The 288,358-nt window shown below is 41.9% G+C and overlaps 3 protein-coding genes across 11 annotated transcripts; 1 reads left to right on the forward strand and 2 right to left on the reverse strand.

The window, feature by feature from the left end:
* The first annotated feature begins 1,383 nt into the window (after nt 1–1,383).
* Nucleotides 1,384–134,320, forward strand: ROCK2 (Rho associated coiled-coil containing protein kinase 2). Of its 7 annotated transcripts, XR_006543581.2 has the most exons (36): nt 1,385–1,989; nt 49,343–49,424; nt 51,361–51,461; nt 65,267–65,404; nt 76,050–76,310; nt 83,118–83,262; nt 85,883–86,021; nt 88,084–88,175; nt 89,007–89,166; nt 90,667–90,727; nt 91,321–91,332; nt 95,596–95,675; nt 95,835–95,883; nt 96,431–96,566; nt 96,661–96,752; nt 96,978–97,224; nt 97,613–97,719; nt 100,261–100,420; nt 102,198–102,358; nt 102,716–102,900; nt 109,256–109,325; nt 110,025–110,128; nt 112,126–112,312; nt 114,561–114,654; nt 114,750–114,844; nt 115,584–115,763; nt 116,275–116,443; nt 116,772–116,948; nt 118,842–118,912; nt 119,955–120,043; nt 120,711–120,789; nt 122,008–122,269; nt 122,355–122,568; nt 126,043–126,106; nt 130,648–130,749; nt 131,986–134,320. XR_006543581.2 is itself a non-coding variant. In XM_006073749.4 (35 exons), the coding sequence occupies exons 1-34, from the start codon at nt 1,849–1,851 to the stop codon at nt 126,074–126,076; spliced, it is 4,374 nt and encodes a 1,457-aa protein (XP_006073811.3). In that variant the 5' UTR covers nt 1,385–1,848; the 3' UTR covers nt 126,077–126,106; nt 131,986–134,320. The 7 variants fall into 7 exon arrangements, 6 of the variants coding, with proteins under 6 accessions (XP_044782181.1, XP_006073811.3, XP_006073809.3 ...); XM_006073749.4 differs by lacking the exon at nt 130,648–130,749; XM_006073747.4 differs by lacking the exon at nt 126,043–126,106.
* Nucleotides 134,321–136,219: 1,899 nt separating this feature from the next.
* On the reverse strand, nt 136,220–149,531 carry SLC66A3 (solute carrier family 66 member 3). 3 transcript variants are annotated; one of them, XM_006073755.4, is made up of 8 exons: nt 149,393–149,531; nt 148,946–149,130; nt 145,916–145,998; nt 145,754–145,823; nt 141,405–141,462; nt 139,772–139,892; nt 138,963–139,004; nt 136,220–137,295 (listed from the first exon to the last, which is right to left on the reverse strand). In XM_006073755.4, the coding sequence occupies exons 2-8, from the start codon at nt 149,083–149,085 to the stop codon at nt 137,204–137,206; spliced, it is 606 nt and encodes a 201-aa protein (XP_006073817.1). In that variant the 5' UTR covers nt 149,086–149,130; nt 149,393–149,531; the 3' UTR covers nt 136,220–137,203. The 3 variants fall into 3 exon arrangements, with proteins under 3 accessions (XP_006073817.1, XP_045018241.1, XP_025117336.1); XM_045162306.1 differs by lacking the exon at nt 149,393–149,531 and having other exon boundaries at nt 148,946–149,205; XM_025261551.3 differs by lacking the exons at nt 136,220–137,295; nt 138,963–139,004; nt 139,772–139,892; nt 141,405–141,462; nt 149,393–149,531 and adding an exon at nt 141,524–141,593 and having other exon boundaries at nt 148,946–149,211.
* Nucleotides 149,532–164,717: 15,186 nt separating this feature from the next.
* Nucleotides 164,718–170,718, reverse strand: C12H2orf50 (chromosome 12 C2orf50 homolog). Its single transcript, XM_006073757.4, has 3 exons — nt 170,007–170,718; nt 168,118–168,157; nt 164,718–165,437 (listed from the first exon to the last, which is right to left on the reverse strand). Exons 1-3 carry the CDS (start codon nt 170,246–170,248, stop codon nt 165,246–165,248), a joined length of 474 nt encoding a protein of 157 aa, XP_006073819.3. The 5' UTR covers nt 170,249–170,718; the 3' UTR covers nt 164,718–165,245.
* Nucleotides 170,719–288,358: the final 117,640 nt, after the last annotated feature.

Raw genomic sequence — 288,358 nt, forward strand, 5'->3', positions numbered from 1 at the left:
TACAAATTATTTGTCTTCGTTGTTTTATTTAACCTTATTTCCAATACATCTTTTCATGTACTTGCCAAAATTTGACGTGCTTGACTTGAATCCTGTATACCTGCTAGGATTCCTTCTGTTAATGTGACAGAGCTTGTTTGGATTATCCCCCAAGCGTTGGACAACTGGGTCCCTTCCCAGGTTTTGGTCATTATAGACATTCTGAACAGCCCTGTTGTAAACATCTTTATGCAAGTTCTCCCCCCACCCCCCCTGGGATCATTTCCTTAGAAATGGACTTCCTTAAATGGGTTTACTGGGTCAAAGGGGCTCAATGAACAGCTTTACAGCTCTTGGCACATATTTTTCAGATTGCGCCCTGGGTGGATCTGACCAATGGCGCAGGCCGGAGAAGGCAGGAATGTGGACAAGCGGCGGCCCCTCTGACCGCCCATCTTCCGCCACCCCCCCCCCCCCCAAAAAAAAGCCCAACAGCTCGAGGTCTGCGGAGGGAAAGCAGTTTTTCTATGGCCCCTCTCGTTCTTTTCATGGTCGGGTGTTGAAGCCCAGCTGGGGAGAACGACAATTAAGGGAGGCGCAGCGAGGTATTGGGCAGTCCCGGGACGCCTGCCCTGGGGCGAGGGGGAACAAGCAGCGCTTCCAGGCCCTCCTGCCGCAGGACTCGCATTCCACCCGCCCGTTCCTCGTCCCGTTTTCGAGTCCTAGGCACGCGCTCCCAGCCCTTCCACTACCATCCCCGTGGCCCAGGCGGCCCCTCGCGAGCGCGGAGCTCCGCACGCGAGGGCAGCCACGGAGCTGCAGCTATTATTCCGGCGCGGGTGATGCAAGGCAGCGCATAGCTGCGCGCTGAGTCAGCTGAGCCGGGCGGGGGCGGGGGGCGCCGAGCCGCCCATCCCCCCACCCCCCCACCCCGGCCTCCGGGCCCCGCGCCGGGCGCAGCCGGGTGCCCTCGAGGCGCCGCGGGGGTGGGTGCGGTGGGCCTCCGAGTCCGTGGGGTCGGTCACCCGGGCAGGGGCCGGCGGGAGCTGAGGGAGCCGGCGGCGGTAGGGAGGGCCCGACCCCCGAGCTCCCAGGTGCACTCTCCCCTCCCCTCAGCTGCAGCTCGCGGGTCCGGCAAGGCGGTGACCGCGCGCCGCCCGACCGTTTACCCTGTGAGAATCAACAAGGGGAGGGGGACACAGAGAAGGAAGGAGGCTGAAAAAGGAGAAATGCGAAGCCAAGCAGACAGGAGGAAACGATAAAAAACAAAAAACAAAAAAACGAGGAAACGGCCGTGCGGAGGCGGAGGCCGGCGGGAGGCGGCGGCGGCGCGCGGGGGGCGGGGCCGGGAGCGCGCGGGGCGGGGCGAGCGCGGGGGCGCGCCGCCAGCCGCGGCCCGAGGGGCTTGTGGGTAGCGGCTGCGCGCGGCCGGAGACGGGCGCCGCGCGGGAGTGTGTGAGGGGCGCGGGCGGCCGCCAGCGGTCATGGGAGCCAGCTGGCCGCGGCCGTAGTTGTCTGGAACCCGGGCTTCAGCTTCCCGGAGCCCCCAGAGGGCGGGACAGCCGCCGGGGGGCTCGGCGGTGGCGGCGCCACTTCCCCGCTCCCGCCCTCGGAGTCCTGAGGGAGCTCGCGGCGGAGGAGTGGACCGGGCGGCGCGAATCTGACTGAGGGGCGGGGACGCCGTCTGCTCCGCGCTGCTCCCGGGGCCGGGCGGGCCTCCAACAGCCCCAAGGCCCCGGGGCGCTGAGCTCGAGGCGCGCGGTGGGCCCGGGCGGAGCCCCGGCCGGAGCCGGTGGTTCGAGGGCGGCGGTAGGCCCCGAGGCCGGCAGGGCCGGAGCGCGGGGAGCCGAGTGCGGGCCTGGCGGCGGCATGAGCCGGCCCCCGCCGACGGGGAAGATGCCCGGCGCCCCCGAGGCCGTGTCGGGGGATGGCGCGGGCGCGAGCCGCCAGAGGAAGCTGGAAGCGCTGATCCGAGACCCGCGTTCGCCCATCAACGTGGAGAGCTTGCTGGTATGTGGCCGGGGGCTCGGGAGCCCTCCCTGATGACCGCTCGAATCGTAGATTGCTCCGACTGCCCACCCCTCTGTGCCCACCCAGCGGTGGGGGCGGGCGGCGGGGGGGAGGTCTCGCCCCACCCTGCCCAGCTTCCCGGCAGCCGGGCCCCGGGTCGGGGAGACCAGACAGTTCTGCGACCGAGTTCCGGGAGTAGAGAGACCCACCTTGGATTCTTCTCTTCTGCCTCCTGGAGCTGGTGTCACCCGTGGCTGCCCCGGTCTTGGAGCGCTGGGAGGAAGCACCCCTCTTTTTCTTCCCTCCTGCCCTGTGGGTCTGGGGGGGGATCCGGTGGGGAGATCTGCAGTCCATCAGACCCCAGGCTAGCCCATCTGAAAGAGCGTCATGCTGCCTGGGGACACGGGTCGGAGCAAGAGAGAAACCCGGTGGCTGTCCCTACGGGGTGTCCTTACCTCGGGTACATGACAAAGAGTTCAGTCTGAAATCTGGTAACACACAGCCTGAAGTTTCCATGTTTTCGGTTGTCTGTGAACATTAATCGTTACAATTCAGTGCATTTCAATTTCTGTAAATTTAATTTCCGCGATTATTGCCCGGGAGCTATAGAATTCACTTGAATCGTAGTGTACTATCAGTCTCTCCTTTTCATTGTTCTTTCCTGAGATGTCCTTGAAGATCCCAATTAATAGCCATGTAAAGTCTGCTAGTTGGCTTTGTTTGAGAAAGCAACAAGATTGATCAGAAATGCACTGTAGAATGCTTATTTATTTATTGCTTTTGTTAGGATAGACTGTTGTATTTTACAGACTCTTTGATTAGTATGCAATAGAGATGCATTTATGGGAAAAGGTAGGGGGTGTAGGTTTTTACCCTGGGGAGGAGAAGAAAGTGAAAAAGATGTGCTGGATGTTAAATTAGCTCTGGACAATTAGAATTCGGGTAGGGGATCCTTGGATCCTTTAGGTATTTCCTTCCAGAATGCCTGTTCTACTCCCTGACAGAAATCTATTGACTATATGATGAGAAAAACTGTCTCTTCCCTTTCCAGTGACTGACTGACTTTCCTTCAGAAGCTGTTGGTTATCCTTTGAGGTTTCTGGAATCATTTACGGAGTGACTCAGTCCCGTTTGGCCCAAGTGCAGGAACTGACTAAAGAGTGTCTTTCTGTACAGTGCACAGAATGTAGTGATGTAGTGTGTCAGACGTGTTTGACATTTCCTTTTACTGATTTTCACGTCAGTGTGTTGTTCATATGTTTTCATGGGAGCATGACACTCTGATAGTGTTTCAAAGTCTTCGATTGGGGATAGGGTTGGTTGCATGAAGGGCATAGCTTTTCCTAGACCAGAGCAGAGACTCTGGGCTTCACTCCCAGCATTTTCACTTTGGTATTTTGCTAGCAAAACTCTGACCTAAGGCCAGAAAGTTCAGTTAAAAATAGTACAGCAAATCTCAAGTATTCATCAGGTTCATATTCAACCTCAGATAGAAATTTTTTGCACTTTCATCTCTTAGGCTTTACTGATGTTAATTATTAGGGTCATTATGAGCTTGAGCCTAAGCTATTTATGATCATACATTATTTAAGTGTTTTCTAAATTATTAAAATGAAGGCTGCTTTTTAAAAAACGAAGCATTACATATGCTCAGTAAACTGCCTGGTCCATTCATTTATTGAGTGCCTGGATCAGCCAAGACACTTTACACCTTTATTAAGGTAACATACTGCTAGTAGGACATCACATGCTGCTGACTGGACAGGTTTCATCTTTGCTGTTTTTAGCTGATTAACTGTTATGGTTCTGGGTTGCAGTAAATCTTATCAGGCTCCAAAGTGTCCTTTACTCTTTGAGGTTGCTGGTGTTTCTCCTGTAGAATGACAAGCTGAAGATTTTTTTTTTTAAACCATGTTATTTACAGTGTTAGCTTTAAACCTGTATATTTAATTATATCAAATAGTAGAATGAATTGATTTTTAAAAATGTGGTAATGCAGGAGACATAGGTTTGAAGATTCCCTGAAGTAGGAAATGGCAACCTACTTCAGTATGCTTGCCTGGAAAATTCCATGGATGGAGGAACTTGGTGGACTACAGTCCATGGGTTGAAAAGAGTCGAACACAATTGAGTGCCTGATCGCGCACACAGCCTGTCCATAACATAATTTACTGTTTTAACCATTTTAAATGTACACTTCAGTGGCATTACATTCACATTTTTGTGCAAATATCACCACTATCCATCTCTAGGACTTTTTCTTCCTTCCAAACAGAAATTCCATGAGTTAATTTTTTAAAAGTGTTATAAAAGCATATTTCCAAAAATGATGGTGAGGGTCACTTTAAAGATTTAAAACCTTACTGTTTAACCTTCATTGTCACAATTGATCATTGTTTTACTGTAAATGGCATTTCTTTTGATTTTATTATAGAAAATATTAATATTTTTTCTTTAACAGAGACAATTTAAAGTAATATGATAAAAACACAGCCACAAATCTTAGTTACTTATTTTGGAGCTTAGAAAGTACCATTTAAAATTATATACTGCCTAAGGTGACAAAACTAAGAGGTGAAGTATACCAGAAGTTACTATTATAATAGTTACTATTATAGGTACTGTAGGCTAGGCCTTGAATTTAAAACTGTTTGTTGGAAAAAGTATTCTATGAGATAACATGTAAAAGTGCTTAGCTCAGTGCTTGGTACATAGTAGTGCTTATTAAATTTAGCTCACTTCTCTGTGCATTTAGCATATTTTTAGGTAAGTGCTTTTAATTTCCTTTGAAAAGGAAAATGGTTCTATTGGCAGCTGTTTCTTGCTATAAAATTTTGAATGAATAACATTATGTTTTGAATTTGCCATCAGAAAAGTGCTAGCAGTCACCAAGCATAGATATATCTGAATTCTAAGACAGTCAGTACAGAGACCAAAGTGTCTTTTTTTCCTCTGCTGTGGCTCGTTTTAAAGAGGCTTTATGTGGATCCTTCAGATTAATCTGAAGAGCATATATCCCTTTTGTGGCTGCAGATTGTAAGTTGCTAGCTATTACTTAAAAACAGAGTTTTGAGATTTGCTTCTGTAGTATCTGCGCCCCCTACCCCCCCCCCCACCCCCGCCGGAGGGAAGGATCTTCAGTAGTATGCTTTTTCGTTGTTTGAAACTTTTGAGTATATACCCATGTTTTGTTGTCAAGACTAAGCTCCCATACTGCTTACCCAAATATTACAGTAAAAAGAATTGTCCTTTAGTGTTGTGCTGGAGAGATGTCTTTCTAACGGTTTGTGCGTTTGTGCTTTGATTTATTATTTTAAAGAGTATATGATTATTGTAACCCCTGGGATTCAGGCTTGGGTAAAGTGTTCCGCTAGGCTTGTGTTGATGGGAAAAGGTGATTAAAAACTTAGGATTTTCAGTAACTTAGAATACAAAACACTTCATTTGATTCATTTTTATTAAACCTGTAAACTGTGAAAATATTTTTTATCACAGTGGTTTTTGCTAAAGCTTATTTGATGTAACATCTGTCCTGATCTGATGTTACAGTATTTTAGGCGTTTTTTTTCTCTTGGTGTAAATAATAATAGCTTCCCCTGGAGAAACATTGGGGTTTCCCAGGTGGCTCAGTGGTAAAGAATCCGGCTGCCAATGCACGAGGCAGGGACTCAATCTTTGGGTCGGCAAGAGCCCCTGGAGGAGGAAATGGCAACCCACTCCAGTAATCTTGCCTGGAGAATCCCATGGACAGAGGAGCCTGGTGGGCTACAATCCATGGGATCATAGAGTCGGACACGACTGAGCTACTGAGCACGAGAGAAATAATAGCGTTTGATTTCAGGATGCTACCCCAGACTCCCCAGAGTTTTGGGGACTATACTGTACATAGTATATATACTTTATTACTATTTTAAAATCCAAATATTCTGAATTTGGAAACATCTTGCTCCAAGGTAAGGCCAGCACAGACTAAGTAAGGAAGTACTGACTTAACACACATCTTAAAAAGCTGTAAAGAAATAGTGGATAATTATCTTGAAGCCTAAGTTGTTGTCCGTTGTTTTGGTTAAGTCCTGATCAGATAGTTCTGTTTTGCAATTTCAAATTCTGAAGTATTCCAAGCATACTGAGAGAATATAGCATGCAGAATGGTGCTAAAGATTACTTCTGCCTTTTCTAGAACTTTGTATAAATGGAATCCATAGTATGTACTCATATCTGGCTTCTTTAGTTCAGGATAGATTTTGAGATTCATCCATGTTTTGTGTATCAGCAGTTTGTTCCTTTTTTTATTGCTAACTAGCATTCTATTGTATGTATAATGCACTATTTGTTAGGCATCTTCTGTTAATGGATGCCTGGGTTGTTTTCAGTTTTTGGCTATTTTGTATAATATACTTTAGCTTTTAATAAAGCTTACTATAAGCAATCTAGCAGTAAGTTTGTGAGGACACATTTTCATTTCTCTTGAGTTAAATACCTAGCAGTGGCATTACTAGGTCATAGGGTAAGTGTATCTTTAGGTTGTTTTTTTGTTTTTGTTTTTGTTTTTTAATATAACTAACTGTCAGATCTTTTCCTAAAGTGGTCATACCATTTTACATTCACACAGCGACCTGGGAGAGTTCCAGTTCCTTCCCAACACTGAATCTTAAAGGTTAGCCATTCTGTGGGTGGGTAGTGGTATCTGATTGTGACTTTCATTTGCATTTTTCTGATGACTAATGATGTACTTTTTTATGCACGTAACTGGACATTTGTATATCTTCTGTGAAGCATTTGTTCAAATCTTTCGTCCATTTGAAAAATTAATATTCTTTATTTTTGAGTTACACAAGCTGTTTATGTATCAGTTTTTTTGTCAAATATATGGCAAGGTGGTTAATTACATTTTTTTAAATTGTTACTGCTTTTTCTGCTTGAAAGACTATTGTCTATTCCCATGTTTCAAGAAATTTTCCTTTACTTTCTTTTAGAAGCTTTATTGTTTTACTTTTAGGTCTAGAATAATATGTTAAGCCAGTTTTAGTGTGCAGTGTGAATGTTTTTCCTCATATTCCCCAAATCCAGTTACTTAGCTTATTCAGCAACATTTTTTCCACAGCTTTATTGAGATATTATTGACATGTAACATTGTATATGTATAAGGTATACATGGGATACACAATACTACCTAATGTTTACCACAGTAAAGTTAGCTAAAACATCCTTTACCTCACATAATTACTGTATTGGTGTTGTCATCTTGAGAGTATTTAAGATTTACTCTCAGCATCTTTCAGGTCATCTGTACAGTGTTGTTACTGGACAGTATAGTCACCAGCAGCAATTTGTAAAAAAATGTTTTTCTTTTCTTATTGGATTGCCTTGCTTGGTACCTTTGTTGAAAATCAGTTTACTGATAGGTGCTTTTTTTTTTATCAACTTAGTAACTACGTCAAGTCCTTAGTCATGGTCCTATTCTTTAACCCATGCTCTATTCAAAATTCTTTAATTTTTAATTTGTATCATTTTACTTGAAGGAAATGAGCAGGCAGCAATGGTTGAGACAGGGAAGCATGGATTTTATTTTTTGAAGTGAGGTAAGATTTGTTATTTTTTAAATTATAAAAATAATATGTTCTTATTATAGAAAATTTAGAGACTAAAGAAAGGTATAAATGCAAGTGACACTTCTACATAGTTTTCTCACATAGAGAGAGCACATTTTGGTATATATACCTGTCCGAAAAAATTAAATGTAAAAGAAGTAAAATTACACTGTACCTATGCTTTGTCATTTTTTTAAATACTTAATGAATAATAGGAGCTTTTATGTAATCAAGTTTATTAGTCTTCTCACTGTAGAGTGTTTTCTGGCTTAGGACATTCTCCATTATCAAAATTATGATATAGACATGAATTTTCTTTTAGTACTCTAATGGTTTTATTTTTAATGTTACTTCATTTGGAATTCTGATAGAAAATATGAAGTAGGGGTACAAAAATTTTATCAGGAGGTTTGTCTAACTACTATTTGTCTAACTATTTGTGAACAAATAGTTCACAAAATATTAATTGGGAACCTCTGTTATGTCTTTGTACTGTCATATAACTTTATTTGGAGAGTGGTGCTTGGGAGAAAGGAGAGAGTAATGATTATGAATTTGGTCTTCATTTGAGCTTCTTGAGTTTCTTCATGGAAATTACATCTCTACAACCATATTTAAAATCCTATCCTGTGCTTACATTCCAAAAATATGAGCTGTTAGTGATAAGGGTTACTGGTGAAAAGACTATGGAGACTCGGAGCACCATATTATAATATAGCTTTTGGGAAAAAAACACAAAACATTTTCTGTTGGTAGCTTAGCTTATTTTATAGAGGTTGATATTTCAATTGATATGAAATCATGGTGGCATTTGGGACTCTACTAAAACTGTCACTTTTATCCTTGATTGGAGTCATTCTCCTTTCCTCTCATCTGTATCATTTGTACCTTTTTTTTCCCCCTGTGAAGTATGATTAAATTATAGAGATATATTTGTGAGTTCTGCAATTGAGTGTCCCAGATGACCCTCACTTATCTTTTTAGAAAGCATTTGGATCGTGATAGTTAGCAGTTCTGTGTGTGTGTGTGTGTGTGTGTGTGTGTGTGAGAGAGAGAGAGAGAGAGAGAGAGAGAGAGAGAGAGAGAGAGAGACAGAGGCAGACAGACAGGTAGACAAAAAAGGAAGTATTGAGATTCACTTTTGGTTCATTATTGGTAAACTTTTGGGGAGTGTTTCTAACTAAGTCCAAGAATGTTTATATGGTTTGTTGTTTCATTCTGCTAAGGTATGGGTTGTTTAGGTCTGCCATCTAGAGTGCTCTGTAGGTTTTTTGTTTGGTTTTGTTTTGTTTGGTTATAAACTGATCACTTAGTACTCAACATCTAATTTCCTTTATTCTCTAAAAGAGTTTCAGATTTTTTTAAGTTATAAAGCAGTTGATAGAGATTTTCAAAAGATGATAGACTTGGAACTAAATTTTAACACTTCATTGTTGGGGTTATTTTTTAAGCCAGGGAAATGAGTAGCAGAACCAGCTAATACTTTAGATAGAAATGGAGCAGATCTTGTTTGCCATTACCTTAATTATTTGGATGTTTGTGATGAGGAATGACTAAGTATTGTCATATGTACTTCTTAGTTTTTGGCTTTATTTGGTGGATAGAATACAAGCTGTTTTAGGATATGGGTCATTTTTTTTCTTCCTCTTGCTGTGTCTTGTAATATTTGTTGAATAACAAATAATGCTTATTTAAGTAATGGAAGTGATAACCTATAGAAATAGATCCCTGCTTGAAGAGATGTTTAAGTATTCCCCAAGTAAAAGCTTTGATATTAATATATGTTCTTGTCACTTATTTCTTATCTATCTATAGGCAGGAAGATAAGTGAACACGTATATATGCAGAGGGGTTGTGTTTGGGTGGTAGAATTAATTGAAAGTCAAGCAGGAGAAGTGAATTGTGATTTGAATATTTTCGGAATTGTGCTTAGGCAGTTTGTCTTGGAGAGTATTTAAGCTGATTTTATTCAGTGTTTTAGGTAAGATAAAAACAGCTTCTGAGGGCTGAATGGCCTTCATCATGCTCTCCTACTCTTTAACTTTTCTTCTGGTTAAACATATCCAGTTCCTTCTTATGTACCTAGGTGATGCCTGTGTTTGAAACAGCCTTTCATGAGTTAGGGCAGATAAAATGCTAGTGATGTGTTCACAGGATGAAATTCCTTAAAGTGACATATTGGCTGTTATTAACAGTAAGGCCACATTTGTTAGCAGAATTAAAAACAAAGCCAAGGGCATGAGAGATTTTGATCAGGATTTAAGAGTGTTATTACAAGTCATTTTGAATGACTATTTTGAAAAACCTTCAGATAGTATCAAGCATTCTGATTACCAGCCCCAGCCAACCACTGATTCTGTTGTGTTTCTATGAAGTTTTCTTTTCCAGAAATTCCATACAGACAGAGTTAAACAGTATGGAGACTTTGTTCTGGATTCTTTCACCTGGTGGTGTTGAAAGTCACTCGGTCATGTCCGACTCTTTGAGACCCCATGGACTATACAGTCCATGGAATTCTCCAGGCCAGAGTACTGGAGTGGGTAGCCTTTCCCTTCTCCAGGGGATCTTCCCAACCCAGGGATCAAACTCAGGTCTCCCGCATTGCAGCCGGATTCTTTACCAGCTGAGCCACAAGGGAAGGCCTTCTTTCACCTAGCATAATGTTTTTGAGCTTCATTTATGTTGTAGCATTTATCAATATCTTGTTCTTTTAAATTGTTGAATAATATTCCATATACCACATTTTACTTAGAAATTCATCTTAATGTTTTTATTTCTCTTGACTAGATTTCAAGAAGTAGGATTGCTGGGTCATGTGGTAAGCTTATGCTTAACTTCTAAGGAGTGAACAAAATGTTTTCCGAATTGGCTGCACGATTTTACTTCCCACCAGCAATATGTAAGGGTCCCAGTTTCTCTGCATCCTCAGAGGACACTTGGTGTGGAGTTTGTGTTTATAGCAGCTGTAGTCGTTTTACTAATGACAAATGATGGCTGAGCTCTATTTCATGTGCTTGCTAATTTTGTTTGTTCTTTTGATATTTTACTAATGTATCGTGAGAATGGTATAGTAAATGAAATTTAACTTTGTTCATCACACATGAATTCTAGTGTTGAAAAATAGAATGCAGATAAATACAGATCAGAGCCCTTTGTAGGTGAAACTATCCTACTGTGTCTCCACCTGAAAGGCCTATTTAATACAAGGCTTGCAGGGGGTAAAGTGTCTGCCTACAATGTGAGAGACCCGGGTTTGATCCTTGTGTCGTCAAGATCCTCTGGAGAAGGAAATGGCACCCCACTCCAGTACTCCTGCCTGGAAAATCCCATGGACAGAGGAACCTGGTAGTCTACAATCCATGGGGTCGCAAAGAGTCAGACAGGACTGAGTGACTAAACTTTCACTTTCTTTTCTTTAAAACAACAACAACAACAACGAAACCTTGTTATTATCCTTTTTCTTCCAAGTAATGAATGAGCCTTGTTGAACTGTGTAGGCCCTGTGATGGCAGTAGAGTCTCTCCTAGTTGGGTCATTTCTAAGCTAAAGCTGAAGTACTTCTGACATAACATATGGCTTTTAAATGGTTCTCCTTTCTGCTCTGTGCTCATCTTTTCTTTTTTGATTATTTTGAGCATCCTGAAGTAAGCTTATAAGCATATTTCTCTCTTGTTGGACCCAACGTTCATCTTTATACATTTCTGTTTTACATAAAGATTAGGAAACAATTCTTAGTATCAGTTTAGTAACTTGGTTCCTATGAGGGAAGGATAACTATTGATATTTAAAACACTGTATATTATGCTTACCTTTGTTTTTTTACTTTGAGTACTCATCTGAATTTAACAACAGATACAAATGTTGCCTTTTCCTGTTTTTAAGTGGCATTGGGTATTGATTTTGGGGATTACATTATGTGCAGAGTTTTGGAACTTAATCAAAATAGTGTTCTTTCTTTTCAGATATAATAGTAACTGCCTTATTTGTGCATTCTGTATCAGGATATGATCCTGCTGTTTTGCCTTGCTTTTCAGTATGATTCCTTTAGAAGTCATAAAAATATGCTTATTGAAATTAAAGTTTTCCTTTTAGCTTTAGTTTAGATGATTGTGGGTTTTTTTTTGTTTTTGTTTTTTTGAGTTTGTATCAAGGATAACTGCACATAGGACTTTTCTGAGCAGTGAAGGGAAATTATTCTTTTAATCTTTAAGATGCTTTAATATATTAAAGATGAATTTAAAAAATTTTGGTTTAGTATTTATTTTTCTAAAAGAAAAGTGCATTAGCACGATTTTCATGAACTTTGAGGCCTGTAAAGTGTAGTGAAATGTGTTTTTGCATGTTGAAACCCTGTAAAAATATTTAAAGTATTGAATGTCTAAACAGTATGATTTTGAAAAATGCTTCACTTTTTGGGGATAACTTATTATAGAGTTACAGTGTGTGGCACTTTATTGTGTTACATAGTTGATAAAGTGCAGGTTGAAATTGAATAATTAAAAATGGTGTGTTATGGTTGATTAGTTTGCCTTTGTTAAAAGAGTCAAGATTTAAAAATTTTTTTCTTTATGAGCCATTAGATTTCATCAAGTGATGGTAACAGGTTGTATAATATAACCATCATCTATGGGAATTAGTAAAGAATAGAGGGAAATATATCAAAGTTATGATTTTCTTTCAGGGAAGTGAGATACCAAGTCAGAAATTGGAAAAAGATAATGCAAAATGTAGTGTTTAATATTAATGACAATATTCCATCTATTCTAAATTTAGGAAAATTTGCTTGGAGTTAACAGAGTATTTGGAGTGCTTTTAAATATCTAAAGCACAAATTTTGAATTTTTGTATTGGCTTTTCCATGATTTCCCAAAGTATAATCACTGAAATTAGTATGCAAATGAAATAACAGATTTTTCTCTGAACTTTAAATGCATGGTATGATCCTATATTAGTTGCATTCAGCGTGAAACAATTTTTTTGTTGTTGTTTTACATTCTCTCAAAAAGATACTCTTAAACTTTAATCCAATGCATTGAAAAAAATTCCTTACTGGATTAAAATAAAAATGAAAATATATACATATATCTGGCAATTTAAAAACTTAATTTAATACCAGCATAGTGTATTTAGTTAAGATTTTTCTAATCTGTGTCTGTTAAAGCCAGTAGCTAAGGCAGTGGTTTCCAAACCTTGTTACACATAGGACTGTACTAGAGAATTTTACAAATATTGATGTCCAGATTCCACCTCCACCCATTCTAATATAATTGGTATGTGATGTGACCTTCGGATCAGGAGATTTAAAAGTTCCACATCTGGTTTTTAAATACAGGAAAGTGAGCTGAGAGGTGCAATATTCAAAGATTGGCAGAGGGGCCACTGGGTCCAAAATGTATCTCAGAAAAGGAGAATTTTGTTTCTTCTTTTAGATCTGTGGCTCAGAGAGGTTTCAGTGAAGCCAGAAAGTCAGAATTATCTGATGAAAGTCAGAAGCACAGTGAAGGTGCTTGGTGGAAATGGTGTCAGATCTTCTGATGTAGATGACCTGTAGTGAGGCCAGGAATTTGCATTAAAACAAACATATTCGTTGATTCTGATGCAGGTAATCTGCAGGTCAAAGTTTGAGAAACATTGTAGTGTTGCTTTTTATAATGATTGGAAAAAAGCAAAAACCAATGGTTGAGATCTCTGGCACACAGAATTGTATATGTGGAAAATTCTGGCATATGGAGAGATGCCACGTTTTCTGAAATACGAGTCATCACATTTTAAGTGTATTTTTTTTTAGAGCTCCATAGGAATCAGACCAATGTTTTTCTTTTTCTCATTTTAGAAGAAAATTTAATTTGCTGAGATTTTCTGAAAGGAGAGTCAGATAAGATACACCAAATAGAAATGATTAAAAAAAAAAAAAAGATTGTGGTAAAATATACACAATACAAATTTCAATGTGGAAATGTTATCATTACATCTTACCCTTCAGTGGGAAATACAGTTTGCAGAGACTTATTGTCCTAGAAATATATAATTCTGATGTTTTACTTTAACAAATGATGATGGGAAAATAGGAACAGTCTTTTTACTCCTTGATTTAATTTAGGAAGAAAAATTTCACTAGAAATGTATGGTCCTTCAGAGAATGGCACCTGAAGCAGAATGGCGTATGTCTGTGATTGTATCTATGTTGAAAAAAATAGTAAAATCATTCAAAAATTTTGTTTACAAGGAAGCAAAAAAAGTTGTAAAATATTCAAGCCTTTATGTTAAACTTTTGAAATTTTGCTTTCAAAGCAGCCTTCAAAGTTATTGGTTACATTAATAGTCATTAACATGTTACTATTTAGATTTTTAAAAATATACTTTATTTGCAATTATTTTCTTTTCACTTCATTTAAAATTAGAGAAATCCACATGATTCATAGACAGTGTATAAGGTGGCCATACTTTTCATTCACTTAAATATTTGTATATCAGATTTCCTGCTCTTAGGCCATTTTAATTTTGGTGGTTAAGGGGTGTATACCTGTTTCAAATTAAAATTTGCATGTTTTGATTCTTGTGATAATAGTAAAGCTATTAGAGGTATAGCAGTTATGATTTTTTAAATCTTTTTTTCATATTTGAAATCCTTGGCAACTCACTTTTTGTCGATTTTATCTTGTGGCTAAAAAACTGCATCATTGTGGCCAAAGGTACAATTAATTATTATTTATGAGTCTAGGGTGATACATAAGTATCTTTAAAGCCTTAAATTTTGTAACAGTTTATCTTTTAAGATGTATCCATTCTTTCCAAATGATTACTGAATAGAAAGAAAACTATAAACCTGAAACAAATCTGGAATTGGGTGACTCTTCTTTCACTGACTAAATATATCAGTACTTCTGCAGTTATCATTGGAAGTTTGTTACATATGATTTAGTAACCTTTCATTGGAAGTGTTTTTGGACTTAGAAACATTTTACAACTAGTCATTAGAATCCCTATTCCATAACACCTCAGTATTGTATTGCTTCCTAGCATTTCTAAGTACTTGCTGCTGCTGCTGCTAAGTCGCTTCAGTCGTGTCCGACTCTGTGCGACCCCCGAGACGGCAGCTCACCAGGCTCTGCCATCCCTGGGACTCTCTAGGCAAGAACACTGGAGTGGGTTGCCATTTCCTCCTCCAATGCATGAAAGTGAAAAGTGAAAGGGAAGTCTAGGTCGTGTCCGACTCTTAGCGACCCCATGGACTGCAGCCCACCAGATTTCTCCGTCCATGGGATTTTCCAGGCAAGAGTACTGGAGTGGGGTGCCATTGCCTTCTCCGTCTAAGTACTTGACAAAATGCAATTTGAGACTTCATGATTCTTTATTCCATATTTACGCCAAAAAAATTTCTAGGTTGTTATTTCTGACTGTAGCTTAAATGGAATGTATAATTCATGATTGCAAAATTTAAAATTAGCGTATGAATGTGTTTTGTTAATGTTGTATTCAGTCTAGTGAAAAAATGTCACTAAAACAAGATATAACATAAAATAATTAGAAACTGAACTAGAGGATTTTGCTGCTAGTTCTGAAAAACAACTGCTGCTGCAAGCATATATTTTGTATAAAAGAGGAAGCTGTAAAATTATAAATTTTGAAGACATTGCTGAAAACAGGTTTGTTTTCCACATTTAAGACATTTCCATAATAGGAAAACAACGGATGATACAAATAAAACCAAATTTAGAATAAATAAGAAACTAGTAAAAAATTAGCTAAAATTGGCTTATGAAATTTCCTTCAGAGGGAAGTAATAGGAGGGGGGAATTGTGGAGAGGGGATTTTAAATTTTAGGAGAAGGAAGTTTTGTCTTTCAGGATGATATGGAGAATGTAAGTCCCTGGCATAGTGTTTTACTTTACTTCTTGTTCTCACTTATAAACAAGATTTTTCAGTTTGGTTCAAGTTTAATTTGTGAAATAAAAATTTTAAGAATGTAAATAGTGACTTATTTCAAATTATTTTATGTAAGTAAAATTCCGCTAAAATAAGTCCATAAAATGAAACCTGTTTAACCTGTATTCATAATATGAAAATACAGATGAACTTTTTCCTTAAGAATTTTTTCTGGTCTAAGGTGGTAAAGATGGAAAAAAATGAAATGGCTTGATTATTTTCATGTGTATTTTTAGAAGAGAAGCAGAGTAGTGTAATGGAAAGAACACTGGATTTAGAGTCAGAAGACTGATGTTAATAAATTAGGTGTTTTGTTAATTGTCTTTCTGTCCATGAGTGATAAAATTTGTGTCTCCGTCCATCTGCCTCAAGGAGATGTGAAGATTAAATCCAGTGAGAAACTGTATGTGCTAGTGTTCTGTAAACTGTACAGAACTTTAGCTTCTTTACAGGCAGTTGAAGAACTGTGTGTAAAACTGCCTGTTTGTATATGTCTCTGTCTTCAAAAGGGTATGTATGTACATACAGAATCAGTCTCTTGATGTTAGTTATTAGTTAGCCAGCTTTTCCCACAAAGGTAACACATTAATTTACACATACTCAAGTTCTCTGAAGTATTAAGTCTATGAATGAAAAGCATTTTTATTTTTTAATTTACTGAGGATAATTAGTTTCCTTGGGTGAATATTTGCTTATATTCATTTTTTTTTTGATTACTTTATTGCACTGCAATTGTCACTTTTCCTAACGTTTATTCTTTTTCAGTAGGTATGATATTGAACATCAAAACAGAGTCTGGTGTTCTTACGTAAAATTTCAGAAATCCTGACATAAGTATGTAAGGAAGAGTCATGACAGAATTTTTAAACCATTGCATTATTCACTTGCAAAAATGTTAATTATACTTTATATAAGGTATATAGGAGCATTTGGGTTGTACCAACAGTTCTTAACTATGGCTTGAATTTAGCAACTTTTGGCCTGCATTTCTTAACAGAAGTTAAGTTTAGGAACAGGTGTGAAGTTGCAGATTGCCAATGTTCTGCCGTGTTACCTCTGATACAGATTCTGGTCTTTAGGCATACCAGGGTAATTATTAATTTATCATGTAGAAAAATATACACCAGTAGTGTAAGAGGATATGCTCATTCTGTGTTGATGGCCACTGTAATCAGTAACTGATTTTCTTGGCTCATGTAATTTCAAAGCTGATTTTGGGATTTAGGATCTGGTAACAGAGCTGGGTCTTATTACATAAGTCCATTGTCAACCATTTAACAACCTCATGAAATTGGAATTTGTATTTCTACAGGCTAGCAAAACGGAATTGGTATCCAGGCAAAATTGAAATGAATATGGGGAGAGTTCTGTTGGTAGCCACTGTTACAGTGATAAATTATACATTTTCTCTGTTGTGGCATTTATGAATTAGAAAGTGGATTTTATCTTTTTAAATTTTAAAAAATTTCAGTGTTTTTCTTAGAAGTCTTCAGCATAGACTTTTTTATTTTGTGGTTGGTCTCTGTGCTCAGGTGCTTGTCTGTCTGTCTCCATAATAGGCAGGCAATGTCTTGAGGTTTATGGCTCACAGATGGTGGGCTTCAGGGGATAGAGGCTTATCTGCAGAGATGTGAAAAGGAAGAGAGTGAGCAGGACCAGACAGTCATCCTCTCAGCAGTAACTGAATAAGTCATGTTCTTTTATACTCCTAGCTTTTTTTTTTACCTGGAATGAGCACTTTCCTTCTCTGCTTGTGTCAGTTTACAAAAAAAAAACTAAATAAACTTAATTTTTTAACTTCAAAAGTAATACATGTCTGTGTAAAAAATTAAAAATGATAGAAGTAAATGTAAGTTTTTTTTCTTAGCCCTGTCTTTTTGACAACCACTTTATAACACATCAGTGTATTACTTTCCCTTTTTCTGTGCATGTATCATATTGATATTTCATTTCCCCCCCTTACATTAAAAATATACAAATATTTACTATTTTTTAAAAACCAAAATGCAGCTATCCTATGTCTGTTTTCTGTATTTGCTTTCTTTTCATTTGTTTTGGAGGTTGTCCAGTCAGGTAGTTCTTTTCAAGAGGTGTAGAGTATTCCATTATCTGCATTTGATATAATTTATTTTACTATTCCAATATTGATAGGCATTTAGGTGGCTTTCTTCCATTATAAAAAATGCTGCAGTGGACATCATTGTAAATATTTTTGTGCATGTGTGTGAATATTTTTGTAGATTTCTAAAACTGGAATTGTTAAGTGTGTGCAGTTCAAAATTCCAAAATAATCTTTATTGCCTAGCAAATTGAATCCTTCCAATAGCGATGAGAATACACATACTCCCATGTCTTTGGTAGGCTGAGTATTGTCAGCCTTTTATGTTATTTGCCAATCTTGTAGGCAAAAAAAGCCATTATCACCCTTTTTAAAATATGTATTTCACTATTTGATTACTAATGAGAGAAAAGAGTGAAAGTGTTAGTTGCTCTGTGGTGTCCAATTCTTTGTGACCCCGTGGACTGTAGCCCGCCAGGCTCCTCTGTCCATGGAATTCTCCAGAGAAGAATACTGGAGTGGGTAGCCATGTCCTCCTCCAGGGAATCTTCCCACAATATCTGTTGTTAATCACTCCTGGGTTTTAATTCTCCTTTAAGATCCACCTTACATTTTTTTTCATCTTAAATTTATTTTTATTTCTCTAATTCCTTACTTGTGCTGTACTAAGTTGCTTCAGTTGTGTCCGACTCTTTGCAACTCCATGGACTAAAGCCTGTCAGGCTTCTCTGTCCATGGGATTTCCCAGGCAAGAATGCTGGAGTAGATTGCCATTTCCTCTTCCAGGGGAGCTTCCTGACTGTCTCCTGGGTTGGCAGGTGGATTCTTTACTGCTGAGCCACCTGGGAAGCCCTAGTTTTGATGGTAATGAGGGCATAAGTGCTTTAAAGATAATTTCATTTTTTCCTTTCATTTTTATTGACATGTGATCGACCTGCAGCACTGTATAAATTTCAGGTGTGCCACATAATGTCTTGACTTACATATATTGCAAACAGATTACCAGAGTAAGTTTAGTTAACATTCATCACCTTATATAGTTATATAGTATTCATTTTTATGTCTTTCCTTAATATCTAGCACAGAGCCTATAGTACTTAGCATGTGTTTCGGAGGCTTTATCAAATGGTTAGTCTGACTCCCAACTGGTAGTTTATATATGAGGTTTGCTGCCTCCTTTTGCGGGGGAGAGAGAGGGTTGGTGCTTAACTTAATGGTAGTGGTTCTAGTTCAACCCCTTCATTTTACAAATGAGGAATCAAGTATAAAGGAGGGGTGCCTTATTTAGTAATGAGGTGTTTTTATTTCTTTATCACATTCTACTGGGTATTGTGAAACAGCAAAGCTCCAAGCTGGGGCTTATCTGTAGTCAAGGACAAATTTTGATTTCTAAAATCTGAGATAGACTGTGTGCTTTTCTCAGTTAACAGGCCGAGTTAATGAGGCTTTTGCCTGATAGTCTTAGCCTGTAGCCTTAAGCCAATACAATTCATCCAAATTTCATTTGGCTCTTTTCAGAGAAGTCTTAAGTCTTCACATACTCTAGAAACAGACTTTCCTATTAAAAATTGCAATTGTTCCAGGCACTGGCAGACTCCTGAGAGGTTTGATGTCTTTTCTTCTAGTGCATTCTTGAAGCCTGTCCTCTTAGCTATCTTCTTGTGAAGTGACTCCACCAAATCTCATTTCATTGTTGCCTTTTAAAAACTTTCTTACTCTTCTTCTAATGTTAACATAATCATTTGCATCTTCAAATTCTTCCCTGAGTGTTAACTTTTTAATTTGCTTAAATAACAACTGTCTTTCTCTGGAGGGAAATCCCTGTTTTCTGGAACTTGTACCTTCTTTGCCTCTCTACATGACCTTCATGTAGGAAAGGGTAGGAGGGGTTTCCTTTGTTATTCTGCTGTGCCTATAAAACCCTTTCTGGTAAAATTCCTGTTGTTGAGTCTTACATATTTGGGGTAATGCATCTTTTCTTGCTTGTTGAAGACTTCTGGCTTACATTCTTTCATTTCTTGTAAGGTTGTGCCACCATTCCAGTGTTATGTGAGCAGAGCACCCAGGGTCCTGGCTTCCCTGGCAGCTCAGATGGTAAAGAATCTTCCTGCAAAGCAGACCTGGGTCCAATCCCTGGGTTGGGAAGACCCCTTAAGAGAAGGAAATGGCAACTCACTCCAGTATTCTTGCCTGGAGATTACCATAGACAGAGGAGCCTGGTGGGCCACAGTCCCATGGGGTCACAAAGGGTCGGACACAACTGAGAGACTAACACTTTTGCTTTTCTTTTCTTCATTAAACATCCTGCTCCTACCACTAATCCCTTACCCTTTTTTTTTTTTTTACTCTTTGTTGCTTTTGTGATCTGCATTTCCTTGACACCCTTCTCTGTCAAATGCTTCCTATATAAGCAGGCAGAAATCCATTGTCCATCACTTCAAAATGCTAGCTAGAATTTTCAGTTTCTTTGCTTTGTTCAATTACTATCATATGCATCTGGTAAAACCTAAATTTTGGGTCATTTTGTCTCTGTGGCTTACACAAAAGTTGTTCGTTGAGTACTCATGGAGAAAAATCATGGACTGCCCTGGTGAGTGTACTAGGGCTTCATAGTCTCTGCAGGAGTCCCTGCAGGAGTTGTCAGGTCTGCAGAGCAATTCGTTCATTCCCCATACAGGCTATTTTAAACATTTTTATTTTCTTTCTTTAAACTTAAGAAGCAAAGTATTCTCCACAGATGGTCTTCCTACTTTGTGAGAAAACAGAAGCCATCCATCAAAAGGAGATCCCTTAAATTTCCTGTTACTTGACTCATTAGTTTATCTCTTCTGTATCATTTGTTCTTTCTTTTCCTTCTATTTCAGTGGATGAGATGTCCATCATTATGTCTCAGCTTGATTCTCCAGAGTGCTTTGAATCTCTTTCTCTCCTTCCTGCTGATTAACTCTATTTCGTCTTTTAACTTTTTTTTTCTTTCTCTTAATTCTGATTCTTTCTTATCTTGCTAAACTTCTACTGTCTCACCTCAGTTCAGTTCAGTTGCTCAGTCTCTCCGACTGTTTGTGACCCTATGGACTGCAGCACGCCAGGCTTCCCTGTCCATCACCAACTCTCGGAGCTTGCTCAAACTCATGCCCATCGAGTTGGTGATGCCATCCAACCATCTCATCCTCTGTCATCCCCTTCTCCTGCCTTCAAGCTTTCCCAGCATTAGAGTCTTTTCCAATGTGCTTAACATTTCTTGAATACTGTCTTTTCTTGTCTTCTGTGACAGTTATTCAGAGTATCTCTTAACTCTTTCATCTCAAACCCCTTTGCTGTCTCTTCTCCCTCTCTCAGTGAGAACCCTTTCCCTCTTTTAATGTATTCTTTTCTTTTTAAGCTTGTATCAGTTTTAGGACTTTCTTTATCGTTTGTATGTTGATGACTTTCATTTTTCCACATGAAACTTGTCTCTGGGCTTCAGGGTAACACTTCCACTCAGTTACTAGGGAGCTCCACTTGGATACCATAGACTCTTCAAGATCAACATGTCTGCAGCTGTATTCTTCTCTCTTGCTCTCATATCTTCATTTTCTCTAATCAGGAATCAATGACTGTTTCCTCTCTCCTAGCTTGGATCAAGCCAGAAATTTGGGTGACTGCATCCTTAGTCTGACATCCAGTCAGTCACCAGATCCTGTCAGTGTTATCTCCTACAAAGCAATCATGTCTCTCTCATCCTTGCTACTTTCTTATTGCAAGTGGTCATGGTTTTTCTAGATTGTTACGGTATTTGCTCCCTTGGTGTTCTTTCCTCCCATGTTTCTAAGCCTTCTTTTTCTACTCTCCAGCCAACTATGTATTATAAGATGAAAGTCTAATCATGTTATCCCAAATTAATTACTTAAATGACTGATTGTCCATTCATTCAGGGAAAAGTTCAAAATGCTCATTAGTTCTTACATGACTGTTATGATCTGACTTCTGCTGACATCTTCAGCCTTATTTCTTTTCACTTACTTCTCTTCCTCCTAGATTTTACTTCTCTTCCTCCTAGATCTACCATTTCATTTGAAATGGCTTCCTTCCAGTCTCTAAGGTTTTTTTTTTCTTTTTTAATATGCAGATCCCTTTGCATAGGAAGGAAAGTTATGACCAACCTAGATAGCATATTCAAAAGCAGAGACATTACTTTGCCAACAGAGGTCCGTCTAGACAAGGCTATGGTTTTTCCTGTGGTCATGTATGGGTGTGAGAGTTGGACCATGAAGAAGGCTGAGCGCTGAAGAATTGATGCTTTTGAACTGTGGTGTTGGAGAAGACTCTTGAGAGTCCCTTGGACTGTAAGGAGATCCAACCAGTCCGTTCTGAAGGAGATCAGCCCTGGGATTTCTTTGGAAGGAATGATGCTAAAGCTGAAACTCCAGTACTTTGGCCACCTCATGCGAAGAGTTGACTCATTGGAAAAGACTGATGCTGGGAGGGATTGGGGGCAGGAGGAGAAGGGGATGACAGAGGATGAGATGGCTGGATGGCATCACTGACTCGATGGACGTGAGTCTGGGTGAACTCCGGGAGTTGGTGATGGACAGGGAGGCCTGGCGTGCTGCGATTCATGGGGTCACAGAGTCGGACACGACTGAGCGACTGATCTGATCTGATGGAAACAGAAAAGACCCCAAACAGCCAAAGCAGTCTTGAGAAAGAAGGATTGAGCTGGAGGAATCAACCTTCCTGACTTCAGATTATACTACAAAGCTGCAATCATCAAGACAGTATGGTACTGGCACAAAAACAGAAATATAGACCAATGGAACAAGGTAGAAAGCCCAGAAATAAACCCATGCGCCTATGGGTACCTTATTTTTGGCAGAGGAGGCAAGAACATACAATGGGGCAAAGACAGCCTCTTCAATAAATGGTGCTGGGGAAACTGGAGCTACATGTAAAAGAATGAAATTGGAACACTTCCTAACACCATACACAAAGGTAAAAATGCATTAAAGACCTAAATGTAAGACCAGAAACTATAAAACTCTTAAAACATAGACAGAACACTCGATGACGTAAAGCAAGATCCTCTAGGACCCATCTCCTAGAGTAATGGAAATAAAAAGCATAAGTAAACAAGTGGGACCTGATTAAACTTAAAAGCTTTTGCACAGCAAAGGAAACTATAAGCAAGGTGAAAAGCCAACCCTCAGAATGGGAGAAAATAATGGGAGAAAAAAATGGGAGTAAATGAAATGACTGACAAAAGATTAATTTCCAAAACATACAAGCAGCTCATACAGGTCAATACCAGAAAAACAAACAACCCAATCAAAAAGTGGGAAAAAGACCTAAACAGATATTTCTCCAAAGACATACAGATGGCTGACAAACACATGAAAAGATTCTCAACATCTCTCATTATTAGAGAAATGCAAATCAGAACTAGAATGAGATATTACCTCACACTGGTCAGAATGGCCATCATCAAAAAGTCTACAAAGAATAAATGCTGGAGAGGGTGTAGAGAAAAGGGAACCCTCTTGCACTGTTGGTGGGAATGGAAGATGATATGGAGATTCCTTAAAAAACTAGAAATAAAACCACCATATGACCCAGCAGTCCCACTCCTAGGCATATACCCTGAGGAAACCAAAACTGCAAAAGACACATGTATGCAATTGTTCATTGCAGCACTACTTACAATAGCTAGAACATCAAAGCAACCTAGATGTCCTTCTACAGATGAATGGATAAAGAAGTTGTGGTATGTATACACAATGGGTAATTCACTTCAGTTCAGTTGGTCAGTCGTGTCCGACTCTTTGCGACCCCATGAATCGCAGCATGCCAGGCCTCCCTGTCCATCACCAACTCCCGGAGTTCACCCAGACTCACGTCCATCGAGTCAGTGATGCCATCCAGCCATCTCATCCTCTGTCATCCCCTTCTCCTCCTGCCCCCAATCCCTCCCAGCATCAGAGTCTTTTCCAATGAGTCAACTCTTCGCATGAGGTGGCCAAAGTACTGGAGTTTCAGCTTTAGCATCATTGCTTTCAAAGAACACCCAGGACTGATCTCCTTTAGGATGGACTGGTTGGATCTCCTTGCAGTCCAAGGGACTCTCAAGAGTCTTCTTCAACACCACAGTTCAAAAGCAACAATTCTTCGGGACTCAGCTTTCTTCACAGTCCAACTCTCACATCCATACATGACCACTGGAAAAACCATAGCCTTGATTAGACGGACCTTTGTTGACAAAGTAATGTCTCTGCTTTTCAACATGCTATGTAGGTTGGTCATAACTTTCCTTCCTAGGAGTAAGCGTCTTTTAATTTCATGGCTGCAGTCACCATCTGCAGTGATTTTGGAGCCCCAAAATATAAAGTCTGACACTGTTTTTCCACTGTTTCCCCATCTATTTGCCATGAAGTGATGGGATCAGATGCCATGATCTTCGTTTTCTGAATGTTGAGCTTTAAGCCAACTTTTTCACTCTCCTTTTTCATTTTCATCAAGAAACTTTTGAGTTCCTCTTCACTTTCTGCCATAAGGGTGGTGTCATCTGCATATCTGAGGTTATTGATATTTCTCCCAGCAATCTTGATTCCAGCTTGTGCTTCCTCCAGCCCAGCGTTTCTGATGATGTACTCTGCATAGAAGTTAAATAAGCAGGGTGACAATATACAGCCTTGACGTACTCCTTTTCCTATTTGGAACCAGTCTGTTGTTCCATGTCCAGTTCTAACTGTTGCTTCCTGACCTGCATATAGGTTTCTCAAGAGGCAGGTCAGGTGGTCTGGTATTCCCATCTCTTCAGCATTTTCCACAGTTTATTGTGATCCACACAGTCAAAGGCTTTGGCATAGTCAATAAAGCAGAAATAGATGTTTTTCTGGAACTCTCTTGCTTTTTCGATGATCCAGTGGATGTTGGCAATTTGACCTCTGGTTCCTCTGCCTTTTCTAAAACCAGCTTGAACATCAGGAAGTTCACGGTTCACGTATTGCTGAAGCCTGGCTTGGAGAATTTTGAGCATTACTTTAGTAGCGTGTGAGATGAGTGCAATTGTGTGGTAGTTTGAGCATTCTTTGGCATTGCCTTTCTTTGGGATTGGAATGAAAACTGACCTTTTCCAGTCCTGTGGCCACTGCTGAGTTTTCCAAATTTCCTGGCATATTGAGTGCAGCACTTTCACAGTATCATCTTTCAGGATTTGAAATAGATCAACTGGAATTCCATCACCTCCACTAGCTTTGTTCGTAGTGATGCTTCCTGAGGCCCACTTGACTTCACATTCCAGGATGTTTGGCTCTAGGTGAGTAATCACACCATCGTGATTATCTGGGTCGTGAATCTTTTCGGTGTAGTTCTTTTGTGTATTCTTGCCACTTCTTCTTAATATCTTCTGCTTCTATTAGGTCCATACCATTTCTGTCCTTTATGGAGCCCATCTTTGCATGAAATGTTCCCTTAGTATCTCTAATTTTCTTGAAGAGATCGCTAGTCTTTCCCATTCTGTTGTTTTCCTCTATTTCTTTGCATTGATCACTGAGGAAGGCTTTCTTATCTCTTCTTGCTATTCTTTGGAACTCTGCATTCAGATGCTTATATCTTTCCTTTTCTCCTTTGCTTTTTCGCTTCTCTTCTTTTCACAGCTATTTGTAAAGCCTCCCCAGACAGCCATTTTGCTTTTTTGCATTTCTTTTCCATGGGGATGGTCTACTTTTGAGTTAATTCTAATGAGGTGGATGAACCTAGAGCCTATTGTACAGAGTGAAGTAAGTCAGAAAGAGAAAGAGAAATATTGTAAACATATGTGCAGAATCTAGAAAGATGGTACTGAAGAATTTATTTGCAGGGCAGCAATGGAGAAACAGACATAGAAAACAGACTTATGGACATGAGGAGAGTAGAGGAGAGGGTGAGATGTATGGAGAGAGTGCCATGGAAACTTACATTACCATATGTAAAATAGACAGCCAATGGGAATTTCCTGTATGTCTCAGGAAATTCAGACAGGGGCTCTGTAACAATCTAGAGGGGCGGGATGGGGAGGGAGATGGGAGGGAGGTTCTAGAGGGAGGGAAAATATGTATACCTATGGCTGATTCATGCTGAGGTTTGACAGAAAACAAAATTCTGTAAAGCAATTATCCTTCAATTAAAAAATAAATAAAAAAAAGAAAAAATGTCTTCAGGAATACTTATAAGTTCAAATATGGTTTCAGATATTTCTAAAAAATTATGACCCTTCTAGATAGAACAGAGTTAGTTGCCTGCTTTTTGCAAACATAATGAAAATCTATTACCTGTGTGTATTAAAGTCAAAAAGTCAGGGTAGCATACTATCTATTAGTATAATCTCACCAGTTCTTTCAGTAAAGGTTTTACTTATTCTGTAGCTAAAAGATAAGTTTTACTTATTCTTAGTGGTTTTTAGATATAATATTTACTGAGCACCTTTGTATGATGTCTCATTTGAGGTAACAATCTGTGAAATATGTGGGCAGATGATGTTATTCGTATTTTCTGGAGTAGTGAGGAAGCCAATTTGGAGAGGTCTCAGTAATTTTAATTTGTTCAAAGAAATGCAGCTACTAAATGGTAGAGCTGGAAAAGAATCTGTTTTTAGAGTTCTAAGGCAGTGTTCTTAAGTAAAACTTAAAGCTCTGTATAAGAAATTGGTAGCTGTTATTTTTAGACAAGCTGGATATCTAGAAAAATAATATTAATGTTAAATGTCTTAACATTAAAAGGATTTAAAATTTCAGAATATTTAAAAATCAGTGATGGTTAACTTACCCTAAAGTCCCCTTTGGTTTGGGTTGATCTTTTTCAAAAGAGTAGTCAGTTTGGTTTTTTGTCTGTAAGTGGAGAGCACACTTAATTCTGTATGATCCACACTTCCTGGAGGGCTACTGTGGGATGGATAATTCCAGAACAGTGAATTATCTAATGACCACTTGTTAATTATACACCTTTTAAAGGTTTTCTGGAACACTTGAATATGGATATGTGTAGAATTCTGCATATTAATAAATCTTAAGATTGCAAAGGATTACTGTAAGGAGGACAATTGTTACTCTCTGTAATTGGTTTGCTGTCAGACTTCAGGGTCCTAAGTGGTGTATTTCAATTGAGATAGCCTTAAATTTTCTATTATAGGTCTGACTGGGATACAGATGAAAATGGTAATGATGTCTTTAAAGGAGGTGATTGTAGCCTCTGTCTTTTATTTATGTTGGATAGCAAAATTAAGGAGAGATGATAATGATTAAGAAATTACAATATTTTAAAAACCTTCTAGTGTTGTTATTGTAGATATTGTCCCCTGACCATTTGACCAAGCTAGGGAGGAAATGGAGTGCATAGCTCAGGAGAGAGGAAAGGAGCTCTTCTTTACAACTGTGGTATCCTATAATGATAAAATTAGCAGTTAAAAAGTTTTTTTCTATCTCATATAAGATACTGTTTCAGACACAGAGCAGGTAATTCCCAAGAAGTTACAGAGTATTATTTGTGAAGATAAGGCTTATTGTCCAATGGAAAGTTAAATGATCATTTGAAGAACAGTAAATGCAGTAATATAAAATAGTGCCTTACTTGCTATTTTGAACAGCAAACAGTGAACACCATGAATTAAGAAAAGGTAGCGGTCACTGGACTTTGGAAATAGTAGAAAAGCTTTATGAAGAAAGAGGGACTTGATTTGCATGTTGCAAGATGATAATGATAGTGACCATAACAGTGGTGATGGTAAGAATAGCATATACTTAACATACACATGATCCCTGGCACTTTTATGTGTATTAACTCATTTGGTCCTCCCTACAGCTCTGTTAAACAAATAATGTGATTTTCTTGATCTTAGTGATGAGGACACTGAAGGAAGGAAGGGTTAAACAGCTTGTCTGAGACCACACTGCTTTTAAGTAGGGGAGTAGGGATTCTGCTGAATGGCTCCAGATTCTTTGGTTGGGCTACAAGGCATCTCATACCATAGGATTGCTATAGACTGGGAGGGTAATCTTCCTCTTCCTTAAGTGGTAGTGGGTAATGTGTGTAGGCCTTTGGAATGGCAGTATTACATTATATTTCTGAATGAAAAATAAGCACTTAGCCAGGGCACAAAGCTTTGGCTTGTGAAGTTTGGCTAAAATCTTTTTCTTCCAAGATAAAATGTGTTTCAGTGAGGAAATTTAAAAAGCCAACATAGCAGATATTTTTAAATAAAAAAGAAAGCATGTTTTAACCTTTCTGAGTGGGATTTTCCCCCCCGACCTATATTGTTTTCATATTGTATTAGGATATTTGAGTAAAACTGTCTAATTCTCAATGTATAACAGACTTTCATGTATAAAGATAGTTGATACTATGTAAGTTAATTAGGAAATTAAAATTTTGAAGAGAGGATTTTTGGAAAATTGTTTAAAAAAAATTGGGTTAAACAAATCAAAAGACCTAGTCATACCTTTGTGTATGTGTGTGTAAAAATTTATAGGACCACCAAAACGAGTGGCCCTTTATGTAAACAACTAAAAATATTGATGATATGTATTTTAGAGGCATTGTTGCATAACAGCCAACATGTAGTGAAATATTTAATATTGTTTGGAATATAAACATGGAAGTGTTCCATTGTGTATATAATCTTAAATTTATAAGTATCATGCTTTGTTGTCAAAGCACATAAACTCTTTTAGCCAGGAGCTCTCCCCTGTATATTTTTTATGAATGTTTCTTTTGAAAACACTTCCTTCATAAATGTGATAGGCATTTAACAAAGGCAGTATAATATAGTATTTAGGGAGTCAGGCTCTGGAGTCCTATTTGGGTCTATTTCTTGTCTTTGCTGTATTGCCTTATGAGTTACTTTTAAACTTAGTTTCCTCTCAGTAAAATGGGAGATAATACTACTACTTCCTGTATAAAATTGTAAGTTTAAATGAAGAAATCAAAAACAAATAGTGAAAGACATGTCAGCCTTCAACGAATACCAGGTTTGTTTATTTATTATTGTGGTAAAAAAAAAATGGATAGCATACAATCTAACATTTTGACCATTTCTAAATATACAGTTCAGTAGTGTTAAGCACATTCACATTGATTTGCAACCAAGATCCATAACTTTTTTCATCTTGCAAAACTGAAACTCCATAGTCTTTAAAAAACAACTCCCTGTGTCTTCCCCTTAGCCTCTGGCAACCACCCTTCTACTTTCTGTCTCTATAAATTTGACTATTCTAGGTACCTGATATAAGTAGAATTGTATTTTTTGTGACTGGTTAATTGGACTGTGAAGAAGGCTGAGTGCCGAAGAATTCATGCTTTTGAACCATGGTGTTGGAGAAGACTCTTGAGAGTCCCTTGGACTGCAAGGAGATCAACCAGTCCATTCTGAAGGAGATCAGCCCTGGGCTTTCTTTGGAAGGAATGATACTAAAGCTGAAACTCCAGTACTTTGGCCACCTCATGCGAAGAGTTGACTCATTGGGAAAGACTGATGCTGGGAGGGATTGGGGGCAGGAGGAGAAGGGGATGACAGAGGATGAGATGGCTGGATGGCATCACTGACTCGATGGATGTGAGTCTCAGTGAACTCTGGGAGTTGATGATGGACAGGGAGGCCTGGCGTGCTGCGATTCATGGGGTCGCAAAGAGTCAGACACGACTGAGTGACTGAACTGAACTGAATTGCACTTAGCATTATACTCTCTAGGTTTGTTCATACTTTAGCATATGTTAGAATTTCCTTCTTTTTCAAGGCTGAATAATACTCCATTATGTATACACTGCCACCCCACTCCAGTACTCTTGCCTGGAGAATCCCATGGATGGAGGAGCCTGGTGGGCTGTAGTCCATGGGGTCGCTGGGAGTCGGACACGACTGAGCGACTTCCCTTTCACTTCTCACTTTCATTCATTGGAGAAGGAAATGGCAACCCACTCCAGTGTTCTTGCCTGGAGAATCCCAAGGACGGGGGAGCCTGGTGGGCTTCCGTCTCTGGGGTTGCACAGAGTTGGACACGACTGAAGCAACTTAGCAGCAGCAGCAGCAGCATGTATACACTGCATTTTGTTTATCCATTCATTTGTACTGATAGTTGGAAACTTGGGTTGCTTATACTTCTCAGTTATGGTGAATAATGCTACTATGAACAGTGGTGTACAGATACCTCTTGGAGACCTTGCTTTCAGTTCTTTTCAGTAAAACACAAAAGTAAAATTGCTGGATCATATAGTATGATGATTCTATTTTTGATTTTTTTTTTGAGAAACCTTCATATTGTTTTCCATAGTGGCCATACCATTTTACATTGCCACCAACAGTGAACAAAGGGTTCCGGTGTCTCCACATCCTGCCAACATTTAATTGTTTTGTGGTTTTTTGATAGTAGCCATCCTAATGAATGTGAGAGTCTTCTCTGCTTTTTATTTTCTTCTGCTTGTAAGCTTAAATTGGTCTTCTTTCTCTAGTTTTCCTAAGGAACCTGAAGTTACTGAATTTAGATCTTTTCTTGACCAAAATTTTCATTTACTGGTATAAATTTCTCTTTACCGCTTTGACTGCCAAATGAAGTTTGATAAATTATATTTTAATTTTTATTAAGTGACATCTTAATTTTTGCTGTGTGTCGTATCCTAGGTTGATAGCTTTTTGTTTTGGTAACTTAGAAATGCTGCTCTGCTGTCTTCTGACTTGCACTGTTCTTCTGTTCATAATGTATTAGGGTTCCTCCTGAAAAGATAAAAGAGTTTCAATTAATCTGATTATGATATGCCTAGCGGTAGTTTTTTTTTTGGCTGCACTGGGAGGCATGTGGGATTTAGCTGCTCGACCAGTGATTGAACTCTCACTTTCTTCAGTGGAAACACAGATTCTTAACTGCTAGACCACCAGGAAAGTCCCTGTAGTTTTCTTTATGTTTCTTGCTTTTGTCTTGATCCATTACAGTTTTTGGTTTTCATCAAATATAGAGAATTTCCAGCCTTTCAAGAATTTCTTCACATATTTTCCCCCATCTCTTCTTTTTCCTTCTCTGCATGTTGACCCACAACTTATCGATAGTCTTTTTTTTTTTTTTTTTTTTAATCTCTCTTCCCTTCTGAGTCTCATTTTGGCTAATTTCTGTTGCTCTGTCTTCAGGTTCCCTTGTCATTTATTCTGTAATTTCAAATCTCCTCTTAGTCCTATTCAATGTATTTTTCATCTCACACATGGTATTTTTTACCTCTGGATTTTTGATTTATGCCTTTTTAATATTTTACATGTGCCTGGCTCTAATCACCTCAAACCAAGGTGGCTGCTAAACTCAGCTTTGGTTCTTTCTCCAGAATTGGGCAACCGGTAACTGTCTTTAGGTGGTAAACTGTAACTGTCTTATTGTTATTGTTCAGTCGTGAAGCTGTGTCCAACTCTTTATGATCCCATGAACTGTAGCATGCCAGGCTTCCCTGTCTCAAACTCGTGTCCATAGAGTTGGTGATACCATCCAGCCATCTCATCTTCTGTCACCACTTCTCTTCCTGCCCTCAGTCTTTCCCAGCATCAGGGTCTTTTCCAGTGAATCAGCTCTTTGTATCAGGTGGCCAAAGTATTGGAGCTTCAGCTTCCGCATCAGTCCTTCCAGTGAATATTCAGGGTTGATCTCCTTGATGTTCAGGGGAGTCTCAAGAGTCTTCTCCAGCACCACAGTTTGAAAGCATCAATTCTTTGGCACTCAGCCTTCTTTATGATCCACCTCTCACATCCATACATGACTACTGGAAAAATCATAGCTTTGACTGTATCCTGGACATTGTCAGCAAAGTGATGTCTCTACTTTTAATACGCTGTCCAGGTTTGTCATAGCTTTTCTTCTGAGGAGCACATGTCTGATATCATGGATGCAGTCACCATCCACAGTGATTCTGGAGCCCAAGAAAATGATATCTGTCACTGTTTCCACTTTTTTCCTCATCTTTTGCATCCATCTTAGAGCTCACTTGATTTCTTCCCTCTCAGGGATCACTGTCCTTCATTTTTATCCAGTGTCTTGAAAATTGTTATTTCACTATTTTCCCTGGTTCTTTAGGTGAGTGGTAGGGTAGGTGGGTAAATCCAGTCCTTGTTACTCCATCTTGGCTAAAAGTAAAGGTTGTAGATATTTTAACTTAATCTGCTAAATGTTAGATAAAAATCCATTATCAGACTATGGTAAGACCTGTATGATATAAATTTTATGATGTGTCATAGTTTATGTAAAGAGGTATCACAGTGCTTGCACATAGCAGAACTGTTTCTGTTGTTTTCCTCATTATCTCATCAGAAGTTTAATGTTGCTGTTTTTCTTTAAATGTTAATTATTTAAGATGAGATTTAATCCAATTAATTATAACTGCACCATGAGAGAGTGCTATTGAAGGAACTTGGTGTGGTGGTAAAGAATATTAAAAAAGTAGATAAATTATGGCAGAGACTCTTATTGGCCCAAATATCTATTATATTCTGCTTCTGTATTGGGAAAACCCCCTGAGATTTACTTGGTTTGAACTGAATGGAATAAAGACTATATATGTGTACACATATCTACATACACATATGTATATTTTAACATGTATATGTCCTAAAAATATGTATCTCAAAAAATATATATATTTAGCAGTTTTGGTTGCAGTGTGTGATTGGCTGCATAAGTTGAGGCTTACAGAATGTGAGCATAAGGGATTTGTGAGTTTTATTAAGGAAGAATCCTTACAGGGAGCTGCTTATGTATCCTTTTCTTGTCATTTGTTTTTAATGGCTCATGTTGGTGCTTGCTATCGCCCATCGTACTGTGGAAGCCGTGTATTGAGGGTGATGGTAAAAAGCAGAGAAACCTGGGTCCCTGATAATTGTTGACCCGTAACTGCTTTGAGGCAGAAAGGATGGCACTAAGGGGAGTTTTCTATCACTTGCAGCTGAGACCAATTCAAACTGATAAGATACTTAAAACTTCCCATCATTTCCTTAATATTGCCCAGGAAATAAATTTCCTTGCTTCTGAATTGCTTAGAAATGTGTAGGGAAGAGCAGTTTGATTGGTTTTTTAAAAATTAATAGTTACTCCTTGTTAGAGTTCCTTTTATGTATGTGTCTTATGTTTTACAGACATCATTTCTTTCATTTCCTTCATGTCTTTTTCACAACATTACTGCAGTGTTCATTACCTGTTTATCTATGCTATTGAGGTTTAGAGAAGTTATATAAGTTGGTAGTAGTTTTAGAGTTCATATTTCATTTCAAGTCTGGCTCCAAAATCACACTTTTTTTCAGTGAGCTATGCTTTTTCTAGCACCTTTGTTTTAAATCTTTATTTTTGAGGCAACTTCTGGCTGGTAAATTAATCTCTTAACTTTGGGGGTATCACTGTTGTTTGTTTATTAATGAAGAATTGGAAATTAAACTCTGCTGAATCTGTAAAGATAAAAACTATCTTAAATCCTTATTGTTGTTTCTATTCTTTGCAAAACTGTGGACTCTAGCCCGCCAGGCTCCTGTCCGTGGGATTTCCCAGGCAAGAATACTGGAGTGAGTTGCCATTTCCTTCTCCAGGGGATCTTCCTGACCCAAGGATCAAACTCACATCTCCTACATTGCAGGTGGATTCTTTACCACTGAGACAGTAGTGGTAAATTCAACCTTAAGGCTTGTATCATAGATGATGATTATTCTGAAGATCTCAACCTAGCCTTTGCCTAAATTGTTTGACTATTCTAGTGTTCTTTATCAGTTAAAGATTTAGTTTTAGGCAGGGTTAGCCTTAAATTGCCTAAAACTAAATCTTTAACTGATAAAGAACATTGCGGAGAAGGCAGTGGCACCCCACTCCATTACTCTTGCCTGAAAAATCCCATGGACAGGGGAGCCTGGTGGGCTGCAGTCCATGGGGTCGCTGAGAGTCGGACACGACTGAGCGACTTCACTTTCGCTTTTCACTTTCATGCATTGGAGAAGGAAATGGCAACCCACTCCAGTGTTCTTGCCTGGAGAATCCCAGGGACGGGGGAGCCTGGTGGGCTGCCATCTATGGGGTCGCACAGAGTCGGCCACGACTGAAGCGACTTAGCAGCAGCAGCCTTAAATTGGGCTTCCCTTATGGCTCAGCCATAAGAATCCGCCTGTAATGCGAGAGACCTGGGTTCAATCCCTGGGTTGGGAAGATCCCCTGGAGAAGGAAAAGGCTACCCATTCCAGTATTCTGGCCTGGAGAAGTCCATGGACTGTATAGTCCATGGGATCGCAGAGTCGGACACAACTGAGTGACTTTCACTTCACTTCACTACAGCCTTAAATTAGGGCTTCCCTGGTGGCTCCCCTATAAAAATCTGCTTACAGTGTAGGAGACCAGGGTTCGATCCCTAGGTTGGGAAGATCCCCTGGAGGAGGGCATGGCAACCCACTCCAGTACTCTTGCCTACAGAATTCCATGGACAGAGGAGCCTGGCAGGCTGTAATTCATGGGGTCACACAGAGTTGGGCACAACTGAAGCGACTAAGCCACAGCAGCAGCAGCCTTAAATTAGTTAGATTGACTCTTCTAGTTTATTCTTAATCTCTTGGGCTTGAGAAATTTTTATGCATTTTTGGTTTTCATTCTCTTGTTTTAGCCTAGTCTGTTCAGTGATGAAATGAAAGCAGTCATGGGACAAACATCATATCCTAGGAGTGTAAGAGTGCCAAGAATTACTTAAAATACATGATCACGTACAACATTTACTTCTTACATTTAACTTTTGATATCTATTATGAAACATATTTTTAAAGCCTGAGTATTCTAGAACTTGGTTTACTTGTTATCTCTTAAGTGAAATAAAGGTTGATTGTATACCTGAAAAAGAAATTCACTGGTGGAAGAGACAGATGCCAGAACTATTGAGAATAAGTGCTTGTTTGTATAACCTTTTCGTTTGTTGAGTCTTTCCTTTTTTGGAGTACAGGAAATTAAAAAGTATGGAAGAATTTGCCATTCCCAGCTGGTCACATGTTCACCATTCTGTAGAAGGTCTTAATGCTGCTTTTATTATTTTATGAATCTGGCATAATTTTTCTCTTTAGTAGTTGATGAAGTGTGGATATGCATTTAATAAGGAAAATTGTTTAAGATTGATAATATTACATATGCAAATGTTGTGTATATTTCATTCCCTCTGCTTTCACCAACCTCTGATATTGGATATGCATAAGTTTTTTTTTTTTTCTTTTTTTCCTTCTTTCTTCTTTTGTGATAAAGTACTTATCTACTTTTCCAGCTTTTCGAGTTTGAGTGCTAACAGATGAAAGTAATTGTATTTTTAAGAGTGCTGCCTTAGAATTGTGTCCAAATATGCCTCTGCCCAATAGAGTAGCCACTAGCCACATGTGACTAAGTTAATTAAATTAATTAAAATAAGTTCATTTCCTCAGTTGCATTAGCCCTATTTTAAGTGCTCAGTGGTCACATGTGGCTAGGGGGTACGTATTGGACAGCAAAGAAGTAGAACCTCTGTTGAGCATCTAAAATGCTGATAATCAGATTGTCACTTGAACAAAGTACTTGTGTGATTCTTATTATTATTTTAGATATATGTCATTTAATAATGACATATATCTAAAATCCAAATCCTCTGCTAAAAATCTGAATAATTCATTTGGATTTTTAGCAGAGGTTGTTTAGAAAAGTCAGATCATTCGCCTCTACATATAAGCCTTCCTACATTTTGATGAAAGTTTTCTCACTATATTTTGAGGACATTTTCAGAAGTCATTATATAGTGTTGCCTAGTTCACAGATAGAACTTTATTCCTATGATGATTTTGAAGGTGGTTAAGTTTCTGGATTTTTGTGGATCTGATTTTAAAAAATACTTTTTCTCAGTTTTATGATAGTTTTATCTTCTTGTATAACTCCTAATGCTTGACTGACTGCTGGACATTGTGTATAAACATCTGCTTAGATAATTAGGTAGTGTTATCTTTCTTCAGAGGGGATTTTGTTTTTTCCTGTTGGTCAGTTAGGATTGAGGCAGATCACTTTAATCTATTTAGTGATTGAACTGAGAAAGATTTTCAGTCTTTTGAGGGTTGCTTTATTTCTGCTTTTTTTTTTTCCTTATTTATTTCTATGATATTTATTTCCTTATTTATTTCTAGGTTGGGCTTTTTATTCTTTGTGAGTTTAAAAGTTTAATTTCTATGCTTCCAGTCCCATGAGAGTGCTGGAAGCTCTCTTCAGCTTTTTAACTTTAGAGTTACAGCTTTGTAACTCAAATTTAGGCTCACCCCTCCTTGTGGCCTCCTTCTCTTCTCTGCATTGTTAGTCTCAATGGTAGAACTGGCTTAAAATGTTAAGTCTATAGTTGGTGGAGGTAGAAATCTCCCTGTTACATTGTCTACAAATTACATGTTTCTTTAAAGAGTCTCCCTTCAGTGTACCATATATTGGAATTTTAGGGGTTTGATATGTTACAGTTATTCTTCAGAGCCAGTTGAGAAAGGAGTAAGTTATTACAGATAGGGATCTAAATTTATTGTTGGTTAACTCTAAGATACAGTTTCAGGTATGGGACAAAATATATTTATTGTCCTGAGTATATTTGGACTCTTCCAACAGATAGATCTCCTCATAGAGGTAGAATCCTCCTTTCTGTGTTTATGCCAAAAACAAGAGTAGATGAGATTTAGTGTGTATCAATTATGTGGATCAAGATTCTAGAAAACTTAAGTAATTTTGTTGTTGTTCAGTCACTAAATCATGTCTGACTGTTTGCGACCCCATGAACTGCAGCATGCCAGGCTTCCCTGTCCTCCCCTGTCTCCCGGAGTTTGCTCAAGCTTATGTGCACTGAGTTGGTAACGCCATCTAACCATCTTATCCTCTGTTGTGCCCTCCTCCTGCCCTCAATCTTGCCCAGCATCAGGGTCTTTTCCAGTGAGTAGTATAACTTACAATAATTGTCAGTAGAACTTGTGATCATTCTCTCTGTTATATACAACCTATAATTCTTGCTTCAGTAGAACTTATACCCAATTTGGCCATAAAGCATGGATTTATAGTAAGTTGGAAGGTTGAATGTGTTAAGATACAAAACATTGTTTTGTATTGTTAAAAATGCAAAATGGAATATTTTACAGTAATCATGCTGGCAGTATGATGACCTTTATACAAACCTGGTTATTTGTCTTTTGAATTGAGAATTTATCTAGGAATCAGTGACTTGCACGAGCTCAGAACTCTCTCAGTGTTGCATATACTACAGTAATGTTGGCAGTTACAAAGTCTGAACCATATGACTGAGCACAATAAGTACAGGACTCTTTCTTAAAATGTGCTTGACTTTTGATTCCAAATCCAACTTTAACCTTAAAAATTTTTTATTATAAATAAGACTTTATGGTAATGGCCAAACTCAAATTTAATATTTCCTGAAGGTTGCAGTCAGTGAAAACACAAGATAGCACAAATGTAGTAGACATGACTGAGCACGCACGCACGCACACATACATACATGCACACACGCACACACACAAAGTTAGAAGAAGTAAAACATACCAATACTTGATACAGGAAAATATCCTTAAGCCATCTTAGTTTGACTTTTTTTTATTTAGTTCTGGCCATTCATAAAATACCTCAAAAAATATTGACACAGCTTTAATATTAGATGATTGTTTTCATACTTAGGAATGTTAAGCTACTTTTCTTGTGTTTACATTTTATTATTATTGTTTTTTGGCAGTTGGTAAGGAGAAGGATTGAAATAGGTTTCTGGGTAGAGAACCCTAATTTGTAATACTGTTTCTGTTGGAAATTAGAATTGGATTTATATGTTTGGATTTCATCCACTGTTTGTAAGGTGAATGAGGGTCATGTATGTAGCTCAGTTAATGATTATCAAACTGTATTTATGAATTCATATTTATGTTACGTGCACATGTTGTTTTATATGTGCATACAGTTTTGTATGTGTTTCATTTTTAGAAGTGTTGGCTTAGATTCGGATATGTTTAAGATAATATTGTCTGTCATTTTTTTAACAATTATTCCAGAAAGGAAGTGGCATAGGAGATAAAAGCATTGATAAAATGAGATGTTACTGATTTGACTTCTTTGTATATAGAAACCATAAAATCATTTTGTAGATTTTTGGATTGTATTTTTTGCTTAAATACAAATGATTTAGTATGTTTTATAATACTGTAAACTAATTGAGATCATTGTGGTTAACTTAATTATAGTTTTGATAAGTTTTCAAGGAAATGTGATAATAAAATATCAGAGACCTTTTCTTATATATGTCTCTTACTTCCCACCATTGACTTTCTTTGAATATGAGTTCACTGTCTCTCTTTCTCCCAAGAGAAAACTTGATTTCTCTATGTAGCTGTATTTTCCAGTCGTCTGATAGTTAATTCTTATCTGTCAGCATTTGGATTGTTTATACTGTAGATTATGCATGCTATTAGCAGATAATTTCTTGCTGTATTAGCTCACTGCAGTATTACAGCTTTGCTTTCTGATGGAAATAGGTTTGCTCACTAAGCTCCTTAGAGCAGGGACATTATTTCATTCATTTATGCTGTAGACATATTTTTTGAAAGGATATCCCAGAACTATCAAAATTAACAGTGGAGTTCTTTTTGCCTGTTCCAGTATTCCTTTGCTAAGATTGTGAAAGTGAACTTATTTTGTAATTGTATCTTATTAAGTCTTTTGTGTTTCAAGGACTTTGTGTACGTTCTGTCATTGACTAAATATTTATTTGCAACTGTTAATACTACATGTCAAGCCCTGGTTTAGGCCTGGAATGTAACAGTGAACAAAATAGATAACAAGTCCCTGCTATCAGTTTACGTGTACGATAAATGTATGTAAGATACTGATTTATGTTAAGGGGAAAAAGGTAAAACAAGGAGGAAGATATGAATATATAGGGTATTGATAATTTCAGCGGTGCCTTTTAAGACCTGATGGAAGTAGGAGAGCTGGGCATAGGCAAACGTGGATGTGAGCATTCCAGACATAAGGAAATAGCAGATCCAAAGCCAGGAGTCAGGAACATGCCTTGATGTGATTTAAAATCAGCTTTTATTTGGAAACAATATCAAACTACTGCAAAGTTTAAAAACCAAAACAAAACTGTATACGATTTGCTCAGAGACCTCATTCAAGTTTTGTTAATTGCTCAGATAATGTTCTTGAGAGAAAGAGGATCTAATCCGGGCCTGTGCATTGGATCCAGCTCTCATGTGTCTCTAGTCTCCTCAATTTGGAACAGTTCCTCAGTCTCTCTTGCTTTTCATTCTGTTCACATACTGAAGATTATAAGCTATTCATTTTGTAAACTTTCCTTCAATTTGGGTTGTCTAATGTTTCCTGATGACTTGACCCAGGATACGTATTTTGGCTGCAGTTTCACAGAAGTGATGTTGTTTTCTTGATGAATCCTTTTTCGTGGCATACAGTTAGTTTATCCCATTAGGTAGTGTTAACTTTGACCACTAGATTAATGATGATGTCTATCAAGTTTGTAGTCCGTGTAATTAATAAGTATTTTGCGGGGAGATACTTTGAAACCACATAAAATCATGTTTCATTCCCACTTTAGTCTACTAGTTTTAGCATCACTCATGTTTTTCACCTAAAATAATTTTTACCATAATGGTTGCCAAAGGGTGATACTCTGATTCAAGTAGTCCTTATAGAGGTGGTGGTAGTATAGTAGTTAGCATAACTGTCTTCTACGTATTCCTCCTCCTTTTATTAGTTGGCATTTTACTGTAAGAAAGAGAATTAATTAATATCTGAACTTATACAGTGACATATCTATTAATTAATATTTATTTACACTTTTTTTTTGGCCATGCTGTATGGCATGTGGGATCTTAGTTTCCCTACCAGAGAGCCCAAGCTCTCTGCAGTGGAAGCATGGAGTTCTACCTGTTGGATTGCCAGAGAATTCCCTTAACTTTTTAAAAAAGTTTTATCTTGAAGTAATTAGAAATTCACAGGAAGTTGCAAAAATAGTACAGAATGGTCCTGTGTACCCTTCACCTAATTTCCTCAAATGTTTATATCTTAGATAACTGTAGTACATTAACAAAATCAGGATATTTGCATCAATACAATGCATAAGTATAGATCTATGCAGTTTTATCACCTGTGCGTCTTCTTACTTTTGGCACAAGGTTCTATAGGCTCATCTAAAAATTTTCCTGCTCTAGTCCTGGGATCAGCTATTTCTCTGAGGAGCCCTAATTTTTTTTTTTAGTGGAGAAGAGTGTTTCCGGACTCTGGGTGGTAGGTGGGCTCATGGCTTTTGAGATTGCTCATGGCTGCTGCACTCAGACCTTTGCAGTGGGCAGGTCAAGCATCAATATATATATTTTCATATGTCTTTATATATTGAAAATCATGAATTTACACTGATGTCTCCAGTTCTCTCAACACCATGTTTTCATTCTAACTCTTCCCCCATCCCATATTTGCACCTCTTCTCCCAAAATTAAAAGCTGGTTCCTATTACTATATAGTTATTAATTTGCTCTTTCTTTTGTATGTAGCCAGCTCACCACCTCCACAGAACTGTGATGTTGCTCAGATGTACCTTCTTGTGAAGGCCCTGGCAGCTACTGAACTGCCTCCCTACTCTCTTTCCACTTCTTCCTTGTGTGGGTCCCCTGTTGTAATTTTAAAAACCTTCAGAAGGCCAGTGTGGCTGGAGTAGAATGAATAAGAATGGAAGTAATAGGAGGTGAGGCTTGAGAGTTAACCAATTAAGTGGGTGAAGTATGATTATAAAGAGCCTCATAGCTTATAGCAGGGAATCTGTGCTTTCCTCTCAATGAGATGGAAGTCCTTGGAGGTTCTAAGTGAGAGTGATGGGATAAGAGTGGGGAGGATGAAAGACAGTGGAAAATGATAGGATCTGGATTGAAGGTCCCTCTTGAGTCAAAAGATTGTTGAAGTATTAGAAAAAGCTGGTAGTCAAATAAGTGCTGCTGCTGCTAAGTTGCTTCAGTCATGAGTAGGATGTTTAAAATTGAAATTATGAGATGTTGCAGTTACTGATGATAATTAGGTTAAGGAGACCACAGGAATCAATAGGTATTAGGATATCTAGTAGTATAATGACATCACCAAGAATTTTGACAGGATTAGAGAATGTTAGAGAGTCTGACAGTCAGCAAGGAGCTAAAATCTTTAGAGACTGAGGGTTAGTGATAGTGGGCAGGGATGCTCACAAGAAGGGTGGCTGATGATGTGGTTCAAAGCTCAGAGTTTGCAGAAAGAGGAAGAGTGATCTAAGATCGACTACTCGGAGCAAAGAGGACACTTATCCCACCTGCAGGCTTCTACTAGTTGGGAAGGTTGTTATGGTTGGTAGTGTCATCAAGGGAACAAATAAGGTTTCAACTAGAGTAGGAAGGTAAAACAAATTGGTCATAAAAAGAAGTTCAATAATTGAATTGCATATCTATATGCATTCAATAATTGAATTGTGTAAATTGTGTAAATAATACTAACATACATACCTGCTTTCTTGCTTTACTAATTTAACTTATGTAATATTAGGTAATTGTATCACTAGTCCTCTTGTTTGATATCTGATTTAATGTTTGAGAACATATTCTATCTATGTAAAATTTTATGGTAGAAGCATTAGAGGAATCAAATGAATTTGACAAATTCTGTACTTAAAGAATTTACAGCTAATAGATGTGATAAGCAGTGTATAGAAAACTATTTTAAGTAAAAAGTGATGTGTTCATTGCAGAACATGTGATGTGTCCAAGTTCGGAAGATGGAAAATTTTTATCCTGGCATATCAAGGAAGAAGGTTTCATGGAAATAAGTACCATTTGAACTGATCTTGAAGCAGAGATAAGATTTGGCAAATAGAGATAATCATGCAAAACATTTTCTTATGCTTAGCACTCAGTCATGGTACATGGTTGACAAGTTATTAGTAAGTTTTGAATGTTCTATGGTGAAAGACTGATATAAGCAAACTTATGAGGGTAGAAAGATAAGTGTGAAAATTTTGTTGGTCTAGGTGATGTTATCAAATAGAGATAATGTGAACCAAATATAAAATTTAAGTTTTACTGGTGGTGGTTTAGTCACTAAGTTGTGTCCGATTCTTGCCACCCCATGGACTGTAGCCTGTCAGGCTGCTCTGTCCATGAGATTCTCCAGGCAGGAATACTGGAATGGGTTGCCATTTCCTTCTCCGGGGGATCTTCCCAACCCAGGAATAGAACCTGGGTCTCCTGCATTGCAGGCAGATTCTTTCCCAACTGAGCTTAAGGGAAGCCCAAATTTTACTGGTAGCCATATTTTAAAAATGGAAAGATTAGATTAATGTTAATAATATATTTATTCCAGTATAACCCAAATATAATTTTAGCATGTAATCAATATTAAAAATTATTAATGAAGATACTTTACATTCTCTTTTTAGTACTAAGTCTTTGAAATCCAGTTTGTATTTTATATTTACAGCATATCTCAATTTAGGCTATCACATTTCAAGTGCTCAATGGCCATGCATAGCCAGTGACTTCTATACTGGACAGTACAAATCTAGAGCAAATAAGAATGAAAAGTAGTAGAATAATGGGAAATAAGATTGGAGAAGGTTAGTGGGCCCAGGTGACAAAGAATTTTCTATGCTAATTAAAGGTTTTAGACTTTTTTCTAAGCGTTTGTAAGCTGTCAAATAATTTTAAGGAGGGCGTGAAAGGTACAGATTTAAATTTCAGCAAGATTGACTGCTCCGTAGTAGATTGGAGAGGGGCAGGAGCAGTGGGTGATTAAAGGCAAGAAAACTAATTAGTAGGTAATAAATCAGAATCTGAGCAAAACACAGTGGGCAATGGAATGGAGAAGGGCGCACCTGTGAGACCTTAAAGCTAGTAGTATCAGCCATACAGAGGGACTGACCTGATGTGAGGGAGCACGAAAAGAATTTCTGAATCAGACTTACTTAAAACGGGACTGCTTATTAGAAACAGAGTAGACAACTTTTGAGTGAGAAAATATGAATTGTTTTGGATATGTTAAAATGTTTACTTTAAGAATAATTTAAAAAATCCTGATATTTAAGGAATTTGTCATCTCTAAATTTTAATCTTGTATTCCTTCAGTAGGATAGTTTTGAAATATTTTCAGGTATTCTTTCTTTATAATTTGTGTACATGTTTTAAGATACTATGTACATTATAGAATACATATAAAACGAGTTCAAAAGTAAAAGCTAAATATATAAGCATATTTTTGAGATAATTTTATGACACTGCAGAAACTTTTCTAAGTTAAAAGTATTTAATTGCATTAAAAAATTTTGGCTTCATGTTGGTACAGTGAATTGATGATTGGGTTTGAGGTTCAATTTATTTTGCTACTGGGTTTTTAAGGACTATGACAGGATATTTTAAATTTCACAAAGATATATGGACACAAATAGAAGAAGCACAATGCATTAGTGGCTGCAGTTATTAAGTCACAATACTCATTTTCCGGTTTTGCCTACCAGTTACACTACTCATTGATTGTTGGAATTTGGTTAGTAAATTTCTGTTTTCTCTGATAGGAGGCTAGTTGTTGAAAACAAATCAGAAATAATTTATTTTTATATTTAAACACATGGCTGAACATCTTTAACTGGGTCAGAAAATTATGTTTGCAAGTTTTAAAAACATGGATGTGAAAGTTGAAAAAAACAATTTTAATAGACCAAGCATCTTATTATTTGTAAATTCACATATGAATGGAACCATTTCCAGACATATTCTTTTCAAAAACACTCCTTTCCATAGCAAGAATTTCTTCTAGAGAGAAAGTTTTTCTTCTTTTCTCACTTGCTCTCAAGAAAATAGATTTTAGGGGTTTTTTTGTTTGTTTTTGTTTTTTACCATATTTTCATACACTTCAGCCATTAAAAAATTCCAGGGTTTCCCAGTGGTGTCTGAATTAAAAAAAAAATTTTTTTTTTGATGTGAAAGAAACTAACAAAAAGTTATTTTTTATTTTAGTAAAAAAGTTAGTAATTTAAAAAACGAATTAAAACTAAAATACAGGAGACTTTCAAACATTTATCATTAAGTTTAATGAAAATTGGTTAAGTGCTGGGTAGAACACAGGTAAATATTATGCAAGTAATTACAGAGATTTTTTTTCATAGTCCTGTTGTTTAGGTTTTAAATTGGGGTGTCTTTGGCTTTGTTTTGTCATTAACATGAAATATGAATTCTTGAAAAGCTTGTGTCCTGCAGAAACCATGTACCATAACTAACTGGGCTTATGAGAATAATAGAGTAGGAACAGACTGTGTAGAACCTATACAAATTTTAATTAAAATGCTAACAAAAATATTTCAAATAGCAATAATTAACAGTCACAGATATTTGAGTATCTGCAACCTTAAACCCTGAGGCTTAAACTTTTTTCTTTGAGATTTATGTCTTCTCAGCTTTTTCATCTGCACGTGTAAACTTACTAGATAGCTTAATGTCATGAGTGTAAGAGTTTTTGAAGCTGCTATTTATTTGTACTTCAGTAAGGCATTTCTCGGAGAAGGCAGTGGCACCCACTCCAGTACTTTTGCCTGGAAAATCCCAAGGATGGAAGAGCCTGGTGGGCTGTAGTCCATGGGGTCGCTAAGAGCTGGACACGACTGAGCGACTTCACTTTCACTTTTCACTTTCATGCATTGGAGGAGGAAATGGCAACCCACTCCAGTGTTCTTGCCTGGAGAATCCCAGGGATGGCGGAGCCTGGTGGGCTGCCGTCTATGGGGTTGCACAGAGTTGGACATGATTGAAGTGACTTAGCAGTAGCAGCAGCAAGGCATTTCTACATGATTTTTGGCTTTTTTCTTAATGTCATCCTATATTGCTAAGGCTTTCGGTTTTAAGTTGAGAAAGCTTGCCTATCATTTAAAAACGTTACCAGCCTGGAAAAAATCACATATTTTACTTAATATTTGAATTATTTCCTTATTTTCCACTTGCATATAGGATAATTTATGTTACAGAAATTCAGGTGATAGCAGTATGTATTTATAATGATTATGGATGTACCACCATATTTCAAATAGCCTTTAGATAATTTTTAACTTTGTGGGTGGTGATATGATTAGCTTGCCTTGTTTTTAGCCTCATAATTTGGGCAGTAGGAGCTTATATAAGAAGTAGGTGAGTTATTAAACTGCCTTCCCCCCCCCCCCCCCCCCCCCCCCCAGTTTGTACAAATTGCATTTTGGTATTATCTTAAATCTGTAATTATATCCATTATAGTCACTTTAAAAAGTTTTATTGAGGTATAATTGATATACAATAAATTGTATATAATTAAATTGTACAATTTGACTTTGGCATATGTCTACATTCCAAAGTGGAATGCTTTTTAATCTGCTTGGTAACCTTTCTACTAGTAAATTAAAAAAAAAAAAAATCTGGATACATGTAAGCTGTAGTATGTCACAATTCAATGAAAGCTAACAAGAGTGAGATGTTGCTGAAAACCCCCTTGTTAAACAAAAACATTTTAAGGTTAAATATACAAAATTGTAATATTTTCTTCTTGCACTTCAATGGATCATCTTATTCCCACTAAGTACATTTACTCAACTTGGGCGATTTCTGAGGTCTATTGGATATTTGGTGGGTCCTTGCATATACGATTCGGGGTCTCAGGTAGAAGTAGATAGATGTATTGGCCATGGAAAATGGTTTTCAGGATAAAGTTCAGATACGTGTTTGTTTTGTTAACTTCTCCCATTGAGTGTGGTGGTGTGGTTTTAGTCACTAAGTCATGTCTGGCTCTTGTAGTCTCATGGACTGTGGCCTGCCAGGCTCCTCTGTCTATAGGATTCTCCAGGCAAGAATACTGGAGTGGGTTGCCATTTCCTTCTCCAGGGGAATCTTCCTGACCCAGGAATCGAACTCCGGTCTCCTGCATTGCAGGCAGATTCTTTACCAACTGAGCTATGAGGGAAGCAAGCCCCCCACTGAGTGTAGGAGAAATTATGGCTATTTGTGAGTTCCAGTTAAGGATGATTTTATGTTCAGTATTTTTAAGTAATTTTCGTTTTCTTTTTAAACCAGTGATATGAGTGTGTCTAAATTGATTGACAAGAGATTCTTATTCCTACTTGCTGTTGTCCAGTCACCCAGTCGTGTGTGACTCTGTGACTCCATGGACAGCAGCACACCAGACTAACCCTGTCCTTCATTATCTCCTGGAGTTTGCTCAAACTCATGCCCATTGAATCGGTGATGCCATCCAACCATCTCATCCTCTGTTGCCTCTTTCTCCTGCCCTCAATCTTTCCCAGCAATAGTGTCTTTACCATGAGTCAGCTCTTGGCATCAGGTGGCCAAAGTATTGGAGCTTCAGCTTCCTTATCAGTCCTTCCAATGAATATTCAGGGTTGATTTCCTTTAGGATTGATCTCCTTGCTGTCCAGGGGACCCTCAAGAGTCTTCTCCAGCACCATAGTTTGAAAGCATCAGTTTTGGGGCACTCAGCCTTCTTTACGGTCCAGCTCTCACATCTGTACATGACTACTGGAAAAACCACAGCTTTGACTATACAGACCTTTGTCAGTCAAGTGATGTCTCTGCTTTTTAATTATGCTATCTAGGTTTGTCATAGCCTTCCTTCTAAGGAGCAAGCATCTTTTAATTTCATGGCAGCAGTCACTGTCCACAGTGATTTTGGAGCCCAGGAAAATAAAGTCTCTCACTGTAATAAGAAAGATTGGATGTTGACTTGTACCTTTTTATTCAGAAAGACAATAGGATAAATCACTTTTCTCCCTTGCCTTCCTTTGTTGCTAACTTTCTGCATGCAGACAATTTAAGTCAGTACTGGAGCTGATTCCCATATTTTTAGCCAAAGATATTAGAAATATGGGAGATCTGGTAAGTGGGCAAGCTCTGAGGGCTTAGTTTTAAGATTTATTTGAAAACTGTGTCTGATCTTCCTCCTTATGCAGTTTCATATAAAAGTTAGGCAGTAAGATTTTTTTTTTTAATGTCTTTTAGGAGTTGGAGCTGGGGTTTTTCACTTCAGTTACTGTTTTCCCGGTAATCAATCTTGGGGAAACATTTTGTCCATTAGGTTCTTTTAATTCTCAGTCTTTGGTCTTACTGCTCTCTGCACTGAAATCCAGTAGATCTTTGCAACTTTAGCTTCTACTCATTACTTGGTATTTTTCTTTCTCATTCTTGAATATTTTGTGGTGATGGTGGTTTTTTTTCCCCTTTCAGTAGGGCTACAACTTTTAAATCTCTCCTGTCATTTCTGTGCATTTGAAAGTAGGGAAAGAGACAAATAGTGTTAATTTTCTTCATTGCTTTGAAGTTCTGGTTGTAGGCTTTTCCTTAATATGTTTTATTTTTTAAAGTTTATCTCAGTTTTAGTATCACTTTCTAAGAATCAGTGTTGAAATAAAAAAAAAATTACCTCCTAAGGTTTCTATGAAACTGCTTAATGAGGATGGTCATAGACATAGGGTTTTAATCAAGTCTTGAGCTAATCCAGCAACTTGATATCAGTTTTGTATACTGAAAATACTGGTATCTTTTAATAATTCAGTATTTGTTTTTTAAAAATAGTACTAAATAGAAAAAGTTTCAAGTGTAGAAATTTATATAGAAGTATAAATGTAAATATATTTACCCCTGCATTATCTTCTGATGTAAATTATTAGCAAATTAACCTATTAGTATTATTCAAAAATAATGCTACCAAAAAAAACCTTAATGTGCAAATGAAATAGTATTTGATCTTTAAAAAATGGTTTACAAAAACAAAATAGTATTACCATTGAGTTGAGCCACTGCTCAAGTGTTCCAACTGCTGAAAAAGCTCTGACTCTACACTAGTGGAAGATATTATGGGGAAATATTTATAAACTATTTCTAGTTTTTTTTTCTATTTATTTATTCTTTATGGAACTCTATCTCTCTATGATGACTTTTGGGGAGGCTGTAAGGTAAGCAAGGATTCAGTCCTTTTACTGATTCAAGCTGTAGTTTTGTTTCAAAGAAAGTTTTCTTTTGTCTTCATTATATGTACATGGAGACGGTATGAAGTGTACAGATGATGTTTCTTGGGAAAGTCTGAACTAGAGGAGAATATTCTTGTTAATAGAAGCTTCTGCCTGTCAATTTAAATGTTTTCTCCTTTGTGGAGATTAATGGAGGTCCTACAGTAGAGGACCTTTCAAATGAATGTACCCTTTTTGATTTGAAATGTTAACACAGAGTATAAATCTGGATATATCTAAAAATATGTGATTCAGATTTTGCATTTTAAACTTACTAAAATATCAAAATTATACCAACAAAGATATATTGATATTTTGGTACTTATAAATAGCCTAGTATGCTAAAATGCTAGTATGAAAAGTAGTTCAGCTATTCTTGAGAGGGAATTTGTGGGTTGAGGATGGAGGAAGGGTGTCAAAATGTGAATGTAACAGTCCCAACTTGATTGGAAGTTGTATATTAATTTTTAATGTATTTTTTTCTTTCAGTTGAAGAGAATCACTATTGTTTCAGTGTATGTGCATTAATGATGTTAGTGGCGTGTAGATAATGTTCATTGTGATTAAAAATATTTATAGCTTACTGTTAACACCTCTACACCATTCTCTATAGAATATTTTCACAAAGTGTTAACATGTTTCTTAACAGAAATTGAAAATATGAAATATTAATTGTAAATATAATATGTGCAGTTTTTCTAGAATTAGTAAAGTAAAAATTCAAGTTTTGCATGTGATTGTCCCCACATTTTCTTTCTACCCAGATCCTTAAAATCTCTCTATACTGTTTTGTTTCCTGAAATCCTTTAGCTTCCTTCTTTACCCTTCCAAGCTTCTACTGGTGGTTGAGATAAGGGAGATGAGTTAAGTATATTGAACTTCTAAAACTTAGCAAGTATTTTGCTACATCATTTTCTAATAGCAAGACCTTGGGAATGCCAAAGTGGCTTAATCTTTCTAAACTTTGTTTCTTTTTTAAATGAGAATATGTCTTTTTCTGCCTTCCTCAGAGTTGGATGAAGCAATATATGCCCTAGTGTTTTATAAATACTGTTTCCTTCATAAGCATATCCCCTCCATTGAGTAATTTGAGACTTGGTTTGTTTCTTATTAGTTTTTTTCACTCCCACCAAGTTACATATATGTACTTTTTCCTATTTTGCTTATAAATTTAATTCATGCTTGTAGAAAGTCTAGAAAATACAGAAAACTTAAAGGAAAAAAATAGAAACCTGAACATGCCTCATCCTGTCTTCATGTTTTTAAGGGAAATTTAGTTTTGAACCTCACTTTCCTGAGGGTAAGGATAGTTAGTGTCTCACTTATTTTTAGATTTTCTGTTCTTTCCATGTACTAGGCACACAATTAATGCATGTTGAATGAATGGGAACTAAAACTTATTCTAGGTGTATTTCTTAAAGTCAAAAGCTTTGTAAAACTTTACTGGACATTCGAAGAGAGAAAAAACATCTGACTCACAAGAAATAATAGTGGATGCACATTTTAAAATGACCTTTTTCTGTTGGCTAAAAGTACAGTGGAAAATATGATAGGATCAACCCTAATATTCGCTGGCAGAAGTTAGGAAACTATTTAAAGCTATTGTACTGGGCAATTTCATATCAAAGTGGATTGACATTTATTTAATAGTGAGAGTAGCACAGTAAAATTTAAAGCCTTTTTGTCTTGAATGCTTGAAAATTGTAATAACTTTTTTTCCCTCTGTTTATTTTTTGTTAAACAGGATGGCTTAAATTCTTTGGTCCTTGATTTGGATTTTCCTGCTTTGAGGAAAAACAAAAATATAGATAATTTCTTAAATAGATGTAAGTATGTGTAAACTTCATATGTGATCACATAACTCTACTTTTGATGAGAGATTTATATTTAATATCATTACAGTCCACAAACTTTTAAATTATTAAATATTTTCAGTTTGCAATTTGATGTATTTAAATACTAATATTCTTTATTTTCAAACCAAAATTGGAAAACCAATTAAAGTATGTGAAATAGATAAAGTTCAAAATTTTGTATAAATTAAGGCTATTTAAGAGATGGGAATACCAGACTACCTGACCTGCCTCTTGAGAAACCTGTATACAGGTCAGGAAGCAACAGTTAGAACTGGACATGGAACAACAGACTGGTTCCAAATAGGAAAAGGAGTACATCAAGGCTGTATATTGTCACCCTGCTTATTTAACTTATATGCAGAGTACGTCATGAGAAACGCTGGGCTGGATGAAGCACAAGCTGAAATCAAGATTGCCCGGGAGAAATATCAAAAACCTCAGATATGCAGATGACACCACTCTTATGGCAGAAAGTGAAGAAGAACTAAAGAGTCTCTTGATGAAAGTGAAAGAGGAGAGCTCAACATTCAGAAAACTAAGATCATGGCATCTGCCACTTCATGGCAAATAGATGGGAAAACAATGGAAAGAGGGACAGACTTTATTTTCTTGGGCTCCAAAATCTCTGCAGATGGTGACTGCAGCAATAAAATTAAAAGATGCTTGCTCCTTGGAAGAAAAGCTACGACCAACCTAGATAGCATATTAAAAAGTAGAGACATTACTTTGCGAGAATGGTCCATCTAGTTCAAGCTATGATTTTTCCAGTTATGTATGGATGTGAGAGTTGGGCTATAAAGAAAGCTGAGCACTGAAGAATTGATGCTTTTAAACTATGGTGTTGGAGAAGACCCTTGAAAGTCCCTTGGACTGTAAGGAGATCCAGCCAGTCAATCCCAAAGGAAATCAGTCCTGAATATTCATTGGAAGGACTGATGCTGAAGCTGTAGCTCCAATCCTTTGGCCACCTGATGCAAAGAACTGACTCATTGGAAAAGACACTGATCCTGGGAAAGATTGAAGGCAGGAGGAGAGGGGAATTACAGAGGAGGAGATGGTTGATGGCATCACTGACTCGATGGTCATGAGTTTGAGCAAGCTCCAGGAGTTGGTGATGGACAGGGAAGCCTGGTGTGCTGTAATCCATGGGCTTGCAATCAGACATGACTGAGACTGAACTAAACAGAAGACTTAGCTTTACCTTACCCAGAAGACTTAATGAGCTTTATGTTTGTATAAATGTAGACATTTCAGTCTCGTTAAAGAAGGATAATGCGATGACAATTATTGCCATAAATGTGGTAACTTTTAACAACTTTTAATATTTACCAGTATTGATATTGCAGTGAATTTGTGAATGAATTGAATTCTGAGAATTAGAAATTCTCAAAATAATTGTGTACACTTTATGTGAACACAGTAAGCTTTTTAATTTGGAATTATCAGAGTCTGGGCTATTTTCCTAATTAAAAACTTACCTATAGTTATCAAATCTACAGTATGTAATTAATGTTTTTCAAAGAAATACGCTACCAGAATTCATTATGAAGACCAACCTTGTATAACTTTATAGCAGCTTTCTGCCATGATTTAGAGTGTACTCCAGGGTTGCTTGGGTCATCACAGTTTCAGCTGTCATCTAACTTGCTACACAACAGACTCAGAAACAGCATTGCTTAAATACTGCTTTTTGGTAGTCTTACATGTGTTAAGCCATAGAGTTTTCATCCTTCAACGTAAAGTTTATGTGTCTTAGACTTTTAACAACAGCATTTAAAAACTGATAGATTTAGCTGAAAACTAAACCCAGTCTTTGAAATACAAATTTGTTTAACAGTATGGTAATTATTTTAAAATGTTGTTTATAAATATGGTGATTGATGTTATGGTGATCTTTTTATTGTAGATGAGAAAATTGTGAAAAAGATTAGAGGTTTGCAGATGAAGGCAGAAGACTACGATGTTGTAAAAGTTATCGGAAGAGGTGCTTTTGGTGAAGTCCAGTTGGTAAGAATTTGTTTTGTTCTTTTTATTATTTGTTTTGATGACATGATTTTGTGAAACATTTGTCAGTGGCCCTAGAGTGAATCTTATTTTTGTGTCCAACCATGCCAGAAAATTGGTTTTATGAGTTTCATCATTTCATCTCTTAAGTGCATCAGTATCTTCATCTATGAAAGGAGATGCTGTTGCTGCTGCTGCTGCTAAGTTGCTTCAGTCGTGTCCAACTCTGTGTGACCCCATGGACTGCAGCCTACCAGGCTTCTCCATCCATGGGATTCTCCAGGCAAGAACACTGGAGTGGGTTGCCATTTCCTTCTCCATGAAAGGAGATAATTATACTCTAAATACCAGCTATTTTACAGCTCTAAAACACTGGGATTTAGAATAAGGCCAAGTTGGCTTCACACATGATCTGCTTAGCAGTTAATATTCTTTCAAAACTACTGTGTTTTTATTATGTTCAGATTCATAATATCTCTGCCTAATTAACTGACATTTAATAAAAAAAACCCAACAAAGGCATTTTAATATTTGAAAGAAAATGTAAAATTTGCCTTTGCAGGGCAAAATGATAGCACTTAGAAATACTTATAAATGTTTGCAGACATTTCAGACATTTTATTTATATTATTATATGAGGAACAGTAATATAATATTTTCTTTTTTCATCACCTGAATATGGAACTTCTCTTCTCTTTTTCTTATAGTTAAACTATAAGAGTCAAATTCTTTTTTTAACTTAACAGTGCTTTATTCTCCTTGATGGAGCACCAAGAAAAACTGTGTGTTAGCATAGGTTTCTCTAGGAATAAGTCATGACAGAGTAACCCCTGTCTTTTTCTTTTATTCCTTGTCTCTTTGAGAGGCTTATTGAATTTGTAGATCACAATAGTGCAATAGGTGTAGTATATATCTGTAAGATATTTGAAAAGTCTGACATACTTGTGAATATGTGGAGAAGTATCAATGAATAAGCATATGGATAGAGAGCTTTAAAACTAAGTTAATAACTGTTGAAGGCATGAATGGTTCCTTGGACACAGATCCCCAAGGACAGTTTTTAGAATTCTTTCCTGTCCTATTAAACATTTTATTAATGACTTATATTGAGGCAGTAGTGACAGGTTGAATAACTTTGTAGATGAGTTAAAACTGGAGTATGAGGATGATTTTAGAAGATGAGCCAAACCCCAGAAATCATCAACTGGGGAGATACTTAGCCAAATAGAATAAATGAAACTTAACCAGAATAATTACCTGTACTTGGATATGAAGAATTCAAGGAATAGATTGCTAAACAGTATATCGAAGAATGATTATTCTTGAATGTAAACAAGGCAAAAACCATTGGTGATATGGCTACCCAAAAATAGTAAAGTTTGGACTTCTTTAATAAATTTCTAAGATAATACAGATCGGTTTTCTCTAATTTGAGGTGATTGGGCCATACCTGAATATTTAATTCACTCTAGGTGGCCTGTTGCCTTGTTTTAAAAGACATGTTGATGGAGAGTATCAAGGAACAAATAATGCTCAGGGACTTGAAATAATGCCACCTAGGGTATTATTGAAGGAATTGAGTCGTTGATTTGGAGTAGATTTTAGGAATGGGCTGCCTTGGAAAGTAAAGAGGTTTTGTTTTTGTTCTTAGTGGCAGTGCTGAAGCTTCAGCTAGCAGAATGCTGTAGTGGGGAGGGTAGAAGATTGAGTTACATGACAGTTCATATGAAAGTTTCTAGAAGAGAGGGAAATTATAAAGTAGTTGAATCTTAGCTCTACCATGGCCTAACTCAAAAGACCATGAGTACAGGCAGATTTCTCAATCACTCTGAATTCCAATCTGTAGAATGCTGATAGTAATACCTGTGTCATGGAGGTCATTATAGGAAAACTAAGTGAATTTAAAAAGTAAGCCTGATTGTAGTATTCTCTGAGTGTTAACCATTGTCATTATTTGCTATTTGATATAGAAGTCATACCACATGTATTTGAAATAGGCACATTGTTTCTTCATGCTATATGATTATGGAAGAGACCCTAGAATTTGATGTTGTATTTTTGGAGAGAAATATGACAGACCTTGACTTGTCATGTTTTTGTGACAGGGTGGTCATTGTTCTGTGTTAGATTAACGTGATCATTAAAATTTAATATGTTAAAGAAGTCTTCTATTTTTCTTGTTAATTTCCATCCTATATTTCATTTGGCCACAAAATATGCAGAAACAAAGTTAAATTTTTTAAAAAATGAAAATTATTTTAATATTCCATTAATCTGATGACCTGACCTGAGAGCTTGTACATGTTTGTTTTGGATTTAGTTCTTGGTTGTTACCTTAAGCAGGGACTCTTCAAAAGAAGGGTGAGAATAAAAAGGAAAAGTCCAGGTGCTTTCCCCATTGCCTTTTGAAGTTGATTTGTATGTTGTAATAAATTAGGCAGATGTGTAGGGATGTTCCATGTTTGGCATATTTTTATGATTATGTTTTTCAGTCATCTGAAGAAAGTTTTACAGTAGTGGGTGCAACTGTGTCTTCCCTTGTGAAATGCTTTTTCTGGTCAAGTTAAAAATACATTATCACAGAGGACGTACCATTCAGTTTCTACAAAAATTCTCATTGTAAAAGTAACTCTGGTATGTTACAGCAGCTATTCCATAGCGTAAGAGCTAGAGTCAGGCTGCTTAAAGTTGAATTCTGACTCTTTCACTGACTAGCTGTGACGTCAGACAAATTACTTAATCTCTCCATGCCTTAAATTTCTAATCTGTTAATGAAGATAACAATAGCATCTATGCCACATGGGATTACATGCAAGTAGTAAATGTGACAGTATATATAAAGCATTTGGGACAGTTCCTGGATTATAGTAAATACTTAGTAAGCATTAGCAGTTAATTATCAGATAAATAATGGCACATTTATCTGTATCTATCAATGAAATATTTCATCAGGATCTGTTATGTTCCAGGAGCTGTGCTAGCCTCTAAAGATGTAATAGAATAACGGCTCAATCATGTCCAACTACTTGCAACCCCGTGGACTGGGTCCTCTGTCTATGGAATTTTCCAGGCAAGAATACTGGAGTGGGTAGCCATTCCCTTCTCCAGGGCATCTTCCTGACCCAGGGATCGAACCCATGTCTCTCACACTGCATGCAGATTCTTCATGGTCTGAGCCACCAGGGAAGCCCCCTTGCCATCTGAACCACCAGCGAAACCCCAAAGATACAGTAAGATAGCCTCTTGCAAAGAGTAGGAAGCGACTGAAATGACTTAGAGCGCACGTGCACACGCGCGCACACACACACACACACAAAATCTTGCTGAGAGTGGTAGTTTTGTGCAAGAGATGAAGAATTTTACTTTAAACAGGTAAAATATTGTTAGATTATGATAAATGCTATGAAGGAAAAGATCTGTATGCTATGAAAGAGAATAATGGCGGAATGTGCCTTATTCACATTGGGAGGTTGGGAATGCCCTTGCTGTGAGAAAGTGACAATAAGTTAAAGGGGTTGGCCATGTGAAGAAGTATGGATGGAATGGAAGTCAAAATACAGAGGGAGTACTTGTGAAAGTGGCATAAATCAGGAAAGTGACAAGTCATTTAACTTATTTGGGTGTAGATTTCCTCATCAGAAGAGGCATTTTTTTGTGGGTTGAAAAGTTCTATAATCCCAGGAAGGCAGAATTTATCTTGTTTTATGGTTTTTTTTCCCCTATCTACCTAGATGGACATTTAACTTCTGTTTTTATATCATGAAAAGTTGGTAACAATAAATGATTTTAATGTATAAAATCCTTATTGTTTTTGGATTCTATTCTTTTGGAATATTTTATTGCATCTAACTTTTATGGAACATAATATGATTCAGTATAGTATATTGATTAAGAGCATGGACTCTGGAGTGAGACTTCTCAACTACCCACCCTCTTTGTGACTCTGTATTCTCAGTTGTAAAAAGAAGATAATAATAGTTCATTATTTATAGAGTGCTCTGAGTGTTAAATGAGCTAATACATGGAAAAGATCTAGAATAGTGTCTGACACATAGTAAATAGGTAATAGATTTGTAGGATAAAATTGGAGCCTTCCTGGAAAGCAGTTAAGTTCCTTTTAAAGACTCCTATACTCATTTCTTTTTAAAAATTTGTTTATTTTTGGCTGTTCTGGGTCTTTGTTGCTCTGTGGCCTTTTCTCTAGTTGTGGTGAGCAGGAGCTACTTTCTAGGGGCAGTCCTCTGGCTTCTCATTTTGGTGGCTTCTTTTATTGTGGAGCATGGGCTCTAGGGCTTGATTCCCAGGCTCTAGAGAGCACAGGCTCAGTAGTTGCAGTGCACGGGCTTAGGTGCTCTGTCATGTGAAATCTTTCCCGGATCAGGGATCAAACCCATGTCTTCTGCATTGGCAGGCAGATTCTTTACCACTGAACCATCAGGGAAGCCCTACTCATTTCACATATTGGCTTAACAAAGCATGTTTTTATAATTAAGATAGTTTAATGTTCACTTTTAATAGATATTTTTGCAGAAAGTACTCTGGTACTGTGGAAAAAAGAGTCAAGGTCATCCACTTTTGTTTCAATTCTATGGTACATAGGATTCCTGTCATCAGAGCTTTCATTTCTTTTATCTTCGAGTGGCACTAATAATAGGACTTTTATAAGATTTTTTTGTGAGTACTAAATTATATTATACATATGTGGTACTTATCATGGACCTGGCACATTGTAGATATCCAGTAAATATCAGCTGTTGTCATTGTTGTGACTTCTCCATTAAGATGTATCACAGACATCTAAAAAGCGAATTAGAGTGCTTGATTCCTTCTGTAACTTTGCTCTTCCTCACCAAATCTGTTCCTTCTCTTACTTTCCCATCTTAATAAATAAATGGCTTTAACATCAACCCAGTTGATGCTCAAACCCCAAAATTGGGGTCATTATTGATTTCTCTTCCCCTTATTTCTTATATTTAATTTTCCAGTAAGTCCTGCTCATAATATTTCTCTAGTCTCTCCACTTTTGGGGAATATTCACCTTTCACCAAGATACTTTGTCAAGTATTAGGGCCTGCTTTGTTCCTGCTTTGTTTTTTACTTCTGCTAATAGTTTCACTGTTGTACTATTGATTTTGGATTGGGAAGTGCTGATGGAGAAAATACCAAAACTATGCTTATTAAATCTTCTGCAAATTCATGCCACCTAAGCTCAGCTGAACCCTTGTGACTCTTTGGCAGACTGTTTTCCCCATATTTCATATCGTTGTATTTTCACATACCACTCTCTCCCCCAACTTGGGTATAATAGAATCAACTGTAGGGCTTTTCTAACATACATGTTTTGCTTCATTCTGTTTTCTTTATTTCCCCATTTCTCCATGATGAGATATATGAAAAATAGGAAGTATAGATCTGTCTAATATGAACTGATACTAAATTGATCCTTCTAAAATGTATTCATTGTACATATCTTGGTATTATATGACTCCCTTATCTACTGAATGAAGCAGGAAGTGTTCATCCTGGCTATTTAGCCTCTCTTTGAAGGCATCAATTAATCTTTTATACTCTTATTTTCCATTATGCTGTTCACTCTGTACACTCAAGGCTGATATAAGATGAGGATTTTTTAAAAAAAATCTCCTACTGACTTGCTTTTAATTTAAATGATTTTAAACTAAACTTTTAATGTGGAACCAACCAGAAAGAAAGAGCATATGGGAAATTATTCTCTAATACTTGACAGATTTTTTAGTCCTCTTTGGGAATAAAACAGTCTCCTCTCTAGTTGTAAGGTTATTTCTGATTTGTTAAAATTATCTCCCTCCTTCCATCTACAATGGAAACCTCAGCGGCACAGAATAACTATTCCAGATCTGTCAAATAGATGCATTGAGTCTTACTGTAAAACTAATCTAAGTTTTACATTAGAAATCAATTTTAAAGCCTCAAATGGGAAATTTTGGTTAGAATGATTTTCAGAAGTTTTTGTCCATAAGTGTTCTAGGACCTCAAGGTCTATTTTAGGAGTTTTCCAAGCATGTCTCTAGCTACACTTAAGAATGCTTCATCTACTTAAAGTTTTTAAAAAAACTATATATTAGCTATGGAAAACATAAATATAAGAAAATAAAAATCTCTCAGAATTCCATCAGCCGAAATAAAACTGTTAACTGTTTTGACCCTTGTTATCTTATTTTTTAATTTTTTTTTTTCTCTATTTATATAGAGTCATTGCACTCATCCACTTTTAAAATTAGAAACAAGGAATATAGTATTCTTTTCACTAACAAATAGAAACTGGAAGAAAAGCGACATTTTTGTCCTTTAGGTAACCATAGATTAGTGACATAGGGGAGACATGTAAAGCTTCATAATAGAATGAACTGAGTTCCATTTGGCTATGGTGGAATTAGTTAACATTTTTGTGGACTATGTTCTGTGTGCTAAGTGTTTATATTCATTATCTTATTTTATCTTTGCAACAATTCTGTGAGATTCTTAAGTAGATGAATTCACCGAACTTTAGAGAGGTTAAGTGAGTTGGCCACATCGTTCATAAATAGCTGGGAGTTTTGCCCAGGTTTGTTGACATCTGTGTCCATGCTTTTAAGCAGTATTCTCTGTACAGTGTGATAATGAATCACCAGTGTATCTTGACTGTTTATCCATCCATATGGAATAAAGGAGAAAGCTAGAGAACAAAGGGGAATGTACAGAGTTGCTAAGGGAGATTATAATAGAATCATTCAGAAGGAGATATCCTCACAAGGAAGGTCAGTGGAAACCAGCTTTCCTAAAATAACAATGCTTTATTGTAGTACTTTGTAATACTAGTACCAGTGTATTTTAAGGTATGAGGCAGACATTTGGCATGAATACAACTATAGCCGCTTAATGTTTGTCCTGTAGATCAAGTCAAAGTCTACAAGCCAGTGGTTTCTGTCTCATGTGCTATGAGCCTGTAAAGTGTCCTAAAGTGTCCTTAGATGAAATTCAGGCCTCATTAACTAGTGTCTAACCAAGTTTTGTTTATTTACTAAAAGTTTTATAGATCTTATATAGCTATAATTTTGTTAAATTTATTGAATTGGATAATTCCAACATTGTGCTAACCACTTGGAAGCCTCACAAATGAAAGTTTGTATTCTGTTCTTAAAGGAACTTATGAAGTAGACATATACATGACTAATTATGATATTAGATTATTGGAGTGGGTAGTATTTCCCTTCTCCAGGAGATCTTCCCAACCCAGGGATCGAACCCAGGTCTCTCTCATTGCAGGCACATTCTTTACCAGCTGAGCCACAAGGGAAGCCCAACAATACTGGAGTGGGTAGCCTATCCCTTCTCCAGGAGACCTTCCCGACCCAGGAATCAAACCAGGGTCTCCTGCATTGCAGATGGATTCTTTACCAACTGAAACCAACTGAACTATCACAGAAGCCTCATATAGCTATAATTTTGTTGAATTGGATAATTCAACATTGTGCTAACCACTTGGCAGCCTCACAAATGAAAGTCTGTATTCTGTTCTTAAAGGAACTTATGAAACAGACATATATACTACTAATTATGATATTAGATTATCATAAGCATTTTGGAAGCATGGAAAGGGAAACAGTTTTGCATAATCACCAAGAGTGAAGTCAACAAGTATTTTTCACATGTTCAGAAAATCATCTTATGCCTGTGTTCTTGTTTATTTGAATGAATGGCTCCTTCTTCTAGGTTTTTTTTGTTTGTTTAATTAATTCATATGTAAAAGATTAAGCATAAATAAATGTTTAACTATTTCCTAGTAGCTAACAAATATCTTTTAGTTTCTGTTCATTGTTGTTGTTCAGTCACTCAGTTGTGTCCGACTCTTTGTGACTCGATGGATTGCAGCACTTCAGATTCCCTGTCCTTCACAATCTCTGCTCAAACTCATACCCATTGAGTCGATGATGCCATTCAACCATCTTATCCTCTGCCCTCTTCTCCTCCTGCCCTCAATCTTTCCCAGCATCAGGTCTTTTCCAATGAGTCAGCTCTTCGCATCAGGTGGCCAAAGTATTGGAGCTTCAGCTTCCTTATCACTCCTTCCAGTGAATATTCAAGGTTGATTTCCTTTAAGATTGACTGGTTTGATCTCCTTGCTGTCCAAAGGACTCTCAAGAGTCTTCTCCAGCACCACAGTTCAAAAGCATCAGTTCTTTGGTGCTCAGCCTTCATTATGGTTCAACTCGCACATCCATACATGACTACTGGAGAAACCATAGCTTGGACTAGATGGACCTTTGTTGGCAAGATGATGTCTCTGCTTTATAATATGCTGTCTAGGTTTGTCATAGCTTTTCTTCTAAGGGGCAAGTGTCTTTTAATTTCATGACTGGAGTCACTGTCTGTAGTGATTTTGGAACCCGAGAAAATAAAGTCTGTCCCTATTTCCATTTTTTCCCCATCTATTTGTCATGAAGTGATGGGACTCGATGCCATGATCTTAGTTTTCTGAATGTTGAGTTTTAAGCCAACTTTTTCACTCTCCTCTTTCATCTTCATCCAGAGGCTCTTTAGTTCCTCTTTGCTTTCTGCCATTAGGGTGGTGTCATCTGTATATCTAAGGTTATTGATATTTTTCCCGGCCATCTTGATTCCACCTTGTGCTTCATCCAGCCCAGCATTTCTCATGATGCACTCTGCATATAATTTAAATAAGCAGGGTGACTGTATATAACCTTGACATACTCCTTTCTCAATTTGGAACCAATCTATTGTTCCATGTCCTGTTGTTGCTTCTTGACCTGCATTCAAGTTTCTCTGGATGCAGGTAAGGTGGTCTGGTATTCTCATCTCTAAGAATTTTCTAGTTTGTTGTGATCCACAAGTCAAAGGTTTTAGTGTAGTCAGTGAAGCAGATGTTTTTCTGGAATTATCTTGCTTTTTTTATGATCCAATGGATGCTGGCAGTTTTATCTTTGGTTCCTCTTCCTTTTCTAAATCCAGCTTGTACATCTGGAAGTTCTTGGTTCATGTGCTGTTGAAGCCTGCTTAAAGGATTTTGAGCATTACCTTGGTAGCTTGTGAAATGAGCATAATTGTGTAGTAGTTTGAACATTCTTTGGCATTCCTGTTCTTTATAGCATGATTCTTAAAACTCTTGTCGTGGTCTGGATCAGGCATAAATAATATTAGGGTATAAATTAATTGGTTATTACTGTTATATGATTGCTTTCTCTAATGAAGTTAAGCAACATTCAAAATCTAATTTGCTCTTAGAATAAGTGAACGTTTGAAGAATGGCATAAGTACAGAAGAGAGAGTACCTTAGCTGTCTCTTTTTAGTAACATAAACTAAAAAAAAGGAACTTTTATTAAAAGCTTTGCTAGCAATGAGCATTTGCTTTGCTATAATTTGCTAAGTAAAAATCTTGTCTGTCTTCTGGGGAAGGGAATGGACTAGGATCGTTCATTCCCTAATCCCACACTCTCGCAATCATGTTTTCGTATTGCTTTTCCATGTATTTATTTCCATCATTCTGTAAAAGGCATAGCACCATACAAATAGAAGGAATTGTTATTTCAGGTTAATAGTTTGGCATAGAAAACGGATATAATCTATGACCCTCATCATAATTCATTTGGCCCTTTGCATATAGGATTCTTTTCATGTAAACTTATGTCAAAATACTTTAAGAGTGATATAACCCATTGATATAAAAACCTTTGTAATTATAATATGATTGAGCAGTTTTTATCCTGGGCTGTATTTTCTTTCAATCCATATTGGTTTTATTTATTTGTTGTATGAAGTACTGAAAAGGGGTGTTAAAATTTCCAGCTGAAATTAGGATTTGCCTGCTTCTTTCTTTAGTTCTGTCAATTTTTGCTTCATGAAGTTTTAAGCTCATTTATTAGATGCAAGCGTATTTAGAATTTTTACTGTCTTCCTGATGAATTATACTTCTTTTTTTCTGAATTATCTTCTTTATCTCTTGACCTTGTTGTGTTTTGTCTATTATTAATATTGTTCTACTTTCTTATCCTTGCTGTTTGCATGGTTTATCCTTTTCTTTTTATTTTTAACGTGTTTGATGTTATATTTAAAATATATAAGGTTATGTTTTGCTTTTTAATTAATTCTGGAAGCCAACTATGCTCACCACTTTACCCCCAATGCTGCTTTTTAATTAATTGATAATTTCTGCCTATGAATTGTATGTTTAGCCCATTTATATTTGCACATACTTTAGACTTTAAAATTGTCTCATAGGCCCCTAAGTCTGTATACATTTTCATTTATTCATTTTTCTCTTTATTCTTCAGATTGATTTGTGTTTAGGTTCACTGAACGTTCTTTTTTAAAAAATTTACCTATTTTTAATTGGAGGACAGTTGCTTTATCATATTGTTGGTTCCTGCCATACATCAACATGAATCAGCCAAAGGCTATCCCTTCCCTCTTGAACCTCCCTCACATACTGAATATCCTTTTATCTCCAGTCTCTGTTAAGCCCATCCAAAGAATTTTCCATTTTAGTTATTGTTCAGTTATAGAATTTCCAATTGGTTCTTTTTTTTTTTTAATAGTTTCCACTTTTCTGTTGGTTTTTCCTTCTGTTCTTTCATTGAAACTATTTTTTCCTCTTTTCCTTTAGCATACTTTCTTTTAGGCTTTTGAGCAGATTTGAAAGAGATATTTAATGTGTTTGTTAGATAAATCCAGTGTCTTTTGGGGCTGTTTTCTGTTGACTGCCTTTTTCTTGATGATGAGTCATGTTTTTCTTTTTGCCTTTCAGGTAATTTTTAAATTATGTACTGGTCCTTTTAGATATATGATAGAGACTCTGGATTTTATTTTTCTTTGACAAGTGTTGGTTTTCATTTTAATAAGCTGTCCAGTTACTTGTTGATAACCTTTTAACTTTGGAGCCTTAGTTTTTTACTTTGTAAATGTAGATGTGTTTAAAGACCAAGTTGTTCCCAAGTCCTTTTAAGTACTGTACCTCCAAACTCTACTCCCTTTTTGATCTTTTAGGGTTTGGTATTATAAAACTTTGTTAGGTGGTGCTAGAGTAGGCCTTGCTTTAGAGCATGGTTCTTTCTCCTAAGATGTCTTGTCTGGATGCCCAGGAAATATCAGGGTTTCTTCACTCTTTTTTTTTGGCTAGAAATTGAATGTCTCTGTAATACTGTTTAACATCTGGTGTCCCTGTTTTGTTATCAGCTGCATAGCAGTTGCTTTCTGGTATACCATTGGTATTTCCTCTTTGAATAATCCCTACCTTTGTTGAGCTTATATTCTAATAATGGGACTCAGACAATACAAGGAAGCAAAAATTGCAAATTATGATGTCTTCTTAAAAGAAAACAAATTGAGTTCTCGGGTAGAGAACAATGAGGTTATTTCCACCACATCTGTAGTTACTTCCTTCACTGAGTCTTGAACTCCTCAAAGTCAGCAGTGAGGGTTGGAATTAACTTCGTCTGAACTCCTGATAGTGTTGATATTTTGACCTCTTCCCATGAATCACAAATGTTCTTCATGGCATCTAGAGTGGTGAATGCTTTCCAGGTTTTTAGTTGACTTTGCCTGGATCCATCAGCTAAATCACTATCTATGGCAGCTATAGCCTTACAAAATGTTTTTCTTTAATAGTAAGACTTGAAAGTTGAAATAACTCTTTGATCCATGGGCTGCAGAATGGATGTTGTGTTATCAGGAATGAAAATAACATTAGTATCATTGTACATCTCCATCAGAGCTCTCGGGTGACCAGGTACATTGTTAATGAACAGTAATAATTTGAAAGGAATCTTTTTCTTTGAGCATAGATCTCACCAGTGGGCTTAAAATATTCAGTAAACCATGTTGTCAACAGATATTCTGACATCTAGATTTTGTTGTTCCATTTTTAGAGCACCATCAGTAGATTTGGCATAATTCTTATAGGCTCTGGAATTTTTGGAATGGTTATCTCAGCTAGATCCTTTGGATAACTTGCAGCAGCTCCTACATTAGCACTTGCTGTGTCACCCTGCTCTTTGATACTGTGAGGAAAGTTCATGGGCAGCCAGTTTCTGCTATCTTCCGACATCTCTTCTATAGCTTCCTTATCTCTCTCAGCCTTCACAGAACTGAAGACAGTTAGAGCCTTGCTCTGGATTAGGCTCTGGTTTAGGGGAATGTTGCTGCTGGTTTGATCTTTTATTCAGACCACCAAAACTTCATCCATATCAACAATAAGGCTGTTTTGCTTTCTTATCATTTATGTGTTCACTTGAGTAGCACTTGTAATTTCCTTCAAGAACTTTTTCTTTGCATTTACAACTTGGTTCACTGGTGCAGGATGCCTAGCTTTCAACCTGCCCCAGCTTTCATCATGCCTATCTTACTGAGCCTAATCCTTTCTAGCTTCTGCTTGAAAATGAGAGATGCACAACCCTTCTCTTCCTCTGAGCACCCACAGGCCACTGTAGTATTATTAATTGGCTTACTTTCAATATTGTTGTGTCTCAGAGAATAAGGAGGCCCAACGTGAGGGAAAGAGGGGAATAGTAGGTCAGTGAAACAGTCTGAGCACACACAGCATTTAAGTTTACTGTCTTATATGAGAGCATGGTTTGTGGCACCTCAGAACAACTGCTGATCCCAGATCACTGCAACAAATACAATACAATGAGAAAGTCTGAAATATTGTGAGAATTACCAAAATATGACACACAGACATGAACTGAGCAATGCTATTGGAAAAATGGCCCCAGCAGATTTGCTCAACACAGTGTTGCCACAAACCTTCAGTCTGTAAAAAAAATGATGTAATACATACAAAGTACAGTAAATCAAAGTGCAGTAAAACAAGGTATTCCTGCAAAAACTGTCAGACCAGAGTGGTATCAGTGGAGATAGTTAGAAATGGTTGGTTTCTGAGACTGTTTGAAGGTAGGACTGATGTGATTTGCTGATGAGCTTTATGAGCTGTATGAGAAAAAGAGGAGCCAGAGGTTTTTAGCCAGAGCAGTTAGGAGAATGAATATGCCATTTACTGAAATAGAAACTATGGGAGGAATAAATTGAGGGGTGAAGATGTGGAGTTCGGTTTTGGACATCCTATTAGGTAATTCAAATGTAAATGTTAGCAGTTAACTATTTATTATTGATTATCTAATAGAAGTCAATTATTATAAACATTCATTAAATATTTATTGGTTCTGTGGTAGAGTTTGCTATGTTATATTCTAGGATTAAAATGATGGTCAAAAATAGATGTTGTCCTTGCCCTTATGGAATTAGCAGTCTAATGAAAAAGGTAAGAACTGATCAAATAACCATATTATTGGTGGTTCTCCCCCTTTAAAAAAAAAAAAATAACCTTTTAAATAAGATACCTATAAAAGAAGTAAGGATGACTTAAGAAAATCACAAATAACCCTTGGTATCTAAATTTATTAGGTTCTTATGTTCAAATCGTGATGGATACATGTACATACCTTACAATTTTTTCATTTAACAATGTTTTATTCTTTAAATTGGTTAGCTTAATATGAAGGAATGAAGCTTAATGAATTCTGTTTTATTTAGATGAAATGAGGTAGTTTTATAGTGAGTTTAGCATTTAAAGGTATAATATATTTCATGAAAAATTTAGGCTGTTGGGAATTTTCTCCTCTCATTAAAAATGCTGTGTTTTTCCATTTTGTTAGCTAAGGGTCATTTTTTGTTGTTGTTGTTAACTAAATCTTGAAGAATAGCATTATAGTATGATCTATTGTTCACCATTTTCTCATAAAATTAAAGTATTAATTCTTGTGTTAAAAATCAACAGGTTCGTCATAAGGCATCACAGAAAGTTTATGCTATGAAGCTTCTTAGTAAGTTTGAAATGATAAAAAGATCAGATTCTGCTTTTTTCTGGGAGGAAAGAGATATTATGGCCTTTGCCAACAGTCCCTGGGTGGTTCAGGTAAGCAGACGAACTTTTTATATGTTTATTTCCCTTTTTTATAAGTGCTTATAAGTTAGAATTGATTTTGCATTCTGAAAGTCCTATATCTCATTCACATGAGAGTGTAGTTATTTTTAATAAGATCTGATTCATTACACTTGTTTAATCTTCTACAGCAGTATGTCATTTACACATGATAGATATGACGTAAATTGTACAGAAACAAGTATTACTTGCAACTTTGTCTTTTTAAATTCCTTTTTAAAGAATTGAGTTACCAGTATGCCATTGTCCCCCACTTACTCTTTCTCATGATTTGTATGATTGTATGATAAGAACAATAATTAGTTTATCTTGAAAAGGACAAAAAATTTAACATTAAAATTTTTGAAAATTCTCTTTCAGTCCTTTATGTGTTACCTATAGTGTAAGACAGTATTGGGATTCCTAATTCAGCTTTTTATTTGACTGTGAAGTAAGTTTATTTTGCCTTTTTTTCAGTTATATTCCTCACTAGCTTTAGTTTTCCAAATTTGTGTGTGTGTGCTAATAGCTAATTCTGCAGACATTTTTGGTCAGATGACATGAGTAAACTTAGATATATATCAGAGCATGTTCAGTATGCTTAAATGATCCACAAGTTTGATACCATGTTTGTGGAAGGCTATTTGGAGATAAAAAATTTGCTTCCTTGATGACCATGTATTTTAAAAACTCATTACCATTGCTTTTTTTTGTGTGGTGTTGAGTTTCACCCTTCCTCCTCACTTTATTTTTTAAATCTAGCCAGTAGCCTGAAATTCCTGATATGTTTAGTTAATACTAAATTTTTTGTAGCAAATTATATATCATGGTAATCTACTTGATTAAGAAGTGATGGTAGCAAAGTATTAATCCACTTTTAGTTTTAAATTGCTTTCATAGTAACAGATTAATCGCCAGTTTTTGTTTCATTTTGTAAGTTTATATCTTTGATCTTTCATTCTGCAGAGTAGACCTATAAAAACTGTCTACTGAGATAGTTAATGAATTTGTGGAAGCATATCAATAGTGAAACATTGCACAGTTGAAAAAGTAATAGATTATAATCCTGGTTATCATTTGTTTATCTCTGGTAAAGCACATTTCATGTACCATCATATTTAGATGTATGAAATGTGTGACTTTGGGGAAAACTTGTCAAAATAACTGACTTATTTCTATTTATTTAGTTAGTTTTCAGTAATTTCAGTGTATTTATGGAGTTGTGCAGTCAGTCATTCAGTTCAGTTCAGTCACTCAGTTGTGTCCGACTCTGCAACCCATGAATTGCAGCACGCCAGGCCTCCCTGTCCATCACCAGCTCCCGGAGTTCACCCAAACTGATGTCCATCAAGTCGGTGATGCCATCCAGCCATCTCATCCTCTGTCGTCCCCTTCTCTTTCTGCCCCCAATCCCTCCCAGCATCAGAGTCTTTTCTAATGAGTCAATTCTTCGCACGAGGTGGCCAAAGTATCGGAGTTTCAGCTTTAGCATCATTCCTTCCAAAGAACACCCAGGGCTGATCTCCTTTAGAATGGACTGGTTGAATCTCCTTGCAGACCAAGGGGCTCTCAAGAGTCTTCTCCAACACCACAGTTCAAAAGCATCAATTCTTCGGCGCTCAGCCTTCTTCACGGTCCAACTCTCACATCCATACGTGACCACAGGAAAAACCATAGCCTTGACTAGACGAACCTTTGTTGGCAAAGTAATGTCTCTGCTTTTCAATATGCTTTCTAGGTTGGTCATAACTTTCCTTCCAAGGAGTAAGTGTCTTTTAATTTCATGGCTGCAGTCACCATCTGCAGTGATTTTGGAGCCCAGAAAAATAAAGTCTGACACTGTTTCCACTGTTTCCCCATCTATTTGCCATGAAGTGATGGGATCAGATGCCATGATCTTCATTTTCTGAATGTTGAGCTTTAAGCCAACTTTTCACTCTCCACTTTCACTTTCATCAAGAGGCTTTTTAGTTCCTCTTCACTTTTTGCCATAAGGGTGGTGGTCATCTGCATATCTGAGGTTATTGATATTTCTCCCAGCAATCTTGATTCCAGCTTGTGTTTCTTCCAGTCCAGCGTTTCTCATGATGTACTCTGCATAGAAGTTAAATAAGCAGGGTGACAATATACAGCCTTGATGTACTCCTTTTCCTATTTGGAACCAGTCTGTTGTTCTATGTCCAGTTCTAACTGATGCTTCCTGACCTGCATACAAATTTCTCAAGAGGCAGATCAGGTGGTCTGGTATTCCCATCTCTTTCAGAACTTTCCACAGTTTATTGTGTTCCACACAGTTAAAGGCTTTGGCATAGTCAATAAAGCAGAAGTAGATATTTTTCTAGAACTCTTTTGCTTTTTCCATGATCCAGTGGATGTTGGCAATTTGATCTCTGGTTCCTCTGCCTTTTCTAAAACCAGCTTGAACATCAGGAAGTTCACGGTTCACATATTGCTGAAGCCTGGCTTGGAGAATTTTGAGCATTACTTTACCAGAGTGTGAGATGAGTGCAGTTGTGCGGTAGTTTGAGCATTCTTTGGCATTGCCTTTCTTTGGGATTGGAATGAAAACTGACCTTTTCTAGTCCTGTGGCCACTGCTGAGTTTTCCAAATTTGCTGGCATATTGAGTGCAGCACTTTCACAGCATCATCTTTCAGGATTTGGAATAGCTCAACTGGAATTCTATCACCTCAACTAACTTTGTTCATAGTAGGGTTGAACATATTTCAACATATTTTCCTGTTACAGCTTGTATGAGCACTTGATTCTTTTTATTGGGTGAATAATATTCTGTTGTATAGATCAACCACATTTTATTTATTTTTCAATTCATGGATACCTGGGTTGTTTCTGCCTTTTGGCTATTATGAATAAAGTGAAAGTGGAAAGGTGAAGTCGCTCAGTCGTGTCCAACTCTTTGCGACCCCATGGACAGTAACCTACTAGGCTCCTCAGTCTATGGAATTTTCCAGGCAAGAGTAGTGGAGTGGGTTGCCATTTCCTTCTCTAATTATGAAAAATGTGCTCAATTTTCTTTCATATGAATTTTTGGCACATATGTTCCCACATTTCTGTTAGGGATCTATCTACCTTGCAGTGAAAATAATGGGTCATAAATAAACCTATGATCAGTTTTAGTTGATTATTGCAAGCAGTATTCCAAATTAGCCCCCCCTTTTTTAGCCCCCCTTTTTTTTAATGGTTATTAAGTGCTTAATTGTATGAAGGCCCCCATAATTTGTTCCTGTACCCTTTTAACTTTTTTTATATGGATTATGGTACAATATAAATCTTTGAGCTGTCTGTATTTTTTAGAGCTATATTCTTAGTGTACTTTAAATTTAATAGATGAATATTGCACATTAAAAATAACATTTTTGCTGAGAGAACTTTTTCTTTTTTAATCCACCTCTATATCAAGTTTGCTGTGTTCTTTGGGTGCTTTCTAATGTTCTTCCTTTTATAGTAAACACTTACCTGCTTTCCTTATAGTTTCATACATCCAAGTAAGTATATTCCTAAACACTTTACTTTTAGCTGCTTTTCTCTTGTGCCACTTGGTGAAGAAACCTGGTTTTTGCTGATTTCATCCTGTGGTATAGTTTTAACATGTTCCTCTCATTTATGTTTTTGTTAGTTGATGATTAAATATAAAGGCTTGATCAATGGGGAATGTGGTAGGACAGCTTCATGGGTAATGTTTTCTTCTTTCAGGAGGCTAATGTCTGGCTATCTCTTACTCTTGTTATTTACCAGATGTCTGTGCTGTGTTGAGATCATTAATTTTGTAAAGATTGCAAAATGGTAATATTCCAACTGAGTTATTTCTTCTTGAGTAGAATACTTCTACAAAGAGAAATAATCCCCCACTTGGTTACCTAGTAGTTCGGGTCACAGGCCACATGCATCACTGAAATCTGATTTTTAGAACAGCTTCATCATCCCCAAATGATCACTTATACCTAAAGTCATTTCCCATTCCCCTCCAGCCCCAGGCAACCACAGGTATGCTTCCTATCTCTGTAGATTTGCCTTGCCTGGACATTTCAGGTAAATGGAATCATACAACATGTTGTCTGTCTTTTGGATCTGGTCCGTGTCCCTTATAATACTGATTTTGAAGTTCATGAACATCGTAGCATGTCTTGTACTTCATTTCTTTTTAGTACTGAGCAGCATAGCACAGTATATGTGGTTTAATCAAGAGTCTTTGTTCCTTGTTCTTAGCACAGAACTTCAAAAACTCTTCAATTTCTTGTGTGTTATGCTAATGAGGCAACTCCTGTTGGCATTTTGATAACTTTTGGATGAGATAGACATGAGTTTGAGTAAGCTCCGGGAGTTGGTGATGGACAGGGAAGCCTGGCATGCTGCAGTCCATGGGGTCGCAAAGAGTTGGACATGACTGAGCGACTGAACTGACTGAACTGGATGAGATGGGGGCTGATCATTAGAAAGAAATGAGCACATGATTAGAGGATTAGAACTCTCAGCCTTTCAAGCTAGGAGTACTAGAAGGAGGTTGGAAATTGAGTTTAATCACATGCCCAATGATATAATTAATTGTACCTATGTAATGAAATCCTAATAAAAGCTGCAGACATTGACACTCAATGGAGCTTCTTGGTTGGTAAAGACATTGATGTACTGGGATGATGATTCACCCTGATTCCACAAGGAGAAGATGCAGAAGCTCTGTTGCCTCCCAGACCTCACCTTATGTGTATCCTTTACAGTAAAACTGTGGTCAAAAGTATGGTGCTTTCCTGAATTCTGTGAGTTAACCCAGTGAATTATTGAACCTGAGTCATGGAAACTCCAGAATTTGTAGTTAACCAGAATGCTGGTGGCTTGGGGACTCTCAAGGTAGAGAAGTACAGCTAATGTCTAAAGCGAGGGCGATCATGTGAAAGACTGGGCTTGTAACTTATGGTGTCTGATGCTAACTCTAAGTACTTGGCATCAGAGTTGTACTGCAGAATACCCAGTTGAGGGGGAAGGAGTTATGTGGATACTCCATTATCTTTGTCCATTTACCATTTGATGTGCATTTGAATTGCTTCCACTTTAAACTATTATAAATAGTGAATATGTTGTTGTGAACATTTGCATAAAAGTCTTTTGTGGACATACTTCATTTCTCTTGGATATATACCTAGGAATGGAGTCTTAGTTGTGTGCTAAATTTGTGTTTTATTTTTAAAGAAGTTGCCATACTATTTGGAGAAGGCACTGGCACCCCACTCCAGTGCTCTTGCCTGGAGAATCCCATGGATGGAGGAGCCTGGTGGGCTGCAGTCCATGGGGTCGCTAGGAGTCGGACACGACTGAGCGACTTCACTTTCACTTTTCACTTTCCTGCATTGGAGAAGGAAATGGCAACCCACTCCAGTGTTCTTGCCTGGAGAATCCCAGGGACGGGGGAGCCTGGTGGGCTGCCGTCTATGGGGTCACACAGAGTCAGACACGACTGAAGTGACTTAGCAGTGGCAGCAACAGCCATACTATTACCCAAAGTGGCTGTGCCATTTTACATTCTTATCAGCATATATGAGGTTCCAGTTTCTCCACATTCTTGCCAACACTTGATATTCTTTCTTATTATTATAGTCATTCTGGTGTGTGTAAAGTGAGATCTCACTGTGGTTTTAACTTGACTAATGACTAATGATAGTGAGCGCCTTTTCATGTGCTTATTGACCACTCTTGTGTCTTCTTTGGTGAAATGTCTGTTCAGATTTTTACCCTTTAAAAGATTATGTTGCTTATATTCCTGTTGAGTTGTAGGAGTCCTTTGCATAGTCTAGATACTTTATCATATATATCACTTGTTAGTATTTCTTTTCAGTCTGTGGTTTGTCTTTTCCTCTTCTCATATGATTTTCTGAAGCCAGAATATGTTAATTTTGATCAAATCTTATGCCAGTTTTTCATTTTGCCAATTTTTTTATATTAGAAGAAATTTTTGCCTAATCTAAGGTGATAAATATTTTTCCTTTGTTCTTTCATAAGATTTTTATAGTTTCAGCTCATAACTTTAGTCCTGTGATATATTTTGAGTTAATTTTTGACTATGATGTGAAGTAGGGGCCTAAAAATGTTCGTATTTTTGCCTGTGAATATCCAGTTATTCAGACACCATTCATTAGGAAAACTGTACTTTTCCAACGAAATTGCTCTGACACCTTTGTATGTATGTGTGTGTATATATACATATATATTATATATATATTATATATATATATATTTTTGACCTATAAATATAAGGGCTATTTCTAGACTGTCACTTGTGTTCCATTGATTTGTATATCTATCCTTATACCATACCAGTACTGTTTTGATACAATAGTTTTGTATTGAGGTTTGAAATTGTGATGCTTCGTTTTGTTATAAGATAGTTTTGGCTCTTCTGGGTTATTTGCATTTCCATGTAAATTTTTTTTATCAGTTTGTTGATTTCTAGGAAATAACTTGCTGGGATATAGAGTTTGTATTGATTCTGTAGATCAATTTGAAGAGAATTGTCATGTTTATGATACTGACTTTCTCTCCAGGAACATGAGTGTTTCTCCATTTATATCCATCCTTCCTTTTGCCATTTAGCATTAATAGCATCACACACACACACACACACAGATACATATTTATATACAGCTTTCCTTTCGCCATTTAAAGTTTATAGCATTACACACACACAAACACACACACACACACACAGCTTTCCTTTTGCCATTTAGCATTACATACACACACCCCCCCTTCTCAATTTGGTAACTAGCATTATAATGTCTTTTTGTCCCTTTCTTCTCTGCATCTCACCACCTTCCATTTAAAAATTATTCTAATCTTGACTTGACTTTTCTCAAAGTATTTAATTTTGTATCAGTAATTATATTTAATAAACTTTTCTCGATTATTTGTCCCCTTTTCTTATGTCTCACATAATTCTCTTACTTGGATTTATTCATTTTGTCAAACCATTTTCCTTGAGCAGTTCTTTCAGAAGTGGTTTGTTATCAGATTTCTAAGAATACACATGATGTAATACATATTTATTTTGCCATTTTATTGGGTTTTTTTTCCGACTGCCATATTCTAGAATTGAAATTTGTTTACTTCATATTTTTAAAGCTATATCTCTGTTTTTTGTATTCTGTATTGGCTGAAATGTTTTTTAACAATATGATTTGGGTTTTGTACATAAGATACTTTTTGTCTTTGTAAACTTTTAGAATTTTTTTGTTGGGTTTCTGAGAGTTTAGCACTATCTGTTTCTCTTTGTTTCATTTGTAGTCCTTTCAATCTAGATTTTTAACTTTATTCATTTCTGGAAGTTTTTGTTTGCTATTTATTTTTTCTTTTTCTTCTGGTCTATGTTCTCTCTTCCAGACTGCATTTAGCTAGATGTTGGAACCCTTCTGACTTTGCTCTGTTTTTCATCTCTGAATCCTTCAGTGACTTCAGAGAGAGAAAGTTACTTTGCTCGATTTTCTTGCTTTATAATTTGTTTTTCTCTTATCATTACTTATATATTTAATGCCAGAGCTTCAGACTTTTTCCCATATCATCCTGTGGTTTACTTGATGTGACTTGTTACTCTTTTGAGGCTATTGGTTTTCATATTTTTAGAGCTGTTCTTAATTTGTCCTATTTAAGCATTTCCATGACTGTTAACTTTCTGTTTCTTGAATTGCTTTGGTTCTGTTTCATGATACTGGTTTTTCTCAATTGTTGATTCTTGTTGTTCATTTGCCCAGTCCTGTCCAACTCTTTGTGACCCCATGGACTGCAGCACTCCAGGTCTCCCTGTCCCTCACGATCTCCTGGAGTTTGGCCAAGTTCATATTCATTGTATCAGTGATGCCGTCCAGCCATCTCATCCCCTGACGCCCTCTTCTCCTTCTGCCCTCGGTCTTTCCCAGCATCAGGGACTTTTCTAATGAGTTATTTGTTCACATCAGATGACCAAAATACTGGCACTTCAGCATCAGTCCTTCCAGTGAATATTCAGGGTTGATCTCCCTTAAGATTGACTGGTTTGATCTCCTTGCTGTCCAAAGGATGTTCGGGAGTCCTCCAGCACCACAGTTCAAAGGCATCAGTTCTTTAGCGTTCTGCCTTCTTCACATTCCAGCTTCTCACAACCGTACCTGACCACTGGGAAGACCATAGCCTTGACTACATGGACCTTTTTCGGCAGTGTAATGTCTCTGCTTTTCAAAGCACTGTCTAGGTTTGTTATCGCTTTCCTGCCAAGAAACAGCCATCTTCTGATTTCATGGCTGCAGTCACCATCCACAGTGATTTTAGAGCCCAAGAAGAGGAAGTCTGTCACTAGTTCCATCTTTTCCCTGTCTTTCTGTGTGCCATGATCTTAGTTTTTTGAATGTTGAGTTTTAAACCAGCTTTTCACTCTCTTCTTTCACCCTCATTAAGAGGCTCTTTAGTTCCTCTTTACTTTCTGCCATTAAGAGTGGTATCATCCACATATCTGAGGTTGTTGATGTTTCTCCTGCCTATCTTGATTCCATCTTGCAACTCATCCAGCCTGGCATTTCTCACGATGTGCTCAGCCTGTATGTTAAACAAACCGGGTGACAGCAGACAGCCCTGTCATACTCCTTTCTCAATCCTGAACCAATCAGTTGTTCCATACAGGGTTCTAACTGTTGCTTCATGACCTGCATACAGGTTTCTCAGAAGACAGGTAAAATGATCTGGTATTCCCATCTCTCTAAGAGCTTCCCACAGTTTGTCATGATCCACACAGTCAAAGGCTTTAGTGTAGTTGATGGAAACAGATATTTTCCTGAAATTCCCTTGCTATCTCTATAACACAGCGAATGCTGGCAATTTGATTTCTAGTTCTTCTTCCTTTTCTAAACCCAGTTTGGACATCTGTAAGTTCTTGGTTCGCATAATACTGAAGCCTAGCATGCAAGATTTTAAACATGACCTTACTAGCATGGGAGATGAGTGCAATTGTCTGATATTTAGCACAGTCTTTGGTACTACCCTTCTTGGGAATTGGGATGAGGATTTTCCAGTCCTATGACCACTGCTGGGTCTTCCAGATTTGCTGATATAATGAATGAAAAACCTTGGTAGCATCTTCCTTTAGGGATTTGAATAGTTCTGATGGAATTTCATCACATCCACTAGCTATATTATTAACAGCAATACATCCTAAGGCCCACTTGACTTCGCACTCCGTATTGTCTGGCTCTGGGTGACTAACCACACCATCATAGTAATCCAGTTCATTAATATCTTTTTTATACAGTTCTTCTGTATATTCTTTCCATCTCTTCTTGATCTCTTCAGTGTCTACTAGGTCTCTACCACCTTTATCCTTTATTGTGCCCATCTTTGAGTGGAATGCTCGCTTGATGTTTCCAATTTTCCTGAAGAGATCTCTAGTCTTTCACCTTTTGTTGTTTTTGTCTTATTAAGCATTGTTCATTGAAGAAGACCTTCTTGTCTCTTCTAGCTATTTTTTTGAACTCTTTGTTTAATTGAATGTACCTTTCCCTGGCTCTCTTGCTTTTTGCTTCTCCTCATTCTTCTGCTATTTGTAAAACCTCCTAGATTCTTGTTTTTGTTCCTTTTTCTGTTTGTGGAAATCTTTTCTGTTTATGTTGTGTGCTTTCAGGAAGGGGTGGGACATATTGTTGGGTGGAATGTACAGATACCTTTCCTTCTGAATTTGTGGTTTCTTATCTCTCCTGAGGGTCAGGACCTATCTTAGGTGCCTTGTTACTAGTTCTGGTGCTAATAATATTAGTCCTAATCTCACCTGATTTATTAGGAGACCCTGATAAGTATGCCCCAGCAAGTCCCCTAGCTTGGTGTCCTTGTTCTCAGGTCCCAGTGCCACTGCTTTAGTCTGAGTGCAGTTAGCACTGTCAGTTGCTGTTGATTATGAACAAGATGATGGGGAAAGGAAGGGAGAAGGCCCTGTCCCTTATGTGGCTACGAATTACTCTTCCCAGTGGTATGGGACTTACTCCCTCTTCTGGAATCTATTGAATCTGGTATCTTAGGTGTTTCTAAACTGCCTGCTCAGCTCTCTGCTTTGTGAGTTATGTGCAGGAATTTATTTGCAGAAAGTTGGGCTATTTATTATGGATTCTTTAGTCATCACCTTTTATATTCCTCTTTCTTATTCTGTTTCTCTTTTAAAAATATGTCTATTTAAATAGATTCCTGTATTCTCCAAGAGGGAAAATGATACATTTATGCATATTTTGTTAGTTAAGCATGAAGAAGATATCCATATAATAGTTTTATCTGATAACTCGTTCTCCATTAAAGATATCCAAATCTAAAGTCAAAGATTTCATAAAGTTTAACTCTGTGTTGGTTTTACAGTAATTTGTCTTTTTCAATAGCAGTATTGATTTGGGGATTTTTTTTTCTGTTAACAGTTCTAGTTTTCTTTCTTTTTTGTTTTTTTTTTAATATTTTTATTTATTTATTTGGCTGCACTGGGTCTTAGTTGTGGCATGTGGGATCTAGTTCCCTGACCAGAGATTGAACCCAGGCTCTCTTCATTGGGAGTGCAGAGTCTGAGCCACTGGACCACCAGGGAAGTCCCTCTTCTTTTTTTAAACTTTTTTCCTTCTTGTTTTGTTTTCCAGCTCTTTTGTGCCTTTCAAGATGATAAGTATCTGTACATGGTAATGGAGTACATGCCTGGTGGAGACCTTGTAAACCTTATGAGTAACTATGATGTACCTGAAAAATGGGCCAAATTTTATACTGCTGAGGTTGTTCTTGCTTTGGATGCCATACACTCCATGGGTTTAATTCACAGAGATGTGAAGCCTGACAACATGCTCTTGGATAAACATGGGCATCTGAAATTAGCAGATTTTGGCACATGTATGAAGATGGATGAAGTAAGTAACAAGCGAGTTTTGGGTTTTTTTTAATGCTAGTTTTTTAAGAGACAAAAAGAAAACAACATATCTAGACTTCATAATTAAAAAAATATAGAAATTTAGTTTTACTAACTATGTAATGACTCAAACAAGGTAATAAAATACCTAAATCAAAACATTTTCTTTACTAAATCATTCATCTAGTTGTAGAATAGTTGTAGATTTGGTGAATTCAAGAGAAATAAGAACTCAGATAAGTAATCATCTTCCTCATAGCATTTTGACAAACATTTTCTACCAGTCAAAACTAGTTCATGTTTATAATGATCTCTCTGTAAGTGTGCTGTAATTCCTGGCAGCAATTCCTGATTGGGAGAGATCATGTTTTCTTTCTGTGTATTCTTATTAATTATCTTGTCAAGACTTTTATTTTGAATTAAGCTGATTTTTCTTTTCTCTTTACTTCTCAACTTATTTATGCCAGCTATTTGATATTCACTTTTATTGATTGTCATCAGTGATCCATATTCTTAAAGCTCTGCTCTGATTTTTGTACCTCATGTGGAAAATTTTCTTTGAGAATGCTAACCTGACCGATCACTCTCTGTCATAATGTCCATAATATTACTCACTTAAAATTCATGCTGTACTTCACAGGCCACTTTTTTCTATCTAGGTTTGTATGCCCTGTCTACCCAGCTAAAATGTAACATCTCTTGGGTTCTCTGGTCTTCTTCATAGAGTATTACTGTGTTTGTGTTCTGCATACATTAATCAGTATTTAGTAGGTTGACCAAAGCTCCCTCTTGTGGTGTTTATCATAATGTAGAATAAAGTGATTACCAGTGAAAATTATCTTTAATGAAAATGAAATAATTTTCTAATAGAATGCTAAACTTTTTAATGTCTGTTATACATAACAAATGATACTTATGTGTTGCACTTCCACAAGCGTGCTCTGATTTTCATTAAACCAAGAACCTTTGGGAGGGTGCCGAGAAATCACACCATGTGTTTTTAGGATGGGTAAAGGTGGTTAAGGAAAGAAAGATGTTGAATATGCAGGTGTGGAACAGGTCAGAATATGGTGTTTATGAAATTATTTTACAAGCATGTAAGTAAATACTAAATTCACCTGTTTAAATATCTTAAATTGTCTCTCTATAGGGCAAAATAAAAGATGGTATATATAATTTTGTTTACTATTTTAAATTCAGGTACATGTAGTTAATTATGTTCCTTGGCTCACAACTTATTGTATTAGTTATCCACAAAGACCTCATTTGGTTTTTTTTAAAATTATGTTTATTATGTTTCCCCCCTTTCAGTTCTTTTTGTTTTATTCTCTTTCCCTAATACATAGCCATTGTAATGTGTTTACTATAAGCTCTTATAGGCTGTTAGTAGAGTAAGAGGTAACAAAAATACACAGAAGAACTATACCAAAAAGATCTTAATGACTAGGATAACCACGATGGTGTGGTCATCACCTAGAGCCAGACATCCTGGAGTGTGAAGTCAGGCAGGCCTTAGGAAGTGTTATTACAAACAAAGCTAGTGGAGGTGATGGAATTCCAGCTGAGGTATTTAAAATCCTAAAAGATGTTGCTGTTAAAGTGCTGCACTCAGTATGTCAGCAAATTTGAAAGACTCAGGAGTAGCTGCAGGACTGGAAAAGGTCAGTTTTCATTCCAATCCCAAAGAAGGACAATGCCAAAGAATGTTCAAACTGCCAGAAAATTGCACTCACTTCAAATGCTACCAAGGTTATGCTCAAAATCCTGCAAGCTAGCCTTTAGCAGCATGTGAACTGAGAGCTTCCAGATGTGAAAGTTGCTCAGTTGTGTCCTATTCTTTGCGACCCCATGGACTGTAGCCCACCAGGCTCCTCTGTCCAGGGAGTTCTCCAGGCAAGAATACTGAAGTGGGTTGCCATTCTCTTCTCCAGCGGATCTTCCCAACCCATGGATTGAACCAAAGTCTCCTGCATTGCAGGCAGATTCTTTACCATCTGAGCCACCAGGGAAGCCCTCTAGATACATAGGCTGGGTTTAGAAAAGGCAGATGAACCAGAGATCAAATTGCCAACATTCATTAGATCATAGAGAAAGCAAGGGAATTCCAGAAAAACATCTTCTGCTTCATCAACTATGCTAAATCCTCTGACCATTTTTTGTTTTCAGTAAATCTTTCGATTTATGACATTTTTTTGTCAATTATGAAACACTAGATGTATTCAGCAAACACACATTATCTGATCCATATAAGACAAAGTATTTCTGAAGAAGCTTTTGAAAATGCATACTGTTTATGTTTCTCTCAAACTTGAAACCCTTTAATAGATTTCTATCACTTATTAAATAAAGTTGGAACTCCTTACCTAGTTACCTGAAGTCTCCTCTTAAGGTGATATAATCCCTACCTAGTGTTTCACCTTCATTCTCTATCATTTGTTCTCTTGTACCTTGTGTTTCAGAGGTCTTTAGTTTCTTTTATACCCATGGTATTTCATGATTCCTGGCTTTTTTATAAGGTTGGTGCAAAAGCAATTGCCATTTTGTTTTGTTGAACTTTGCCAGTTGATACTGGAATACATAAATAAATGTGGTTGTGTTATACATCATTTCAATGCTCATTTCTTGCTTTATGTATTTTTGCTAATGACTTATTACTAGCTGTGTATTTTATATTTATTTTAAACTATGGAAATGAAATTAGACTAAAAGCAAATTCAAGTGATTTTCTTATTTGAGTTTAAAATGGGTTGTAAAGCAGTGGAGACAACTCATAACATCAACAACACGTTTGGGCCAGGAGCTGCTAACAGACATACAGTGCAGTGATGGAAATTTTGCAAAGGAGACAAGTGCTTTGAAGATGAGCACAGTGGCCAGCCATTGGAAGTTGACAACGACCAACTGAGAGCCATCATTGAAGCTGATCCACTTTAACAACTACTACACAAGAAGTTGCCTAAGAACTCAATGTCAACTATTCTCCCATCATTTGGCACTTAAAGCAAATTGGAAAGGTGAAAAGCTCGATAAGTGTGTGCCTTGTAAGCTGACCACAAATCAGAAAAAATTGTCATTTTGAAGTGTCATCTCTTATTCTACACAACTGCAACGAACCATTTCTCAATCGGATTATGATGTGCAATGAAAAATGGATTTTGTACGACAATCAGCAATGACTACATCAGTAGTTGGACTGAGAAGAAGCTCCAGTGCACTTCCCAAGGCCAAACTTGCACCAAAAAAAGGTTGTGCTCACTGTTTGGTGGTCTTCTGCCTGTCTGATCCACTAGAGCTTTCTGAATCCTGGTGAAACCATTACATCTGAGAAGTATGCTCAGCAGATCAATGAGATACACTGAAAACTGCAATACCCGCAACCGGCATTGGTCAACAGAAAGGGCCCAGTTCTTCTCCACAACAGTGCTCAACTGCATGTCACACAACATGCTTCAAAAGTTGACAAATTGGACTACGAAGTTTTGCCTCATCCACCGTATTCACCTGACCTCTGACAACTGACTACCACTTCTTCAAGCATCTCGAAACTTTTTGTAGGGAAAATGTTTCCACAACCAGCAGGAGGCAGGAAATGCTTTCCAAGAGATCATTGATTCACAAGGCATGCATTTTTACGCTACAGGAATAAACAAACTTAATTCTCACTGGCAAAATGTGTTGATTATAATGCATCCTATTTTGATTAATGAATATATGTTTGAGCCTAGTTATGATGCTTTAAAATTCATGATCCAAAACTGCAGTTACATTTACACCAATCTAATACATGCTATTGAATACACTGTACTTGGCAAGTTCCTACTCACACTTTGAAACTCAGTTCAAAGTTTGCTTATCTTGTGAAATCTTTTTAAGTTGGCTCCTCTTGCTTTTTAACATGTATCCTCTGGGGAGCATTTTCTTTTCCTTTCTTTGTACTGTAAGTTGTTGAACACTATTTTGTATTTTCTGTGTCCCAGCCCTGAAAACAAATACTTCTCGAAGAAGCTCTAATTCCTTTTATTCAAGAATGGTATTTAAAAATGAGTATTTGGGTGTTAGAGGTATTCATTGCTTTTGGAGTGTCATTACTTCTAGACCCTGTTAGTGGACATGTGTATATTGTATATCCTATACTAACTCATATGCACATTCATGTTCATATTTAATTCTGTACTTACTAGTCTGTATATGAAGTATATTAAAAATTATGAGTTCATATGATACTTCTGATTCTAGTTTTATACTTCTGATTCTAGTATTACAGCACAGGATTCATTCTAGTCTTCCTCCTTTCTTTTTCGTATTTACTTTTTTTGGATAGTGAGAAACCTGGCTCTCATTATATACACTACAACTGTTTTCCAAGGTAACCTAGGTCGGTTCTTTTCCTCTCTACCTTCTTTGGTGTGGTTATGTTATTAATTTATGAAACAGGTCCATTTCCTACTGTTTGTGTTCCATTTAGAATTGTCCCACATCCGGTTGATTTTAATTATTTATTTTTTGGGTATTTTAAGCATTCCTCTGGTTTAAGAGTCAGAACTGTATAAATTACATCCTCAGAGAAGGATCACCCCCTCCTTATCCCACCACCCCATTCCTGTACTGTACTTGTTTCTTTCTACCCTTTTCCTACTTACCCCCTGTAGGTAAACCAGTCTCTTAGTTTGTGGTTTGTTCTTCCTGTATTTCTTTAGAAGAGAATCAGATTTGTCTTAAATGTAAAGTTTATGTGATTTGAGAACTTCCCCATGAGATAGTTTTTAAGTGCATGTGTGCTTAGTTGCTTCACTCATGTCCAGCTCTTTGCAACGCCGTGGACTGTAGCCCATCAGGCTCCTCTGTCCATGGGATTTCCCAGGCAAGAATACTGGAGTGGGTAGTCATTTCCTACTCCAGTATCTTCCCGATCCAGGGATCTAACTTGCCTTTGTGTTGGCAGGTGGGTTCTTTACCACTAGTGCCACCATCTTTCCCAAATGTTTATTTAAAAAAAAACTTTTTTAACCATCAATATGCTTGCCAAAGATGGTGGTTGAAATATTAAATTTTTGAAAACAGGGTACCAGTAACCTAGTTTACCGTGTAAAAATTATTTAGTCCTACCAGAGTGTTTCTTTTCTACAAATAAGCAGTTATTCAAACTGATCTCCATCTTTCCTTTTCCAGCTTCATCATGTGAAGTTTTACATTTAGCTAATTTGGACTTTACTGCATTTCTTGAACTTTATATAAAGTCATTCTTGTCCCTTTGTTTTTGCTCGTTTTTTTCTAAGCTGCCATGCCAACTCTCATTCCTTTGAAGCCTAACTTGTCGCCAGTTCTTTTCTTATCCTTTTCTCTTCTTCCTCTGAACCTTTGAATGCTAAACAATTTTTCTTTTAGTGGCACTTTTGTGTCTGACCAGTTTTTAGCTATTGAAGTGTCACGAGATTCATTTTTTGGAAGTCTAACTAACATGGATACATGTGAAATGAAGAGATTTTATTTAGTAAGTCTTTATGAATTTTTCCTTCAGTAGAAGTCAAATATAAGGTAGTTAATGATAAAAATTAATTTTATGTCCTGCTTTTTGTAGTCAGGCACTGTCATCTTCATTTTTTATCCTAAATAGTAACCCATGCAGAGTATTGCCATCATAATTTGCTCAATTATTTCCAAATTTTTTGTTTTATTTATATTCAACTCAAATGACCTCTGTTTGCTGTATACTTGGGAAAATAAAGTCATTGAGTTATTTTTGCTGATTTTTGAGGAATGAAAAGATTGCTTTTGAAGTTAATTTCCCATATATAATGTTTTATTGCATTTAAATAAAAACATTTATGTAAGTCATGTTTATAAAATACACTGAACTTCTTTTTTCCAAGGTGGTCATAGTACTTAGTAGTTTGCTAGTTTATATAGGAATGTAGGTGAGACACTTTTTAAATTAGGTAGATAGAGAAAATGAAGGGCATTTAACTTAATCTGTGAAGTTTTTACATGTTTATACATAGCTGGAAGTAAACAGCACCATGCTGCTATATACTGTTGTGATTTAATCTTGCAGCATATACAGACAGACAGACACACACACACACATGCTGTAAAATAAACACACACATAGGTGTTATCTACAGTGGTTCTTGTCAGAAAGACATCAGATAGGTATTATCTTATTACCCACAGAAACTAAACACAGAAAAGAGTGTTTTTATCATTTTGCCAAATACCTTGATGCCACAGCTCCACATTTCTAAACATGCAGCTTGGAGGTATAGCTTTCAAACAATTAAGATCTTTTGATTTAAACAGTTGGTCTATTTCTTCCATTTTTTTGGGGTATAATAGGAACCATTTCTTTATCCAGCCTCCAAAGCTGGGGCCTTTGCAGTTTTAATCACTGCAGTTTCTTTGGAAATATTAAAGCTTCCTTTCATAATTCTTTTCTTTTCCCCAGGTCAGGTGCATTAAGACCACATTTTGTACTTCTCTTGTTAACTCCTTAATAATGTAAGAAAGAGAAGATGTTGATTTGCATGGAATTCCCATGAAGTTAACCACCTTTTCCTTCTTTCATTGATGAAGCCTCTAATATTTTAGAGCTGGAAGATTATCACTGATCTCCCATAATCCAGACATTTTTATGTATTTCATAATGCATCTATCCTCTGTCCTCCCAAAACCATGTCAGCAGTGAAGGTCTGTTGGTAGCAGTGGGTAGTCACTGTATTAATAATAATAAATGGATTAGTTTTGCTTATATGTGTGTGTGTTTACTCACATTTTATATACATCTTTTTTCCTTTCTCTGCACTTTACCTAGACAGGCATGGTGCATTGTGATACAGCAGTTGGAACACCCGATTATATATCACCTGAGGTCCTGAAATCACAAGGGGGTGATGGTTACTATGGGCGAGAATGTGATTGGTGGTCCGTGGGTGTTTTCCTTTTTGAAATGCTGGTGGGTAAGTAAACTGGGATTGTTTTTTTAAAACCTATCTCACAACACTTTAGTTCTAAGTCAAGAATGTGAGACTATAAAAAAATTTAATTGCTTGTGTTATAAGGATAAAGTAGAATTTCTTTAAACCTTTGAATTGATAGCGTCTGATGTGACAGATTGTTGATTGGAAAATTAAAACAGAACCTCATGCTGGTACAATAATTAAGTAGAATATGAAAGGAATTGAAAGTTTACTGCTAGGAAATATTCTTTCCATAGACCTTTTTGATTAAGAAAATACTAGAATAAGCAAATTTACAGCTGCAGTGGGCCTTCATTCTAAGATTTTTCTTAATCAGTAGTATTTTGTTGTAAATAAGGAACTGAAAATAATTCAGTTTATGTAATTATGTAATTAGTTTTTGTAAACTATGTTTCTTATATTTGCTACTTGTATATATATTTGGTTTGTAATTCCAGTCAAATATGGTTATTGACCATTTGACTATCAAGATAAATATATTCTATAATAGTGTTTCAATCTCAGACAACTCAGAGACAAGTTAAATAATTTCTTTTACTTTGGCCACATCAAAATTTGAAATGCTCAAGTATTTCAAAACTTTTCTTTACACCATAGATTTCATTTTTAAGATTTCTTCTTCCTAAGTACTAGAGTCACAAAAATGCCTTCTGGACAAGGAAACCAGTGGCTTTAGGGTAAGGGGTGAAAGTGAAAGTGGCTCAGCCGTATTCAACTCTTTGAGACCCCATGGACTATACAGTCCATGGAATTTTCCAAGCCAGAATACTGGAGTGGGTCCCCTTCCCCTTCCCCAGGGGATCTTCCCAACTCAGGGATCAAACCCAGGTCTCCCACATTGCAGGCGGATTCTTTACCAGCTGAACCACAAGGGAAACCCAAGAATACTGGAGTGGGTAGCCTGTCCCTTCTCCAGCAGATCTTGGCAACCCAGGAATCAAACCAGTGTCTCCTGCATTGCAGGCGGATTCTTTACCAACTGAGCTATGAGGGAGCCCAGGGGAGATGTAGCAAAATCTACTTTATGAGGCAAATGTGTTAAGGCAAATAACATTATAAGAATTTAGAGTGAATTAATGTTAGAACTTGGAGAATTTCTTTTCTGTGACTCTGAAAGAAATTGGTAGTGGAAATCTGTAAAATCTGTATAATGATTGAATATGGCTATTGCTTAAAAAAAAAAAAATCTCAGTACAAAATTAGGTAACCCTTGGTCCTAGAACTTTTTGTAGTTAAAATGCCTTCTCTTGATGACCATATGTGTACGTGTAGTGTTGACCTTACTGTGCTAAGTCTCATGTCCTACTGTGACTTGCTTTGTTCTGGGCCTTTGTCATTGCAAATTGTTCTGGGTCTCTTTGTACACACTGTATTCTCTTAGGTATCTGTCTGTTCTCCCCATGTCTAGGCCCTGTCTGATGGTTTATTAGGTGTGTCTTGTAGTATTTTGAAAGTGGAATATATTCCATCATTTGCCTAGACTCTCCCAGAGTTTTAAAAAATAATATACTTTGGAAGAAGTCACCTGGGTTATTAGAAGAGACCATTTATACACCTGCTACCGTTTTCAGCTCTGAGAGCTGAATGAGTTTGAATGGCACTGATTTGCAGTGTTCTGAGCATACTCTGTGCTCACTCATCAGGTTGGTTGGCACTAGACTTCACTTCAAAGAATCTACTGCAGTTAAAAATCACACTAGAAAAATCTTGAATTCAAAACTCTCCTCTACTACCCTTGGAAAACAAAAACTATCTGAGAACTTCTTTTTGACCGATTTGGGGAAGTCTGGTTTGTACTAAGGTGATTTGAAGCACATTGGCAGGGCCTTTAACTCTTAGACTTTAAGTACTGGCCAAAATGATGCTGTGAACTTTTTTGAAAGTCTTTACACTTGATTCAGTGCCTCTTTATCACAGTCATCAGTTGGCAGGAACACTGTATTTGGAGACTGATTCTGCCATTTTCAGCTCTAGCTGTGTGTCCTCATAGGCAAATCACATGTCATCTCTCTGGGCCTGGCTTCCTTGTATGTAAAATAATGAGGCTGATCTGACTCTTAGAGCTGCATTATCCAGGCTGTTGTGATGAAAGTGTCTTATGTCTGCACTGTTTAGTATAGTGGGGACCTGCCATGTTGGGCTTTTGAAATACGGCTAATGTCACTAGGGAAATGAATTTTTTATTTTATTTCATTTTAATTAATTTAAAGTGCCACTTGTGGTTGGTGACTACTGTATTGTATAAGAAAAGGTTTGCTTTAGCTGAAGCATTAAAAGGTTCTAACTGATCTGATTGCACTTAGTAATCTTTTAAGTTATCCAGTACATTGATTTTTTTCTTATTATGTATTACCCAACACATTGTACAGTTAGTATTGATTTTATTTTGATCTTAAAAATTATTGGCTTATTGATATGGTTAAAATTTAAATATATTCTTGGTGTGTGCATGTTTGTTTTGACTGAGATTCCTGTCCCATAGACATTTCCTTCTTACATGCATGTGATAAATCTAAACTTAACGTATTTAAATATTAGGTAAAAAATGTTTAATTTGCATTCTCTGTTACACTCTGTGTCTTCTTTCTTGGTACTTTAGGGGATACTCCATTTTATGCAGATTCACTTGTAGGGACATACAGCAAAATTATGGATCATAAAAACTCACTATGTTTCCCTGAAGATGCAGAAATTTCTAAACATGCGAAGAATCTCATCTGTGCCTTCTTAACAGATAGGTAATATACATTAAATTTCTTTATAGAGATTTCTTTGTAGAGAATCCTTTTAGCTTTGTAGACGTGAAAGCTTACTGAGCTCTTATATATACACATATAAAATCAATCTTTTTATCCAACTTGCATTGAATTCTGGTTTAGCCTTTTCCTACTGCTTAGCCTGGAATTGGGTTACTGTTGTCATTTTGTATGTGCAGCCTGATGGTAATCCAACTCTGATCTTAACCCTCATATCTAAAAAGAAAACTTGGTAAAATAATGCATCTGAGAGAAAAGAAAACTTCTGTATTTTTCACATTTTATCCTTTAAAATGATTGAGCCATATTGCTCTTGACTGTACAACTTTTGAGAGAAGAACATTTTGTGCAGATAAATACTCAAAAGTTAATAATCTTAAAAACTATGTTTGACTTTGCAGTGCCTCCTTCCCAGCCCCTTTTAATTTGCATTTGAATATGAGCAAGTCCATCCTGAAAATTCTATATTTCTTAAAATAGATGAACATTATTGTGAAAACCTGCCTTAAAAAAGAGAAGCCTGGAAAGCTCCTTGAAGTGTCTCCCTTGCCCTGTCTATTCTTTTCTGGTTTCCCACTTTACGTTTGTGATAGGAGTCATCCTGTCAAAGGGCCAGCGCATACAAGTGGGTGCTTCCACTTCGGACCAGACTTAGCTCACTAGCTTTATGATTTTAGGGAAATTATTTTACTTTCTGGGGAAATAATTTTACTCATTCTAAATATGATGGGATCAGATTTAGGTGATAACTGAGGACATTTCTTGCTCTGTGATGCTGTCTTCCTGAGCACGCCTTATTGTTTGTTTGCCAGTTGCTGTTACAAGCAGTACTATAGTGACCATTCTCATACATTTCTCTTTTAATACTTTTTGTAGGATAAACTCTTAAAGATGGATTTCTGAGCTATACATTCTAAAATTGACCTACTTGAGTTGCAAATTTGACCCCCAGAAATGTCACATGGGGTATATTTCCATTATTAAGAATTGTTTCCCTCATTTTTGTCAAACTAAGTACTATGAACTGTTTATTTTTCCATACAAAGCAGAAAATTATATTTTTCCTCATTATTTTAATCTTTTTCATTTATCAATCATTTGTAAAATAAAGCTTTGTTAATTACATAATTAATGAACAATTCATGGTGATAAACTCAAAATAAATTTTATATAATGTTTGCTTTGAGGACCAGGTGGAGTTGATAGGAATGATTATAATTTGTGCTGAAAGGTAAAATATAAAACAGGATATATAGCATGTGTTAATGTAAGGAGTACCGTTCATGAAAGACTAGCCTTAGTGATTTATGGTCAGTGGTAGTTGTAATCTAAAGAATGATTGTAGGTGGAGAAAAGATAGTTTGAGAAGAATTTAATGCCATTAGTGTGGCTAGGGGTACTTCCTTCTATAAACTTTACAGGTTTTCTTGTTTATGTTAAACATAGCTCCAGGGGCATAATTGCTTATTATTTCCACATAGTCTTCACTGAAGACTCAAAGTCAAAGAATGAAATTATTAGCAACATTTTTCTTGTATTCAGATTGACATTTTTATTTTAAATGCAATACATATTTATATTTAACTTACATTTAATATAGATGTAGATCTATCCAGAGTGAATATGGATAGCTTTAAGCACAATATGTGAGTTCTTTTTAAGAAGGGGGGAGGATTTTTTTAAATAACATTTTTATTATAGAGGTTTTAAAAAAATTCTTCTGTGCCAGAAGTTAGATCTCCATTCATTTTATGCCCTAAAATTGGTCATATGATTTTGGCACATGCCAGTGACTTTTTTAATTGAAAGCCTCCTGTACTTTCATTTGATGCAAAGTGCAAGTAGAAACATAATTTCTTTTCCATGATATTCATTATTTAGAGAGATCACATGCTGTAAAATTAGATTGCTTATTTTTGAGCAGTATTTAAGCTGAAGCTTTTCAATTTTTTTAAACTCATTTCTGATCCTCATTGAGATAAGAGTATTTTTGTATTTTTATAATCTTACTCTTTATAATAGAATGTTTAACTGCATTATTTAGGGAGGTACGCCTTGGAAGAAATGGGGTAGAAGAAATCAAACAACATCCTTTCTTTAAGAATGATCAGTGGAATTGGGATAACATAAGAGAGAGTAAGTCAATAAATTTAAATATTTCCATTTCATCACATTTTAAATCTCATAAATTGAATCCTCTTCTGATTTAAAAAGCATGTCTGATACTCTTAATAGTAATTTTTAAATTGAGAGGTTGTATTTCAATTCATTTTGAATTTGTGTAACTAAATCTTAAATCAGTATCTTAGCAAACTAGTATGTCTTTATTTCCCATTGCTTTTATGATAAACATTATAGGTTTCTTAATTTGCCACGCTAAGTTTTATGGATCTCAATAATTTTCAGAATTGGGGAAATATAATTCTTTAATTCATATGTTTGAATTAATAAATCAATAATTCGTTACTTATGGAGAGTACTCTGGTGAATACTAGGGTAAGCATAGTAGTTCATTTAAACTGCATGTATATTTACATTAATTCATTTTAAGAGTAAGAAATATTTCTACTTAAAGATGTAGTAGAAAACTTCTGAAAACTAAAGAATGTATGTGCAAGTTATTGCTGTTTGGAAGTTTAATACCTAGAATAATATTGTACTGCCTTGCATAGATTAATTCTTCTATGTTTAAAACCAATCTAATATAATGATAAAACACAGAATTTCAGTTCTTCAAAATGATAAAATAGTAAATCTGTCATTGAAATTTTCTATAGTAAATCGTGACTATATAGTATTGTTTGCTAATCAAATATCAGTATATAATGTATTAATATTTATATAGTATGCTAATATCAATATAACATTAATAATCTATAATAACTAATATAAAACAGAACAGGGGTGGTTTCTGTCTTTTTAAATCATATATATTATTATTAAACAATGTTTCTTTTCTTTTAATAGCTGCAGCTCCTGTGGTACCTGAACTCAGCAGTGACATAGACAGCAGCAATTTTGATGACATTGAAGATGATAAAGGAGATGTAGAAACCTTCCCAATTCCTAAGGCTTTTGTGGGAAATCAGCTACCTTTTATAGGATTTACCTACTACAGAGAAAATTTGTATGTGATTTGTTTGTTATATTTTTATTGTTTTCAACATCTAGCTGTAAAAAGTTCTTATTTCAGGACTCTGAATGATAGAAGATAAAGTGTTAATTTGTTTCAAACTGAGATTTTTTTCAAAGAATATTATATATAATATTCATTTACAAATGAATGTAAGGCAGTGTTGTGTGTTTGAAGACTGAACACCTGCTTTTGAGGGAGTCTGTCAACTATTAAGGGATATAGGAGAATTATATAGTCATAATGAAGGGTAGAATGTGATATGAGCCTTAAGAAAAGTACCAAGAAGATCTGAGAATCATAATTCTTCTAATTTCAGAAGAAAAATAAAAGTCACATCTCTTTGGGGCTACTGTAGGGGGAAGTCAGGTAAGACCTCAAGAAAGAGATAGCATTTTAACCAAGTCTAAAGATAAAAAAGGGTTTTGAGTAGCTGAGATGTAGGGAGGTTAGGTGAATGTGGTGGGGAGGTGAATAGTGGAAGCACAACTGTGGAATTTAAGCATACACTGGGAGCAGAGCAATATAGTCCAGTAGGTTTCAACCATGGTATATGTCACTGTATTATAACCATTTGGAGAATTTATTGGAACTGTTACTTTCTTGCCTGTAATACCTTCATCTAGTGCAGAGCCTGGCATAAGATCATTCAATAAATATTGCTCAACTGGAATGAGTATTGGGTATAAGATTAGAAAATAGACTGGAGTTAGAGTGTGAAGGAAGCATAATGGAAGAGATGATTGTTGTGTATTGTGCTAAGGGACTTTTTACTTTGACAGGAAGTGAAAAGCTGCTGAAAACTGTTAAGTAGTTAAATGAAGTGTTAAAGACATTTGAAAAGTTTTTGATACTTCCATGTTTGTAATGGTTGGGGCGATCAACTATTATGGTTTGCCCAGGACCGAAGGTTTCCAAGGATGTGCTATGGGACTTTCATGTTAAAATTAGGAAAATCAGTGCAAACCAAGATGAGTTGTTCATCCTGTCAAAGATAAGGTTCTAAAAACTGCTGCAATACTGACAAAAGTGAAGACATCAGTGCAGGAGAAATCCAGGCATGTTCATAAACAGCAAGGAACGACCCAGTTAAGAGAGAAAGTGACAGTTAAGTAGAAGTGATGATTTATGTATTAATACCAGGAGATCAGAGATGTTGTATTTGAAAAAGAGCAGAGATGTCTTCTTTCAGAATATTTCTAGAAAAGAAGAATAAAATAGGAACTCAAAATGAGGTGAAGAGGGGGAAAAATATGGTTCTGTTTAGTGACTCCAGTCTCAACTATGTTAAAGACTAGAACATTGGCTTAAGAATGAGAAGCAAGAAATAGCAGTTTAAATTATTGAAAATGGTATAAATGTCAAGAGGGGAAATAGTACTTCACTTAAAATATGTTGAAAGTGAAAAGAAAGAGAATTTAATTCTGAGGATAACTTGATATCAGAAAATGAGTTAAAATGGCATGCAAAAGAACTTCCTGCCTTTCCTTCTAGGCTACTAAGTGACTCTCCATCTTGTAAAGAAAATGACTCAATTCAATTAAGGAAGAATGAAGTATGTATAAATTTTTACTACTCTATTTTAATCACATGTTCAAATACTTTAGTAATATCCATGTATTTTAAAAGTTCACTTGATGTTACTTTTAGATGGCCTTCCTTGTTGCAATCCAGTTCAGTATAACACTGAAGTGATTCATTTGTTTGCCGAGTATTATGGTATGAGATCCAGTGGCTAGTAAAAAGATGAGTTACATGACTTTAGGCTTAGTTTCATTACAAAAGTGATAGAATATGTTTATAAACAGCTGTACTTCCTACCAGTTAGAAAATTTTATGATCTTAGCACTATATATGAGTATAGATAGTAAGCTATAAGAATACAGAAATAGTGGATGGATTTAAATTTTGTGTATTTAGCAATGAATTGATATAAAGGATAATTTTATCAAGATGTTACAGTATTTTATGACCTCAGTACAAAGCTAAATCATGTAGACACATAAATGAGGATGCTAAATATTTTTCTCTTCAACTTAAAAAAACTAAAAAAATTGAGTAATTTTGATACAATTTGTGTTTTAGGAATTTTACAAAACATAGCAAGCATTTTAATTTTTTGTTGTTGTTTTGTTTTGTTTTAAATAGGAGAGTCAAGAGGTATGTTGATGTCAAATATGTTGAAAAACAGGAAAATCTCATCACTCTAGCGATGTTTTGATATAACCATATTCCATCTAGTATTTGGAGTACTACACCTACCCAAGAGAGAAGTTCCCAATCTTTTTTTCTGCCAAGTATTCTTTTCATTATTGCTCCTATGGATTTGTTGTTTAAAATATATATTATGTATTTTTCTTGGTTTTGTTTATTAAGGATATGTAACTAGCAGCAAGAACTTTTGATTAACATGTGAAAATTAATCAGCATGTGATCGAGTTATACCAATGTAGTAGCAGCCAAAAGCTGCTGAACTTGACGAGTTCATTAGCCTATATTTCCTTACTAGGGAAATACACAGTTTTTCTTAAGATACATGAAATATTTAAGAAATCATGGAGAACCTAATTACTAGAAAAAATAGTGGAAAAAACATTGTCCATGGAATCTAATAGGTCTTTGAGGGCACTGCCACTTATTAGCTGTGCTATCTTGGCCCAGTTGTTCACCTTTTTTGGATTTCTGTTTCTTTATTGAATAAATGCACTACTACCCATCTTTTTATGGCTTTTGTTAGGGTTAATGACACAGTAAATGTAAAGTGCATGCCATTGTACCTAAAATACAAAAGGAACTCAAAAAGTTAAATCCTTTAGAAAGGCAGTAATGCTCCCAAAATAGATTCTTTAGTACTTTCTATAATTTTAGATTTTTTAAAGACTAAGGTAAATTTGGCCTATAAGAAGATTAAAGAATGGCAAGATGACTTGTTGGAGAAGGAAATGGCAACCCACTCCAGTGTTCTTGCCTGGAGAATCCCAAGGACGGGGCAGCCTGGTGGGCTGCCGTCTATGGGGTCGCACAGAGTCAGACACGACTGAAGCGACTTAGCAGCAGCAGCAAGATGACTTGTAATTAATTAGCCATCATTAATCCAAAAGAGTTGTTGATGATAAACTTTTCACAGTATTGTGCCTGGCACAGTATAGGAAATTATAAAGAGGTTTTGTGTGTGTGTGTGTGCGCGCGCTCGCGCGCCTTTTTTCGAGGTAAAATTGATCAGTTCAGTCGCACAGTTGTGTCCAACTCTTTGCGACCCCCATGCGTGGGTGTGTGTGTGTGCGCGCGCCTTGTTTCAAGGTAAAATTGATCAGTCGCACAGTTGTGTCCAACTCTTTGCAACCCCATGAACTGTAGCACACCAGGCTTCCCTGTCCAATACCAACTCCTGGAGCTTGCTCAAACTCATGTCCATCAAGTTGGTGGTGCCATCCAACCATCTCATCCTCTGTCATCCCCTTTTCCTCCTGCCTTCAATCTTCCCAACATCAGGGTCTTTTCCAGTGAGTCAGCTCTTCGCATCAGGTGGCCAAAGGATTGGAGCTACAGCTTCAGCATCAGTCCTTCCAATGAACACCCAGGACTGTCTCCTTTAGGATTGACTGGTTGGATCTCCTTGCAGTCCAAGGGACTCTCAAGAGTCTTCTCCAACACCACAGTTCAAAAGCATCAGTTTTTTAGCACTCAGCTTTCTTCACAGTGCAACTCTCACATCCATACATGACTACTGGAAAAACCATAGCTTTGACTAGATGGACCTTTGTTGGCAAAGTAATGTCTCTGCTTTTTAATATACTATCTAGAGTGGTCACAGCTTTTCTTCCAAGGAGCAAGCGTCTTTTAATTTCATGGCTGCAGTCACCATCTGCAGTGATTTTGGAGCCCAAGAAAATTAAGTCTGTCGCTGTTTCCCCAGTATTTGCCATGAAGTGATGGGACCGGATGCCATGATCTTAGTTTTTTGAATGTTGAGTTTAAGCCAGCTTTTTCACTCTTCTCTTTCACTTTCATCGAGAGGCTGTTTAGTTCCTTTTCACTTTCTGCCATTAGGGTGATATCATCTGCGTATCTGAGGTTAATGATATTTCTCCTGGAAATCTTGATTCCAGCTTGTGCTTCATCCATCCCAGCATTTCACATGGTGTACTCTGTATATAAGTAAAATAAGCAGGGTGACAATATACAGCCTTGACATACTCCTTTCCCTATTTGGAACCAGTCCATTGTTCCAAGTCCAGTTCTAACTGTTGCTTCTTGACCTGCATACAGATTTCTCAGTAGGCAGGTCAGGTGGTCTGGTATTCCATCTCTTTAAGACTTTCCTACAAACAAACTGACTGTGTGATCCACACAGTCAAAGGCTTTGGCGAAGTCAATAAAGCAGAAGTAGATATTTTCCTGGAACTCTCTTGCTTTTTCGATGATCCAATGGATGTTGGCAATTTGATTTCTGGTTCCTCTGCCTTTTTTAAATCCAGCTTGAACATCTGGAAGTTCATGGTTCACGTACTGTTCAAGCCTGGCTTGGAGAATTTTGAGCATTACTTTGCTAGCGTGTGAGATGAGTGCAATTGTGCGGTAGTTTGAGCATTCTTTGACACTGCCTTTCTTTGGGATTGAAATGAAAACTGATCCTTTCTAGTCCTGTGGCCACTGCTGAATTTCCAAAATTTGCTGGCGTATTGAGTGCAGCGCTTTCACAGCATCATCTTTTAGGATTTGAAATAGCCTAACTGGAATTCCATCACCTCCACTAGCTTTGTTTGTAGTGATGCTTCCCAAGGCCCACTTGACTTTGCATTCCAGGATGTCTGTCTGGCTGTAGGTGAGTGATCACACCATCATGGTTATCTGGGTCATGAAGATCTTTTTTGTACAGTTCTGAGTATTCTTGCCACCTCTTCTTAATATCTTCTGCTTCTGTTAGGTCCATAACGTTTCTGTCCTTTATTGTGCCCATCTTTGCATGAAACGTTCCCTTGGAATCTCTAATTTTCTTGAAGAGATCTCTAGTCTTTCCCATTCTGTTGTTTTCCTGTTTCTTTGCATTGATCACTTAGGAAGGCTTTCTTGTCTCTCCTTGCTATTCTTTGCAAATCTACTTTCAGATGGATATATCTTTCCTTTTCTCCTTTGCCTTTCACTTTTGATACGGATATATGTAACATTTTGAAATTGATATGTAACAGTATATAAGTTTCAAGTATACAACATTATGATTTTACTTCTGTGCTCATTGCAAAGTGATCATTAAGAGTGTAATAATCAACCATCACCATACACTTGACCCCATTCACTCATTTCATCTACCCCAGCCTCCTTTTCCTCTGGTAATGACCAGTCTGTTCTGTCTTTTGAGTTTGTTTTTGTTTTATTTTTTCCCTTTTTTTGGTTTGTTTCCATATGAGTGATACCATATGATTTTTGTCTTTCACTTTCTGACTTGCATTCTAGGTTCATCCCTCAAGGTTCATCCATGTTGCAAATAGCTAGATTTCACTTCCCCCCCCCTTTTTTTTTAATGGCTGAGTGGTTCCTAGTCTGTATATATATATCACGTCTTATTCATCCATTTATCTTCCAGTGGATACTTAGGTTGTTTCTATATCTTAGGTGCATATATCTTTTTGAATTAGTGTTTTCATATTCTTCAGATAAAAACCCATAAGTGGAATAGCTGGATTATATGGTAATTCTGTCCTTATCTTTTGAAGAATCTTTGTATTGTTTTCCATACTGGCTACACTAGTTTACATTCCCATCAACAGTGCATGAAGGTTCCCTTTTCTCTACATGCTCTCCAGTATTTGATATTTTTGTCTTTTTGATGATAGCCATTCTAACAGGTGTAAGGTGATACTTCATTGTGATTTTCATTCATTTCCCTAATAATTAATGATATTAAATGTATTTTCTTAGATCTGTTGGCTATCTGCATGCTTTCTTTGGGAAAATTGAAAGAAATTTTATTCTTATTTCTAAGAAAAGTAATATATTTTGAGCATATTCAGTCAAATATTCCAAATATTTGTTTCAGACGTAGACCTTTTATCTTTATCTTATTAGCACAAATGGTAACAATATTTTCATATAAATAATCTACAAAAGAACAGTGGAGGATATCAATTTTTTTTAATTAATTTATAATGAATAAGAAACTTGCTATCACAGAAGAATTCTGCCAAGATTGGAGCTTCTCATTCTTATGTTTACATAGTGTGTTCATATATACATATGTGCTGTGATATAAAGCAAGAGATGGAGGATTTTTTCTGTTAATAAAAATCACATTAAGAAGGTACAAATGCTGTACCTATATTAAAGTTGAAAGAAAGGAGAAGAAAATTATCATTGTTTTCTTTAAGCCTCTCTCCTTTTAAATGTGATCACACTTTATAATTATAGTGTTTTATTTTCTGACAGATTCAGAAAAAACTGTACACATTAGAAGAACACCTTAGCACTGAGATTCAAGCCAAAGAGGAACTAGAACAGAAGTGCAAGTATGTTCTGTGGATAATTAAATGTTATATTTTAAAATGTAAATTTAAACATTTTACTAAAAAGAGCTACAAAGTAATTCTATGATTATTTTACAATTTATGGCAAATGTCTTTATCGTAAGAATTATTTTATTTACTGTTGCCTTTGAAATTCTTCAGGTCTGTTAACACTCGCTTAGAGAAAGTGGCAAAGGAGTTAGAAGAAGAGGTAAAGTTTCTCTATGCTTTTATTTACATTTTTGTTCGTAAAAAATTTTGATGCTTGACTTACCTATAGAGTTCACTCAATACCATATTAATACAAATCTTGTTACATAGTAAAATATATGTTGTAGCATTGATGAGGACTGAGATTATAGAGTAAACCATGATAATAGGCTTCATTTTGTTATGTTTTTGCAAATGAATTAATTTAGTATGTGTAGATATTCCAAGGAAAAATAATTTCAGTCATATTAATGATACGGCTTAAAAATAGAAATTGACAATTTTTTTTTATTATTCAGACCTGTAGTTTATATTAAGTAAAGGGTGATGGCTTACAATAGTAAACAAAATACTTATGTTCTTGATTATTTAAGAATAATATGCTATTTTAAAAATATGGAAACCGTTTGTAATTTTAACAAAATGGCTTTTGTTAGGTATTAGCTTTTTTAAAGGTCTCTTCTGTTTTATGTAACTGAAGTATTTTTTATTTTCATTTGATTTTTACACATACTTTCCTTTGGTAATAACTTCAAGCATTATTTCAGATTACCTTAAGGAAAAATGTGGAGTCAACATTAAGACAATTAGAAAGAGAAAAAGCACTTCTTCAGCACAAAAATGCAGAATATCAGCGGAAAGCTGATCATGAAGCAGACAAGAAGCGAAATTTGGAGAATGATGGTTTGTAGCATAGAATACTAAATACTTACTAAGAAAAAAAGTTTGTATGTGTGTGTTGTGTTGAAGCTTACTACTTAAATGCTTTTTATCATAGTTAACAGTTTAAAAGATCAGCTTGAAGATTTGAAAAAAAGAAATCAGAACTCTCAGATATCCACTGAGAAAGTGAATCAACTCCAGAGACAAGTAGGTTGATCCCAATTTATTTATAATAAGGATTTTGAATTTTATTTATGACTGTTAGCATTTGTTTTAATTGGTAATGTTACAAAAGGGAAATCATTAAAAATATATTTTTAGGGTTTTTCTTATTTTAAATAGTTTGCAGTGGGGTAATAAATTGAAGTATTTTCATCATATATAGCTGTGTTGATTTGTTTGTTTTTTGTTTGGCTTTTAATGGAATAACAGCTGGATGAAACCAATGCTTTGCTGCGAACAGAATCGGATACTGCAGCCCGGTTAAGGAAAACACAGGCAGAAAGTTCAAAACAGATTCAGCAGCTGGAATCTAACAATAGAGATCTACAAGACAAAAATTGCCTGCTGGAGACTGCCAAGTTAAAACTTGAAAAGGAATTTATCAATCTTCAGTCAGTTCTAGAATCTGAAAGGAGGGACCGAACCCATGGATCAGAGATTATTAATGATTTACAAGGTATTAAAGTGGAGATTGCACTTAAGTTCATCTTAAAGATCTGTGATTTGGAGATAACCTTAGATGGTGGATAATGTGCTGGAGTAGTAAGTGTATGGATATATTACTCTGTTCTATAAAGTTAGGGTGTTAGAAATACACTGTTATAAAATTTTATGAATGAAGGATTTACTTTCAAATAGTATGAAGTATTTTAAGTAACAAGCCACTTCTGAAAGCAGTAGATTGGATTCCAGTTGAATTAACTCTGAAGCACTATACCAACAATTATAAAATTTCTGCTCATAAATAACAGCTTTAAGGTATGAGGTGAATTCTGAATTTTTTACTCTAAATTTAATTTGTATTGTATATGAATTTATTGTTTTTTAAAATGTTGCCATTTTAGGTAGAATATCTGGCCTAGAAGAAGATGTAAAGAATGGTAAAATCTTATTAGCAAAAGTAGAGCTGGAGAAGAGACAACTACAGGAGAGATTTACTGATTTGGAAAAGGTAAAACATGTTAAGTTTTATATTTGTGTAAGAAGATAGCTGTAGTGTTTCGAGTTGAAAAACTTATTCTAAAATAAGGAAAATTAGTAACTGAGATATTTCCAGCACTCATGTACTTTCTTATATTGTAATGTGCATTGATGATATATACTTTAAGGCTTACCATAACACCATACAAGCAGCCCTTAGCATGTCAGTTGCTTATGAAGGGAGGACTCTCCTAGGGTGTGTTATGAGGATGCTTCTCCCTAGACATCCCAGGAAAACTCAGATTTTTATGTACATTATATCTTCAAAATGGTGTAAAATATTCATGACTTTTCATGTAGAAGTTTACCAAAAAGTGCTATAAGCAGGGATAATTTCTAGGCTCTGTGTAGATAATATTTTGTTTTCATTCACTTAAGTATTTAGTGTATTGTATGTGGTAAAAATATTAGGATGCAGTTCTTGTCCTTAACAACCTCACATCTAGTAGGTAATTTCTAAAGTAAAAGTAAAGTACACAGATAATTCTAATACAGTGTGGTGGACTGCAAGGAGATCCAACCAGTCCATTCTAAAGGAGATCAGTCTTGGGTGTTCATTGGAAGGACTGATGCTAAAGCTGAAACTCCAATACTTTGGCCACCTCATGCAAAGAGCTGACTCATTGGAAAAGACCTTGATTCTGGGAGGGATTGGGGCAGGAGGAGAAGGGGATGACAGAGGATGAGATGGCTGGATGGCATCACCGACTCGATGGACCTGAGTTTGAGTGAACTCCAGGAGTTGGTGATGGACAGGGAGGCTGGGCGTGCTGCGATTCATGGGGTCGCAGAGTCGGACACAACTGAGCGACTGAACTGAACTGACTAAAGTAGAATGATAGAGGTATGGGCAGGGTATCTTGGGTACACAGAATGAATTCCTAATCTGACAGGGCAGCACTGGCTGACAAAGTAAAGGTGCATTATGAGCTGGGGAGGACATCATGAGCGAAGGCACAGAGGATAGAAGATAAAAGGTCATAGTTTATTTAAGTATAAACTATTCAGTATTTCTAGAGTAAAGAGTAAAGGTCAGGAAATTTTAATCTTTTAAAGGATAAACAGTGAATATTTTAAATTTTGCAGGTGATATGGTCTCTACTTCAGTAAAGGGAATGGGCATGGCTATGATCTAATGAAATTTTACAAAAACAGACATCAGGCTAAAATTGACCATGCAAGATGTTGAATACTCTATTAAGAAACTTAGTTGCTCTAAGAAATGGACTAACCACTGAAGGGCTTTTAAGTTGGGTGATTTTATTAATGATTCATTTAAGATATATTATTATGTACCATGTGAAAACCAGGTTTGAGGAAGATTAATAGGTAGGTAGATTAATCAGAGGATTTTCAGATAAAGTAACTCAGATAATGGAGACTTAACTAGCACAGTAGTTCAAAGGTTGGAAAATAGGAATGAATCCAAAATATTTGAAGGAGGAGTATTTGGGAACACTTAGTGATTGACTGATTAAATGTAGCATGTGAATAGTACTTAAGAATGAGTTTTGAGTTCCTAGTTTGTGACAAAAACCTATAGTGGTGCCTTTAATTAATAAAGAATAAAGGAGAAATAAAGGAGACAATGATAAATGATAAATAAAATGATAAATCCATTTTAGTCTTGAGATGCTGGTGAGACAACCAAATTAGGATGTCTACAGAGAAGTAAACTACGGTAGTAGCAGCTAGAAATATTTGATCATCATTAATATTGAAGTAGCACAAACGATGCAAATGAAAGAACCCATCTGAAGGAGATTGCTTAGACCTGTGGTTTTCAAAGCAGAATAAACTACTCTGTTGATAGATTGTGTAGTTTGAAAAAAATTATTTTCATTATTGAAAAAAAAGTCTGTATTTATGATATAAACTATAGGAAACAGAATTAGAAAATCTTTTGAGGATATATAGAAAATTAACTTCTATTAATGGTTCTCAACTTAAAACATGTTTTCCATGTGGAAAATAAAGATGACTAGTAGAGGATCCTGAGTTTTATTCCCACCCCCCACCCCCCCCCCGCCAAAGATCTAGCAAAGAAAATGTTAGGTATGTTTTAAAAGTTTGAGAAATAATACAGAAAGAGGAGAAGCATTATGGCTAAAGAATGCTACCTACAGAGAACACCCAATATTTAAGAGGTGGCTGGGAGAAAACTTCACACACAGCAGAAAAGATGAGAGAAGGGTGGGGAGAGCCAAGTGAGGTCAAGTATATCAAGGAAATAGTTTCAAGGGCAACAGTGAATTCAAATGAAAAATGATTTGATAATTGAGGTATCATTCATCACTTTATTGAGCTCAAGTAATCACAGTGAAGATCTCGAAACAGTAGTGGAGATAAGTACACTGGGAAGCAAACAGGTGGAACAGCACATAGGGTACTTTTACAGGAAGTCTGAAGATTGGAGGGAACATGTTAAACATTGTTAGTAAGCCTGTAAAGAAATTTTTGAAATTGTGAACCAGTCTGTTTTGTTGATGGCTGCTGTTTAAATCTTTAATAGGAAAAGAACAACATGGAAATAGATATGACATACCAACTAAAAGTTATACAGCAAAGTTTAGAACAAGAAGAAACTGAACATAAGGCTACAAAAGCACGGCTTGCAGATAAAAACAAGATTTATGAATCCATTGAAGAAGCTAAATCAGAAGCCATGAAAGGTACCCATTTTCATAAGAGGATTTTCAGCAATATTTTACAGACTTGATTCTGTATTCAATTCTGATTTTGGAAAATATTTTTAAAAACTCTTAGGAAAGCTTTACATATATATATTTATGTGTGTGTGTGTATATATATATATATATATTTTTTTTTTTTTTTCCCTTTAAGGCCATGACCATTTCTAGGATAGTGAGACTCAAACGCAAAATTGCTCAACCACATTTTTAGATCAGAGAGAAATGAATATTTCAGTGGTATCAATAGTGGCAGGCATATAGAGTGTGTAGTTTAGATATATCTGTTCAGATTTGGGGGATATCCTCTTTTTATAATTAGTTTGACATTTCACCAGCTCATGTTACAAAATTCTTTCCTAAAGTTTGTATAAGTTGACTGAATATTTTGAAATCTGGCATGATGAAGATACTAGCTATATTTGGTCAGAGCCACAGAAAGCTAATGAGTGTAGGGTAAGATAACAAAGTTGACTTTTCCACAAACCAAGCCTGTTATCTTGGAATTGTCTTTTAGGTTATATCTTATTTTCCAAACTGACTGTTTATATATGATGGATTTGAAGTTCCAAAAGAAATCAATAAAGTATTCTTGTAAAAGATTTGTAAAACTTTTAAACAGAAATTTCATTTCATATTAAACTATAAGATTTATTAATAACTTAGCAAAAAAATAGCCTTTTAATTAGTGAGTGTAGTTAAAATTGGAGGGTTTTTTGTGTCAAAAGCAGTTTAGTTTAAGACATTGATTTTAGATGATAAAAGATGAAATGAGTGCTATATTTAGAAATACCTAATAAGAAGAAAGTTAGTGGGACAAGACAAGAGTTGAATTTCTTTTGAGATTATAATTTAGGTGCTATAAATGCAAACATTTTTCACATTTGTAACACACATGTAATCACCACCCAAGACAAGATAGAGAATCTATGTTTTCCTCACCTCAGTGAGTTCACTCATGTCTCTTTCTGTTCTCTAGACCCACATTCCAGTGATTAGGTTTTTAAATGAGTACATTGGTTTATAAGCTGTTCTCAGAACTGTTGAAAATGAACCAATTTAGCATAGTAACAACTGTCTTTTTTCAGATTTCTTCTTACAACTCGAACATACAGATGACTTTCATATTTTGCATGATTGCACACAACTTAAATTTTGTAGATGGTACTCAAATATGGTATAAAAAACCTTTGGTCTTTCTACTGCATGTCATTGCTTCCTTTGTGTAAGAGTATGGCTTACCAATGAATTACTAGCTGTGTGATCTTGTCTAGTTACTTAGCCTTTTATGCCTAGTTTCCTGTAAAGGGACAGTTGCTGTATTTGGTTGTGAAAAACAGGAGCATTGATACATGAAAAGTGCCTAGAAATGCTAGCTGTTTTTAGTAGTATATGAAAAATGTTTCATCTTTCCACACTTTTGAAGCTAGTTCATTAAAAACTGAAAGCTCATAATGTTTAAATTTTGCCTAATATAACTTTGCAGTAAGTGATAAAGGCAGAATTATTTTGCTTTCATTAAAATGAATATAATATTGCAGAGTGTGGTAGATTTTTACACCCTGCAAATATAACAGTTAATTTTTAAGCATGAAATTGTTGATATTTCAATTGTGTTAAGAGGAGTAATGAAAAAAACTGGAAATTAAGAAAATTTTTGAGGCAGCATCATTTATTGCAATTTTTATTAGCACTGTGTCATGTATTTGATATGCTTTTTTTGTTTGATTCATGATTATGTCTATTTTTGTGGCAATAGAAATGGAGAAAAAGCTCTCGGAGGAAAGAACTTTAAAACAGAAAGTAGAGAACTTGTTGCTGGAGGCTGAGAAAAGATGCTCCATACTAGACTGTGACCTCAAACAGTCACAGCAGAAAATAAATGAACTCCTCAAACAGAAAGATGTGCTAAATGAGGATGTAAGTGTGCAGCTTACTGTATAATGAACTATTTAATTAATTAATAATAAACTAGGTTTATTTGTAGAGGTTCAATGATGGTTTTACAGTTAAAATTTTTTTCTTGTAAAATAATATTCTGTAATTTTTTAATAGTACCAGATTTGGGTGATATACTAAATGAATCATAATTACAGTTTCTTTGAGGACTATATTTTATTTAAAAAATATATTATTATAGAAAATCCAAAAAATACTATGAAATGAATTAACTGTTTAAGGAGAAGAAATCTGTTTTATGTCATTATATTTACTGCCAGCTTCATTGATGAAAAAATCAAAATAATTTGCTTGCATACCAATAACACTATTTTTTAGGTTAGAAACTTGACATTAAAAATAGAACAGGAAACTCAGAAGCGCTGCCTTACACAAAATGACTTGAAGATGCAAACACAGCAAGTTAACACACTAAAAATGTCAGAAAAGCAGTTAAAGCAAGAGAATAATCATCTCCTAGAAATGAAAATGAGCTTGGAAAAACAGAATGCTGAACTTCGAAAGTAAGTTAATTGTTTGAGACAAAGACTTACTAATATGCAGAGCTGTCTCCATGTAAATTATCTTAATTTTTACTTATCTGGGAATTTTCTTCTGACTCCTTTGTTTTCTTGAACACATTTTTCTCTTCTTTCTGTTTAAATGATGTGTTGAGTGCCACTATTGTCTTTCAAAAAGATTTTATTTGCATTCCCAACAATTTTTACTATGCCACATTATGATATAATGGTATATTGTTTGTGCTGAAGAAGAAAAGGTCTGGGGTTTGCACTCCATGCTCTTAAGATTCCTCCTCAGGACTGTCTCGCAAACAAAAGTGTCTTTTGTTTGTTCCTTTAGTTTCTGGGACTTGGAAATGTTTGACCGTTAAGCAAACACCATATAAATTTTTAAATCATTTTTTAGGATTCACTCTTGTGCTATATCTCTGAGTCAGGAAGATCCCCTAGAGAAGGAAATGGCAACCCACTCCAGTATTCTTGCCTGGAGAATTCTATGGACCGAGGTGCCTGGCGGGCTACAATCTGTGGGGGTCACAAAGAGTCAGACACAACTGAGCAACACACTTTCTCTAGTGCTGTATTTAATTTACTTAGAGAACATTGTTAAACTACTTTAAATTAAGGTATGTAGTAAATATACTGTTAAAAATTGCCGCATTTAGTCATTAGTAGTATAATTAGTACTGATCAAAGATTCTAGGAAATACCACTTCCATTAAACATGAACCTGACGTAAAAAGGAAAGACAGAATAGGAAGGAGCTCTTGAAGGTTAAAAATTATTGCCAATGTAAATTTATTAGAAGAGTTTGAAGAAAAAAAAATTTTTTTAATTTCACAAAATATAGAACAAGAAGAAATGACATAGAATATATGAGAGAAAAGCTAAGACACACACCAGCTTATTCTAAGAGTTCTAGCACCAGACAAGGAATTCCAGAGAATCTTAGGGAAGGAAGTTACTAAAGAAATAATAGAAAAGAATTTCTCATAGCTGGAAAAGAAGTCTTTATATTGAAAAGACCAGCAACTATGCTTGAGAAAAGACTCACATTTAGACATGTTCTTATGAAATCTCAAAAACAAAAGAGAATGGAATTGTTGCAGTTCTTATCTCCAGCTGGGGAGGTTGTGGTTTGTGGTTGATTCAATAGGAAATGAATGGAGGCTTGATTATGTCACTTAGACCAGTGATATAACTGTGTTAGGGGTTGGGGAGCGGTTAGGGGTGGTAAGAGCTAAATTCTCACATATGGCAGCAGGGAATTGGCAAATAATTAAAATGTATGTCCAGGAATAAGCTGAGATGTGGTGGGAACCACAAAAGAACAATAAAAGGAAATGAAACAAAGTGATTTCCTCTAGGGAAATAGGATTGTCACGTGGATGGTTATGGATAAGGAGACTGTGACATTTCATAATTTTTTTCTGTGCTAGTCTGTACTATCTAACTGTAACCATGTGCATATTATATAATTACTTGCTGAAAAATAGCTTTTATTAAATACCTAATAAATGTTGGGTTTTAAAAGTTACATATAATGAACAGTAGTTCTTCAAAAAGATCATGATAATAATATTACACTGGAGTTTGCTGCATGTGAGCCTAGCTAGTAATGATTTCAAATTTTTAAAACTTGCTCTTTCATATGTTATTAGCATCTTTCATATCTTTGGCTCAGAGAAATAAGAATCATACTTTTTAAAATAATAAAATACAGAATTAACACAGTGAAGTGACATCTGGTGATAATTTCCTATTTATCCAGAAGTTGAAGGACCAGTGAGTAAACAAAGTGATCAGATTATATTAAATTAAAATAAGGATGAAAGTTCTCTAATATTAAATTGAAATTGAAGGTGGTGTGATTAAATCATTTAATCTCTCTGAGTTTTTCTTGCTTTATACACTTTTGTTTATAAATTTATTTGGCCATACAGCCTGTGGGATCTTAGTTTCCTGACCAGGAATAGAACCCGTGCCCCCTGCAGTGGAGGTGTGGAGTCTTAATCACTGAACTGCCAGGGAAGTCCACCTATATACATTTTTAAAATATCCAACTGGTAGTAAAATATTTTCTCATTTTAAAATATTTAGATCTATATTAAAAGACAAAGAGAAAACAAATATAAGGTCTCCTTTATGAACAGTATGAAAAGGCAAAAGGATAGGACACTGAAAGATGAACTCCCCAGGTCTGTAGGTGCCCGATATGCTACTGGAGATCAGTGGAGAAATAACTCCAGAAAGAATGAAGGGATGGAGCCAAAGCAAAAACAACACCCACTTGTGAATGGGACTGGTGATGGAAGTAGGATTTGATGTTGTAAAGACTAATATTGCATAGGAACCTGGAATGTTAGGTCCATGAATCAAGGCAAATCGGAAATGGTCAAACAGGAGATGGCAAGAGTGAACGTTGACATTCTGGGAATCAGCAAATTAAAATGGACTGGAATGGGTAAATTAAACTCAGATGACCATTATATCTACTTTTGTGGGCAGGAAGCCCTTAGAAGAAACGGAGTAGCCATCAGAGTCAACAAAAGAGTCCAAAATGCAGTACTTGAATGCAGTCTCAAAAATGACAGAATGATCTCGGTTCGTTTCCAAGACAAACCATTCAATATCACAGTAAGCCAAGTCTATGCCCCAACCAGTAATGCTGAAGAAGCTGAAGTTGAACAGTTCTATGAAGACCTACGAGACCTTCTAGAACTAACACCCAAAAAAGATGTCCTTTTCATTATAGGGGACTGGAATGCAAAAGTAGGAAGTCAAGAAACACCTGGAGTAACAAGCAAATTTGGCCTTGGAGTACAGAATGAAGCAGGGCAAAGGCTAATAGATTTTTCCAAGAGAACACACTGGTCATAGCAAACACCCTCTTCCAACAACACAAGAGAAGACTCTACACATGGACATCAACAGATGGTTGACACCAAAATCCGATTGATTCTGTTCTTTGCAGCCAAAGATGGAGAAGCTCTATACAGTCAGCAAAAACAAGACGGGGAGCTGACTGTGGCTCAGATCATGAACTCCTTATTGCCAAATTCAAACTAAAATTGAAGAAAGTGGAGAAAAGCACTAGACCATTCAGGTATGACCTAAATCAAATCCCTTATGACTGTACAGTGGAAGTGAGAAATAGATTTAAGGGACTAGATCTGATAGACAGAGTGCCTGATGAACTATGGACGGAGATTTGTGACATTGTACAGGAGACAGGAATCAAGACCATCTGCAAGAAAAGCAAAATGGCTGTCTGAGGAGGCCTTACAAATAGCTGTGAAAAGAAGGGAAGCAAAAAGCAAAGGAGAAAAGGAAAGATATACCCATTTGAATGCAGAGTTCCAAAGAATAGCAAGAAGAGATGAGAAAGCCTTTCTCGGTGATCAATGCAAAGAAATAGAGGTAAAGAGTAGAGTGGGAAAGACTAGAGATCTCTTCAAGAAAATTAGAGATACCAAGGGAACATTTCATGCAAAGATGGGCTCAATAAAGGACAGAAATGGTAGGGACCTAACAGAAGCAGGAGATATTAAGAAGAGGTGGCGAGAATACACAGAAGAACTATACAAAAAAGATCTTCATGACCCAGATAATCACGATGGTGTGATCACTAAACTAGAGCCAGACATCCTGGAATGTGAAGTCAAGTGGGCCTCAGGAAGCATCATTATGAACAAAGCTAATGGAAGTGATGGTATTCCACTTGAGCTACTTCAAATCCTGTAAGATGATGCTGTGAAAGTGCTGCACTCAATACGCCAGCAAATTTGGAAAACTCAGCAGTGGCCTCAGGACTGGAAAATTCCAGGTCAGTTTTCATTCCAATACCAAAGAAAGGCAATGCCAAAGAATGTTCAAACTACTGCACAATTGCACTCATCTCACACGCTAGTAATGTAATGCTTAAAATTCTCCCAAGCCAGGCTTCAGCACTACTTGAACAGTGAACTTCCAGATGTTCAAGCTGGTTTTAGAAAAGGCAGAGGAACCAGAGATCAAATTGCCAACATCCATTGGATCATCAAAAAAGCAAGAGAGTTCCAGAAGAACATCTATTTCTGCTTTATTGACTATGTCAAAGCCTTTGACTGTGTGGATCACAATAAACTGTGGAAAATTCTGAAAGAGATGGGAATACCAGACCACCTGACCTACCTCTTGAGAAACCTGTATGCAGGTCAGGAAGCAACAGTTAGAACTGGACATGGAACAACAGACTGGTTCCAAATAGGAAAAGGAGTACATCAAGGCTGTATATTGTCACCCTACTTATTTAACTTATATGCAGAGTACATCATGAGAAACACTGGGCTGGAGGAAGCACAAGCTGGAATCAAGATTGCAGGGAGAAATATCAATAACCTCAGGTATGCAGATGACACCACCCTTACGGCAGAAAGTGAAGAACTAAAGAGCCTCTTGATGAAAGTGAAAGAGGAGAGTGAAACAGTTGGCTTAAAGCTCAACATTCAGAAAACTAAGATCAGGGCATCCGGTCCCATTACTTCATGGCAAATGGATGGGGAAAGATTGGAAACAGTGTCAGACTTTATTTTTGGGGGCTCCAAAATAACTGCAGATGGTGATTGCAGCCATGAAATTAAAAGATGCTTTTCCTTTGAAGGAAAGTTATGACCAACCTAGACAGCATAGGAAAAAGCAGAGACATTACTTTGGCAACAAAGGTCCATCTAGTCAAGGCTATGGTTTTTCCTGTGGTCATGTATGGATGTGAGAGTTGGACTGTGAAGAAAGCTGAGTGCTGAAGAATGGATGCTTTTGAACTGTGGTGTTGGAGAAGACTCTTGAGAGTCCCTTAGACTGCAAGGAGATCCAACCAGTCCATCCTAAAGGGGATCAGTCCTGGGTATTCATTGGAAGGACTGATGTTGAAGCTGAAACTCCAATACTTTGGCCATCTGATACGAAGAGCTGACTCATTTGAAAAGACCCTGATTCGGGGAAAGATTGAGGGTAGGAGGAGAAGGGGACGACAGAGGATGAGATGGTTGGATGGCATCAGCGACTCGATGGACGTGAGTTGGGGTGGACTCCGGGAGTTGGTAATGGACAGAGAGGCCTGGGATGCTTCGATTCATGGGGTCGCAGAGTCGAACACGACTGAGCGACTGAACTGTTACTGAACTTATGAATACAGACATGGTTAATCTCTCCAGAAGTAATATATCTTAATAGTCTTAATATATATTTCCATACCTTTTTCTGTGCCTGTACCTGAACATGTGTACTATATTTATAGGGTTGAGTTTTGTAGAATTTTTGTTTGTTTGTTTTGTTTTTTAATTGTATCATATGTTGTTCTCCAACTTGTTTTCTTTTTTCTTAGCTTTGACTTGAAATAACTATAATATATATATATGATTTCATTTTTTTGACAAGCCTATACTTTTATTTCAGCCCAACATCTTAAGAGTGTTACTAGGTTTGTTTTTTATTTAACTTTTTTCTTTACTGAAGATTAAGGTATATATAGAAAAAGTACACAAATGATAAATGTAGAACTCTGAATTTTTACAGAGTGTTCAAATCTGTGCAGTTACCATTTTGTTGTTGTTTGCTAAGTCGTGTCCAACTCTTTTGCAACCCATGGACTATAGCCCACCAGGCTCCTCTGTCCATGGGATTTTCCAAGCAAGAATAACTAGAATGGGTTGCCATTTCCTTCTCTAGGGGATCTTCCCAACCCAGGGATTGAACTCGTGTCTCCTGTATTACCGGTGGATTCTTTACCACCAAGCCACCAGAAATCTGTGCAGTTACTATTTACATTTAGATATAAAAACCTGTACTCTTAACCTCCCTGCAGGGCCCCTCCCAGTTGTTTCTACACTCATTCTAAAATAATCGATTTTCAGGTACTCTTTAATTGTACTACTTGGTTGGCATAAATGGCTGATCACAATGCATGTTTGCGAATATAATTCAGTGTTATTAGTTTAATATAGCACTATTTGGTCTCTGAATCCCTTATGCTCTTAAAAAAATTATTGAGGGCCCAAAGAGTTTTTGTTTGTGTGAATTTTATCTAATGTTGTTTACTGTGTTCGAAATTGAAACTGAGAAAATTTAAAAACAGGAGCATACATGCACACGTTTCATTAGCTGTTGGAATAATAAAATCCTCATATGTCATGCAGCCTCATGAAAGTATATATACATGGAAAGAATTAAAGCTTTAAAAATAACCATGATTCTTAGTATTATGAAAATAATTTTACCTTGTGGATTTTCTTGAGAAGTCTTAGGTACTGCCAGAGGTTTCCTAGACCACATTTCAAGAGTTGCTGGCTTAATATGTGTCTAACCAATGTCCCCACAGAGAACGTCAAGATGCAGATGGACAGATGAAAGAGCTCCAGGATCAGCTTGAAGCAGAGCAGTATTTCTCAGTAAGTCCAGACATGTTACTTTGAAAAGTATTGTATTTGTAGAATTATTAAAAATTTTTTTTGCTGAAAAACCAGGAGACTGATTCTTTAAATTCTTATAGCAAATTCCAGAGAGAATTTTGGATGAGTGTTTTGTACCACACATCTGTAAAAGGAATACTGGGGCAAGAGACTGTAGATAGTCTAACAGAAATCCATTATCATTTCAAAAAAAAGTAGTTCTAAGTACATACCCACACCATATGAAGTTCATTTTAAAAAGCATTGATTTTTGAGGAAGAATATATTTGTATAATGAAAGAAATAAGATTGTCATTGTAACATTTGCCCTTTTTTGAGTTTTAAAATATGAAATAATAACTGTCACCTCATTGATTTTTAAGCCAGCAAAATTTTCTTGAATAAATTGATAATATTTTTCTTTGCCTCTTCATCCTACCAGTATGACATTTAGTGAGAAATTTCACTAGGATATCCAGTTGAAAAATCACACTTGTAAATTATTAGCTGAAGTTTTATTAGTTAATTGGGTTGGCCAGAAAATAGAAAAGCTCATTGAACTATCACTTTGCTCATGGGCTCAACATTACTCAGTTTTATGAGCCTATTATGTAGTAATCAGCTGAACTTTTTGTCTGGATAGCTTTTGAATATTTGTAACAATGATGATCCATGTTTCTATTCTGTTTTGCTATTTAGACCCTCTATAAAACACAGGTTAGGGAACTTAAGGAAGAATGTGAAGAAAAGACCAAACTTTGTAAAGAATTACAGCAGAAGAAGCAGGAATTACAGGATGAAAGGTAAGGATAAGATCCTTATCTCTATTCATAGACATGTACCCTACTCCTAGAAAGTGCCTGTGTATGTGTTAAGTCACTTAGTCATGCCCAACTCTTTGCAACCCCATTGATTGTAGCCTGCCAGGCTCCTCTGGCCAAGGAATTGTCCAGGCAAGAATACTGGAGTGGGTTGCCATTCCCTTCTCCAGAGGATCTTCCCAATCCAAACCGAGGTCTCCTGCATTGGCAGGCTGATTCTTTACTATCTGAACCACCAGGGAATTCCAGGTAAAATTTGTTGATGAAGTTAATAAAAAGCCGAAGATATTAAGAAGAGGTGGCAGAAATACACAGAAGAACTATACGTAAAAGATCTTCATGACGCAGATAAGCACTATGGTATGATCACTCAACTAGAGCCAGACATCCTGGAATACAAAATCAAGTGGGCCTTAGGAAGCATCACTAAGCTAGGGGAGGTGATGGAATTCCAGCTGAGCTTTTTCAGATCCTAAAAGATGATGCTGTTAAGTGCTGCACTCCATATGCCAGCAAATTTGGAAAACTCAGCAGTGGCCTCAGGATTGATTAGAAAAGGTCAGTTTTCATTCCAATCCCAAAGAAAGGCAATGCCAAAGAACGTTCAAATTACCGCACAATTGCACTCATCTCACACACTAGCAAAGTAATGCTCAAAATTCTCCAAGCCAGGCTTCAGCAGTACGTGAGCCGTGAACTTCTAGATGTTCAAGCTGGATTTAGAAAAGGCAGAGGAACCAGAGATCAAATTGCCAACATCCGCTGCATCATCAAAAAAGCCAGAGAATTCCAGAAAAACATCTATTTCTGCTTTATTGACTGTGTCAAAGCCTTTGACTGTGTGGATTACACAGTCTGTTTGTTTGTGGAAAATTCTTAAAGAGATGGGAATACCAGACCACCTTACCTACCTCCTGAGAAATCCATATGAAGATTAAAAAGCAACAGTTAGAACTGGACATGGAACAACAGAGTGGTTCCAAATCAGGAAAGGAGTACGTCAAGGCTGTATATTGTCACCCTGCTTATTTAACTTATATGCAAAGTACATCATGAGAAATGCTGGACTGGAGGAAGCACAAGATGGAATCAAGATTGCCAGGAGAAATATCAATAACCTCAGATATGCAGATGACACCACCCTTATGGCAGAAAGTGAAGAACTAAAGAGCCTCTTGATGAAAGTGAAAGAGGAGAGTGAAACAGTTGGCTTAAAGCTCAGCATTCAGAAAACTAAGATCATGGGATCTGGTCCCATCACTTCATGGCAAATAGATGGGGAAAAAATGGAAACAGTGACAGACTTTATTGTTTGGGGCTCCAAAATCACTGCAGATGGTGACTGCAACCATGAAATTTAAAAACACTTGCCCCTTGTAAGGAAAGTTATGCCTAACCTAGATAGCATATTAAAAAGCAGAGACATTACTTTGCCAACAGAGGTCCGTCTAGTCAAAGCTGTGGGTTTTCCAGTAGTCATGTATAGATGTGAGAGTTGGACTATAAAGAAAGCTGAGCGCAGAAGTGAGGCTTTTGAACTGTGGTGTCGGAGGAGACTGTTGAGGGTCCCTTGGACTACAGGGAGATCCAAGCAGTCAATCCTCAAGGAAATCAGTCCTGAATATTCATTGGAAAGACGGATGCTGAAGCTGTAGCTCCAATACTTTGGCCACCTGGTGTGAAGAATTGACTCATTGGTAAAGACCCCGATACTAGGGAAGATTGAAGGCAGTAGGAGAGCAGGATGACAGAGGATGAGACGGCTGGATGGCATCACCAACTCAATGGACTTGAGTTTGAGTAAGCTCCAGGAGTTGGTGATGGACAGGGAGGCCTGGCGTGCTACAGTCCATGGGTTCGCAAAGAGTAGGACACAACTGAATGACTGAACTGAACTGACTGATCTGATGAAGTTAGAGAAAAACTTGAGCTTTGTAATAAAAAATTGAATGTTAAAATTTTATTTCTCTTAAATATAGGGACTCCTTGGCTGCTCAACTGGAGATTACCTTAACCAAAGCAGATTCTGAGCAACTGGCTCGTTCAATTGCTGAGGAACAGTATTCTGATTTGGAAAAAGAGAAGATCATGAAAGAGCTGGAGATCAAAGAGATGATGGCTCGACACAAACAGGAACTCACCGAAAAAGATGCTACTATTGCGTCTGTAAGTAAAGTCCTTGGTTCATTTTTGGCTATAATTAAATTGTTAAAAATCTTGCTTTAGAAACTCTAGGAAAGTGAAATAAATCTAAATGAAAAATTGTATGTTTTGGCTACAAGATATTTGAGCTAGTGAACCATCAGCTTCTCAATGTTGTTTGGCAGAGAGGGGGCCCTCGAAAACAAAACTTCCAGCGGCTTCACCTGTTGGTAAATTCAGAGTTAAGGACTAAAGTGAAAAGAAAACACCAAAAGTACAAAACAGTTTAAGTCTTTTTTTTCTTGTTAAACCAATTGTAGTTTAAAAGAATTTGAAATTAATCATGAAGATTAGTTTAATCATGAATATAGCCACATGTAGGTTGAAAATAACTGTAATAAAAATTTCAGATAGAAGTAAAATATTAAGTAGTTGAGTTAGCCTTATCAATTGTCTAGATCTATGAAAAATGTTACAGTAATTTTAAAGCATGGCATTAGAACAGGGATATTTAATCCTGTTCAGTGAAAGTGAGTAGAGAGACCAGAAATAGACTGATACACATAGGAGAACTTGGCATATGACATCAGCGGCAACACACAAATCAGTGGGAGAGGATACAGATTTATGGTTTTGAAATGACTATGTTTTTAGGTGGAAAGGAATAAAATTAGATTCTTATTATCATTTACCATATATAACAGTAAATTCTAGCTATCTTAAGAACCTAAATATGTAAAATAAAAATTTTTAAATATTAGAATGAAACTTAAAATTTACTTGTAACAAAAAACAAATAAAGAACAGGGGAAAATACTTGTATTTATTAAATAAGTGATTAGTATCTAGAATATAAGTGGAACTCCTACTGTTCAGTAAGAAAAAGCTAAATAATCCAAAGGAAAAATTGGCCAAAAGAGAAAACCTAAAAATGTGAGCAAATGTTTAACTTTACTATTATTTAGGAAAAGGCTAGCTAAAATAATTTTGTATCACCATTTCATAGCCTTCATGTTGGCAAAAACTCAGTGTCTGACTACTTTGAAGTATTTGAAGGATGTGTGGAAAACAATGTTTTTCTTACTAATATCCAGAGTATAAATTTAATAGAGCATACTGCTGCTGCTGCTGCTGCTGTTGCTAAATTGCTTCAGTTGTGTCCGACTCTGTGCGTCCCCATAGACGGCAACCCACCAGGCTCCCCTGTCCCTGGGATTCTCCAGGCAAGAACACTGGAGCGGGTTGCCATTTCCCTCTCCAGTGCATGAAAGTGAAAAGTGAAAGTGAAGTCGCTCAGTTGTGTCCGACTCTTCGCGACCCCATGGACTGCAGCCTAGCAGGCTACTCCGTCCATGGGATTTTCTAGACAAGAGTACTGGAGTCGGGTACCATCGCCTTCTCTGAATATAGCATACTACAGTATAGGAAATAATACTGCAAGTTCCGGTAAATTTTAAATATTCATATAGTCCAAAAAAGGTTCATAATAAGATAAATGTGCTAGCAAAATTCAGACACACTACTCCTAGCAGCATAAATATTTGTAATAGCAAAAATTCAAATATATTAATAGATGAGTGAATCGATAAATGAAATGCGGTAGAAGATAGAACTACTACATCAGTTAAAATTAATTATATATATCGACAATTTCATTCTTAATATATTGAGTGAAAGCAGTTACAAAAAAATAAATACAGCATCATGCTATTTATGGACAGTTTAAAATCACATAAAACTGCATTATATTGTTTCACATGTGTGTAGTAAAAGTGTACAATCATGGATGGGAAGGATGAACACATAATTCACAATAAAATTTCCTTCAGGAAGGAAGAAGAATAGGCTTTGGTAGGAATACCAAAGAATGTCAACTTCTTTAGTAAAATTGTATTTTCTGTTTTAAAACAATGTTTTATAAGTTTTAAATTTTATTTATTCTGCATGCTGGAATGCAGAGCTTTGTTATAGCATTTGCTTTTTTTTTTTTACTTTACTAAATGTTACTTCCATTTTAAATACTACTAAAGATTTTTGAAAGGGGGCAAATTTTTGGCTTCCTGGGTACATATGAAGTGTGTTACGTTTCATAAATTTTCATCAATTTTGAAGTTTGGTAAGGTAGGACAAAGGCAAGAACTGTAGAGATAGATGTACTTAGAAAAACAAGAGTTTTAGCAACATTCTAGATATTTTCATTTTGAATTACTGCTTTATAACTTAAAATTTTATAAATTAAGATATAAATTTTTTTTCCGTTTTCATTTCTTAGCTTGAAGAAACTAATAGGACACTAACTAGCGATGTTGCCAATCTTGCCAATGAGAAAGAAGAATTAAATAACAAACTGAAAGAAGCCCAAGAGCGTATGTATTAACAAAGAATAAAGTTTATTTTCAGTATGCCTAATGGTTACCAGTTGCTAAACTATTAATATAATTTTTACATTTTTCTGTTTTAGAACTATCAAGGTTGAAAGATGAAGAAATAAGTGCAGCAGCTATTAAAGCACAATTTGAGAAGCAGCTATTAACAGAGAGGACACTCAAAACTCAAGTGTGTATATAATAAGCTCTAAATATGATTTTGAAATTTTTCTTAGTTTATCTTTCTTGCATTTTACTTCTAACATTACAGATTGGCTGTAGCAGTCATTGATGGTACCAGTATTTGTGAACAGTCAGAATTATCCAGTTTTTTACCACATTGAGAGAAACTAGATTTGATTAACATTGTTGTGTTCAGTGTTTATTAAGTTTCTCTTAATTTTTCCATATGGAATCATAATCCCTCCTAATTTTTTTTTACTGTAATCTGATAAATTTTTCTGCTTTTAAGAAATGGTAGAGAAGGACCATTTGCTGACAGCCTAAAAAAGGGTCACTCTGAAAAGGCATCATGATTCTTAACTACCCTTTTCTCAGCTCTCAGATTGTATATACAGCATGAGTCCTGGTGGGTCCAAGACGCTCTGCTCTGTGGTTGGACATGTATTTTATCAGTGTGATGCCAGTGTAAAAGTCTCTTCTAGAATAAAAGAAGATCTGCCTCCAAAGTGGTAGAAAATGACATTCGAGTGAACCTATAAACATTTAAAATTATAGTTCTCAGAAAACATGAGAGTGTTGGTTGGAAAAAGATGATGAATAATGATGAAGGTGTATTTTTTTTAGTATAAAAGGTGTTTCTTTGTGGCCCTGTGTGTAAGGAAGATTTTGTAATGTGCTATTGGTGAGTTACCAAGAAATCATCAACATAATTTACTTATTTACATTCTTATTTTTATGTTTTTAAGGCCGTGAATAAGTTGGCTGAGATCATGAATCGAAAGGAACCTGTTAAGCGTGGTAATGACACAGATGTGCGGAGAAAAGAAAAGGAGAATAGAAAGCTACATATGGAACTTAAATCTGAGCGCGAAAAACTGACCCAGCAGATGATCAAGTATCAGAAAGAACTGAATGAAATGCAGGCTGTAAGAATACTTTTTGAAGACTTCTTTTTAAGAAGTAGAATTATTTTCATGTCTGCATATATTTTATAGGTTATGGAACATTTCTATTAATAATTATAGTAGTCTCCCCTTATGCAAGAGGACTATATTTCAGGATCCCCAGTGAATGCCTAAAGCCACAGATACTACTGAACTCTATATCTACTGTATATTTTCCTGTATTGTAAGGAGTGGGGTAGCATATACAGTGTGAATAAACTGGACAAAGGGATGATTAATATCCTGGGCAAGTAGAACCAAGCAATGTGAGAGTTCATCATACTTCTTAGAACAGCACATGATTCAAAACTTAGAGACTGCTTATTTCTGAAATTTTCCATTTAATATTTTCAGACTGCAGTTGACCTTGGATAATTGAAAACACAGAAAGTGAAACCTTGGATAAGGAGAGACTGCCATATTACTGAACTAGGAAGCAAAATTATAAGATATATGACATTCAGTTAATTTAATGTAATTCAATTTCTTGTAGCAAATAGCTGAAGAGAGTCAGATTCGAATTGAACTACAGATGACACTGGACAGTAAGGACAGTGACATTGAGCAGCTGCGCTCCCAGCTCCAGGCCTTGCACATTGGTTTGGATAGTTCCAGTATAGGCAGTGGACCAGGGGATACTGAAGCTGATGATGGGTTTCCAGGTATAGATTCGTTCAGCCCTTACTTTTACTTTTGTTTAAATATAAATCAGCTGATGGTTTTAAGTCCTGTAACTGACTTTGCTCTTGAGGAAAAATATTTGTTATTTCTTTAAGGGAATACCTACTCCTTAGAGTAGGGGTTCAGCAGTTTAAATTATTTTATTTATTGATTTTCCACAAAACTTTTTATTAAAAAATGCAAGTGTAAATTTCACATATTTAGTTATTTAAATTAACTCTGTATATTATTCATAGCTCTCCTTTTAAGCTTTCATTTTTATTTTTTCTTCTTTCTGCATTCTTACTTCCTTTTATGTTGGGTGTTTAGTTCATATCACTCAGTCACACACTATGGAATCCATGTCATTCACCTACCAACGTTCCTCCACTTCTCTCAATATTGCCACTAAGCCTTCCAGTTCTCATATGCTTCTTGACTCTGATTCTGACTCAGAAGAAGAATCTGTTCCTTACTTACCTATTTCATCGGAACCTAATGGTACAGGTGACATCCTGAAAATCTTTGATCTCTGGGGTTTTTTTCCCACTACCCATAATTTTAGTCCTTTTGAAAATTTTTGTAATAATAACTAATATTCACTAACTCTAACAAATTGCTCCATTAACAAGTCTAAGTTAAAAAGAAACTGCTGCATGAATGAAGATTTTGTTTTTTAAGGAATTTCACATCGCATTGCTGATACAATTGATAGAATTTACTTTGTCAGCTTATAAGAAATGGAGTAGTGCTTTATATCGTTTAAGAACATATGGTTTCACTGTCTGTTTCTTCCATTTTTAACCAAGAAGAAATTCTTTCTGAAGTTTCGTATCAAGAATAATGGTACAGAAAAAGCATGTGTAGACCGTTTTAGAGGGTATATCTAGGTTTCCCTTGAGTGCTTACTTAGTCCACACTGTGAAAGTGATAAATGTTAATCGCTCAGTTGTATCAGATGCTTTTTGACCCCATGTACTGTAGCCCTCCAGGCTCTGTTCATGGGATTCCCCAGGCAAGAATACTGGAGTGAGTTGCCCTTCCCTTCTCCAAGGGATCTTCCCCACCGAGCGATCAAATCTCTCCTGCATTGCAGGGAGATTCTTTACCTTCTGAGCCACCAGGAAGACCAGCCAACATTTTACGTGGCCTTAAAAAAAGTATGTCAATTTGACCTGATCCTTGTCCTGAAAGGAATTATACTTTAAATGAAGAAACCAGTTGGAAAACCCCCCAAATTGTTATGTTTAATACAAAGTTAGTATAAGTACAAAAAATGTTTAAACCCCACAGGAAATTAGTGCGTAAACAGTTGGATGTAAAATAAAATTTAATCTATTAGTTGAATTCAAAGTAAATTTGCTATATTTATTTACATTGTCATCACACTTTCCAGGTATATATCAGTATAAATTATAAGTGATTATATTGAAGTTGTTTCAGATCTTAGCAATAAAATTACTTTAGTCTTACCCATCTTGTTAGAGATCATCTGATTAATCCCTTAAATTGGCGTAGGGCCATGTCCAGACATTCGAGTATATAGCTATTTTTAATGACATCATTTCTGTTCGTGGGGTCTGGAAGGTTATTAATGTGAGAGAGAGAGGGAGCGAGTATAAGCACTGGATCAGAGATGTGTCCCTGTGTGACCTTCTGTGGGATTGTTCTGAGAGTTGAAGAAAATTTATGTAAGGTGTCTAGCACAGTTCAGACACAAAGTAGGTGATAGCTACTTTTATTATTAGCATAACCTCCAAAAAAGCTTACTTCATGTAATTATTTCACTAAAATAAACTGATCAGATACCATTAGAACAGATTCTAAGGATGCAGAGTTTTCTTGGCTGAACTAGAATTTTACTGATTTTACTATTTTAGAATTTAGGAATCTTTTGGCTTACTGCTACTTATTAGCTAGGTTTGATCTATAATTTACACAGTTTTACTTCATTTTATTTCAAACCATTCTAACAGTCCATTTTCTCTGAACATTTAATTACTCACAGAAAATATTTTGTCTTCAAAGTTGTATACTATATCTGTAGTTAGGCCTTCTTCCAAAGGAAAGATAGAGGATTCTGATACAAGTGTACCAAGGAGAATAGACAGCTGCTTTTCATTTTTGCAACTTTTCTGCGGAACTTTGCAAATGCATGAATTTAATTAATGGGGCATTTGACATTATAAACTATAGGATATATATTTCCAATGTAATATAACCTGGATTTCGTTTTGCATTGTATAACTTGCTTATACTGATCCTACATTATTATTATATGTTAGATGATGTATAAATTCTTAAGGGCATATTTGCTTGTGACTTTTATATTAAAATTTTTTAAGTTCCTCATTTTCTTAAGAGATTTATTGTACTTATACTCATATGTTGTGCTTATAGAATCAAGACTAGAAGGATGGCTTTCATTGCCTGTGCGAAACAACACTAAGAAATTTGGATGGGTTAAAAAGGTAATTGATACTTTTAAATCAATACTTGATTTTGAGTCAATACCTTGAATACTTTTGAATCAAGGTCTTCTGTTTTACTTTTGGTTTAGCTATAGCCATTTCACTTTTGTCGTTGTAAGATATAGATAACCACAACTTTTAGACACAAAAAACTTGTTTGTACTTTGTGATTTGGAATAATTAATTTTATATATCTTTGTTTAAAAAAAAGAAACTTTTCATCGTGAACATGTTGTTAATAATGAAACAGATTTTGGTGTTAGGAAAATAGAAGGCTGTATTGACTTTGGTGCCTTTGCTGTTTCCAGGAAGACAACTCTAGATATGACAGAAAGTCCCAGATATTTCTTTTCCTCTGTTACTATGATTATTGATATTATGTTCATATTCAAGAAGTGTCTTAGCTTTATGGCTGCTGTAACAAAATACCACAGACAGAGTAGCTTATGAACAACAGAGATTTATTTCTCATGGTTCTGGAGGCTGGAAGTCCAAGATAAGGAATCAGCCAGCATGATTGGGTTCTGGTAAAGGTCTTTTTCCAGGTTGCAGACTTCTTGCTCTATCCTCATGGTGTAAGGGGTAGGAATTTCTCTGGAATCCCCTTTATAAGGGCACTAATCCCCTTCATGAGGTCTCTAATGTCATGACCTAATCACCTTCCCAAGACCCCACTTCCTAATATCATCACATTAGGTTATGATATAAATTCATTAACATATGACTTTGGGAGAATATAACCATTCAAACCATAGCAATAAAGTTGCTTACGCCTTTAGATCTTAGAGCTAAATCAGTCCAAAAATTAGTTGAATTTGTACCCCCTCCCCCTCCCCCGCATTTTGCTTACTTAAAATGTATACAAACAGATCTGTTCTTACTTTAAGGAAGACTTTTTTAAAGGATACATTAAGATAGCTTTTTAGGTATTTAACATATATTTTATATGATTTTTATTGCTAATATAGAATTTATTTTCGAAGAAAAACAAGATATATATTAACTTTAATCATTGTTTAATTACTTTCCTCCTTTTTAACAGTATGTGATTGTAAGCAGTAAGAAGATCCTTTTCTATGACAGTGAACAAGATAAAGAACAATCTAATCCTTACATGGTTTTAGATATAGAGTAAGTATTTTCATTAGAATATTTGTTATTGTTGTTCAGTCGCTAAGTCGTGTCTGACTCTTTGCGACCCCCATGGACTGCAGCGCACTAGGCTTCCCTGTCCTTTACCATCTCCCGGAGTTGGCTTACGCTCATGTCTGTTGAGTCGGTGATGCCATCCAACCATGAGAATATTTTGTAACTTTATCTTTTAAAGTTTAAGAGAGTAGTGTGACCTTTTGTCAAGTTAGTGTAATTTATATAGTAATGTATATACTCATGTAGTATAAATGCTACTATACTCTTATTAGATTTTCTTACATTTGTTTCATACAGATGAAAGTTTGACATATAGAGTTGGCTAAAATGTCTCTATTTCATGAGTCTTCAATATGTTGTTTTCTGAAACTAATTAGAAAATTTCTGACTTATTGAAAATTTCTCAAAATCTCAAGGAGTGATTGAATTTATAGAGCTCTAACATTCTAATAAGAGTCAGAGTTGTTCAGTTGCTCAGTCGTGTCCAACTCTTTGCAACCCCATGAGCTGCAGCACACCAGGCTTCCCTGTCCTTTGCCATTTCCCAGAGTCAGAGTAGTCAGTTTTAATTTCTGACATGAGTATAAGAAAACTGATATAATCTGATCCTTTGGTAATACTTTACTCTTTTATTAAAAATCTTTTATAGCAAGTTATTTCATGTCCGACCAGTTACACAGACAGATGTATATAGAGCAGATGCTAAAGAAATTCCAAGGATATTCCAGGTAAACGGTTTTATTTTGTGATTTATTTTGTTTTGTTCTTTTCACCTTTATACATTCTCAGCATGACATGACATAACGAATTTCTTTATTCTTGGGGCTTTTTCAGATTATCTTTCTTCACTTTTTGTTCCATTTAAAGGTGGTTTGTTCATTTGTGACTTTCATGCTTATCCTGTTGGATACATCTTAAATTCTTCTCTCCATCTTACTTGTTGAAGTCTGTAGTCTGTAGTGTATTTATATCATGTTTCTAGCCTTTGATATCCTTTTGTTCAAGGTTATGACTTTGTTTTAAAATTTTTATTTTTAATTGGAGGATAATTATTTACAGTATTGTGATGATTTCTGCCATAATCAACATTAATCAGCCATAGGTATACATACGTCCCCTCCCTCTTGAACCTTGCTCCCCATCCCACCCCTCTCAGTCGTCACAGGGTACTGACTTTGGGATCCCTGTGGGTTACAACATTTTTTGAGCATGAATGTTCTGTTTTGGTTTTATGCTCAGTGCTCTAGAAAGTTAAAAAAGTTGCTTGTGAACTTAAATTATGCACCCAAGAACCCTTTTACTTCCAATTTAAGGTGAAGCCAAATTCTTCCCTTTATTTCTTCCATTTTTAAATAGTCACACCAACCATGAATCCCTTCTGGTAAAAGCTGTAGTGCTTGGTGTACTGTAGGGAAGCTGGCAGCTTCTTTTCTGGGTACTTAGCAAGTTTGTTTGGAATATCTTATACATCCTTTCCTCTTTTCCTTTTTTCCTCAATTCTCCAAATACAAATCTTTTCAATTAAAACTGTATTTGCAGTTATCACTGAGTTGTCTGTTTTTGAGAATTATAGAGCCACAGTTCATCTCTTCAGGTGATTGTTTTGAAAATTCCCTCCCAAGAAAAGCTTTCTAACACTAATCAAGTGAAGATTTATCTTTGGCTAGCCTATTGTGAAAAATGTGCTGAAACATAGGAAGATAACATGGAGAAAATAAGGAGGCATCATTTGAACAGGATTGATTCTTTCGAGATGTGAACCACAGTGACTGGCTAGTGACTTTACTCATCTGATCTCTTAATTACAACCTACCACCATTTGAACAACTAATGCATTTTTGTCTCATTGAATAGTTTAGACTAATTTTATTTATACTATAAGAATTATTACTACATTAAAATAGCTAATGTTTGAAGATACTCACTTTTCTTTATGGTGTTTGTAGATTCTGTATGCCAACGAAGGAGAAAGTAAGAAGGAACAAGAATTTCCAGTGGAGCCAGTGGGAGAAAAATCAAATTATATTTGCCACAAGGGACATGAATTTATTCCTACTCTGTATCATTTCCCAACCAACTGTGAGGCGTGTATGAAGCCATTGTGGCACATGTTTAAACCCCCTCCTGCTTTAGAGTGCCGTCGCTGTCATATTAAATGTCATAAAGATCACATGGACAAAAAGGAGGAAATTATAGCACCTTGCAAAGGTAAATAATAAATCACTTGCTCAATTAATATTACTTATATTCAGATCATTTGAAACATTAAATTTTCTCATATATTTCTTTGTAGTGTATTATGATATTTCATCGGCAAAGAATCTATTGTTATTAGCAAATTCTACAGAAGAGCAGCAAAAGTGGGTTAGCCGGTTAGTGAAAAAAATACCTAAAAAGCCTCCAGCTCCAGACCCTTTTGCACGGTCGTCTCCTAGAACGTCAATGAAAATACAACAAAACCAGTCTATTCGACGGCCAAGTCGACAACTTGCTCCAAACAAACCAAGGTAATAAGTTAAAATGTGGCAAAAATTAAAGCGTTAAAAAATATTTTACTATTTGTGCTCAAATGACAAACTTTACTAATTACAGTTTTTCTTTGCTTGGTATTTTCACGATGTGTGGAATACCAAAAGTTTGAAACTATTTCATTGCTATTCAAACTATTTCAAAACTATTTCATTCATTGGTTCAGCTGGATGTAATAAATTTACTTACTAAATCACAAACATATATTACATTCAACCAAAAATATATAAAAGGCTCAATTTTGTCATGTGTATGTATATAGTCATAATATTTTATGATTTTATGAACACACTGGCTTAATCTATTGCTTTACCAGACAAGATGCACACCTAGACCTTTAAGTGTCGTGTGTACACATTTTGTTTTTATTATTGCAGACCTCTTTAACCTCCTTTATATTAGATGACTTAGGGGGTAGGACTGAAATCTTAACTCTTAATTCAGGTATTCAGATAAAACAAGTAATATAGATCAGCTTTTAAAATGCAAATAGTAACTAATGAATATAGTGGGCATTTCTTGTAGTTGGGGTGAAGTTGGGAATATGGAGTAAGGTTAGAGATGATTATTGCACAAAAGCGTTTTGATGGAGCCATTTTCATTAGCTACATTGTAGTAATTTCACTACATTATAGTAATTTTTGACACAAAATAATCATTTCTTGATTACTAGCTAATACAGTATTTATAAATAAATACTGCTCTTCATTGAAATGAACATGACGATTTGGTTAGCTAAAGGATAAAGTACACACTTACATCATGTATCTGATTCCAGTTTCCTTTTAAACACAGAACCTTCTATATTTGAATAGTGATGTGCATTGGCTGTAATATCAGAAATATTTTCATTCTAGCCAAACGTCATACATGAAACTTTTCTTGAAGCTAATATCACAAGGAAATAATTTAGAATGGAAAAGGTATATTGGTGTTTCATTTCAGTGAAAAAGTTGAATTTTTGTGTGAGGTATCAGTCAGTCAGTTCAGTCGCTCAGTCGCGTCCATCCCTTTGCGACCCCATGAACTGCAGCACACCAGCCCTCTCTGTCCATCACCAACTCCCAGAGTTTACCCAAACTCATGTCCATTGAGTCAATGATGCCATCTAACCATCTCATCCTCTGTCGTCCCCTTCTCCTCCTGCCCCCAATCCCTCCCAGCATCAGAGTCTTTTCAGATGAGTCAGCTCTTCGTATCAGATGGCCAAAATATTGGAGTTTCAGCTTCAACATCAGTCCTTCCAGTGAACACCCAGACTGATTTCCTTTAGGAGGGACTGTTTGGATCTCCTGGCAGTCCAGGGGACTCTCAAGAGTCTTCTCCAACACCACAGTTCAAAAGCATCAATTCTTCTGCGCTCAGCTTTTCTTATAGTCCAACTCTCACATCCATACATGACCACTGGAAAAACGATAGCCTTGACTAGACGGACCTTTGTTGGCAAAGTGATGTCTCTGCTTTTGAATATGCTATCTAGGTTGGTCATAACTTTCCTTACAAGGAGTAAGCGTCCTATAATTTTATGGCTGCAGTCACCATCTGCAGTGATTTTGGAGCCCTCACAAATAAAGTCTAACACTGTTTCCACTGTTGCCCCATCTATATCCCATGAAGTGATGGGACCAGATGCCATGATCTTCGTTTTCTGAATGTTGAGCTTTAAGCCAGCTTTTCACTCTCTTTCACTTTCATCAAGAGGCTCTTTAATTCTTCTTCACTTTTTGCCATAAGGGTGGTGTCATCTGCATATCTGAGGTTATTGATTTTTCTCCCAGCAGTCTTGATTCCAGCTTGTGCTTCTTGCAGCCCAGTATTTCTCATGATGTACTCTGTATATAAGTTAAATAAGCAGGGTGACAATATACAGCCTTGACGTACCCCTTTGCCTATTTGGAACCAGTCTGTTGTTCCATGTCCGTTCTAACTTTTGCTTCCTGACCTGCATACAGGTTTCTCAAGAGGCAGGTCAGGTGGTCTGGTATTCCCATCTCTTTCCGAATTTTCCACAGTTTATTGTGATCCACACAGTCAAAGGCTTTGGCATAGTCAATAAAGCAGAAATAGATGTTTTTTTCTGGAACTCTCTTGCTTTTTCGATGATCCAGTGGACGTTGGCAGTTTGATCTCTGGTTCTGACTTTTCTAAAACCAGCTTGAACATCTGGAAGTTCACGGTTCACGTACTGCTGAAGCCTGGCTTGGAGAATTTTGAGCATTACTATACTAGCATGTGAGATGAGTGCAATTGTGCGGTAGTTTGAGCATTCTTTGGCATTGCCTTTCTTTGAGCTTCGAATGAAAACTGACCTTTTCCAGTCCTGTGGCCACTGCTGAGTTTTCCAAATTTCCTGGCATATTGAGTGCAGCACTTTCACAGCATCATCTTTTGGGATTTGAAATAGCTCAACTGGAATTCTATCACCTCCACTAGCTTTGTTTGTAGTGATACTTCCTAAGGCCCACTTGACTTCACATTCCAGGATGTCTGGCTCTAGTTTAGTGATCATACCATCATGATTATCTGGGTCTTGAAGAACTTTTTTGTATAGTTCTTCTGAGTATTCGTGCCACCTCTTCTTAATATCTTTTGCTTCTATTAGGTCCCTACCATTTCTGTCCTTTATTGTGCCCATCTTTGCATGAAATGTTCCCTTGGTATCTCTAATTTTCTTGACGAGATCTCTAGTCTTTCCTTTTCTATTTTCCTCTCTTTCTTTGTATTTATCACTGAGGAAGGCTTTCTTATCTCTCCTTGCTATTCTTTGGAACTCTGCATTCAAATGGGTATATCTTTCCTTTTCTCCTTTGCTTTTTGCTTCTCTTCTTTTCACAGGTATTTGTATGTGAGAAAAGAGATATGGTATGGTAAAGCTAAATATTGTAGATTTAGTGATTATATGATAGTAATTGACCTGAATAAACTCAAAGAATTCAGAGACACTGAAGATCATTCCATGTACCTAGTGTAAAACATCTAAAAATTAAATTTCTATTATTAATATTGTAGAACCATTAATGCATAAATACCAAGCTATTTTAATATCTTACAATATATAGTGCTTTATGCTTCCAACATGCTTCCATATCCTGTTCTCTCTTTTAACTTCCTATGTATTCTATCATTTGATCTTCAAAATACTCGTGGAGTAGAATAGGTGCTTTTTTTTTTTTTTCCCCCCAGACTCTAGGAAGGCAGATAATTTGGTTAGATTCAGGACTATAAGAACTCAAGTTTTTTTAGTATATTTTATTCTTTTGTGCTATTTTAGAAGTTAATGATTTCACTACATATGTAACATAGTTTATGAAGCAGTTTTCAGACTGAGTGAAACATGTTTCAGTTACATAAATTTTCATGTTTACCGACTGATAATTTTCTTGCCTCCCTCACTTCAGCATTACAGTTCATTTGAAAGCACATTTACTTAAATTTTTGTTACTTTTTTTTAGTTCTGGCCCTGCCCTTCGAATCATTCTTCATTGATTTTTTTAAAATACATTTTGCATAGCAACAGTAAGTAATAGGGATTTCTTTTTTCACAACTATGCATGTAGATAAAACTAATACCAAAACTGGCTGTAAAATATATAGGGATTTTTTTTTTTTTTTGACATTTTAAAATCTAATATGCTCTTTGAAATTTTAAATGTAAAGATGGGCAAATTTATAATTTTGCATTTTATTATGCCTCTGCAACATTATTTCCATTGCTTGTAACACCTTTGCCTCCATTGCTTCATTAACTCATAAAATTGTATCTGTGTCTGTCCTTATGTGAATAACCCTGCATTTTGCATTCTATTTTGGGTGTCACATTTTAGGAGTGGCATACACAAATTGGAGGGTATACAGAAGGGAATTACTGAGGGAGTAGTGGCCCATTTGATGGTGTTACACATGTAGCAAGTGGATGAACTGTAAGTCTTCTGAGGAGGTGATCTGAAAGGATGGGAGATCGTAAATAACAGTAAAGACTTAAAGGATTTTTCCTTGAAAGAACCAAGCAGAGAGGCATATTCTAAATTAGCAGGGAAAGCTATCAAACAATCAGATGTGCACAATTGAAAGAATGGGCTTGCTCTAGCATGGTGAGTGCCCTGTCACCACAGGTGTGCGCCTGGTTTAGATGACTGGCTGGCAGCGCTGGGAGGGAACAGTGCTCTTCCGTCTGTCCTGTGTATGCAGTGTGATGTCGAGTAGCATGGCTCGAGAGGGGAGTCAAGCCTTGGACCAGATGATCTTTAATACCTGTTAATTTATAACGTATTCCTGCAGACAAATGGGAAGAGCTTTAAAGCACTATCCAAGAAAATGTAGGAACAGAATATCTGGTTTGTATTAACAGTGATTTAATATGTAGCTCTTCATTTGTGCTCATTTAATATTAGCAGTATAGCTTTCAGTTCAGTTCAGTCGCTCAGCCACGTCCGACTCTTTGCGACCCCATGAACTGCAGCACACCAGACCTCCCTGTCCATCACCAACTCCTGGAGTCTAGCTTTAGTTGAACCAATTAATTCACATGATATCTTTCTTAAAACAAACGTTTGGCTTCATTAGACATCATCACATATGTACATTCCTAAACACACTAAAACATAGCACCCATAAATATTCATCTAGTCTTCTTTTTTTTATTTAAGTTTACTTTTGTTAACAACTGCATCATTGCATTTTTTTCCTTTGGCTTCTGTCATGTTCTTGTTCTGAGTCTCCTTTTACATCTCTTTGCAGCGCTCCCCTTTTTCTGTAGTTCTGAAGTGCTTGAAGTAATGTGTGTTAGCTACTATTATTATTTATAATAACATTTCTGAGAGCATATTATATTATGCCAGGCTCTCTTCTGAGAACTTTAACTGTACTAACTTATTCATCCTCATAACCACCCTGGGATTTAGTGGTTCTGTTTTACAGATGAGGAGACTAAGACACCGAAATGTCGTGTGCCCAGTGTCACACAGCTCACGAGCACCAGGGTCACGAATTTAGATCCAGATAAGCTGGTTCCAGATCCTGCGTGCTCGGCTGTTTCACACTTCTCTGCCTCATGGTGATTCAAGGAGACTTGAATTAATTGGCAGTTTATAAAACATAATGTGTAGAATGCTATTCTAGAAGAAAGTTATTTTTCTTTAATTTGAATTAAAATACTATGCTAGAAAAGTAAGAAATGTGTGACTAAAATGCTGATTTTTGATGAAGACAGTTTGGAGAGATCCTCATTTGTTCCAGTGCAAGACACAAAATGTTGGTCCCTGCTGAGGGCTTTTCTCTTTAATTTTCTATAAAGATTTTTTTTTTTAAGCCATGCAGAAAAATATAAAGCAGAAATGCAACAAATACTTGTTTTAGAAAATAAAGCATTACCAGTACAGTTAAAACTTAAGGGTAGGGGAAGCTAATATTTTATCATTATTTCATCTTTATTCTTTTCCAGTTTTAAATATTAGAACATTAGTAGACTAATTGGGAAAGATAATAAAGTTATATACAACTTGATGTATCAAAAATAAATTCATAAATGAAGTAGAAGAAAATAAGGGAATATGTATCTGATCTTGTATTGAAAAGGAACTTCCTAAGAATAAAAGCAAAGAAAGTAAAAGATTGACTAACCAAAAATTAAAGACTTGTAGATTTTTAAAATGCCACACATTTTACAACACACATGAGAAAGATGGGTTAGTGTCTTTATGCATGGACTTCTTATATAAGTCATTTAGAAAAAGGAGATTGACTTTTCCCAATATAAAAATTAGGAACATATAGGTATTACCATAAGTATGAAAAAGTTATCAACCTGATTATTAAGCAAAGAAATTAAAACTATATTGTAAAACTGTTCTCACCTGCCAAAATGATAAAGATTAAGAAACTTAGTATTGGTAAGATGTAAAGAAATGGACCCACTTATATGCTGCCAGTAGAACTCAAAACTCAGTGCACCTCCTCTGCAGCAGTCTTTGGCGATAAGTTTCATAGGCCTGAAGTGATAGCCATTGATCAGTTAACGTGTTGTTTATTATGGAGGTATGAATAAGAGTTTTGGAAGAACAAAGGAAATCATGGAGAATTCTGCCATTAAACCATCAAGAAAAGTCTCAGAAAGATGGAGGATTAGTAATTTGCCAGGCAAAGAAGTAAGGGAAAAGAAAGTTTTAGGCAAAATATCATATGCAGAGGCACTGGTAGTCAGGGTTATATGTGTGTTTGCAGCGTTGTATGGGATTACGGTGGGGAGAGGGTCAGAATAGGAAGGGGAAGAAGGTGACACTGGACAGAAAGCTCTGGGCCAGATTGAAAAGGACTGAGTTCATCACTATGCTAGAGGAGTCTTGATTTTGTTCTAACAGGAGGCTTTCAACAAGAGATTATTGGTATGTTTTGACTTAATGAGATCCTGAACTAAAATACTGACAGTAAAAATGGAGAGAAGAAATCAAGTTAAAGACAGATTTTTTAAGTTGAAATACAAGAATAAGATGACTGACTGGGAGTGATTGAGGCAGAGGTTTTAAGGGAAGTCTCATCATGCATTCCCTGGGCCTCCCTGGTGGCTCAGCTGGTAAAGAATCTGCCTGCAATGCTGGAGACCTGGGTTCGATCCCTGGGTTGGGAACATCCCCTGGAGAAGGGAAAGGCTACCTACTCCAATATTCTGGCCCGGAGAATTCCATGGACTGTGTAGTCCATAGGTTGCAAACAGTCAAACACGAGTGAACGACTTTTGCTTTCACTCATCATGCATTACACTGATAGCCTAGTGATGAGACTTTTAAAATCTGAAGATTGTGACCTGGGCACACACTTCACACATTCTTCAGAGGTTTTGGAAGGATATGAGATGCATATTTTTCATAAAAGTATGCTAAAACAGGGACTTGGATACATAGGAAGAACTGATCTCAGTCTCCCAAGTAGTAGAGTTGAAACCATAGCTATACATGTAAGGCTAAATAAATGAGTATATACTTGGCTGTGCTATGTTTTAAGGGAATAAATAATTATATCTGAGTTTGTGTACTTATATTTTGTATTTAGTGCATATTGAAGTAGAGTAATTTGAGTTGATTTGTTTACTTTTAAATTAGGGTAATAACCATCCATCAACCTACCCTGTCAGTGATTCTCAAAGTCAACCAGCTGTATCAGAATTCATCTCAAAATTCATCTTAAAAAATGCAAATACTTCCCACCCACCTTACCCCCAATTTAATTATAACAGAATCTCTTGAGATTAAGCCTGGGAATGTACATTATACATAGCATTGGGTAAATCATATACACTAAAGTTTAAGAACCAATTGCATAGTAACCATAGATGAGTTTTGGGGACCAGGTGAGTTCCTTGGCACAAATGTATTCATGGGTGTCACAGTTATAAACAATGAGAAAGTTACTTATGTTTTTAAAAATAAAAATGATTGCAATATTAGGTGATTGCATTGAATTGGAAAGGAAAGATTGCATATACCCCTGTTCTAAGTCTTAATTTATTTGGCCAAGATAAGTTGCTAATGCTGCTTATCTACCTTTGATTTTTCCCTTATCTGTAGTTTTATGGAAGGCTTAACCTTTGGTGACCCATTGAACAACCCTGCAGGAATTGAGAAAGCTACATTCTTAGAATTAATCGTCTTTCATACTAGGGTTTATGGTACAACTCTGGGAAAATGTGAGCTGACAATCTGGGCACTTCTGTGAAGGGAACATTGACGCATGTTGAGCTTTCATAATTCTTAAATGGGGCGTCAGGGTGGCTACATTTTTATGTCGGCCCAGTGGAAAGAAGATTGTGTCTTACTCCTGAATATTATCTGTGTCCTCTGTTCTGTGATGGTTTGGAAGGTATACCTGGTCAACATGATTATGTGTATTTGCATATAAAGAGAAAGACTTCTCTGAGTGCTTCCATCTCAATTTTAATCATGTTGTTATCAGTGAAGGGAGAGTTAAAATGTTTACAGCGTAACGTGTGATTTTTTGATCATAGGATATTAAGCTGTTGTTTCTAAAGAGTGTTAGAGTATAAACTTGCAAACCTCCTATTGCAGATTGCTTGATTTGGCATTTAAAGACTGGGATTGGTCATTTGATGATGTTGATGGTGGTGATGAGGATGACGATGTTTTTGATTTCTGAAGAAGTTAAATGGGGTAAATCAAAAAATGAGAAATGAGTTGTTTTAGTTTTTCCAAGTAGTGCATGTGGTTTGCACTTTGGGTTTTCATTCTTTTTTTTACCAGTTTGAAATTTTATTGAGTTGTTTTTGATAGTATATATTTGAAAAATAGTCTTCAGACAAGTTTCTAACTGAAATTTCTATGTTAAGTATGAAAGCAAAATGCTATGTTCAGATTCCTTATTGGCTATATATTTTCAATACAGTTGGAATTGTAATTTTTTATCTTAGGAATGAAACATGTAGAAATAACAAATGGAGCTAATTCTGATACTTGCTGTTCATTCCAAATAAGTCATATGCAGAGAAGTAAAATTTACAGTGTTTTCAAGTTCTTACAGCTGTATTAGTTTGTGAACATAGCATGGGATTCCTTCTCCCTCCATCCCTCTCTTCTTCCCCTCTCTTTCCCTCTTTCTAACATGCAAGAATTGAAACCATAAAAACTTTGATAAATGCTGTGAACTAGCTGTTTCTGATTTTGCTTTTTTGTGTGATATGAAATGTTTACTTTTTGAAAATTTAATGTTACTTTTGCTGAAGAATGCTAATGGTATGCTGTGAAAGCTCTTATGCTTTTAGAAAATGTCATTTGGTTGAGGCTAACAAATTTGAATGAAAACTGAACCTCATGAGTTAAACCTTTTATATAGAATGAATGTAAAAGAAATAATGTCTATCTTAACCTAAGTAACATGTTGCAAAGTACATACTTAAATCACAAATTATTTGGATCTGTTTATAACCAGGATTTACAGAGTATTTTTTACATATATTTACTACAACAGTGTGTTTGTTCCCACCGCATAGATTTTGTAAATGTGGCATAGGGTGAAACAGCCAAGTAGAGCCTGCTCCTTCGGTCCACTCTTCTTTCACCCACACGAGGAAGCTAACGGTTAAACCTCAAATCAGACAGGTTCACTTGAGTTATTCATTGACATACCATCTCACCCTAATAGCCAGTTAACCATATTAAAACTTGTGTGTCATGTTTGTGGGCAATATGAAAAAATAAGAGGAAGAATATAATTGCATGAAATAAGAAAAGTAAGAGTAAATATACTATATGCATGATTTAGGTGTTAAAAGTATAGTAGCTGGAAGACTGTAGACTTTGATATAAATGGAATGCCTTTTCAAAGAACTGATCACAATCTCTAAAATTATTTCACTGTATCAACTGACTTTATTTTCCTTTTCTTTCCAGCTAACTGCCTTCTATGAATGCAGTCATTATTCAAGGTGATCATATTCTTCCAGTTGAAACAAGACTGAAATATGATGGCCCAAAATTTATTAAAAAGTTATATTTTCCTGAGAGACTAATACACATATATATTCCCTCTATTCCTGCAATATAAATTCTAAATCTTGAATAGGTTTTCTGGGCTCCTTTGGAGCAACAAGTTGAACCAACAGTGATTGGTTAATAGAATAAGAATATCATGTGCAACTCTTCTAGACTTGTTCCATAAAGCTCTCCTAGCATCACTCACACTACATTGCATAAAGGATTTAGAAGAGTTACAGAAATCATCTTTTCAGCTTCAACAGAGAGATTTCACCAGCACATTTGCCAGAAGAATCTGGGAATGGATTCCACTACAGTGATAGAGACTGCGTCTTTAAGAAGTGACCATTGTAGTGTGTGTGTGAACACACACACACACACACACACACACACACACAGTACTGTAATACTGCAAGAGGGTTTTTTAACTTCCCACTTTATTTTTTTATAAACATTAATCAGATATCATTACTTACTGCAGTTGTAACTATGCACTTGTATAAAGCCATAATGTTGGAGTTTATATCACTCATTGTGTGTACCTGCTGGAAGCTGCATGTTCATGTTTAAGCAGTTATTGTAACAAGAAGTTTGAAGTTAATTATATCAGTTTCTTAATGCTTCGTAATAGGCAATTTTACCCATTTTGAATGCCTTAATTTAATTTTTTTCAAGATATCCACCCTTTCCTGTATTTAAAACAAAAAAAAAGTATTTGCCAGCTCTTAGGATGCAAATTTGCTTTGCAGAAGAAAATTAGTGCACTATTTTTACACATAGTAGTTATCATTGTCGGCCTATTTTGATTGTATAACAGAATTTTGTTTAAGTATTGGTGATAGAAACAGTAATGGGTAGTATTGGAACTAATATATCTTTTATGTATATCTATTTCTCATCCGACCCCTTTTACAGACCTCAGTATTAGTGTGTGACTATGAAACATTTTCTTTGCTTTAATTTGCTGGCTACCCTAGGTGTGTTTTTATTTCTGATAAAGCATTTGTGACTTTTTATATTTTCACATTCAAGATTCAAAAAATTGTCTCAAATACAAAGAAAACTAAGACATACTGTAGATATATTTTAAGTATTTAAGTGTGATCCCGTAAACACATGACTGTGTATGGCAGCATTTCATTATTGTGGCTGGGAAGCAGTGGCCTCAGAGGCACTTAATTTTTATTTTTTTAAATGCTATTCAAGTTACATACAGTTTATGCAGGACTATTCCTGCTTTATTTCTCATTATCCCAGAAAAGTATATGTTTTATACTGCTACAGTGTACATCAGTGGTGAGAATCAAGTAAAGAAAAATTCTGTGGTCTTCTGTCATCCTCTCTGTGTATATTCATGTGCACAGAGTTTGGCATGATACTGACATACATCATCCAATATTTCTATGAAGGAAGTAGACATTTTTCATTGATTCCTTCTGGGGTCAGTGTTAAAGTGTTTAAAGAGTTAGATCCCCAATTATAGATACTGTTGTGGAAATTGAAGAGTGGCCTTTGGCTGCTGATGTACTGAAACTGAATCTTGTTCTTACATTATCCAGGCTGCACTCTTCCATGCTGTCTGTGCTAAAACTAGATATGCATGCCATTTCCCTTGCAGGTATGTTCTGGTTCGGGGGCACAGCTCTTTTTTTTTTTTTTTTTAAGTAAGATTAAAAAATGAAAAATATATAAAATTTATATAGAATAAATATTTCCATTCATTAGACTTGTTAAAAGGAGACTGAATTAATATTTTATATAGAGATTTTGTTACACTATGGGAGGTTCTATCATATTATTCTGAATTGGAGAGTATATATATATATTTTTAATAAACTTTATTAAGGTGAAATAATTTGAAGTTTACACATGAGTAATTGAAATATTTGAGTAAAAATGGCAAAAGTTTAAATTTTGAATGCTGTATATATATTAGAGAATATGGAGAATCATGGTGTGATGCAACTATAAAAGGAAAATTAATGTGAAGTTTTTTGGGGGGCAAAGAGATCCTAAGGGGCAAAAAAAAAAATCTCTCCATGAAGATTCTTTACATTATATGGTTTGACATAAGGATTTATAAGGTCATTTGTCCAGCCAATGGAAATGTGCTTAATAAAAAATTCTGACCTTGGGTAAGAATTTTCTTTATACCCTGTTGCTGGTTTCATGTACATACATGAGTGCATGCCCCCATCCAAATGTTTTCTTCCCAACACTCATTAAATATGACATTGACTTGGTCTAACAACCTGCTTTTGTGCCAGCTTCTTTTTCTTGAGGCTCCAAAACCTCCAAGATAAAGTTAAGACCAAAAGTTGCTTGTTTCCTCACACCTGATTTCTCCTAGAGCCACAAATACCTCCTTTTGAGAACTAAGAAGTAGTGAATACTGGGATTTTCTTAGTTGGGTTGTTTTTTGTTTTTGTTTTTTTTACTTTTGTGGGAATACTGAGGCAAAGCAGAAGGAAAACTGGTGCCAGGGTTACTGCTGAGGATGACTGTCTAGTGCATGTTGAAAAGTATTAATTAAAAAAAAAATGCTATCTAGAAGCAAACTTTAAAAAAAAAAAAACCTAAGTTTAAAATGCTCTGGAGCTAACTAAAGGATAAGTATACCAATAAATCTAAAATAAAGGTGAGTTATTTTTAAGATTAACCTGTGCTAGAGTTACACCATTCTGGCTGTGAAGGCTCTCCTTTATCCCAGTTTATCTGTAGACACTCAAGAAAAAATACTCTAGGTTGCCAAACCACAATTTGAGAAGTTATGCTGCTGCTGTTAATCTATTACAGGATTTGGGTGGTAAAATAGAGAAACTGGACACTATATTACCTTATGGAAACATGCTTTAAATAACATGTTTTAAAAACCCAATGAGAGCAAGTCACTTCTGAGTTTCTTGATCTCTGTTGACACTGCTACTGACTCACCTCTCCTCCCCTGGAATAAGACGTCAGTTTCCCTATATTGCGAAGACACCCTAGTTGGTTTGTAAAGCACTTTGAAGAATAAGCACTGTGTGACAGTGCTAGATATTATGTTTGGGGGGTTCTCTCCTTGATTCCCTTCCCCATAATAATGAGTTTTGTTTGGGGTTGTAATAAGTTATGAATTGCATGGTTTAGATAATCATAAATATTTGATCAGCTGTCCCCTTGAACAAAAATCGTGGCGCTCCTCCCCCCCCCCCGTTTTTTTTAAATTCTGTTGCATCTTTGTAGTATTGTAATTGTATTTTATGCCTGCTTTTTATATTAAAAATTAAATAAAAGAAATTAAGACATAAGCATTTTCCTACTTTTCCTGTGAAATACTCTTGCAACCTTCTAAAATTAACCCCCCAAAATTACCTTCCCTAAAAGATGGGTATAGCAAAGAAATCTTAATTGAGGTTACACACTTGGGGATCTTCAGCCCCTATCGCTTAATCCGTGGAGAAATACAAAATCAAATTTCAACTAGGAGTTTGTATCTAACATCAGTATTTTAAGGAACATGCAAAACTGAGAATCTCATTTGAGTGTCAAGGATAAGGAAAAGAAGCAGTCTGTTTTGGTAGAATAGTGTGCTGACTAGTAGTTTTCTAGAAAGAACTTTTTGGTAATCAGTGGGGTCTTTTCTAGGATACCTTGCTGGCTATCTGATCTGGGACAGATTATTCAGTATGGGCTTCAGTATTTTCATCTGTAAAATGGAGACTGTTTACCTACAGGATTCTTGTGGGATTAATGATGTGTACAGAATATTTGGGGTGGCTCTAATGGATGTTCCTTTGCCTTCCAAAGGGGAAAAATTGAGAACTCTCCACCTACGATACTATATTTTCTCTAAGGAGTTGCTTTAAGCATTGATAAAGTGTATCTAAATAAAATATTTGTTGGACTAAAAAAATCATACAGTTTATACTACTTGTCAGATGATAACTGCATATGAGAAAAGATTTACTTGGACTTTTAAAAAAATGTTAACTATAATTTTTAAAACTATAGAATGAATGACTTGTTTTTTTATTTTTAGATGCCGTGTTTCTCTTCCTGTTGGTCCCAAGCAGTAGTTCTAAAAGGATTAGTCAGTTTATATTTTTAAAACTGCACCTTACCTAACTTAAAGCTAATCACAGTAAAACAATTGAGTTTTAAGACTCAGAAGAGTTCAACATAAGTTTATTTTACACAGGAAACATTTTCTAATAAACATCATTTACTTACTGCATATAATAGAATAATGCTACTCAATTATTAGGTGAATGTTTTTAAATGTTAGGTTTTATAAGCTTTTATAGGAAAATACAGTGGATAATCTTAACAGCATGTTTAGAGTATGATACCATAATGAGAATTAAATCCATGAGAGCTTGGCAGAACCCAGCAATACCCTTTGCTGCATATATTTTCAGTAGGCAAACCCTGGTTGAGGTTGGCTGTATTTTGTACCAAATTCCAGTAACAGTTAATTGTGCAGGTGTAATCCTTTTAAAAATGGCAGCACCGTGCTTGAATCTCGAAGTATATTGGGATTGCCTCTTCATAAGTAGAGATTGCTGGTATCTTTTGTTACGAAATGCTTAAAGGTACAGTATGAAGTTAGAGAACTACTTTGGTATGTGTATTCAAACCAGTTACATTTTTGCTTGCCTTGATATCTTTGCTATAGCCAAGGAGGTATTTTATGATAATATGATACAATAAGGCCATCCTATTACATCTGTATTACAACATTCATCCCAGGAAGTGGACCCTGGTAAGTTATTAAAATTTCCAAAATCCCACTGCATTCATGTGCATTTGTGTTTTGGAGAGGATGTATTTCTTAAAAGATTTTAAAAGTTGAGAAGTAGATGTAATTAGTTCCCAGAATAAGGGTCAAAGCTACCTCCTCAGAATGGGCTTTCTGGAAGACTTCATCCATCACCAGCTTTCTCAGAACTGCAGATGTCTAAGTCCTACCTTAACCTAATAAAGTAGGCGCAGAGGATTTTTAAAAATCAGCATTTTTAAAAAAGTGTTTAATTGGGCTTTTTCAAGTCTAAAGTATCTTTGGCACGGTTGACTAAACTTATGATTTAGCAGTGAGCTTTTTTTTCCTTTGGTTCCGTTATTCAGAATCCACTTTGTGTATAGGAATAATCCATCATTCAGACTTTATATCGGTCTTCCGGTAGTGAAGTATTGTAGCGGTTACCCATATGTTTAAGGCCAGCATGATCACGAAACGTGTAAGAACTGAAATCAGTCAAAAAAGAAAAGTGTGTATTAAAAAATACTGTTTTCACATAAAATCACCACCTTCTTTAAGTAGAAGCCTACATAGGCTACCTACCTACCCCCACCCAAAAGGAAACAGAACTATGGATCATGTCAACGTTAGTGCAGATGTGGCTCCAAATATTTCTGGGGGAAAAATGGTCTTATCATTACTACCTCTGGCCACTTGGCCTGACTTCATGAATAATTTCATCTTAAATGCTTAATTTGGAGGAATCTGACTCTGGTTGGTAAATGCTACAACTTTTTAAAAACCTGTTATCATTTTTTAAGTCTTAAGGGTGGTGGTATCTTAGAAAATTCCATGTTAATTAAGCAAAAAGTGGTACACTGCAATCAGTTAAGATAATTCTGAAAAATGTCAAGGTATGTTTTATATTAAAGTAACCATGAAAATGTGGCTTTTTGTTAAAAAGGAAAAAATAATGACTTAATGAACACTCCTGATAAATAAGGTTTATGAGACTTAATGTGTCTTGGGGTTGTAAAACACTTTTAAGATAGATGAACTGTTTTTAAGAGATTATTCTCAGATACACTGGTCATTTTCATGAACAGCTGTCACCTCAGATATAAAACAAATCACAATTAGAAGATTCTTGACTTTTAAAATCAATTTTTAATGTGAAATTTGTTTTGTTGTTCAATTATGGTTTGACTGTGCTTTGCAAGCAGAGAATTCACATCCGTAGGGAAGCCTCAGGTTTCTCCCTTCCCCACTTGACCCAGGTATACACTCTGGCCAGACACTTTCCAACCCTTCTCTCAGAGCTAATGTAAAGTACTTGAGCCAAAGATAAAACCCTGGGATGGGACAAGCAAATGCATCCTGCTGCTTTGTGGCACTATGTCTCAGATAAAATGAACTTATTTAAAAGGTCTACACACCAAGGACACATTTCTAGTCTTCATAGAGTAAGTCACCCTACCTGTTTTAATCATTTTCCAAACATTTATATGCTTGAAAACTCAGCCTAAGGAATGAACGACATTCTCTTTAACCCAAGTTTGTTTTCTCCTCCATTATGGTAACCCTTTAAAAATAACAGAACAAGGAATGGAGTAAAATGATTGTGTCACTCCCGATCCTGCTGCCTGTGGGCAGTTCTCTGAGGCTCCCTGCCATTGCCTTCCCTCTCATTAGACTCAACCCGGGGCTCTCCCGCCAGCCCTGCTGGTGTTGCTCCATCCTCCTTGCTCACGACCTCCATATGTGCTGCTCCTTGTTAACAGTCTCTTCCCTCCTCATCCCTCTCCCCTTCAAATTCATCTTCCCAGCTCCCTCCAACTATGTCAGGCTTCCATGTTAGGTGCTCATCCTGTCCTCATTCGAAACACTTTACAATATTTTTCAAACATTGTGTGATGACCTCACTCTTCATTTCCACTGCTAGAGTGGAAGCTTTATGAAGATAGGAATTGACTATCTTGTGCATATTCTATCTTGGATACGGCAAGAGGGTGCTTAGCACTATACATGGAGACTGATGAGGGCCTGCAGTATATTGCAGCTAGCCTCCAGTGGGGCTAAACTGGCTCCGTTAAACCCCAAGATAATTTACAAGTGAAGGAGGCAGATGGCGTAAAGTTCAAAGAGGACGTGGGCAGAAAAATATTGTGCTTACTTGTAAGATCATTGGTGGTCATTAAAGTTGTCATTATTCTTGCTGTAAAAGAAAGATTTCAGCAATAAATATCAACTTCTCAGACATTTCAGTACTTAGCAAATATCTTTCCATTTTAAATACAGGAATACACACTAACTGTTCTTGAAAGATCTGAGTAGAAGAGAACCCTGGATGGAGAAGCTAGTAGTTTAAGATTTTAGAAGAAACATGAAAAAGTATAATTCAAATATCAACAATTAGTAAATCTAGTGAATGTAATAGCTCTGGATATTTTAAAAATGTTCCTACCTAGAGTATATATTCATTTTAGGTAGTTCCTGCAAGAATCCAAATGAACAATGGAAATTCTAAAGTTGAGACCAAACACACTATGGCTCCAGGAAAACTCCACTGCTGCAAATTATGTTCATTCACAAAAGTCAATGTATGATTCTCATCTCTTCAATTTATTACATCATAAACATTCATATGTTTAAAACAAGTTAGTGGATTTAATATAATCAACTTCTTGATGCTTTGCAAACAACAAGAAAGGACTGTTAATAATAGGTCATATTTTTGGAGAAAAGTGTCCTTTTACATTTTTTTAGCAACTGGAATACAGATCTTGCAGAAAATGGAGAGTGGTGTGCACGAAATCAGTCTTATAAATAAGGATACACTAGAGATTCAAGAGTTAACATGCAAAGGATTTAAGCTCAAGGGATTATGACCCTTGGACATCAAGTTAGCACACCCCTCTAGGTAGACACCCCCCACACACACACCAACAGGGGACACCCCATCAATTAGAGTTGTGTTCTTACCTGCACAAGTATAAGAAGCGAGGCTCCATGTCAGAGCGCTCACGGCTCCTGAGTCCCTGCTCTTCCACAGGTACTGGAGCTGTGCAAACTTACTGGCCGCACTGATGAAAGTGCATAAATTCTGTTTGAAGATAAAACAGGAGGAAGGACTCTCTTAGTTTCAAATGCAGAAGAGCACCAGATACTGAAAGCCCCTTTGAGGGGAGAAGGGGGGGGGGGTTATGCTTTTCGGGATTCCCCAACCAGGGATTGAACCTGGACCACCGGAGTCCTAGCCACTGGACCACCAAGGAATTCCCTGAAAGCACTTTTGAAATCAAGCTTTCATGTCAAGTAATAACCAACTCGCACAAGGACAAAAGCCAAGTTTCATGATAAAGAATGGAGGCAGCAGCAGCATACTTAGGTCTAACCCACCAACCCCTTCAGGTGAGTAACCAATGTGCAGCAGCAGGTAGGACATAACCAAGGGTAAAAATCCGCAACGGCCACAAAGGCTTATCTGTCCCCACCTGCCAATAATAAGTTGATGTATAGATACTACAGTAGAGCGTGGGGGCACCATACTGCTTTGCACTGAGATTTATAAACTCAAAGCAGCAAGCTGGGGCGCATCAGCTCTGAGTTTCCGGCTGTTCTGATGAGCCACGTGGTGAGACTCCAGCCCTGTGCTCCATGACCTCTGCTCCCCAATGAGGTTAAGAGTATAGCACCCTCCACCCTGAGCCAGGCCCAGGCTGCCATGGTAACCCTACATATCTGCTCTCCGTAGGTCACAAGGCTGAGAGCCAAGTCCACTTTCCAACAAGATGCTGGAGGTAGAATGGGTCGAAATTCACGAGTTCGGGTGTGGTCATCAGTGATCACCAATTAGTTCTGCTCCTTTTCCCATGAGGTAGAAAAGTTAATGTCAACCACCATTTGATCTTTGGTCAAATGCTTCCTGACCTGCTATCAGAATCCTATTCTTACAGCAGGGAATTTCTAGCCCTTAACCAAGGAAGGAAAAATAATACAGCGCTTACCTTTTTTCTAAGGAAGAAAAAAAAGTGTTTAGGGGGCAAACTTAGAAAAATAATGAGTATGTCGTCAATATGTAATTACTAACCTGATAATATGGCACTAGTGGCAAAGAACCCACCTGCCAATGCAGGAAACGTAAGAGACGTGGGTTCCATCCCTGGGTTGGCAGGAGGAAATGGCAACCCACTCCGGTATTCTTGCTTGGAGAATCCCCATGGACAGAGGAGCCTGACGGGCTACAGTCCATTGGGTCACAAAGAGTTGGACACAACTGAAGTGACCTAGCACCCAACCTGAAACTCTTCACTTCATGCTCAGTTCTTCATTAGACTACTAACTGCACAATCTGGTTCTCGAGGGCTACCCCCACCAAATGAAGTAAAAATATTGTGCCATACATTTAAGTGAGAATAATGTATTTTTAATATTTGGATAGCACTGGGCTTTCATCCCAGCATGCTTTGGTACAGCTGCAAAGCACAGGGGTGCTTTCGATACAGCGGGTTGAACATCCGATCTATAAAAACTGTTTGCAGGGCAGGTGTCACAAGGAAAAGAGGGAAGACAGACTGCTGTGAACACACGTTCTTCTCTGGGGCAGTTTACTCACCATGGCCAGATCTAGGATCCATTGCTGCAGAGTGAGGATGAACCAAGCAGACACACAGCTTACCACATGCTAAGGGACACAGCAACGGCTTGTTGGCTGGCAGCTCCACCACCCGCCCGTGGAAACAAACCAAGAACACAGAGGTTACACGTCTAAGCCAAGTGTGGACTGGGAACAACTCTGCTAGAACTTGTCAGTTTGGAAAAGACAAAAGTGGTCCAGGTGAACACTTGCTAAGGAGTTCAAAAGCACAGAAGCAGAATTCTGGAAGAAAATTACAAAGAACCCTGTGTTCTCGGACCCATCCTAGGGCTGGGAACGTTCCAGATGATCTCAACTGCCCATTTCATTCTTGACCATGTAGACCTCTCCAACATAATGTCAACAGTTAACGCACCTTTGATGTAAGATGTAACACAATTTATTTTTATTATTTTAAAACATGAAATTGTGGGATCAGAAGCCTCCAGGGTCTATCCATATCAGTCTGATTAAAAGCCAAAATAATCACAGTAGTCTAGAAAGTGAAAGTCGCTCAGTCATGTCTGACTCTTTGTGACCCCATGGACAGTCCATGGAATTCTCCAGGCCAGAATACTGGAGTGGGTAGCCTTTTCCTTCTTCAGGGGATCTTCCCAACCCAGGGATCGAACCCAGGTCTCCTGCATTGCAGGTAGATTCTTTACCAGCTGAGCCACCAGGGAAGCCCAAGAATACTGGAGTGGGTAGCCATTCCCTTCTCCAGCGGATCTTCCCGACCGAGGAATCAAACTGGGGTCTCTTGCATTGCAGGCGGATTCTTTACCAACTGAACTATCAGGGAAGGATCCTCATTTGCTATCATCTCTCCCAGAATCATTCCATTCCAGACACAATAGTATTGCTATTCCTTGAATATTTTCAAGCATACTTCATCTGAGCCCTTATATCTGTTTATCCTCTTCTTAGGAAATTTTTTCACCTGGTATCTTTATGGCTTGTTGGCTCACTTCCTTCAAGTGTTTACTCGTATATTACCTTTTCAATAAGTAGTTCCTTGTCCACCCTATGTAAAACTGAGATACCTCCTATTACCTGTCAGTGCTTTATTTTTCTCTGTAACTCATACCATGCAACATTCAATATATTTAGCTTATTAAATATGGTTTTCTTTCCCACATAACTTTTGTGAGCACAAAAAGACTGTGCATAGAACAAGACTGGCTCACAATGCATGTTTAAGGATCAACTAAAAAACCAGTTAAACACTTAGGATGCCTGATACAGGAGACGTCTTCTTCAAAATTGCTGTCACGTGAAACTGTTTACTGGTTTCCTCTTTCCTGCTAACTCCAGTGTAGAAATGACACAGTTGGGTAGAGCAATGCTAGGAGACAGGAGAAATGATACCTGAGTGCCATCAAGCTCAGTGATGCTGCAGGAAGACAGCCCGGCTAGAGAAGCAGAAACAAACACAGAAGGTGGTGGCCAGGCCAGGGAGGGGACGGCCAGGAGCCTCTGCCGTGACCACAGGCAAGTTATTTTGCTTCTCTCAGCCTTGGTTTGCTTATCTGCAAATGGGATTTAATATTCCTTTACCCCATTCATCTCCTCACTGCTTTGTGGCATATTGTAGGGACTCAAGAGGCTGCTGGGATTACAATTAATAACATTATTTAAATGAAGGGCTTTGAAACAGACAATCTCTGTGCTCAGGGCAGTGGAACGAAATACGAGTCGATACCAGAAAAGGCAACCTGAATCTAGGAGGAGGGAATTTTGTTTTTCAAACACTCTCTAATTTGAATTTTAAACTACTGTTGCCCAATTCTGTACCATTGCACCTCATTCCACTCATTTCAGACACACATTTTATACAACTTAAGCAGCCGTAGCAGCAACTGAGATCCTAGAGATGACTTATTTGTAGGGTGGCCAGACAGAGCAAATTAAAATACAAGACATCCAGTTAAACTGGAATCTCAGATCAACAACAAATGATTTTTTAGCATAAGCATGTCCTGCATAGTATCTGGGACCTACTATTACTTATTAAAAAAATGCACTATTAACATGGCCACCCTGCTTACTTGCTCTCTGTAAGTCACAACTGGAAGAAGAAGGTTATAAACATATTGCTGATACCTAGAGTTGCCATCGGAGAAAGCAATGGCACCCCACTCCAATACTTTTGCCTGGAAAATCCCATGGACGGAGGAGCCTGGTAGGCTGTAGTCCATGGGGTCGCTAGAGTCGGACACGACTGAGCAACTTCACTTTCACTTTTCACTTTCATGCATTGGAGAAGGAAATGGCAACCCACTCCAGTGTTCTTGCCTGGAGAATCCCAGGGATGGGGGAGCCTAGTGGGCAGCCGTCTATGGGGTTGCACAGAGTCGGACACGACTGACGTGACTTAGCAGCAGCAGCAGCAGCAGAGTTGCCATCAGCACCCACATTTTCTAATCTACACCTCACCATTTGCACAAAGCTGCTGCATTTTATTTAAAAAGTAAATCCCACCATGCTTTTCATCTTTAAAGTACTTTTTCTAAAGCCTTTTTTAACCAGCTAGGGCTGACCTTGAAGCATTGAGGGGCAGTAGAGTCATGCGATCCCTCTTTTTTTGCAGAGGAAAACTGAATCTGGGGGCTTACAACTCGATCCAGCAGCGGAGGGTCAGGACTCAGCCCGCACCCAGCTCCCCTCTGCAGACAGCCTTTTAGTACAACAGCCACCACGACCCTGCCCCCTGCTCAGCTCGCCTTGTACTCCTGGTATTCTCATTCTGGAAACAACCCTAAAAGGTAGGCATTATGCTGCCTCTTCATAGACAGAACAGCTGCAGCCCGGAGGGCTGGGCTTTATGGTCAGGGCCCAAGGCCATCCAGGCAGCGGAAACGCTGGAGGTTCCCACCACTCTACGCCCACCTCTTCACATGCTCTAGGCAGACGAGGCTTGGCCATCCCACCCCCCTTTCCTCCACCCTGAAGCTCAACTCAGATCACGTCACTGATGTGGCAGGACTGACTGCCACTCAAAAAGGCTCTCGGCTTCTTAAGGAGAGTGAAGTTCAACAAGAGAATAACGGGAGTTTTGACAAGCAGAATGAAGATGGAAGGCGGGCCCAGGTGCGCAGAAAATGCTGAGTGACATGAGAGGGCACAGGTCTGTGTGACGACTGGAGTCCGGAGAGACCTGAACCAGCTGTCAGGAGCCCAGACCCACCCACTAATAAGCAGTAAGAAGCCAAGCTGACCAGGTGTGTTAGTGGCATCGTGGTACAGACCAGACAAGCCTGTCAAATGGGTACGTTTGGGGGGAAGGAAGAAATGTCTCCTTTCCCCTAAAGAAGACACGTAGACAACGTGGCTGTTAGCAGAGGTGTTCCTGCGGCCCAGCCTTGAGGTCCTAAGTCTACATTCCACCTGGTGGGTCAAGGCACCCTGGGGCACCCTGGTCTCAGAGGGGGGACCCCAGGCACAGACATCTCGGGCATCCCTGGGCTGAGGAGATACACTCGCCCACAAGGAATCTTACTTTGGAGATTGCTTTTTCTTAATTTAACCAAAAGAATAAGTATCTGGTAAAGGATCCTGCTTTAATAGGGCTTCCATGGTAAAGAATACACCTGCCATGTGGGAGACCTGGATTCCATCCCTGGGTTGGGAAGATCCCTTGGAGAACGGCATGGCAACCCACTCTAGCATTCTTGCCTGGAGAATCCCATGGACAGAGGAGCCTGGCGGGCTCCAGTCCATGGGGTCACAAAGAGTCAGACATGACTGAATGATGAAGCACAGCACAGCACAGAACCCAGCGTAATAACATCCTACTAGCAAAACGGGTGGATATGAGAGTTGGACTATAAAGAAAGCTGAGCGCCGAAGAATTGATGCTTTTGAACTGTGGTGTTGGAGAAGACTCTTGAGAGTCCCTTGGACTGCAAGGAGATCCAACCAGTCCATTCTGAAGATCAATCCTGAATATTCACTGGAAGGACTGATGCTGAAGCTCCAATCCTTTGGCCACCTGATGCGAAGAGCTGACTCATTTGAAAGGACCCTGATGCTGGGAAAGATTGAGGGCAGAAGGAGAAGGGGACGACAGAGGATGAGATGGTTGGATGGCATCACTGACTAAACGGACATGAGTTTGAGCAAACTCTGGGAGTTGGTGATGGACAGGGAGGCCTGGCGTGCTACAGTCCATGGAGTTGCAAAGAGTCGGACACCACTGAGCTACTTTACCATCTGAGCTATGAGGGAAGCCCTTGTTCTGTACCTCCTGCTGAACTGATTAGCAAAACTAAACACACCCCGCCACCCCACCTGGTCCCAGCTCCGATTCTCAGATGCTGAAAGGATACATGATGATGTACGGCGCTGCCCGTCTCACATCCCCGTTGAAATGGAAGACACACAGCAGGAGGATGAGATCTGGAAAGGAAAGGCTCTGAGTGGGGGCGGGGAGGTGCTGAGGGCCGAGGCTAGGCAGGGGGACGGGGGTGGGGGGTGGTGGTGTCGGTTACCTTGTGTGATGAGGATGGGGTACTCCAGGTATGTCAGCAGCGGGTACTCATAGTAACACTGGTACCGGAGGAAGACCAGGAACCTGGGGAGAGGGAGGGCACTCCTGAGGTCAGACTCACCCGACCCCCACAGCAGGCAGGCCTGGCCCCCACCCAGGAGCCTAGGTTTGTACGCAGAACCCGAGAACTGGAGCTGGGCATCAGCAAATGGTAAGGAGGGAGGTACAGAACAAGGGCTTCCCTCGTAGCTCAGATGGTAAAGAATCTGCCTGCAGTGCAGGAGATCCGGGTTCGATTCCTGGGTCAGGAAGATCCCCTGCAGGAGGAAATGGCAACCTACTCCAGTATCCCCGCCTGGAGAATCCCATGGACAGAGGAACCTGGCAGGCTACACAGTCCATGGGGTGGAGAAAGTTGGACACAACTGAGCAACTAAACCACAAACCACCACAGAACAAGGAGGATGAAATATCAACCAAATCATTTCCTCGACTTCTGGAGCTGGGGCACTGCGGTCTGCCAAGCCGCTTCGGATGGTCAGTTAGAAACAGATCTGACCAGGAGGAGGAAGAGACCGGGCTTCTGGACCCAGGCCTGCCTGTCTCTAAGGCTGGGCACTTCAGAGGCCCCAGGCAGCTGCCTCAGAAGGATGCACTCAAGAAGCTCAGGAGGCCAGGAAGGACCTCTGAGGGGGGCTGAGAGCCATCCTGGGTGGGCATATGAGGGCCCAGCAGCGGGCTGGGGAGCCTGTGTTTTGAAGAGGAGGAACATCCCGTGATGATTCCAGTGGCCTCCAGAGTGCTGTGAGGGGTCAGGGGGGTGGGGGGCAAGACAGGGGGACTCTTCAGTTCCTTTAAGAAAATTCTAACCCTGGAGAGGCTGCAGCGTGGAGGGGTGGGGGATAAAGACCCCAAGGTCCCTCCTCTCAGAAGAAGAGGTCTGAGCTTCCTGCCTTCCCAGCTCACACCCTGGCCAGTCCAGCTCCTTTGGAATCTAAATGCCTCTGTCGTCATCCCCTCGGGTCTGTCTCCCGCCCCCCCAGGCCCCGTGTCCCCCTCAGGGTGAGCCAGAACCTCCACAGACCAGTGGACTTAATGGTTCACATCTCCTAAGCCAGGAAGGGGTGTGACTACAGCCCCACGCCCTCACCTGGGGCCACCCTGTGACACTGGTCAGCACTTAGCCCTCTGGCTATCTGCTGAGCCACCTTCCTGAGACCACCTGGACTCATCCCTCCAGCATCACCTGCTGAGGGTGGAGCCCCAAGGGGAGCACAGACTCTGAGACTTGGGTACTGGGCTCACAATCCCCGGCAGTTACTAACCTCTGGGGCCTCAGCTTCCCTACCTGTAAAATGGGGACAAGAGCACACCTACCTCATTCCCTGTATCTGCAGACGCTTTAAACCTAAGACCATGTCTTCAGCATCTTTCTCTGGCCTCACTGCCTCCAATCCAGCTGCTGAGCTTCTGTTTACAAGGCTCCCTGCCTGGAGGGCCTCCTTCTCCAGGTGGCTACCTTTTCTGGTCCCTGAGAGGATGCCCAGAGGTTCCCCTGCCCTGGAGCAGACCAGGGCATCCCCTGTCCTGAATGATGAACTTCTCAGTTCGGTTCAGTTGCTCAGTCCTGTCCGGCTCTTTGCGACCCCATGGACTGCAGCACTCCAGTGCTGCAGCACTGTCCATCTCCAACTCCAGAGCCTACTCAAACTCAACGTCCATCACGTTGGTGATGCCATCCAACCATCTCATCCTCTGTCGTCCCCTTCTCCTCCCGCCTTCAATCAAAGGGCATGGCAATCTACTCCAGTATTCTTGCCTAGAGAATTCCACCGACAGAGAAGCCTGGAGGGCTACAGTCCATGGGTTCACAGAGTCAGGCAGGACTGAACTTCTCAGCAATTATCTATTCTCCTCCAGAGAAATGGGGAGCACTGAGGCAGGGAGCACTTCCCCAGGGGGACCCCAAACCGATGGAGGTCACATAGCATAGGGTTGGCCCCTCTGATGGGGGTGCCCCTGGAGGGACCCCACAGGTCCCAGGGTGGCCCCTCACGCCTTGCGCTCCAGAGGTCTCCTCTTTCTTCCACCCTCTCCCCTACCTCCCTTTTGGCGGGAGAAACCGGGTCCCACCAAGCGGGCTCCCCCCACCCAGAAGTGCTTGCCCAGAACCGGCCCTCAGAGTTGCCAGGTGGTAACTGGAGTGCGCCGGCTGGCGCAGGGCAGCCAGGAGGTCTGGGCCTCACGGGGAGAGGAGCTAGACTGCTGGGTTCGGGTCTTTCCCACCAAGTTTACAACTCTGCTTTTCGCCATTAAGGTCTTCATGATTATTACTTTGCTTATTCAGAATATTACTACTTTTTCTGTAAACTGAGGTATAACTGATATACATTATATTAGTTTCAGGTGTACAGCATAATTCAGTATTTGTATATATTGTGAAATGATCACTGCAACAAGTCCGGCTATCATCCATCACGTTCAGATCTTTAAACACTGAGTCAGGGCACCCACTCCTGACTTTTAAGGATAAACCAGCTCTTGCAACAGTCTTCAAGTGCCGACTGGAGCGCCAGCTGAAGTCCAACTCCAACTCAAATTCCCCTCTACCTCCAAAAAGCTCTACCTTCTCTGACACCTGTGCACCCCCTCCCCCCGAAAGGTGTAACTTTTAAAAGCCAGAGGATCCAACCCCTCATTTTATAAGTGAGGAAACCAAGACCTGAGATAGGGGGAGGGAGGGTTTAGAGAGAATGCACACGCGAGTCTCGAGGGGCCAGTGGCCTTGCTCAAAGCGGGATGACTGGTTTTGTCACTAACAGGTGGACTGACGATTTTTCCGAGTGTCGATTTCCTTATCTATGTAATGGGCGTGCGCCCACTTGCGTTCCGGTGCAAGGCTGGGGGAGCAGCAAGTACAGAGAGGAAGTGAGCAGTCCGGGCAGGCGCTACTCTCCGCGGCCGGGGCTTTTGGGCTCGGTTCCCCGCGCACCTGCTTTAGCAGAGCCGGGGAGCTCCCGGGCTTACTCACCCCGCCAGCTCCAGCAGCAGGCTCGGGAGGCTGATGCCCCGCGAGCTGCGCGCCCCCAGCACAGCCGAGATCTGCGGCAGCTTCAGCGCCGCGCACACGCCCAGGGTGCTCCAGTTGCACAACCACAGCAGCGTCTCCATGGCGCCTGCTGGGCTGGGACTCGGAGGATCCGTGGGTCCGGCCGCCTGGCAAGGGGAGCCGCTCAGCTCTCGGCCGCCGGGTCCACCGGTCCTTCCGCCTTTCCTGGCCCCCGCCCTCGGGGCCGCCCCGTCGAGGTCCTCCCCTCCGCCTCCCCGCCCCAGATCTCCGCCCTCGGCCCCGCCCAGGGGCTTCCTCTCCCTCAGATCATTCCGGCCCCGGCTGGTCCCGCCTCCTCCCCCGGTTCGCCCCCACCCTGGATCCGCTCCGCCGGAGGTGGGGAGGGGGGTTCGCCTCCTGGGTCCTTACTGTCGGGGTGCGCTCCTCCGCCCTACCCCTGGTCCGCGCCCTGCATCGCCCCGCCGGCCGCTCCCCTGGTCCTGTCCCTCCGCCCCTGGGCCCGCCTCGTGTCCTTTGCGTGCTGTTCCCGCTGCTGATTCACTTTCCCGCGATGTGAAAAACAGACTCGAGCAGTTCTGAGCCTCCGGGCGACGCCCCAGAAGGGGCCGCTTTCCCACGGGTCGGGGGTGGGGGGGACAGAGCTTGAACCCCGGAGGGCGAGCGGGCACCTCTCGCGGGGGGCAGGGACCATTTTGTTAAGAGTTTATTACTTCTGAAACGTGTGTTTTGTTTTGTTTTTTCTCACTAAAAATTTCAGAGATAGACTTTTAAAACAGCCCAGCTTATTTTCTGTGCGGCCTCCGCAATTTAGACGCGGAGAAAGGACCCAGGTCCGGCCAGCCTTTCCTCCTGCTGAGAGCGGAGGGCGCCCCATCTCTGAACTGCTCTTTCCTGGGGGCTTGGTCCTCTACCCTGAAGACTACTCCGCCAGAGCCTTGCACTTCAGCGCTTGAGTGAGATTTTTTTTCCTTAAGGAGGTAAAAATAGATTTCTATTGACAAAAGAAGGAACTTAGACTGAGGGGTCGGGGCGGGGGGTGTGTGCATTTTCCAAGTTTTCGAAATGGTATAGGTACTGAGTCAAGAGTAAAAAACAGGGAGGGGGGGGCGGAAAGTCGTATAAATGCACTGCCAGAAACCACGGTAAAGAAAAGAACGTTGCCTGGGGCTCCAGTTCTATAAGGATCAAGTCGGTCAGTCCCTGCACTTGCCCACCTCCCGTGTGTCCTGAGGGGAATTCAAGAGGGAGGAGACCAGGAAGCTTTCTGTGCCGGGGTTTACTGGCTAGCTAGTTAAGATACGTATCTAAAGAAAAATGAAAAGCCCTGAAAATCATCCCCTGGAGAAGGAAATGGCAACCCATTCTAGTATTCTTGCCTGGAAAATTCCAAGGGCGGAGGAGCCTGCCGGGCTACAATCCATGGGATCAAAGAGTCAGAGGGAACTGAGCTACTGAGGGAGCACACATATGGGGGATTGCTATGCTAGACTACTTCTGCATAGGTTTGACACAGTCTGTATTAAAAGCAAGTTTAGAAACAGAAGGAAGAATGGTCATGAGGTCCTGTGATGCTCATTTTAAGGTGAGGATTCTGAGCTCCAGAAAGGTGAGGGAACCTAGGTCCCGGGACTAGATTTAGTCCTGGAGTTATTGATCTGGGCTCTTAAACACTTTGTTCAACAGAAATCAATAAGAGGGTGGAGGAGACATTCACGCAAGGCTTTCCTGGGTCTTGGGTTGAGCCTGAGTGGTGGCTTAGGTGGTCTGCCCACCCCGTTGGTATTGCTGTGGGCAGGGATCAGGCATGGTACCCTGCTTTTGCTCCCAGCACCTCAGAAGTGACAGTTGAGTTTTGGCCTTGTTGTATCTAATTACTCATACTTTGCCCCAGCTGCCCAAGTATGCAATTATTTTTAGTCCCTTATCATTTCTTTGTATTCTGTTGCTGGAGGAGACATTTGTCCTGGTGGAACTACTGAGATAAAGAGTCCCAGGTCCCAGCCTGTCTCACTAGGACTAGATGTGCTTATTGCTCTTGAGATGTCATTGTCTCTGCCAAATTCAGACTTAAATTGAAGAAAGTAGGGAAAACCACTAGACCATTCAAGTATGACCTAAATCAAATCCCTTATGATTATACAGTGGAAGTGAGAAATAGATTTAAGGGCCTAGATCTGATAGATAGAGTGCCTGATGAACTATGGAATGAAGTTCGTGACATTGTCCAGGAGACAGGGATCAAGACCATCCCCATAGAAAAGAAATGCAAAAAAGCAAAATGGCTGTCTGGGAAGGTCTTACAAATAGCTGTGAAATGAACAGAAGCGAAAAACAAAGGAGAAAAGGAAAGATACAAACATCTGAATGCAGAGTTCCAAAGAATAGCAAGAAGAGATAAGAAAGCCTTCTTCAGCGATCAATGCAAAGACATAGAGGAAAACAACAGAATGGGAAAGACTAGAGATCTCGTCAAGAAAATTAGAGATACCAAGGGAACATTTCATGCAAAGATGGGCTCCATAAAGGACAGAAATGGTATGGACCTAACAGAAGCAGAAGATATTAAGAAGAGGTGGCAAGAATACACAGAAGAACTGTACAAAATAGATCTTCATGACCCAGATAATGACGATGGTGTGATCACTGACCTAGAGCCAGACATCCTGGAATGTGAAGTCAAGTGGGTCTTAGAAAGCATCACTACGAACAAAGCTAGTGGAGGTGATGGAATTCCAGTTGAGCTATTTCAAATCCTGAAAGATGATACTGTGAAAGTGCTACACTCAATATGCCAGGAAATTTGGAAAACTCAGCAGTGGCCACAGGACTGGAAAAGGTCAGTTTTCATTCCAATCCCAAAGAAAGGCAATGCCAAAGAATGCTCACACTACTGCACAATTGCACTCATCTCACACTCTAGTAAAGTAATGTTCAAAATTCTCCAAGCCAGGCTTCAGCAATATGTGAACCGTGAACTTCCTGATGTTCAAGCTGGTTTTAGAAAAGGCAGAGGAACCAGAGATCAAATTGCCAACATCTGCTGGATCATGGAAAAAGAAAGAGAGTTCCAGAAAAACTTCTATTTCTGCTTTATTGACTATGCCAAAGCCTTTGTGTGGATCACAATAAACTGTGGAAAATTCTTCAAGAGATGGGAATACCAGACCACCTGACCTACCTCTTGAGAAATCTGTATGCAGGTCAGGAAGCAACAGTTAGAACTGGACATGGAACAACAGACTGGTTCCAAATAGGAAAAGGAGTACGTCAAGGCTGTATATTGTCACCCTGCTTATTTAACTTCTATGCAGAGTACATCATGAGAAACGCTGGACTGGAAGAAACACAAGCTGGAATCAAGATTGCTGGGAGAAATATCAATAACCTCAGATATGCAGATGACACCACCCTTATGGCAGAAAGTGAAGAGGAACTCAAAAGCCTCTTGATGAAAGTGAAAGTGGAGAGTGAAAAAGTTGGCTTAAAGCTCAACATTCAATAAACAAAGATCATGGTATCTGGTCCCATCACTTCATGGGAAATAGATGGGGAAACAGTGGAAACAGTGTCAGACTTTATTTTTTGGGGGGCTCCAAAATCACTGCAGATGGTGACTGCAGCCATAAAATTAAAAGACGCTTACTCCTTGGAAGGAAAGTTATGACCAACCTAGATAGCATACTCAAAAGCAGAGACATTACTTTGCCAACAAAGGTCCATCTAGTCAAGGCTATGGTTTTTCCTGTGGTCATGTATGGATGTGAGAGTTGCACTGTGAAGAAGGCTGAGTGCCAAAGAATTGATGCCTTTGAACTGTGGTGTTGGAGAAGACTCTTGAGAGTCCCCTGGACTGCAAGGAGATCCAACCAGTCCATTCTGAAGGAGATCAGCCCTGGGATTTCTTTGGAAGGAATGATGTTGAAGCTGAAACTCCAATACTTTGGCCACCTCATGTGAAGAATTGACTCATTGGAAAAGACTCTGATGCTGGGAGGGATTGGGGGCAGGAGGAGAAGGGGACAACAGAGGATGAGATGGCTGGATGGCATCACTGACTCAATGGACATGAGTCTGAGTGAACTCCGCGAGTTGGTGATGGACAGGGAGGCCTGGTGTGCTGCGATTCATGGGGTTGCAAAGAGTCGGACACGACTGAGCGACTGAACTGAACTGAACTGCCCTCTCAGGAGTGTGTGTGTGTGTGTGTGTGTGTGTGTGTGTGTTGTATTTGTCTGCTTGAGCAGCATTAACAAACTACCACACAGTAGGGGGTTAAACAACAAGAAATGATTTTTTCACACTTCTAGAGGCTGGAAGTCCAAGGTACCAGCAGGATTGGTTTCTGAGGATGCCTCTCTCCTTGGCTTGTAGACAACTGCCTTCTCTTTCCTCTGTATGCACATGCCTGGTGTCTCTTCTTATAAGGACACCAGTCCTATTGCTTCGGGCTCCACCCTTAAGACCTCACTTAACCTAGATTACCTCTTTAAAGGTCTTATCTCCAAATTTTATGACAGTGTGGGTTGGGGCTTTGACACGTGAGTTTTGAGAGAACACAGTTCAGTCCATGATAGAAACATGTAGATGTTCACACACGCTCTGCATATACCCACATACATTTTATTGATATGTATATGTTACATGTATATGTTACCAAGTCCAAGCTTACTCTGCTCACCATGGGATAGGCCAATCAATCCGAGATCAAGTGTTGGGATGAGGAAGGGACTTTATTCGGGAGCCAGCTGACCAAGAAGATGGCAGGCTGAAGAGAAAGTCATGTTTGACTCTTTGTGACCCTGTGGACTATACAGTCCGTGGAATTCTCCAGGCCAGAACACTGGAGTGGATAGCTGTTCCCTTCTCCAGGGGATCTTCCCAACCTAGGGATCGAACCCAGGTCTCCTGCACTGTAGGCAGATTCTTTACCAGCTGAGCCACAGGAAAGCCCAAGAATACTGGAGTGGGTAGTCTATCCCTTCTCCAGGGGATCTGGTAGCAAATTCAAATGAGTCCCGTGAGCCACCAAGACAAGGTCCTGGGAGATGACAGAACTTTGGAATTTTGTAACTTCTGGAACTTTGGAGGGTCCAGAAGTTCTCTGCCAAGAAGAGCGTGTCAATGAGGGCTCGACTACAGACCACAGAATCTGTAGTAGTGGTAGCAGTGTTAGTCGTCCAGTTGTGTCTGACTCTTTGAGACCCCGTGGACTGGAGCCCACCAGGCTCCTCTGTCCATGGGATTCTCCAGGCAAGAATACAGAGTGGAGAGCCATTTCCCCCTCCAGGGGACAGAATCTGCCTCCTTCAGTTCAGTTGCTCAGTCATGTCCGACTCTTCGCGACCCCATGGACTGCAGCATGCCAGGACTCTCTGTCCATCACCAACTCCCAGAGTTTACTCAAACTCATCTCCATTGAGTCGATGATACCATCCAACTATCTCATCCTCTGTCATCCCCTTCTCCCACCTTCAATCTTTCCCAGCATCAGGGTCTTTTCAAATGAGTCAGCTCTTTGCATCAGGTGGCCAAAGGATTGGAGCTTCAGCTTCAGCATCAGTCCTTCCAATGAATATTCAGGACTGATTTCCTTTAGGATGGACTGGTCAGATCTCCTTGCAGTCCAAGGGACTCTCAAGAGTCTTCTCCAACACCACAGTTCAAAAGCATCAGTTCTTCGGCGCTCTGCCTCCTTAGTGAGCTAATTAGTATTTCGAGATGCTAAGCAGAGTGTGGAGTCAATGGGAGGGTGAGCAGGTATGAGGAGGCCCTCAGGAACAGCTTCCAGAATGTCACGGCCCTGGGAGGGGAGTGGCTGCGGCCACCTCCACTGCTGTCCTGTGACCAGGAGGGCTGCCCAGTCAGGGCGCCGGGGACTGACCCCCACAGCAGCCAGCCCAGCTGACCCTGAAGGACCCACCACTGCATCTCTGAGCTTCCAGAAGGGTCCTGGGCTCTGCCTTCTGCCCTCCCACTGCCCTTGAGAAGCCTGACGGCCAGGGTGTCACATCCAGGCCCCTTCCTGCCTGGCTCTCATGGTCAGGGTCTTAGCCTGCGACACAGTGACCACTGGGCAGTGCCACCAGGACCTCAAGGGCCTTGGACAAAAGACAGTTTCTGTTTGTTATTCCCTAGTGGGTGCTGGGGAGTGGTGGGAATCACGGAGGGCAAATCTAGTGGAAGCTGTTTGTTGTCTGTTGTGTTTAGGTATCAAAGCTGGAGATTGAGGGCTGAGGTCCCGATGTCTCAGGGGGACTTTCATCTGAAGTCCTGGCCGGGTCGGTCCTGGCTTCTCGTCTCCTTCCTGTGAGCTCTTGGGGCTCTGGTGCTCCGACCAGACTGCAGGGCTCCCAGGGCTGAGGAGGTGGCCGGAAAGCAGACAGGGGCAGCTGGAGAGGGCCCGGGACATGGGGCGTGGGCAAGAGAGAGTGACGGGCTGGCTCTGGGGACCAAGCACGGGCAGAGTGGCATAGACAGTGAGGAGTAGCCCGCCGTCACCTCACGATGCTGTCGTTAATCATCTCAGGGCCAAGAGTGCTCCCTGCTCTCCATAACCTCTCTCTGTTCTTCTGAAATCCTCTGCTGCTCTGAATGCCGGGAACTGGCTGTACTTAGCCACGGACCTGCAGTTCTTCAGTTTTGGGCTGTCTCGTTAGCAGCTGAGGGCAGCAGAGGAAAGAGGGCATAAAGGTGCCCGGTCATGGGGCAGGGAGGAGAAGCCGGCTCAGGAGGAGAGAGAGGCGGCGGGGAGGGGCACGCCTGCTCACCCTGGATCCGGGATGGAGTCTCAGTTATGTAGAGGTATACTTTCAGGTTTCACTTGCAAAGAGAATCTAGACAGTTGACTGAGTGTCCCCCATGGTTTCAATAAACCCAGCTCATGCTCAGATCCCATGCTTTTGGTGCAAGCAGTTCCTGCTTTGGCACGTGCCACAGGGATAGCCCTGGCCTCCACCCTGGTTAGACTGTTAGTCAGTGGACAGTTATGTCATGTGGGAAGAGTAAAATAGGGAAGCAAAGAAATTCCTTTAAAAAAATCATATTGAATGGAGGACAGTGTGGAGATTCCCTAAAAAACTGGAAATAGAACTGCCATACAACCCAGCAATCCCACTGCTGGGCATGCACACTGAGGAAACCAGAATTGAAAGAGACACGTGTACCCCAATGTTCATCGTAGCACTGTTTATAATAGCCAGGACATGGAAGCAACCTAGATGCCCATCGGCAGACGAATGGATGAGAAAGCTGTGGTACATAATACACAATGGAATGTTACTCAGCTATTAAAAAGAACACATTTGAATGAGTTCTAATGAGGTGGATGAAACTGGAGCCTATTATACAGAGTGAAGTCAGAAAGAAAAGCACCAATACAGTATATTAACACATATATACGGAATTTAGACAGATGGTAACAATGACCCTATATGTGAGACAGCAAAACAGACACAGATATAAAGAACAGACTTTTGGACTCTGTGGGAAAAGGCGAGGGTGGGATGATTTGAGAGACTAGCATTGAAACATGTATATTATCATATGTGAAATAGATCGACAGTCCAAGTTCAAGGCATGAAACGGCACTGACAGCCGGTGCACTGGGACTACCCAGAGGGATGGGATGGGGAGAGGTGGGAGGTGGGTTCAGGAAGGTGGGACACATGTATACCCATGGCTGATTCATGTCAATGTATGGCAAAAACCCACCACAATATTGTAAAGTAATTAGCCTCCAATTAAAATAAATAAATTAATTTAAAAATCTTATTGAAATATCGTTGACTTACAATATTGTATTAGTTTCAGGGACCAGATGCCATGATCTTAGTTTTCTGAATGTTGAGCTTTAAGCCAACTTTTTCACTCTCCTCTTTCACTTTCATCAAGAGGCTTTTTAGTTCCTCTTCACTCGATGGGGAAACAGTGGAAACAGTGTCAGGCTTTATTTTTGGGGGCTCCAAAATCACTGCAGATGGTGATTGCAGCCATGAAATTAAAAGACGCTTACTCCTTGGAAGGAAAGTTATGACCAATCTAGATAGCATATTCAAAGGCAGAGACATTACTTTGCCAACAAAGGTCCGTCTAGTCAAGGCTATGGTTTTTCCAGTGGTTATGTATGGATGTGAGAGTTGGACTGTGAAGAAAGCTGAGCACCGAAGAATTGATGCTTTTGAACTGTGGTGTTGGAGAAGACTCTTGAGAGTCCCCTGGACTGCAAGGAGATCCAACCAGTCCATTCTAAAGGAGATCAGTCCTAGGTGTTCGTTGGAAGGTCTGATGCTAAAGCTGAAACTGCAATACTTTGGCCACCTTCTGTGAAGAGTTGACTTATTGGAAAAGACTCTGATGCTGGGAGGGATTGGGGGCAGGAGGAGAAGGGGACGACAGAGGATGAGATGGTTGGATGGCATCACCGACTCGATGGACATGAGTTTGGGTGAACTCCGGGAGTTGAGGATGGACAGGGAGGCCTGGTGTGCTGCGATTCATGGGGTCGCAAAGAGTTGGACACGGCTGAGTGACTGATCTGATCTGATCTGATTAATTTCAGGGGTATACCAAAGTGATTCATATACAAATATATTTTTATTCTTTTCCAGTAAAAATTATAAATTACTGAGTATAGTTCCCTGTGTTATACAGTAATTCTTTACTGTTTATCTATTTCACATGTGATACTGTCTTTTTCTTAATCCCATACTCTTAATATATCTCTCCCTCCCATCCTTCCCCTCTGGGAACCATAGTTTTTCCCCCTATGTCTGTGAATCTGTTTTTGTTTTGTAAATAAGTTCATTTATACTCTTTTTAAGATTCCACACGTTAGTAATATCATAAAACATTTGTCTTTGCCTGTCTGACCTCATTCATCTAGTATGATCGTCTCCAGGTCCATCCATGTTTCTGCACTTGGCGTCATTTCATTCTTCCTTATGGCTGAGTAATATCCCATGTATATATCTCTCACATCTCCTTTATCCACCCATCTGTCAATGGACATTTAGGTTGCTTCCCTGTCTTTGCTGTTGTAAATAGTGCTGCCTTGAACATGTACATGTATCTTTTCAAATTAGAGTTTTCATCTTTTCCAGATGTATGCCCAGAAGTAGGATATATTTTAGTTTTTTAAGGAAAGTCCATAATGTTCTCCATAGCGGCTGTACAAATTTACATTCCCACCAGCAATGTAAAAGGGTTCCATTTTCTCCACACCTTCTCTAGCATTTATTATTTGTGAAGTTTTTGATGATGGTCATTCTGATCGGTGTGAAATGACTGTAGTTTTAATTTGCATTTCTCCAGTACTGAAATTAGCAATGTTGAGCACCTTTTCATGTCCTTTTTTGACCACCTGTGTGTCTTCTTTGAAGAAATGTCTATTTAGGCCTTTGGCCCATGTATTTGGATTGAGTGGTTTGGTTTTTTTTGATGCTGAGTTGTATGAGCTATTTGCATGTTTTGGAAATTAAGCCTTGTCAGTCGCATCATTTGCAAACATTTTCTCCCAATCAGTAGGTTGTCTTTTTGTTTTGTTATGATTTCCTTCACTGTTCACAAGCTTATAAAGTTTGATTAGGTCCCATTTGTTTATTTTGAAGTGAAGAGCTTTCCTGCAAGCATCAAAGGCTGATGATCAACAGCAGCAGTGACAGCGATAGATGTGTCTGGAATCTGTTGAGTGCCTGCTGTGTGCCCAGGTGCTTGACTTTCATTAAGTCGTTCCGCTTATCCCTTGAAGCAAGGAGGCTGTTCCCATTTTGGGGTGGTCTTGGCTGGGAGTTCCTGCCCTGGCACATGGCCCTGGCTCCTTCTTTTCCCTCCCTCTATCTTAGACTCTGTTTGTCATTTTGCCCCAGGACCAGCCGTAGGAGAGCTGCTCCAACCTGGGGCCTGGCCCATCCCTGCTGTTCTGTGAGTGCTGGCTGCCCCAGGGACATCTCTGAAACCTGGGATGTGTGAGACAGGACTTGGTTGTTTTGTCAGCCTCCACTGTCCTCCCAGCCTGGCCTTTACAGGCTGTATGATCTTGGGCCAGCCCTTGATTTTCCTTGGTCTCAATTTCTTCTTTTTAAAATGGGGATCACCATACCCAAGGGCTTCCCAGTAGCTCAGTAGTAAAGAACCTACCTGCCAATGCAGGAGACGCAGGACACAAGGGTTCAATCCCTGGGTCGGGAAGATCCCTTGGAAAAGGAAATGGCAACCCACTCCAGTATTCTTGCCTGGAGAATCTCATAGACCGAGGAGCCTGGTGAGTTAGTCCATGGGGTTGTGAAAGAATTGGACACAACTTAGCGACTGAAACAACATCAACAGTAACAACCATACCTGCCTCCTAAGGTTATTGAGAGAAACACAGTTGGTGCTCAAAATATGGTAATGTGCAAACTAGCAAAATGTTTTGGGGATTTGTGGACACTGGCTTTGCTCCTGGAGCTGTGGAGGAGGGCGGCCCTGGGTGGAGTCAGGTGTGGGTCCCGAAGGCCACACACGTCCCAGCTGGGACATCTTACGGGCATGATGGCTGATCTTTGGGGCTTCTCTGTGTCCTCAGGAGGGTGTGGGGGTGTTCTTCCATGCACACCCACTGGGATATCTCTGCAGCCCATAATAGTGTCCCCATCTGAAAGAAGTCTGCTCTTCCCTGTCCGCACAGTTCACAGCCTGTTACGTGAACCTGACCCCACTCCCTGGGACACAGCTGAGCAGAGCCAGGCAGCTCCCTGACAGCAGCTGGCTGGAAATACCTTCCAGGGAACATTGGCATCAAGCACTGAGTGACTCCATTCTCAGTCCGTCTCATCAGTAGGCGAACCATCAGCTCAGGGGCCATTCCTCTCATACGTGCATTTAGAAGGTCCCCAAGCCTGTAGAAAGCTTGCAAGAATAGTTCAGTGCACACCCATATGCTCTTAAGTTTATCAGTTGTTACCATTTTTATCCACCTTTGCTTTATCCATCACTCGCCTACAGACCACCCACATTTTTGTTGTTGTTGTTAAACCATTTACAAGTTAGTTACAGACATGAAGCTTCATAACTTTGTCAACAAAGGTCCGTCTAGTCAAAGCTATGGTTTTTCCAGTAGTCATGTATGGATGTGAGAGTTGGACTATAAAGGAAGCTGAGTGCCGAAGAATTGATGCTTTGAACTGTGGTGTTGGGGAAGACCCTTTAGAGTCCCTTGGACTGCAAGGAGATCCAACCAGTCCATCCTAAAGGAAATCAACCCTGAATATTCATTGGAAGGACTGATGCTGAAGCTGAAACTTCAGTACTTTGGCCACCTGATGTGAAGAGCTGACTCATTTGAAAAGACCCTGATGCTGGGAAAGAGTGAAGGTGGGAGAGGGGGACGATAGAGGATGAGATGGTTGGATGGCATCACCAACTCAATGGACATGAGTTTGAGTAAACTCCAGGAGTTGGTGATAGACAGGGAGGCCTGGTGTGTTGTAGTCCATGGAGTCACAAACAGTCGGTCACAACTGAGCGACTGAATTGAACCCATGATGCTTTACCCCTAAATAACATATATCTTGTAAGAACAAGGATGTTCATCTACATATCCAGGTATAATTATCACCTTGTGCAAGTTTAAGCTGATATCTAATCTTTAGTCCATATTATCTGATATTTAGTCCATTATCTAATACTTAGTCTCAAGGTGTCCTTTAGAGCTGCTTTTGTTTGACTCGGGAGCTGGTCACCTTGATCTGGGTCATGTCCTCAGACTTCCTTTGTCTTTTATGACCTTGATGTCTTGAAGGGAGCCTGGTGTTTCTCCAGTTCCCCTCAGGTTATATGAGGCAGGTGGGAGTGCTCCCTGGGTGAGCCTCCTCCCCCATGGGTCCCATGATGTCAGCTTCATGTGGACCTGTGAGCAAGAAACGGGCTAGTGTGTCCCCCTGCATTGCTGTACCAACTCCGTAAAGGTCCCCTGGAAGCTGGGAGATTCAGGGCTCACAGAAGGCTCAGAGCTCAGAGGAGCCCTGAGCTAGGGACGTCCTAGGAATCTGTCCCCCCACCTCCTCACCCCAACTGAGCCCTGCAGAGGAGGATGCTGCATGATGTAGGACTGGGCCAGGGTGATAAAGTCCCTGGCTTAATTTCCAAATTGGGAGAAGATGGCAATAATACTTACAAAGGAGATGGTTTGGGTAACGGGCCAGGCACAGACTCTGTGCCCAATACACCTCACTTCTGTCCGTGACTGTACTCCAGGGAAGTGGTGAGGCCGGGTGAGCCTGAGCCCCCGCCCCCTGCCCAGGGCAGACAGAGACGCTCCCCTAGGGTCCCTCCAGTCTGCAGGGGCTCAACCACTTACATCCTATTTAACCTTGATTACTCTCATTTCCTGGGAGTTCCCAGAATGCCTCTTTGACATACTCTCTCTAATGGAAATAGCTTTTTTGTTTTTGTTTTCTGGGCATAAACGTAAAATGGAGCTTGCTTATAGAAAAAATGTAAATCGAGTCTTTAAGGAGCCGCCAACAGCTGTCTTTGACCAGCCCAGTCCGGGTTGGGTACACTTGGCTGTCCTGTGATGCTACCTTGATGTGACCTTGACCTAACTGTACTGACCTCTAACTTTTGTCCAGGCACTTGATCTCACATTGGACAGGGAACCCAGTTTCCTCTCAGATTCTGAAAAAGATGGCTGCAGCCTCCAAGTCCAAGTGCAGAGGGCTGTGTCCTGTTGTGGGTGACCTTGTCTCATTACAGAATCAGGCCTGGTTTGTTCCATTACACTCTGCAGTGGTCAAGGGTTGGCAGTGAAGTGGGTGTCCTGAGTAACCCCTGATAACACCGAAGACCTATTCTTGGTGGTGATGGAGGATCCTGCAGGTTGGGAAACAGTCCCCCTTTTCCAAGGACCCAAAGACTGTCCTTGAGCAGAAGAGGTCTGCTGCTGCTAAGTCACTTCAGTCATGTCTGACTCTGTGCGACCCCATAGACGGCAGTCCACCAGGCTCCCCCGTCCCTGGGATTCTCCAGGCAAGAACACTGGAGTGGTTTGCCATTTCCTTCTCCAATGCATAAAAATGAAAAGTGAAAGTGAAGTCGCTCAGTCATGTCCGACTCTTAGCGACCCCATGGACTGCAGCCCACCAGGCTCCTCCATCCATGGGATTTTCCAGGCAAGAGTACTGGAGTGGGGTGCCATTGCCTTCTCCAGAAAAGGTCTCAGTTCAGTTCAGTTCAGTTCAGTCGCTCAGTCGTGTCCAACTCTTTGCGACCCCATGAATCGCAGCATGCCAGGCCTTCCTGTCCATCACCAACTCCCGGAGTTCACTCAGACTCACGTCCATCGAGTCAGTGATGCCATCCAGCCATCTCATCCTCTGTCATCCCCTTCTCGTCCTGCCCCCAATCCCTGCCAGCATCTTGCTAAATACTGGGGACTCAAGTTTTGGAGGATTACGGAGGTCAGTACTGTGCAGTGAATGAGTGTAGTCTCAGGCCGATAGTCAGTCTCTGGAAGTAGGCAGCTGTGTGCTGTTGGGCAAGTGACTTAACCTTTCTGTGCCTCAGTTTTATCCACCTTAGGGCATAATGATACTGAAGTTTGCTGAGAGGAATAAAGGACTCCAAACACATAAATGACAGTGACATTTAAGGTTAGCTGTGAAACTGAAAAAAGCCCACGAAAGTGTCAGAAAAAGTGGCCATTCTCTCCCCTGGTCCATTTTCCTTCTCTCTTCAGGAGGTGGTGCCTGGGCTCCTGCAAAAGACACAGCAGAAAGCCCAGAGACCTGGGCTTTGTTTCCAGAGTTTCGGGATTTTAGCCTCTCGTGAATATAACCTCCCTGCCTGCTAACTTTTGGGGGTTGTTATGAGAAGCAAAGTCTGCCCTGGTGGCTCCTGCAGTGCAGAAGACCTGGGTTCCATCCCTGGGTCGGGAAGATCCTCTGGAGGAGGGCATGGCAACCCACTCCAGTATTCTTGCCTAGAGAATCCCATGGCCAGAGCAGCCTGGTGGGCTACAGTCCATAGGGTTGCAGAGAGTCAGACAGGACTGAAGTGACTTAGCACACACACAAGAGGAAGAAACGAAGGAATAAATTTAAATGCTTCCCACTGGAAATGTGGATGATGGCTGTTTCTGTTTGTTTGCTTCTGCTCCATACACACACACACACACACACACACACACGTCCCTCACAAGCTCCTCCCACCTGTGCACCCCCTCTCACCTCCTCCAAGGCCTCTCCACTCCTCAGCTGTGGAGACAAGACCACCGGCTGTTTTGCTCCTGGCCCCTGGGCCACGGCTTTGTCTCAAGGCTGCATCTGCACCGCGAGGGAAAATCCAGCCCGAGCTACATGACCGAGAGGAAGAGCAGGACTAGCACACTGGCTTGTTTGCTTAAAATATACCTTTATTATTTTATATTTTTGGCCGCATTGTGTGGCATGTGGGATCTTAGTTCCCCAAACAGGGATCAAACTCATGTCCCAGGCGATGGAAGCTTAGCGTCTTAACCACTGGGCCACCAGGGAAGTCCCTAAAACTATTGTTTTTTAACCAAAAAGAGGAAAGAAGTCCTAACTGCAATTTTTGCCTGGACATGAGTGGCCCAGACCGTCCTTCATAAAGTGGACACGGGCCACTGACACTGCTCTTGGGAGGCAAAGGAGATCAGCACTCAGGGAGTGGCCCTTCCTTCCAGACCCTGGGCCAGCCCTGCCCACGTGAGCATCGCCTAGACCCCAGGCAATCCTGCTCCCTTTTCTGGCCCGAGCCCAGGCCAGGTGCCTCCCTGTCTGCCCCGCAGCACAGAGGATGGATCCTGGTCACGGGCTCCCTGGGGTGGCCAGCACTGTTTCAACTGGGATCCGCTGTAGGCAGGCTCCCCTCACTCCAGCTTCACCCTGGCCGCCCTGCCCATGACATGGGTAACGAAAGAGATGGAGACGCCGACTGGAGAGCCGACCCTCACGGCAGCTTCTGTCTGAGGACCCACGTCTTCCCCGGGTGACGGTGTTAGGACGGTGCTCGCCCTCCCCAGAGAGGGGCATCCGCGGCAAATACACCCTCCCGCTGTGTTGCAGGCACTGCTGTAAACAATCACACAAGGTAACTCATTGAACCCTCCCAACAACCTGACAAAATCGACAATTTTATCCCTATATGTGGTAGCAGAAAACTGGCCCCCCAAAGACGTCCATGTCCTACGCCCTGGCACCCTGCATGCAAAAGGGACTTTGCAGGTGTGATTAAATTAAGGACTGTGAGCTGGAGAGATTATCCCAGATGTTTGGGGTGGGTCAGTGTGGTCACAGGGTCCTTAAAAGATAGGGGAGGAGGTAGAGAGAGAGAGAGAGATTTGAAGATACCATTGCTGCCCTTCTCCAGGGGAAGACTCTTGAGAGTCCCTTGGTCTGCAAGGAGATAAAACCAGTCAATCCTAAAGGAACTCAACCCTGGATATTCACTGGAAGAACCGATGCTGAAGCTGAAGCTCCAAAACTTGGGCCACGTTGGCGCGAAGAGCCAACTCAGTGGAAAAGACGCTGATGCTGGGAAAGATTGAGGGCAGGAAGAGAAGGGGGTGACAGAGGATAAATGAGATGGTTGGATGGCATCACTGACCCAAAGGACATGACTTTGAGCAAACTCCGGAAGGTGGTGAAGGACAGGGAAGTCTGGTGTGCCGCAATCCATGGGGTCATAAACAGTTGGACATGACAAGCAACTGAAAAACAACAACAACATTTCTGCCCTTGAGGGTGAAGGAGCCAAGGGCCAAGGAGTTTGAACAGCTTCCGGAAGCTGGAAGAGGTCAGGCATCAGATTCCTCCAGCCTCCAGAAAGGAATGTGGCCCTACCAACGCCTTCAGTTTAGTTAGTCCAGCAAGAGCTGCTTTGGATTTCTGTCTTCAGGATTGCAAGATAACATGCATGTGTGGTTTTCAGACCCTCAGTCACCTGTTACATCAGCGATGGAAACACCACGTCACAGGTGGGGAAATGGAGGCTCCAGTGACCTGCCCAAGGCTGCAGGTGCGGTCAGCGCTCCTGACCATGTGCACGGCCCCCTCTCGTGGGCCGTGACCCCTAGCGAAGCCCCACCATCGCCGGTTACATGGCCTTGGGCAAGCCCTTGAATCCTGTCCTTCTCAGGTGTGACGATGAGCCAGGAGCCCTCTTGACCTCGTGTGGGGCTCAGAGATACTGACCCCCAGCTTGTGTGGGATGCTGTCTGAGGCTCTGGTGATGGCTCCCCAGCAGTGTCCACCCGGCCCTCCTCTTAGATGGGCTGCAGCTCCTCTTCCAGCTTCTTCTTCCGGGCTCCTTCCACGAAGAAGAAGTCAAGGCCAATGAGGGTTTTCCCCAGAGGCGTGTCCACCCGGCTGCCTATGGCCCGGTTCGTGGAAGTGGAGGCAGTGTCAGAGAAGCGAGGCACGTGGTCTGGCAGCTTTACGGGCTCCTTCTTGTTGCCCTGAGGACCGGGAGACATGAGGGTCATCTGCTGGGGGAAAGACAACTGGAGAGGCCTGAGCAGGGAGGAGAAGGGGGAGGGGCAGGTGACCTCTGCAGGAAGCATCCTCTGGGGGCCTGACCCCAGACCCTGCTCTGGATCCAAACTCAACTCTCCAGCCCAGACACCCTCTTTATCCTTCTCACCCCCAGGGCTGCCTACCCAGTGGCTTCCCTTCCCACACCCCTTCACTGGATTGCTTGACCTGCAATAGCTGAGGGAGGGACCACATTTAACTCTTTCTCCATCGTCCCGGCTGAAGATGCTGCCCCATTCGTGGTGGGAGCACCATGGGGTTTGTTTTCTTTCTTTGGTCAATTTTTACTTTAAGTCTAACACACACATTACATTTACATTTAAAGTCACTCAGTCGTGTCTCTTTGCAACCCCATGGACTATACAGTCCATGGACTTCTCCAGGCTAGAATACTGGAGCGGGTAAGCCTTTCCCTTCTCCAGGGGATCTTCCCAACCCAGGGATCGAACCCAGGTCTCCTGCATTGCAAGCGGATTCTTTACCACCTGAGCCACAAGGGAAACCCAAGAATACCAGAGTGGGTAGCCTATCCCTTCCCTAGCGGATCTTCCTGACCAAGGAATCGAACCGGGGTCTCCTGCATTGCCGGTGGATTCTTTACCAACTGAGCTACCAGGGAAGCCAAAAATCTGACGCTTCCTGCCGCTTAAGAGAGAGAGAAAAAATGTTTGACTTTGCAGCCTGTTTCCTCCATTTGGAGACCCCTAGCCCTCCTGCCTGTTACCTTCTCATTCCCCCCTTTTCTTTAGGAGAATTATGTTGCTTCACCAATTTAGGGACGATGCCCCTTATCAGCTTGGAAGCAGTTACGGAATGAAAATTAAGCCCCTTTCCCTGGGCAACACACACACAAGTACCCAAGTCCCAGCTCAACCCAGCCCCCCAACTCCCCCTGCCCCCCAACCAGGAAACAGAATCCCATCCGCCTCAGAGGCCTACATTTAACCCTCAGTCACTGTCTCCACCTCCCAGCGGACCTGGTCTGGACCTCTAAACACCAGGAGCTGGCTTACCTGGTTCTGAAGTTTACTGTAAAGGGATCCTGTCTCTGCCCTCCGGCCCCTTTCTCTCACTACGTGATGTGAGAGTCCCCCGTGTTCCCGTGTGTGGCTGCGGCTCCTTCGTTCTCCATGTTACACGGTATTCCGCGGTGTGGTTGTGTGAATACTCCACAGGTCACTTATCTATTCTGCCACGGGGACATTTGGGCTTGTTTCCAGTTTGGGGGGTCTTAGGAGGGGTGCTGCCCTGAACATGCTACCTGGTGCCTTCTGTAAACTGATGGATGCGTTGAGTAAACGTCTGGATTATGACTAATCTGATAAGCCTTCCCTGTCCTTGTTTATGGTTAACTTTGTGCTGCTCTGTGTCAAATCAAAGTGACAGGACCAGTTTCTAAGAAACAGGATCCCAGCTCTCACCTGGGAAAGTCTGTGCGGAGGTGGCCCCACGGTGTGGGGTTTCTGGGCAGGGCACAGGTCTCAGGGGTCAGGTTGCTGATACACAGCCCTGGGCAGGGAGAGACTCTGTAGCCTGGGAGCCCGAATCAGGGGCTCCAGGTTGGAATTCAGATCCTGTGAGCTAAATCTTCCATCTAAGGACCAAAAGCAGCCCCACAAGTCTGGTCTTACAGTTGTCAAACCATCCTTAAAACCCACAGGGGCCGCTGTGTCAGTGTGGCCACCACCTTGGTTGGCTGGTTACACTGTTCAGTTTCCAGTTTGGTTCTCTGACCATGCTTTTATCAGCCAGATCATTCTTCATTTGCTCATTGCTCTAACATGAACTGAGCACGAAATAGTTATTGGGTGCTGGGGGGTAAAGAATAGCTGGGGGTGTGTGTTCAGCAATGAAGCCATCTTTGTCCTTTCTCTGAGGGAGCCCATGGCCAGGTAAGATTGCTCATTGCACAATGTACCCAAGGAATGGGTGAGATGTGCTGGAGAGTAAAGAATATGGTGATCTGGCCATGCTTGCCAGGAAGGGGCCTCTTGGGTGGGGCCTTGAAGGATGAATAGGAGGCCATTAGTCTAATGAAGTGGAAAGGGCATAAAAGAGAGTGTGGAGTGAGCAAGGAAGGGGAGGAGGCAGGGCTGGATCATGGGAAGTGTTGCAAACCAAAACCATCTTGGAAAATGCAGATTTATGGAAGGATTTTAAACCAGGGAGAGAGAGAGAGTTTTGCAGTTTAGAAAAGTCACTCTGGTAGCCACGTGGAGGATGGATTCGAACTGGTGATATTAGATGCAGGGAATTTGTTTACAAATGTGTTCACTCAGACTCATCCTCTCTGTGGAGCCAACCTCACCTCACTCTATCTTGCTGACACCGTCGGACCGAGAGAAACATGTCAGCAGCTGGTACTGACCAGTTCCAGTGAGTTCATCTCACTGCAGTCAAGGAACACTGGGGAAAATCCATTTCTAAATGCTCTAAGAAGTATTTTCTTTCCCATCAAATCCAGGGTTTCTGGAAACAAGGTTGCATTTTATTCATCTCTGTACATTCCAGCATCTAGCACCCAGCAGGTCCTCAGTAAACATGAGGTGCATGAATAAACACTCCAAGTGCAAGCATTTCAGATGGGAGCACGGTTTGTCTTACCATGGGGTCATAGTCTTTCAGGAAACTCCAGTTCTGAGCCCTGGAAAGGAAAACATGATGACAGTGTGATCCTCCAATGTTTTCACCATCATTTTAACAGGGTCACTCAGATGGTAAAGAATCTGCCTGCAACACAGGAGGCCCGGGTTCAATCCCTGGGTCAGGAAGATCCCCTGGAGGAGGAAATGGCAACCCCCTCCAGGATTCTTGCCTGGAGAATCCCATGGATGGAGGAGCCTGACGGTCTACAGTCCATGGGGTCTCAGAGTCGGACATGGCTACATGACTAACACTTTCACTCCATTTCAAGGGAATAAGTTGCTGCCACAAATGCGTGTATTACATCATGGAGGAACTACAATCATTAAGTGGAACAAACTCCAAGGATCAACATTTCAATAGAGAGGAAAGTCTGATTGCAGAGGGTGTGGCAGGTGGATCAGGAAACCGGAAGCCATCTCATCCCATGCCTCTGCCGGGCTGGGGTCGGGTGTGGCAGGGGACAGGTGGGGGTGGGGGTTGGTCTGCTGGGCTTTTGTGAAGAAAAGCCAGCTTTCATTTCCACAAAGCTTGGTAACCTTCCAGGGCATCCGGCAGAGGAAGGTGGGTGGTGGTGTGGGGAAGTGATACTGAGAAGAACGGCGTTATCTGTGCTGGCAGTTTCATTTTTAATCTATTTTTAAAAAGTCAAATAATTCTCCAAGACTTAAAAGAAAAAAAGGTTTCTCTGCCCCAATCCACATAGACAACAAACACCACGACCTAGAGTCATGGCACCAGGGGCACCCCGTCTTTGTAAATGTCCCCTGTACCCCAACACACACACACTCCATCTCTCTGACTCCAATCCATCCGTCAGCATTTCTAATTCTACCGCCAAAATCTCACTTGAATTCTCCCACCGGTCCCCAGCTCGGGCCACCATGGACTCGCCTGGCTATCGCCAGTTTCTTAAATGTCACTTGGCTCTGTCCCCACTGCCCCTCCCCCACCACTTCGATGTGTTCCAGACACAGCAGCCACACTGGTTACTTAGACTGTAAACTAGCTCCAGTCAGCCTCTTGCTTAAGACCCTCCAGGGTGTCCCATGACATTCGAAAAAAAAGTTATTGGGACTTGGGTTACTGCCCGGCTGCCTCCTCCTACTCCCCACCCTGAGGCTCTTGTCCCCTTCCTGACCACCCCAGCCACACTCATGGTCTTTATGTTGTTGCTTTTTTTAATACACCAAACTCTTCCATGGCCCTTCTCATACTCGGGTCCCAGCCTGAGTGCCACCTCCCCAGCCAGGCCTCCGTGAGCCCCTAGAAAAGCAAGACGCCATTCTGCTCCATTGGTTCTCTCCTGACACCAGCTGCACGTTGCTCTTGCCTGTGTCTCTGTTGCTTTTTGGCTGCCTTGTCCTGAGAGTGAGGACTCCGTGGAGACGGGCCTGGGCCCGTCTTGTCCCCTGTGGTGGCCTGGCACGGCGGCGGCTCTTCTGGGACTTCTGGACTGAATGATGCCTGAAGGGACGCCCTTTGCCAGGTCAGAGGGCCGGCGCCCCTCCCCAGGCTGCTGCCACGGCTTCCTGACCTCCCCAGCTCCCACCCTCACAGTTCATCCTTTGAGCTCCAGCTGGAAGGATTATTGCAAAGGGATGCCAGGCTTCCAGGATGGACACGGTGGGGTCTCACCTCCTGCCTACCTGGCCCTACTCTGTGGGCCCATGCTGGGCTCCCTCACCTCCCCCGGTCCAGGCTCTCGCTCCTTGGCCCAAGCACTTTTCTATCAGTGCCCTTAACCTGGCTTACTCCCTCTCACCCCCAGGTCTCCCTTTCTCCAGAAGCTTCCTAGACCCTGAGCTAGGCTGGGGGGCCCTGGGGAGGGGACAGGGCAGGACACTCACCAGCGCTGCTGGCTCCTCCTCTCAGCCTCCAGCAGCTCCCTCCACAGCTGGTCCCGCTGCACACCATCAGCCCCCAGGGCTGACCATTTGGCTTTCGGGGCCTGGGGGCCACCTGTGGGACCCCTGCCCACCACAGGGCCTCCTGGGGCAGTGGACGGGACTGAGGCTGGAGGCCTTGTTGAAGGCAGTCGGTACTCAGCTGATGTAGTTCTCTGGAGCCCAGGAGTGGGGCGGCTTCCCATGGGTGCAAGTGTGTAAGAGTGTGTGTGTGAGAGAGAGAGAGAGACTCCTGCCTGAGCTCAGAGAGCTTTCCCGCATTCACACCAGGAGAGCTGTGCAGGGGTTCTGCTCTATGGCCCCCCGGATCCTGAGCTCAGAGTGGCCAATGGGGACCAGGCCCTCCAGGCTGCAGAGAGCGTTGGAGCCCAGTCGTGTCTGAGCTTCTGTCTGTGTTGACTGTTGCCCTGGGAACGGGCAGCTTCCTAGTGTGCTAAGGAGGGGGAGGGCCCCGTGTGTGCATGTGTGTATGTGTGTGTGTGTGTGTGTGTGTGTGTGTGTGTGTGTGTGACATCTGAGCCCCAGGCTTGGGTGGAGAGACTTCCTGGTCTGAGTCAAGCCAGCTTAGCTGCCCTCAGCCCTGCCCCCCTGCCCCGCTGGCTGAAGATTTCAGTACAGCCTGGGGGAGAGGGGCAGTAAGAAGAGAGGTGGGTGCTGTGGGGCTCACAGGAGAAGGTGGATGGGCGGTGCTTTGTGAATGAGAGTGTGGTGCTTTGCATACGTGCCAGGCAAGGGAAGGTCAGTGATGCTGCACAATTAACACCTGCTCTTCTGCAGAGAACTGGAGGGTTTGCAAAGTGCTGCCCTCGATCTTGCTTGACTCCCCCAGTCATGCAAAGCAGGCATCTCCAAGCCCACTCTACAGGTGAGGAAATGGAGGCCCTCGCCAGCACGATAAGTGGCTGCCCAGGGCCACTCAGGTACCAGTTGTAGCCGGGCCTTGAGTTCAGATCCTCAGAAGGAAACAGTGAGAGCCCCCAGGGTGGGGATTCCCGTTCTGAACCTCTGGCCCTGTTTCTGCTCTGACCCACTCAGCCCAGTTCCCTTGTGGCCCCAGGCCCCTCCTGCTCTGCTCAGCTGGCATCCTCAGATATCTTCCCCTTTGGTTTGTGTCCTCGGCCCATTGCACTTCCCGGGCTCTGGACTCCTTCTTACCCCTGTGTGTGTTGGCAAAGTCATGGATCTGTGGGATGACCCGCTGGGCATGGTGCTCCTGCCTCTGCAAGGCTGGGAAGCAGACACACGGGCGGATGGCTACACACATACACGAACACACACGCACACACATGCAAAGTCCTGCTGTGTGGACCGTGCACAAGGCACCCCAGGGTGTTGGCACAGGTGTAGCCAACACACCAGCTGTTTGCCCACCCTGGGTGCATCTTTTGGATTCTGTTTTCATGAAGAAGGCCCCAAGGACTTGGGTCTTATGGGTGCAAAGCATTTCCAGGTCGAAAAATTGGGGCAAATGCAAAAGCTTGCCAGGTGGCTCAGTGGGTAAAGAACCTGCCTGCCAGTGCAGGAGATGAAGAGACTCAGGTTCTATCCTTGGCTGGGGAAGACCCCTGGAGGAGGAAATGGCAACCCACTCCAGTATTCTTGCCTGGAGAATCCCATGAACGGAGGAGCCCGGTGGGCTACGGTCCCTGGGGTTGCAAAGACTTGAACACATGACTGAGCTACTGACTGAGTGCAAATCTTGGACACAGGAGAGAACAGCGGTATTTGAGCTCTGTCATTGGGGTTGCAGGGAGGGGCCCAAGCCACGGGCTGTTTGGAGCTGTGTGGGGAGCTTGTGCACAAGGGAGCATTCCTGCCCTTGAGCCACAGGGCAAAGAAGACCAGGGAAGGACACGCAGGTGAGGGGACTTGGCCGTGGTCCAGGTGAGAGGAGGTGGTGAAGCCCCCGCTGGCCTTGGCTGAGGGCTGGAGGGAGGAGATGGGGTGAGAGCCGCCAGACCACCGAGAGCTGCCAGCACTTGTCTAAGGAAGGGGCTGAGCGAGTGTGACCTGCTGGGACATCTGTCTAAAAGTAGGGGCTGCGGGGCTGGGCCTCTGTCTCTCCAGAGCCAGGATGAGAATGGCTGGCCATCGGTAACTGGGAAGCCTCAGGGCTCAGAAGCAGGCTTCCCTGGTTGTCGCTCTCTCTTAGGTGTTTGTGGCCACAAGCAGAGCCAGGACAGGTCCCTGCAGTGCCCGAGAAGGGGCGGCTCTGACCTCCTTCAGCCTCTGGAAGGGGTCTCATCAGTGTGTTCACAGAGCCCAGTGCCTGCTGCTGCAATGCCGCTCACAAGGCCGACTGCGGCCAGGGGCACAGAGTAGCCTGGAACAGCCATGCACTCTGCTCTGATGCCCTGGCCCAGGTTTCCCGGTCACCTGCTCCAGAGATAAAGGACAGGACCAAAAAGGCCAGCCAGGGCAATCCTGGATGGCCGAGCATCCAATGTATGTAGAAGCTGAATGTTTCCATGTGGATTGGTTTTTAAAAATTAAAATGTATTTAGAAACTATTTTCTAAATCAGTCCTAAAGGAAATCAATCCTGAATATTCATTGGAAGGACTGATGCTGAAACTGAAACTCCAATACTTTGGGCACCTGATGCGGAGAGCTGACTCATTAGAAAAGACCCTGATGCTGGGAAAGATTGAAGGTGGGAGAAGGGGACGACAGAGGATGAGATGGTTGGATGGCATCACTGTCTCAATGGACATGAGTTTGAGTAAACTCCAGGAGTTGGTGATGGACAGGGAAGTCTGTCATGCTGCGGTCCATAGGGTCGCAAAAAGTCAGACATAACTGAGCGACTGAACTGACTGACTGACTGAGAAACTATTTCAGACTGATAGATGGTAGAGAGATGAGTATATATGTGACAAGCATACACAATAGGGTTTTTCTTATAAAATCTAGGGGATGGTTAGATGGGTATTCACTGTACCATTCTTTTGACTTTTCTGTGTCAAATGGACATTTCCAATATAAAATACTGGTGGGAAAAAAAGACTGCACCTGCCAGTCTAGCTTGAACACATTTCTTTCCACAATCACTGATCTGGAAAAAGTGTCCAGATTCACTCTGGGTAGGTCTCACTAACCCCACCCCCATCCCCCCAACCCCAGGGAATCAGGAGGTTGCCCCTTGCACACCTCACATCCCATAATATTACTTTCTGGATAACTTTCTAATTAAGGGGGGAAATCCATGGATTTGGGAGGTTGCTGGAGTTGTGTTTCTCTTCCTGAAATCCAGAGTCCCAGACACCAGCAAAGGCCAGCCTTATGAGGACAGTGATCTCAGGGCTGCTGTGTTAACTCTTCTGTGCTTGTGCCACATGGCTGACTAACAGCTGACTACCCCGCTTTCCCCAGGAGCATCCTTGATGTGCAATGCGTGTGTGTGCGTGTGAGTGTGTGGGCACATGCTCAGTTGTGTCAGACTCTTTGCGACCCCATGGACTGTGGCCCGCCAGGCTCTTCTGTCCATGGGATTCTCCAGGCAAGAATCCTGGAGTGGGTTGCCATTTCCTCCTCCAGGGGATCTTCCCGACCCAGGTTTCAAACATGCATCTCTTGCATCTCCTCCATTGGCAGGCAGGTTCTTTATCAGCTGAGCCGCTATGGAAGCCCAGAGGTCTTGATAATTTCCAGGAATTAGGTACACTACATTTTCAACACCAATCTCGGCTCTGAGAGATCATTTAAATATTCCCTGATAATTACATTAAAAATAACATTTGTATAGCACTTCAGGATTGAGATTGTGCTCACCTGCACTTCTGCCTGAAGCATCACGACTGCCTCGTGAAGTGGGGCTGGATATTTCTGGATTTGAGTGCAGAGCCTGGGGACTCAGGAGAGTGACCGCCCTCACCACTCACACGGGCAGGAAATGCAGTGTGAGGACTGCAGCCTCTCCTGACTGCCATGGTCTCTTCTTAAATTGTTATTTGCAGAGAAAAAGCAACCCTCATAAGCAGTTTTACTTTGTGCAAAATATAAACTCACTGGTTGATATTCTGGAGACTCAGGCTTCCCTGGTGGCTCAGCTGGTAAAGATTCTGCCTGCAATGCAGGAGATTGCGGTTCAATTCCTAGGTTGGAAAGATCTGCTAGAGAAGGGATAGGCTACCCACTCCAGCATTCTTGGGCTTCTCTGGTGGCTCAGCTGGTAAAAAATCCGCCTGCAATGCAGGAGACCTGCTTTGGATCCCTGGGTCGGGAAGACCCCTGGAGAAAGGATAGGCTACCCACTCCAGTATTCTTGGGCTTCCCTGGCAGCTCAGTGGGTAAAGAATCCACCTACAATGCAGGAGACGTGAGTTTGATCCTTGAGTTGGGAATATCTGCTGGAGAAGGGAACGGCTACCCACTCCAGGATTCTGGCCTGGAGAATTCCATGGACTGTGTAGTCAATGGGGTCGCAAAGAGTCCGACAGGACTGAGCGACTTACACTCACTGGATTCCTGGGAATTAGGAGTGCTGGAAAAATACGCTGGGCCATTTATTTTCTTTATTTTGTGACTTCTGACTAATGTCAGGTGAGTGGAGAAAAGGGTAAGTTAAACTGGGAATAGTTGCAATATTGAACCAGGACAGCAGGGGGCAGCCTGTAGCTTTGCATCCTCTGTGGGGCCCTGAACCACCAGTTACCTCTCCTACAGTCATGCCAGCACCCCCTCAAGGAAGCTGGGCATCTTTAAGATTGGAGGCACTGAGTATGACTCCAGAGAAAGTGTCCATGAAGGAACCCTGCACAGCGGGCTTCCGGGAAGACGTGCTGGACACACAGCCCTCGGTGAAGAGAGTCGCCCTGCAGTGGTGATGCCGTAACAATAGGTGAGGCCCCGGCCCAGTCGATGGGAAAGGCCAGGAGGCCTCCAGCTCTGCAGATGTGCAGAGGTGAGAGCGGTGGGGTGGACAGGGGCAGCTATTTTCCAGTAGGCCTGGAGGGTTGTCAGTATTTTAACAATTGCCCTGTACTTGTTGCTGTTGTTTAGTCGCTCAGCCGTCTCCTACTCTTTGGCTTCCCGGTGGACTGTATAGCTCACCAGGCTTCTCTGTCCATGGAGTTCTCCAGGCAAGAATTCCGGAGTGGGTAGTCGTTTCCTTTTCCATGGGCTCTTCCCGACCCAGGGATTGAACCCGCGTCTCCTGCATTGCAGGCTTGTTCTTTACCACTGAGCCAGCCTGGTGCTTTCCAGCCCAAATGCTGTGGTGTCAGTGGCTCACAGGATTGTTCTTCCCCTGCCCCCTGCAAGACAAGGGGACAGGCCACGCGATGACAGTGGATCAGGCCGCCTTGCCTTTGACCTTCTGAGCCCCCATCTGAGTCCTCATGATTTACCCCCATTCCCCTCTCCCCCACTGACTCATGCTAGTTGGTGTCCCCAGGAGCCCAGCGGTCAGCCCTCACGCCTGCTCCAGGCTTGCCCCCAGCTCCAGGTGGTCTCTGACCCTGGGAACGAGGGGACTAGAATGGGGTGCCTCCTGCATTTTATTGGGCCTCAAATTCAGTCGGTGACCTAACCTGCAGAAATGTGGTAAAATATGGTAATTACGAGCAAGCACTTAGGAGTCAGACCCAGAGGCCAGCACAAGCTCCTGCCCTCACCAGCACTCAGAACCCTGAGAGCAGCTGTGTTGGTGAAGACCCTAGTTTGCAGATAGCTGTCAGACAAGCTTCTCTATGGGACAGACCCTGTCTCAATCCCCTTTCCGCTACTTATGGTTTTCCTCTGTCAATCTCAGTCTTATCCCTTGGCTGCTGCTGCTGCTAAGTCGCTTCAGTCATATCTGACCCTGTGCAACCCCATAGACAGCAGCCCACCAGGCTCCCCCATCCCTGGGATTCTCTAGGCAAGAATATTGGAGTGGGTTGCCATTTCCTTTTCCAATGCATGAAAGAGAAAAGTCAAAGTGAGGTCGTTCAATCATGTCCGACTCTTAGCGACCCCATGGACTGCAGCCCACCAGGCTCCTCCATCCATGGGATTTTCCAGACAAGAGTATTGGAGTGGGGTGCCACTGATGGTAATAATAGCAGTCATCCCAGAGGGTTATGGCAACATGAAATATCTCAAATTATGTATAAAGCTTTTAGCAAACGGCCTGGCAGCTGTTAAGAGTGATGCTGGCTAATTTTATCGTGATGATGTAGCAGCTCACCACGTAGGGTAACCCCAAGAGCATTCTTGAAGCCCCAGTGCTGGGTTTACGAGGCTTGCTGCAGCTGGGAATCCAAGGCCAGCTTGGAAAGGAGCCTCATGATTGGCCTTGTGCTGGGTGATTCTAGGGAGAGTGTTAGTCATTTTGCAGCTGCAAGATGGCCTTGCCCGGGTTTCTTTGTTTTTCTGTACTGTTGGCGTCATCCACGTCCTGTTGGAAACCTCGTTTACCTCAACTTGCCTGCCAGCAGGGCTAATTTGCACTTTCTCAGTGATTACACAGATCTTTGTTATCAAAGCCTTGGGTCTTGTTGAAGGCAGCACATACGAGGTCATTCTTCCCCATAGAAACTGGAGCAAAACCTCTCCACAACCTTATGACTGCAGCTGGGCTCTTCGTGGGCTCCAGGTGGCCCCACCTGACATCTCCAGCTTCTTCCTCCCTGGGACTTTCTCTGTGGTTGGTTCACACTTGACATTCAGGTCTCAGCTCAAATCCCATCCTTTTCCTGACTTCCTACGAAAGAACTCCCAACAGCTCTCTGCCAGTCTGTCTCATCTCTGTTTTCTTCTTAGCATTGTTACCCCAAATTATTTTGTCCTTGTCTGTTTCCTTCGCTAGAGATAAACCATAGATGCACCATAAATGCATCTGCAGCTAGAATGATGCCTGGCATATAGTAAATAAGTAAGGTTGCTCAGTTGTGCCCGACTCTTTGCGACCCCGTGGACTGTAGCCCACCACGCTCCTCTGTCCATGGGATTCTCCAGGCAAGAATACTGGAGTGGGTTGCCATTTCTTTCTCCAGGGGAACTTCCCAACCCAGGGATCGAACCCAGGTTTCCCGCATTGCAGGCAGACACTTTAACCTCTGAGCCACCAGGGAAGACCCATATAGTAGGGGCTCAGTAAACTGCTGTAGAAGGGAGGGGATGAAGGAGAAATATCCCAATGTATGATGCTTCTCTGTTTGGTCCATAGGATTCTAAGGAGCTGGAAGAGGAGTTTCACATCTTGGGTTCTGCATCCTTCTCAAGCCCATGGTCGCTTTTGCAGCATCCTTGCTGTGCCTCGGTTTCACCTTATCCATTGCAGAGAGCTCTCTGTTATGACATTCCTGGTACTCTCCCATAAGAAATGCCTTTCTGCGAGAGGGTCTGAGCTTCTCCATTCTGCCCCCTAGAACTGCTGAGAACAAGATACAGGATGGCCTTCTAGGTAACTGAGGATGTCTGTTAGACCTCCAGTGAGTTGACTTTTTTCCAGTCTCTTCAAACATTCCTCCCAAGATGTGGTTTCTAAGTGCTTCAACTTCATCTCTATCAGGGACCCTGAAAAATCTGAAGGGTGTCTGTCCTTCAAAGGTACAATAATAAGGAGAATACCTACCATCCAAAGCATTTTGTGAGCATTAAGTGGCATAACACATGTAAAGGATTTAAGTACAACGTAAGCACTCAGTTAAGGTTGATCTTACAAAAGACTGGGATTTATCTTGGAACTCCTATACACCTTGGGTTGAGGGCATGCTGCTCCAGAGAGAATTTGCAGTTATTTCTGCCAAGCACACAGGGAACCATCAACCCTAGGTCACTCAGATAATTTCTTGATTTTGGTTTGCAGACCAAATAGTGTCAGTTCAAACTCCATACCCAACGAGGGCAGGTATGTGATTATGGCTTCTCATGGAGGACTCTCTTTCCCTTCTTAGCAAGTAGGAGTGGGAATTGAAAGGTTTCCTTGACATCTTGCTCTGTTAATTTTTTCATGTTCCATCTTCTTGTCCCTGAGAGTACAGCCTCCAAGGATCCTGCATTTCTAAGGCGTCTTATTTCCAAGTCCCTTCCTGGTACAGGCCCACGGTTTTGTTCTGGTTTCCGAACAGCGTGGACACCAAGCCTCCTTGTTCCCGAGCTTGGCAAATGTTCCCGGGGGGGCAGGAGCTTGAGTTCTCAGTTTCCTCTTTGCTTTTGGCTCCTGGCTCTTCTTTGACTTGATCGAAGGCACCACTATGCATTAAGAGGATATTTATCATATATTACCCAGGATTTGTAGGTGTTTTGTGGCAACAGAATTTTCAGATTATGGAGATTTCCATGTTGCTGGAGACAAAAATATCTAGATAGATGTTATGACTCACTCAAACCCATGCAGCCTGAACGGAGCCAGACCCGGCCCCTCGCTGCCCCCTGCAGACATGCAGCTGGCCTGCCAGTACAAGCCTGTTTCCTGCTGGGCCTTCAGAAATACCACATCAGGCTCACAGACCCACCAGCACCTTCATGGGTCTGTAGGCACGTGGGCAACTTGAACTGGCAAGTGTGGTTGGTGGCATCAGCGTCCCTTATGGTCACACTGAGGCCGCTAATTGCCATCTGTCATTGTTCATCTCTAGATGTTGCTGCCGCTTCATTTTTACAAAGACTTGTGGAAAAAGGTGAAACAATTTTTCTTGCTAAAATAAAGATGATTTAGCTCCTTGCCTTCCTTGGGGCTGTCATCCTAACGACCTCATTAAAGTGACATGAGGTTGGTTCCTACTGACTGTTCAACCAGCTCCCAGCAATTAGCTCTTTTTTTTTTTTTCACTAATCATTTAAAAATTACACCATTCTGTGGGAGAAAATATTTGCAAATGATGCGACAGACAAGTGCTTAATCCCCAAAATATACAAACAGTTCATACAACTCAACAAAAACAAACAGCCCAATTGAAAAATGAGCAGAGGACCTTAATAGACTTTTCTCCAAAGAAGACATACAGATGAAGACATACAGCTGGCTGGTAGAGACAGGAAAAGATGCTCAACATCACTAATTATTAGAGAAATGTAAATCAAAACTACAATGAGGTACCATCTCACACTGTTCAGAATGCTCACCATTAAAAAGTCTACAAATAATGAATACCACAGAGTATGTGGAGGAAAGGGAACCCTCCTACACTGTTGGGGGGAATGTAAGTAGGTGCAGCCACTGTAGAGAACAGTGTGGAGGTTCCTCAGAAAACTAAAAATAGAGCTACCATATGATCCCGTACGGAGAAGGCAACGGCACCCCACTCCAGTACTCTTGCCTGGAAAATCCCATGGACGGAGGAGCCTGATAGGCTGCAGTCCATGGGGTCACTAAGAGTCGGACACGACTGAGCGACTTCACTTTCACTTTTCACTTTCATGCATTGGAGAAAGAAATGGCAACCCACTCCAGTGTTCTTGCCTGGAGAATCCCAGGGACGGGGGAGCCTGGTGGGCTGCCGTCTGTGGGGTCACACAGAGTTGGACACGACTGAAGTGACTTAGCATAGTATGATCCGATAATCTCACTCTTGGGCATGTACCCAGACAAATCTGTAATTTAAAAAGATACAGGCAACCCTATGCTCATAACAGCACTGTTCACAATAGCCAAGACATGGAGACAACATACATGTCTACTGATCTGTGAAAATATGGTGCATACACACAGTGGAATACTGCTCGGCCATAAAAAATGAACTATGCCATTTGCCGCAACATGGATGCAACTAGAGATTATCATACTAAGTGAAGTAAGTCAGAAAAAGATAAATACCGTATGATATTTCTTTATGTGGAATCTAAAATATGGCACAAATGAACCTGTCTACAAAACAGAAAGAGACTCACACACAGAGAGAACAGACTGTAGTTGCCAAGGTGGAGGAGGCGAGGGAGAGGGGTGGACTGGGAGTTGGGGTTAGCAGATGCCAATTATTATATTTAAAATGGATAAACAACAAGGTCCTACTGTATATCATCAGTCAGTTCAGTTGCTCAGTCGTGTCTGACTCTGCGACCCCATGGACTGTAGCATGTCAGGCTTCCCTGTCCATCTCCAACTCCCGGAGCTTGCTCAAACTCAAGTCCATCGAGTCAGTGATGCCATCGAACCATCTCATCCTCTGTCGTCCCCTTCTCCTCCTGCTTTCAATCTTTCTTTCCCAGGGTCAGGGTCTTTTCCAATCAGTCAGTTCTCAGGGGTGGCCAAAGTATTGGAGTTTAGCTTCAGCATCAGTCCTTCCAATGAACACTCAGGACTGATTTCCTTTAGGATGGACTGGTTGGATCTCCTTGCAGTCCAAGGGACTCTCAAGAGTCTTCTCCAACCCCACAGTTCAAAAGCATAAATTCTTCGTGCTCAGCTTTCTTTCTGGTCCAACTCTCACATCCATACATGACTACTGGAAAAACCATAGCTTTGATTAAAAGGACGTTTGTTGGCTGTATATCATAGGTAACTATATTCAGTCTCCTGGGATAAATTATAGTGGAAAAGATTATAAAACAAGAATGTATATTTGTGTATAGCTGAATCACTTTGCTGTACAGCAGAAATTAGCACAGCATTGAAAATCAACTATACTTCAATAAAAAAATTAAAACTGAAAAAGTAAAAATCAATAAAAATTACACCACTCTGGAAGTTTGCTCAAAATTGGTCAATCTTGCTAGTTTGCTTCTAGATTTCACCTTTTTCCTCCATTCTTGAAAACTGGATAACATTTTCCTATTTTCAATCAGCCAACCTCTTTCTTCCTCTCTTAATTTCTTTTGTGTTATTTCATTTGATCTGGAATGAGGTCTTTCACTCTCCTGGCTATAAATTGTCTGGTTCTGACACTGAAATTATCTAACGTGACCAGAAACCCTTTTTTTCCTTTACTATCTCTCTCTTATCTGGGATAATGACATTGCATTGTCTATGATGTGAGAACTCTGGGGATAGAGCATGTGGATCGGAGTTGAAGTTGTATCAATAAACCAGGTTATGGACTGAGCTATTAAAAATATAAGCACCCACCCCCCCATGTGGAGCAGTAGAATTCAGATGAAACCTCAGGACTGGGAGAGGGAACGGGGTGGGCATTGATAGTTATTTAACCCCTTTCTTTCCCAGACCACGTGCCAGACCCTCCCCCAAATCCCACAACCACCAGAAGCCTCAGACACTGTGGAGTGGCCTGCCAAGGTGGGTGGAAAGCAGTCTCCAGCTGGTTTTGTGACTTGTGGAATTTAATTACCTGTTCATCTTACATTCATATAAGGATTCATCCATCTTTAAAAACTATTTTTTTCTTTTTATTTCTCAGTATATACAAACTAAGTGCCCCCTCTGGTTTAATTTTCCAAGTTGTAAGCTGAGGGGAAGGCAGTGTCTTGGGGACCTTCTAAGCCCAAGTTATAACTCCAGCTACAGCAATGTGGCGAAACAAAGGCTGGACAGAAAAGGGGCCCGGGTCAGCGAGAGATCTGACATCTGTCTCGGCAGGCCCTGGTGCTGACTGTCCCGTTGTCCCCTCTGTGTTGGGCTCAGGTTCATTCTTTCTTTTAAACTGGGAAGGTTAATTTATGATGGCAGAGCCTAGTGGACAGTTGGTTCTGTTGATGGTGTGTAAATCGGTGATGCCTCCCTAGTGCCTCCCCGCCCTCTCCTCTGGGCTGTTCCTTAGCCTTCCGAGGAGCCCAGAACATCACTGCAAAAGTACAGCAAGATTCTGGCAAGGCAGAGCAATTTCGTAACAAAAATATTTCTTTTAATATTTTAGTTGGGAATGCAGGCAGCTGTTAGAGGCTCTGAAGCTAAATTCCAAAAGTGAGGCAAAGTGACTGACAATCTGGGCACACTTGGCCAGGGAGTCTCCCTTTACCATAGCTCAGTTGGTAAAGAATCTGCGTGCAATGCAGGAGACCCCGGTTCGATTCCTGGGTGGGGAAGAACCCCTGGAGAAGGGAAAGGCTACCCACTCCAGCAGTCTTGGGCTTCCCTTGTGGCTCAGCTGGTAAAGAATCTGCAATGCGGGAGACCTGGGTTTGATCCCTGGGTTGGGAAGATCCCCTGGAGACGGGAAAGGCTACCCACTCCAGGATTCTGGCCTGGAGAATTCCATGGACTATACAGTCCGTGGGGTGGCAAAGAGTCAGACACAACTGAGCGACTTTTTCACTTTCACTCCCTTTACGGGGCACAGGCAGGAGTTGGTCCAGAGCCGGGTGGTGGTCATGAAACAATGTGGTGCTTGAGGAGGGTCCCCATAAGGCAGTGCGATACTCCCAGGAACTCTCCCCTGGGCTGTTCTTCTCTGAGAGGGACACGGAGGGCTGCATGAGGACCATCCTCAGAGCTGGGAGGCACGTCTTCTTCTGCGTGACCCTGTCATGTACATTACCGTCTGCCTCCCCACCCCCCATCACCCACCGAGGTTTCCTGCTGCGGCCCACCTGAGCATCAAGCATCTCATTCAGCTCCTGACCTCCACTCGCCGCACTCCCCGCAACCCTGCCACTTCCTCCTACTGCTTCTCCGTCATCCTCCCTTTGGTCCAGACACACTAAACTACTTGTCATTCCTGAGATGTGTCTGGAACGCCAGTGGTGTCGTCTTCTGGGAAAGAGCATCTGGAAGGACTCAGGGCTCAGGGCTGACTGTCAGGGCTCACAGTCACTGAGCCTTCCTGGGACCCCTACTCCAATCTGGGTTCTGTCCTCTCCTCTCTGGACAGGCCCTCGCCCCCCAGCCTGGGACTTGCACTCCCTGTACTGCAGGCACGTGTTCATCTCTCTCCCCGCCTGGGTTGAGCAACTTGAGCTGCGATGTTGAGTTCCTGGATGTCTCCTGGCGTGTAGCATCAGCCTAGCTTGTAGCAGAGGCCCAGCACATTTCTCTGGGATGAAGGACTGAATAGATAACTGAAAATAGCGAAAAGTCTCCCAGGCCAAGGCTTATACACCAGGAGATCACCAGGGATGGGCTGTCAGTGGGAGGACATTCCCAGGCCTGCTCATAAAGGGAATCAGGGGCAGTTTCTGGAACTTTCTGGGTACAGGTATCATCCTTGGAGAAGCGTATCCCTTTACTATGTGACTGTGAAGGGTCCCTCCTTTGGCTGCCGGGTGTGGTGTGTTGGGGGCTTGGCTCCCCAAGTATTGTGGGGAGCCCCAGGAAACCAGCCCTGAGACAGAGAATGGGTTCAGGCAAGTTGGTGAGGGCAGTGCTCCATGATCACCCACTACCCGGCGGAGAGGTCTGCCCAGGGAGCGGGAGGGGGAAACTGGGCTACGACGTCCAACCACAGAGGGGAGGGGTGTTTCTCAGCCACTCCCTGAGACCCTTCGCAGCCCTTACGAGTTCCCCAAGTTGGAGCTAGGGGCCAGGTTTTACACCCCCACGATGACCATCAAGGGAGGCAGGCATGTTATGGATTCAACCGTTTCCCTCTGAAGAGACGTGTTGAATTCCCGAGGCCGCCCCAACCTGGGAATATTTGAGAACCTGCTACAGAAAATGTTGTGCACAGGGATCTCAGGACGGTGGTGCAGTGTAGGCAAGAGACGTGAGATTCAAAGTAGCCTGGGTGCTTTGCATTAATTAATTCTTTTATCCACATGCTTCCTTCATTTTCCAAATATTTATTGAACACCTGCTATTTGCTCTAGGGGTACACTGGGGGCATGCCAAGGCGATGTTGTGAACCCCTCAGCCAGGCGCTAAATGGCTCCTGCCTTTCTATGTTTCTGCAAATGAACCCTCTTTCTTGCCTCCTGGGATCCAGACCAGCAGCTTCATTCCCGCGTGCCTGCTGCGGCCCTCGCCACACGCACTCGATGTAATGTGATGGCGTAATTATAGAAATGGATAACACCCCGAGCTTCCCGAACCACCCCAGAACATGTTGCAATAATTTGTCACCCATTTTCCAAGGTAGAATGCACTAACCCTTAATTATAAGCCAAGGCTAGAGATGAGTAAATAAATATGCATGCCAGTCTGAATGCTATAATTAGAACTACCATTTAGCTAAAGAAAAGTAGAGACGCTTTAATTCCAGGCCTCTGCCTGAATGTTGAGCTGCTGCTAGGGAACGGCCTGTGTGTGTTAACACGTTAAGTTCTGAGCAAGCAGTAGTGTAGTAAGAAGGCAGTGTTTTGTAAATGGGGCTGAGACGTACTCTACATGCCACTGGATGTTTCAATTCTGTGTTTATTTCCCAAAACCAACTTAATGTGACGGTTAGTAGTTTTCAGACACTTCAGACAGCTACTTTGAATGACAATGTGGCATAAAGTGTCTAACACTATTTGTATAACAGGTTGGCATCGCTCATTGGCAGCAAAGAGTTGGGTGATAATGGGATGGACACACACCGTCTATTCATTTAACATTTTTTCTCGAGTACCCACTCCATGCCAGGCACCGTTCTAGGTAGCGATGGACACAAATGACTTGGACCTAGAGATTATCATACGGAGTAAGTCACTCAGAGAAAGACAAACATCCTATGGTATTGCTTATCCTGGCGTTGCAGTCCGTGATGTTGCAAAGAGTCGGACACTACTGAGCGATGGACTGAACTGATTGCTTATATGTGGAATCTTAAAAAATGGTACTGCTGCTGCTACTGCTAAGTCACTTCAGTCGTGTCCGACTCTGTGTGATCCCATAGACGGCAGCCCACCAGGCTCCCCCATCCCTGGGATTCTCCAGGCAAGAACACTGGAGTGGGTTGCCATTTCCTTCTCCAATGCATGAGAGTAAAAAGTGAAAGTGAAGTCGCTCAGTCGTGTCCAACCCTCAGTGACCCCATGGACTGCAGCCTATCAGGCTCCTCCGTCCATGGGATTTTCCAGGCAGGAGTACTGGAGTGGAGTGCCATTGCCTTCTCTGAAAAAATGGTACAGGTGAATCTATTTACAAAACAGAAATAGAGTCATAGACATAGAAAACAAATTTATGGCTACCAAGGGACACAGGTGGGGAGAGGGATAAAATGGAGATTGGGATTAACATATACACACTACTATGGATAAAATGTTGTTCAGTCACTATGCTGTGTCCAGCTCCCTGTGGCCCCTGGACTGCAGCACACCAGGCCTCCCTGTACTATGTATAAAATAGATAACTATTAATAATAAGGACCTACTGTGCAGCACAGAGAAGGCAATGGCACCCCACTCCAGTACTCTTTCCTGGAAAATCCCATGGAAGGAGGAGCCTGGTAGACTGCAGTCCATGAGGTCACTAAGAGTCGGACTCGACTGAGTGACTTCACTTTCACTTTTCACTTTCATGCATTGGAGAAGGAAATGGCAACCCACTCCAGGGTTCTTGCCTGGAGAATCCCAGAGACGGCAGAGCCTGGTGGGCTGCTGCCTATGGGGTCGCAGAGAGTCAGACACGACTGAAGTGACTTAGCAGCAGTGCAGCAAAGGGAACTCTGTTCAATACTCTATAAAAGTCTATATTGGAAAAGAATCTAAAAAAAGAGTGGGTATATGTATATGTGTAACTGATTCGTTTTGCTCTATAGCAGAAGCTAATATGACACTGTAAATCAACTATAAATAAAAATTAAATAAAATTCTAATTAATAAAAATTAATTAAATTTAATTAAATAAATAAAATATAATTATCTTATTTTTCTCCAATAAAAATTAAAAAACACAAATGACTTGCTTTCGTGGAGCTTACTTTTTAGTGAATGGAGACATACAAGAAAACAGTCAACAAGTGTATCAGTTCAGTTCAGCCGCTCAGTCCTGTCTGACTCTGCAACCCCATGGACTGCAACAAGTATATAGCTAAGTACATAGTACATATGCTATGTGGTATGGTGATAAGTTCTGCAAAGAAATGTCAGGAGCAGAGGAGAGAGTGGTGAGGGAGTGCTGTCTTAGGTCTCATGACATAAGGTTCTGATGAAGTGACATTGCAGTGAAGGCCTGAATTAAATGAGGGAGCAGTGGGGATACATGGAGAAAGTGTTCAAACAAGAGGAAACAGCAGGTGCAAAGGCCCTGAGGCATCTGAGGCAGGATCTGCCTGGAGTGTCTGAAGATCATCCTGAAGGCCAGTGTGCCTGGAGAAGAGGCAGGGAAGGAGGTCTGGAAATAAGATCAGAGAGAAAGGCAGGGTCAGATTAGTAGCCTGGGGGCCACAGCGTGGATGTAGATTCACTCTGCAGAAAATGGGCGCCTTCTCAGGGACTTGAACAGAAAAATGACATGACTCGGCTTCAGTTTTAAAATGATCATTCTGACTTGGTGCAGAGAATGGACATAGAGGTGTGGGCGTGTAAGGAGACAGCCGCCCGGGGAGAGAGGTGTACCTCTTTCTTCTCGTCTTGCTGGGGTGCAGCTGGCACAGGGGTTCGTGAGCAGGACCCGGGCTGTCTGACCCTGATCTCAGCTGTGCAGTCCTGGTCAAGCTGCTGGAATGCTTTGTGCCCCATTTACTCCACATGGAGCCGTGGTAAAGAACTGCCTGAAGTGTAGGGGATGCAAGAGACTTGGGTTCCTTCCCTGGGTTGGGAAGAGCCCCTGGAGGAGGAAATAATACCCACTCCAGTATCCTTGCCTGGCCATGGACAGAGGAGCCTGGCGGGCTACCGTCCGGGGGGTTGCAGAAGAGCCAGTCATGACAGCGACTACACAACAACGATGAGGTCGGTGGGTTCTCCTCCAGGAGGGCTCGTCCACCGCTTAGGTGCTGGGATGCTTGGAAACGGCCAAAGTGCCCTCATCCCGTTGCCTGAAATTGTTCCTTTCTCTCCCTCCGTGGGGTTGATGATGGGGACCCAAAGTCGGGAGGCGGAGGAGCATGCTCTCTCCCTAGGCTCAGGGCTTGGGAATTGTGTGAAAGTGAAGTTGCTCAGTCATGTCCGACTCTTTGTGACCCCATGGACTGTAGCCTATGAGGCTCCTCCATCCGTGGGGTTTTCCACGCAAGAGTACTGGAGTGGGTTGCCATTTCCTTCTCCAGGGGATCTTCCTGACCCAGGGATCAAACCCTGGTCTCCCGCATTGCATGCAGATGCTTTATCGTCTGAGCTACGAAGGAAGCCCTTGGGAATTGTGTGAGTTCTCCCTATTTTGCAGTAACCATTTCCCTATTTCCGTGACCAGGAGGTACACAATCTACAAGCCAGCTTGCTGATGACACTGCTGGTAAGAACAGATTTCTGATTCTGGATTGTTCTGGCCAGCTTGGCCTGGCTCTTGAACTGGGAAGGCAGTGAGGGGGACCTGAAGGAGTGACCCTCCTAAATGTTAACTGAAGTGGCTCAGGGAATAGGGGGTGACGTTTGTTCCCGAAGACAGTGAGGAAAATATACTTCTTGGCCTCACCAGAAATAACAGACACGTATATCCTAATTATGTCTGGGAGAAGATCACAGCTGACGTCTCCAAATGCAGTATGTAATTGAGAAATTCCAATTAGGTGGGTTTTAAAAGACAGATTTCAATTATGAGGGATAACCACCTATTAATTGAATTGAATTTTCGTTTCTCCTGGTTCCTGCGAGGCCAAGTACACATTAGACCTGGTGAACGCTTATGTTTGTTCATGGACTTGCAGCTGTCTGGAAATCTGATGCTGTGGTAGCCACACAGAGGCTTTGTATGGGGGAGATATTAAGATAGTAACATGTGCAAAAGCCCCTACCCAGAGCCCAGCACTTAACAAGTACTTAATAAACACTAACTAGATCTTCGCAAATCATTAATCTGGACAGCTGCTCATTTGATAACTGCTTTACTCTTCATACGACAAAGGTGTGTATAGTCAAATCCATGGTTTTTCCAGTAGTCATGTATGGGTGTGAGAGTTGGACCAGAAAGAAGGCTGAGGGCTGAAGAACTGATGCTTTTGAATTGTGGTGTTGGAGAAGACTCTTGAGAGTCCTTGGGACAGCAAGATCAAACCAGTCAATCCTAAAGGAAATCAACCCTGAACATTCATTGGAAGGACTAATGCTGAAGCTGATGTTCTAATACTTTGGCCACTGGATGTGAAGAACTGACTGATTGGAAAAGACCCTGATGCTGGGAAAGATTGAGGGCAGGAGGAGAAGGGGATGACAGAGGATGAGATGGTTGGATGGCATCACTGACATGAGTTTGAGCAAGCTCTGGAAATTGGTGATGGGCAGGGAAGCCTGGCGTGCTACAGTCCACGGGGTCACAAAGATTTGGACATGACTGAGCAACTGAACTGAACTGAACTGAAGTAATTAAGGAAATCAAGTCAGAGACAGAAACTAGAATGGTGGTTGCCAGTGCCCGAGGGCTGGGGAATGCAGAGTTATTGTTTAATGGGGACAGAGTTTCAGTTTTACAAGATGAAAAGTCTGGAGATGAATGGTGGTGACGTTTGCACAGCATTATGAATGTATTTAATACCACTGAGCTCTATGATCTAAGATGGTCAAGTTTGTGTTATGTGTAGTTTGCACGCTAAGTAGCTTTAGTTGTGTCTGTCTCTTTTCGACTCTCTGGACCGTAGCCCACCAGACTCCTCTGTCCATGGGCTTCTCTAGGCAATAATAGTGGAGTGGGTTGCCTTGCCCTCCTCCAGGAGATCTTCCCGACCCAGGGATTGAACCCTCATCTCTTAAGTCTCCTGGTATTGGCAGGCAGGTTTTTTGTTGTTTTTTTTTAACTGCTAGCACCACCTGGCGGAGAAGGCGATGGCACCCCACTCCAGTACTCTTGCCTGAAAATCCCATGGATGGAGGAGCCTGGTAGGCTGCAGTCCATGGGGTCACTGAGGGTCGGACACGACTGAACGACTTCACTTTCACTTTTCACTTTCATGCATTGGAGAAGGAAATGGCAACCCACTCCAGCGTTCTTGCCTGGAGAATCCCAGGGACTGTGGGGCCTGGTGGGCTGCCATCTATGGGGTCGCACAGAGTTGGACACAACTAAAGAGACTTAGCAGCAGCAGCAGCAGCACCTGGGAAGCCCATGCGTATTTTACCACAATAAAAAACATTTGAAAAAAATTGAGGGGAAGTTGGCAGAGTTTCTAGAAGTCGAGGAAGGGAAAAACATGGTAATGTTGAACTTGGAATTCATAGTATTACCTTTTTGGCCAAACTATAGACAATGGGGAGCTCACCGGGGGCACTAGTGGTAAAGAACTCATCTGCCAACACAGGAGACATCAGAGATGCAGTTTCCATCCCTGGGTTCAGAAGATCCCCTGGAGGAGGGCATGGTAACCCACTCCAGGTTCTTGCCTGGAGAATCCCCATGGACAGAGGAGCCTGGAGGGCTACAGTTCCATAGGCTCCCAAAGAGTCAGACACAAATGAAGCTACTTAGCACACAGCACGCACAGACCATGGGTATCTTAAAGAAGAAAAATAGAAAGGCCTGGTGATATCTTGTCTTCTGCATAATTTCTGTTATGGAAATTAAAATGTGTCTGTAGAGCTTATCTGTTACAAGTGCAATTTTGCAATCTTTTTCCAAGGGAGAGCTTCACACTGTAGTTATATTGGGGGAAATGTGCTTTGAAATTCATTATTTTTAAATCTTTGAAATTCTCTCTTGTTCCCTCTCAAAAGCGAGCATTCTGTAAAACTCATTAATATTAAGCCTTCGTAATTCTATCTTGCTCCCCTCAAAAGTCAGCATTCCGTTTGTTCCTGCATGCCCGGTGCTTTTGTACCAGGGGTTTTGTGCTGTTTGAAAAGCAGCTGTCTCTTTACTATATGTCCAGCTCCAAAGACAGCGGTGGTAAATTGGATTCATTTTTTTTCAGTAACTGTGGAAGCGATGCCCTGGGAATGTTGAATTTATTATCATGCTGCCTTACACGTGTACAGATCTGAAGAACCATTACTGAAAAAATACAAGCTTGTCATTTCCTTAATTACCCTTCCGAGAGGCTCTTCTGTGCCTGGAAGAGTTTCACAAAACACTGACAGGGAAATGGTGAGCGAGGTGTCAGATGTGTTATTAAGGTCAGTTATAATGATCCGGAGGTGAGCAGAGAGGTAATGAAAGAGAAGCTACACAAATGTGGCGGATCCATGGGGCTGATCGCTAACACCTACTCATGTACTCAGATATGTGTTTAAGATTGTGGAATCCATAAATACCTATAGAGGGAAAAAAGAGAGAGGAGCAGAGAGGAACCTTTGGGTTTTCCCAACACCAAAATACTTCATGAGTTTCAGGAGTTACGGCTAAATGACAGAGGATGAGGTGGCTGGATGGCATCACTGATTCAATGGACATGAGTTTGAGCAAGCTCTGGGAGATGGTTTGTACCTTTAATATTTGGACCTTTTTTCTTAAACACTGAACCCTCTCTCTTCCCCACCATTCTGGCTGGAGTTTAAGCAGGCTAACTGCACTTGATGTTAACATTTTGCAACTTTATTAGCAAGTTTTAAAAAGGGTCTTGAGGAACTGAAACTGTAGTTGATGAATTTAGACAATGTGCTTTTTTGCCTAGGCATGATGTGACAGATTTAGGGTACCTTGGGGGAATTTGGGGGAATTAAAAGAAGATCCAACTTTGGCATGAGAGTAAGCACTTAGCAAAAATGATTCAAAAGCCCAGTGGCCTTGGTCAGTGTTACAGACTGAACGTTTATGTCCCCGAAGATTCATATATTAAAATGTTAAGTTCCAGTGTGAGGGTATCCAGTGGTGATTAGGTTATGAAGGTGGGGCCCTCAGGAATGGGTGGTGGTTGTTCAGTCGCTCAGTCATATCTGACTCTTTGCGACCCCATGGACTGCAGCACATCAGGCCTCCCTGTCCACCTTCTCCCGGAGTTTGCTCAAACTAATGTCCATTGAATCAGTGATGCCATCCAACCATCTCATCCTCTATCATCCCCTTCTCCTCCTGCCTTCAATCTTTCTCAGCATCAGGGTCTTTTCCAATGAATCAGTTCTTTGCATCAGATGGCAAAGTATTGGCGTTTCAGCTTCAGCATCAGTCCTTCCAATGAATACTCAGGACTGATTTCCTTTAGGATGGACTGGTTGGATCTCCTTGCAGTCCAAGGGACTCTCAAGAGTCTTCTCCAACACCACAGTTCAAAAGCCTCAATTCCTTAGAGCTCAGCTTTCTTTATGGTCCAACTCTCACATCCATACATAACCACTGGAAGAACCATAGCCTTGACTAGATGGACCTTTGTTGGCAAAGTAATATCTCTGCTTTTTAATACATTGTCTAGGTTTATCATAGCTTTTTTCCCAAGGAGCAAGCAGATGACACCACCCTTATGGCAGGAAGTGAAGAGGAACTAAAGAGCCTCTTGATGAAAGTGAAAGAGGAGAGTGAAAAAATTGGCTTAAAACTCAACATTCAGAAACTAAGATCATGGCATTCGGTCCCATCACTTCATGGCAAAGAGATGGGGAAACAATGGAAACAGTGACAGACTTTATTTTTGGGGGGCTCCAAAATCACTGTGGATGATGTCTGCAGCCATGAAATTAAAAAACGCTTGCTCCTTGGAAGAAAAGTTATGACCGATCTAGACAGCATATTAAAAAGCAGAGACGTTACTTTGCCGACAAAGGTCTGTCTAGTCAAAGCTATGGTTTTTCCAGTAGTCATGTATGGATGTGGGAGTTGGACTATAAAGGAAGCTGAGCACTGAAGAACTGATGCTTTTGAACAGTGGTGTTGGAGAAGACTCTTGAGAGTCCCTTGGACAGCAAGGAGATCCCACCAGTCCATGAAGCTGAAACTCCAATACTTTGGCCACCTGATGCGAAGAACTGAGTCATTGTAAAAGACCCTCATGCTGGGAAAGATTGAAGGTGGGAGGAGAAGGGGAGACAGAGGATGAGCTGATTGGATGGCATCACTGACTCAATGGATATGAGTCTGACCAAGCTCCAGGAGTTGGTGATTGACAGGGAACCATGGCGTGCTGCAGTCCATGGGGTCACAAAGAGTCAGAAATGACTGAGCAACTGAACTGAACTGAACTGAGCATGGCCCTGCCCACCAGACCAAGACCCAGTTTTACCCACAGCCAGTCTCTCCCATCAGGAAGCTTCCACAAGTCTCTTATCCATCAGAGGGCAGACAGGATGAAAACCACAATCACAGAAAACTAATCAAACTGATCACATGGATCACAGACTTGTCTAACTCAATGAAACTATGAGCCATGCCATGTAGGGCCACCCAAGATGGATGGGTCATGGTGGAGAGTTCTGACAAAACGTGGTCCACTGGAGAAGGGAATGGCAAACCACCTCAGCATTCTTGCCTTGAGAACCACATGAACAGTATGAGAAGAAATGGGGTTAGTGTCCTTATAGAAGGGACCCCAGAGAGCATCCTTCCTACTTCCACCACTTGGGGGAGCAGTAAAAAAAAGAGGGCTGTTTATGACCAAGGAAGTGGACTCTCACCAGGCACTGAATCTGATGGCAGCCTGACCTCAGACTTCCAGCCTCCAGAACCATGAGAAATACATGTCTGTTGTTTATAATCCACAAAATCTATGGTATTTTGCTTATAATAGCCTGAATAGACTAAGACAATTAATGCAAAAGGGTTAAGGCATTAACCTTAATGCCTTAAGGTGGTTCGTTGCTCAATTATGTCTGACTCTTTTCGACCCCATGGACTGTAGCCCACCAGCCTCCTCAGTCCACGGGGATTCTCCAGGCAAGAATACTGGAGTGGGTTGCCATGCGCTTCTCCAGGAGATCTTCCCAACCCAGGGATCGAACTTAGGTCTCCTGCATTGCACGCAGATTCTACCATCTGAGCCACAAAGGAAGTTCAATGCAGAAAGTAAGCCAAAGCAAATGTAGACCACAAATCTGAGTTGAAGGTGGTTTGTGTGTGCTGATAGAGAAGACTGTTTCTTGTCACAGCTACTGCCAATTAAATACTTTTTAAGCCAGATGGAAAGGTAATTAACCCCAAACCCACTTGTACTTTTTCCATCCAAGAATTATAATATCTTGGGAATCCCAGGGAACCACTGGTGATTTATGCATAAGGGATATAGTACTGTCATTTTGAGTACTAACATGCACTTCTGCAAGACTTAGGTCTGTCTTTTGAAAGGTGGACAGAGTCAGAGAAAGTACAGCAAGAACAATAGGAAATATTGAAGTGATGTGTGTGTGTGGTAGTATTGAAGGTCACCAGCTTCACAATTCCACACACCTATGTTTAAATATGGTACAACTTGGGCATTCTTTATAAATTATCAGAGTCTGTTTCCTTATCAGTTAAAATTTTTTAAAGTGTGTGTTTCTTAAAGGATTAAATAGGATGAGAAAAATAAATAAATTAGCACCATGACCAGTAGATGCTTAATAAATATTAGCTCCTCCATCTTGCTTAGCAAGTAATTCTAGTGCTTTAGCAACTGTTGCAAAAATTGGCTGAAAACTGACAGATGAAGGTTGTTTATTAACATTTATTCATGATATAAAATAGTGATCAGTATGATAATCCATTAAAATTTTCAAATGTGCTTTGAACAATTTGTTGTCCAAAATAACCTAAATCTGGGATGTGTTTAAGACAGCCTTATTCTGAGGCGTTGAAATGCACAAAGCATTGTGTAGTTGCAAAAACACTGAGAAAGTGTAGCTCTTCCTGTGGGTTTTTTTTTCCCCTCCCCCATTAAAACAATGGACTTGATAGTGCTGTTTATTCTTTATGAGTTCCCTTTACTGGAAAACCACTGAGCTTGAGGTTTGTATCGTGGATTTAATCTTCTTTGTAAGACTAACATCCAAGTTGCATGGAGTCTTTTATGCTTTTTTATCACAGAACTGGAGGGTTCCTGAACCCCTGACTGTAAGATCCTCCCTTTTGCACATGCCCACAGAACACACTGAGCCATTACTCAGCTGTTACCTCCTTATAGCATGGGTTAGGGAGTGTCCATCATGCACTTCTTTGCAGTGAGATGCTGGAGGGGTTGTCTCCCTCAACCTTCTGTGGAAGTCTTGCTCATCAGAAGAAATGTGTAGAGAGACAAGCTTTCTTGCCCTGCACCACTGTTCATCAGAAGAAATGTGTAGAGAGACAAGCTTTCTTGCCCTGCACCACTGCTCATCAGAAGAAATGTGTAGAGAGACAAGCTTTCTTGCCCTGCACCCCTGGGCATCAGAAGAAATGTGTAGAGAGACAAGCTTTCTTGCCCTGCACCCCTGGGCGTGGTGGTGTTTACCTGAAGCTCAGTACTGCAACAGCTATCCTATCACCCCGAGGGAGCCAAGCCGACGTGATGAGCTGCACAGAGCAGAGAGCAGAGCAGGAAGATGGGGAGGACCTGTGTTAGCCAGGTTGGAGCTGCCCTGCTCTGGACTTAGCAGTATGTTGGTCATAAATCTGCCTTACTGCTTAAGCCAGTGTAGTCAGGATTTTCTACGAGTTTTTGACTTTCCCTGGTGCATGTTTTTCTAAATTGAAGTATAGTTGATTTACCGTATTAGTATCAGTTGATATTATTTTTATAAATTCCACTCCTTTTTATTAAAAAGCAATGGTTATATTTCCCTGTGCTGTACAATATATCCTTGCAGCTTATCTATTTTGTACATAGTAGCTTGTGTCTCTTAACCCCCTACCCCAATCCTACCCCTCCCTTCTCCCCTCTCCCCACTGGTAGCCACAAGTTTGTTCTCTAATTCTGTGGGTCTGTTTCTGTTTCGTTATATACATTTGTTTGTTTTCTTTTTTTAGATTCCATATGTAAAAGATAACAGTCTGACTTACTTCACTAAGCGTACTACTCTTTAGGTTCATCCAGGTTGTTGCAAATGGCAGAATTTAATTCTTTTTTATGGCTGAGTAATATTCCATCATATATGTATATTTATGCCACATCTTTGGAGAAGGCAATGGCAACCCACTCCAGTACTCTTGCCTGGCAAATCCCACAGACGGAGGAGCCTGGTAGGCTGCAGTCCATGGGGTCGCTAGGAGTCAGAGACGACTGAATGACTTCACTTTCACTTTTCACTTCCTTGCATTGGAGAAGGAAATGGCAACCCACTCCAGTGTTCTTGCCTGGAGAATCCCAGGGACAGGGGAGCCTGGTGGGCTGCCGTCTCTGGGTTCACACAGAGTCGGACATGATTGAAGCGACTTAGCAGCAGCAGCAGCAGCATGCCACATCTTTATCCGTTCATCTGTTGATGGGTAATTAGGTTGCTTCCATCTCTTGGTCATTGTAAACAGTGTTGCAGTAAATCAGGATGCCCCGATATGTGTTTTAAAAGAGGATGTGATAACGACAGTCACAGACACAAAAAATGAACACATGTCAAAGAGTTTATTTCATTCACTTATTATTGGGGGAACCAGTCAGATGTTGCAACAGTTCAAAGGCAAATTCAGAGACAAACACAAATTAGTTCATTTCAGTCCCTCAGTCATGTCTGACTCTTTGTGATCCCATGGACTGCAGCACACCAGTCCGCCCTGTCCATTACCAACTCCTGGAGTTTACTCAAACTCATGTCCATTGAATCGGTGATGCCATCCAACCATCTCATCCTCTGTCATCCCCTTCTCCTCCTGCCTTCAATCTTTCCCAGCATCAGGGTCTTATCAAATGAGTCAGTTCTTCGCATCAGGTAGCTACAGGATTGGAGTTTCAGTTTCAGCATCAGTCCTTCCAATGAATATTCAGGGTGGATTTCCTTTAGGATGGACTGGTTGGATCTCCTTGAAGTCCAAGGGACTCTCAAGAGTCTTCTCCAACACAACAGTTCAAAAGCATCAATTCTTCAGCACTCAGCAAATAATGCTAACAAATAAGTAATGCTAAAAAAAAAGGTATTATAGATAAATTAAAAGTTGCCTTTTTCCAGGGAAGGGAAGGAAGAAAACCATTGTCCTAGATAGAGTTAATTTGCATGTCTATGGACAAGAATCATTTGCATTGCTACTGGCTACAATTTACAGAACAGTAAAATAGCTTAAATAAAATGAGAGGTGTAAATCCCAGAGAATGAGAAAATCCAGAATTAGACAATGCTACCTTTCCCTTGAAGACGCTCGGTAATCATTTTGGTCTGTTTCAAAGTTTTTCACATATGAGTCATACCTGTCAAATCTAAGAGGTGTATTACCCGTGTTTCCCATCCTTTTTTTTTTTTTAGTCTGAATGCCAGGGTGGTTTTGGTTATTTCTCAGGCTGTTTTATGATTTTTCTTTTTATGACTCTTAACCTCCAAGAAAGCAGGACTCCTGTCAATTCCTCTTTTAAGCCCAGTCTCACTCCAGTGTCTAAGCTTTATAAGCAGGGCTAAGCCCGAGGCCAGATGGCGGTGGCCGGGAGGAGCTACCCCACGCCCCTAAGTCCGAGGCCAAGGGCGGCGGTGGGAAGGAGCAACGGCGGGAAGGAGCAACCGCACAACCGAGGCCAAGGGCGGTGGTCGGGAGGACCAACCCCACATCCAAGGAGCCGTGGCTGCGTGGGCGCAGGAGGCCCTAGAGGAGCTATCCCACATTGAAGGTCAGGAAGGGCGGCGGTGAGGAGATACCCCTTGTCCGAGGTAAGGAGCAATGGCTGCGCTTTGCTGGAGCAGCCGTGAAGAGATACCCCACGCCCAAGGTAAGAGAAACCCAAGTAAGACGGTAGGTGTTGCAAGAGGGCACCAGAGGGCAAACACACTGAAACCATACTCACAGAAAACTAGTCAATATAATCACACTAGGACCAGAGCCTTGTCTAACTCAATAAAACTAAGCCATGCCTGTGGGGCAACCCAAGACAGGCGGGTCATGGTGGAGAGATTTGACAGAATGTGGTCCACTGGAGAAGGGAATGGCAAACCACTTCAGTATTCTTGCCTTGAGAACCCCATGAACAGTAGGAAAAGGCAAAATGATAGGATACTGAAAGAGAAACTCCCCAGGTCAGTAGGTGCCCAATATGCTACTGGAGATCAGCGGAGAAATAACTCCAGAAAGAATGAAGGGATGGAGCCAAAGCAAAAACAATACCCAGCTGTGGATGTGACTGGTGATAGAAGCAAGGTCCAATGCTGTAAACAGCAATATTGCATAGGAACCTGGAATGTCAGGTCCATGAATCAAGGCAAATTGGAAGTGGTCAAACAAGAGATGGCAAGAGATTCTAGGAATCAGCGAACTAAAATGGACTGGAATGGGTGAATTTAACTCAGATGACCATTATATCTACTACTGTGGGCAGGAATCCCTCAGAAGAAATGGAGTGGCCATCATGGTCAACAAAAGAGTCCAAAATGCAGTACTTGGATGCAATCTCAAAAATGACAGAATGATCTCTGTTCGTTTCCAAGGCAAACCATTCAATATCACAGTAATCCAAGTCTATGCCCCAACCAGTAACGCTGAAGAAGCTGAAGTTGAACGGTTCTATGAAGACCTACAAGACCTTCTAGAACTAACACCCAAAAAAGATGTCCTTTTCATTATAGGGGACTGGAATGCAAAAGTAGGAAGTCAAGAAACACCTGGAGTAACAGGCAAATTTGGCCTTGGAATACGGAATGAAGCAGGGCAAAGACTAATAGAGTTTCGCCAAGAAAATGCACTGGTCATAACAAACACCCTCTTCCAACAACACAAGAGAAGACTCTATACATGGACATCACCAGATGGTCAACACCGAAATCAGATTGATTATATTCTTTGCAGCCAAAGATGGAGAAGCCCTATACAGTCAGCAAAAACAAGACCAGGAGCTGACTGTGGCTCAGACCATGAACTCCTTATTGCCAAATTCAGACTGAAATTGAAGAAAGTAGGGAAAACCACTAGACGATTCAGGTATGACCTAAATCAAATCCCTTATGATTATACAGTGGAAGTGAGAAATAGATTTAAGGGACTAGATCTGATAGATAGAGTGCCTGATGAGCTATGGAATGAGGTTCGTGACATTGTACAGGAGACAGGGATCAAGACCATCCCCATAGAAAAGAAATGCAAAAAAGCAAAATGGCTGTCTGGGGAGGCCTTACAAATAGCTGTGAAAAGAAGAGAAGTGAAAAGCAAAGGAGAAAAGGAAAGATATTAACATCTGAATGTAGAGTTCCAAAGAATAGCAAGAAGAGATAAGAAAGCCTTCTTCAGCGATCAATGCAAAGAAATAGAGGAAAACAACAGAATGGGAAAGACTAGGGATCTCTTCAAGAAAATCAGAGATACCAAAGGAACATTTCATGCAAAGATGGGCTCGATAAAGGACAGAAGTGGTATGGACCTAACAGAAGCAGAAGATATTAGGAAGAGATGGCAAGAATACACAGAAGAACTGTACAAAAAAGATCTTCACGACCCAGATAATCATGATGGTGTGATCACTGACCTAGAACCAGACATCCTGGAATGTGAAGTCAAGTGGGCCTTGGAAAGCATCACTACGAACAAAGCTAGTGGAGGTGATGGAATTCCAGTTGAGCTATTTCCAATCCTGAAAGATGATGCTGTGAAAGTGCTGCACTCAATATGCCAGGAAATTTGGAAAACTCAGCAGTGGCCACAGGACTGGAAAAGGTCAGTTTTCATTCCAATCCCAAAGAAAGGCAATGCCAAAGAATGCTCAAACTACCGCACAACTGCACTCATCTCACACTCTAGTAAAGTAATGCTCAAAATTCTCCAAGCCAGGCTTCAGCAATATGTGAACCGTGAACTTCCTGATGTTCAAGCTGGTTTTAGAAAAGGCAGAGGAACCAGAGATCAAATTGCCAACATCCACTGGATCATTGAAAAAGCAAGAGAGTTCCAGAAAAACATCTATTTCTGCTTTATTGACTATGCCAAAGCCTCTGACTGTGTGGATCACAATAAACTGTGGAAAATTCTGAAAGAGATGAGAATAGCAGACCACCTGATCTGCCTCTTGAGAAATTTGTATGCAGGTCAGGAAGCAACAGTTAGAACTGGACATGGAACAACAGACCGGTTCCAAATAGGAAAAGGAGTTCGTCAAGGCTGTATATTGTCACCCTGTTTATTTAACTTATATGTAGAGTACATCATGAGAAATGCTGGACTGGAAGAAACACAAGCTGGAATCAAGATTGCTGGGAGAAATATCAATAACCTCAGATATTCAGATGACACCACCCTTATGGCAGAAAGTGAAGAGGAACTCAAAAGCCTCATGATGAAAGTGAAAGCGGAGAGTGAAAAAGCTGGCTTAAAGTTCAACATTCAGAAAACGAAGATCATGGCATCCGGTCCCATCACTTCATGGGAAATAGATGGGGAAACAGTGGAAACAGTGTCAAACTTTATTTTTCTGGGCTCCAAAATCACTGCAGATGGTGACTACAGCCATGAAATTAAAAGACGCTTAGTCCTTGGAAGGAAAGTTATGACCAACCTAGATAGCATATTCAAAAGCAGAGACATCACTTTGCCAACAAAGGCCCATCTAGTCAAGGCTATGGTTTTTCCAGTGGTCATGTATGGATGTGAGAGTTGGACTGTGAAGAAGGCTGAGTGCCGAAGAATTGATGCTTTTGAACTGTAGTGTTAGAGAAGACTCTTGAGAGTCCCTTGGACTGCAAGGAGATCCAGCCAGTCCATTCTGAAGGAGATCAGCCCTGGGATTTCTTTGGTAGGAATGATGCTAAAGCTGAAACTCCAATACTTTGGGCACCTCATGCGAAGAGCTGACTCATTGGAAAAGACTCTGATGCTGGGAGGGATTGGGGACAAGAGGAGAAGGGGACGACAGAGGATGAGATGGCTGGATGGCATCACTGACTCAATGGACATGAGTCTCAGTGAACTCCGGGAGTTGGTGATGAACAGGGAGGCCTGGCGTGCTGCGATTCATGGAGTCGCAAAGAGTCGGACACGACTGAGTGACTGATCTGATCTGAAATAAGTCATGATGAACAGCCCTGCCTTCTTCCTTGATGGAGAAATGTTTATGGATTAAAGATGGATTTCTACTTGGCGTATGTAGGTTCTACCTTGGATGCATTTTTGGGAGTAGATTACTCATTTCTGTTGCTAATATTTTCCCAGCAATTGGTCAGGCTAGTGATTTCCAAAGTCTTACTTGAACGGGTACTGAATCAAAATTTTAGTTTGAGAAGAACTTTCATCCTTATGTCCACACACACTGCCTCTAGGATAAGTTATGAATAACATCTATCTTTAAAATGGCTTTAAATCAGCTTTGCTGTTTTGCAGACATTTCTAATGGTGATGGAGACCGCTTCACAGACCCCCCACCACCCACACGCACAGGGATCAGTGGCAGGAAGGACAGTATAATCTGCCTGTAGCTTCTAGACCACACTGATTTCCTCTTGGTCTTGACTCCATTGTCCAGTCCCAACTGTTTTTCTCCTCCACGGCCAGATAAAGTGTTATTCTTCCCCAGTCAGGTTTTTAATCCAACGATTCTGCATTCTAAAAGGTGACTGTGTCTTTATGATAAAGGATCAACAGTTTAGTGTTGACATCAGCTGGTGTCATCGTGTCCCTGTGGTTGGAGGTGGCGGTGGTGGCTGATGCACCAGGGCACGTGTTTTCATCTGATTTCCAGGGACGGATGAGGGCCCTGCTACCCTCACCTCCTTCGCATCAGCTCTGTGAGCTGCTGCCGCCTCTGCTTGCCCACTTTGGTTTGTTGGCTGCTTTTAGTGTTTGTTGCCTAATGAAATGACAAATTGCATTGGATGCGGCTGTCTTGTCAATGAGGAAGCAAAGTAATTAAGTGTTAAAATTATATTGCTTCAACCCCTCCAGGCTGGGCTCGCTTTGTGTAAATTGAATGATGATAAAAGATCCCACAGTGGGCTTGGTAAATGGCCTGTCAGATCCTGCAGGAAGGGAACTCCACAGGCACCAGGACCTTCGGGGCTTCCAATGTCACAAGTGACAAAGGGCCCATGTCTTCCTGCTTGATGATAATCACTTGTCACCCGCTGATGGCAGACGATCCAGCTGGGGCTGCTCATTTTCATAATCTAATGATGTCTGGGGCAGGTGGCCATAAACTCCCGAGGGACAAAGGCCCCCCGGAAGTCAAGTTTGGGAAATGGCAAAATCCACAAGGCCCAGCGTCTTTAGGTCTCCTCCAGACCCTAGCCCAGCCTGGGAGTCTGTACCCTTCTGTATGACAGGCCAGACTTGACCTTCCCACGCCAGGGGCCCTCGCCCTTTCTTCATTTCTGATGCCAAGACCCAGTCTTCCTGACCCACTGGGTCGGTTTTTGTTTTTTAATTGTGGCACAACATACGCAACATGATATTTATCAGTTTTAAAGATTTATTCAGGACATCACTCAGTGGCATTGACCATATTCACAGCTTTGTGCAGCCTTCAGTGTCATCTGTACTCAAAATTCTTTCATCCCAGCATGGACTCTGTGCCCAGTAAAACTCTCACCCTTCCCCTTCCTCCTGGCCTCCTAGCAACCGCCATTCAACTTCTGTCTCTGTGAGTCTTTTTAAAGATTTATTTATTTATCTGTTGATTTGTTTGGGCTGCCCTGGGTCTTCATGGCGGTGGGCGGGCTTCTCATTGCGGTGGCTTCTCCTTTTGTTGTGGAACACGGGCTCTAGGCATGCAGGCTCAGTGGTTGTGGCCCATGGGCTCAGTTGCTACAGCAGCATGTGGGATCTGCCCGGACCAGGGATGGAACCTGCATCCCCTGCATCGGCAGGGGGATTCTTAACCTCTAGACCGCCAGGGAAGCCCTGCTCCTATGATTTGACTACTCCAAGTACCTCTTATAAGTGGAATCATGCAATCTTACACGTCTGATTTCTTTCACACAGCATGATGCCCTCGAGGTCCGTCCACGCTCTAGCAGGTGTCAGGATTTCCTTCCTTTTTGAGGCTGAATAATGCCCCACTACGTGTACAGATCACATTTTGCTTGTCCATCCACCTACCACTCAGGCTGTGGGGTGTGGTGCCCTGGTGAGGGTGGGCTGGCACCGTGGGCTTAGTTTCCTGCCTTTGGGCAGTGGCTCCCAGCGCTCAGCCCTGTGTTGGTTTCCCTCCCCACTTCGAGTCCACACCTGCTCTGACCTCCCCTTCAATCCGTCTCCCTTCCTCTGTCTCCAGCGTTCGACCCAAGACTTGCCTGTCCTGTCTGTCTCTCTGCAGCTCTCACCCGGCCGCCTCTGGTGCCATCTCTCAGCCACCCTCATGCCCTTTATTCTTTTGGCTCAGTGACCCCAGGCTGCCCACTCCAGCTCAGGCCATCAGAGAAGGGACATGGATCCACAAAGACATTCTCCCGAGTCACCCTGCTGGGAACGTTGCAGGGACTCCAGGCCTGGTCACTGGTGGCCTCTTACAGGTGAGGTCCTAGGGACTGAGTGATCCAGCAGGGCCATGGGCCAGCTCGGGACAGGGCAAGGGCCATGGCACCTCTGCTCCTGCATCTGTGTTCTGAATTCTTCCTAAATTCTTCCCACGGCTCCACGTGCTGCCTCCAAACCACACTTCTGGGGCCATGACCACCCACGATTGGCGCCATTTTAAATTTTAGCCTGGGTCAGAGTGAGACACATGGAAGGGAAAGCAGCTGGGCTGTTTTATTAGAAAAGAGAGCAAGCCAGCTTTAGACAAAAGCCAAACATGATGCTGGCCTCTTTGAATAATAACCGGTGACAGAACACACTTCCTCTGGCATGAAGAGCACAGTGGGTGACATAATTGCACCTGCCCGCATCCGACTTGGCTCTTTTTGTGCTGGTTTCTTCTTTGTTTTTTATTTTGGGAACGGGGTGCTGGGGGAAGGGCTCTCGGAGCTGAATGGCTGTGCAGAGAAGGTCAGAAGATGATCAAATGGGGCTTATATTGACCACACTTGGGCTTCTCTCTACATGGCTCCTGAACAAGGGCATTTGCCATCTGCCTCTTGGAGGATTGAATCCCGTGCTGCTGCAGCTGATGACCCTTGACACTCCCTGAAGGCAGTTCAGGGTGGAAAATGAGGCACTTTGTGCTCCAGGGAAACTGGTGGAGCAGGTCTTTAGGTGGATATTTTCAGAAGCTGATTTCATGATCCAAATCTTTGCATCTCCTTATATCTAGAAAAGCTCTAAATCCCTTAATGGTGACATCGGTTCCTCGTGACCAGCAGAAAATCTTTTGTAAAATAAGTGCTTGATTGCATGAACATCCCCTTCACCGAAATCACATATATTGACCTTCCCCAGTACCTCACAGGAACAGTCTCTCAGAGCTCTCTGGGGTGCTGTCTCCTGGGCTGCGTCTTCATTTTGCTCCAAATAAAACTTAACTCACAGCTCTCAGGTTGTGCATCTTTTTTAGTCAACAATTTGAAGTGGATTTTTTTTTAAGTATGGAAGTTATTGATTTTTCTATATTCATTTTATAACCTACTTTTTCTAAATTCTTATTGTTCGTAGTTTTCCCATTTGTGTTTTGGGCTTTTCCACACACAAACAAAAGAGAAAAAGAAAAATTCAATAGCACTGGCAGATAGTGAGAATTTTGCATCTTTCTTTCTAAATCTAATGCCTCGTCTCGCTTTTTCTTGCATTGGCTATACTCCAACACAATGCTAAAAGAGTAGCAGTAAAAGGCCGTGTCTTGACTTTGGCAAAAATCTTCTAGTATTTTCCATTTAATGTAATGTTGGACTTTATATATAAATATATATATTCCATATATATGTATATATGAAATCATGTTAAGAAAATGCTTTTTGTTCACTCTTTGTTCCAGTCTTTCAAACTTGTATTTAATTCATTGTGTTCATTTTCTCCATTTATATTATTATAATTTAATATATATATTTTTTTGACAGTTGCTTTTGCAAAATTCCATTGATTCTAATATGTCATGTTTTCATCCTGTTATTTCCAAAATATTGTGCAAACTCCTTTTGTAGTTCCTATTTGTCCTAAGAATTGTTTAATAGTATATATTTTAATTCCAGGTAGAAGGGCTTTTTTTGTTTATTTTATTTTTAATCTTACTATTCTCATTGCATTATGATCAGAGGATGTCATTAGTACAAATTCCATTCTGAGAGATTTATGAAGATTTTCTTTGTGGTCTAAGATAGTTAATTTGTATAAATGTGCTATCACACTGTTATTTGTCATCATTGGAGAGCTGATGCCAATTAAATGAGAAAGAAAAATGAGGCATACAGAGTGGAAAGGAGTGTCATTACTATCAGATGTTATCATTGTTAAGCTGAAAAATCCGAAGCGAAAGAAAGTGAAAGTGAAAGTCGCTCAGTCAAATAAAACTCTTTATGACTCAATACACCTCAAATATGTATATGTGTGTGTGTCTGTGCTGTGCTTAGTCTCTCAGTTGTGTCTGACTCTTTACGACCCCATGGATGCAGGCTCCTCCGTCCATGGGGATTCTCCAGGCAAGAATACTCTAGTGGATTGCCATTTCCTCCTCCAGGGGATCTTTCCAACCTAGGGATCGAACCCTGGTCTCGCACACTGCGGGCAGATTCTTTACCATCTTAGCCACCAGGGAGGCCCAAGAATACTGGAGTGGGTAGCCAATCCCTTCTCCAAGGGATCTTCCCAACCCAGGAATCGAACCGGGGTCTCCTTCATTGCAGGTGGATTCTGTACCAGCTGAGCTATTAGGGAAGCCCATATATATAGAAACATAGAACTAGTTATATATTTGTAAACATTTGTGTATAAAAAATACATATCTATTAGATATGTTTAGCCATGCAGAGACTGTTTCTGAAGGGACATCCAATAAGGAGAACCACTGGCTGCTTCCAGGGGGGGACCTGGGAGACCCAAAGATAGGGTTTGCTTTAGAGCTAAAACCTAGTCATGGTAGCCATTCCCTGTGGTTCACAGAAATGTTATAGTGACCAGGAAATCTGGGTATCTAGGAAGAAAAGAAGTCCAAGAAAAACTAAAGAATAGAAAGAGAGGTGGTCTGTGCTTGGCTATAGAACAGGGGCTCTTGGGGTGGGAGGAGAGACTGCTGGCCTCTGCCCAGGACGGGGACACCGGGACCCGAGATGGAGGTTGGCTGAGTCCCGAGTCCCTCCTGTTGAAGAGAAGAGGCCACTTGTGACTGGATGAAAGCAATCCCTAAATGCAGATTTCATCTCTCCTGTTATCGTTGAACAGACGGTGTTTGTGCACTCGTTTTCCTAAAGGAACTGTCAAAAACAAGCCCATGTGTATATGGCTGCAGAATAAATGGCGAAAAAATAACATCGTTTGGGGACCATTTTAAGGGCAGAGCTTTTGTTTGGGAACTTTTTTTTCCTAAAGAGAGAAAATTCACGTGTTTGCTCCTGAAGCTTTAAAAGATTTTTCACTCTCTTGCTTTAAACACAGTCGTTAATGGAATGAGAGCTTTTTTCCCCGCTCCAATAATGGTCTGTTACTGCTTCAGAAGCCCACATCTTTAGAAATGCCACAGTTCCTCTTTGCCAGTCCTGATTCCATCACTGATGGAGCCGCCTGAATTTCTAAGCACTGCTGCCAGACTCTCCCTTAAATTTGGGAGATGCACAGCCACTTAGAATTATCCTGACAAACGGATGTCTTTGAAGAGAAAGCTAAGCTATAAGCCTTTTGGGTAACACTTTGAGAGCTGAAATAATCCCTCGGTCCTGCCATTTATTGGCACTCCTGAGGAAGGTCGCCGGGCTTGGAGCCAGAAGTCTTTTTATCACGTCTTGCATTCACCATTAACTTGCTCTGTGAACTTGAGTGAATCACTCCTCCCGATCATCTCAGTTTGTTCATCTGTGGGGGAGGAGAGCATACATTCTGCCTCACAGGACCACTGGGAAGGTTGAAATCAAAATTACGTGTACAATTAAATGACACAGTGCTTGGCACGTGATAAAGGCCCTGTGTCCATTTCTAGTTGAGGGCAACGGTCCCCATACAAAGCTCCTTGGAATCATCTCTGAAACTCAAAACAAAAACACAGACAATCCTGACCCACCCACACAGATCCCCTGTGTCTGCCCCAGCCCGGTTCTCATGGTTCTGTGCAGTCTCTCCATGCATTGGTGTTTGGGATCCACAGGTCCAGAGTGTTTAAAGTCATGATCCAGAAATACAGACAGGTATCTGGGCGTACATTCCCTGTGCCAATATTCAGCACCTAGCTGATTCTATCATGCTCCCTCAGCACTCACAGAAAATCTTCTTTGGAATTTCTCATGGCAGAATCAGTTCAGTTCAGTCCCTCAGCCGTATCCGACTTTTTGCGACCCCATGAATCGCAGCACGTCAGGCCTCCGTGTCGATCATCATCTCCCAGAATTCACTCAAACTCAAGTCCATCGAGTCGGTGATGCCATCCAGCCATCTCATCCTCTGTCGTCCCCTTCTCCTCCTGCCCCCAATCCCTCCCAGCATCAGAGTCTTTTCTAATGAGTCAACTCTTTGCATAAGGTGGCCAAAGTATTGGAGTTTCAGCTTCAACATCAGTCCTTTCAATGAACACCCAGGACTGATCTCCTTTAGAATGGACTGGTTGGATCTCCTTGCAGTCCAAGGCACTCTCAAAAGTCTTCTCAACACCACAGTTCAAAAGCATCAATTCTTCGGCGTTCAGCTTTCTTCACAGTCCAACTCTCACATCCATACATGACCACAGGAAAAACCATAGCCTTGACTAGACGGACCTTTGTTGGCAAGGTAACGTCTCTGCTTTTCAATATGTTATTTAGGTTGGTTATAACTTTTCTTCCAAGGAGTAATCGTCTTTTAATTTCATGGCTGCAGTCACCATCTGCAGTGATTTTGGAGCCCCCCAAAAATAAAGTCAGCCATTGTTTCCCCATCTATCTCCCATGAAGTGATGGGACCAGATGCCATGATCTTCGTTTTCTGAATGTTGAGCTTTAAGCCAATTTTTTCACTCTCCTCTTTCACTTTCATCAAGAGGCTTTTTAATTCCTCTTCACTTTCTGCCATAAGGGTGGTGTCGTCTGCATATCTGAAGTTATTGATATTTCTCCTGGCAATCTTGATTCCAGCTTGCACTTCTTCCAGCCCAGCGTTTCTCATGATGTACTCTGCATAGAAGTTAAATAAGCACGGTGACAATATCCAGCCTTGACATACTCCTTTCCCTATTTGGAACCAGTCTGTTGTTCCATGTCCACTTCTAACTGTTGCTTCCTGACCTGCATACAGGTTTCTCAAGAGGCAGATCAGGTGGTCTGGTATTCCCATCTCTTTCAGAATTTTCCACAGTTTATTGTGATCCACATAGTCAAAGGCTTTGGCATAGTCAATAAAGCAGAAATAGATGTTTCTGTGGAACTCTCTTGCATTTTTGATGATCCAGTGGATGTTGGCAGTTTGATCTCCGGTTCCTCTGCCTTTTCTAAAACCAGCTTAAACATCTGGAAATTCATGGTTCACATATTGCTGAAGCCTGGCTTGGAGAATTTTGAGCATTATTTTACTAGAGTGTGAGACGAGTGCAATTGTGCAGTAGTTTGAGCGTTCTTTGGCATTGCCTTTCTTTGGGATTGGAATGAAAACTGACCTTGGCAGAATAGATTTCCTCAAAAAGGAACACAACCTCAAAAGCTGAAACATCTCAGAAGGTAAAATTCAAACAGGAATGATTTATAGTAAACACCATCCTGGTTGGAGCTCACACTTTATTTTTGTAATGCTTTGTCAACACCAGATCAGCTTCCTGACAGAGTTTGGTGTCCCTCCTCTGAAGGTCCCTACGAGATAATGGTTACCCTGGCCAGTCCCTGGAAGTTCGGAGGGGAGCTCACACTAACTCCCCTCAGGAGTCTGTCATGCCAAGCACCACACACACGACTGGGCCATCCCCAGAAGTGCCCTTAACATGCACAGGGCCAGGCCAGAGCTTGTGGAGGCCCACAGTCCATGGCCTAGTACGAACAGTTCAATAAAACATAATACCCTAGTCTCTTTGCTTGACACCTGTGCTGGAAAGCAAGGTTTGTGTTCAGAACTCTTGGGCAATTTGGGTAGGTTTCCGGTAGAAATGTGGCTACATCACAGCTGCTGGCCCCAGGCCTCCCCTCTCTCTGATGTCTGTCCTTCCGTATTCTCCTCTCCCTGCATCAGGAGGTACCACATCCTCAGCTGCCACAGCCTCACAGAGACAACTGCTAAGCTTTCGCTCGGGCCTTGGGGTGGTGCTCAGTTGTCTCCAACTCTTTGGTACCTTGTGGACTGTAGCCTGCCAGGCTCCTCTGTCCATGGAATTCTCCAGGCAAGAATACTGGAGTGGGTTGCCATTTCCTACTCTAGGGGATCTTCCCAACCCAGGGATCAAACTGGTGTATCTTGCGTCTTCTGCATTGACAGGTGGGTTCTTCAGCACTAGCCCCACCTGGGAGGCCCCGGGGCCTAGGGATGTGCATGCCAGTGAGCATCAAAGCAGGCCCACAGCAGACTTGGGGTCATTTGGGTGGGAATTCTGGGAGCCTGAACACCTGTACCGTGGTCTGAGAGAGGAAGGGACATGGGCTCCAGGTGGGCACAGCTTAGACTTGACCCACGGGGAAGGTCAGGGTGGTACCTCTATAGCGTGGGGCACAGGGCAGTGTCCACAGGCAAATCTCACCTGACTTTAGGTGCAATAAGGGCTATTACAGGATGTGGAGGAGTCACCAAGGACCCCCACACATGGTCGATGGCACTGGGGGAGGGAATTAGGGACCTGTTCTTGGCAGATAAGAGGAAGGATTTGAAAGAGGTCTTCAAAGATAAGTGAGAATCATCCAGCAAAGAAGGGAGTGTTGATGGGGAGGGTAATTTTTTGTTCATTTGTTTAAAATTCTAGTGATTTTTATTACATCACTTTGATCTAGCTGTTTCACTTTTAGTAAATTAGCCTAAGAAAATGATCACTATTGTGTCCAGAAAGTGGCAACTGAGATGGTCATCACTGTTGTGTTGAAGCACTGGAATAAGCTAAGGGCTCAAGCCTAAAGATCTCAGATTGATGGGGAGGGTATTTTTAGATGGAGGGCAAACCTCATTCAAAGAAGCGGAGGTGTGAGAAAATATACAATGTTCAGAGAAACCACACTGGATTCTTGTAAACAAAATGTGGTGGTGGAGGAGGTTGTTGACGGGACGGAGAATGATCATCTAGGTCCTCAGGGACATCATCGCAAAGGGGACAGAGAACCAGTGAATTAAAAGCAACACTTAGAAATAGGAGAGGAGGGCAGAGCATCCTTGGTAATATATATTTTCACACACGCATAAAGTGCCCTTACAAAGTGGGCATTTGTCACTGTATTTGCAAATTCTGCAAAGTAATACCTTAATGCCAGAGCGTGGATGCTAAAACCATCTGATGCATTAATGTTTAGGTATCACATTAATTTTTATTTGTTAGTGTTTTCTTTAAAGCTACAGAATAATGAAGAAACAGTTCCTGCAAGAATTTTGTTCTAAAGAACTGCATTTATTACAAGATTTTATAGCACTGGGAGCTTTCACAAGCCACAACATTGCTCCAAATAAGTAAACCCAAGTCCTGCCCCAGGATATTAAGAACAAATAGAACAGAAATCTTTCTTGTTCTCATTTTCATTTATATTAACCAACAGGTTTTTAGGACTGCTTATTGGTGGAATGAATCAGAGCAGTGGAGGCCCCTGGAGGGGAGGAAAATGTGAGTTGTGAATATGACTTTTCTACCAAACAAAATGAAATGGAATTTAAATCCATTATAATAAACTCCACAGGGCACATCTATTGTCTTGGTGCAGCAGAATTCTTCTGTAATGACTGTTCTGTTGACATTCAAACTCTTTGCTTATAGTGACTAAAAATGAAATGGTTTAGAAGGCAAAAAGCAGTGCTTGGAACCCAGGAGGGGGAAGTGGGGAGCTGGCTCTTGATTAAAAATCCATCTCTCCTTCATCTTGCCTGATTTTTTCTGGATGTCCCCTCCATCCCGTGTGATTTAGGGAAGATCATTCTTCTTTTCTGTGGCTGGCTGAGGTATAAGTATGAGAAACAGCTCTTCTAGCCCTTCTTAGATTTGCATGTGATGACTAGATAGCTGCAACCATCAGAAGAGCCATCTTGCAACCATGAGAAGAACCAGCCTAAAATCAGGTCAACAAAGGGGAAGGCGCAAAGAACGGGGGTCTCTGAAGATGTTACTGAGTCACTGAGTTAACTAATCTGGAACTCATCTTGCTTGGAAAGCCTTTTTAGGTAAGATGATACTTCTTTATTTTGGCAACTGACAGCATTTTCACCAACAGAGAAGGCAATGATCCTTTCTAATCTTCCCACCTCTCTCTTCCTAGATCGTTAGACAAATAGTAAATTCATAGGTTAGCATGAAAGTTCTGGTGGGGTCTTTGGAGACTGGTGAAAGTCTTTGCCTTAGAGAGGAAGAGGGGAAAGCTAGACATATGACAACTCTCCAAAGCAAGAGAGGTCAGTTCAGTTATCTTATAATCTTACCTGCTATACTGTTTACGTGCATACATATATTCTTTATACCAGGAGCTAGAGTGATCAATAAAAAGGACACTGGACTTCACGTCAGACTAAATTCTGGATTCTGTTTTTCATTAAGCTCTATGAGTGATTTTGTGAAGGATATTTTGCCTTTTCTAGGCCTCAGTCTTCTCTTTTTAGAAGGAGAGGTCGGAATAACTTTATCTCTGGGGTACCTTCTGGCTCTCACGGTCGGTGACTATCCCACCTGTGTTTTGTGAGAATGTCACAGAGTGGCCCGCCCCCTCTCTAGCAGGGAATGGAAGATTTCTTCCCACGTGCTAATGGAGGCACATGGCCTAGATTATTTGGACCAGGATTAAGTCCTAATGATAGTCTTCCCTTGGATCTTTTAAAAATGACTGTATTTATTTATTGGCTGTGCTGGGTCTTCTTTGCTGCATGAGCTTTTCTCTAGTTGCAGCGAATGGGGGCTATTCTCCAGTTGCCATATGCAGGCTTCTCATCACAGTGGTTTCTCTTGTTGCAGGTTTCCGTAGTTGCAGTTCCCAGGCTCTAGAGCGTGGGCTCGTTGTGGTGCAAGGGCTTAGCTGCTCCAAGGCATGTGGGATCCTCCCAGACCAGGGATCAAACCCATGTCTCCTGCATTGGCAGGCAGATTTGTTACCACAGAGCTGCCAGAGAAGCCTTTTCCTTGGATTTTTAACTGGTGTCTTTTGCAGAGATCAGGGTAATGCTGACCTGAGAAACTCAGAAGGGCTGGAACGTGCTGTATAAATATTGGCAGGTGTGCATAGAGTGTTGCTCAACCTGTCCTGTATTATTCCTTCCTGTTTATCTGTGCAAATGTTCTGCTTCATACCTTTGCACAGCCACTTCCTACGTCTGAGCATTTTGAATAAAGCTGTGTTTTACAAGGCAGCAAAATCCCCAAGGGCAGGCCCATTCAGTTGGTCTCTGTTCACATCTAGCTCCCGTACCTTAAGAATTAGATATCAGCTAGTGGAACTGATCAAAATGAGGTGAACTAAAAGGGTTCACTATATTAAGTCAGACAGAGAAGGTGAAAGATCATGACATCCCTTATAGGTGGAATCTAAAAAGAAATGATACGAATGAACTTACAAAACAGAGACTCGCAGACTTAAAGAACAAACTTAAGGTTGCCAGGTGTGGGGGAAGGATGGGGAAAAGGGATAGTTAGGGATAGCATGTACACACAGCTATATTTAAAATGGATGACCAGTAAAGACCTACTGTCCAGCACAGGGAACACTGCTCAATGTTATGGGGCAGCCTGGAGGGGAGGGGAGTTTGGAGGAGAATGGATGCATGTATATGTATGGTTGAGACCCTTCTCTGTTCACCTGAAATTATAACAACATTGTTAATCTGCTGTGTGCGTGCATGCTAAGCTGTTTCAGTTGTCTCCGACTCTTTGAGACCCTATGGACTGTAGCCTACTAGGCTCTGCTGTCCACGGGATTCTCCAGGCAAGAATATTGGAGTGGGTTGCCATGCCCTCCTCCAGGAGATCTTCCCGACCTAGGGACTGAACTCACATGTCTTATGTCTCCTGCATTGGCAGACAGGCTTTTTATCACTAACACCACCTGGGAAGCCCTGATCGGCTATACTCCAAAACAAAATAAAAAGATATAATAAAAATGAAAGGGTTCACTACCAATTCTTGGTTCTGAGAATGGGAAAAGGGCTTGATGTTCTGATGTCTTCCTCACCTCATCTTCCACTGCTGTCTTGCCCTTGCTTTAGGTTGACCAGCCCCACAGAGCTTTCTTCTTTAGGCAAGATGGTCATTCTCTCTGCTGTCTCAGGACATTTGTGTAAGCCTTTGCTTCTCCCTGGACCACCCTTCTCCCTGCCTCACATACTCCAGACTGGTTAACCTCTACTCGTCTTTCAGAACTCAGATCTAACATCCATCCATTCGATATTCATTGTCTGGGTCAGTTTGAGCTGTTATAACAAAGTGTCATAGACTGGATGCTTAAACAACATTTATTTCATACACTTAGGGAGGCTGAGTGTCCAAAATCAAGGTGCTGGTAGATTCTATGTCTGGCAAGGACCTGCTTCCAGGTTCATAGATGGTGATCTTGTTGCTCTGGCCTCACATGATGGAAAGATAGAGTGAGAGAGCTTTTATAAGGACACTTATCCCATTCATGAGAGTGGAGCCTCCCAAAAGCCCTGTCTTCTAGTATTATCAAACCAGGGTTAGGATTTCAACACATGAATTTTTTGAGAGAGACATGAAGGCTTGTTTCATTGCATTTATTGAGCATGTACTCTGTGCAAGGCTTGTGGCTGTGAAGCCTTCTTTGCTGTCCCCACCCTCATCCTCACGCCTAGTCCCTTCTTTCATGGACTTCATCATAGTTTGCAGTAACGAGTTTGTGTGATTATTTGATTAATGTAAGGCAGACCAGCGGATCTCTGCAGATCTCCACTGGCAGCACCCTGTCTGCATGCTCTGGGATGTGCCCCGAGCTGCTGGCACATGACTCAGGCCTGGCATATCACAGGGACTCAGCGGACACTTTTTGTGAATGAATAAGCTGTTGAAGAGATTTTGTTGTAATCTGGTCAACACCCAGGTCATGGATGGACTTGCCTTACACAGATCCTCTTTTCAGAGGGCAGATGGAGCCCAACCCACGTTCAGATGTATGTCTGAGGACATGAATGTTCTTTCTGGGGCAGAGATCCTGATCTAAAATATCAGGGATTTGCATGCCTTAAATGCAAATTTCTCCAATCTTTCCTCGGTATATTGACCTTAAAGGAAAGCGCTGGCACAAATGTCAGGCTTTTGTTTGTTGGAGAGATGGGAAATGTTCCAGCTTTGGGAAGGAGCCTGTGTATTCCCTGTGTTGAGAGAAGCCTGCCAGTAGGCTTTGTTCTCCATGGATAGATTGTTCTGGAACCTAAGGAGGAGACAGACAGGATATTCCACAGAATTAATCACAGAAATATCTCTGTCATGAGATTTTTTTCCTGTGATTGCTCACAGGAATCTTCCCTGTTTGAAAGGATGACAATAAAATAAGAATAAAATAAAACAATAAAATAAGACATTTATTTTATTGTTTGAATAGAAGCTGTTGGTCCTTCTTTATTTTTTAAAAAAACTTTTTATTTTATTTATTTTTGGCTGTGCTGCACAGCTTGTGGGATCTCAGTTTCCTGACCAGGGGTGGAACCTGCCAGCCTTGCATTGGAAAGGTGGAGTCTTAACCACCGGACCACCAGGGAAGTCCTGGTTGAAGCTTTTTGGGTGAAGCAGTTATTGATAACTTTTTTAGATTTGGAGGGAAATGAGGAATTACTCAGATTAGGTGGTAATGCTCAACAGACTTCCTGGCCAGCGACTTACACTGGAGACACAATCGCTCAGCCAGGACCACGTGGCCACCTTTCTCTGTGTGACTCTTTCTTCCTTTCACATGGAGAAGGATGAGGACCTGTCTTACAGATGAGGCAATGGAGGCAGAAGGGCAAGAGGTGACTTGTGTGAAGTCTTACACCTATGAAGTGGTACAGCTGGGCCTGGAATCTAAGGCTCAGGCCTCTTTCTACTGCCTCCAGATGCTTTTCTTCTGAAACCAGGGTGAGATCTAATGAGAGAGGCTGGCAGGAGGGAAGAGGTGGATAAACCTGTTAATAGGAGGGGAACTCAGTTCAGATCGCAGGAGGCCCGCACCTGGCCACACAACTGTTGAGAGTGAAATTTAGGGAGTTGGATCCTGCCTTTTCAGGAAACCGACACCACCTTTGACATCTGTACACAGTTCAGAGAGGAGGTGGGCTTAATATGGGGACAAAGGGGTTTGCAACTCATCCCACAGGGGTCAGAGCCTGGCTCTAGATGTGCTTTTGATTGTCAAAGTATCTCCACAGATTTCAACTTTAACAACTCTGATAGAAGAGGGAACTATATTCAATATCCTGTAACAAACCATAATGGAAAAGAATATGAGAAAGAATATATTAATATATGTGTGTGTAATTGAATCACTTTGCTATACAGTAGAAATTAACATGGGCTTCCCTGCTGGCTCAAATGGTAAAGAATCTGCCCGCAATGTGGGAAACATGGGTTTGATCCCTGGGTTGGGAAGATCCCCTGGAGAAGGGCACGGCAACCCACCCCAGTATTCTTGCCCGGAGAATCCCATGGACAGAGGAGCCTGGTGGGCTACCGTCCACGAGGTCGGACACGACTGAACGACTATGCACAGCACAGCACAGAAACACAACATTGTAAAACAACCATACTTCAATAAAATACATTTAAAAGATAAAAATTCTTCTCCTTCTAAAAACTTTGCATCCTGTCCAGGTGGACTTTTAGGTGTAACATTCATACTCATCCATTCATTTGGCAAATTGATGTTCCACTATATTTACAATGCCTTGGTAAGTCCTATAGGACTGTCAGTCACTTAGTCACATCCAACTCTTTGTGGACTGTAACCCCCAGGCTCCTCTGTCCTTGGGATTTCCCAGGCAAGAATACTGGAGTGGGTTGTCATTCCCTCCTCCGAGGGATCTTCCTGACCAAGGGATAGAACCTGGGTCTCCCATATGGTGGGCAGATTCTTTACCTCTGAGCCACCAAGGGAGCCCAATAGAACTGAGCTCTGTAATTAGTTTGAATTCCAACCCAGCTTCTCCCTGAGTGGATATTTCCTGTACCCATTACACCCAGAAAAGGTCAGCTTGTGGTTTGACAACTCTGTATAAATATTAGTAATACAAGTTATAGTGAATGACACATATTTTATACACTTTATAAAATTATCTTCTTCAGTTATGTATTTTGCTTAATTGTCTCCATTAATTTTCTTCTTACAACAACCCATAATTTTCTCTCCATCTCATTCACAGATGCAGAATCTGAAAGTTGAAAAGATGAAATGGTTCCAATTGGGTCACAGGTTCCTCTTAGGACAGAAGTGGCTCCAGACTCTGGACGAGGTCGGCTTTTCCCCAAGTCTCCACTCTCAACAGCACGCTAGAAGGCAGACGTTGCTTTAGTGTACTTCGAAAGTGGGTTTTTTTGGTTTGTGGCCACCCTGTGCCCAGCAACTCTATTGGTGCCATTTCTTGAACAGCATTTGTTCACGTCCCGCATTTGTGTTACATTCTGGTAATTTTTGAAATATTTGAAACCTTCCACCAGCAAAAAGATTATGACATGCTGGAAGCTCAGTGACGGTTAGCATTTATTAGTAATAGAGTTGTTTTCAATTACTGGCTGTTGTTATTTTAGACATAATGCTATCCCACATTTAACAGACTACAGTATAGTATAAACATAACTTAATGCACTGGGAAACCAAAAAATTCATGTGACTTGCTCTCTTGTGATTTTCACTTTGTTTCAATTTTGGCTTTGTTGCGGTGGTCTGGAACCGACCCTTCAATGTCTCTGAGGCTTGTCCTATCTCCCACAGTGATTGCCCTTGAAGAACAGAATATGAGCCATTAATAGTAATGTGCACCTTTGTAGGAACTAATTCATCAGTATTGGAGCTTCCCAGGTGGTTCAAGCGGTAAGGAATCAGCCTGCAATGCAGGAGACACAGGAGATGTGGATTCGATCCCTGGGGTTGGGAAGATCCTCTGCAGAAGGAAATGGCAACTCACGCCAGTATTCTTGGTGGGAAATTCTTGTGAACAGAAGAGCCTGGTGGGCTAAGCACTTATTAAAATAAATGGAAACTGGAACCAGGTCTTTGAATTATTATACCATATCGAGTTAAACCAAAATTTAAAAAGAAATCATTTCAATTACTCTGCAGTCACTAAAAGTTGCTTTTAATTGCAGACATATATTTTTAGACATAGCAAAAGATTTTGTACTCTTAATGAGTTGTGTATAATAATATAACTGATTAAGAGTTTATATCCTCAAAATATACTAGCAATTCACATCTCTTAAGCATTTTTCAATTTGAAAAGCACATTGAAGTATGTTATTTGGCTGGTGCTCATAAGGACCCTACAAAGTAGGTCTTAGCTTCTCCAATTTATAAAAGAGGAAATTGGAGATATTTGTTCCATGACATCTAGCTAGTGTGAGTGAGGTGGTGGTTTGAACTCGGGTCCTCCAGTTTTTTAACACAAGCAGGGCCTCCTTGGTGCCAAATGAGAGCAGGGCTTTGGGGTACAGGGCATGGGGGGACACACACACCCTCTCAGAGCACCAGGGCCTGTTACTACTGCCCATGGTGTCCTTTTTCAGATGTTTCAGGGCTTCCCAGGTGGCGCTAGTGGTAAAGAATCCACCTGCCAATGTGGGAGACGCAGGAGATGCGGGTTCCATCCCTGGGTGGGGAAGATCCCCTGGAGTGGGGAATGGCAACCCATTCCAGTATCCTTGCCTGGAAAATTCCAAGGGCAGAGGAGCCTGGCGAGACACAGTCCATGGATTCTCGAAGAATGGGACATGGCTGAGTGACTGAGCACACGCACAGACAGTATAGAATGTTATGGGATTAGGTGTTACAAACAGTAAAAGTCACTACTTATCTGAAAGGTTTAGGTGTGATGGATTTTTAATCTTATATTCATTTAATTAAAGCTCATTTTGTTTTCGGATAGCCCGATAAAAACTCTTATTTGGCCTAAATCTCCGAGGCACACTGGAAAACCTCAGACTCACATACTAAGGGCCAAGATATGCAGATGACACCACCCTTATGGCAGAAAGTGAAGGAGAACTAAAGAGCCTCTTGAAAGTGAAAGAGGAGAGTGAAAAAGTTGGCTTAAAGATCAACATTCAGAAAACTAAGATCATGGCATCTGGTCCCATCACTTCATGGCAAATAGATGGGGAAACAGTGGAAACAGTGGCTGACTTAATTTTTCTGGGCTCCAAAATCACTGCAGATGGTGATTACAGCCATGAAATTAAAAGACACTTATTCCTTGGAAGGAAAGTTATGACCAACCTAGACAGCATATTAAAAAGCAGAGACACTGCTTTGTCAACAAAGGTCTGTCTAGTCAAGGCTATGGTGTTTCCAGTAGTCATGTATGGATGTGAGAGTTGGACTATAAAGAAAGCTGAGTGCTGAAGAATTGATGCTTTTGAACTGTGGTGTTGGAGAAGACTCTTGAGAGTCCCATGGACTACAAGGAGATCCAACCAATCCATCCTAAAGGAAATTGGTCCTGGGTGTTCATTGGAAGGGCTGATGTTGAAGCTGAAACTCCAGTCCTTTGGCCACCTGATGCAAAGAGCTGACTCATTTGAAAAGACCCTAATGCTGAGAAAGATTGAGGGAAGGAGGAGAAGGGGATGACAGAAGATGAGATGGTTGGATGGCATCACCAACTCAATGGACATGGGTTTGGGTAGACTCTGGGAGTTGGTGATGGACAAGGAGGCCTGGCGTGCTGCGATTCATGGGGTTGCAAAGAGTAGGACACGACTGAGTGACTGAACTGAACTGAACTGAACCAGTCTCCAAGTTACTCAAGTATTTACAAAACCTATTTGCATAAGAATCTACTGCCCCACATCTACACAACTCTCCATGGGGCTGCCCATTAAATAAGAGAAAGATACCTTTTGACACTTTAAATGCTTTCCCCCAGAGAACACCTCTAACAGAGCAGAAGCAATCAGATCCCTCAGCTGGAATGATCTAAGTGGAATTAAATATTTTTAAATGATGTCTTGATAGTTGTCGAAATTCCTGGGCTTCTGCTGTGACTTGACAGCTTGGTAATTGCTAATTCACTTTTATGCTAATTTAACTCCATCCTAGTTGACGATTTTCCTGTTAAACTCTTAAGACTTGTTCAGATGGAGTCTGGGCGGATCCTCCAGCCTGACTTGGTGGAGGGTGTGGATGGCAGGGGTTCCCGCAGACTCTGCGGCCCCAGCACCTCACACAGGAAGATGCTCAGTACATATGCATTTCGTGAGTAAAAGCTGTAAAAGGGAGTGGGGAAAATCAGTGATTCTTCAGCCCTGCAAGCATTCATTTACAGCCGTTGCAGAGAGCTGATTCAGGGGAAAGAGTACAAGTTTTAAAGTAGGCCACAGCTGGGTTCAGATCACTTCTCTGCCATCTTATTTACTAGCTGAGTGACTTTGGAAAATTACTTAACCTCCCAAGGTGTATTTCCTCATCTACGAAATGCAAATAATGTACTTACCTTAGGGTGTTGCATGCATTTAAATTATCAATGTATTGGCAGTGTGACTATGGCACGTAGTATTCAAGAAACACAGGCTTCATTTTTCTTTCTCCTTTTAAGCAGTTGGGATGCTATTTTCTGCTGTTACTGTTATAGTCCTTCCTTTTCCCCCAAAGCACTAAGAGATGAGCAAGCTCAGCCTCTGTCCTCCAAGGTTTAATGGGCAAAGGAGGCAGGGAGGTCACATGGAGGCCCGAGCCAGGCAGGGAGGTTGAGGCTCAGACTGCCTGCAGAGTCCTTGGCACAGGGACGGCGCACAGGAGGCCACCAGGAAGCACCTGTGGGCCTCCCAGCAAATGCATACCCCTCTTTTATTACAGAAACAATTCCTCTCTGTAGCCCCAACTCTCAATGCTGAACCCATGAGTGAAAATCTGTGTCACCTTCTTTCCAAGCGTACAATGAAAAGGGATCTTAGATCTTAGGATCTAAGCTCTTAGAATCTTAGAATAAAAATGCAGAGCATGAAATGCAGGGTAGCAGAAAATGGTATACAAGAAGCAAAGACTTCCTTTTTATTCTGTTATTCATGATTTTTGAGTTGCAATTCTCTTGATGTGGCAAAAACTTAGCTTTGGTCAAGGTTGGGGGGGTCTCCTCTTTCTCCCTGGGGAGCGTCTCAGTATCCAGGGGCCGATGTCAGGTCAGAGCACTCCCCATGGACGCCCGCTGTCCACAGCTCCTGCAGCTGCTGCTCTGTCTTCCGTCCCTCCCGGACGTCAGGACTTGTGGGTCCTCATCATTCTGCTCATCCACTCTTGTTTGGGCCTCGCTTCCCTGGGAATGCCCACCCCGTGCCCCTCCCATGAAGGACCACATTACTCTTCAGGGTCATCTAGGACTGTGTCATCCTTGATGGCCAGGCAGCTGGCCCTCTCAGGTATTCCTGTCTCTTGGATGCCCTTGGGGAATCAGCCTCTGGCTCCCTTTGTGTGGGGTGCCACACCTCCCTATCTGGAATTTTGCTCAGACCTTGGCCTCTTTTATTGTGCGCGCTCAGTTGCACTTTGGATGCCTCCTAATTTGGGATGCACAGAGATTCTATCTGTCTCTGCAAAGCCAGGCTGGAGAATGACCTTGGGACCAAATGAAGAACACATAGGTCTTCTCTTCAGAACCCCCCTCCTCCTGCAGCTGGTTCCCCGGGAATAGGTGCATTCCAAATCTGAAAGAAGGGCTTTCTGGCCAGTCCCCTGGCTTCCCAGGTGGCTCTAGTGGTAAAGAACCCGCCTGCCAATGCAGGAGACATAAGATGTGGGTTCCATCCCTGGGTCGGGAAGATCCCCTGGAGAAGGAAATGGCAACCCAGTGCAGTATTCTTGCCTGGGAAATTCCATGGATGGAGGAGCCTGGTGGGCTACAATCCATAGGGTTGCAAACAGTTGGACACGACTGAAGTGACTTAGCACACACACATGCCCCGTGCTTAAGGTGGGTGTTCTTTGTAGACAAGTGTCCGCACTGTGTCTTGGGTGTATGGGTTTGGGGCCGGGTGAAGGGGAGACCCCAGAACGTGACCCCAGCCCTCCCTGTGTTCTAAAGCAGGACACACACTGGTTTCATGCGTTTACTCCTCTGCCCGCTTGTTTCTCCTCATTTTCTATTTTTAAGAGGTTTTAAAAATGTCTGGGATGATTCTTTTTTTTTAAGATGGAAATATACATCTTCTTGGCTTGACATGGAATTTTAACTGCAGAAAAAGAGCACAGCGTCTCCCCAGAATGTATTTCGAGAAGTTTCCTTTGCTTTTTCACTCGCCATTTTCCTGGGGAGCACCTCCCTCCAGTCCTCCCCTCCCCCACCTCTCACCTAAGGCTCTCCTCCTCCAGGGAGCTCTCTCTGGTTGCCCAGCCAGCAGGGAAGGGAGCCGGGTTGGGGGCGGCGGTGGGAGGGGTGCTCGTGTGTGAGCTTGTGCAGCGCCCCGTCTATAACACTTGCCTTAGTCTGGTCAATCTGCCGTAAAAAGTACTGCAGACCAGGTGGCTTACACAACAGACATTGATCTCTCACACTTCTGGAGACTGAAGTCTGAGATAGAGGTGCTGGTGGATTCTGTTTCTGATGAGCACGTTCCACCTGGCTTGCAGATGGCGACCTTCCTAGGGAGAGGAAGAGAGAGGCGGGGGGAATCTCTCTCCCTCCCTTTTATAAAGCTACGTCCTGTTGGATTAGGACTCCTCCTTGTGACCTCATTTGACCTTCATTGCCTCTTAAAGGCCCAGTCTCCGAATGAAATTCCTTTGTGAGTTAGAGCATCAGTACTTAGAATCTGGGGTGAGCATGGGGGAGGGGGAGACACAGCTCAGTCCTTAGCCTCGGCTCTCCTGGCTCCTCCGCCTCGGGGGTTAACTCCTTAACAGCACACGTGCCTTTCCTGTTAGCTCAGTGGTGCTGGGGGCTCAGCAGACAAGCATTCCGGAGTCCGGCCTCTCTGGGGTCTGCCCTCAGTGCTGACCTAGCCTCTCCAGTTGGGCTCAGTCCTCTGGCCTTGGGCCCCTTTCCTGTCTTTTGGAGGAATCCCCACTTCCTTCCCCGCCCCTACTGGCTATGGGCAGTAAAGCTCATTCTCCTTCCAAACAGCTGGGCTCCCCTCTCCTCCAATGCCCTCCCTGCAGTGGAGTTTAGGGCGTGGAAGGGGATTTTTCACAACCCAGCATCTTGATTAGCACGGTGAGCATGGCATGGGTGGTTGTGGGCAGTGGGTCTTTCCCCAGGGTCTGCCTATGAAGTGCTGACCACCTGCCTGGCTGAGCTGAGTCTCCTCTTTAGAAAGTGGGTGATGGTCCCACTTTACAAGGTCTGGGGGCACCGAGGGTGATGATAAACAGAATGTACTCTGGGCGAAAGTGAAAGTGGATCAGTCATGTTTGACTCTTTGTTGACCCCATGGACTATACAGTCCATGGAATTCTCTAGGCCAGAATACTGGAGTGGGTAGTCTTTCCCTTCTCTAGGGAATCTTCCTGACCCAGGAATCGAACCAGCGTCTCCTGCTTTGCAGGCAGATTCTTTACTAACTGAGATATCAGGGAGGGGGGTTACTAACTAACCATGTAAAGGTGCTTGAAGACATCTGCATCTTGAGATGGTGTCTGCCAGGTTTCTCTGCTGTAAAGGCACAGTGCATTTGTTCTTTAAAGGGGGATCATTAAGTCCAAAGACCCTCAGGGGAAGGAGAGTGAGTTTGGGTAGTTTGTACATATACTACTTGGAATTCTTTTTTTTTTTTTTTTTTTTTACAGGATAGATTTTATTTTTTTTTAATTTTATTTTATTTTTAAACTTTACATAATTGTATTAGTTTTGCCAAATATCAAAATGAATCCACCACAGGTATACATGTGTTCCCCATCCTGAACCCTCCTCCCTCCTCCCTCCCCATTCCATCCCTCTGGGTCGTCCCAGTGCACCAGCCCCAAGCATCCAGTATCGTGCATCGAACCTGGACTGGCAACTCGTTTCATACATGATATTTTACATGTTTCAATGCCATTCTCCCAAATCTTCCCACCCTCTCCCTCTCTCTCAGAGTCCATAAGACTGTTCTATACATCAGTGTCTCTTTTGCTGTCTCGTACACAGGGTTATTGTTACCATCTTTCTAAATTCCATATATATGCATTAGTATACTGTATTGGTGTTTTTCTTTCTGGCTTACTTCACTCTGTATAATAGGCTCCAGTTTCATCCACCTCATTAGAACTGATTCAAATGTATTCTTTTTAATGGCTGAGTAATACTCCATTGTGTATATGTACCACCGCTTTCTTATCCGTTCATCTGCTGATGGACATCTAGGTTGCTTCCATGTCCTGGCTATTATAAACAGTGCTGCGATGAACACTGGGGTACACGTGTCTCTTTCCCTTCTGGTTTCCTCAGTGTGTATGCCCAGCAGTGGGATTGCTGGATCATAAGGCAGTTCTATTTCCAGTTTTTGAAGGAATCTCCACACTGTTCTCCATAGTGGCTGTACTAGTTTACATTCCCACCAACAGTGTAAGAGGGTTCCCTTTTCTCCACACCCTCTCCAGCATTTATTGCTTGTAGACTTTTGGATCGCAGCCATTCTGACTGGTGTGAAATGGTACCTCATAGTGGTTTTGATTTGCATTTCTCTGATAATGAGTGATGTTGAGCATCTTTTCATGTGTTTGTTAGCCATCTGTATGTCTTCTTTGGAGAAATGTCTATTTAGTTCTTTCGCCCATTTTTTGATTGGGTCATTTATTTTTCTGGAGTTGAGCTGTAGGAGTTGCTTGTATATTCTCGAGATTAGTTGTTTGTCAGTTGCTTCATTTGCTATTATCTTCTCCCATTCTGAAGGCTGTCTTTTCACCTTGCTAATAGTTTCCTTTGATGTGCAGAAGCTTTTAAAGTTAATTAGGTCCCATTTGTTTATTTTGCTTTTATTTCCAATATTCTGGGAGGTGGGTCATAGAGGATCCTGCTGTGATGTATGTCAGAGAGTGTTTTGCCTATGTTCTCCTCTAGGAGTTTTATAGTTTCTGGTCTTACATTGAGATCGTTAATCTATTTTGAGTTTATTTTTGTGTATGGTGTTAGAAAATGTTCTAGTTTCATTCTTTTACAAGTTCCTTATGGAAATTGGTCTCCAGCTTTTGGCTCTTTGAAGTTACCTCCTGTGTCCCTTTGACATGCCTCATTCTTTTTTTGTTTTTGAGATTTTTTGTTTTTATTTTTAATGGTGAATTCTTTTTTTAAAAACAGGACTTTATTTTTTGAATTAATGAATTATTTTTATTTTTGGCTCTGCTGGGTCTTCGTTGCTGTGCATGGGCTTTCTCTAGTTTCAGGGAGCTGTGGCTACTTTTCGTTGTGGTTCTCCAGCTTCTCTTGGTGTGGGGCGTGGGCTCTCGGCGCACGGGCTCAGTAGTTGCAGGACATGAGCCTAGTTGCCCAGTGGCATGTGGGATCTTCCCAGATCAGGCATCAAATCCATGTCCCCTGCATTGGCAAGAGAATTCCCAATCACTGGACCACCAGGGAGGTCCCTGTGTTTGAGTTTTTGAGCACTGCTTTACCTTCTGATACTACAGGATACTTCACACTCATCTTGTATTTTTTCCTGCTTCATCTCTAGAATTATCCCTTTCTCCAAGGGACCCCGTTTCCTTTTTTTTTTTTTTTTTTTTTTTTGAGAATCACATTTAGAAACCAGGCTCTTGGCTCTAAGTGGGAGATACCTGTGGTTTGAAGAAAGTTTAGTTAATATGTGTTGACTGCCCTTCTCACCAAATGTGGCCTGTGGCCCCAGAAAACAGAGGTCAGTTGTGACGATCATGGACCAAAATCATTATCACCAAAAGGAAGAGAAAGGTTGGTCTCATTTGCGGGAGAGGTATTTCAAAGTGTGTGGCCCAGAGCCCAGGATGAGGGCTTTGGTGCCAGAGCCCACATTGTAGAAACCTACCACCCACGAAGCTGAGTTCTGTCATCCCCTCTAGGTAGGCTGCCAACATGCCTGAAGTTAAGCCATCCGAGATGTCGGCAGCAGGAAGGGGGAACGTCCCAGAACGTGTGGGATCAGGACTGAGTACAGAAAGGTAGACAAGCTGGAAGTGGAGATGACTGAAATCAAATCCCAGAGAAGTGTCTTTGTAGGACGGTGGGCCACAGAGCTGGAAACGGGGATTCTCCAAAGATCTGGGCAGTTGGGTGTCGGATATACGTGGGACCTGGCAAGTGGGCGATGGATCAGACCCGGTGTGTCAGCTCACGTGGGAAAGGCGTGCAGTCTGCCGTCATCCGTGTTTCCTGTCAGGTGTGGCTGAAGCAGGTGACACTGCAGGAGACGGTGTATCCAAGTCCTGCAGGGAGCTGGGGGTCCTCTCTGGACCAGGAAGCTCTGGTTTCCTCTCTGAGGAGCTACCCGCTTTGATGATGGAATCTGGAGCCTCTGCCATCCCCGACGCATCATAATATAAACTCATGGTGATGCCCACATACATCAATGGCTGGAGGAGGGGTGAGATTTGTTTTATGACTTGGTCAATTTGGATCATTTAATTTGATTTTCCTATATCTAATTCTGCCCAATAATGAGAGATAATGCATGCATGAATATGGTTGGCTTGCCTGTGTGCATGCATGCATGCTAAGTTGCTTCAGTCTTGTCCAACCCTGTGTGACCCTATGGACTGTAGCTCACCAGGATACTCTGTCCATGGAATTCTTTGTGCAAGAATGCTGGAGTTGGTTGCCATGACCTCCTCTAGGGGATCTTTCTGACCCTAGGACTTTTCTAGTGCAAATTTTAAAGTTTCTCACATCACTAGAGTCACTGCTTTTATTTTATGTATGGTAGGAAACTCTTTGATATTTGAAAGACTTTTTCTTGGCCTGAAAGAGAGCTTCCAATGTTGGATTGGGGTGGGATCTCCCTGGCATTGTTCATGCTTGGGCTACAGCATAACTTCTGGAGCGGTCTGTCAATTATTTCTCAGAAGGGCTGGTTAGAGCTTGTGCAGACTGCACTGTGGAGCTGAGATAAGGAAAAACCCAATTTTTCATAATTAAAATTATCCTCTCCTTGATTTTCAAATAAGAAAGAAAAAGGAAGGCTTTTGTTCAATATATTTACAGATATTCCTCACCTCTGCCTATAATGTTAATGTTAACTCTTGTTTAGTCATTCATCACATATTCATTTTCAGAAAGCCATCCATGCCTTTTGTGGAAGAGCTGTAGGGGGCCATGCCCTGTGCTTGGAACTGGGGAGAGAGAACTTGGTTTCTGCCTTCACAGGCTGATAGCCCCGTGGGGTATGTGCTACACAGAGGGAGAGAAGAGAGGAAAGAGGGGTGCCATGTGAAAGCAGGGAGACCCATGATGCTACCTCTGATGGGCTCCTTGGATGACTTACTAGGCATTAACAGAATGATCGGGTTCTGGTTCAGAATGGTGAACTGAGCATATACCTATTTACCTCTCCTGCCTCCAAAATGGTTGATCACCAGAACACATATAATAACGAAAAACTCTGAAATATGTCAAGGATTACTATAATGTGACGAGACATGAAGTGAGTAAATGCTGTTAGAAAAATGGTGCTGATAGACTTCCTCAACACAGGGTTGCCTCAAATTTTCAATTTGTTTTAAAAAAGCAATATCTACAAAGCACAATAAAGAGAAATGAAATAAAATGAGGTATACCTATATAACACATTTTGTTTATCCATTTACTACTTGATAAAATTTGGTTTCCACCTTTTTGGCTACTATGAATAAAGCTGCTATGAATATCTATGTACAAGTTTTTATGTGGGCATGTGCTTTCAGTTTTCTTGAGCATGTACCTCGGAAAATGGAATCACTGCATCAGAGGGTAAATCTGTGTTCACATGTTTGAAGAACCACCAAATTGTTTTCAAATGTGGCTGCCCTATTTTATATTCCCACCAGCAGTGTACAAAGATTCCAATTTCTCTACATCTTTGCCTTCTGATTATAACCATCCCAGTCGGTGTGAAGTGGTATCTCTTTGTGGTTCCCATTTGCATCTGAATAATGATTAATTCTGTTGACTAACTTTTTATGCCTTCAACACTCAGATGGGCAATTGACAACTCTGTCTTTGTCCTCACTTCCTGCTCACACTGATCCTCAAGATCAGTCAGAGGTGAGGACTTCTCAGGTCTTTCAAAGGGCATGCTCCCAGAGCTGCACGTGTATAATGCCTTTGATATCTCAGCAAGTTTTTTGGTCAGCTTTTTGTTTGTTCCAACTGGTACTACCCTTGCAGGCCGCTGTGGATGTTGAACAATTACTGCGGGTTGTTTTTGGCAAATACCCTCAGGGAGAAGGTTGTTCACACTGTGTAAGCTCTAAGTCAAGTCACGGAAAGAGAAGTCTTCCAGTAACGGTTGCCAGGGAACTGCCAAACAGACGAAATAAAGAAAATTCTACAGAATGAGGCTTTTGGGGAATCCAAATCTGGTCTTCTCTTTCCAGTGCCTGCTGAGTGGCTTTTGGTTTTCAGTGTGACAAAACTTGATTTCTTAAACCAAGGAATGGCACTATGAGAAGGAATGACAATGGGGATGATAAATACCATAAATTTCACTGCTGTTACCAACATTGAGCCACTTTCTTAAGTATAAACAATCTTTACATCATTGCAAATCTTTGGTTAGTTTTCAAGTTCTAAAAAAAATTGATTTGGACATTTTTGGTTAATGTTCTCATGGCTTTTATGGAGAAGTACATTTTTGGAGATTATTACTTTGTCATTCCTGCTGTTGTCACTCTGGGATTCCAGATTCTTGACCAGAGCAGACCGTGCTGACAAGCGGTAGATTTGTTCACTGTTGCTGATCCAAGAGAACAAAGGAGTCAACAATTGTTATTTCAATATTTAGCTTAATTTGACAAAAATTTAAGAATCTGGGCTATTTTGCCCCAAGCAACATTTGACAGGTCAGTGGAACACCTGAAATTTCCTCTCCGAGTGTCACCTTTTGAGCAAGAGCCTTTATTTCTTCATTAGGGAAGTCATACTATCAGACCTCCACAGTTTTGTTGTATGATATGTGATTACTGGTGGCTCAGACGGTAAAGAATTTACCTGTAATGCAGGAGACCTGGGTTTGATTCCTGGGTTGGGAAGATCCCCTGAAGAAGGAAATGGCAACCCACTCCAGTATTTTTGCCAGGAAAATTCCATGTACAGACGACCCTGGCGGGCTATAGTCCATGGGGTTGCAAAGAATCGAACATGACTGAGCAACACACACACACACACACACACGTGATTACTGTACTTTGATATGTTTGTCTTCTAGGCTGAAATGCAATTCAGGTAGCCAATGAAGCCTGAGGTTTAGGCAAAGGGTTTTGATTACAAGATATATTTTAATTTTTAAAAACCTTAATTTCTTCTGCCCCCCCCCAAATTCTATTAATGTAAGTTAGCACATTAACAGAATAAAAGAATACAGTGATTTCAATAGGTGCATTAAAAGCATTTGAGAAAATTTAACATCCACTTATAATTTTTTTTAAAAGGAAAGAAAACTTAGCACATAAAAAATAGAAGAAAACTTATTAAACCTAATAAAGGATATCTGCAAAGAACCTACAGATACCATCTTACTTAATAGTAGAGCATTAAAGTAATTCTTGGTAAAACGCAGGAAAAAAAGAGAATGATACATAACCCTATGATGTGGTACAAAAAGTTCTAGCCAGAGGACTAATAATAAGAAACAGAAGTTTTAAGGGTTGGAAAAGAGAAACCGAACTGTGTGTGTGTGTGTGTGTGTGTGTGTTTTGCAGATATTATGTAGAAAACCTAAGGGATTAGATAATTAGAATTAATAAAAAAAGATACTAGATTTTTAAGGTTTTAATTATAGCCTTTATTTGGAAGATATCCTCATTAAATGTATTAAATTTTTATATCATTATTAAAGGTTACTTTCCATATACAGTTATTACAAAATATTGGCCATATTTCCCATGTTGTACAACACATTCTTGTATCCTGTCTTGTGAACCTCACTTGTACCTCAGTCGTGTCCAACTCTTTGCGACCCCATGGACTGTAGCCCACCAGGCTTCTTTGTCCATGGGGATTCTCCAGGCAAGAATACTGGAGTGGGTTGCCATGTCCTCCTCCAGGGATCTTCCCAACCCAGGGATCGAACCCAGGTCTCCCACATTTCAGGTGGAATCTTTACCGTCTGAGCCACCAGAGAAGCCCTGTCTTTCACCCAATAATTTGTGCCTTCTGCTCCTGCACCCCATTTGTCCCCACCCTCACTGATAATCACTGGTTTGTTCTCTATATCTTTGAGTCTGCTTCTTTTTTTGCTATATTCACTAGTTTGTTTTATTTTTAAGATTCGCTTGTAAGTGATATTGTATAGTATTTGTCTGTCTCTTTCTGGCTTATTTCACCTAGCATAACACCTTCCAAGTCCATCTATGTTACTGAAAATGATAAATTTTTGTTCTTTTTTATGACTGAGTAGTATTCTGTTGTGTAGTATTCCACTGTGTATATATATATTTATGTATATACACACACACACACACACACACACACACATACTCATTGGAAAATACCCTGATGCTGGGAAAGATTGAAGGGGATGGCAGAGGATGAGATGTTATATAGTATTTCTGACTCAGCAAACTCTGGGAGACAGTGAAGGACAGAGGAGCCTAATGTGCCGCAGTCCATGGGGTCCCAAAGAGTTGGACATGACTTAGTGACTGAAAAACAACAAATATATATGTATGTATGTATGTATATTTACACATATATGTATGTGTATATAAATATGTGTGTATGTGTGTGTATCACATCTTCTTTATCCATTCATCTGCTGATGGATACTTAGGTTACTTCAATATCTTGGCAATTGTAAATAAGGCTACTATGAATGTTGGAGGGCATGTATTTTTTTGAATTAGTGTTTTTGTGTTTTTCTTCAGATACACACCTAGGAGTGGAATTGCTGGGTTATGTGGTGGTTCTATTTTTAGTTTTTTAAGAAACCTCCATGTGTTTTCCACAGTGGCTAAACAATTTATATTCCCACCAATGCTACCCAAGGGTTCGCTTTTTCCCACATCCTCACTAACATTTGTTTTTCGTGTTTCTTTTTGATGAAAGCCATTCTGACAGGTGTGAGGTATTCCATTGTGGTTTTGATTTGCATTTCCCTGATGATTATCAATGTTGAGCACCTATTAGCCATGTGTATTTCCTCTTTGGAAAAATGTCTATTCAATTCTTCTGCCCATTTAAATAAAGTTGTTTGTTTTCTTGATGTTGAGTTATATGAGATGCTTATATATTTTAGATATTAATCCCTTGTTAGTCATATCATTTGCAAATGTTTCCTCGTATTCAGTAGGTTGTCTTTTCTTTTGTCTATGGTGTCCTTTTCTGTGCAAAAGCTTTTTAAGTTTGGTTAGGTCCCAGTTATTTATTTATTTATTCATTTATTCCTTTACTTTAGGAGACAAATCCAAAACAATATTGTCTCAATGTATGTCAAAGACTGTTCTGTGTAAGTTTTCCTCTTGAAGTTTTGTAGTATTCAGTCTTACATTTAGGTCTATAATCCATTTTGAGTTAATTTTTCTGTATGGTGTTAGAGAGTGTTCTAATTTCATTCTTTTACTTGTAGCTCTCCAGTTTTCCCAACACCACTTAATGAAGAGTTTTTTTTCTCCTTGTATATTCTTGCCTACTTTGTTGTAGATTAACTGACCACAAGTGCATGAGTTATTTTTTAAATTGCAGTAAAAAAAAAAAAAGTATTTCCTTAGACTATACATTAAGCAGTTATAAAACATCATTTGAAACAGAATACGATTTATGATAGCTATAAAAACAAACAGATCCAGCTACCTAGAAATAACTCTAACAAAGATATGCATGATTTTTGTGGAGAAAGTGGTAAAATTTACTGAGTAACATTTCAGAAAATCTAGAGCTATGTCAGGTTCATGGATAGAAAGACTCAATATCATAAAGATGTGAATTCTCCCAAAACCAACACACAGATTTAATATAATTTTAATTTTAAAAATCCAATAGGTCGTAGCCATGCAAAGATGGTTAAAGCTGATGTGCTACTGGTTTCCAGGAGTTGGAGGGAAAGTAAAACCAAGAGGATTTGAAGCAATGCAAAAATGTTATCTGATAAACAGCTACAGCAGGACTTCCCTGGGGGCTCAGCATGAAGAACCTGCCCGCCAGTGCAGGAGACACGGGTTTGATCCCCGGTCCTGGAAGATCCCACACGCAGCAGGGCAACTAAGCCGTGCTCCGCAACTACTGACGCCTGTTCCGCTACAGACTATGCTGCACAACAGGAGAAGCCGCAGCGATGAGAGCCGCACGCTGCCACGAGGACCCGGCACAGCCAAAAGTAAATAAAATCAAATGCTGGATCAACAGTGACTTAAACCCAACTTTCTTATGATGTACTTACCTTTTAAATACCTTTCTGAGTTCTGTTTCCTTCTATTTTATTCACAATTTTGCATTTCTCTTAATGAGTGAATTTTTTTTTTCCACATGTTAGTAGGTGGTAGCCAGGTTATTCTGACATAAAATCAGTTGGGGACAGTATCATCTTTTCCAAGTCTCTGAAAGAGTTTTAGATTGGTGCTCTTCTGAAACGACAGAACTCATTGTGAATCTATGATTTGGAATTTTCTTTGGTTTTAATTATGGCTTTGACTCCCTTTAGCGCCAAATAGGTGTTCATGCTTTCTACTTTTGTCTATTTTGATGTTTCTTTTTAATGGAAAGTTTTCATTTTTCTAAATTTTCCAAGCTTTTGAGATAAGGTTGCCCACATTTTTTCCTCGTTAACCTTTTAAGAACTGGAGGGTCAATGACGACGCCTCTTTTATCATTTTTGATGCTGGTTTTTAATGCTTTCTCCCTTTAAAAGAGGCTGGGGAGACTTGTAGTGAAATAAAGGAATACATTAGGAATTAAAAGGTGGCACTAGCACCTGCCAAAGCAGGAGACACAACAGATGCGGGTTTGATCCCTGGGTCAGGAAGATCCCCTGGAGGAGGGCATGGCAACCCACTCCAGTATTCTTGCCTGGAGAATCCTATGGATGGAGGGGCCTGGCGGGCTATGGTCCATGGAGTCACAAAGAGTCGGACACGACAGAGGTGACTTAGCATGTGTGCATGCAGGAATTTTTTTTTTTAATGTTTCTGTTCAGCAAGCTCTCTGATAAAGAACCAGGAAGATCCTAGTGATCTGGTAAAGACACACAGTTATTTTTCTTTCCACAGTAAAGAAAAGAATTAGAAACCCAAGAAAAACAAAAAAAATATTGTACATGAAAGTTGTGGCAGAAAGTGAACCTGCTTGACACGTGGGTATAGAATATTCCCTTCTCCATCATGGGAAATTAAACACAAGAATCCTCACGTACAGACATGAATCCTGCCAAGTTCATGTTACAAATTCCAGGCTGTACATGACAGTCAACATTCTTTAACTAATTAGATGAATTGAAAGGGAAAATAACATGAGGATTTTATGACCCACTTTGTCATGACAGCTGAGAAATTTCCTGGCAGAATGTGATGGGAGGGAGGAACAGCAGGAAATGCCATGCAGGGTGAGTTACCTGACAAAAAGAATTGTATCTGGCGTTTGTACCTGACAGCCCAGGCTCCCCAGAACCACTGTGTGGGCAGCACACCATGAGTCCAGTTGATGGTGCTGCAGAAACCCAGCCTCTGTTCACTGGCGCAGCATAGAAACACTGAGACAAGAGTTTGGGGGGACATAGAAAAGAAATAGCTTTCTTGCTTTGCCAGGCAAAGAGGGCCACAGTGAGCTAATGCTCTTAAGATTGTTATTTCCCATCCTGGAAAGGATTCATGAGGAATGTTCATGGAGCAGGGTGTGATCAGCTCATGGACATTCTTCTGATTGGTTAGTGGTGAGGTAACGGGGATTCAGCATCACTGACCTTCTGGTTCTGACTAGTCTTGTGAGCAGCATACATTCGCTTCTTCCACCTGGTGGAAGTTTCAGTATCTTCAAAACAGCTCAGACGACGCAGCTCAGAATATTACCTATAGTCCTTGAGGAGCAGCTAAAGGTCCTTGACTTTGTTTAATGGCTAAAGTATTATTAGTTTGGATTTCCCAAGTGGTGCTAGTGGTAAAGAATCTACCTGCCAATTCAGGAGACATAAGTGATGCAGGTTCGATCCCTGGGTCGGGAAGATCCCTTGGAGGAGGGCATGGCAACCCACTCCAGCACATTCTTGCCTGGAGAATCCCCATGGACAGAGGAGTCTGGTGGGCTACAGTCCGTGGGGTCTCAAAAGAGTCAGACACGACTGAAGTGATTTGGCACATTAATTTGTCTCGCTTGACTGTTTTCCTTTCTTTCTGCATTTTCTCACTTCTCTGATTAAATTTATTCTTTGAATAAGGTTTTTTTTAGACTTAGGGTTTACAATTTCAGGAACCCATGGAGAACAAGCCCATTGCAGTTGCTTGCTGTAGAGTATTAATCATTTTTCGAATCTCATTTGATCCATATTGTGAGCTTCCTTCCAGAAGACAGTGCGGGCCACACAGACACGGGCAACCACCAACCTGATATTTAGGATGGGGTGGGGGCAACCAAGGATGCAGGCTCCTGGAGGTACCACACTTCATGTGGGGTGAGCTTCTAATAACACGGAATTCTGTTTCCTTCTCTATGTATTGAATCACCCTTCTTTACAGAAAACATTTGCATACTTATAATATTATCAGCACCCTTGACTTTAAATGGAGTTTTAAAAATGAACCTATAGACAATTAAGTTTTTGATACAGGAGTTGATTATAGATACAATTGTTCTGCTGTTTAATCACTAAATTATGTCCAACTCTTTGCAACCCTGTGGACTGTAGCCTCCCAGGCTTCTCTGTCCATGGGATTTCCAGGCAAGAATACTGGAGTGGTTGCCATTTCCTCCTCCAGGGGATCTTCTTGACCCAGGTATCAGACCCATGTCCCCTACACTGGCAGACGGGTTCTTTACCACTGAACCACCAGGGAAGCCATAGATACAGGACAAAACATTAATATTATAAAGCATGATAAACTGAAAGCAGTGATGAAGATGACAAAACAGGGAGCCTGGGAGAAATGTTTCCTTCATCTTATTCCCAGGTGGCACTAGTGGTAAGAAACCCCCCTGCCAATGCAGCAGACATAACTCATGTGGATTTGATCCCTGGGCTGAGAAGATCCCCTGGAGGAGAAAATGGCAACCAACTCTAGTATTCTTGTCTAGAGAATCCCATGGACAGAGGAGCTGGGTGGGCTACAGTCCATAGGGTCGCAAAGAGTCAGACACAATTGAACTAAGAAATACTATATATAGCTGTTGAAACAAGTAATAGTTTTCTGTATATTTTAAGGTTCAGTTCAGTTCAGTTCAGTTCAGTCACTCAGTCGTGTCCGACTCTTTTCGACCCCATGAACTGCAGCACTCCAGGCCTCCCTGTCCATCACCAACTCCCGGAGTTCACTCAAACTCACATCATTGAATCAGTGATGCCATCTTATCCTCTGTCATCCCCTTCTCCTTCTGCCCCCAATCCCTCCCAGCACCAGAGTCTTTTCCAATGAGTCAACTCTTTGCATGAGGTGCCCAAAGTACTGCAGTTTCAGCTTTAGCATCATTCCTTCCAAAGAAATCCCAGGACTGATCTCCTTTAGGATGGACTGGTTGGATCTCCTTGCAGTCCAAGGGACTCTCAAGAGTCTTCTCCAACACCACAGTTCAAAAGCATCAATTCTTCTGTGCTCACCTTTCTTCACAGTCCAACTCTCACATCCATACATGACCAGTGGAAAAACCATAGCCTTGACTAGACAGACCTTTGTTGGCAAAGTAATGTCTCCGCTTTTGAATATGCTATCTAGGTTGGTCAGAGGAACCAGAGATCAAATTGCCAACATCTGCTGGATCATAGAAAAAGCAAGAGAGTTCCAGAAAAACATCTATTTCTGCTTTATTGACTATGTCAAAGCCTCTGACTGTGTGGATCACAATAAACTGTGGAAAATTCTGAAAGAGATGGGAATACCAGACCACCTGATCTGCCTCTTGAGAAATTTGTATGCAGGTCAGGAAGCAACAGTTAGAACTGGACATGAAACAACAGACTGGTTCCAAATAGGAAAAGGAGTTCGTCAAGGCTGTATATTGTCACCCTGTTTATTTAACTTCTATGCAGAGTACATCATGAGAAACGCTGGACTGGAAGAAACACAAACTGGAATCAAGATTGCCCGGAGAAATATCAATAACCTCAGATATGCAGATGACACCACACTTCGTTAAATATATTAAATTAACCCCAACAAAAACCATTTGGTATAACTATGAAAGTTATGGAAGATAAGAGAACTAAGCAATAGTGTGAGCTACATATTTTATTTCTGGAGTTAGGAGTCAAGTTGCATAACAGAGATTAGTATATAGGTTCCCTGGACAATATACTAATATTGGGGAAAGATAGGGGGCATTTAATTATTTAAATATCATGCTTGGTTGTTTAGTTTTTTAAACACTGTGTGGATATTTTTCTTCTCTTGCTCTGTCTCTCTCCCTTTCTCTTTCTCTCATGGGTCCAAACATTCCATGGATGTTAAAAGATAAAAAGCAGCTGTTCTCTTTCAAAACTTGGCCTCTCAAAATGTGAAGATGTGTGAACGGAGCCTCCAGGAGAACCGCCAGCTCAGAAGGTGATAAAGCAAAGGACCCTTCAGGTGGGTGTGTGTCTGCAGGAGGCGACTGGATGTCTCTCACTGTAGATGCCTGTGGGACAGCAGCCGGGTCAGGGGCTGCTTCTGTCTCTGGCTCTGTGTGTCTGCCTCACCCGTCTGAGTGCTGAGGGTGGGGCCCCTGCTTGGGGTCACTCAGTGTTCCCCTGGCATGTGAGCTTTCTCCCACTCCTCATTGCCTGTTCTGGAACCTTCTTCTCTGACTCTGAGGCCAGCTCCTCCATTAGAGAGAATGCAGGATCATAGTCTCATGTTTGCACATCTTTGGGAAAAGTTTCTCTCTGCTCCATCCTGTTTGCTTTGTTCCTCTTCTAAGCACCCCCACCCCTACATGCCCACACATCAGAAGCCAAGGAACTGACCCTTGGAGGGCCCAGTGTGACCAGAGGCCCTGAGGGCAAGGGATGGAGAAGAGTCAGCTCCAGACATCTTTGCAGGGACTGGATGCTGGAGCGGGGGAGCAACGCAAGTTCTGATTTCTACTTGAGAGAGACCACAGCATCCCAGGGGAGCTAAGCCAGGGGGCAGGACCCATGGAGGCGGGAAGAGCAGCTTGCACCTTCCCAGTGAGCAGGTAGGGGGTGATGAGGCCCACAGAGGGAGAACTGGCAGGGGGGGCTGGAGGAGGAACTGAGTTTCCCTAATTTGGGAGTGGGGTATCATCTTTGCCGCCCCAGGACCTTGTGAATGAAGCATTTACAACTGAGGGTCCAGGGTCAGGTGGAAACACAGGCTCAGGCCTGGCCACGCACCCCTTTGTCCCAAGAATGGTGATGGAGATGCGGCGTGGATGGCAGGACACACCAGGTGTGAGACCTTGACCGGGTCCAGACCTGGAGTTCAGCCCCTGCCAGTGCCGGGCTCTGTGCTCTGACTCTTAGAGAAATCCCAGCCCATCACTGGAGGCTTCAGAAGTTAAATGCAAAGTTGCCAGGGGCTTTGAGTCACCTTTTCTTCTTTTTTTCCAATAACGACTCTTGAGTGAAAATTAGGCTGTTGTGTGGGTGGCTGTTCAGGGTGCCTCATTTCCACTTCGGAGAGCTACCCACACAGCAGATTTTAGTAGCACTTGAAGTGGGACCTGATTTTGCCTCTCAGCTGCTATATTAAAATAAAAAGCCCTTAAGCTGATTATAAAGATACCAATTTAAATGTATGGATACCATTTCCATGAGGGGAGCAATGTCTTCATTGATTCTGAGACCTCCTGTCCCAACCCAGGGATCAAACCCAGGTCTCCCGCATTGCAGGCAGATTCTTTACCAGCTGAGTCACCAGGGAGGCCCAAGAATACTGGAGTGGGTACCCCATCCTTTCTCCAGGGGATCTTTCCAACCTAGGAATTCAACTGGGGTCTCATGCATTGTAGGCAGATTCTTTACCAGCTGAGCTACCAGGGAAGTCCATAAAGATACCAATTTAAATGTCTGGATACCATTTCCATGAGGGGTGCAATGTCTTCATTGATTCTCTGACACCTCCGTCCCCAGTGGGGGCGCATGTCACACCCACTTTCGGACACTTTTTGGCTCAGAACGGGAGGGATGACAGTGGAAAGAGCTCTGGACAGAGAGTCAGAAGCCAGGGGGTCAAGCCTAGCTCCGATGCTAACTTGCTGTGTGATTCAAGAGGCATCTCGGCCTCTGTCCACGTGGGGACATTTACATCTGCCTGGTACCTCGAGGACTAGATGAGTTAATGGAGAACGAAACTTTGTCCCCTCACTGAGCTGCCCTGGTTCATGACCACCCCTCACGCTTGAGGCCTTTGGGGATGTGGCTCCTGCCTTTGCCCTCTCTGGAGTTTCTTCGGTCTCCTTTGGAAGATTTCTATGAATCAGCCTGTCAGCCTCTCAGCTAATCTTGTTTCTCTTCGGTCCACCTTCAGGTAACAGCCTGAGCCAGACCTCCAGCATGCAGTTCTGAGCACATGACTCCTTTGCTTAAAAGAGAAGTCTTTAAGCTAAGCTTGGAACTCCAGTTTGGCACTCAAGGCTTTCCTTCCTCTTCCAAACCATCTGCAAGCTTCTTCTCACCCTCTGGGTAGAAGCCTTCAAACCTCCCCCAGGCAACAGAGGCGCTCAGACCCCTCTAGGCAGGCAGAAATGTGAAATCTCAGTTCTCCAGGGTGCAGCCTCTACCCTCCTCCCAGTGACACTGAATAACTCTGACCCCCACTCTCTGTTCTCCGCTGTGACGTTCCGGGATGTGGGGGGAGGGGGTGACAGGGTAGGAACTGATGCTCACCCCGTGGTGGTACCCTTGTAGGCACTGAGTTATTGAGTGAATGAATGAACAAATGATTTAAGGGGACCCTTTGTTGAGAACATTCTTCTCCTCCTCCTGACCTTTCTAGACTCAGTGGGGGGCCACATCCTCTAGGGATGACTCCTGAAAGCCCCTTTAGGGGGATGTGAGTTCCCTCTAAGTCCCTGTGTAGATGTCTGTCTCAATACTAGCGAAGGCTGTTTTCACTCAATTGCTCATACAGTCCTGGTGTTTCCCCTTTTCTGTGGCATAGAGTCAGCCCTGGAACTTGGTGGGAACAACCATGATGCTGAGTCTTTTTATCTCTAGAATTTGGGGTTTAACGAGGGGCTTGAAGGAGGTCCTCAGCTGCTGCCTCTAGCAGAAGGTGACCCCCAAGTGCTGCTAGTGGTAAAGAATCCCCCTGCCAATGCAGGAGATGCAAGAGATACAGGTGCGATCCCTGGGTAGGGAAGATCCCCTGGAGAAGGGCATGGCAACCCACTCTAATATTCTTGCCCGGAGAATCCCATGGACAGAGGAGCTTGTCCATGGACTGTAGCCTGGCGGGCTACAGTTCATAGGGTCGTAGAGTTGGACACGACTAAGCAGGACCTCCCACAATCTGTAAGGTGCCAGAGGTGGTGGCCAATGATTCGCCAGTCTGTTCTCTGCTAAACTGGCAAAGGATGACACTGAATGAGACACGCCCCTTCCTGAGGTCATCTGCCTTCCACCCCCATCAGCCTGTACCAGACTAGCCCTTCTAGAGGGCAAGGTGAGGGCATGCTCTTCTTTCCCCGAGGGCAGAGCAATGTGCAGAGGGTGTTACCGGCTTGGAGTCCCAGTGCTGGTGTGCTGGCCCCATAGCTGCCCCTTGAGCTGCCTCTAGATCCAGCTCACTCCACTTCCGACCTGTCTCTCTCACCTCCAGCTCTTCTGCTCACTTGGAGGCCCAGGTGTGACAGGGAGGGTGGTGGACGCTAGGAGGAAACGTCAGGGAGGGCTCCAGTTCTGGTTTGACTTCCTCATCAAAGAAAGTGGTGGCTGACTTGCTTAATGAATCCCCCAAAAGTCAGCCTACCTTACACAGGGTGAGCATCCCTGCTTCCTTAGAGACATCACGGTCTAACCTCATACTGAGGAACGGCTGTGTCTCTTTTTGGCTCTGAGGTTCCACCTTTTGGGAATAATAGATGCCAACGTTACTGTGCCAAGGAGGTTTAGCTCTTTCCTGCCCTCCCCAGCCTGGCTGCCTTCCCAGAGAAATGTCACGAGTCATCTGTAGTTCCTCTCCCTACTGCCTGGCGACAGCGTCCCATCACTGATTCATCTGGTCTGGTGAAGATGGCATCCTCTTCTCCTTCTAATGGTGGTGGCAGGAAAGGCGGCACATGTGGCTGGTTTATTCTGTCTTCTATCTGTTGCCTCTCCTAGACTTGAAGGCAAGTGCATCACTTATTGGCCACTTTATTCCCAGGGCCCAACACTGGACTTGATCTTGAGTGCCTACTGAAAGGTTCTTACAGTCAGGCTGTAATCAAGGGAGCTGCCACCCAGCATGGAAAAGGGGGAGTTGCCCCAACACAGGGGTGGGAGGTAACTGAGAAAAGTAGAACCGGTCCATGTTGATTCCTTCTCCACACGCGGCTGCACACTTCTCATCAGAATGCACAGACGGGGCATCCCTCCTCTGACCTCCCAGGGGCCTTGTGAGCTGGAGATTATTGGCACTATAATCAGAGTGATGAGCACTGAGGTCTGGAGAGGTCAGGACTTTGGGCAGAGCTGCACAGCGTGGGAGGAGCCAAGCAGAGATTAGACACAAAGTTGTCAGACTCCAAAGCCCAACCCACAGGAATGTCATTTCAGTTCAGTTCAGTTCAGTCACTCAGTCGTGTCCGACTCTTTGCGACCCCATGAATCGCAGCACGCCAGGCCTCCCTGTCCATCACCAACTCCCGGAGTTCACCCAAACTCATGTCCATTGAGTCGGTAATGCCATCCAGCCATTTCATCCTCTGTTGTCCCCTTCTCCTCCTGCCCCCAATCCCTCCCAGCATCAGAGTCTTTTCCAATGAGTCAATTCTTCACATGAGGTGCCCAAAGTACTGCAGTTTCAGCTTTAGCATCATTCCTTCCAAAGAAATTCCAGGACTGATCTGCTTTAGAATGGACTGGTTGGATCTCCTTGCACTCCAAGGGACTCTCAAGAGTCTTTTCCAACACCGCAGTTCAAAAGCATCAATTCTTCAGCGCTCAGCTTTCTTCACAGTCCAACTCTCACATCCATACATGACCAGTGGAAAAACCATAGCCTTGACTAGACGGACCTTTGTTGGCAAAGTAATGTCTCTGCTTTTGAATATGCTATCTAGGTTGGTCATAACTTTCCTTCCAAGGAGTAAGTGTCTTTTAATTTCATGGCTGCAGTCACCATCTGTAGTGATTTTGGAGCCCCCCAAAATAAAGTCTGACACTGTTTCCACTGTTTCCCCATCTATTTGCCATGAAGTGATGGAACCAGATGCCATGATCTTCGTTTTCTGAATGTTGAGCTTTAAGCCGAACATCTATTTGGTACCTCTTGTTTGCTCTCGGTTCTCTTCCAACTAGGAAGCCAACATTGTTTTATTTTTACCAGGAAAGACCTCAAGTCTCAGACAGGTAGGAAACCACTCAGGAAGCATGGTGCTGGTGAGTATTATTGCACCCCAGTTGAACTAACTCCAGATCCATTTCTTTCCCCAGTATTCCCAGCTGCTCCATCCAGAGTTCGGCAGGACAGCTTAGCATTGCCTGGAAGCCTCGGTCTTATCCCAGCATAGCATGACTGCTTTGACCTTCAGCCTCAGCTCTAAAATGCAGTCCTCTGACTGAGTTTTTCTGATTTTGGAAATTGCTCTCAGCCCCCAAACTTTGCTGTTTGCCCTGAAACCGAGAGAGGCTGGACCCAATCAGACAACCGCTGACCCCCCAGTGCCCACGAGCAAGCTCTCTGCAGGCCCTTCCTGCCTACCTGTCTTCTGAAGATGGATTGGGGGTAGCATGGTTAAAAAGAAGAAACATGCAGTCCTGAGAATGCCACTTGAAAGTCTGTTAAAAATAAATGCTGAGGCTCTTTCCTTTTGTAAGTGCCCTCATTTGAAATCTGTCACTTCTGGGTGTGCTGCTTCAGCAACACTGCCTTGGATGTTGGGGTGGGGGAGGGGGATGTTTTCCTGGATGGATGGAGTGTACTCATGGATACTTTCTTACAAGTCTTCTGGAATGAAGTTTTGCTTTCAAAAATAGGAAGCATGCCAGCAAACATATAGTATTTTGCTTGACAGTACTAAACTCCCAGCATTAGTCTTCAGTTGCACCTTGATTGAGGTCTTGGAGATTCTTGGAGTCCTTTTGGGCCCTCTGTGGTTCTGCCTTCAGTTTCTGACTTCATCTTTTCCCTGCTTTGAATTTTGAACAAAGTATCTGGGAAGCCATAGAAACTGTCCTGGATCTGAAATCAGAAGGGTTGGTTGTGTCTCAGTTCCTTCGATCTCTGACTGTGTGAACTGGGGCAAACCTACCCATTTTTTGGAGGCTTGTCCACTCCCTCTGGAAGGATTTGGGGCAGCTGAGAAGACTCACCTGGCAAGTCTGCAGTCCTGGGATCCCGTTAAACCCTTGTTCATTCACACAGTCTGATTTCCTTTCAACTTGCTTTTGAAGCTCTTGTTTGTTCTATTCTGAGTCTTTGTTATCTGCTGGGTACATTTTGGGGTGTTGATTATTTTTTTCTCTTTCTCAGATGGAAATAACCCTCACATCCTTCTTTCTCTACCTCATGTCTTTGCAAGTTTCCCTTTCATCTGCTGCTCCTGCTAATTTCCCACTCCTCTTCCTGAGCAATTGCTTATTCCTCCTAGCAGCCTTCACAATTTACGCTGTTTCTATTATTTCTCTGTAACTAGCATTTATCATTAGCCTCCATCTCACAGGCACATCTGAGATGTTTTCTCCTTTTGGTACAACCATGTTGTTCTTCCTCCTACTTCCTTTCACCCAGAATATATTGAAATGTTCCAAAGAAGAAACTGACATTGACAAGATAGGAAAAGGTGGGCCGGAGTTTGCTTTCTTGCCATAGGTCTTAGTAATTTCTATTTCCTGTCTTCCATCTTGGTATTTGGCTTAGAGTAGGTGGCAGTGGTGGCAGCGGGCATGGGTGAAAGAAGCCGAATGACTTTATCTGTCATCACAAAACACGGAGGCCTGTAGGGAAAATGCGCATCTCAACCTCAGGGAGACGCAGGCTTTGAAATCAGAGAAACCTCATTTTGAACGCTTACTGTGTACTTTGACTTTTTTTTTTTTTTTTTAAAGATTATTACATTTCCTTCCAGATCCAAAGACATACACTTAGTTATCTAATGTACCCAGAGTTTACATGTGAGATGTGAGGTAAGGCGCCATATTAATTTTTTACTAAATGGATAGCCCATTGTGACAATACCGTCTATTGACTTACCTTTTCCCACTGATTTGAAATAAGCATCTTTATCATATGCCAAATGCGTAATACATAGGTCTGTTTCTGGATTTGCTTTTCTCTTCCATGGATTTTTCCATCCACGTGCCAGTATCACATATTTTAATTATCATTGGAAAGCTTGAGTTTCTGAGCCAGAATATCCATGGATACTCATAATTCACTTTTTTACAAGGATAAAAGGGTAGTTGCACAATCCGTTGTTCCTACAAGCCATCTGGTATTCCCCAATACTTGTAAAAAAGAGTGTAAAACGATAATGTAGACTTCTATTTGATTATTTTAGGAATCCTTCTGAGTATCCAAGTTAATAAGACATTCACTAAATTTTTGAAGTGAAGCAGAATTCCAAATGATTAATTTATGAGATGTTTGTTTCATGGAGACTAGTTTATTTTCAGATCTGGGAAAACAAACCAAACTTGGAAAAATTTTCTCTTGTTCTGTGGTCCTGGCACTGGTTAATAGTTTATATCCACCCCGCGGTGTATGACACCGAATTTAAAGGGGGACCGCTGCGTCCTCCCACTCCTGGCCTGGAAGCCTCCTTCCAGATTCAGAGCTAGTGCCCTACGGCCACGGTGAAGGTCAGATAGTCCTGGCTCTCCTGGGGTCTGGAGTCGGTGCCAAAGACCATCGGCCATCACATCCACTGTCAGTAACTTTCACTGACAACTACCCTCCAAGAATTATTCTAGAGGGTATCTATCAGGTTTCAAGAGTTTTTTTTGCACTCTCCAATTTTGAAGAGTAAATAAAGTTCTGGTGCTGTTTGAGAGGCGGGGTGAAGGAAAGTTACATGGCTCAAAATAGCCTGGAGTTAAAACTCCCCTCCGGGTCCTCCCCACCATTCTATGCAAAACAAAGAACTCTCTCACGAGAAGAAAAAAAAAAAAATGGGCATTAAGATTGATTAAGACCAGCTCCCAGCCTGTCCCAGCCTCTGGCCGATCTCTAGAACTCCTTTTCCTTGCCCCAGCCGTTTAAGAGATAACTAGGCCGAACAACCTTGGAGAAGAACAGGCCCCCTTAAGACAGTAGATTTCCACATATATGCCTATATATATTTACTCTTTTCTTGGGTTAGTGCAGCCGTTCACTAATCTGACTGCTGCCCCTTCTCGCCTCATTAAAGGTGATCTGTTCCTGTAAAGTGCCGGTCTTGTTCTTTTGCTGAACCTCGACTTCTCTAACTCCCTTACCCTACAGGGGGCATTTACTGAGCACCTGGTTTATTCCTCAACACTGAGATACTTTATTTGTACTCTTGGATTCTTAGGGCCTGAGGAAGTGGCTGAGACATCCTGAGAGAACCCAGGCTGAGAGTTTCCATGGCTCACCCCAGTCTCAGTAAGTTTCATTGACGTCTACCCTCCGACACCGTGTGACCCTCAGGTGATAAGAGGGGATCCAGCCCCACCCCCCTCCCTACTTCAAACCATGTGCTTTCTACCCACAATGCTTGAGCCTCCGGTCCAGATTCTGCTGGGTTCCAGGCCCAAGTGCCCACAGCAGACAGTGCTTTCTTTCTGCCTTATCAGTAGGATGAACAAAAGCCAAGGCTGATGCCCATTATTATTTCTGACATTTTCTACATTTGTTTTAAGGTAGTGAAATTGACTTGTTGTTTTAGGCACAAGTAGATATCTGAGGACTTCCCTGTTGGCTCAGATGGTAAAGAATCTGCCGGGCAGAGTGGGAGACCCTGATTCGATCCCTGAGTTGGGAAGATCCCCTGGAGATGGGCATGGCTACCCACTCCAGTTTTCTTGCCTGGAGAATTCCATGGACAGAGGAGCCTGGCAGGCAACAGTCCATGGGGCCACAAAGAGTTGGACACGACTGAGGGACTAACACACACACAGATATCTGATGGCCCAGATTTGATAGTTCCTGTCTGTTTCCAGCTGCCTTACACCCCCACTTCCTCCTGGTGCACCTGGCCTCAAGTAAACCAAGGAGAGAACAGAACAGGACATTCCAGGCATGGGAACCACACCCAGAGAAGCAGCCTCACTTGTGCTGGCGTCAGAACACGTCCTGGAATTGGAAGACTCAGACAGTGGCCTTCACAGAACTGGTGAGAGCAAACCTCCTTTAAATGGAGGAAAAGAAGCTGGGGGTGAGGGGCAGAGAAGGGGCAGGCTTTCCGCTACAAGAGTTGCAGCAGGAGACAGGGAGGAAGGAGAGAGGCGGAAACCAGGGCTCCCCCGGCAGGCGGCAGGAAGTCTGTCTTCTAAGCCAGTGTTGGTGACGTTGAACAAGCCCAACGGGCTCCATCTGGATGTCTGAAAAGCCGAGAGACAGGAGCTTTTAGACCTGCTCACCTGTTTGCTGGTTATTTGAGTCACATCGCACCCGAGGAGAGATTTATAGAGATGTTCTCCTGACAGTTATTTAATTAGGGCTCAGCTATGAATATGCAATCAAACGGTGGCCGAAACTGCATGTCCCATTAGAACTTAATGACATAATTTCATTTCTCTTTTATCACAAACAAGGGTATAAACTCTGACAGCAGCCATCACTGGGGACAAATGAGAGGTACTGATTAGAAACCACCAGTGGGACAGCAGATCGTGTGCCTGGGGACAGGGGTAAAGAGGAGGAGAAAGACAAAGGGACCTGGAGACTACTGCGGTGATGGGTGCTGGTCATCCCGATGGCGGGAGGCCTCGGGAGCACACTCATCTGACACATCCAAGAGTGTGCCCTAAACACGGGAATTTCCTGACTGCTCCTCTGAGTTGACGGCAGCCTAGCCAGTTGTCACTCCTGCTTCTCCTTAAACATTTGTGACCCCCCCAAAACCCTAGAGTTCCAGGGTCTTTAAAATACGTTACATTGTTTAAAACTTGTATTGATGTAAAAGTCAGGGAGAGGAGGGGAGATCTGCTTCCTGAGCTGCAGTCAGAGCGTTGTCAACTTGTCTGATCTGATGGTCACAGCAGCCTGGGAATGAGGGGTGTTTTCTTCCCATTTTGCAGATGACGCAAGACGGTAGTGAGAAGTGACACTACCGTCTTGCGTGATATCTGGTGGAACCAGCCTGACAAATTCTCCCTGTTTTTTCAGCATCCCATGTTGGGAACTCCTTAAGGAGCTGCATAAGACCACATCGGCCCCTCGTTCCTACCAGCTATGAAGTTATCTATTTCTTGTTTATCTCATCAAGGCTTTGGCATATTGCCATCATGGAGTAAGTATAATTCTGCATTCTGCTGTTTGCATTTCATGTTGTTTGTAAATATTTCCCCATGTGGTTCATACTTACCGTTTTGAAAATCTCCCTAAACACTATCGAGTGGCTGCGTCACCATTTACTTAATCCTGTTGTTAGATAAGGAGGTGATTTCCAGTATTTTGCTACTATACTTGCAACCAGCTTATCACGTCTAAGACAGTATCAGATAGTGGATGAGAATATAGCCCTGCAGTCACACGGTCTGGGCTCGGATCCTGGAACTGGCACACAGTAGCTGTGTGACTCTAGGTAGGTTGCTTGACCTCTCTGTGCCTTCATTTCTTAATGTATCAGGTAGAGATAATAATACCTTTCTTGGAGGCTCTGCGTCCCTAGACTAGGGAAGCCTGGCTCTGTTGACAGAGTCCTAGGCCTGCTGCTTTCCCTTTCCAAGCAGAAACCTTTTGGTGATTTAGAATGTTCCTCTGAGATGGGAGAGTGCGTTTGTTTTCCATGGCTGCTGTGAGAGATGAGCACAGACCTAGAGGCTCAGAGCAATACAGACTTACTATTTACAGTTCAGTAGATTTGGAATCCAGCACGAGTCTCAGTGGGCTCAAAGGAAAAATGTTCCCACCCTGGAGGCCGAGGGGAGAACGTGGGTCCTTACTGTCTGCAGATTTTAGAGGCCTCCTGCTTGGCTCATGGCCCTTCCTGCATCTCTAGAGCTGACGATGCTAGATGAGCCTTCTCATGTCTCTTCCTCTGTTTCTGTTCAGATCCCTCTCCCATTTGTAAGAGCACTGGACTCACCTGGATCACCCAGGATCATCTTCCTGTTTTAAAGTCAGTTGATTAGAAACCTTGATTTTATCTGCAAGCTTTATTCCTCTTTGCCACATCACTTAATGTAGTCATAGATTCTGGGGATTAGGACCTAGCTCTCATTGGCAACGTCATTCTGTCTACACACAGATGGGGCTGAAAGCCTGTCAACCACAATCCCACCCTCCCTTGCCTGGGCTCCAACTCAAGTGGGCCAACAGGAGGCCCTGGCACCAGATCAGAAGGTGAGCAAAGGTGTGAGCCCTCATGCTCCTGGTGTCAGCTCTGGGGCAGCAGTGGCCTGGGTCCAGCATCATCGGGCCGTGCTTGGCCGTGGTGCCAGCCCAGGGCGCTGACGGCTTCCTCATCTCTGCGTAGCACCCCTGCCTGCCCTGCATCTTCACTTGGAAGCAGTAGAGGTTCCCTGGTCTCTAGGTCACACCCCCTCCTGCAACACCTTTGTCATCAGCTCTTGTCCGTGGGGCCCCAAAGAGTCAGGCATGACTGAGCACACGGGGGAGACACTTGATCACAAGGTTGGGAAACACAGCCTCCCTGCCACTGATTAAGCAAAGGTAGCCACACCTCGTCTCGGGGCTGCTGCAAAGATGAAACAGGGTGGCATGTAAGTGCCTTGCACAGGACCTGATGCTTGAAACATGCTGAAGACATTATCACCAGACATGGTTTTAGATTTGAGACTTTTGTTGGCTTTTGCTACACTAAGGATTTCAATTTTCAGTGACAGTTAAATGCTCTTTTCCATTGCAATTTCTTCTGTTGACTCCATTTTGAAGAGTCTAGCCTCTCTCTGAAGTTGAGATAAATATTCAAATCTATCTTTAGCAGGTTTCCCTTCAATTTTACATATTTAAAATTATTTAACTCCTTGAAGCATCTGGAGTGTATTTTGGAGGCATGATATTAGATGCAGGTCTCAATTAAACTCAACAGCCCTATAAATTAGCCTCTCTCTCTCTCTTGAAGTCGCTCAGTCATGTCTGACTCTGCGACCCCATGAACTATGGCCCACCTGGCTCCTGTGTCCATGGAGTTCTCCAGGCAAGAATACTGGCATGGGTAGCTATTCCCTTCTCCAAGGGATCTACCTGACCCAGGGATCAAACCCGGATCTCCTGCATTGCAGGCAGATTCTTTACCATCTGAGCCACCAGGGGAGCCTATGCAATTAGCCTAACTTCATTTAATAAATGGGGCCTCCCTGGTAGCTCAGCTGGTAAAGAATCTGCCTGCAATGCAGGAGACCCTGGTTCTATTCCTGGGTCAGGAAGTTCCCCTGGAGAAGGGATAGGCTACCCACTCCAGTATTCTTGGGCTTCCTTGGTGGCTCAGCTGATAAAGAATCCGCCTGCAATGTGGGAGACGTGGGTTTGATCCCTGGGTTGGGAAGATCCGCTGGAGAAGGGACAGGCTACCCACTCCAGTATTCTGGCCTGGAGAATTCCATGGACTGTATAGTCCATGGAGTCACAAAGAGTCCACACAATGAGCAACTTTCACTTTTCACTTTCCTTTAGTAAACAGCCTTGTATTTCCCCAGTGTTTGGTGTTGCTTACTCTGGTGTGTAATAGGTTCCCATGTGTAATGGGGTCTATGGGGGCTCTGATCCGTGGTTTCATGCAGCCATATAAGGACATTCTGCGGATCCTAGAGTGTCATTCTGCAGCCTACAATATACAGCTTGTTTGGGTAACTAATTCTCAGTGAACTCAGTCGTGTGTGCCTCTGCGATCCCATGGACTGTAGCCTACCAGGCTTCTCTGTCCATAGCATTTTCCAGGCAAGAGTACTGAAGTAAGTTGCCATTTCCTTCTTGGGGGGATTTTCCTGACCCAGGGATCGAACCCAGGTCTCCTGCATTGCAGGCAGACGCTTTACCCTCCGAGCCACCAGGGAAGCCTGGTGAAACTAAATCTCAGAGCACCTTGTTTTCTGCCAAGCTGGGGCTTATAGATCTCTGTCTTTTCTCTTTGGGAAGTTAGGTTATTGGAGAAATCAAAGGTAGCTATGATTCATACTCTTTCATTGTAACCTGATTTTTCTACTTGGATGATTGTTGAATTCTATCTTTCTCCCTGTGGTTTAAAATTTTTATGAGACACGGTCTTGGTGACTATCTGTGATTGTAAGTTTCAGACCCTGTGAACCTTCTCCACTTGCAGCCTTGGTTCTTGCTTTTCCAATATCATCCCTCCCACCCCTTAAGAAGACTCTTGATTTTATTTTCTAATTCCATGATGCTTCTGTTTCCTAAAGTGACTTTAATTGCTCAATTGTGATTTTTACTGCTTGACTTTCTTTTCAGTAATAACAGTTGTCCTAGTTTATTCTTATTTACTTGCTGTGATGTCCTCTTTTACCTCTTTAGAAGAGATGCCAGCAGCTCTCTAAATCCTCGCCATCCTGTCTGATGGAGAGGTCAGGGTGTGTAACTTTGGAGATCGTCCCACCATGCGCCTCAGTGGGGTGCGCGCTTTATTGGCATCCATCATGTCTTTCCACCCTGCCATCCTTTGCGTTTTGGCTCAGTTCCCCTGTTTGCTGGCTCATTCATGCTTGTGCCTCAGGCCACATGTCCTGTTCCAGGAGGGCGAGGGAGCAGGAGCGTTCCCTTTCCATAAGGCAAGGAGCACAGTGATTCTTCCTTCTGATGTTGCAGCCTACATTGCTGCTGCTGCCAAGTCGCTTCAGTCGTGTCCGACTCTGTGCGACCCCATAGACGGCAGCCCACCAGGCTCCCCCGTCCCTGGGATTCTCCAGGCAAGAACACTGCAGCCTACATTAACAACCAACAAATTCCAGAAATAAGTAGCAATTAGCAGCCGCAAGAGCAGCCTATCGTTTCCTGGTGACGGCACTGGAGAATAAAATGGAGAACCCAGTGGAAGGAGGTATGTCCTTTTTCTAAGTGGCCCAGGGAAAGAGAGACAGTTGGGACCACTGGGCAAAGAACACATCCCCCACACTCGGGCGACCCCAGAGACACGCCCTTCCCCGATGGCTGCACTGTGTCCCTCCCCGCTGGCAGCACAGGGCACGGGTGGGGACGCAGCGAAGGGTAAGCTCCTGTGTGTCTTGTTGTACGCAAATTTCCATCAAAATTTTAAAAGTATAATAAGTGTTTCACTTCTTTAAAGGGTAAACCAGTAATTTGCAAACTTTTAATTATGCAAAAATAGCTCATTTTCTAAGCTGATTAGAGGCAGGACTGGGTTCAAACACAAACTCTACCATACATTGCAGAGTATGGCCAGTTACTTGACCAAACACCTCTCCGTGCCTCCTTCCCGCATTGGTGGAATGGAGGTATAACTGTAACTGCCCCTCTTAAAAGATTCAACCGTTATGCTCCCAAGAGCCTGCCTGATGTCTCTGCTCCAATTCTCGGCACCTCCCATGGCCATTTCTCTCCCAACTATCTTTGCTTTTGTCATATCAACGTCCACCCCAAGCTCCAGGCAGAAGTCTGGACTTAATCCTTCATTTCCCTCTCCCTCTTTTTATCAACCCAACCCATGAGCAAGTTCTATGCCGAGGCCATTCTACTCCTTTCTAAAAGATGACTTTTCTCCATATTGCCTGCCATGAGCCTACCCTTAGTTATTGAGGGTCACCTTAAATAAGGTAGTTAATTAATTCAGGAGTATCTTAATCTCTCCCCAGGCCACTGCAAGAGTGTTTTCACTGGTCTCCCTGATCCCTTGTTCACATGACTGCAAAAGTGGTTTTTTAATTAGCAGACCCTTACTTAATTGTCTGAGATCTAGCCCCTTTTTTCCTCCCTCCCACCCCTCCTTGACTGCACTCTCATCCCAATGGTCTTCCTTCAGTTCTCAAACACACTGCGTTCATCCCGACTTGAGACCTGTGCACGGGCCCTCCCACTGCCCTTCTCTTTGAGATGAGCCCAGTGGGGAAGGGATGAAGCTGAGGCTCTGATGGGATGAGTCATCAGGACTGTTCTGATGCTCCCCGCTCACATTTAGTCATGAAATTAATGAACAAATTAACTGGCAACTGATTATTCCAAAAATAAATTATAGATTCAGCTTCTTTCTTTTGGCTTCACGCCTTTGGAGTCCCACAACTTTTCCAGAGGAGAATGAAATGAAAAGAGACATTTGCAATTTTAATTTTTTATGTCATTTTTACAGAAAACTACAAAAGAAAGAAGAGCTATCAACATGATCAAAGGAAATAGGAAAATTACAAAGAGGGGGAACAGTACTATCTTACCATTTTTTACAGACTATTTGGAAAGACATGAATAATACATAAATCCTACAGACTAGTTCAGGAAAACAATAAGTTGGTACTTAATTATTGTGAATGCAGAATGTAGGTGGGCTGGGAGTCCAGAGGAAAGGGTGCTTAATCTTCTAGAAAGACGATTACAAAGAAGACAGTTCAGGGAAGCAGCTTATCTACTGTGAATTAGGACACCAGAAACCAAAGCTGGGAAGATGGAGTAGGAAGGAAGAGTTAATTCTGACATTAATTCGGGCATTGTGACAGACATTCCATTTCCCACAGAGGCTTCTTTGCTAACTTTTGACTTTGTGATGGTGTTCCAGAGGCTCCAGTTTGGCTAGAATCTCATTCTGTCCCAGGATCCCAGAATTTTTGCTTGGTTTTCTCTTTCCCCTTTCTCACACAGCACATTTCATCCTCAGACCATTTGCCTGCACTCTTCTGTTCAGGGAAAGAAATGAGCACTGTCTTTGAAAACGAAACAGAAAAGTCCAAGATTTATAGAAAGCAAACTGTAGCATGGCATGCAGAATGTGCTGGAGAGAAGAGGGATCCCCATGGACATGGGACCAGCTGGACTTTGAGGCCGTCTCCAGAGAGGGTCTGTAGGCTCCATGTCACCTGCACAGCTTCGTGGCAGGGGGCCTCTCAGGAGGCTGGTGGCTTACTGCCTTCAGGAGATACATCAGCTTCTGTTGGACACCATGCCAGAAACAACAGTAGGTCAAAACCCCAGTAGAGCGGTGGACTTGTGCTCTAGCTCTCCTGGAGTAGGGAAGAACAAATCTGACTCCATATTGCATCTGTTTCTTTTATTTTCACCTTTGGATACCGTTGTTTCTGCTACAATGAGTCACTGAAGGGATGTGGCCTATAAGCTTAAATTATACGTGACGGTCCACCTCAGGGAACCCTGCCTCCCCACCTGTGAATGGCTACAGGAAGGAAGAAATTAACGCCGCCCCCACCGCCTCCTACAAAGGCTGATGGGAACCAGGAATGTTTGACTTCACTCCTTCCCCTTTGAGTATAAAAGAAGCCTAAATTCTAACTCGGGCAAGATAGTTCTTTGGGACAGGAGTCCACCATTGTCTCTGCCAGCTTTCCAAATCAAACCACTGTTCCTTTGCCCCAGCAACTCTTTTCTTGATTTATCAGCCTATCGTGCAGGGAGCAGTAGGAACTTGGACTTAGTAACACTCTGTCTATCCAGGCATCTATCCGAACATGCATGCATCCATCCTTCCATTATCTACCTTCCTCCAGAAAAAAGAGCAATCTTGTAAAGACACAAATAATACTTTAAGATAGCTAGGTAAAGTTAGTAATAAGAAAAGGTAAAGTAAGTGTAGGAGGGTAAGCTGAAGCCACGAGTGAGGCTGTCACACATAATACATTCCTCTGTGTCCTAAGCACCTGCTAGGGATAAGCCACATCCTGGTTCTGAGCCTTCGAGCAGCCAATGGGAAGGGAGAAACCCAATAATATGATCGTTCCCTTAACTCTTAATATCTGTAAGGTAAAAATAAACCCGTTGCCAAGGAAAAGCATGGCTCTGACTGATTACAAGACCAGTGATAATTTTCCTGGAACTTTTGTGGAAGAGGAGGGTTGAAGTTGAGCCATAACCTTGGGCCTGTGACTGATACCAAAAAACCCTGTTGAGAGATTGTAATATAAAATTAATTAAACAAGGAGGCCATTAGACCCAGTCAGTAAGGAAGGGACGATGCTGAGGATGGGGATGATCCTGACTTGATGAGTCCCCAGGACTGACTCTGATGCTCTGGGGGGTAAGAGGGAGGTCTGGGGTGTGAAGAGGCCCAGCACCCCGAGGTCACACTCTCAGCGTGATGGCCTTCTTTGGAGTTCAACAGCAGGACCTTGGCAAGCTGCTGTATCACCTTAGTAGTCCATGTAAGTAACCCAACCCTAAGCCTGTGTTGCCTCGAGGTAAAGGAATTCAAATTTAAGGAAAACTTATCACAACCTGCCAACGAGGGTGTTCTAAATAAGGCGACTGCGTATGCTGTAGCCCAACAGAGAAGGAAATTCTCAACACAAGCTGCTGTTTTGAACCAAAGGATAAAGAAAGGGGCAGCCTGGTAGGACAGACAGTGTGGGACAAGGACCATCCTGGTCCAGGAGACACCACCAAAGACGCCGGCCTGATCCTACCCCAGGCAGCATAGGTCCCTGAAGCACCAGACTCCCCGCTGGAGCTGCAAAGGGGCAACTTCCCTTCCTCATGGGGACGACACCGTGGCTGTGGTTATGGTCATGGAGGGGTGGGATGGGATGGAAAGGAGCAGAGACAGGATGGGAAGTGAATGGGGACCAGGGGCAGGGTTGGGGAGGAGGGGTGAGCAGAGGTGGAATGGACCTGGGACGGGCTCTTCACTCCACCATCCCAGGTCTTCCCAACAGCACAGGGCAGGACAGGGGAGACAGCCTGGGGGAGTCAGGGTTCACTCACCCCTCTTCCTTGAGGTCCCCACACCCATCACCGCTGGGCTTCACCACCAGATAGAAGGCACTCCCAGTCGGGCTCTATCTCTGGTCACTGAGAAGCTGACAGTGGATAGTCCCTCAGTTCCTGTGACTTTGTGATACAGAACAGTTTAGCCTGCCCTCTGCCTCACTTCTCACCCATCTGGTCTGGGATGTCCTGCCTCTCAAACCGTTCAGGACGTTTTCTCCAACAGAAGGGTGAAATGCTGTCCCTTTGTTAGGACGCGGAAGGGTGGCTGTCACTGCTTTCTCTACATTTTTATTAACATTTTTTTCTTTCTCTCATATTCATAAAATGACTGTACTGCCAAGTTGACTAGCGAAGGATAGCAAGAAGAAGCCTCCAGAATTTTCTAAAAAGAACTTGGCTCATGGATCTCAGAAATCAAGAGAGGAGGAAGGATCAGGAAGTGAGAGGTAGAGAGGGTGGCTCAGAGGACCGGAAACCTGGCCGGGGGTATCTAGGCTGGACAGTGGGGTGAAGAGCTTAAATCAGCCGACACTCCCCTGGGCTGGACCTTCAGCAGGAAAACTCTGTGAGGACAGAAGGAGGCTCCTTTACTTGAAGGAGAGAGATGGCCGGATCTGAGCTAGAAAAAGTTCCACTGTACCTCTGGGCAAGATATTCTGGAAACTAAGACTGAGCTCTTTGTTTGGGCCAGATCTGCCTCAGGGCCAGCTCTGACTCTCTGACTGGCTGGACAGCATCTTTGTGCCCTGACCCACCCCCTTCTGCTGTGTGAGTGTCTGTGGTGCCCAAGGGAGCCAGTTTGAGAACTTGAAAGTGAAGAGGAGATTGGGTGGCGGCACATGTCTTCCAGAGGTGGGGGGGTCAGCTGGGGACCCAGGCCCACTCGGTTCCAAGTAGATGTCGTAAGCACTCTCCCTCTGCCCTAATTTTGCTACCTTTAGCCTTTCCGCAGCACAGGCTCCTTGAACGGTGCTACAGGAAAGAGACGGATGTACACTGACACCGCATGTGAGCTTGGAGACAATTCTGAAGGATGTCCATCAGCAAGAAGGCTTTCTGAGTTTTGTTTTATTTTTCTTGTTTGCTTTCAAATAACAGAGCAAATCAACAGATGCATCAGGCAGATGATGCCTTCCTAGCATTTAGCAAAATACCAAGCAGCACTTCAATGCCCAAGAGATTCCTTGTTTTTGCGGTCGGTCTGCAGAGATGTGGCTCCTAGAACCATGGGAAGAAGGGGAGCTTTGTGTTTGTCTCCACCAAGGGCCCCTGGGAGCACCCGGTTCACCCCCACTCCAGCCCACGTACAGCCGAACCATCTTGGTCTCATCCTAGAGACTCACTGCTGCTGCTAAGTTGCTTCAGTTGTGTCCAACTCTGTGTGACCCCATAGACGTCAGCCCACCAGGCTCCTCTGTTCCTGGGGTTCTCCCGGCAAGAATACTGGAGTGGGTTGCCATTTCCTTCTCCAATGCATGCATGCATGCTAAGTTGCTTCAGTTGTGTCCAACTCTGTATGACCCTATGGACAGCGGCCCACCAGTCTCCTCTGTCCACGGAATTCTTCAGGCAAGAATACTGGAGTGGGTTGCCATTTCCTTCTCCAAGAGACCTGCTAATGTCTTCATATGGACAACTGGGATAGGAACCAGCAGTCTCCCAACCTCCAGTGTAGCTCTACACTGAAATATGTATATATTCAGTCCTACTTTAGTGATACATTAGGTACAAAAATATAAATTAAAGATGCAGGAGATAAAAACCGAGTATAAATGCACTGGGTTGGATAATGTCCCTCCATCAAAATTCATGTCCTTCCCTTCATGAACCTCAGAATGTGACCTCATTTGAAAATAGGATCTTTGCAGATGTAGTTAGTTAAGAAAAAGTCACGATGGAGTCAGGTGGGACCTTAATTCAATAGGACAGGCGTCCACAATAGAAGAGAAGAAAACACACATGTGCACACACACACACACACACATGCACATATGCATACATGCACACACACATACACATATACACATGTAACACACACACACATACACAGAGGCACACACAGGGCCATGTGACCATGGACACAGAGACTGGAGCAACGCATCTATAAACCAAAGATTATGGACAAGACCAGGCAGCACCCATCCATAGTGCCATCAAAGAGAGAACGGAGTCCTTGGTTTCCAACTTCCAGCCTCACTGACAGCGTCCTGTCCCTTGGCAGCTGTGTCCCTCAGTCGTGAGCGTGGTCAGTGTTGGTACCATTCTCGAAGGTTCCCAGCCCAGAAATCTAGGGGTCCTGCTGATGTCTTCACCCCCTGACCCCACCCCCAGCCTCAGCAAGTCCTGTTGCTGGTGCTTCTCTAACTTGTTCCACCCAGACCACACGCCTCGGGCTGCACTGAGAGTCACCTCCCTGGAGGAGAGTAGGGCTCCCTGGAGCCCTCTCTCTGGCCTCCAGTCTTGTCTTCCTGCAGTGCATTTCACGGGGGCTGTAAGCATTCACAGTACTGGCTATCACCACTGTCCAGAACACACAAGATGAAGTACAGCTTAACTCAGCAACGGACTCTGCAGACACTGTGGACTGGCCACACTAATACTCTTCCCAGCTCCCCACTGCGTTTTGTTTGTTTTTCTGTGTCCTTCTTCTCTAGAGCCTGGGAAGTTAAAACAAATTTTTCTAGACATCTTCCTATCAGAGGTGGCCATGTGACACTCCTGTGGCCAATAAGATGTAAGTGGAAATCTACTTAGGGGTGGGCTTTCACTCCAGATGAAGAAGATAGAGAATGAGGGGATTTTACCATCTTCCTAAGTGGAAAGCAAATGTGATGGCTAGATGTGTGGCAGCTATCTTATCACTAAGAGGATGGTGGAAGAGAGATGCAGAGAAGAGACTGGATCACTCGTGACTTCATGGAGCAGCCACACAGGCCCTGGATAGCCTACCCTTGAGTTACAGGAGGGAGATATACCCTTGCTTGTTACCCACTCAGTCACGTTTCCTCTTGATTTGAGAAATGGCTTTTCTGATCTATACTGGAACATGGTAGTTACTCAGTAAATGTGAGCTCCTTTTCCCTTCTCCATTTTGTTTGCTGCCTGCCTTATTCATCCTCTCTGCTTTTTTAGGAACTTTCTAGAATTCTGGGAAGAAAGTTTATTATGCTGGCAGACAGCTGCATGGTAAACAGTAAGTTCTTTATAGGCAAGACAATCCTTCTTTGAAATGTCCTGTGTCTGACTCCTGACAAGGGCTCAGGAATGTTTGCGGACACAAAATCCCAAGCTATTTCTCTTCTCTTTGGCAGAAATCCTGAACAGCATGGCTTTAGACATCTGTCTTCCACCCCCACCCGGAAGAGTCACTGGGACATCTCATTAGCTCGGGACGGGGGTGGGGAGGGGGCCTTGTCCTTCAGCTGTGTGCCCTGCGGCTGCTCTGCGGGGTGCTAACCAGCACTTAAGCTCCTTCCTTCTCCTTTCCTGGCCCATCACTCTACTGCTGCTTAGCCTTGCCACCTGCATGCCAGCACCTAATAGATGCTTAACACCTGTTGACTGGCCCTCCCACGTGGCTCTGGGGTCTGTGGTTCCACTGCCTCTACCTTAGTTCAGGCCCTAGTTGACCTGCAGGACCCGTAGCCTCCTTTCCCTTCCCTCTAAGTCTGCTCTCTGTCACCTATCATCAGCTTTGCAACCTTGCAAACAGGTGGACCATGGGTCAGTTATGTCTGGAGATGGACTTTGATCTATGAAGCTGCCTTCACAGTGCTTTACATATTTTAAAATATTATTTGCTGACACTAAAAAAATCAAACAGATCTTTCACATGAATATTCCAGTTTCCAGGTTCTTAGTTCTCAGACCAGAGAGCGAAACTGTACCACCTGCATGGGCAGTGCAGAGTCTTAACCACTGGACCGTAGGGAGTTCCTCCAGGTTGTTTTGACACATCAAAGGGTCTCCTGAGGACAGGCCCACCTTTCTTTCCAGGAGAGCAGTAGGAATGAGAAAGAGCTGCCCGCTGAGAAGGAGTCCATGTCCTTCAGTTCCCACGACCCACTGCTCCTGGTCCCAGACACATAGGCCTGCTCTGAGACGGAGGTCACCCCCATGGGCTCTGCTGGCCTTCGGCGTTTACACAACCTGCTTCACCACCTTCTAATACAACCAGCTGATAAGGCAATCTGACTCGCCTGGGCTTTCTCATGAAATGATCTTCATTTTCTCCAGTCCCTGCTCTTAGCCAGTGGCCAGTCTCTATTGTGGCAGATTTCATAACTTCCAGGAACTTTAATTCTTTAAAAGATCAGTCCAGTCCTGTGCTTTTTGCATTACATGTTGTGACCTATTAGAGATTCATGAAATCTATTTAGTAGATCATAGCCTGCGTTTTTTTTTTTTAATGAAAGAGAATAGATAGAAAATATCAGACAATATTACACATAGCAAGGTTAAGTATTGTTTAGTGAAACTTCTAATTTAGTTATTTATATGCCTATGCACACTTATAGGTTCATATAGGTGTATACTGGGTTACAATGTAAATGTATTTCTTTAATGTGGCTCCTAGTTTCCTGATCTCTCTTTAAAATGACCCCCAATTCCAAAAGGATGGAGAAGAGAAGTAGAGGAGGGTAAGGGGGTGGGCTTCACTGCTGTCCACTCTATTCCACCACCTTGGAGGTGGGGGCTGCTGTGGTCTTGTCCAGGAATGGTTCTTCCCTCAGTTCTCAAGAGCTAATTCCTCTGGGTTGCAACGAATAAAAATTCTTGTTTTTAAAATGGAGGTCTTCCACAGTTTAGGATGGATTTTCATATCCCATGCCTTGCATCACTTTATTTTGGATGTTAGTGTTTATTACTTGAAAGAAGTCTTGTGCTGTAGCAAGTTTGAGCAATGTCAAACTTAACAAAAACATGGGATTCTTGTCCGTAGGACTTCTCAGACAGTCTAAGAATTCCTGATATAGTGAACTCTAGAAAGTGCTTTGGGAAATGCATGGTTTGATGTTAACTCCAAGGTTCTTAAAATCTGAAAGAAGTTTGAACTCGAACCTTGAAAGGAGCCTGCAGATAATTTGGTTTCATCCTTCCCATCCAGCCAGTGAACAATTCCTCTTTATTGCTTTCATTCAGCAAACAGGATAATTAGACATCGATTCTGCCAAGACAGCCTCACTGTCTACAAATGTTATTGGATGAAGACATCAACCACTACACAGCAAGTTGGAGAAATCCCCATATCAAAGAAGCAGGGATGTCAGAGACAGAGGCTCTGCACTCAGAACGAGGGCTCCTGCCACCGAGGGTCGGGTCACTTGACGTGGAGGCAGTTGGCTTAAGCCATGAAGGCCGTGTGAGATGGCCACTTTCAGAGGGTGGCTTGGAGGCTTGACAGATGGAGAACCTGGGCAGATACAAAGGACCACTGTCTGGACCATAGATGTCTCTCAAAATGAACCATTGGATGACTGCTTCCGGCACAGAGTATGAACAGAAAATGGTAGCAACATCCCGGACCAGATGCAGGGAGCCTCACATAAGGTTCTCAAGGCTTCCCCCTTTACACTGCTGGGCAAAAGGGGCTCCGGAGGGTTTGGGGCAGTGACGAGGGACTCCAAGACTTTGGCCAAACCTGTGCCGACGGAAGGCCCTGTCCCACAGCTGGATTATGTGGTGGACCCCTCCTTGCAGCGGGCCCCAAACTGCTGTCCTGCATCTTAGTTCCCTGTGACAAGCACCCAGAAAGGGATAGAGTGGGAACAAGCCCCCGTGGGCCTCTGGGGGTCTCCAGCTCCCCAGTATTGGCCCCTGGTCACGGGGCCCCACCCACCCACAGCTTTGTTTCGGGGATTGGCCTCCAAGATGTACAGCATCTGGGGACACTCTTCCTGTGAAAGAAGGTGCCTCCAGGCACAGCCGCCAGGCACCTGGCACCAGCCTGTCTGGGTGGCAGTGTGGAGGCTGTGTTCCCTCCTGCCAGCAAGCTCAGCAGTGCATTCTCAGAGAAGCAGACTCATGTCAACAAGCGGAGCACATGAATGTGCCCGGGACCAGCTTGCGCTGCCCTTCAAAGTGGACCCCTCTGTCTCAGGGGCTGAATGCTCACAATGTTTGGCCCAAGAGCACGGCCCAGACAGGCAGCTGGTGGGGACCCTCCCCCAGCCTGAGCGCTGAGTCCCACCCACGAGACTCGGTGGAGCAGGTGCTCCAGCTGGACTCGTCTCCCATGAGAGAAGCCATCTCGTTTCTTAGATTGCTGGTCTCCCCAAGCTGGAAGGTAGCCCAGAGATCCCCCAGTCTGGCTCTTTTTCTCCAACAAGAAAACATCTAAGCCCCCAGCTGGTGCCAAATGTCAACCCAGAGCCCAGTGGGAAGCCACATGAAGGAGTCTGGGGAGGTGAGAAGACAGTATCTTGCTCCCCACCCTGGTACCCCACCCAAGGCTGAGCCCCCACTGGGAGGTGCAGGAGCTGAAGCCCATTGCCAGGTGAATTGGTCCATTTTTAAGAGGATGTCTCAGTGAGGAGCCCACATTGTAGACAGATCATGGGATTTGAAATCAGCCTGAATCTCTGAGATGTTGTTTCCCCCAAGCCATAAACTCCTTTAAGTAGAGCCTACTGAAATCCCAGTGTTGTTTCAGGTTATTATTTCAATCAGAAGGCATTAGACTCCACAGATAAGAGCAATATTCTGGAATTTGATCCTTTATTGGGGAAGTGATTATTTGGCTGTGAAATCTCATAAAGCAGTAATAACTGTGAAATCACCATGTACATTTTATCATTGAGCTGTCCCCTCACTCCACATCTACTGAGAAATACAACAGGACTCTAAATTTGTTGTTCATATTATTTTATCCATGAGCTCTGGCTTAGAAAAACACGTCATTCCGACGAGAAAGCAACAAGGTTTATCAGCAGATGGAGAAACTAGAGCAGGGAAAGGAAACCTCTCAAGTGGAAGCTGAGGCCACCTGATCCGAGAAGCTCGGAGACGTTCCTGCTGAAAGGTCCCTATACCCTGTGGCTATGGAGCTGCTTGCCTGGCCAGGTCCGCAAGGGCCCAGGGCCCACATGCAGGCCACCAGGCCCACGTGTCCAGACTCACAGGAGGCTGGTTGGAAAACCCAAACCACTGGATGCTTTCAGGATTGGTAAATGGTGTTAGCCATCCTGGCATCAGACATCCTGGTGTGGTTGTCATGTGAAGCCTGCCCCTTCATCCCAGCCAGGATCGGCATAGATGCTGCTGCACAGAGCCTGGCACCAGGAAGTGCTTGGGGACACTTGGAATGGGGGCACATGGATACATCTCTGTTAACTGCAAAGTGGCACTCGCCATGGGCACTTGCCCTCTGCCTCTACAAGGATTAAATACTGTGCTGCTGCAGCTGCTGACCTTCAACAGCCCCTGCAAGGAGTTCAGGGAGGAGAGCAGAAATGAGGCGCTCTGTGCTCAGGGAGAAACTGGCAGGACAGGTCTTCAGATAGCTAGATATTTTCAGGAACTGATTTTATGAGCCCATTCTTGTATCTCCTTATACGTAGAAAAGCACTAAAATCCTTCATGGTGACGACCATTGCTTGTGACTAGCAAGGGCTTCATGAGACTAGTAGAAACCTTCTGGAAAAATATGTGCTTAATTGCATGTATTCCCCTGTCACCAAAATCACGTGTATACTGACTTTCCCCTATGCCTCTTTGGAGCCATTTCTCAGAGCTATCTGAGGTGCTGTCTCCCAGGCTGCAGTCCTCATTTTGCCCCCAATAAAAACTTAACTCATAACTCCCGTGTTGTATATATTTTTTAATAAGACGGCATCTCTGACTTGGAGACCAGGCCGTTCATTCTCTGTGAGCTACAGCGGTAACTGCCGGCTTCCTCTAGATGTAGAGGGAAGAACTCAAGTTTTGGTGTCTTGTCTGGATTAAGATCTTGACTCTCCATTTGCCAACTGGATGAGCTCAAACATGTGATTTCGGTGTTTTCACTCCTAAAATGGGGCAACTATGTGACACCTGAAATAGTGCGTGAACCATGCAGAGAACAGGAGCACCTCGCAGGCCTCACTACAAGGAAGCATCATTCATGGTCGAAGTTCATGGAGCCGGCTTCCACAGCACTGACAGAAGGATGTTGGGACTTTCTTTGTTGCACGCTAGAAATGCACGATGAAGGCTGTCTATTCATCCTCTAGGTTTCTTCCCTGCATCTAATCTATGCAGAAATTCAGAGCAAATAGACTTGGCAGACTCCTGAAACTCCTGTTTGAGTTTAGTTGCTAAGTCGTATCTGACTCTTTGCAACCCCATGGACTGTAGCCTGCCAGGCTCTTCTGTCCGTGGGATTCTCCAGGCAAGAATACTGGAGTGGGTTGCCATTCCCTTCTCCAGCGGATTTTCCTGACCCAGGGACCAAGCCCGCGTCTCCTGCATTGCAGGCAGATTCTTTAGTGCCTGAGCTACCAGGGAAGTCCTAAACCCCAGTTAAACACCAGTAACGGAGGCATCGGAGAAGGCAATGGCACCCCACTCCAGTACTCTTGCCTAGAAAATCCCATGGATGGAGGAGCCTGGTGGGCTGTAGTCCATGGGGTCGCTAAGAGTCGGACACGACTGAGCGACTTCACTTCACTTTTCACTTTCATGTATTGGAGAAGGAAATGGCAACCCACTCCAGTGTTCTTGCCTGGAGAATCCCAGGGATGCGGGAGCCTGGTGGGCTGCCGTCTATGGGGTCACACGGAGTCGGACACGACTGAAGTGACTTAGCAGCAGCAGCAGCAGCAATGGAGGCATCCTTAACACATCTGAATATTTTCTGAATGCCTCCAGCTGTCACAATGGGTACCAGGAGCCACTGGGCGGGGGATGGGTCAAAGTGGGAAGCCCTGGTTCTGATGATGGATGTGACTGACTTCTCAGGTGGGGTGGAAGCTGGCAGGGGGAACCAAGGCCAGGAGCTGGGGATGATCAATAGGTTGGTCTGGAAGATGAGTGCAAAAAAGGGTTCTCAGTCTTGGCCGCACACTAGAACCACCTGGAAGGCTTTCAAAACTCTTGCTGCATGGCCTGGATGGAAGGGGGTTGGGGGGAGAGTGGAGGCATGTATATGTGTGGCTGAGTCCCTTTGTTGTTTACCTGAAACTATCACAACATTGTTAATCGGCTATACCCCAATACAAAAAAAAAGAAAAAACCAAAACTCTTGCTGCCTGGGTCCTGACCCCAGGACTTTATGATTTCATTGGTCTGAGGTATTCCTTCATAGCAGAGCTTTAAAAGTTCTCCAGAAAATTCTAATGTACAGACAGTGATACAGAAAGCAGGAAATCTGGGAATAAAAGCATGGAGGTGTTGGCAGCATCTGTCAGCATCTAGATGTGAGAACACCCAGATGTGCTCAGGACAAACAGCACCAGCTTGTAAGCTGGAACACAAAACCTGAGCGAGAGAAAACTGGCAGGCGCCCCACTTCCTGCTACCTGGTCCAAAGTTAAAGGGAATTGTTCTCCATTCCCTCCAAGTACCCTGTGCCACCCTGTCTGAGCCCCAACATCCCCACATCATCGTTATCTGATTGTGTGTCTCTCAAGCTGCAGAGAGATTCTGGGAGGCAGAGGTGCTGCCATTTCTGTATTATTAAATCTAAGCATCCCTAGTAACAAGCAGCATGCCCAGTTCCTGGTGTGTGTGCTGAACGGGGCAGACACCATCATAATGACTTCTTATCCCAACCTGATGTTCCTAGACTCTCCCCGCCCAGACAGAGGCTGTGTTGATCTTAGTGCCTGGGCTGAAACTACGCCTGTATCAGAAATCAAGTGATTTCATGGTGAGAAGAAGAAGAGTCTGGGGTCCCAGAGGATCTGATACCCTTTCTGCTTATTTGCCTAAATGAAGACTTTCTTTAATAAAAAGAAGGATTTCTAGCTGCCACAAACTGTTTTGGTTTTAAGAAGGACATTAAGCCGCTATTACATCGTACTGAGTAATTCCTCAAGCTGGTTTATTTTTTGGCTTGTGCTCATGAGCCATTAATTGCTGTGCTAGGGTAACGTTAGCAACCTTCCATTTGGAAGGGGAGGTGGTAGGAAGGAAAGGAACTTCGAACTGCTTTTCTGAGTATGAGTTTAGCCTGTCAGCTTTGACCTTTCCATTCCAACTCAATGCCTATTCAACAAAAACCTTGACATTTAAAAAGGCAGCATATCCAGCCCACATCTTTATCTTATAGGCAGACCACTTTTCAGATCGTTCTTTTTTCAGAGCTATAGCCAAAAAAGCAGTCTGGCATTTCTGCTTCTTCTGTTGCCCAGCTTTCTGAAAAATACAGGGGAGACAGGAGGTTGAAAGATAAAAGTGTCTGTTAGCCGATGTCCGTTCCCTGAATGTGCTCGCCTTCGCTGGTGGGCGGCTGTGTGTCTGCACACAGCTTTATTTTGCTTTGAAAAGGAGAGGACCGCAGGTGTCAGGAAGCAAGAGAAGACAGGTGGAAACCCACTTCAGTACACCTATTTTTAGTTCAGATTCTATTTAAGTGGAAGTGATAACTCCAAGGTAACTGGCAAAAGAAAATGAGTCTGTTTGCACAGTAATTGTTTTGCCCAAAAAAGGAGTGAGCATCCTTCAGGTATTCCAAAGCCGGAGTGAAGGAGGAAACCAACGCAGGTTACTTAGAGAGAAATTTTAAAGGAAAAGGAGGCTCTTTACAGAAATCAGTGGAGTCAGAAAAAGATCCAGTGATGAGTAATGACATCTCTGATGGACTCAGGATCAGCCATAGGACTGCTGTGTTATATTCCTCTCTTCTGGGCCCCTCCTGGGATTCTAGGTGCCCCAGCAGGGAAAGGTCACTAGTTATGGAGTCTGGTCGGTGCTGGAACTTACCACCACCCAGAGGCATACCTGCTCAGAAATCTTGAAGCCTGGGGTCCACTCTGACCACAGTCTCTAACTCCCTGACCCCTCCTTCTCACTGAGGATGCACCTGCAGGTGGACCTTAGGGAGACCTCTGCTCTCTCTCCCTTCCGTACTCTCGGCCCTCCTCTTGACTACCTTCCTTTGCTGGTGTGGCCTCCATGGAAGAGTGCTTAACCAAATTCTTGCCAAGACTCTCAACTCCCTCGTACCCCAGGTCATTCCAGCCACTTCCCTTCTAGTGCAAATCTCTCGCAGTTCTGGCTCTCATCCACCAGGCACAGCACACTGTCCACTTCTCTCCCCTTTTCTCTTGCTTAAAGGAAGACAAGGGAGTGAGAATCTGTCTTGCACACCCCCAGAGACCTCCTTCAGCCTAGTCCAGTGCCTGGTACCTGGTGAAGCACGTGCTAGTAACTGTGTGTAGAGAAAGAAGCACTTCCTTTGTCATATTAAGTGGACATCATGGCAGAATTTAAGAGTTTTTTTTAACCTCTGCTGATGCTTGCTGTATGGTATGGGATAATTCACCAGCCTGTCTTCCCAGTTTGCTCGAATATATCTGGGAAGGAAACCATGGCACAAGAGTGGGTTAATGCTATTAATGGTGATACAGGATGAGCGAAGACAGAAGCTTGGCCACCTGAAGACAGTAGTCAGCCATGAGCATGCATTGAAAACCTGCCATAGACAAGATGCTCTTGTGGGTTGCAAAGAGGGTAAAACTCCAGCCTGTTCTAAAGAAGGCAGAACCCGAACGTATCTCCTCTTGGAGGGAAGAGGATCAGGGAGACGGAGATGAGCAGATGGCTGCCCTAGAGGGGAGGGCATGGCGGAGGAGGCAGCGAGAACACAGAGATGGGAAGAGGGTGTCAGGGGTCCCATCTCGGCTCTGCCGATGCTCTGGGTGACTCCAACAAGTCCTTCAACTCCTGGTTTTTCCCAGTAAATGATGGAGTCGCTCTCGTCCCTTTTGGTTCCAACCCTCCACAACTGAAGTCTCATCCAGCTGACGGGCAGTTGGAACTTCTTCCTGGGAACCAGAATGTGTTTGGACCACATGGCTTTCCCTGACTCCCCCCCTCCACCCCGAGAAAGGAGACTTTCCAGGGTCTGAGGGGAGAGCAGTGAAGAGAGCACTCTGTTGACTTCAGCATGTGTTCTTTCTGCACCAATTCTGTGTTGAGTGTGTTGAGTGAGGATGCAGGAAGGCAGCCTTCTTAAAAAAAAAAAAAAGAAAAAGAAAAACCTTTTATTTTATATTGGAGAATATCTTATTAACAGTGTTGGGATAATTTCAGGTGGACAGCAAAGGGGCTCAGCCATACATATAGAGGTATCCGTTATCCCCCAGACTCCCCTCCCATCCAGGCCAAAGGGCAGCCTTTTGAAAACAGAAATCTGGAGGTCTGAGGCTGAACGAAGCCAGATGAATCTTATTTTTCTATTTCGAATTTCCTTCCAAAAGAAACAGATGTTCTCTCCATCCCTCATTTGTAAAAAGGACCTAATAATAATGATTAATAATAATAATAAGCATGTCAATGAGTTTTCATGAGCCCTGGGAGATGACACATGGAAAGCTCTGGAACAGGTCAGTCTCGGTGGAGACTGTTATTAACTTCACCATCCTTCCTGCCACTTAACTTTTCTCATCTCCATGAGTTCTGAGAAAAGTCCCCCAGGGTGCTTCAGTTCCCAGATTTTCTCTTGGGCAAAGCCACTTTCGTTATTTTTGCTTTGAATTCAATTGAATTAAAAAAAAAAATTTCCTGTTCTTGCTACTGTATCTCTTCCTTTCAAAGAATTTCACACAAGGGAATGCAGCCTTGGCAGCCATATTATATTTCAAGAAAATTAAAAAGAAGAAATGTTATCTGAAAATTATAGAAAATTGGCAGGTAATGGGGCACAGCTCTGATTCACATTCAGAATAGACTTCCTCTTGTTTGGCAAAGGCTTGGCTGAGGGAGAGCAGGCAGAAGGATATGAAAGGCAGAGAAATGCCTAGAAATGCCTCTTACTTTCTCTTTCTCATCTACATTTTGGGACAATTGGTAATCCCTTTCTGTCTCTTTTAGGGGAAACATAATTTTGAAATAGTGTGTCTCCTTCTTGCTGTTAAGTCGCTTCAGTCGTGTCCGACTCTGTGTGACCCCATAGACAGCAGCCTACCAGGCTCCCCCATCCCTGGGATTCTCCAGGCAAGAACACCAAAGTGGGTTGCCATCTCCTTCTCCAGTGCATGAAAGTGACAAGTGAAAGTGAAAAGTGAGAGTGAAGTCACTCAGTCATGTCCAACTCTTAGCTACCCCATGGACTGCAGCCTATCAGGCTCCTCCGTCCATGGGATTTTCCAGGCAAGAGTACTGGAGTGGGTTGCCAGTGCCTTCTCCGTAGGAGCATTCTAAAGTCATTGGAACAGCAGATCCTCTTTTGCAATGACCTGCATGTAATGCCATGAAAAGAACAAAAATGGAAACCCCCTATTTCCAAAAGATAAACGGTAGACATTTATTACAAAAACATTGTTTTCAGCAAGCAAGGGATGAGTTTGGGAATAGCTGTCACTTGTGAACCTAATCATAAAGTTAAACTTCAAGCTTTTCAGTGAATCACAGGGGAAAAAATACCTTAGCCCACCCTTAATATTTGCAGGAATATTCCTCAATTTTCAGTGAGGCTCGGATAGAAAGATCAGGCCCACCAGCGAGCAGGGGAGATCCTGAGTTTTCTGTCACTGAATTCACCGGATGCTGGAAGGGGGCTCTTGGCCTCCTTCTGCAGGGACAAGAGGCAGTGCCGGCTTCTCCTCCGGGTGTGCTTTGTTTCACCATCATTTTAGGTTTTGAAGTCAACTCTTTAATTAAAGTGAAGTGAAGTGAAGTTGTGTCCGACTCTTTGCAACCCCATGGACTGTAGCCTACCAGGCTTCTCTGTCCATGGGATTCTCCAGGCAAGAATACTGGAGTGGGTTACCATTTCCTTCTCCAGGGGATCTCCCCGACCCAGGGATCGAACCTGGGTCTCCTGCATTGGAGGCAGACGCTTTAACCTCTAAGCCACCAGTTTGGCCATTTGCCCCCAGGGACCACATCAGCAATTCTTGCACTTGTCACTTGGGGATGATGGAAAAGAGATGGGATTTCTGGCCCAAAACCACCTTCCTAAAGGTCATTTAGCACACACCTAACTTCCTCTGACAATCATGCCCTTGCTACCCAAATACTTTTTGCAATAAAATGTCAAGTCAAAACATAAACAGTTTTGAGAGTTTCCAGTGTATCTTTAAATAACTTCCTATTGTTTCTTTCTCTGTTGTGTGTGTTTGTTTTGTACTACAAAGGTAATAAAGTATTTTAAGGACTGTTTAGAAAATGCAAATTTTAAAAGGAGGAAATATCAACAGCTGCAAAACTTTCTACTTAGGGATAAGACTATTAATATTTTGGTGGAAGCTTTGTGTGTATGTGTGTATAATATGCACATATTAGCCATTACGTCATCTATTCCTTTGATAAAATATTTATTAGTGCACATTTATTATATTCTTAATCTATGAACAAAATCTGCATGAAACATACTGTTTTGAAACATAATATTTTCACTTAATATCCTTGCATAACAGTAAACAACCTCTTTCAAAATCATTTTAATGGCCTCATAGCATTCCACTGGCATTGGCATGCCTATGTCATACTGGCTTACTGCCACTGCCATACTGGCATAAGAAGCAGTATGTCTCTTGAACTAGTAAATGAATACATACAAATGTATTACTTCAATATAGCTTAATATCCTTTCTCATCCCAATCAATATCCTATTATTAATATTTGTATTAATAGTATTATAATTCTAATAATTTAATAGTAAGATCAACAATGAATTTTTATGTGCCTGACATTGTTAAATGCTTTACATTGAAATATTGTATTTAATTTAATAATAAATTAAATTAAGTAACACAATAATCCTATGAGGTATCTGCCAATATTACTATTACCTATCAAATCATAGCATCCAGCCTAAATTCTCAGTGCACTGGGAAAATTGGGCTTTCTAAACTCTACCTGAGTCTTCAAATTCTGGTTTTCTAAAGCCAGGGAGAGATGATAAAATAAAGCTATTTTAAAAACCAATAAATGTACCAGGAAATACAATTTCAAGCAGTACATAATAGTATACATTTCTGAGGTTAAAAACTGTTTTTGCTTTGTTTTGTCTTAATAGTATGTTTAGGCTGTGCTTTTGCTTTTTAATCTGACTACCATTTAACTGACTACTATTCACAAAGGCTAATAACTTTGGATCACTTTCACTACCCTCCACCTCCTTCCCTCAACTCCTCCTTGCAATTTTCAAAAAGGGATTTATTTCGGCTATGGTGGGTCTTTGTTGCTGTGTGCAGGCCTTCTCCAGCTGCCATGAGCAGGGGCCACTCTCCAGCTGTGTTGCACCGCCTTCTCCCGGTGGTGGCTTCTCTTGTTGTGGAACTTGGACTCTAGAGAGTGGCCTCAGTAATTGCAGCACACAGGCTTAGATACTCTATGGCATGTGGGCTCCTCCAGGACCAGGGATTGACCTTGGTGTCCCTTGCATTGCAGGGAAGATTCTTAACCCTTGGGCCACCAGGAAAACCCCTCCTTGCAATTTTAAAGTAATATTTATACTTTTTCTATGGTTACCCAAGAACCCAATGTTTACCTAAGCTGTGCTGTGCTAAGTCTTTCAGTCATGTCTGACTTTGCAACCCCATGGACTGAAGCCTGCTCCTCTGGTCATGGGGATTCTCTAGGCAAGAATACTGGAGTGGTTGCCAGGCCCTCCTCTAGGGGATCTTCCCAATCCTGGGATTGAACCCAGGTCTCCTACATTGCAGGCAGATTCTTTACCATCTGTGCCACCAGGAAAGCCCAAGAATATGGGAGTGGGTAGCCTATCCCTTCTCCAGGGGAACTTCCCGATCCAGCAATTGAACCAGGGTCTCCCGCATTGCAGGTGATTCTTCACCAGCTGAGCTACCAGGGAAGCACTAATGGTTACTACTTCAGTTTACATACTACATGTAAACCTTTATTTATTGATCCATCAATTATAGGTCTTATCTCTTCCTCCCCTACCATGTGAAATGGATTATTAGTGTCCCTGTATTTCTACCCACCTCTGCTCACGGCACCCACATCCCAGTTTTTTATTCCACATCGTTTTTACATTGTCATTATTCAAACATTGAATTTCTGTCTAGTACTTCCAATTTTAAAAATCTTCCCAAATTTCCCTATGTACTGAACATTGAAATCAAACAAACAATGCCTGTAATATAATGATTGTGTAAATGATATTCAAAGTAGAGCCAGTTAACAGAGGAGGAATTATGTTGCCAATTCTGTGATGTTGGAAAGGAAATATTCTAAACGAATTGTCTTTCCTTACATTCTCTCAGTTACTCAAAATCATTTCTTGTTACATTGTTGCTTTTTTGCTATAAGATGAACCTCTTAACAATGAACCTCACTTTCTTGTTCTCATGCCCCGTGTAGTCCCTCCTCTCACTCAGTCATGGTTGACCCCTGGGACCAAGAAATACTATGGCAGTGACAGTGTGCTATTTCCGAGGCTAAGCCACAGAAGACATCACCATTTCCTCCTTCCCTTCTCTGGATCACTTGTTCTAAGGGAAGCCAGCTGCCATGTTGGAAGAATGCTCAAGTAGTGCTGCGGTGAGGAAAGGAATAGAGGGCTTCCACTGGCAGCCATCATCAACTTGCCAGTCACAAGAGAGGGGCACCTTGGAAGCAGCTCCTCCAGCCCCAGGCAAGCCTTCAGATGATTGCAGCCCAGGCTGACACTGACAAGCAATCTCCTGGGAGACCCTGAGCCAGAACTGCCAAGCCACTGATTTTCTGACCTGCAGAAACTATAAGAGAAAAAGAAATGTTTATGATTATATTAAGCATCTAAGTTTTAGGGTAATGTATTCTGTTAATAGACATTCTGATGCTGGGAAAGACTGAGGGCAGGACGAGAAGGGGACAACAGAGGATGAGATCGTTGGATGGCATCACTGACTCAATGGACATGAGTTTGACCAAATTCCCATAGATAGTAAAGGACAGGGAAGCCTGGTGTGCTGCAGTCCCTGGGTCCCAAAGTCAGACATGACTTAGCAAGTGAACAAAAACAATAGAGACTTTAGTACTTGGAAAAAGAGTGTGGCCATCACAGAAAAGCTAAAAATATAGTGAAATGAGACATTGGGTGGTGGGCGGGGGCGGGGGCGGTGGGCCTTAAGAGAGTTGAGTATATACTGTCCGTGAGCTTCAGCAGTGAGAGAAGGAACCTTTCCTGTCCTTCGTTCAGGGCTTCTGGAACAGTGCCCAGCATAATACTGTGCTCACTCGCTCAGCCGTGTCCAGCTTTTCGCATCTGTAGCCCACGTAGCCCACCAGGGTTCTCGGTCCACAGGATTATCCCTAAGAATACTGGAGTGGGTTGCCATTCCCTTCTCCAGGGGATCTTCCCGACTCAGGGATCGAACCTGCATCTCTTGTGTCTCCTGCATTGTCAAGCGAATTCTTTACTGCTGATCCAGCTGAGAAGCCCACCTGGCATATTATTACAGGTACTCATTAATGTCTGTTGAACAACAGAATAACCAGATACATTATGTATCTTTACTAACCCCTGATGCATGCAATCTCACTTTCAAATACATTTAAGAGAAGAGAAGGGGAGGATGTGGTCATCAGTCTCCTCTCCTTCCAGCTCAGTGTGTCTTAGAATCATCTTCTTTATCATTCCCCAGGGACTTCTTAGACCTTTTTAGATTTTCCTATTCGCACCAACCTCCATGAAACCTGAATACCATGGATATGCTGCATATCTGTTTATGCTCTGTATGGCTTCACTCTGTGCTTTATACATAAAAAGAGTAAAAAAAAATGTGTTTACCCTAATAACTGATTTTTGCCCTCTTGGAGGTAATATCACTGGTGTTGGGAATTCACGATCTAGCGCAGCAGAATATTCCAACTTTGTAAAGTTTAAAAATAAAATAAAATTAAAAAAAAAAAAGAAAGACAATCTATAAACAAGGTTAATTGACATGTATTTGTACTTAGCTTTCTAATGTTGTTAATATGAAAAGTTAATTACAAACTATCCAACAATCAATAATGCAGCTTTCTTCAATCTCCCAATTAAAGAAGGTTCTTATATAATTAAAAAAAAAAAAAGAATATAAGTAGGTTTCAAAACACAGAGCTGGGCTGAAGCATTGTGGTAGAAAGAGGAGCTTAGTCATTTGAGGATATGTCTGAATTCTGTGCCATTAATCCTACTGTGGGATTCCCAGATGGCTCAGTAGAAAAGAATTTGCCTGCCAATGCAGGAGACGCAGGTCTCCTGAGTCGAAAAGATCCCCTGGAGAAGGAAATGGTAACCCACTCCTGTCTTCTTGCCTGGGAAATCCCACGGACAGAGGAGTCTGGCGGGTGGGCTACAGTCCCTGGGGTCGCAAAGACTGACATGACTGAAAGTGAACAGGCACACACGCAACCTTATTGTCACCCTTTGCTGTGAGGTTCCTCCTGACAGCTTAGTTGAGCAGAAAGCCAGCAAGTATCCCTGCTGATCTCAGGAAAGCTTTGTCCCATGATCACTCCCCAGGAGCATGGAACCGAGACCCATGCTGGGTATCTACTCAGCCCTGGGCCTCCTGGATCACACTCTGAGCTGGGAGGCCAGGGTCCTGCCCCAGGCAGGAGTCAGTTCACAGATACGGGTGGCCAATACCTCGGAGCACAGTGACTTCACACAGAGACAACAGTCAGCCAGGAGAACACTGATCCTTCAACCTAGAAACGCCTGGTTGTCCTCCCCTGTTTGGTCCCCTTGATGCCCCAGCTGGAGACAACTGAATCCTGACCCACCCATGTTGCCTTCTGACCCCAGCGTCTGGCACGATCATTGCCCTGTGGTGCACTGACCCTTTCGTGCACCTGTTTCTCCTCCTAGAGGGTCTTGCTGCCCTCCCTGCCCTGGCCCACCACCCAGAGCACAGTGGGCTGTGGGCTCACGTCTGAAGCAGGAACCGTGGGGCCCGGGGCCAGCGCTCTGCAGTTAAGGACACTTCTCTGTCTGCCTCTGGGAGAAGGTCCTAATTAGACACATGTAGATGCGGGGAAAGAACACCAACCCAGAATGAGTCAGCTTTAGATCATCTAAGTATTATTAAGGAACAGCTGGACAGCTAATTGTCCAGGGAATAGCGGTTGTATCAAATTACATGCTAATTTGAAGAAATTGATAGCGACTCATTACTGAGGTCCCCCTGCAGAGGTCAGGGACACTCGCTGTGTCTTTTCAGTGACTTTCAAAGTCTCTGTTCACACTGCTCGGCTCGGTCACCAGGGTTGTCCTTGCAGCCTTGGGTTCCCGGTCGCAGCTGGAGTCCCGGGAAGCCCACCCTGGAGTCTGAGGGAGGTGGAGGCCGGGGTCCAGGGGGAGGAGGGCCTGCTTTCTCCCCATCGCTCAGCTCTCCCAGTGAATTTGAAGGCTTAGACATGTTGTCTTGGCCCTTTGGACCCACCACTTGCGATCAGGCCTCCCCCCTTTCTTCCCTGTGAAGAAAAGCATAGGTTTTCAAAGAAAAGCCTTGAGCAATGAGAGTAATAAGGCTGGCCTGTCTGGGCCCACGCATCACAGCAGTGCCAAAGCCTCCTGAGGTCCAGGGGAGCTCGTGTGATCAGGAGCGGAAGTGGGGGTATGAGGGCTGCTGGTGGCGCTCCTGTGCCACTGGGGCCCAGAAATGGCAGGCAGAACTGCTCTGGCTGCCTGGGAGCCTGGCCCTGTCCTCTTGCCCTCCAGACGGCCTTCACCTGCTGCAGTGTCTCATTCTCCATCCAGGGTCCCAGAGGAGCCATGATGGGGGCGGGGGCGGGGGCAGGGGGCAGCCCCCAGGCCTATGCAGTCCTGCCATGCAAGCTGCGGGGCAGGCCCACCCTCCAGACTGGGGGCCCTCATACCACGTGTCTAAATATATTGAGGTTATATACCAAGCTGACAAATTCTCAGGTAAAACACATCCCATTCTATGATCTTGGGCTTCCCTATAGCTCAGTTGGTAAAGAATCCGCCTGTAATACAGGAGACCCTGATTCGATTCCTGGATCAGGAAGATTCCCTGGAGAAGGGATAGGCTACCCACTCCAGTATTCTTGGGCTTCTCTGGTGACTCTGTTGGTAAAGAATCCACCTGCAATGCAGGAGACGTGGGTTCAATCCCTGGGTCAGGAAGATCCCCTGGAGAAGGGATAGGCTACCCACTCTAGTATTCTTGCACTTCCCTTGTGGCTCAGCTGGAAAAGACTCCATCTGTAATGCTGGAGACCTGGGTTTGATCCCTGGGTTGGGAAGAATCCCTGGAGAAGGGAATAGCTACCCACTCCAGATTCTGGCCTGGAGAATTCCACGGACTGTAGTCCATGGGGTTGCAATGAGTCGGACGTGACTGAGCAACGTTCACTTTCACTATAGCCTTGACCAATACACCTTTATAATCTCAAAAATGAAAAATTATCTGTGATGATAGAGCTTATGTGCCTGGAATTTAGTAAAACATGAAAGATGTCAGGAGTTAATATTCTGTGTGTCTGATTGTTGATGGGGTGAATCCATTCTCCTTGGGGGCCCCCATACATGCTCAGCCCTCTGCCTGTGATGCTGACCCCTGACCACTGCTAGGCTGGCTCCCCCTCCTCTTGAATATTACTACTGTACGTAGCTGCCTCACTAGGTAAAGAATCCGCCTTCAATAAAGGAGACACACAAGATGCGGGTTCGATCCCTGGGTGGAGAAGATCCCTTGGAGAACGACATGGCAACCCACCCCAGTATTCTTGCCTGGGATAATCGAATGGACAGAGGAGCCTGATGGGCTACAGTCCATGGGGTCACAGAAGAGTCGGACACGACTGAAGTGACTAAAAATGCAGGCATGTACTTGTTTATCTCTTTGCTGTCTGTCTTCTCCACTAGAAGGAAAGATCAAGAAACAAGAACTTGATGCACAAAGCTTACAGCTGAATACCCCAGCAGAAATACAGAGCCGGGCTGGTACTTGTAAACATGTGTCTAGCAAATTCACTTTCACTTTTCACTTTCATGCATTTGAGAAGGAAATGGCAACCCACTCCAGTGTTCTTGCCTGGAGAATCCCAGGGACGGGGGAGCCTGGTGGGCTGCCGTCTAGGGGGTCACACAGAGTTGGACATGACTGAAGCGACTTAGCAGCAGCAGCAGCAAATGAATGAATGAATGACATACAATCAATGGTGTGAAAACTTTAGAAATTTCTAAGTAAACAGAAAACTAGTCCAGAAGAAAAACATGAGAGACTTACAGGCATATGTAAATTGCTTAAAACAGCTTTTGTTTTTGTGCTCAAAATAAAAAGTGTAGGAAAAAGAACATTTAATTGTACTTTTCATTCGTTCATTACATGGTGGACAACCTGGGGACAAGAAGGGGGTCACATCCCAGTGACCACTACTTCACCTTCTCTGAGAAAGACCCCAGCATCCTCAGATGGGCTCCCTGTAGCTTATGGCAAAGGTGTATGCCCCTGTCTTCTGGACAGAATGATGGATACAAGGAGGTACACCTGCCCCATGCTGGACCACTCATAGCATCCCGCCCCTCTGGCCATGGTTAATTGGCCCCCGGGCACGTGACCAACCAAGAAAAATTGTGAAATTCTCAAATGAGCAAAAACGGACTGATATCCTTTTAGTGGAATGCTAGACTTTGCCTAGGGAACATTTTAGGGGTTATCTGATCCTACAAGGGTCTGTGTCTTTCATTGTCTTTGATTATTATTCAAATATTTAAAGATTAAAACTCATTGTAGAGAGACAAAGGTGATTGCCATTATTTCTGTTCATAGAAATGCAAACAATTTTGTCCTGCCAAGTTGCAACTTATTAGTACCCTCTGTGGAAGAAGACAGTTTTATATCTAGTAGCAAATTCATTTCTGCCTTCCTGATTGCATGTGTATTTACTTGTGTATACATACATATATATCTCCTCTTTGGATTCTTTTTTAAACTTGATCTTTTCTTCTTGTTGGATCTTTCATTATTAATTAGTTAAATAAAATATTTGATCTATATTCATCTCCTATTTCTAGGAAAGAAACAATTTTACTCTTAAAAACATTGTATTAATCCTTTGACAGACCCAAGAAAGACCAGCTGGAATTAACGGATGTTGGTTGCCATATTGCTCTGACACAGAAGTCAGTCTGCAGTCAGAAGAAAATAAAACTGACATTTCAAGAGTCACAGAGGAGAGAGAGAAAATTTTGGAAGCTCTTGGAAGTCAAGAGGTGAGGTCTGTCTTTAGCCCCCACTTTGCTGACTGCTTGAGTCTCACCATCAACTTGCCTCTCATCTAAGCTACTTCAAGTAGGGTTTCCATCAACTGCAACCACAAGAGGGCTTGCCAATATAGATCTCACACTGAGAGATTGATTTAAGAGGTCAGGAGGAGTTTCAAAAATTCAGCTTGAGCTGCTAGAAAGTAATAGGCAACAGATCCTGGAGGAAGAAACCCAGGTTCCCCCTACCCTCCCCCCCCCCCACATAGGGAAAGAGTAAGGAAAAAGGGTGATTCCATTGGCAGTGAAGGGATGAAAATCACTCATATCTGGGGATTCATAACCTGGTGACTGCCAAGTCTGAGGAGAGAGCTCGGAGACGAGTAGCGCGCTGATGTCCTGAGGACCAAGGCCTGAGAAGTGCACCCCCAGCAGCTCAGTCGCAGATGCGTGTTGATGGTCATCCTCTTGCTGTGCCTGAAGGACAGCCTCCTCTCTCGGGGACAAAACACCTGGGCCTGAGGAATTCCCAGCCAGGACAGACCACAGCTAGTACATCTGCCTGCCCTGGACGTGCCCATGGGGGCTTTGTTGACAACTAATCATGCTGAAGCTGAAACTCCAATACTTTGGCCACCTCATGTGAAGAGTTGACTCATTGGAAAAGACCCTGATGCTGGGAGGGATTGAGGGCAGGAGGAGAAGGGGATGACAGAGGATGAGATGGCTGGATGGCATCACTGACTTGATGGACATGAGTTTGAGTGAACTGCAGGAGTTGGTGATAGACAGGGAGGCCTGGCGTGCTGTGATTCATGGGATCGCAAAGAGTCGGACACAACTGAGTGACTGAACTGAACTGAATCATTTATGTACGTGTGTGCACACTAAACCGCTTCAGTCATGTCCAACTCTTTGTGACCCCGTGGACTGAAAGCCCACCAGGCTCCTCTGTCCATGGGATTCTCCAGGCAAGAATACTGGAGTGGGTTGCCATGCCCTCCTTTAGGGGATCTTCCCTACCTAGGGATCAAACTCTCATCTCTTATGTCTCCTGAATTGGCAGGCAGGTTCTTTACCACTAGTGCCACCTGGGAAGTCCCTAATCATTTACATCTAACTTTTAAATATGAAATTAAAGAATGAAATCCACTATGAGGAAACAAGAGGAAGACTCTTACTATCTCATTATCTTTTAGAACAGTTGTGAATCTTTAAGAAAGTTCACCCTATCCCCTTCTAAAGACACCAAGTGATTCATGGGATGAATAAATAGTAGCCAAACTTTTCCAAGTTACTTTTTTTCTTTGGCTGCACAGCATCTTATTTCTCTGATCAGGGATCAAACCTATGCTCCCTACAGAGGAAGCACTGAGTCTTAACCACTAGACAGCCAGGGATGCTCTGCCCAAATTACTGTTTTAAACTCTTTTTATTGTGCTTCAACAGGTGGCCCCCTAATGCTTCCTGTAATGGAAATGGTGAGGGACAGGGAAGCCTGGCGTGCTGCAGTCCATGGGGTCGCAAAGAGTCGGACACGACTTGGTGACTGAACAACAACAAAATGGAAATCTACAGTGTAGCAGCAAGTGAGCAGACCCTGAGTCCAAGCAACCTGGATTGGAACCCTGGTTCTGACATGAATGAGCTAAGTGACCTTGGCCAAGTCCTTTAACCTTCCCAAGCCTCAGTGTCTTCATCCAGAGGATGGGATGTCATGCACTTATGATGAAGCACGCCAGGGCCCAGAGAGGAAGGTCTCCAAGTTCAGCGGAGGAAGAATTCTGGGATCTCGAACTACTCAGTCTTTTCCAGGGAGCCCCTTTCACTTCAAACTTCTGATCCTGAGGGGCAGGAAGGAGGATGCCATTCTTCAGACATATCCTTTCTATTTTACCTCAGTGTAAATTGACTTCAACTGAGAACAGGGCCAGCTGGAAAGCTATTCCAAGGGCTGGTCCCATGCAGCTGTGAACAGGAAACACAGCCCGTGTGAGGCGAGGTCAGAGGTGCCTGAGGAGGCTGCCCCCACTCCGGCTTCCAGAAATTCCACCTTCCTACTTCATCCCTTCGTTTTAAGCTCCTCCGACCCCACCCCCGTCAGGGACAACGCCTTTCAGAAACAGCAGAGCTTCAGACATCTGGGGAGGAGTCGCCGGCTTCACCCACCAGCTCCCAGCGCAGAGCACGTCTCAGCCACAGAAGGAAGAAACAGTTGTCGCCAGGGTTTCAGCGAGATGCCACACATCACACCTGCCGCGTCGTGCTCTCTCTGGTATTATTATTTAGCTGCTGTTCTCCTGACGGAGCCAGAGGGACAGGGCAAGAGGTCAGGGCTTCCTTGAGGACAAGGGCACAGTGGAGAGGGAGAGAGTCCTGGAACACGACGCCTGGTCTTCTGGGGAGGGCTGGGCCTGCCAGGGCCACGCGTCCTGATGCTCCGCGGGCCCTTAAAACGACTGATGTCTCTGTGGTCAGGGGTCCCCACCTTGTGTTTGTCACCTGCCTGTGAGCTGAGCCCTTGGTGGGGGACTGGGGGCAGCCATGGTACAGACTCTGTAAGGAGGTGTCCCCCTCCCCCTGGGAGCCCCAAGCCTTTTCCCTCCCCGGACCCTCCCCACCCCATTTCCGCTGCTACAGCACCTCATTTCCTGAGCCCGGCCATCCCGCCCAGGAGCTGAGCTGTGTTGGGTTTGAATGACTCAAAAAGCAGGTTGAGCAGTGGAATGAATGTCAGCTTGGAGGGAAATCTGACCTGAAAGCCATGTGTAACTGGTCCCCCTCCTCACCGCAGTGCCGACAGGAGGTGGGTGGGAAATCAGAACTTGGCAGGCTGGGCTCCCCTCTTCTTGTTACCATGCAGCCATCCTAGGAGAAGCCCTTCATGCTTTTGCTGTCTATCCCTGTGGTCATGGGGACAGAAGGAGATTTTGGCTCAGGCCATAGGGTTTCCCTGGTGGCTCAGCTGGTAAAGAATCCACCCACAATGCGGGAAACCTGGGTTCAATCCCTGAGTTGGGAAGATCCCCTGGAGAATGGAACAGCTACCCACTCCAGTATTCTTGCCTGGAGAAGTCCATGGGCTATTCCATGGGGCCACAAAGAGTCGGACATGACTAAGCAACTTTCACTTTCAAGGTCAGACCCATCTAGAGAAGACATCACCTATGGCCAGAATCTGGCTTTCTATGACTTTTTATCTGCATTAAACTTATTATGAATAGCTGTCTCTCTCTTCCAACTGCCTCCTCCCTAGTGACCAATCAGAGATGCCACCCTTGGAGACCCACAGGGAGGATCAGGCCCCGCTGTGACCCCAGGACCTTCCTCCTGAGAACTCTGATGGAGATCAGCATAAAGCTAAAGGAGGAGTTGTGAGAGTTGTCCATCAGGAAGAACTGGCCCAGGCAGGTCCTGACCCTGAGGGCGTGTGAGCGTGTGGGCAGCGTGGTCACACAGCAGTTAACACTGGGTGTCCAGGGAAAGGGAAGAAGGGAGAAGGAAGAGAGTCTGGATGACCAGGAAAGCTGCTCAGAGGGCAGCTGTGTGATGTTTAGACATCTGTCGATTTCCACGTCTAGACACGCACCAGCTCAGGCAAGGCAGCTGGACTCCAACTTGGTGAATTGGCCTCTTTCTGTCTCTCAAGCCACATCTATCCTGCAGTCTCCGCATCGTGCAGTGACCTTTAGAGACCTCAGATCTGGGCAGGAGGTACTGCCTACTGCCCTCTGCCCTGCCCCCAACATGATGGTGTCCAAACCTATCGCTTGAGCCTTCTAGGCCCTTCTCTGTCCGGTTGGTCTCAGCTCATAGCACTCAGCACATCACCCTGCATCCCAGGGTCTTCTGCATGGTGTGCAGTCCCCTTGCCTCAGCTCAGACCTTCCATCCAGTCCAGGAGGCCTGTTTGCTCAGCCTCATTCTGCAACAGGAGTCAAAACCCTGTTCTGCCACTTTCAAGTCATGAGTATGTACATGTGCTACTTGTCTGACTCTCTGTGACCCCATAGACTGCAGCCCGCCAGGCTTACCACAGTGGGTGGCCATTTCCTCCTCCAGGGGATCTTCCCAACACCGGGATCAAACTCAAGTCTCTTGCATCTCTTGCATTGGCAGGCAGATTCTTTACCACTGTACCACCTGGGGAGCCCCTTCAACTCACGTGTCCTCTATCAAAAAATGTCACTTTATGTGCCCCAGTTTCCACATCTGTTAAGTGATAGCTGATCCCAGCACCACCTGATAGGGTGGTGGAGGGTTAAAGGACCTAGATGTAAGTGCTTAGAACCGTTCTGGGCACAAATCTGAGCTATGGCTGCTGTTATCAGCCCTGACAACCGTTACCGTGGTTCTTCCTCTTCAAGGACCAGCCCGAATTCCCCCTCCTCCAAAACCCTTCTACAGATGCCCTCACCAGCTCCCAACCATGGTTCGTCTCCCTCTTACAGATCCCACGGTCTGCGAGCCTCTATTTTTGCCTCATCACCATCTGGCTGGCCCTCAGTTATTTTGGTGAATCTGACACCCTCAGACTGAGCTTCTAGAAGGCTGGACAGGGCTTATCCTCCAGTGCAGAGTGGGCAGCCCCCAGCAGGAGGCCCCGAGGGCAGAAGCAAGCCAGGCTGAACTGGCCAGGGCAGGTTGCACCTGTCGACATCTGGGCTCTCAGGAGTGAGGTGCTTGAGTACAAGAAACAGAAGGCAAGGGTGGCATGACTCTGGGGCCGGGCGTAATTGCTGTGTAGGATCACTCTCCACAGCACCTGATACCCAGGAAGGCATGATGGGTGTTTCCTTCTTCCCTTCCTCTCTCCCATAAAACAACCATGAGATTTGCAACAGTTTTCTACTTTTAATTTTTTTTAATACCAAATTCCGCTCAAGCACAAGGTATCTCAGGACCCTGAGTTGGCTTCCTGGGCGATGTCTCAGGAGAGAGATAAGGGCTGGGGTTCATCTGAGGACCCTGTGGGGACCCATTCCCCAAAGGGGGAGGTTGAAGGGGCTTCCATGGCCCAGACTGCAGGGGACCACAGGAAGCCTTTCCCACAATACTTGGAGGCTCTCTATTCCTGGACATTGGTGGCATGGCCAGGCCCCTTGGGAAGAAGTCTCTGGCAGGTTTGGGCTTCATCCTTGTCTAGAATCTTTAGAAGTGACCCTGAGGCAAGGCTCAGTTTGGGTGAATCATTTGGGGAGGTGATCCCAGGAAACGGGAGGCCAGTGCTGATGGAAGAAAGCAACAGAAGAGGGCAGCAGGGCGGAATGCCCCCCAGTACACCCCACTGTGGGCGATGACGGTCATCCATTGGGACCTGCAGCTCGCAGCACACACATCTGAGCTTGCCCAGCAGGGGAGGGAGTGGGGGTGTTTACCCCACTCCTATCAGTCATCGGTTGGGGTTCAGGGAGCCTGGGGTGCTAATTTGCCTGTATTCCTGGATGCTAGCCCTAGGAATCAGCAAAGTGCAGTGTTTTGGTAAGACCTGCAGGCCAGGGACAGGAAAGGAGACCGTAGTGTCTGCTTTGGGTCTCCATGAATAAGACTGTTGAGCCCCTTAGGGTTACTATGGTGTGGTAGTGGCCTCCGGAGACCAGAACTCTTCCCACTGCAGTGGACAGTCCACTGCTTCACAGAGACATTTAGGTCTCTCCTGCCATGAGATCCTACGTTCTGATTATCAAGAGTAAGGTGAGCCCCACCTCTCTTCCTCAACCGCCACTCCCAGCTGTCACCTTCCTCCTCTGCCCTCTTTCTATCCTTTCTTTCACTTTTAGACATTCCATTCCTGCTACTGGGTCCCCTCTTCTAGTAAGACTAAGGCTATGAATATAACAATTATCAGTGCATACTAGCGTATGAGGTAGGTATGAAAATTGCCCTATTTTCACAGTCGAGGACACTCAGGCACAAGAGGGTGAGTGGCCAGCCCAAAGTCATACAGGGTGTCCAGCTGCGGATCCTCAACTCTTGGAGGCTCATCTCTGAGAGTCATGGCACCGGGTCTGGAAATTTCACTTTCATCTGGGCTCCCCCTCAAGGCCTCAGAGGAAGCAGGGGCTGAGCTTGACGGGGATCCAGGACCAAATAGTCCTGCAGCTCATTCCTACCATTTCAGGACTCTGGGGCTTAGTGCTGATTTGAATTGCAATGGAAGCTTCTAGATTTAATTTCTGCTTTTCCAAAATCTGCCACAGGCAGAAAACATGATCAATGTTGGGCTCACTCAGAAAGGGACTTACTTCTCAGTGTCTAGTGCCCTGTTTCCTTCTGCGACTTTGCCTAAACAGCAAGTGCCCATCAACAGCCCCTCACTGATGAGGTTTCTAATGAATCCATGGCTGAGTGAGGCAAGTGGCTTTCTCTCCCTCTAAACGGGGAGGAAGTCTCCAAAGTATGCTAATTGCCTAAGGTTTAATGGGTACATTTAAAAATAGTCCCAAATAACAAATGAGCCAGGAAGGTGCTACCCAGAGGGAAGTATTTGGATGGGGATGATGCTTCTCAAAGTAAAAACCCAAAGCAGAAACTAGCACCATTGGAGAGGGTTAGAAAAAAGGAGAGGGAAATGGTAAAAGAGCTTAGTGTCTATGTTCTGTAGGGGATAAAAGGCAAGAAGACCTGCTCATGCCAGCTGAGGGGCAGACTGTGAGGAGGTTCTGCATAGGAGAAAAGGGAGATGAAACCTCACACAGATCAAAGTCAGGACTACAACTCAACAACAAAAAGACAGTCAACTAACAAGTGGGCAAACGATCTGATAGACGCTTCTCCAAAGAAGATCTGCAAGTGGCCAATAAGCCCATGAAAAGATGTTCAACATCATTAGTCATCGAGAAAATGTAAATCAATGCCACGTGAGATATCACTTTACACCCACCAGGATGTATGCTATGATCAAAACAACGGAAAAGAAGTGCTGATGAAGATGTGGAGAAATAGGAATCCTCGTGCGTTGCTGGTGCAAAAAACAGCATGGGGGTTCCAGAAAAAGTTAAGCATAGAGTCTCCATGTGACTTAGCAATATCCACTTTTGAGGATAAGCCTAAGAGAAATGAAAGCACATGTCCAAACAAAAACGTACTGTGTGCGAAGGTTTGTAGCAGTGCTCTTCTTAATAGCCAAAAAGTAGAAATAATCAAAACATACATCAGCAGATGCATGAACTAACAAAATGTGATGGATTGACACCCTGGAATATTATTCAGCTCTAAAATGGAATGAAGCCCTGATGTAAGCTACAACCAGGATGAACCTTGAAAACAAATGCCATAAAAAGAAAATAAATGAACACTAAATAGAAAAAAAAAATTAATTATTGAGTACAAAAAAAAAAGAAAGAAAACAAAAGTGAAAAAAGCCACACACAAAAGACCATGTATTATAATGATACCATCTATATGAAATGCTCAGAACAAGCAAACCCAGAAAATAGATGAGGGCCTGGGGGAAGGGAGGAATATGGAGCAAATACTTAATGGAGCAGGGTTTCTTTTGGGGGTGATGAAGATGTTCTGAAACTGGAGTGATGATGGTGGCATAACATGGTGATTGTTCTAAAAGCCACCGACTTGTATACTTGAAAATGGTTGAAATGGTGAATTAAAAACAAGAGGCTGCCTTCATAATTCATAGTTTGCAAGGCCTAGTGCAAAATGAAAAACCAAAGACCCTAGTTCAAAACGTATTATGGATTTCAAGAAGGCAGGAGCAGGGCAGTGAGTCAAGCATGGGGCCCCATGTGACTGCACAGGTCATACCTGCAGAGGCAGGAGCGAGCACCCACCCCAGGGCCTCTGCACACGAGCCAGGATCCCAGCTCCTCAGGCCCAGGCTGTGTTCTGCCCTTCCAGGAGCCCCCCTGCTGCTGTTCCGGCCCCAGCTGTGCCCCATGGCTTGTCTCTCCTTGGGTTCTTCCACCATCCCTTCCCACCACTAACACTGTGAGTGTGTTAGTCGCTAGGTCATGTCCGGCTCTTTGTGACCCCATGGATTGGGGCCTGCCAGGCTCCTCTGTCCATGGGATTTTCCAGGCAAGAATACTGCAGTGGGTTGCCATTTCCTTCTCCAGGGGATCTTCCAGACCCAGGGATTAAACCTAGGTTCCCTGCACTGCAGGCAGACTCTTTACCATCTGAGCCACCAGGGAAGACTAACAGTGGATTATCTTTTATGTATGCACATGCATGTTCCTAAGATCAGGGTGTGATGGGCTAGCTCACTTGTGTGGGACAACTTTCCCAGGGACTGTGTTGTAACATCACTGGTACCTTCCTCCTGTGACTGACATGGGGACCATATGGTCCAAAGCCTGAGGCTCCTGCAGCAGAGGTGGGGGGCTGGGGGGAACCATATCCCATGGATGAGACAGGGGTGCCATTTGAAATGTCTGCTATTCCCAAAGCATCACCCTCATGTTGAGCTTTACCTTCCTTAGAAAAGGTGTCCTTTCTCTTAGATTGTAGGCAGCTGGGCGCTATGGTTCATTTGGAAATCCAATCCTATCCCAGGTGGATGGCAGGAGAAGAATCACCATTGGAGCTACCTTCCCAGACCTGGGGCCCAGTGACCTCAAGCCATTTTTCAACTCCAGATGCAAAGCATCTCCTCATACGTCCAGCTCTCTCAGTGCTGCTGTGGGGCCGAGGCTCTCGTGTTTCTGAGGGGCTCCAGCAGGACTAAATGAGTTCTGGGGGCAGTAGGGAGGAAGGCAAGCCACCCCACTTCCCTGGAGAGGCTGCAGGACGTGGTGAACAGAGCCCAAGCCCTCACTAGGACTCCTCACTTCCCTCCCAGGCCGACAGCTCTTCCTGGGCTGGCTTCCCAGGATGCGTTATCCTTTTCCCACCATTGCTGTCCCCTGCTAGCTCCCATCTGCCTCACCAAGCCTGGACCATGGCCACCAGACACTTTTACTCCAGTGTGCCCATCAGGATATTGACCACCATCAACAAAGCAATCGCTGGGGAGAAGGCAGAGAACCTGAGATTTTATATTCCAGTGGGACTCTACTGTAAAATACAGCCCCTTGTTTCACTACAGAAACAGTGGAGATTTTGTTACTGATGCTTTGCTTTAATATCTTCTGTAGGAGATACTCCCATCCATAAACTGGCATCCCTGGCATCTATTACTTTTATGAACCAACATTTCAGAGATAGACTTAAGGCAGTAGAATCTGCAGTAGTCAAAGTGGAGGATTCTTTTCTTAAATAAGTTTTCTTAAAAGTAGACATTTTCTATTGTTGCAAAGTAATAAATATTCATTTCAGAGAAAAATAGAAAATGCTGAGAACCAAACAGCAGAAAATAAAATGATCCCCTTGGGATTACTGCTCTTGACATACATACGGTGTTTCTTTCTATGCATATATTTACTAAAAAATGAATCAAGACTTATAATGAATATATTACTAATTTGTAGCCTGCTTTTTTTAGCTAACAATATGCAATAACTTCTATCTATGTCACTGAATATTCACCTATTACTTATATATTATGAATAATATAGATACATTCCCCTATATATATCTTGCTAACATATTATTTTAATAATCATATAATATGGAGATAGTTTTAAATTGATCCCCTATTTTGTCTACCTTTTTGCTTTTGTGAACAATACTACTATGAGTATTCTTGTAGCTAAGTCTCTGTATTTACTAATGATTATTTCCTTGTAATAACTTTCTGAAGATAAAATTACAAAGAATATGCAAAAATTACAAAGAATATGCAAAAATTAAAATTTTTCAACTGTATCATCAAAATGCATCCATAGAAGTTATACCCATTTACAGACTTGAGAGTAGAGTCTGAAATTGCCAATTTATGTCTGTCTTTGCTCACCAATTATTGGCAACAGAAGAATAAGGCAAAATGATACTTCATTTTGCATATATTTGATTAATATACAGTTGAACATTTATTCCCATATTGATCAGTTACATTTCTTTTTTTTGATATCTTTCCATGTTCTTTTACCATTTTTACTGAAATATTTTTCTCTTTTCAATTGATTTTTAATGGCTACTTATACATTATGGTTGTTGAAATTCTTACCAGCCACATACATGATAAATATATCTTCCAAGGCTGTCGATTGCCTTTGGTTTTATTTATGACTGGTTTGGGAAGTATAGCTGTTCTCTTTTTATGAGCAAATCTATCCATTTTATTTTTTAAATTTATGATCAAATATGCCAATTTTATCTATCAATTATTTATTTTTGGTAGTTTCTACCTTTGGTAGGTTTCAGTCTTTTTCACTGAGGGTTGTTCTGCAGATAGTTTTGATTCTGGTGTACTCGTGGGAGGAGGTCAGCTAAGGGTCTTTTTACTCTGCTATCTTTACTAGTCTCTTTTTATTTGTGATAGTTTCTAGCTTTGTCATTATGCTGTTTTTTTTTTTTCTTTTCCCCTACTGGAATGGGTTGCCATTTCCTTCTCCAGGGGATCTTCCCGACCCAGGGATCGAAACAGCATCTCCTGTATTGCAGGCGGATTCTTTACCACTGAGCCACAGGGGAAATGCCTGTCATCATATTTTAAAGATCTTCTTTTACCTTCACTATATACAGTAATGAATGATGTTTTCTCCCAGTACATTAATACATTTAATCCAACTTGAATTTATTCAGTTCTATGGTATGAGTTTATTGTTCTACCACTCATCTGAAATGAAAATAACATATTTGAGGCTATATGTCTTTCCCCATTCCCCCTGGCTGTTAGGTATCTTCTGCTCTGACTGCATATCCAGTTTTCTGTTATTTGAAAATCAGCTTTGGTTTCTGCAGCTGAATCCTCCTCCTCAATAATCCCCAGCCCCCGTCCCAGCCCCGCTGTGAGCCACATCAGCAGCTACACCCAGAGAGGCATAAGAAAGGAGAAGCTTCAAAGTTCGTCACATACTCTCTATGCGTTAGTCCGGTGCTTTAGGTCATTTGCGGGATTCAATCCTCAAACAACAAAAAAGTGTTATTATTCCATTTTATGAAGACGTCACACGAGCCTCAGCATTATCCCATAACTCACCATACTTCACTTTACGTAAATGGCAGAACTGAAGTTCAAATCCAGTCCTCCTCACTCTGAGACCCTCAAAACCCAAGACTTCACAGCTCACCCAGCACCCTTGTGAGACAGGGAGCAGGCAAACTCTCCACCTGGCAGGGAGATCTTGGAAAGGCTCCCTTCTGCCAGGAGGGAGAGAGGGGTCCATCTGGCTCCAGGAAGGAGGGGCCATCTGACACGACCTGCTCTTTACTCAGAGACATATCCTTCGGAAGAGGGAAATGTCATAGGAAGGATGCGGTCTGCTCCTTAAGACCTGATTTTCTTCTGCAGGAAAGGAAGATGTCTATAAATCCTGTATCCTTACACGGTGACAGAGAGAAATGGCATTCCAGCGGGGAAGTGAGAAAGGATCGGGGAGGCCATCTGTTTGGTGATTCTTATTCTATTTCATTCTGCTAGAGTTGGAAAGGTTTTACATTCACTTTGCAATCTTCTTGACAAATCCAACCAAGGACACATTCCTAATGTGAAATGTCCTCGTGTCCCCGTGGACCCGGCAACGAGCTGCTTCGACCATCTCTGATTTCACAGGGGTCCTCGCCGGTCCCTGACAGGCTTCACAGCACCTCCCAGCATGTGGGATCCTAGTTCTCCAACCAGGGATCAAACCCGTGTCTCGTGCAGTGGAAAAGTGGAGTCTAACCACTGGAGAGCCAGGCAAGTCCCACCATCATCCTCTCTTGGAAGTTCTTCTTCTAACTAATAATCTGACCTTGTGTCCCAGCGTTAGACGCCCCAGTCACTCCTGTGTCCTCTGGGATGGAGTTCAACCTGGCGGGAGACCCTGGGTCCTTCATGACATGGTCCCAGCTGCTGCAGCCCCCTCTCAGGCCCCTTTGCACACACGCTCCACGTGCCTGGGCGTCTTCTGCTTGCAGTGCCCTCGCTGTTCATCTCAACCATCCCCCGCTTGCTGAAGTGCCCCTATATGCCCTACCCACCCCCAACAATTGGCAAGCGTGCAGCCAGACACAGCTGGATATGAAGTGGATGACCAAGGCAAACCTGGGATTGTCACTTGATGGATGAGGGAAGTGAGTCTCAACGAGATTGACGTGCTTGGTGGGGAGCCAAACCCTGGGTGGTCGGCTCTGGGATTTAAAACAGTCCAGAGAAACCCCAGGGGGTTGGTACTTATTTTTGCAGAAAAGAGCTGGAAGGGCTGGCTCCAGTAATTATCACTTCTTTCTGCACTCTGAGGGCCTGCTATCTTTGGCAAACTAATTACTAATAAGGTTTGCTCAACAGCCAGTGGAATCGCTAGAGAAACTGTCTTTAAGGACTTATTCTACACAATTTGAGGCTTGATGTCACAAGCTCGTGTTCTGAGAAACCTGTCTTGGGATTTGGGGGGTGGGGAGGGTCCAAGTGGGGTGCTTCCTGGGCTGGGAAGCCTCTTTGAACCTGTGAAGCGGCCTCCTGCTGTCTCTGAGTGATTGGACTCTGTACTTTTAATTTGTACTTTTATGAATTATCTTAAATTTTTATAATAAATATATATCATATTTATAATAAGAGAAAACACAGAAAGTTCTTTCTGAGTGCTACCTAGAGCCCTCTCCCAGGACCCCTGTTTCTTCATGCCAAGGGGCCTGTCACAGTCTTCCCTGGGCTGGGCAGAGTCAGCAGGGTAGGCTGGCACTCCACCCGACAGCCTGAGAGATGGAGAAAAAACACACGCATGCAGGTGTCCAGGGAGGGGTGGGTCCCAGCTGCCTGCAGGCAACCAGCTCCTACCATGCTTGTGTTAGTCGCTCAGTTGTGTCTGATTCTTTGTGACCCCATGGACTGTAGCCTGCCAGGCTCTTCTGTCCATGGAATTCTCCAGACAAGAACACTGGAGTGGGTTGCCATTTCCTTCTCCAGGGGATCTTCCCGACCCAGGGATCGAACCCGGTCTCCTGCATTGTACATAGACGCTTTACCATCTGAGCCACCAGGGACGTCCTCTATCATGCTTATTAAAGCATATTCTCCTCTCCTTGGCCCATTAGAGTGTCCAGGGCTAAATGCAGGGCTGCTGGCCCGTGCCTCTGCATCATTGATCATAGGCACTCGGTTCAGCCATCACATTTTTCCTTGTCAAACACTCAGAATCAAATGGAGATGCCTTACTTTTTCTAACAGGTTCATTATTTCCTCCCCCAAAGCAGTTCCATTGATCTGTTCCTAAGAGTTGGTGTAAATATTCTTTTTTAGTCACTACTGCAAATCATAAATATGTATTTAAGTTTTTTAAAAAGACTTGGAAATGTTTCTATGTCCCCAGAGCACCCCTGATGGAAGAAAGGTCAATGGCCTTCTGGTCTGGCTTTATCTCCGGTGGGGCTCAGAGAAGGGAAATGCAGATGAACCAGACTCTGGGGCCATGCACCCTTGGCTCTGATGGCTGTCCAACCTGAGAGGTGGACCCCTTGCCCTCTGGACCTC

The sequence above is a fragment of the Bubalus bubalis genome, chromosome 12, assembly GCF_019923935.1.
Source record: "Bubalus bubalis isolate 160015118507 breed Murrah chromosome 12, NDDB_SH_1, whole genome shotgun sequence".
Taxonomy (NCBI): Eukaryota; Metazoa; Chordata; class Mammalia; order Artiodactyla; family Bovidae; genus Bubalus; species Bubalus bubalis.

What these genes read in the sequence shown, in the direction of transcription:
- ROCK2 (XM_006073747.4), top strand. Translation starts at nt 1,849, where the DNA reads ATGAGCCGGCCCCCGCCGACGGGGAAGATGCCCGGCGCCCCCGAGGCC. An exon ending in TACATGGTTTTAGATATAGA is followed by an intron (nt 120,044 to 120,710) that starts GTAAGTATTTTC and finishes AATCTTTTATAG; the next exon opens with CAAGTTATTTCATGTCCGAC. An exon ending in AAATTCCAAGGATATTCCAG is followed by an intron (nt 120,790 to 122,007) that starts GTAAACGGTTTT and finishes TGGTGTTTGTAG; the next exon opens with ATTCTGTATGCCAACGAAGG.
- SLC66A3 (XM_006073755.4), bottom strand. Translation starts at nt 149,085, where the DNA reads ATGGAGACGCTGCTGTGGTTGTGCAACTGGAGCACCCTGGGCGTGTGC. An exon ending in CGCTTCTTATACTTGTGCAG is followed by an intron (nt 139,005 to 139,771) that starts GTAAGAACACAA and finishes TTTCTTTTACAG; the next exon opens with CAAGAATAATGACAACTTTA. An exon ending in GACCACCAATGATCTTACAA is followed by an intron (nt 137,296 to 138,962) that starts GTAAGCACAATA and finishes GACTGATTTCAG; the next exon opens with TTCTTACACGTTTCGTGATC.
- C12H2orf50 (XM_006073757.4), bottom strand. Translation starts at nt 170,248, where the DNA reads ATGGGAAGCCGCCCCACTCCTGGGCTCCAGAGAACTACATCAGCTGAG. An exon ending in AGGAGGAGCCAGCAGCGCTG is followed by an intron (nt 168,158 to 170,006) that starts GTGAGTGTCCTG and finishes TTTCCTTTCCAG; the next exon opens with GGCTCAGAACTGGAGTTTCC. An exon ending in TGAAAGACTATGACCCCATG is followed by an intron (nt 165,438 to 168,117) that starts GTAAGACAAACC and finishes CCCGGTCCTCAG; the next exon opens with GGCAACAAGAAGGAGCCCGT.